Source organism: Fundulus heteroclitus, chromosome 9 (genome assembly GCF_011125445.2).
Source record: "Fundulus heteroclitus isolate FHET01 chromosome 9, MU-UCD_Fhet_4.1, whole genome shotgun sequence".
Classification (NCBI taxonomy): domain Eukaryota; kingdom Metazoa; phylum Chordata; class Actinopteri; order Cyprinodontiformes; family Fundulidae; genus Fundulus; species Fundulus heteroclitus.
In genome coordinates, this window is record NC_046369.1 from 30,048,632 (window position 1) to 30,336,989 (window position 288,358).

Here is a 288,358-nt window from a genome sequence, read left to right on the forward strand (position 1 = left end):
TGTCCAACACAGTGAGATTGTGTGCGCGCGCGTGTGTGTGTGTGTGTGTGTGTGTGTGTGTGTGTGTGTGTGTGTGTGTGAGTGTGTGTGAGTGAGTGTGAGTCTCAGCAGTCATCAGATGGGAGGGTGCTCAAGTGTAGAGGACTCATCATAGGTTATTAGGAGCATGCAGGGGGGCCCATCAACTATGGGAAAAGAGAGAGACACAGTAGCAGTAAAGAGATAGAGAGAATAGTTCCTAAAGCGAGCAGTTGGTGGTCTTAAAGTCCTTCCTATGAAAGAGTCTGATTTCTTTCTACACCAACCTGCTTAAGCCAACAGATTCGGACACTAAATTTTGGTAGTAGTAGACATTAAGGGCCACTGACTTATTTGTTCCTTAAAGACATCCCAGTGAGCATAGGTCTAATACGCAAAAGGCTTAAGGACATCTAGGTTAAATTAGAAAGACTTTTGGTTCAAAAGGGAAAGGCTTTTTATTGCATAACACATTTATTGAAACTCTAAATGTTTTTTTTTTATATGTTTATTTTTTAGATTGCTTAAACTCCTCATCTGCCTTGCCAATATTTTTTTGCCAATTGCATCTTCTCTGCTATTATTTGAAAACTCTGCTTCTTTCTGCGAACTTATTTTTTTTATGGGCACAATCTTAACTTATCTCTAATAATATCGAATAACTGTCATGCTGTCAATGCACACCTTGAACAGCTCTTTTTTTTTAAAGACACTTTAGATTAAAATGTTTCCATCCATCACATTTCATCATATTTGTTGCTATTCTCTTAGTTTTTCACCCACAGAAAAATGTATATAATTAGCTATGAATAATGCTGTCTCCTGTCTTCGGTTTATGTTATCTGGCACCTTTGCAGACTTTTGTGGACCATACAAATTTATAAAATTAAGGTCAGTTTTAAACCAGATAGGTTTGCTTAGTCTAAATAACTAATGAACAAGTGGAGCATTACTGCTTTCGCTATAGTGCTTGATTTATATAGGCATAAGGCTTTATTAGATTTTATTCTGGGAAGATTTCAACGTGTTCAATGGACACAAGAATAGAAAGGTAGAAGAAAAAAAAGGGAAGAGAAAAAGATGAGACAAATGCTAAAAGGGTAATAAGGTAAAAAAAATAGAGTATTGAAAAAGGAGAGAACAAGATAAATAGCTAAATAACTAATTCATCTGAAAGGTTGGTGCATAGCTCCAACAAGTTTAATTCAAAACCATCTCTTGTAATTTAAATGTGTACTAAATGGTATAGAATAACATCAGACACTGTTTATTCTCTCCCGGGACCCATAACACATTACAGCCTTGAAACAGATTCTCCAAAGATATCAAAAATAAGTCAAATAACAATTTCAGGTCCCCTCACTATTCCCTGCAAGGCCTTCTTGTCTGTTTCCTGGGGTATCATCCTGTGCTGCTGTAGCTGTGTTTCCATCAGCCTTTTTAATGCACATTTTCAAATGTCGCATTAGAAAAGGTTGATGGAAACAGCAAAATTCTCATTAACTCACTGAAATTCGCAAAAACATTTTTTACGCTAATTTGAGGTGGTTTTAAAAAAAGAGTAAATGCCCTACAGAGGAGATGGAAACACATTAGTTCAATTAGTTCTGACGTAGTGAGCATTTACCTCACATGACTGATCAGCTGTTTCTACTGCCAGCATCTTCCTGGATGTTCCCATTATACGTTGATCCACAACAACAGGTACACGTGGACCAATGTAGAGGCTTGAGCATTGCTTAGTCTCATCCGTGAAAAAAAAGAAAATAGCAACACATTTATTAAAACTCGCTCCATTAGTGACCTATGCGAGTTTGCAACCTCTACTTCCTGTTTATTACAGTGTAACGTCAACATATGACGACAGTACGCTTTGCGCTACCTGGATAATTCACTACAAACCAGTTGATGGAAAAAAACGTTTGATTCACATTTTCTTTTTTGCAACATTTTAAAATTTTGCTAAAAATTTGCACAAGAATTGGATGGAAACATGTAAGACTGTCCTGACCATAAAGTTACCTGGATGTAAGAACTGTTGCTTCTGTTGCTTTCATTTCTTCTGTAGACATAACTCTGTGACAGGACTTTTGGCAGGTGTCATAATAAATAACCACACACTTTAGGATTAGGATTGTGACAGCACGACCTTCTCACCTATTTTGCATTTACAGTACATAACCCAGCAGTCCCTTTTTTTAAGTTGTAAACAAAGGGTGAAAGATTGAGTATTTGCCTGGAAATGGTCTGGTAATTCGCCCCGAGTGGCATCTATTCACATGCATATCCATGCAGGTATTTGCCCCTATATGATGGCTGGCCTGGGTTTGGTATCAAGAGACTGGAGAACAAGGCAGATTGACTGTGTATGACGTCATACCATATTCCATCAAAAAGATTTAGTTCTTCATAAAAAATGTTTTTGGTTCTTTCTATGAAATGCGTTTTGCCTCTTTAAAGAATTTGGAATGAGGTCAAATTAGTTCTACTAACTTAGAGCATCAATTGGCATGTGTTCAACTCATTCACAATGCAACTCAGAGTAATATTTTTTGGGAAAATAGTAATTTAAAGAATGACTTGATATATATATATATATATATATATATATATATATATATATATATATATATATATATATATATATATATATATATATATATATATATATAATTTTTAAATGGGACTCTGGGCAATGTACAGGGTGATGGCTATAATGCACTAAAACAGAAGACAATGAATTTACATTTTGACCTATTTTGTTGGGATAGGGGGTGAAATGGTTGGAAATGTTTCATTCTTCAATGGGAGGATCAAAAGAAAACATTTGAGAACCACAGAAATAGACTAATAGATAGCACATGGCTGGATATCTTAACTGTACATAGATGAAACGTGAGATAAGCAGCAAAGTGATAGACCTTAAATGGGCTGATCATTACAGATATACTTGCACACATGTGCACATGCAATGGTCTCTCATAGGCCACTGTTAATTTCCTGCAAAGCATCCTCGCATAACACAAAGGCAGATAGAGAATGAAGGATAAAAATCTGGACAGCCATGTATGCCATGATTAATTTATTTCATATTCTGATTTTTTCTATAATGAATGGGTGATTAATATTTAATACTTCTATGCTTTTTTTTTTTTTTTTTTACAAGATTCCAAGATAATTATGTGTGAAACACATTTTGATTATGCATGTTTGGACTACTGTGAAAAATTCCGTGTTTCGTAAATTGCTTGTATTTTTGCCCTTACGACTATCTAAATGTAAATCAAAATCAAGAAACAGACTGTTACAGGTACTAAACTAGGGATGACTGGGATGAAGGAGGGGTATACAGTCACAGCATCCCCATATGCTGATTAATGTTAGGGATGAATGGATTCCTGAAATTTGCTGCACATTTTATCAGAACCTGTATAAACTGTTGTTATTTTTATGATGCAAAGAATGAAAATTCATTTTTTAAATTAATTTACGGGTGCAATATTAAATATATAGGGCTGTTTTTGTGTCTCAGCATGGAACAGTTTAAATAGAAGAGCAGTAAACATAATAAAAAAAAAAAAAAAAAAAAAATAATAATAATAATAATAATAATAATAATAATAATAATAATAATAATAATAATACGTAATGCCAGCTTTTTTAAAATGTGGATTTAAAAAAATGTAAAAGGCAGTTTAATTTCTTACAGTTATTTACAAGACCAGTAAAACAATAGGGGTGTAAATATCCATTGTTTACGTCACACTAAAACACCACATTTCTGCCATATATTTATTAATTATTTCCCATTTTACATTATTGCACATCACTGGGTCAGATACATTTATTTTTGTGTTGAAAATGTTCTGTTATTTGAAGTTCTTGTTTTGTTCTGGCAAAATATTGGAAATGCAGGCAGGGTAATTTGTTACTGTGGTTCAGATCTTATTTCACAATCTGGGACTTGTTGTTCCAATGGATATTTCTAAATCAAGGCCAACAAATATTACAGTTGGAGTACCTCAAGGCTTCATTCTTGGGCTGTTTTTTTTATCCTAAAAGATCCCTCTGGCTCATTTTAAGGAGCACCATAGAATCTCTTTTAATATCTGTGCAGATGACATTCAACCTTATTGTGTGTCACTACAGTGTGTCCATAGCAAACTGTTAGAGGATTTGTTCATAACTTATACTAACTTACTATGGAAAAGAAAAGTATTTCCTTTTGGTCTCAAACATGCAATTAGACATTATGACTGAACTATATTAAACTGGGTAATAGACCACGCAACCAGCAAACAAACAAAAAGCAAACAACAATCCAAACAAAACAAAAAACAGATTGTCATCATCTACTCTAACCTAAGCTTTAACGACAAAATAATGCCAATCAATAAATAGTCCAGCAGTAGCAGCCTTCTTATCTTTAAGAAATTTACAACACGTCCACTAACTAAGTTGTACAGCAATTTGATTAAATACAATCACCTGAAGAACAAATAATCTTTTCTATTTGATTTTACTGGCGCTAACCTTTATATGTAAGGGTGAAAAATCCAATTTTCTTTTTTTTTTCCAGTTGGAAATTGGGAGATTTTTGCTTCTGGGTAAAAGTAAAATGCATAATTATATCACCTAAGCATTGCCAATAGATCTTTTTTCCCCTGTTTGCTTTGAAATGTTTGACAGTATAGAGGTGTTTGGATAGCTTAAGCTGCTCTTGCATTCTTTGCGATCTTGCCATGTGTCCTGGATTATTGAGGTAAGAATTGAGGCTAAACGTGAGAAAATGAAGGGAGCTTCGGTAAAAACACGTCTTGTCATGTACTCTAGTTCTGAAGACTGAAGCGTAATGGGGTCACAAGTGTGGATTTCAGTGTTCTACTATGTAAGGAACACTGCTCTTCAGGATGCCACAGCTACCTTTGCATTGAAAGAGGATTTCTGTTTTAACGAGGCGTTCCTTGTTAAAAGCACTTTTCTAAATCAATGATTTAACCTGTGATTTAAAATCTTTCAGCTATGAAGACCCACCTCAGTGTATGAATGGGACAGTGAATGTTCACTTTGGTGCCAAAAGAGAAGCCTTCGTGTGCCTTCCTGTTCTTCTCACTTTGTTGTGGCGGCAATGTTGCTAGGATTCAGCATGCAACATGAAATAAGACCTGTAGGGCTGATGGTGAAGTTAATTAGAGCTCAGGTCAGTCACCCCCACCTTCTGACCCACTTCCACCTTTCCTGCCTTTGCATACCCACTCCCCTTTCATCCTGGCTCCCGTGGCTGCTAATGGCCATATTCTGAACAACGTTCCCTCTGCAGTCCTACTTTTTCTCAGTGTAGTGCAGCAGGACTTTTTCTTTCCAATTCTATCATAAGGAGAGAGGAGGCTATTTGTTCCCACCATGTCTCCAATTAGATGCTCCTCTACTCATCTGTCTGTCATCTCCCTCCTCTCTGTATCCTCTTGTTTCTCTCATCAGATGGCGTTGGAAGCAGGATGTAAAACAGGCTACCTTATCCAAATGGAGACGAGCCCTGCGGTCACCATAGTTTTGTTACTGAGGCAGAGCCACATTATTCTTTTTAGTCCGCCTGTGTATACGTCCATGTGTGTATGTGCATGAGTGTGTTTTTGGGCCACGCTTGACATTAGCCTCGCAGTCACAGGTAATGATCTCATCTCCCCGCTGGTGACTAGAGCCACACCAAGAGAATTACACACACACTGTGAAAAGGAAAGATGGGGAGCAGAGATTGGTATTGTAATGGTCCTCTAATGGGCGACCTGACAAGTGCTTTTTCTTAATGTTATACCTCCCTCTCTCCCTCCCTGCACCCCCAACCCTCTCTCTCTCTGCTTCAGGAGCTTTGTCCCTCTTTGAGGAACAACAATATGGACACCAGGTGTGGCGAAGACCAGGTAGGATTTCCCTTCTTATTGCTCAGTGTAATTGCTTTTAGTTCTCTACCAATTGAGACAAAGTGTTCTTGCAGCGTAATACATGTTTTGTTTCTCCCTCGTGTTAAGATATTGCTTTACAACCCTATGTTCAAATTGAAACACTATTATTTTTGCCTCTCTCGAACTTACACAAACACCTTTTTATTATCTATAACACAAAATCCTTAGAATAGCTTTAATCTCTTAATTGTTAGGCCTCAGAATGTCTGAAATGGCCGAAGCGTTAACCAACAATTTTAATTGAGCAGTTTTGATATTTCTTGTACGAACTAAATATTTCAATAAATACATTTTGCCTTTCTTGTGTATTCATTAAGCTGCATCTTATACTTCAGATGTTAGGAGATTAAATTGTACTTAGGAGTGGAGTATCAGCAGCAACTGGCACATTTCTTCAGGCCTAAGCAGCAGGAGGACTTGCACAAAAAAATCAGAGTGACTCCTTGTTCAGCAATACCTGTCTACCAGGCTGCGTTAAGTCCTGTTGGCAACTGGGTTACTGGAAGAAGCTCCCATTACGGCTCTGGGCTTTAGTTCAGGTTTGCACCACAGGATCTATATAGGTACTGTAGCAGGCGCATCGCTGTGTCATCTAGATGAAAAGAGTTTAGCTGTTAGCACAGTGAATTTGCCCAATTGGTTAATGAACACATCTCTTTGCAGATTCATATACTGCCCGTAAACCTGCAGCTGTCAATAATCCATCTTGTTATCCAGAGGATAGCATTTATTTTGAAAATGCAGTGTTGCAGTTGTTTCCCGCTGATCAACATTTATACTGCTCAGCATCTGTCTCAAAGTATAACGCCTTCTGTGCCTTTAATCCATATACCTGCCACCAAGTGATCCTTCTGGTGGAATTCACCAAACAGGAAAAGCAGCATGGAAGTCTAAAACCGCCTTAGTTTTTACAAGCCTAGGAATGGTTGAATATAAGAATAATTGCAAAATGTTACATAGACTTCTAACAAAGGCTGAAAAGTAATACTTATATGGTCAACTTTGTATTAGAGTTGTAATAGGAATGCCCTTCCTTGATGGATACTTATTTTTACAGCTGCTTCTTGCTGAATAAATTAAAATTAATCTCCAGAGATGTTCATGTTTAAAATAGGAAGTACAGTGAATACCATCTGCCCCGGTGCAGGTATACAAGTCAAAGGGTCACAGTTCACGTTGGGATTGTGACTGGGAATGTTTAAGCCAGCTCAGTAAATTAATCCAGCCCCATATCAAGGTTTATCAGTATCTCCATTGAACCTCATCTACATCCCATCCTTCTAAGTTGACCACCGAACCTCATTGATATTTCCGCCCTCTGACTGGGTGATGTGCAATGGCGGCACACTTAGAGGAAGTGGCTGGTTGCTCTATTAAACGAATATGTCAGCTTTTGGCCAATGGAGGCTCAAATCTTAATACAGAGGTTGACATCAATAAACAATATTTACCCATAACTAACACCCAGCACAATAAATGAAACCCGATGATGTAAACCCGATTTACATCAATACAAATTATTTCAACTAAACAAATCTAAGTTCAATGAAAATAATATTTCAAATTAGAGCTCTACCCTCCTTCCAATTAGTTTTCTCCTAGAGCTTTTTCAGCAGCACCTGCAGCTTGTTTCTCCCTTCTGGTGCCGCACCCTGCTGAAAAGCCGAACCAGGAAGAGCTAAGTGCTTTAAACTAAACAAGTGTATTGTTAAATCAATAATTTAAACAAACAGAAATTTAGAGAAACATAAACTGACCTTTCTATCTATACTTCCTTTACACAGAATAGATGGCCAGTCCCCCTGCCTCTCAAGAAGGTATCTAAAAATATCTAAACAAAAACTACAATAAAACTTAAACAACTCAACTGTTTGGTCTGTAACTTAATCAATAATCTAATTTCCTGAAGTAAAATAACTTATCTCCTATATAGAGTACTGTGTGTTTTTGTGGTTGCTTCTACTGACTTCTCATATCAGGCAGTACTGGCAAGTGCCTGCTTGGGTTTAATAAATGTAGGATGAGCTCTGAGTGGAAAAATCTAAATGCTTTCTATTCAGAAAAGAAAATTATTTACAGATGGTGCCCTTAAAGCAGTATGTGTACAGTCATAGCTCTGAATATATTTGGAAATCGGATCCTCGCTGCAAATGAGAGCTACCGTTTAGGGGACTTTTATTTATTTGAATAACATATTGATTAGGTCATATTGCTGGCATGGTAAATGGTGACCGTCCAAGGACTCCAAAGTGCTTTACACTACAATCATTCACACGCTTTTGGTGGTAAGCTATACTGTAGCCACAGCTGTCCTGGGGCTGACTGACAGAAGTGTCTTGCCTAAGGACACGACTGAGACAGACAGAGTGGGGGTCTGAACCGGCAGCCCACCGGTTACAGAATGAACTCCTAGCTCCTGCTACACCGTCAACACTGTTGCATGGGACGGCTCAGGGATGACTGTGAAATACCCGACCTGTCAGTCAACTCCCTCTGAAAAACTGTGGTTGCAAAGGACGCAGCGGTAGTTAAAAGTTGAACTTGCACCGGTGACACATGGCTCCTCCTGCTTTCCCTTCGTAAAGCTGGGCCAGTTAAAAAATAATTGCCTTTTGCCAATCTAAGTAGACAACTAAGCAACTCATCATCACGTGCCAGCAGGTCAGTAGTATCTCTGAAAACACGCTTCCTCTGAATTCTCTCATCACTGATGTCGGCTACCTTAATTCCACAATGACACGCAACTTTACGCAGCTATTTATGGACATGTATGATTGTCTAACACCTGGTCCACCTAAGGAATCCTCACCCCTGATTTGTTTGGAATTAATCTGCTGATCCAACACCGTTTTATTCTCAGCGAGAATGAAAGGACCACTTAGGTAATTTACAGTGGGGCAAAAAAAGTATTTAGTCACGCTAAGTATTTAGCCACTGATTGTGCAGGTTCTCCTACTTAGAAAGATGAGAGACATCTGTAATTTTCATTATAGGTAGACTTCAACTATGAGAGGCAAAATAAAATAAAAAAAAATCCAGTTTGTTATTGTCGATTGAAAAAGTTTGCATTGGGACCACAAATGTTCACAGCAGGTCAGAGGTTTGCATGATTTCTGCACATTTTACCATGTTCATTTTTCCACATCCTGGGTTGTACAGTGGGCCGCAGGTTTTTTGTGTGGGTATCATGAGGAACATAACTATTGATTTTTTCTAATAAGCCTCAGATGATAAAAGCTAGGCTGGACTACTGCATTGACCTGTTTATTAAATATAAAATCTGAATCAAGGATCATCTCAAGATTCTTAACAGATTCACAGTCTGAAGAGTCCAGTGATCCAAAAGCACTATAAGCAGTCCAGGTTTACCAAACAAAATTACCCCTGTCTTTTTAGCATTTAAGTAAAGAATGTTTAACTCACATATATGACAGAAGGAAATGAGATTGCAGATCACATCAGATGCCAATATGATAACAAATATTTTAAAAGTTAAACAGTTCCAATTACGAGAATCAATAAAAGGTTGATGGTTTAGATCCAAAACTTTCCGAACCAGTATTGCTTTTACTGACTTTTACAGTCAAAGTTACAAAGTTCCTCGGACTCAGCATCTCGGTTTGAGCATTTTCATGTTAATGTCCTTATGGTAAAGTTCTAAAGATATATTTTTTTCTCTTCTGGTTTCTGATTAGCCTAATATTGATGAGTAGCTGTCCTGCTTCATGTGTCTTCCTTTCATCAGGTTCCTCCAGCTCTTACAGTTTTCAGCTGACCACACCTGTCCATTACCAGTGATCACAACAGCTGACAATCATTCAGTGACTATAGTGAATACTACTAGTTTCTCTTTGGTTACTGTTAGATCCTCTCCAGGGGTCCATTTTTGGGCCTTTGGCTTCTGCCTGTTTTTTTGTTTTTGTTTAAGTATTATTTGCTTCCCTTGTGCCTGCCAATGAGTGCTCAAATCACAAACACCACAAAAAAGTCAGAGAAAGGACACTATTTTACTACAGTCCTTGTAAAACTAAGAACATGTTAGACACATTTTCTTCAAAGGTTATGATAACACAGTCTGACAAAGGCAACCTTTTTTTCTTAATGGCCAAAGGACCACTAAGGAACTACAAATGTATTTTTAATGTATAATTTTACATCCAACTGCTCTCAGATCTGATGTTTTTCAGCTTTCTCTACCCCTCTCAGACATGATGATGCCTGTACTTTCCTGGCTTTCTAATTTTCTATTTATATCCACTGAGATGAACAATGGGCCCCAGGCTCCCCTCACTCACCAACCTCGTGGCACATAGACTCACTCTGGCACAGAAACACACTTTCTCCCTGCAGCACATGTATGCAGATGCTGAGAGTTCAGACTGAGGTGGAGGTTGGAAGGTTTCATCAACTGGGTGTCTGACAGTGTGTTCTTATTTAATGCAGTTAGCAGCTGCACTAAACACCAGAAAGCACACTAAGGACTGGAGTTCCTGCCGTGTCCTTGCTTGCAGCCTTGTGCTGCACAGCGTCAAAGGGAGACGCAATTGTCAAAACTTAGAACACTTTCTGTTTCATGATTCTGCAGACATGGGCTGCTTTGAAAACAAGAGCATTTCATAAGCAACAGAGGCAAAAAGCTAAGTAAGAAAGTGAGTAAAGTTTATTTAATGATTTAGGAGAATGAAAGGTGGGTGATTTATTTGGATGGCGTCTAGGACAATGGGCCTCCACGTGCTTAAAAACAGCAGGTTGCTCAAATGCAAGTCTCCAGATAGACAAAAAATATGGTGAAACATCTTCAGAAAAACTGACCAAAAGTCTGGTTGCCTCAGATTTAAGCCTGTTTGGTGTTTCTATAACCTGGTAAGCTGAGAATTAGCACATCCATTTACCAGTTTATTTATAAAGTGCATCTCCCAGACACAGAGTCACAATAGGTAAAGTTACAATTACAAAGCTTTTTTATTGTAGAATCAAAAATTCAGAAACAATAATCACATACAATCTGGACAAAACAAGGTTTTTAACTATTTTTTAAAGGGCATCCAGACTCACCAACCATTATTCCTCATCTACTGAGCGACACACTTAAAGCTAAAGTTGGTAATCCTGTTCAGAACCACTTTTTATTATACTGGATAAAATGTTCCTTCCATTCTGGAAGTAGTTAATACTTTATGTATTCAGACAATGGAGGGTAAAAAACCCTACGTCTGTGGGAGGTGCAGGCCTGTAAAAACTCTGACCAATCACTGCTCCACACCAAACAGCAGGGATTGGTCACAGTTTTGTTCCTTCCCAGCAAGTTTCTGCTTGCTGGCTGTGCATGCACACTTCTAGTGTGTATGTATCTAGTTAGCTTAGTTGTTAGGTTAGTGGTTAGTGGTGCTTTCAGCCGTTCATTGTAGCTCCGCTGCTCACACCGTATATTTTGAATATGGCTGAGAGTCTCAAGAAGCAAACCGCATTCATCTTTTTGAGAAGAAGAGGAAGGCCTCAGTAGAAAGAAATAAGACCAGAGTGGATTTCGGAAAAATTTTTCACACCTTCCCCCCTGAAGTGTGGAAGAGTAGATAAGACCGTATTGTGCATGCACAGGTATTCAAAAACTTCTGAAAAAAATCACCAAAAACTGGCCACCGAAAAGGCTAGTTTCCACTTAATTTTTTAGTTATCTTAGTTAAATTTAGTTATTTAAAAAAATGTTTTTGATACACAATTAAATATACTTAGGTTCACACTTTTGATGTCTTCAAAATGTATCTGGAAATGAAAAGGTCATTAGGGAAAAACCATTCAATGACAAAGTGTGAGTCCAATCTTTTGGCTGGTAGTGTACATAAACACACATCTATGGCTAAAACCACCCATATTCTGAATCATGTGAAACCGTAGCACTCACAGCTCCACAAAAGGCAATTGTTAATAGCGTTGCAGTGTTTTCTAATCTTTTTGTCTTGTTATATATGGTCTTCATATTGTCTCCTCCCATGGCTCAACAACGTATAATAACAAAGAAACCTAAGTATTCACTAGATTTGTTTTTAGCAAAGCTTTTTTAAAGACTTATAGTAACATTTACATCCGTTCCCTGCTGCGCGACGTCGACTTTCTCCTTCTGTTATCTGCACAAGTAGGTTGCTTTGGAGACTGGAACCATTCAGACAGAAGTCCGATGGTGATCACATTTAAGTATGAGTATGAACAACCATGCAAAAGAAATCGGATTTCAGCAAAAATTAGAATTGGACATCAAGACCTGCAATGTTAACTTAACCCGAGACTCTAAGACAGAGTACTCTAGACACAAAGTGGGACCGCCCATCCACCTGGTAGAGCTTGAAAGACATAAAACTGACACAAAACTCTGCTTAGATAATGAAGTAGTGCTGTAATAATAGTGAATCAACAAATAAACCTTGTGAAATCCCACAAGTTAGAGAGGTATCTTGGAATAGTCGTAATGCCACTCATCCTGCAGTAACACTGACAAAAAATGTTGTTGGGTTTATAAGTTTCTGAGATTTTTTTTTTACTTAGATGCTGTCAAATCAACAGTGTTTGTGTTATAGATGGTTATGTTTACTTTATGTCTGCTGACCAAAGGACTTTTAGTTTTGGATTCCTTCTAAAGATTTAACAGATTGTTCCTGATTGATCTGCGTACTGATTCTAAAATCGTCTTTTTTAGAGGGGATGTTAAAGCTTTAATGAACTCCAGCAATCAAAAAGCAATTAGCAGCAAGCTATTAACCTGTCTGTTCTTTCTGACCTCAACTAAAAGGTGAGTTTATCATGTTGAATACACACTTGGATATCTGCGCATATCCACTCGTGCCCAACTCAGAGGGAGAGAAATAAAACTGGACTACCGCTGTGTAACTGAACTGGTTAAAAATTAATGAAGACAACATCCGTTAGACACAGCTCAATCTGCATTATTTAAGATATTGGGAATACATGGAAACTATGTTTGTTTTACTTCTTCCACCTCCACTGGCCAGTTGTCCTTTTTTATCTTCAAGTTTAAAGCTCTCTCATGGACCTCTTACATGCACAGAGACATGCACATGCTGGATCTAATTCTTTTTATGAACAAACACTATCATGAAGACCAAGGGACACAACAGAAAGCTCAGGGACAAAGTTGTGGAGGAGTTTCAAGCAGGTTCTGTTTATAAGACAATTTTCAAAGCTTTGAGCATCTAATAGACCACTTTTAAATCCATTGTCAATAACATATTGCAAAATTGTAACCCTGTGCCATACCCCAACATGCCTGCCCTTATAATTAAACAGGCTGGGTAATAATCAGAGAATTAACCAAAAAGCCAGCTGTAACTCTGGAGGAGCAGTGGAGATCCACAGCACACAATGGAGTTGACAGGACAATGATTAGTAGTAGACATCAAATTTGTGCCTTGATGGAGTGGGGGTAAGAGGAAAAGTAAAAAGTGATTTATTTTACAGTATGCCACAAGCCATCTAGGGGCATGTGGGTTTGAGTACTTTGGTCAGATGAGACCAAAACTGACCCTTTAGTTACACATGCAGAATGCTATGTGCAGCAGAAAAATTACACTGCATTTTGTCCTGAACACACCATCCTTGTGGTGAAAAATGGTTATGGTAGGACTACGCTATGGGATTTTTTTTTTGTTTAGACAGCGGGCCAGAAAATGGATGGATGGATGGATGGATTTTCCACCTTGGGCCAAAAGGCAATGATCAGTTTTATATTTGTATCATTAGACCTATGGTATTACATCTTGGACACTCAGGTGAAGGCAAGTGGAGGCTGCCAGACAAATAAAGCAAAATGAGTGGTGAGGGTGAGCTGAGAATCTCTGGCCAAGGAACCTGTCCAAGTGACCTTCAATTAACATCTCCGGAAACATTTATCTCATCAACCAGGGGAGCTTGGGGACATGGGATTGGAATGGCCCATGTTCAGGACCTCCATTGCAGATGAGACTTCCTGGAGCTGTGGCCTGAAGGTTATCAGCGCCTGTAGGGGTGGCAACCAGAGAATCCCACTGGTGCACACCAGTGGTGATGGAAGCTCTTAAGCTGAAGAGGGAGACCTTTAGATTTGGCCTGTGTTTCCTGAGCTTGTGGACATTGTAGTGCTGTCATGGTTGATGCTCCTTCAGTGTCACAGTGTGGCAGACAGGGGTGGTGGTCCCAATATTGTAAGAAAAGGGGCCAGAGAGTGTGCTCCAAGGGATCAGACTTCTAAGCCTCCCTGCGAAGGTTTACTTTGGGGTGCTAGAAAGGAAGCTCCAAATGATTGTTAAACATTGGATCCAGGAGGAGCAATACAGCTTTTGTCCTGGCTATGGATCACTGAACGAGATCTTTACACTCGTGGAATTGCTGAGGGGATTGTGGGAGTATGCTTCTCTGGTCTACATATGTTTTTTGGATATAGAGAAAGCTTTTGGCCGTGGCCCCTGAGGTGTTGTCTGGGGTGCTGTGGCAATATGCCATCTCTGGGTGGTACAGTCCTTGTATGCCTAAAGCAAGAACCACAGCCTTGAGAGGATTGTCGAGCAAAATCCATTCAAGAATTCGAAGGACCTTCACAGGGAGTGGATTGAGGCTGGAGTCAGTGCCTCAAGAGCGACTACACACAGACAGATGTTGCTCAGTAAACCAAAGTTCTGCTTTCAGATTAAAAAAATTCTGCATTTTATTCATTCAAATCAAGGTCCCAGAATCTGGAGGAACAGCGGAGAGGCGCAGAGTCCACATTGCTTGAAGTTCAGTGTGAAGTTTTACAGTGGTAACGCCATTCTTTACCTATAAGCCATAATCATCACAATTACAAGACATAAAAGCTTGAAACAGTTTACTCTACATGTAATGCATCTCTACAAAACAACTGTTTCACTTTCTGAAATGACTGTCAAATGATATTACCCTGTTACACAATATTATTTATTACAATATTTTTTTGAGCTGTACCTGTATATCCCGTCTAAACTGGGAACGTCTTGGGGTCCCGCAGAATGAGCTGGATGGATGGATGGATGGATGGATGGATGGATGGATGGATGGATGGATGGATGGATGGATGGATGAATGGATGGATGGATGGATGGATGGATGGGCAGATCAATTTATAGTCCTGTCAAGATGCTCAGAAGACTACTGCAACCCAGAGATGGCTAATCGGGTTTGAGACTCTGATGCAAAATAAAAAACTTCACACTCAATGAAGAGGAAAAGAAAGCTAGTATGTGGGCAACTGACTTGACTGTAGGGGATGTTTTGTGTTCTTTAACAAAGTAGAAAAAGACAAAAGCTGGTTTCATCTTTATCTATGTGTGGATAATGAACATTTAAAACCTTTGAATGTGGCCTTTATTGGTCAATTGTTATTCTATTGTTCCCAATCATATTAATTTGGAGCATGGCCGTTCAACAGTGTAAAATGTAGCATTTGCTAATTTTTTTTAATAGTTAAACAACAGAAACAAAACCAGTAATTGTTTTTCTTAATAGTTTATGCATTTGTAAAGTGAAAATATTTTCCTGGAAAAAAAATAAAGCTTTTAAAAACAAAGTCTAATTAACGGCTTTATTTTTGGGCAAAAAAAAGTCAACATTGCTCATGCTGCTGAGGTAAAAAATTGCTTCATTCAACTTCCAGTGAAGCCCATTTTATCTCTCTCTGCCAATAACCTTTTCTAATTACTTCTCAGACCTTAATTATGCTTCAGTTTTATTGCATGTATACATTCATTGCTGTGGTACATAATTATTGTTTTTTATGCCCAGTGAAAGAAATATGTTCACAATCCTCTTTTGTCTGAAACGTTCACAGCCCACCAGGGTCAGGACCATTACAACTAGTAGTATATATAGATGTTAAATATTGTTTTAATGTAACAACAAACATGGGACAGCATGACATAAAAGGATAAATATACATTTTTACAACTGTTCCTTTTCATTTATGTGCAGACTTGTGACTCAAGATAGTTATATTCATTTCCATGTCCAAAGTAGAGAAAAATGTAAGATAAAACAAGTTTATTATAACTGCAACATTGAAATAGAGGAATCTAAAGTGCTTATAGGACATTAAAAGGACATACAGGGTTAAGTAAAGGAGGAGACTTTTACCTAAAGTTGAACTTATGATGACAAAATCTCAGGCAGTTCGCTGTGCAACCATTTTTTGTGCAGTTGATTCAGCGAGGAAGAGGAAATCAGAGAAATGTTGTTTGATCGTAGCGTCTTGAAAGCCTAAGAAACAAGTGCTCTACCCAGAGGTTTAAAACCTCTTTGTGGCAAGCCCAGTCTGCTTGTAATTTGCCTCATTGGTGACTTGCCACGTCTTGTGACAAAGAATATGTAATTGACAAGCTAGCTTTCTAACAACATTTAGGTAGACCCAATTTCACCACAGATTTATCATGACATTTTATATTGCGGAGCCCTGCAGAGGTTGTGTATACCAGTCTATACGTAAAGGTTTAACTGCACTATTGTCGTAAACGTTCCAAGGACACCTTTGTTGCACCACTCGAACTGTATGATCCGTCTACAGTTTTCCCACAACAACATTTGTCATTTGGCCCAGGTTTGGGTCCAGCCATGAGAACAAAAAGTGTTTTCCTTCCATCTCATCCCACTAAATGGCACAAACTATGTCTCCATAGTCATTAAGAGTGCGGTAAATCATGCCTCCTTTGACTAAGGTGACCATATTTTACAAATTAAATCCGGGGACATTTCCAGGTCAAAAAGTAAAAATGTAAAATTTTGTCAAGATGGAATGAAGAACTGGAGTCGTTCCAGGGGAGAGGGGGCTGATGATGCACAAGGCTGATGAGGGGGCATCTCAGCTAAAAAAAAAAGCTGGAAAAAAAAAGCTGCAGTTCTTTTGGTTAAGCTGCTAACCCGGATGCTAACATCACACCTGGCGCCGTCGACCTGAATTATGAGTCTTTATCTGCTTTAAGATACCGTATTAGTAGTTCAATCGGCCACTGTGATGGAAACTTCACACAGTTACAAGAATTGTCCAAAAGGTTATTGAGCTCTAAATTGGCAAAATATTAATACAACATTTTAATTAAGTAAAATTTTGATTTCCTTTCTGCTTTGTATTGTGAACTTGTTGTTTGAAGATATACAATTTGTTGTTCTTAATTGGTTTTAAAGCTAATTTGACCTCATTCCATATTTCTCAAAACAAGTTCTTAATCAATAAAAATCAATCAATCAATCAATCAATTTTATTTGTCAACTGCAATTTGCATTGCAATCGAAAATTCAGTTTCAGTACAACCTTCCATCACATACACATTGAACTAAAAATCCCATTGAACTGAGATATCACAAATTTTATTGGTTATTGGTTTCATTTTTAATATCAGTTTCCTTTATTTGTTTTGCTCATTCTTTTCTTTCTCCCTCAGTAGCTTTGTTGAATGTTACAAGCCTAGTTAAAAAGTTTATTGACTAAATTAAGTAATTTAGCTTTGGTTAAATTACTAGTTGAAATATTCTTTTAATAAATTATTGCAGAGCTTGAAGAGAAGCTGTGTTTATTTTGTATGTGTGCAGTACCTGCTGTCTGAGAATACGTGCAGCTCTTGATTATCAGGTGGTGTCCTGATTTGGTCATTTTGATTAAAATAACTAACTTTGACTAACTAATGACTGCCTTTGGCTTTTTTTAATAGTTATTCATAGCCAAACCAACCCTATTGTTGCACAACACCCTACAATGTCAACTCAGGGTCATGCTAAACATTTAGTGGTGTGAATAGTTGATACGGCTGTACAGTCTGATAGCAATCTGGCTAAGACTCTTGACAAAAAATGTGTCTTTCCTTTAGCTAAATATATCAGCAAGCACTCAGGAGGAAAGTTTGGACAGACAGGTTATAGATTCATTTAGTATGTTCAGTATGTTGACAGTGTCATAACTTTGTTTTCCATGGTGACCTGGAAGCAACAAACACAAAGACAGATTACGGTTGAGGATGTTTATTGAAGTGACTGGGGACAGAGGGGTTATGGAGGCGATGGGAAATGGGGCTGGCTGGAAAGGCTCTGGTGTCGGACTGTGATAAGAGAGAGAGAGAGAGAGAGAGGGAGAGGGAGAGGGAGAGGGATAGAGAGAGAGAGAGACAGTGGGCACCAAGGCTGCCTTAAGGAGGTGGTTGTAGAAGTATTTTGAACAGAGATCATTTCAGTGAGCAAGGAAAAATTGGACATCTTTACCTATCCACATTTAAAAATTTCAACTACTTTTCTTATGCAGATTTTTGAGGAAACTAGATTTGTTGGAGTGCATTTCTTGTCATTACCAATAAAAGGACACAGATTCATATCCATATATTTAATTTTTGTCAGAAAAAAATTTAAATTTTCTGTTTATACCAAACAATTGAAATGTTTGGTCTGCTGTTCCAGACCACATGTCATCATGATTATGTCGTTCCATTGTCAGAAAGTATGGCTCTAAAGGCGCTCCTTTTGTCGAAAAAGTGTTTTCAAAATGACTTATCTGCTTAGAAAAACTATCAAAAGGCTAATTTACAATTAGTTTTTATATTCTATGAAAATATAGAATTTCAAGTTGTAGAGTAGGATAATAAATTCCCTGTAATTTTACAAAGAGGTGGAGAATACCTACCCTGTGAGTTCAGTCACTTCATAATGTTTGAAGGGTTCATAAGTGGTTCTGAGTTTGAGGTGGTATTCCTTGTCCTTTCTGCATGAAGAGGATGTTTGTCCATGTTTGCACCGAAGCAGGAAGTGGCGCTCACTCTACCATGCTGGTTGTTAAGCATGAAGTCTGTGTTACAGAGAGCCATAAATTAGTGGTAACCAGAGTAAAGAATGAGAAGTTTGTCTGCGTGAACTTCATCCCATCAGCTTTCAGTGATATTGAGCACAAAACAGTAAAGACATTTAAAAATTAATTATATCATTCAATATATTCTTCTATAGTCCAAGCATGAACTTCGAAACATAATGATATTGTTTCATATTTTCTGCTAAAACAACTCTGTTATATACTTCATCCTTTGGGTTTTTATATCATGGGAAGCTGTGGGTTGATATAAGGATTCATGCTAATAAATACAACCGACAACTGAACATTTCCCAAGTGAAGCTTGCTTGGTTGTTCTATTACATAGAATGAAAGAGAATATTCAGGGCGGACCTCAGAGGGTCGACCTCAAGCAGTGGGTGGAGATAAAGATGTGCAGGCAGAATAATTCAGCTCTGACTTTGGAAAGACGCTTATTTTCCCCCTGCAGATAAGATGGACTTTCTCAACAGCACGCTTTCAATCCAAGGCCGATACAAACAAAGTGACAGTGCTCTTTTTTTTTTTTTTTTTCTGTTGGCATCTTGAGTTGATGTTGACGTCTGATACCAATGATGTGAAGCAAAGGATAAAGGGATTTCTTTTCACAAGACATCCGCATTAATTAAACATGATTAGATGTGATGGATCCTCCCAAAGTTACACACCCTGAAAAAAATGATAAACATGTGACATTTCATCAGAGCACATCTTCATATCTAACCCCCTGCATGTTCAAGCATACACTTCTCAAGAGCACACATGCACACCAACTCCCTCTTCCCTTTACCCAGATCAGCATCACACAATTCAACCTGTCACCTCTAATTTTTTTATTTCTTCTTAGCTATGTTACTGTTTTTATTATTTCCAACTGTATTAACATATAAAGAGTAGAGCTGGAACAACCTGTCATAATGTCTAAACTCCCCCTACGTGTGTACACATCCATCGTTTTCAAATCTGCTACAATTCCCTCTCTTGAGTCCCTCTCTTTTTTTCTTTTCACACTCTTGATATGCTGATGTATCTGAGTTACTCACACACACATCAGTAGAGTGTCATGCTTTAATAGATGTGGGCGTGCTATGATGTCTAGCCTTCTGTTCTGCCCTTCTCTCGCCTATATTCTTTAAGTGTGTGTGTGTGTGTGTGTATATATATATATATATATATATATATATATTGATATCTGATATAATATATATCTATAGATATAGATATAATATATATATATATTAGATATATATAGATAGATATTATATATATATATATATAAATCATTGCAATGAAATTTGTCTTCAGGATTTAACCCATTCCTCCTGGAGCAGTGGGCAGCTATGACAGCGCCCAGGGAGCAATCTGGGGCTAAGGGTCTTACTCGGGTCCTCTACCAGAGGCCTGGGAGCTTGAGGGTTCTTCTTAGTATCTTAGCTGTTCGTAAGATTGCACTCTTTTGGACTGAGATGTCAGATGTTTCTCCAGGTATCTGTTGGAGCCACTTCTCCAGAGTGGGTGTTACTGCCCTGAGTGCTCCGATGACCACGGCACCACTGTTGTGTCCTCCTTCCAGGCTCTTTCTAGTTCCTCCCCGAGCCCTTGGTATTTCTCCAGTTTCTCCTGCTCTTTTTTCCTGATGTTTCCATCACTCGGGATGGCCACATCAATCACTGCTGCTTATCAATAATCACAATGTCTGGTTTGTTGGCCATTACCATTTTGTCTGTTTGTATCTGGAAGTCCCACAGGATCTTAGCTCTGTCATTCTCTAATACCTTGGGAGGTGACTCCCACTTTGACCTGGGGGTCCCCAGTTGGTATTCTGAACAGATGTTTATGTACACTCTACCAGCTGCTTGGTTATGGCGTTCCATTTATTCCTTCCCTGCTAGTATGTTACACCTCGCCGTGTTGAATTACACTGTGAAATGTTTACAGAGGAGGTCAAATTTTGCCTTTTTTACGTCACGTCCGCAGTTTCTCTGATTGGTTCACTTTGCACCCATTAACCCCGCCCCAGGAAAGCCCTCTATGGGAGCAGTGCCAGACTAACTTCAGACGTATCGAAGAGAGGCAGAAGTCAGTCTGGCTAGCCAGGCCAGCGTCGCTGGGTGCAAGGTTTCGCCGACTTCAGCAGCGGTAGGGTGTGTTGTTCGCCCGCGCTGTGGGGGTAGCTGTGAGGGGTCGCGGTAGCTGTCATTGAGACCTGCTTGGCCAAAACAGGAAAAGATGATGGAAAGGGAGAGAACGTCTTCATTTCGCCTTGGTTGTGCACTTGAACCTAATTAGAGTCCCAGGATCTCTTTTGTCAATCCTATGACAGAAGGTAAAAGTGATGAGTGGCTTTTATTCAGAAGAAACATCGACCAGTGGTTCTATAGCGTTTTGAGGCGCAGGGTTCACAGCTGAAATGGTTGGGTCCCCTCCGCTATAGTGGAACTGTGGGAAGAGTGCGTACCTCGTCTGTGCTGTGTTTATATCCCTGAGAGGGATCACAGGTACACTGGGGTTGGTCTCAAGCTGTGTTGCATGCTGGGAGCCGTAGTTCGAGCTGCCATATTATTGCATAACAGTGAAGACCTTTTCTAAAGACCCTCTTTATTCAACTTAACTTTCCAATAATAGAATTGAATACAGCACTTTGTGAACAACCAGCATCTTTAACAAATACCTTTTTGGCTTATCCTCCTTGCAGAGGGTGTAATTCCTAACACCAAAATATATCACTTTGTGTGTAATGAGTATATGCAATAAATTGATTTCACTTTTATAAACAAATTACTGTAATAACTACATTTTTGGTTCACACTTAATGAGATTCATCTATATATTCAGCTGTAAAGTAGCGGTTGAGAAAAGCAAAACAAAAAACACCCCAACCAAACCAAATCTTTCGAGGCTGACATTAAGGACAGAAGGAGAAGAAAAATATATGACAATTATTAGACTGTGATGTCAAGCCTGAGATGGACACAGGATAGCGACTGTTATCCATTAAGTACTTTGTATTTCAGATTAGTTTTGTTTAAAGATTAAAGGAACAAACTATTGCTGGATATTTCTCAAGCTGGTGGTGTCAAAATTAGACAAGACACCATCCAGCTGGAGCAAAGCATCACCCACAGGACCACACCCATGGGACACAATATGGGACATTAGCTGCTACACCTTATTAAAGCTCTAATCGAGGCTGTGTGCTCCAGTTCTTATCCAGCCTTGTTATATTCAGAAATAGCCCACAGCAGCTAGATGACATTGTAATCAAACAGCAGCAATCAGTTGATGACTGGGAATGAGAAAGTCACCTCTTACAAGATGTCGATACGTCTGGAGGTGAATTTGTGAAACATTGTTGACAAGATCAAGATTAACATTGACCCAACAGTACAAAGACCTATATATTTTATATTTTACAGTAAAATCTTACTTGCAAAAGTATTCGTACCCTTAGAATTACAACAATAATGCATTTTAGTTTGATTTTTTTTGTCATCGACAATCAGAGTAAGTTAGGAAATTACCAACATACTGCTATATCCAAGTTTAATAACTTCTAAATCCTGTTTGGATTGTTGTTTGTCTTCTTTTCTAATTTTATGCTGTGTTGTTTCGTTTCAGTGGTGTGTTTAAGTAGTATTAGTAATAAACAGAAAAATTGCTGTAACAGGGAATTTTAATAAAATTAAGTTTAATAAATTTTTAACAGGTTTAATCGTGGTTGTCTGTGGTCTTTATTTCAGTGATCGAATCGTCTCTAAGAGTTTATGAATCATCTCTTTTGAGTAAACAACAAAAATATGCATAGACATTTTTCCCTGCCTTGTGGTTAATGATATGTGATTTGAAGTGCAATTATAATTTAAGGTTGTTAATGTTTACTGGTGGCGAGTCTAACTCAGTCTTACAACTAGCTAAACATCCATCTTTCATGGTAAATAAGGTAATAATTGTTAATTAATAAACCCAGTTGCTAGTTATAATCATTAAAGGCTCGTAGATCATTAAAGATGTCTACAACCTTTTGTAGACATCTTTCATTGTCGCTTACCTTTTACTAGAATACCATTATTAATTATAGTATGCAATTATGATTATTAATAATATTCATCATCAAATTTATTAAATTGCATACCATCAGTAAACACATGTAACTGTTGAGAGTTTCAGGTTTCCTATTGAGATTGCCGTCTCCAGTTTGAGGGGTAAATAAAAGTATTTACTCTGTGCTCTAATTAATGTCAGTACAAACGACTACATGTTGTGAACAGTGGTGGTCACAGTCACAATTATACAAAAATAGATAATCGCGTGACTAACTTTTGGCACATCGCATTATCATTCAAGCTAAGTTTAAGAAATTGTTTGGGGACTGGTTATTCGGTTTCGATAATTGTATGTACAATAACGTTCACAACAAGATAGTCATTCGCCATTAACTTGACGCCCTGGCTCACAGTACACATCCTCACAGACTTCTCTACAAGAGTGTCACAGCTCCACAGAAAAAAAAAAAAACTATTGTTGATCAGGGTCCTGTTTTTATCTTACCTTTCTTCTTGTTATGATGCAATCAGCTCTGCAATAAGACCAGAGCATTATTCAAAAAGCGACTTGGGTGTTTCTTACTTACATTTCCAGAAAAACCTTCTCTACCTTTGAGTAAAGTGTTTAATTTTTCTCATTTACTTCTGCTTTTTGTGTCTTTTCCTTTCTTTTCTATATTAAGACAGGAGACAATATTACCTTTTAATATATATGCTGAGAAAGGATGGTCACTTACACTGAACTCCACCTTAGGAAGTTACAATGTAATGAAGTTTTAATAGAATAGATGTGAATTTACATTACATCTTGACTTAAACATAACTGAATGACTGTGTGGTCATTGCACTGGAAAAATGTGTTATGTGAGTGGTTTTTGGCCTGCCTGCTAGTTGGAAATGCTTCGTACACATTTTACAGCAACATGCCGTACAAATCTTCACATTTTTAGTTTGTTGTTCCACTTGTTTGATGTCTGATTCTGCTGCTGTGGTGTCCTCATTTATAATTAAACATGATTTACATCTGATGCCTGTGCATTATTTTAGATTGCTGGTCAACATGTTAAACAGCTTAGGATTTATTTCCAGGCTTGCTCCAATCATAATATAACTGGTCCAAATCCAAGGTTTCACTATACTGCAACGTTCTGCGGCGCTCCACTCAGGCAATTAGAGTTCTTCCTTTGTTGCCTTTAACGAGTTTGACCCGTTTTACTGATTAGATGCATAAATTTCCTTTCTGTTTCTTTTCATTTTATATCCCTCTCTCTCTCTCTCTGCCCTTGTCTTTTTCTTTCATTTTCTCACTCTTTCTATCCCTTTTTGCAAATATGTGTGAGTTAGGAGAACTTTAATCCTTTAAAACAATGTTTTTTGTGAACAGAATGAAGAAGCTGACCTTTACATTCCCAGAGATTATACTCATCTGGACATGCACATGAAATATGCACTAAATAATCTCCACGTGCGTGTGTGTTAGCATTATGTGATTCCATCTTCTCAGGTGTACATCTGTGTGACTGATGTGTGTGTGTGTGTGTGTGTGTGTTCATATGACAGAAAAGAGGAAGCTAGCTGCTGGCTTGCCTTCGTGAACGTCCTGGCTTTATCTGCTCAGCCAAGATGAGACAGAGTGACAGAGACTGAGAGCAGAAGAAGGTAAGCGAGGGAGGCAGATACGCAAGGAGGGAGATACGGCAAAAAAGGCAAAGATACTGGAGTGTGGGAGGGAGATGGAGAGGAGGGGTCTGCACAGATAGAGAAAGTAAACCACAGCTAGAGCCAACTGCATGAGGTTGTCCGATTTAGACAGTGAAGGTTGTGAACAGATCAGGTGTACAGTGGATGGGTTGATAATAAATGCTTTAAATTAGTTTTGCAATTGCAGGAGCAGATCTGTGCAGGATGGAAGTAGAAAGACCCTAAGCCTTCAAATACAGTGTTTGACTGCATTTATTTATTATTGGTTCCCTTGGTAAAGCAATCTTTTATGACAATGGGATAATATCACACCTAGAAATGAGAAAATCCACTCTTAAATTTGAGTGCATTAATTTGTGGTGTGAAAATAGAATGGCAAAAATAAATGCTTCTTTTTGACACAGTCACATGTGGTACTGCCATTAGTTCTCCAAACAATTCTTAAAAAAATCTTATGGAGGAAAGTTCTGCTTTATATTGGATAATCACAATGTAATTTTCTAGTTACTAATACATGACACATTTGGTTCTCTGGGGTATTAATATGACACGCAGCTGCCTTTTCTTTAGCCACTGACCTCTGGATTGGACTAGAACCCATATTAATTTTACCACCATACAGAGAGAGCAGGATGCTAAGGGAGCTCGATGTTTGAGCACTGCAGCAAGGAGTGACGTCTTTGGGTCACCAAGTCTCCATATTAACCATTAGATGCTATCTACATGCCAACCAGTTGTCTGGTAGACAATCATAAAGTTTACTAAACCCTACTCGGACTTAAACAAGAACTTAGTGACATAAAACAGGCTTAGAAAAAGTCTGTTTACATACGATTTAAGCCTGTTTGCCATTGCGACGACCCGGGTAACTGAGAATTTGCACAGGCATAAAACTCTGATCATTTTTAGAAACATGTTTCTATATTTCATTAAAAGTCAGAAGTTTGACAAAAAAACAATGCTTCCTCGTGTGATATAATCAAAAAATCACAAAAAAATCAAGAAAAATATCAAGTCATTAACTATGGATCTCCACAAGTCTGTTTCATTCTTGAGTACAATTTCCAGATACCTGAAGGTGCCACGCACATCTCTTCAAACAATCATGTGTAATACGAACACAACAGTATGTTAAGATCATTGGGTGTTAAGTTTTGAGTTTCTAGTGTGTTTTAATCATTTCCTGGTTTTATTAGTGTGTTTTCTAGATGTTGCCATATTCTTCCTTTCTGTGCTCTTTATCATGTCTAGATGTTGCAATAGTAGGTCATCCATTTAGGTTTACGTTCATAGTTTATTCTTGGAATCTAGTCTTTCTACCTTTGGAATTATTCCAGTTAGACTTTTCTTATTACTGTGAATGCAGTAGGCATTCACAGTTATTGAGATCCTCTTCCGCCTTTTTACTGTTTAAAGTTTGATTCGCTTCTCCTCCTACAGTTTTTCTCCGATTTCAACCATTCAACTTTTAAACTATTCAGCTTCTTCTGGAATCGATGGCTATATCTTTTTGTACTTATATCTTTTCAACTTTTTAAAATATTCAGCTTTTTCTGCACATTTTCAGCTTTTTTTTTTCTCCCATAGGAAATGAATGTAATTCACTAAAATTCCGCTTATTTCAGCTGCTTTTTGACAGCTTACTGCTTCAGCCTACTTTCAGCTAGAAACGCCATTCAACTTTTAAAATGTAGTGATATCTTTCAGCTATTATGGTCTATTTCAGCTTTTTCATATCTTTTACCATTTTCATATAGTACCTCCTTAAAATAATTTTGGCTTTTCAAAAAATTCAGCAAATAACATTCGTTGCTATGGTCGTCAAGGAGGCAGTTATAGAGTGCGTACTCTAGAAATTCAACAAATTCTTCTTCTCCGAACAACTTCCTCTCACTCGCTCAATTTTCAACCTATCCACATGAATTATACATCAAAACGTAGGAATTTTTGTCTGGATTCAGGAAATGTAACCGTCATTGGTGTAGCATTTATAGATTTTTCGCAAATCACCTCAGAGCGACACAAACCCCAAACCTCCCCCATTCATTTCCTATGGAGCGGTTTTGAAAAATGACGTCTGAAAATCCAAAACATCACACGTTTTCGCATCGTCGCTACTCCTAAACCGTTTGATGTACAGGCATGACACTTTCACATATGAATGTCCCAACCCTTCTGGCACTCACAAAAAAGGAATTTTGTGGATAACTGTTACGGTTTTTCCGCAGGAACAATTTGTTCGGGAGTAGCAAATTTGCAAAATCCTGAAGACGCTTTGGACCTCCATCACCCCAAATGATCCACTTTTTTACATCGTCGCTGTGCCTACACCGATTTTTGTACAAACATAAAAATGAGCAACATAGTCCTCAAAAGCCTGCTGATACTCACAGTGAAATAATTGTTTTGATATCTCTTATACTTTTTCACCTAGAGCGATTTGTTCGGGACTGTTATTAGAGGATTTTGCAAATTCCTTAAAAAAACCCTTTAGATCATAATTTTTTACGCATTTATTAAACTTTTTCCAGCAAAAACCGATAGCTTTTCTTCTTCCCCTATCCGTTACGAACTAAACGCAGAAAAAATTACGTCTCTACCATTTAGGGTTCAGGAGATATGAAGCGTTGTTCTGGGCAAAGTTCTCCATTATAATCCAATGGGACTTATTGTGAGCAAAGTCTCTGCACTTCGGTAGACTGGCCGCTGCAGGTGTGTCAGTGAGTTTCCATGACGACGGAACTCTGAGGGCCAGAGGGAGAGGATCAATTGAGATACAATGGCAACTTTCGACGCTCACCGCAGTTGCTGTGATTAATGTAGGAATCTGAAATTCGCACAGTCACTTCCTCTTGACATTTTAAAATTTTCAAGTGACTTTCAGCTATGTGTCATTTTTCTGTCCCCTTTTGGATTTCACATGCTTTCCTATTGGGCCTTTGCTTCCAACAGGACCTGGCATGATGCCCAGACACGACCCAATTGGCCAATACAGCACCACCCACCTGTGGGAAATGGTGATACACACCATTTTGGTCAAATGTTGAGTTCTGGGCCCAGATGTGGTGAGGCTGAGTTGCTAAAGGAGGCCAATCTGACCCATGATCTTTGGTGACGTTTGGCGACATTAAGTATTGGCACCCCTATTTGAGGCACTTCCCAGTACAGGATTTGGACCAAACTGACAGAGTACAATCACCCGGTGATCCTGAGCACAACCATGTTAGCGGCTAATGGTTAGCATGTTGCTAATTGGAAGTAGCTCTAGGAAGCTCGGACAAACTTCTGCTTTACAGAGTCTGTACCTCCTTTATACAGAATGTTCCACAATAAGTTTGGGCCTCGTCACGTAAAGCATCTCCAAGTTAGGAGGTGTCAAACATCCAATGCTTTTCAATGGGGGCGAAACCCCTTATACTCCCTAGAAATGCAGGCCCACATATGGCAACAGTATATTCAAGTTTGAAATTCTACTTATGCTTTGTTAAACGATTCAGTGTTTAGAATGAGTTAGGAAATGTTTGGTGCCTTTCCCTCAGTTTTTTCTTCTTCTAATAATTCAGCTATTGTTCTTTCATGTTCAAATTCTTCAACTCTTTCAAATTCTTCAACTTTTTCAACTTCTTCAATGCTTTTCAGCTATTTTTTCTCTTCTTCAAAGATCTTCTGCATCTTTTGCTTAATCATTCAGCTATCTGCATTCACAGTGCATTTTCGCAGGAAATGCAAATTTTTCTAGTTAGTTTGGTGGTTACTTTTTATTACTCGTGTGAATTAGTCTCCCTTCCTCCTTACATTTCGCATCAGCTGCTTGTCATCATCTGCTGAATGACACACCAGTTTCCAGTGTCATTCCACACTCTTCCCTCTGTATTTATGTTCCCTGTTGGACATTATTCAAAGATGACGAGCCAATGTCCAACCGTCATACTGTCCATGAAGGAGACATGTTCTGTGTCCCAAGGAGGAATGTGTTTTGGCGCACAATGTCCATATTCTTTCTTTATTTTTATTGAACCAAGAATTTCCCACAATTTCATACACAGACTGAAAATATGAAACAAAAAGAAAAAAACTCACTTTACAGAAAACAAAACATAATCAAGATAAAAGGCTTTTTAAAACAGTGATTCTGTTCTACTAAAGCAACCTTTAAAAGTTATTTCGCAATCCACAGTCAAGGTAAAGAATCCAAGTTAAGTACATTTTGGAGGTAATTTGAAACACAGAGATCAAACTGTTTTTCCTGATTCTGAACATAACTTGGGAAAAAAATATGTTTTCAAGACTTGAAATACATTTTAAAAGACCGGTGATATAGAGTGGTAACTTGCCCATCAATGCTTTGGCAATCACATTTAAAATATATTTTTACTTCCTATTGATAATAATGTCCAACTGACTATCTCATAAAGTTTGCAGCGGCGAGTCCTTGCTCTTGCATCTGTAGCAAAATGGATATACTGTATGCAGTTTTTGTAAAGACAACATGTCTGATCATGGAAATATCACCATAGTCTAAAACTGATAAGCTTGTGTTCTGGATTAATCTTTTCCTTGGAATACAATTAAGTTTCTTTTTTTTCTAAATCAACATGGGCATCATAGGTCACGAATGGATCTTCCAAATGGATAATGATCCTATTTCTACCACCAACTCTGTTACGAATTTTGTCATTTAACAAACACAAATAATTTGAGATGTCCTAACTGATCTAAAATGGGAACACTTTATTCTCATATAATGTGGGAGAGTGAGAGAAAACAGCTATGTGTAATTGTTATAGTGTATGTAAATATCTGGTTTCGGCTGTACATCTGTTGATATGCAATGTGGTCCTGAAAATCCCACATTAGATATCTGATCGACAATCTTACTTGGCCTAAAAATGATCCCGATGTCAATCAGAGAGATTTAGCAAATTTTCCAACAAATATTCTGATGAAAACAACTTCTTATTTTAACTGTGTTTTTTTTTTTTCATTTCCATTTGGAGAGCAGGGAATAAGTTCTCTTTACTGATCTATGCAAGTCAAAGAGTTTTAACACTGACAGACTGCAACGTGGAACCACTCAAGTCTAAGCGAGGGTTGCTGTGCTTCATTTTCACACTAACACATACAGCAGTCCCTTCAACCCTAAAGAAGTAGCTTTCCAGTCAGACAGTCTTTGTGGAGGACAATTCCCACTGTGGCCGGATAATGAGCCATAACACAAAGAAGACCGTCATCTAACCTTGTCAGACTGGAAGAGTGGTGTGACTATGCACATTATTGTCTCTTGCTCAGAGGAAGAAAAAGCTTTGGCTTTTTAGGATTTCTTTAATGTTATCACAATTATCTTGAGTTGCACCAAGCCCTAAAGGCAGCAGCCCTTTGGCTTCTTTGCGGCAATAAAACAGCCAAACTGAAGACATGTAGAGATGCCCCAAGGTAATGTTTCAGAAAAAACACCTCCCTGTTCTTACCGTTTACTAAAAGCAACAAATATTGCCTGTTGCACATTTTCAGTGAGGCCGTTTGCATTTGGAATAGTGGTCGAAGTAAAAAGTATAGCTCAAAGTTATTTTTAGTTGAGTGGTGTCTGCCAGCTGCAGCGAAAAGAGAAGCCAGTGCCAACGTTCATGAGGGGTGGCGTTAGGACTTGACACTAACCTGGAGCCTGGTTCAATTGGTTACATGAAAGCAGGGTCTTATACCTACACCCGCCAGATCCATCCTGAGTGATCGGATCTTAGTACCATGTATTTACATCCCAGCTAAACATGGGCATTAACAGGTCAACAGATATTTTTATGAAAACACAGAGACCTTCTAACTTTTTCACAAGCTGTTCCTTTACAACCACAATCTTAAGCGCATAGCACAACTGTAAATAAGCCAAGACATAGCAATCCAACTAAGCTGACAGAGAAAGGAGAACATTTTCAGAGAAGGCAGGAAGCATGTGGTAACTCTGGAGGTGCTGCAGAGGTCCACAGCTCAGGTGTGTTAATCTGAGCTATTAGTCATGCACTTCACAAATCTGGCCTTTATGGGTCAGCTTCAAGAAGACAGCCTTTGTTAAAAGAAAGTTTTAAAGAAGTCTTGTGTGCAGTTTGCCACAAGCCATATAGGAGACACAGCAAACATGTAAAAAAGGGCTGTGGACAAGTAAGACCAGACTGGAACCAGATTAGCAGCAAATTGAAACAGGGTATGTAGCTAATACTATGCATCATGGTGAACATCCCATCATCATGTTAAAACATGGAGTAAGTAGCATTCTGCTGTGGGGATGTTTTTCTTAAAAGGGCCATGACAACAAATACAATTTTTCTGAAGTTTTGGGGATATAATATGATCTGCTGTTCACTGATGAGCCCATGCGAATGTCAAACCTGCTCCGGCACGGTCAACTTTGTCTCTTCGCTCAAAAACGATCAGATCAGAAAACTCTTTGACTTTCCACAGAGGTTGTCTTTCTACGTAATTCATATTCTCCGATCAGAGTACACCATCAAGCAAACAGCCTTCTCCGTCATTTATGGGGAGTGGACTTTACCAAAGACTTTCCTTGAACATGGGGGAATTCAAGTCGCAGTTTTCAAACAATAGGATTTTGTAAAAAAAAACAACAAAAAAAAAAAACTTCTGTACCCAACACGGAAGGTGGCGACCACAATGCTATCATTACCCGTAAATCTGTTTAATTTCTAAATGTAAGGAAGATGTGTTTGTAACTGAAAAATCCGGCTGACTGATGAGCTAAACCGCTGTCAGCTGCATGATTTTCCTGTTGCAGCGGGGGGAGCCAGCTCTCCCCCACCATGAACCTGAGCCAGGGGTCAGCGGCGAGCTGGAGCACAGGAACGTGTCGCCGCCCAGCCAGCTCTCCGCCATGCAGCGGTCTATTGGCTTTGTACTGCAGTCCCACTTTGTTGAATCGCACCGCCAGGTTACAGTCTTTGGTCAGGTTGGCCTCACCTGTCCGACAACCTGCAACACAAAAACTTCCACCAGCCATAATAATGGATTTGCGACGGAGTGTTGCGGGGATAGGAAAGAGGGCTGGATGGAGGGTGAAAGGGGTGAGGGGGCATGTTTGACCGGTTTTCCAAATATGGTTGTAGCCAATCAGAGTTAAGTCAACTAGGTAGAGATGCATATCATTACCGTACCCAACTGTTTTACTGAGAGGGACATTTGGCCTGACAAAACAAGCTGACTTTTTTTTTTATTCTTTGGAGAATTTACATATGAAGCAATATCAACTACATGAAACAGTTTATACATTGATGTCATGGCACCTTTAAGGGGGTAAAGGGAAGCTGGAAATAGTTAGTTGAAAAATGGATGCCGCTATATAAAGGATAATTCTGGACCTACGAGATGCTGTAAAAGTTTTGAGACTTGGGTTGAAGTTCACCTTCAAACAAGACAGTGACCCTACACACACAGCAAGTAATAGAAGATTGGTTTAGATCAGGCATGTCCAAAGTGCAGCCCAGGGGCCATTTGTGGCCCCTATATTAATTTTGTGTGGCCCCTCAACTGCATTTCAAGAGAGATTTGGTCCACCAACACAGGTGGCTGATGCAGATGGAAGCTTTTAGTTTTTAATTAGGGCAAAAATTCTAACAGAAAAGTTAAATTCCTACAACTGAAATAATAATAAACACACTTTTGACATTCTCTTTAGTTTCATGGTAACATCTATCCAATTACATTGATTACTCAAACGCAGACTTTGGTGCATTCAAATCTGCTTTGAATTCAATTATTAAAATTGGCTAATTACAGCAAGTGTTTTCAAAGAACAACTGACCCAAATACTGTTCTTATATTGCTAGATCAAAAAGAATAAAGTTTATTATTGTTAAAGAGTCTAACTAAATTATGCAAAAATAATTTGCAAACAGGATGATCATCTTTTAAAATGACAAATGAGCAAAACCCTTTTTTACCGTTTTTAAAATGATCATATTTTGTACAGCAGTTAAAAATTTAACATTACATATATTTTTTGGTTTAAACATTTTTTAATTAATTTTTTGGTCCTCGAGTTCCTTTGACCTCACAATTTTGGCCCATGTACCGAAAAGTTTGGACACCCCTGGTTTAGATCAAAGCATATTCTTGTGTTGTATGACCCAGTCATTGTCCAGACCTAAAATAAAGCTGGAACCTGTAATAAAAGTTGAAAATTGTTGTTCACAGACACTGGCCACAGTAATAGGCAAACATTTTTCTAGATATCTACAGCTGGTAGAGAGATAAAAAAAACAACCTGCCAGTGTATTGCAGTGAAAGATGGTTCTAAAACGTATTAATGTACACCACACATTTTACATTTTTATTTTGAAGAACAAAATTTGAAAACCGTGTATCACTTACTGGTCACTTGACAACTATTTGCCACTTTGTGTTGGTTTGATACACAATGTCCTAATAAAATAGGGTTGACCTTTGTGGCTGTAAGACAATAAAATGTAATAAAAAAAAGTTTAAGGGGACTGAATAACTTTACAATTCACTATATGTGTTTTTTCTAACTCATGAATAAAACACTTTCCGAAAGTGGCCGCTTTTGTGTTTCCCCTTTGTCGTTCCTACTTCTGCACAGTTTAGGATCGGCAAAATGTTCTTACACTTTGTTGCAAAGGTCAGGAGTGATTTTGCCTAACACATGACTCACCTCTGATGCAGGCTGCATGACTTCACTGTGGGTGGCGATCCAATCAATAGTGTTAGCTGAATGAGTGGATGAAGGCTGCATCACGACTGGTTAGTGAGTGTCGTCCCTGTTAACATGTAGTACTATGAATGTGTAGTAAACGAGTGGGCGTGTGATGATGCTGAAGTCTGGACTGTACAGTCATCTTCTAAAGTACAGTCCAAACTCAGAGAATGACCAAATAGTCTCAGCTTCTCATCCTATGTACACCTCCCTCTCAATTCTTCCTCATATTTTCTCATATGTTGTCTAAACCCTTGGTTACCTCCTCCTCCTCACTTCCCTCCTCCACCCTTGAAAGATGGAAATCAGGACAGTTCAGCAGCGCAGGGGTTAAGATGAACCCAGCTTTGTGATTGGCTGCCGGCCGGTGGTTTGAGCCAGCCTACAGAGAGAGGTAACCAGGCAACCTCAGAGAGGGAGAGGAGAGAAGAGAGGGGGCAGAGGACCGGGGAGTTAGTGCAAGAGAGAGAAAAAGAAGCGCTGAAAGAAGCCTGACATAGTTTTGTAAGAAAATGTGGAAGAGGATGTAAGGGAGCTTGGGAGCACTCTCCCCGGGATGGAAGACGGGATTACTGTCCCTGCTGAAACACACTGTGGATGTCTGAGGGGCGCAGCGGGAGATAACGCGGGGATGACTGGATTCTTAAAGCCTTTTTCTCGAAATGGGAACTAACTGTGCTCAGTTTCGCTGTAGTGCAAAGGTAAGTGCGCAAAACCATCTGGAGTGGTGCGGAACAGCTGGAAGATTACTGTGCAGAAAGTATGCTCACTTTAGACGCCTGTGGATTCAATGTGCGGGGCTCCTCTATCTGCAATGAATTATCCGCTACTACTGCTGGTGCAGCGGGTGTGTGCGTTTGGCGGTTGTGGACCCCCCCCCCTTCCCTTCCCTTCCCTCCCCCTCCCTCCCAACCATCCCACACACACACACAAACACACACACACACACAAACACACACAAACTGACACAGTGGTCAGAGCCGTTTGTGTGCGCCTTTCGGCGGGAGAAAAGCTGCATTTTGCGTGTGTGCTTACGGGACCCCTCACCTGCCCCCTCCTTCTCCTGCAGATCCAACCGCACTTCCTGCGTAACAATTTATGATCAGGGCGAAATCATCTCAAGTTTGTATCCCACGTTTCCTTTCAGAGGCTCGGCTTTACCGATTACCTGGATCTTCAATGTGCCTCACTGCCTTCACTAGAGAAGGAGAAATCTTCATGGCCAAGGCGACTTTACAGTCATCGATTACACCACGTGGCGTTTTATTTAACTGTATGCATGAGTTAATCATCCTTAATCCCAATCATTACATTACGTGCTGCGCCTAAAACTTACAGTGGGGGAAAAAAAAACTTCCTTTGCGCACGGATTGGTTTGGATCCTGCCTGGCGCACAATGGGAGCAAGGTGAAATTGACCGAAACGCGGAGGTTACGTTGATGAACTTTTAGCGTGGAAATGTGGTCAATGGGCTGTGGGCGGCGGCGGCGGCCTCTCGGTCACTGGGTTTTGGTTGATGGAGTAAAAGAGGCGTAGGGTTGAATGAGCGCAGCCCCGATCTTTGCTGTGAGGGGCCCATGCAGGCACCGCTGCAGCTAAAAGCCGCATTAATCATGAGGCTGTGGCGCTCTGCAGACCCTCACTCTCCTCACTGCCTGCAAGACACACGACCCGCAGAACCTGCGGATGCGAGATGTAGCCTACCTGCTGTGTGCTCTCCGAGTTAACGTGAAAACCCCGTGTAAAGTCTTTGTGAATCCCCCTTTGACATTTTTTTTCTTGGTAAAAAGTCTTATTTTTAAAAAAGTAAAATTGATATGAACATTGTATACTGCTGCTGATGCAATTCGAGTTTTTCTTTTCATTTTATTTCTGTTTAAGTCTGAAGGCTCTAAAAACCCAAAGTAAGATTTTCACATCAGATGCATGCCGTCTAGTCTGCCCATTACACAGCATTTCTGTAAATTTTGATTTCAAATCGTTTTCTCTAAATCTGTTCTAACACATGAACATTACATCTTTAATCTTTTGAGAGCATAAGCAAACAAACAAACAACCAAATATTTACTGTTGTGAATTATTGTGAATAGTTATAGCTAAGCGGTAATATTTACCTTATTTTAAAACATAAATCCAATTCCTGTTAATTGATTGGTTATGCCCAAATCCTGTAAAGTTTCTGACATAAAAAGAGAAAGTGCTTTTATTTTGATGGATCAGAGCTGTGTTTGTAATAATGTTAACTTAACATTTTAGGAATAAAAAATTGAAGACAATTATTTTTATTATTATTTTATTTATTTATTATTTTGTGACTCTAAGTCATCATTTATAGAGTTTTACTGAAGCAACGTCATCATGGTTGTTATTAGGATGCAACAAACAGATTGCTGTGAAACAGTTTATTGTGAAAAAGTTACAACCAACAATCTGCAGGTGTCCCTAGCTTGTGAATAAAATGTACTCAATGATTGTACAACTGTGTCTTTAAAAACAAACATACTACTGGCACATACTATCGAGAAACATCACAGAGAACCTATAACTTACATACTGAGCATTATATGATCATGACAACCAGCCATTTGTGCACCCTGTGGGAAAACATAGGGGGCGACATTAATCCTTTACTCAAATGTTCTACGCTTTAAAAGCTAACTTAAAAATAGATTTTCATGACGCTGAAGTCTCAGACTTCAACTGATATTTTCTTTCACTTTTCCTATAAAAGTAACGCAAAGTAACTTTTTGTATATAACTTCCGATTGTACAACCAGCCACAAAGCAGGGTTTGTTGCGCTTATTGACTTGGAATTGACTTGTTGGGGCTGGTATTTCGTTTCGCTGCTTCAGTATTCACTCTGCAGAGTGTTGCATGGTGCAGCTCGAAGGGGGAGCCTCAGACCACCAGAACCCCGTTTGTTGGTCTGTCCGTCGAGCTAGTAACAGCTAGCATTAGCTTATGCTGTCTGGGAGGTTTATAATTTCCCAGATGCAGATTCAAGACCTTCGCTGACCTTTTTATGTTGCTCTCAAACATTTGTGTTGTGTCACTAGCTAATGTTTAGCTTTTCATTTTCCTTGTCTGTCTGCCTGCCTGGGAAACTTCCTCCGAACAATGCTTTTGTGGTTATCTTATAACACGGTCACATGTTTTCTTCGGGCTGTTCTCTACATGTTAGCAGACTCTAAATCTTCCAGCAGCAGCTCATTATTTGGATCAGGTGTGCAGCTAAAGCGAGGAATGTGTCTGTGCGCTGCTGCCGGAAGAAGTGCGACAATTTGGGTAGATGTGAATGGGTCAGTGGGGGGTATAGTGACCCCCAAATGTCAGTTTATTAGACTTTCATGATGAACGTAATGGTTTTAATTGCCTTTTCTGAGATATCAGTTAGCAACGAAATTGATATGATAGCTACAGATCAAAATCAAGGCTGAATATTATGTGTATAAGCAGAAAAAATTAAATATTTGAAGCATTTTATATAGTAAGGCAAGGCAAGGCAAATTTATTTGTATAGCACATTTCACTACAAAGACATTGCAAAGTGCTTTACATGATAAATCATAGGACAATAAAACAGAATGGAATAAAACAGAATGGAATAAAATGTAGAAACAAAATAAAACGTGGGAAAATAGAAATTCAAAGCAAATATTAAAAACAGTTGGAACAGTCGAAGGCAATCCTAGTAGCCTTTGTTAAAGCCATACAACTAACTGACATCAGATTCAATTCGTGTATGAATTCAATATGACAAACCAACTCTAACACCAGCAAGATCATTGAGTCCTTGACAAATATTTTAAGCCGGTTACTAACTGCATGGCAGCGAAAAGAGAATTCAGATCAAATTATTGTCACATTAATGGTTCGTACAGCCGTTTCTACCTTGTAAATTGCTAATATAATTTTCACCTTAAAGTGTACATTCCCCAAAATGACCCCTGGAAAATAGAGAGACTGCTGGGTCAAATGTTTAAAAACAGGATTTCGCCATTCCCCCTGTAGTGTAGCAGTAACAACCAGAGTCACAACCAACTTCTGCCTATACGCTTTGTATTTGCTGTGTGCGTATTGAGCTGAATATAATCCCAGCATAAGGTTGAACTAGGTAATTGTGAATACTTCCATCATCTTCCATTGTGAAACATACTTTCAGGGATGTGTTTTCTTTTTTTTTTTTTTTTTGTAGAGAAAGTGAATAAACTCAAGTTGTTGCTTAGAAGCATTGTACTAATCCTGATGCCTATAATAGTTGCATTCTGCACCAAGTCATTTACCCAGTAAACATCACTATAACACCAGGATAGTTTTACCTTTTTTAGTATTTTTTCCTTTGCAGTGCCGCTACTTTTGCTTGAAGTAGAAGAGTTGGTTACTTATTCCAGCTCTTCCAAACAGACCTCTTACTTCTGCCTGTATGGGCCCAGCTGGCGGCTCCAAGTTGTCATAGAAACCCACAGAGTATTGTGAGGAAACTCTAAAAGAAAACACTGTTGAAGGCCCTCTTTCTCTTCGTCTTCCTCCTTCAGTTCTCATCTTGTTTTGCTCCATCCACAACCTGTTCTTTTCATTTTCAGACACTCTGTTGAAGTTTCCAGATCAGTCTTCACTTAAAAAACAGACTCTTAGAACTTAATCTATTGCATTTGTGTAGCAATTTGTAGACAGATTGGCTAATTACAGCAAGTGTTGAGTCTATTCAATATTGAGTAAAAATGAGCTACTTTTAACTAAAAGTAAGTTTGCCAAATTGGTTAACTTAATAACTGTCAAAATGAGGCTGCTCATCTCGTCTGTTTTCTGATATCAAAAAGAAAGATAATTAAAAACTGTTTTTTTGATGAAGACCAAAATGTCGCTTTAATAGTAATAAAATTACTAAATCTATTGTAAAATGGTAGCAATTAAACCTTTTCCCTGGCAACCACAGCCAAAGTTTGGGCTGTAGAATGTATGCCATATCTAAATTGAGAACTACTTGGACTGAAATAAATGTTAGCTAATTATTGAAGTATTGCACAATCCCACTCTGTAATATATCCTGTTGTTCTTATATCTTGCAGCCCTATCTAAGATGATATTTTAACAGGCAAAGATTGCTTCAAGGTTAGGACACTTAGTTTGCTTGCCGTCTGACTTTAGCACTGTTGCTACACTAGTTAAAACTGGATATGAGCTTAAATTCTTACCCCAACACAGAAACTTTCTGAACCACAAGATGTAGCTCTTGTGGTTCAATAATAACATTCAATAAGTTGCCGTATTAATTTGTAACACAAGCTGATATAAATATATCAGCGCTGTTGTTCTCAGGTGAACACTAAACACTTCAATTTTTTTATTACTGAAATAAGGTAACCACTATTACTCCAATTTAACAATGATCAAACTTTACATTTTGAAAATAATGTCCTTGAATTAAATATTCATCATTGTGATGGCTAAAATATATTACTCTAGATAAAAAATTTTTAAAGTCTCTCTTTACCATTTATATTACTTCCTATGTTTAAGAACTTTTAGACCACACACGAGCTCCAGAGTCCTTCTTCAAGTGTGCAGGACTTTGTACAAGCCTCATTCACAAAACTCCTCAGCATCTTGTGGCTGTGAATGGCTCAGGTTTCATTCTGATGCAGCTTAATTGGCTACGATTCTTTAGTTGGTAGAACACAGAGCGAGGAAATATGCAGGACAATGCCACGTTGAATGAATTTTTAATCAGACAACACACACTGATTTATTTTGTTGTAGCACAAGCAGAAGATAATAAAAAGCAAAATGGTGTAATTCTTCTCATAACAAAACACAAGTTTCACTGCAGTCTAATCATGGTAGCCCGGCTGCCTTTTGTTTTTTTTTTTGTTTTATGCTCTGGCACCCTAGTGACACTTGTTGCTATGGATACCATTCAACACTAAAATAAATTGACAGCCCATTCAAGTCACCTGCTCAACGTGACAGCGGCTGTGTCTCAGCGGCGTTTCCTTAAATACATTGTGGTGAAAACAATACGCAGGCAGCTGCAGTCAAGTTAAACTTCTGAATTAAGATTAAGGTAACGATTATTACTCCTTTTTGACCTAGAAGTGGAAAACAAAGTTGTATATATATTTTTTTTTCTGTTATCAATTAGATTTCAAATAAAACAAAACTTATTTACTTATATGCTCAATTGTTTTTGCCACAGTTCATCTTTCTAAATCATTCGAGTCATCATTCTAAATCTAAAATGGATTCATTTTAGGTTCAAGTTGCTGTGTGAACTCATCTTAAACTTACTCTGCTTCACTTTACTGTGAAAAGCACTACAGACCTATCCTCTATTGTTGCAGAAGAACATCCCTCGTAAAAACACCTGCCTTCACACCTGCTACCTCAGCGAGTTCAGTCCAGTGCATAGCAGGCGTCCCAGTGCAGCTCTGACCCATGACCGAACAGTGCTGAGTTTACACGAGGACATTTCACACGAACCGTTTCTTGCTTTTCTCCAATGTGCAGCACTGCCAAATGTTGGATTTTTACACATGTGGCCTAGTAGTAGAAGAACACTTTTGCTTTTCTGTCTGCTGTATTCTAAACTTGCTCTGACAAGAAAAGTATTGGTGTTTTTTTTTTCAGAAATTCCTCTGTTAGACACAGAGGAAAGAAGAAGAATTGAGTGGCTATTGGCTGGCTGCCCTTTGCATTGATCACCTTCCTCGGCAAGTTTATGTGTGTCTGTTTTCATGGCTCACATTTCTGAGACTTAATTGGCATCAGGAATATCTTCACAGACCAGGTTTGTGGATATTGTATATCCTATTATTTACTGTGAGGGGAAGTTAAGAGTTTTTCCTCTCTTGGAATAAGTATTCACACCAATAAACAAGGGTGCATGTTTTTATAGTGTAGCTAGCAATCATGACCATCTGTTGACGACTACCAAGAATTTAAGCTAGTTGGTGAAACAAAAAATTTATGCATAAAGGAGCTGTGAGCCTATCCAGAGTTGCAGATTAAGCACCGGCTGATCTGCCTTCAGAGTTTGCAATGCATATCTTCAATCTTTTTAGACACATTCTGTCCAGAATTGGTTTTGCATCCGTCAGCTAAAGAGTGGTGTGCGAAGACACGTACATTTTAACCTTTACACATTTTGCAACATTACGATCTGTATATTTTATTTGGATTTAGTGTGATAGACCAAGAATTTACAATTTTGCCCAGTCATAAACAAAGTTGGGCTTGCAAATGTATTTAAAAGTGTCAGTACCCCAGCTGGCAAAAAAGTGGACAAAGTAACACTTAGTATAAGTATTAATATTGCAAATCCATTTGCCTGCCAACTTAATTTAAAAACCAGCAATGATCTGGTTATACAAAACATATTTTTTTGTTTTACAGTGTACATAAAGCTGTGGTTCATGCAAATGACCCAGCAGCAGCCCTGTACTGTTTCTATCTTTCTGTCAACTTTTTTATATGTCGTTTAGGGATCAATTACAGCAGCAGGGTGGATTGCTACGGGTTGCTACTTTCTTCTGCTGTAATAGTCAGCTTCAGTCTGGCTCTACCAAAACCTGTGTTGTTGGCTACATTAGCCTCCAGTGCCTTTACAACTAAACAGAAATGCAATGGAGGCTGCACTGTTTTGTTTCATTGCTTCACTATTCAGTAGCCCTAGTAGTACCATAGCAGAGCGGAGCTTTCTTTAGAACAGAACGTTGCATGGTTCTGAACTGTACACCGGAGAAGCGCATCTCATGTAAACCTGATGCAGATACAACAGTTTTACATGACCTTTTTTGAAGTTGCTCTCAAACATCAGTGTTGTAGCATTAGTCTGTAGCGTTAGCAGAATGTGGCATCCTTTGGCATTTCATTTTATTCCTGTCTATACCCGTAATAGGTAAAAATACTTCCAAATGACACTTTTGTGTTTTGCCTTTGGCTAAAAGGGGTCAAATGTGTGGTTGAAAACGTGACAAAAAAGTTCATGACTTTTAGGCATAGCTCTGTATACTTGATTAGAAAAAAAGCAAAAGATCTAACGGTTTAGCAGATGCTGCTTTTACTGATAATATTGTAGCTTTAAAGCGCTTCTCTGATGGTGGAAATATAGATGGATAATATGCTGACTGGCATTGTAATGGCTCAAGCAGACTCAGCTGTAGAACATGCAAATTCTGACAGAGATCCTAAATGTTTATGTTTATAGTAATTCGACAAGAATGCTCTATTATTTTGTTCCAAAATGAAAAAAAAAACAACAACAACATGAAATTGGATTAGTTTTCTCAATAGTTTAATTGTTTTTAGAGCCTTTTGATTTTTGTACATTGTCAAATGGTCATTTTTGTTTTTCTCAGAATTTTTCTTCTTTCAATCTCTTCCCTTTTCCCGTTCCTCTCTTTTTTTCTCACCATGGCTTTCCTGAACCCACTTTCATCACACCCACCGTCACCACCAACCCTCCAACTCTCTCTGCCTGTAGTGTAGCTTCAGGGATCGACTTGTTTCAGAAAAGATGTTGGTTATGCAGTTGCGAGTTTCGATTGTCAGATTTTTCCTCCCACCACGTTCATAGTCACATCCCGGGTTTAACACTATTCCACATCACCATAAACACACGCAATCCCACTGTATCCACCTACCCACCAGCCCGTGCTTCTTCCTGTGAGTGCCACTTTGGGGTGAAATCACCAAGGTGTTCACAGCCTTAATGAGTTTTCACAGCAAACAAAAGCAGTTTAGCGCAGGCATTTCCAGGACATAGAGATGCATGCATGTGCAGAAGCAAGCATGGCACATTAACACTTCAATTAATTCAGTGCTTCACGTTCTAATTTCCCCAGAAGTCAAGAAGTCGGACCACCCTACTCTTTCGAACCGCACACGCATACACACACACAAACACACTCGGCCCGTGTCGTGCTTCAGCAGACCCCAGCAGTATTACATGCTCCTTGTGACATTTCAGATGCCTTAGAGAGGGTGGCAAACAAAGCATTACAAATGACATTTTAATATGTTTTCTTTGTCTTTTGTGTGGTGATGTACAAAGAACCGGAGCTGCCTGCTTTCACACAATATTCTTTTGTTAAAGAACACAACAGATACTGGATATATACATAAGTTAGAGGCAGAATGGGAACGGGCCCAGTCTTTTGGTTTTTCTTTTCCTTTCTGGTGTTTGTAAGCTACTCCTCCCTGTGGAACGGTGCCTCTGACTTTCACACTCACTGTGAGACACCAACAAAGTAAGGGAAAGAAACAGACAAAGACATGAATGGAAAGATGTTTCCCTCAGAGGATTTCCTCCTCTTTTATTTTTCCCAAACTTATTCTCTCCCAGGAATTTTCACTGTCTGTTTCTTTGTAGCTTTCTAATGACTTCCTAACCATCCTGCATTCTTTCCATCTCTCTTTGTTCCAGTTGTCACGATAAGCAATAAAAGTTAAAGTTATGTTTGAGTTTGTTTAGACATAGAATCACAGAAGCTCACCGCCTTGAGCAGACGAACGCCTGGTGGAGGCCGCATCATGCTGCGGGGCTGCTTTTCTGTACTGCAGCTTGTCAGAGTTGGTTAACCCGGGGTTCACACTGGTTAAGGTGCGTGTTACGGTACTGATCCAGTTCCGGTTTGTCGCAAACCCCGACTCGCACTGCTCCTTGGGAAACAGCGGCCTGCTGCGGCTGCAGAAACGGCGCTCATGAGAGCAGAAGTTCACATGGTCCTTTCTGTTTCTATCCCTCACGATTGATTAAAATCAGTAATGGTTTTTGTTTTCTAGGGCAAAACTCAAATAAATATCCTATTTCATCCTCCAAAAGCCCCTCTGTTTCCTTGCGTTTCTGGGTTGCCGTTTTATTTACACTAGTCAAGTTAGCGTAAATTGGTGGGTTGATTTTAGTCTGAAATTCATTGGAACTTTATCCTTTTTAACGCCTGACGTTTCGTGTTTGGCTCGTAAAATTCGAGAGGTTGATCCAGGGACCGTAACAGCGTCCGGTCAAACGTCCTTCTTGTGGAATTTTTTGCAGCACTGCACGGCCTCGGTAATCAGACCCGTAACCGCATGTGGCTGATGTGAGTGGACACAATGATTTTTAATGATTTGGGTTCCTCGCGGCGCTGCAACCGCGTCTGCCCCGTATTTAGTGTGAGTGCGGCGTAAAAGCCTGTTGCAGGAACACACTTCTCGTTATTTTTGTTTGTGAAAACAAAAGAAAAGACGTTAAAAATCATGTATATGTGATCTTGTGTTGGTCTATGACATAAAATCCCCACAAAATACATTAATGTTTGTGTATTGTGACATAATGGGGAAAATGTATCTTGCAAGGCAGTCTAAATGGGTTTGGCAGGCTTGAAGGGTTGCATTTTTGTCCAGGACTGGTGACACAAATGTTTTAGTTGAACTATGGCATATGCTGCCGCTTTTGAGGACATGACACTTTTTTTTGTGTGTGTTATCCTTATCTGGCTCACAGGAGCGTGTGGATGTTCAGTTGCAGCAGCGTCTATACTGGAAAGGTCAAACCCTCAAACACACACTCACCCATGAGACACACGCAGCTCCTCAGAGATGCTCCTACGCATTTTCAAGCCACTTTCAGGCCCAGAGAAAGAAGTTTATGTGGTTTCATGGGTCATGAAATCTGCTCAGCCCGTAAAGCAAGTTGAAATTTAATTAAGGTAGAAACATAAAAATGACAAAAGTGGGAATCTCTTTTTTTTTTTTTTCTCAATGCAAAGAAGATGCAACCCAGAAGAGGCTAAGGCTGGGGTGAGTAATAACTGAAACCTCTCAGTGTGGCAGAGCTCTGAATGGCCATTTCGCTGCTCAGCCTCAGTCGTTTATCCTCCATGCTGAGTCGTCAGGTTTAAGAACACGTGCACACACACACACACACTTATAAATGGGGTGGGGGGGGGGGGGTGGACCCTGCTTTTTGCCTTTCTTTTCACACCATGCCCTTCTTTGGATCATGCACGCAAGCCCACACTCCCTCACCCACTCACATCACCATGCATTTAGAGAGGTGAGAGGAACAGATTTGAATGGCGGCCATGATATTTTCAGTCGGCGTCTCTGTAAGCCATTTCCTGGACCTGCTATTCAGAGCTCAATAGCTTTGGCTGCAGCAGCAAGCAATAAGAGTGTGTGTGTGTGTGTGTGTGTGGGGGGGGGGGGGGGGGGGCTTAAGTTAATCAACAAGCTGCTGGAACTCCTTTAAAAAGAAAAAAATAAAGACCCACTATATTTGGACAACAGTAACTCTCAAGTTCTTGATTATTTATCCTTCTGATGAGAACCAGCCGGTTTCAGTTTTATACAAAAATTTCAAAACTAAAATGTACAGCATGATTTATTTGCTTTTATGTGGAACAGAAAGGCGACAATTATATCTCCTGTAAAAAGCAGTGTCACATATTGACTGTTTTGTAATATTTATTTTTTGTGGTTTTCAAATTCATACATAGACTGAATATAGCAGTAGTTTTTAGGTGTTTGTTGTGCAAAATCTCACACCTACATGTCCTTCTGCTCTTTGTAGAATAACAGCAGTGTGGCAAGCTGACATTAGCTGGTTAATTGGTCAGGCTATCTGCTCTATTATCCAATGAATAGTCATCTGATTTACTGACATGCTACTTTTAGCTTCCCAGCTGTAGTTTCAAACTTTATCAGAACGTTAGATAGTTGCCGCTCCTTTACATTTCAAGCCATGACCGTCTGTGATTTTTAAGGCTGCAAATATTTCTATTTGACCATATCTATTTGGGTGACCTTCTTAATTTTTCTTTGGGATTGCAAATGTATTTTTTAATTGAACTAAATTAAAAGTACATCTCTATTAGTTTTAATTTATCATTGCCCTCCAAAAACCCATTTAACCTGGAATACTTTATGATGAATGCTTTATTTATGTGTTTTTTTTTCTTGTTAACTAAAACAGAGCTGATTAAAGTTTGAGGTGGTTGGCTTGATTCACAAAATCAGAAAGCTGAATTTGTCTTAACAGATTTCTATTTCAGGCCCTTAAACAGTTTGCCACATTTAATTTCCTGACAGTACAATGTTTGCTAAGCGTGTCGAGGGGTTACAACACATTTAAATTGGAAAAGGGCTCAAACTTCACTGGGCGTGTAATGAACAGATTGCGTTTTTATTGCCGTCTGAAAGCGCAGCCTCGTAATTAAGAAGATTGTAATATTTTGGTGAGATATCACTTTTTTCACCCCAGACTGTGCTTTGCTCATCATATGCATGAATCATGTGCCTGTTGAAAAAAAAATTCTGATTTTCTGCAATTTGAATTTAAAATGCTGATTTTTTTCAGGAGTTGTTTAGCATTATTTTGCATTAGATGAACCGTTATTTGCTGTGCTGTGCATTTATCCAGGCCAGTGTCTGCTTGTGCTATCCTGAAACTAAGATTGGTAAAAGATATAGTTTGGGATTTGACTGCTGCTGCGGTTTGATCCAAAGTGCTCTAGATTTACCCAACCGCTGCCTGCAGCACCTTATGACAGACGTTCTAGCATCACACCGCAGGGGCTCAGGAAAACAGAGGCTTTAGGACAACAGCCAGAGACAGCAGTAGAGCCACAACACACACACACACACACACACACACACACACACACACACACACACACACACACACACACACACATTGCTTGCCATTAGTACTGCAACCATAGAAAATGCATGTGTCACAGCGAGACGTGTCGAGCACTGCCAGGGGCACATTGCCCAGTGGTTAGGGTAAAGACTTGTGTGTGAGCTGATGCAGCTGAAGGTGCAGACTTCCACTACAAAGTACCACTAAATACATGATCTAGGATACAGTTCACCTTCAATCTGTGGCCTCAAGCAAATGTAAAGAAAGTGGGAACCTGGAAGCAGATTCTCACTACCACAATACGAAAAACTACATTTATTGTTTTGAAGCTGATGTTGATTTTCTGATAAGCACCACATGTTACAGTCTGGGACAAAATATTAAAAGTGGAAGTAAAGGGTTAATTTACTACTGAGGTTTTGGCATCACAAGATGTCTCTGTAAACTGCTATCAAATAATGCCCTAAAGCATTCACACCTTATTTAAAGCTCTGTTTAGGACAATGAAAAGCATTTTATAAAGACAGCTTGTTAATGCTGTAATAAATAATGATCTTCTACTGCAACACCTCCCCAGAGTCTTCCTTCCACTTGTTAATGTTGTTTACAGCCAGGCGTATAAGAGGATTTGACCAGCAGATGCATAAATACACATGAAAAATACAGATCAAATGCTGAAGTCCTCTCTAAACTGCACCAAAATTCCAGCTCAGATCATCCCAGAGCCACTTAATGTGGCTTTGTGCGGTAGCTTTAGCTTTAGAGATTTACAGTTTAAGTACGTATTTAGTTGAGAGGCATTTACAGGAAATGAAAATTTGTCTGAGCTATTTATTCATGTAAAGCAAAAGCAGCTTAATTCTACATTAAGTTGTTCTGACTATAAATAGGGATGAGATCCCTTAATAGACAGGGTGTTTGATGCATCGGCCTATTGAATACTTGGGACTAAGTCTTTATTTCCTTTTGTGCAACACTGTTTTTTTACTTGAAAGTTAGAAATTTCTAAATTGCACCATGCTTCATTTTCTCAATAATACATCAACTACATGAATGCACTGATCAGGGTTTACTAGCTGACTGCCAGTCTTAGGCTTTTGTAAAGTTTTTGTCTGGATTTTCAGCTGATTGACGTCACTAGGTGTCGTCCTATCAGCTTGAAAAGTTCTGCTGAATATCCGTAAGATGCTTGTAGCCCATGTGTAGGATTCATATGTGTGTAGTAGCTCTTGAGGCACCAACTCCAACCTCTGTCCACTGCTTGTGAAGCTCCTCTAAATTCTTGATTGGATTTCACTTGACAATCCTCTCAAGGCTGTGGTTTTCCCTGTTGCTGATACAGCTTTTCCTATCACACTTTTTCCTTCCACTTAATTTTCTGTTAATATACTTGGATATAGAACTCTGTTAACAACCATCTTCTTTAGCAATGACCTTTTGTGGCCTACCCTCTTTGGGAAGGCCATTGATGACTGTCTTCCGGATATCTGTCAAGTCAGCAGTCTTTACCATGACTGTGTAGCTTACTGACCCAGAGTGAGAGACTCTGGAAACCTTTGCAGGTGTTTTGTGTTAATTAGCTGATTAGGGTGTGACACCATGAGTTTCCAATAATGAACTTTTCCACAGTATTAAAATTTAACACGTAATTTTTGGGTTTTCATTGTCTGCCAGCCTTAATCATTATAATTACAAGAAACAAAGGCGTGGAATATATGATTCTATATAACATATGAGTTTCACTTTCTGAGATGACTGGCAAAAAATATTGCACTTTTACGCAATATTCAAATTTTCTGGTAAACCTTTATTTATACTGATGTCCACTCCAGGTCCATTAGTCCCTTTGCCAGTTCGACAAAAAGTTCCAGAGGCTGGTATGAATTGACATCCTGTGCAAAATGTCTACTTTTCGTACCTAAACAAATATGGTGTGAAACAAGGAAAACTGCAGAGGAGCAATCTGTTTTAATGCTATTTTTTAAATAACATCTTACATCTTTGTCCTTCCTCTGACCTACTGATACAGAAAATAGACATCTTCGAGTCTTCTTCCTGCAGTATCATTTTTCTCACTGAAGAATGTTGATATCAGAAAGAGCTGTTAGCGCCTAGTGCTGGGGCGGTAACTGTGGTATTCTGTTTTTAAGTTTTGGACAAGGACTGATCAGGGCTGGTTAACCTAAAAATCAGTCCATCTTTAATTATATACAGTTATATAGTTAGTGATGGCTTGGTAACTAAACCTTTCTGTGTCTAAAAGACTTGTGGTAATAAGAAATTACTTCTCATAACCACCTCTCTAATCACTTAGACCAGGGGTCGGCAACCCTGCGAACTCATACCACAGGTGGCTCGAGAGAAATTAACTGATAGCCCACAGTGCATTAATCTTAGAATGTGTATTAAAAGCAGATGTTTAGCGCCATCCGTGTGCATTCCACATTAACCAACAAAGAGACATCAAGTGTGTCACTTCTGAATGACAAATTTTAGCACACAAACAGCACAATTACGTGACTTGTGATTGGCTAGATACTGCTGACCATTTTGAATTACTTTGATCATCGAGGAGAAGGAGCTTATCAGCTTGCTAGCAAGCTTGCTAGCTTGTCAGTCTTGTAAAATATAGCATCGACTCAAGCAAACAAAAGATAATATCTGTAACTTTATGATGACGTGGACAGAAGACTGGGGAAATGTAAAATTCAGAACTGTTTGATGTGATGGCCACAGTGTAAAGAAATATAAACTTTATAGTTAAGGGACACACCACTAATTGCAGTCTGCTCTAGGAGGTGGAAAGCTGTTAGATGGCTTAGCTGTGGAAAGGGTTTGAAACTAATTTTTGAATTGTTTCAATGCGGAAAGAAATTTCAATCCTGGCCAGAAGAGGTGCAAAACCATCCTGAATCTGAAGATGAGAAAAGGATTGTAAAACTTGTTTCTCCCAGATATGACTGGACACTTCACCAAGCTCAATCTCAAACTGAAGGGAGGAGGCAGATCTGTTTTAGACATGCACGGCACGTGGGAAGCTTTCATACACAGGCTAGCGGCTTTTTCAAGTGATGTTGAAACTTCTGCCCCTTCAAATGCATCATGGAGGTGTCCACCCTACGCAGCATCAACACCACGGGAATACATGGATGGATCCAAAAATATGAAACTACACGACAATAAAGACTCTTGATTCTTGAAAACTCGAGACACAATTCATAACTCATTTTTGGGACTTTTAGGTGTACGGACCAACCAGAGAGCTTTAATCACCAGTTTAATTTGTCTCTGGCTGGATACAGACATGGAAATGCAGCTGATTGAACCGAAGAGCTCAACACTGTAGGGGACAAAGTTTGCAGAGCTGCGACAGCAGCTGGAATGCACTAATGTCACCTGTTTCTTTGTTATATTGTGTGTTATGAAATTCTGGTTGGGCTAAAGCAGTTTGCTAGGAATTAAGCTTGTATATTGAACAGACAGAAACTATGTACCTGTAACCTGTAAATATGAACTAAGGGGGAGTTGTACAGATTTAGAGGTGTGTGTGGATGGTTGGGTTAGGTGTGTGGTGTGTGGAAGTGTTTTGGTTGGTGGATGAAGTCCAACTCTCATTTTTTTCTCATATTCTTGACACGATATTAGGGATCTTCTTTGGTGTACAGTGTCATATTAAAATACACAGCCAAAGGAAAATAACAGTCTTCTCTTTTCTACATATCTGATGCTATACTATCTATAGTTTAAACTCCAGCTAAGCCAGGCGAACACAGATCTTTTTGGGACATAATGAAAAATTGTGTGACATGTACGCTGCAACTCACAGATGCTGCTAATACCACAAATAGGCACAAGTTCTGCAGAATTTTCACAAATACCATTCACAGGTAGAAACGATGACTTGGAAAACGGAATTGTGGGAAAGTATTTGCATTTTTTCATGGTTTCGTTCCTTTCTTCTAGTGTACTACTCCCCCTTCTAGTCTGTATCCTTTCTTCCTTCTGACTTTCCTTCTTTTTCATTTGTGTCTTTTTCCTAAATTCCATGCTAAACATATGCTGTAAAATCATAGTGATTTTTATGGAATTTTAAATAAACGTAAAGAACTGCAAACGGTGACTGGTTGCGTCTGGAGAAGTATTATATCTTTACATTAAATATATACAGGAACCCGGTACATATTTGATATAACAAAATTTGATTCAGTAACTCTAATCCTTTTTGCCTTGGGAAGGGCATCCAGTGTGAAAACCCCTGCCAAGTCTCTTTGCAAGTTGTAATGACCTGCTGTGGTGATGCCTGAATAAGAGAGCAGCTGAAATCTTTCACATGTATAGGAACCATGTTTTTATGTGAGTTGGTGAACATTTATAATACAAATTAGAGACAGTGATTGATTCTTTAGATTGATATAGAAGAAAATGCATAGCAGAGTAACAGATCAAATCACTGAAGGGTAGTTTCACACACGCCGTATGTATTCCACAGTACTGAATAGTCGCTACAGCCCTCAGGGCTTTTTCAAGATAAGCATCTTTTGTTTCATTTCAAAAAGCATGTCCTATGATTGCAAGTGACCCTCAGGTAAGACGTAAAAGCTCCAATAAAAGAGTGAGATACCATGTGAAAAGGAAAAGAATATTCTAACTCAATATGACTTACAGTTGGTTGAAAGTAACAAGAGGAGGGAGAGAAGAGATGAAGGGGCAGCAGGAAGTGAGAGGTGGAGAGATGGAAGGTGAGAAATGGCTGTGATTGCCTGCTGTGCCTCTCTGAATTCTGCTGTGTTATTAGCTTATGTGATCTGCCCCTCACCCAGCCCAGTCCTCACCCGCAGCCCCCCTTTGTGTGCTGTCTTGGTGGGAGCGCTGAATGGGTGTTTAAGCTGGCGATGAGACTTTTGTCTCACCTTTCTCTGGCTGCTCTCTCTGGAGAGTCTCTGGTCGCCCAGAAAAACAGACTCTTACTTTGGCCTTTGCTGCGAATCGCCCCCTCAAGTGAACTCTTGCTGCAGTTCAGTCACGCTGCCTTGAACCGTAGCTCCCATGGGAGAACAATTTAGGAATCTTGTTTCTGATAAACAGAGGCCGGAGGGATGAATGAAAGTTTGCACTAAAACAAGAATTGGAAGCTCATGTTATCTGTCAGGTGAGCATCCCTGCTGATAAACCTCCTCATGAGAGTTGATCGACCTCTACAATTTATTACCTACACTGGTGACTTTCATCAAATGTCAGCCCTCGGGAACACAAATGCTATAATAATATCCCTGCAGAAGCATGCACCTGACCATATGACTGCCCTCCTGCTGCCTGCATGGTTTATTAAATAAGAGAAAAGGTGATGCTGTTTTTCCACAAAGGCTTTTCTGCACAACATGCAGTCTCATACAGCGACTTTAGGTGTATAATTGATTACATGCTTGGGTACCTCTAGCTGTATGTTTGAAAGTAACACGAGCAATAATGCCGTTCCCCGAAACCTATAACCTCAGCAAAGTCCCAAAGGGCTTTCTCTTTTCCCTTCCTCACAGTCACACACCTTTCCTGTTAAAGTAAATCCTTGTTTTTAAAGCTGCAGTAAGTTGCATCAACCTTTAACTGTCGTTCCACATTTTTATTCTTTAGCAGTGTTTGAATGCATACCCAAAGTCTCTTCATAAAAAAAAAAAATATTTACAGAACCCAGTAGAGTAAGATAAGATCATATTGTATTGGCTGTTTGCACAAAAAGTAGTTTTGCATCTCCATTCTGACAATCTGAACAGGAAATGGGACAAATTAATAAACATCCATTCATGAAACAGAAAAATATCATGACTATATAATATATAGTCACAAATTATGACATATGACACAAGGACATGACAGAATTATGACACATGACACAAATTATGTGTCATGTGTTAAAGTTCTTTAACAGCTATTATTTTTTTGGCCAACAGCAGGATATGTTTGGAGCATTTTCAGTATTTTTGTAAAACACCAATAAGGTTTAAATTGAATGGACGGCATTATATCACTGTTGGGTGTCTCAAGTAAAGTTTTAACCTTTTGATACAGAGTTAACTGTAATATAAGAATATATAAAAACGGCATTCATTGGCTTTTTAACCTTCCTGCTGTGAACACTAAGTATTTATTTACATTAGTAGCAGACTCTGATCATGTGTTAGAACTCAGTCTCTTTAAAGCTGTGGTTTAAAACAGTCAAGATAAATGAGGAGTCCACATTTTTAACGGTCTTTAGCATCTTATTCAAGCAATTAGCTCTATTAGCACAACTACAAAAACAGTAAGTGTATTCCCTTAGTAATATAGCCAATTATCTCTTAGGATTCCAGAATGCTGCCACCATTTCCATCATTGAGCATGCTCCATGACAGATGGAGCTAGAAAGCTAGATAGATGTGAACACAGAGCAACTTTAAATTGCTCTCTACGCAGCCTTAATCAACCACAGAAATGGCATAGAAAAAAGTATGATTTTCAGTCTTTAAATAACTTTTTGCGCTTTTTGTTTTTCCTCTGATTTCATTTTAAACATCTTACGAATACTAACACTAGTTAACTTTGAATCCTGTTCCATTAGCAATGGTATTCATATTAAACTCTGATGTAGTCAGAGCACTTATGTAAAGTCTGTTCCATAACTGGAAAAATAACTGAATCTGCAAACTGTTGATCGCCAGTCACAGCCAAACAAGCCAAAACGTGGCCAATTTCTACAAACAGCTGATTTGTCAACACATCTTTACTCATTTGTAAACCGATTCTTTTTGCATAATTAATCAGAGCTTGGTGTTTTCTATTTTCTTTGCTTTTCAGTGCAACAGAAAGTGTAAAACTATGAAAGATAAGGCTATTTCTTTGAGTTTATTTTGAAAATGTTCATCCATGTGCCTTGCTTCCTGCCAAGACGGCAAAGCCATTTATATTTAACTTGTGCGCAATTGAGATCAGAGCCTTCTTAGCACCATTTAAACAGGAAGCTAATAAATTATGAAATGACGAGAACTGATGAGATCATTTATTAGAGAACCCTCTAGTGAGAACTATTGAGGCTTTAATTAAAGCCTCCACTGCAAACTGAGTCTGAGGTACATAAATGAGCATTAGGTTAGGAAAATGAAAACCCTCCCGGGTGTTTTTCCGAAGCTGCAGGTGTCCCCATTTATTTTAGGTCACCTGAGATTATTGAGCGGGAAAAGTGCTGCTTACTTCAAATGTTTATTATTACTTTATTATTATCTCTTGCAACTTCATCCCTCGTGGTCACTGTAGACTTTATATTGAACAAACCATCTGGCCCATATCTATCTTCTTAACACACACATACAGAGATTAAAATGAGCTAAAATGGATGTAATTTAAGAACAGGGTGTAACTGGAGGTCAGTGTTTAGTGCAAGGACTCTGACATGTGGCTAAGGGAGGCTAAAGGTTCGCATGCTCACCTTGTTAACTATTTTCCAAGCCACAGCTGACACACCCACAGCATGTTATATTGAAAACATTAGAATCTGGCATATATGAAATATGAAACCCAAGAAATGATGATAATACACCCTTTACCTCTTTAAGTTTTACCATGGGAGCTGTCTCTTTCCCACGATTAGGATGTAAATCTGGATACATTGTTTTTTTATGGTTTTCTATACCTGATCAGTCTTCATCCATCTCTAACATATCACTACTTGTGCACTCAACCACACCTAACTCCAAAAAACATTTCTCAGCTTATATTCATACAGCTGTCCTTTTACACAAATACAAAATGTTCCTATTGGGGGTGTAACTGTAAATAAATGTCACCTGCTGGTACATTTTCAGGATTGTTAGAGCAAGGGAAACCAACAAAAATGTACCTATATGTTTTTACTTGATTCAGCTGTAAACACAAGGTTTGCCAAAATTAATTCATTTTCAAATAAAAGCTGAAGAAATACATATTCTCTAAGGCGACTAAAATTATACAGCTTTTATTGTCCACATTTAGAGCCTGAATGGTGGCTAGGAACTGAGTGTCTTTGTCCCACCATCATATTGCACTTCATACCCTCAAATTTGTACCTGCTTTGAAAACAAATGAGTCCAATACATTTTCTATCATCGACCCATTATTTTGTAAGGAAATGTGGTTATTTGAGTACAATGTAAATATAAATTTTGCAATCATTCTGGTTCGATAAGCAGACCTAATTTCTTATATTTCGCAAGGGCCCAACCTGGGATGAGGATCAAAATGAAGATAAATGAGGTGTAAAGCAAACTCTTTGGTAAATAATATACAATATAAGTATGATACATTATCAATTCACTTAACTACAAATACTGATATACAGTGGTCTAAATACACTGGTATGAGATGAAGGTAATAAGTTATCAAGTGTCACCGTGTGGACACAAACAAGAGGTATGAACATGTAAGGAGGAGAGGGGGTCTTGACCCAGAGCCTACCTCATCAATACTATTCTTGTATTCAGGTTAGCATCAATGCTGATTGTGGGGTTAATAGCAGAAGCTTTAGATAAAATAGGGGAGATCTCGCTTTTATAAAAGTGTTGACATTTGCTAGCTAACGCACTGATGAGTGGGAATTTACTAACATGGCTCTTTCACTTCCAGAAACACAAATATTGCTCTAAAAAAATAATAACCGTCAACCTTAAACACATGTCTTTCTAAAGACATTTGTTATGGCTTTTGCCCTGAATTGTTTGTTGGGGGTGCTGTGGATGCTACAGGCAGCTGAGTTTGCACATTGGTTAATTTTTTCTTTGTTTGTGGTCCCCATGCTGTCTGGTTTTCATTTGCTACCCTTTAAAATTTACATTTAGTTTTTACATTTTAGCACTGTAAATCAGTGCTCCTTTCCTTAAAACACTGTATCGTAAGCAAAAGGTCCGTTCTGAGAATTTTACTGTACACATGTACATACAGCTGTTGAATGAGACAGAAGGCTACAGATAGAATTGTTTGCTTTTAACCATTTCATTAGTTTTTATCTGCCTGTAGTTAAATGACTGTATATATCTTGTCTATATGTATTTTATTGTGCTTTTTTGTATTTTATGCCCTGTACTGTAAAGTACTTTGTGACTCCTGTGTGAGAAGGGTGCTATATGAATAAACTTTAAATATTTATTGATTAGGGAAATAAGTAAAGTTACACATTATCTTAATGTTTCATCCTGTTTTCTTTTCCGATAAAATTGCTAACTTGAAATATGGGGGACTGATTAAACCAAAATGCCTCTAAATGAGCTCCTGCTGGTAAATTGGATTTGCCGCACGTGTCTGTTTGGACCTTCCACAATGACTCTTAATTTTTTGGTTAAAATTCACAAAGAATGAACTGCGTTTAAATACAGATTGTCAGGGTTTGTTTATCGATGAACTCAGGACGCACACACAGAACTAAAAGTTTGAGTCTTTATTGAAGGAAGTATGCTGGGTGGTGAGTGAAGAAGACCGGAGGTTCAGGACTGCAGAAGGTCAGGGATGTAGATGATGGCAGGAGCTGACGACCCGAAGAGAAAGAGAATCATGACTATCCAGGCAGCCGAGAATGCTCAGAACTGCTCGGCTAGCAGGCCCCGTAGCCACAACAGGTTAGCAGTTCGTTGGAGACACCAGGGCACAGAGCTGAGCTTCTCCAGGGCGGCTAGTCAGGTTAGCAGAACTTGGGAGACACCAGGGCACAGAGCTGAGCTTCTCCAGGGACAAACAGCAGAGTATCAGTCTAGAGAAACTGGCAGGACTAACCTTAAACAAGAAAAACAATTCTTCTGCGGCAAAACCGGGGACTGGCATGGAGAGGGGTGGAATGATGACGGCCCAGTGCTGAACTGAAGGCAGAGGGAGGTTTAAATAGAGCACTTCACAGGTGGAACAAGGGTCTGGCTAATTGACTGGTAAATTGTTAACAGGTGTGACTGACTGCTGAGGAGGTGAAGTGAAGATGACAGAAAATAACTGATGCCAATGAAAACTAACAATAAATAAAGTCAAACCTAACCCACATGAGATGAAAAAATGAAAATAACAGAAAAATGAAGTTAAACCAGAACTCAACCATGACACAGATAGAGTGAGAAATGTCGGTGTTAGCAATTTTTCAGTTTTCACTGCTACTTTAAGTCAATAGTTAAACTGACTTAAAGTAGCAGTGATGTGTTTTTAAATCCAGGGGGTTCATGTTCATGTTAGCCCCATCTCCAGATGGATAAGCCCATGGGTCGTCTGGTCTGGGATCGGGATGGAAGGCAAGGACCGGAGCATAGACCTGGTCGGGTTGTGGTGGTTGGATCCAGGTACTTACAGATTCACTTCTACACAGAAAACCCCTATTATTATCTTTAGCTTTCACTTTATACATTTATTATTGAATCATACTGTATATTCTTCATTGATAGTATCAAGGTGTTGTTTGTTTGTTCTTTTTCTATCTCTCTTTGCAGGTGTAGAAGCAGACTCAGAGGATGTTATGTCGCTCTATCCCTTTCCTTTCCTCTCTTCTTTCTCTTCACCTTTTCTCCCTTTTAGCATTTTGTCTCATCTGTTTCTCTCCTTTCTTTCCCTCTTCTACCTTCCCGTTTCAGTGTGCATTGCACATGAAATAGTCCCAGCATAAAAGCTAATAAAGTTTCTTACATATATAAATCAAGTGGAGCACTATAGCGAAAGCAGTAAGGCTCCACTCGTGAAAGTGAAATCTGCTGGGCTCTTTTTGCCACTAAGACAACTATGGGTGGCATCAAACTTCCCATGGCGTGCACAAAGACACAGCTATAACCAAGATTCATCTGCCATAGGACAGATGCTGGGGAACTGCAAAAGAATGACACGTCGAGGGGCAAAATGACATACTATATATCATATATATCATATGTTGGTCGTTTTGCCCCTTCATCATTTCATTCTTTTGCAAAGAGGGGGTATCCTGTTGTGGGGAAAAGGGGCTGTGATTACTCAGTGGAGGTTTGGGTCTTAATGCTGTTGTCTGAAACATTTTACACCCTAATAAGGACACGTGTGCCGCAGACATGTGGGACTAGCATTAATTCCCTATCAAAAAAGTTTCTCAACATGAAGTGTCAGTGTTTGTATTTGGGGATTGATCCGTAAAAGTACCCAGGTGTGTGTAGCTGTGAATATTTACAGCCTCCGAAATGGAAGAAGGAACACTTCCAGGTGTTGCAGAGCATTTAATCACTCACCTGTGAGACTAATAAGATGGGCCATCGGGCCACACACACATACACACATCCATATGGCCTAATGTGTGTATGCACACTCATTGGCTGGTGGGGCTAATTAGCCAAACAGAAAACATCGCCTCAGCACGGCTGGTAAAGGCTCATTCAGACGCAGTACAAATGCGAGACAGCTTGCTGCGGCTTTCCTAAAAGATTCCACTGCTACTCCTCTCCTCTCCTGTTGGCATCTGAAACAGTCGACAGGGAAGGGGGACATGGAGAGGGGAGCAGTAGCTAGTAAGTCAGGAGGAAGACGGGTAGAAGCAGCTATTCTCCATGCAGACTGTGGCTGCAGGCAGCGCTACAGGTAACAAATACATCAGTCATGTACACAGCACACCTGTTACGGTACAGATGGGAAGCCCTGGGAGCGAGGCAGGCAGAGCAATGAAGAAAGATGAGCAATCAGAGAAAGCAACACAGAGGGGGAAGACAAAGGAAACAGGAGGAATTACATTTTTCATGGAGACGTTGATCGCAGAGAAGGAGATTGGGGTGGGGAGTTTGAGGTCAGAGGTGCTGCACCTGTTCGTGTTATGGTGCGATGACAGCAGGGCTGGGGAGAAAGATGGAGGACAGAAGAAAAAGAGGTCAGGAAAAAAAGGGACTTCCTCACCTGCAACCTTCTCCCTCGAGGAGATACTACTCCCTCATTATACAACTTCAGACAATCCACATCTTTCTCATTTCATCACTGCCAAATTCAGCTCCGCCTAAGACATAATTTTCCTCGCTGCCCGTCTCACCGAGACACTGTGAGGTTCTCCAAAACCCTCTCTGCTCTTGAGATCTACCATCATCATTCTGTCCTCTGTAATCATGGAATAAAAGGTTTTAGTGTGTGGGAGCGAGCGAAGCTGGTTAGGTGCCCCCAGCTATAAATCATAATCTGCTGTCTATTAGCATATAATTCAGAATTCTCCTTTAGCTGTTAGAGGCATTTGATAGGCCAATTTAAACGCTCATCTGGTCTTCTTGCTCGAGGAAGTCAAATATAAAACGATGATGCATAATGAGAGGATCCTCTCCAGGTTTTTCCTCTTATGTTAGAGGTCTGGATTGATCAAGATCTTTCCTTAATGAGACTAAAATAATATTTCTTTTTTGTAGGATTTATTAGTAGTAGTCAGCTTACCAGCAGTAGCCAGTGCTTGATAAGAAACTTGAAGGTAGTGCTGCAAGTAAGTAATGCTCCAGCATTGCCTTTGTCCTGGGCATCTGACGCTGTAGCATACATGATGTCTCCAGCTAAGCCAGTTCAAAATCTGCAGAGAAAGAAAACATATGGTTTTCTTTAATATTCATTAAGCAATTGTGTACTTGTTTAGTGATTACTATAAAGCATATATGTATGCCATGCACATGTAATATTGGAACAAATGCAACAATATTAAGTTAGGTTAAACTTTGAAACAAGAAAATAAATTCAACTGAAGATTGTGATTAAGAAATTATGAATGCTGGAGGATTTTAAAATTGCTAGGGTTTCCTCCTGCTTCCTTTAAACATGAGTAAGATCATATTTTTACTTTTTGGTGTGTATGTTTAATTTCCTGTGTTAATTAAAACCTACGTAATTGATTTATTTATTATTTATCATATATAGCCTCTCGTAGACATCAAAGCTAGGTAATTTTTTTAAAGTGCTGAATCAAATTTGTAGCCTGATGACCTGAGCATGACTAAATTTCATGGTTTGCTATACAGACACTTTGTCTGCACTAATGAATAAGTTATCAGCTTGGAATGCTGAATGCTTGGAATAACTGACTCCTCAACCAGCTGCTCTTGGAGTAGGTGGCCTGTTCTTTTGAGTAATTTTGCTAGTAATTATTTGAAAAACTGGGGTTCCTCATAGGTTGTATACAGAACAAGTTTCAACTCAAGATCATTAAGTGATAAGTGTGGGCCAGTTTACCCTTAAACAGAACTAGATATTTCATAGGATTTGCTACCAGGCCACTTTCTTTGTATGTACATCGGTATAAGTCTCTGCTGTTCTCTTAGCTAACATAAACTGCATTCTAATTGGTTGAATTTCCCAACAAAGCTGATGTCCTCCACATATTTCACTGTTACAGTTGTCAGAAAGCAATCAGAGCCTGAAATGCTAATATAAAATTTATCCATGGAGATTTGAGCCCTTCCCTGGTGTTCACCTTTAATGGAAATCCTGATTCTGTTTAAACACGACCAATGACGGAAACGCCGCCTGCAGAATCTACAGGTATGTTTTTTTGGCTTTGTTATAGGACTATTTACATCACTTTAAAGGAGAGGCAGGAGTCAAATTATTTCTGAGAATTTCATTCTATTTCTGAGAATTTCATTCCAAGCCTGGAGTATGGGATCCCAAGTGAAGAAATTCTCTAGGATGGAAAACAGACCCTGTCGACCTTTCTAAAGTTATAATGAAAGTTGGTTGTACTTCACAAAAATTTAAAGGACTTATATTTTACAAAATTAGTAAAACAAAAACCTAATCATTCAACCATCTCCATAAACTTAAACAGCTGGGTGTCCCAGACAAAACTGTGTGCCGTGTCATTATTTTTATTTTCATTTTACCATACGATGCTCCTAGCAATGTTATAATATAAGATTAAAAATTGCATTGTTGAAACAAATTATTTTCATCGGTGGAACAAAATGTTCTTCATTTCTTTACATTTGGGCCCATGTTTAAAGTTTTTTTTTTTTTTTTTTTTAGATTTTTTTGGTATGTAAACAAACCTGAAAAATAAGCGAAAGGCTTTTTTATTTAATTTCCAACTTTTCGAAGGTTTTGAAAAGCTAAATCCAGACTACAAGCAATTTCATGCACTGCTGAGGAGACAGCTAAAGATACCTTCAAACGATTTTAGATCAGTTCACTTTTTCATATTTTTTATTAATTCCGCCAGTAAACATCATTGATAAATTTGGGTTACTATGCTGAAACGGGGTCAATCAGGCTACCAGTATGTATTGTATTGTTCTAGTGGCTATATTCTCATAACATGCTGTATCAAAATCTCTATTTGAGACACATTTGTTTTCAAACCTTCAAAGGCGTTCCTGAGCCCATCTATTTGCTTTCACAACCATCATTCCAAAACTGACCTGTACAGTAACCGCTGTTGCAGGAGTTGACCATGAATTAGACATGCTTTATGTTTAACCACATGCTAGCAGATGAAAAGCGTGTTTTAGAAGCGCTGGTATTTTTAGAGTGTTGCTCAAATTCTGAACTCTACTCTCTACTCTTCCTGCTTGATGTCAGCCACCCTATCTCGCTGACTAGGAAGACTTTTAAAATCAGTGTAGCAGTTGTCTCTGGAGATAAACTCTGTAGTCCATATGTTCACGGTTGTGTCTCATTGTTTCGAAGGGTGGAAGTTATGTTTGATTAAGTCACATCTTTTGGCAGCAGGGTTTTAGCTCACAGATGCAAAATAGTTTGCAAAGAATATTCACAGCAATCTTAGGTTTTTTTGTGAGGATTTATTAACTAGTTTGCAGAGTCATTGTGAGTTTGCGTTACGCTATGTGCTTGAAGTAAAGAAGCAAGAAGTCACATTGCCCACTACACTCACACATCCACTCAACTGCTTGTGACAGCACATTTCCTTTCCTCTTCATGCAAGTTGGGTCCAGTCTTCCAACCCTTTCAGCCCTCTCCCAGCTTTCTTCCTGCTCTCTCTCTCTCTCTCTCTCTCGCCAATCCAAATGTATATTGATGTTAGCATTAGAGATGCACCGATCAAAAATGTGTGGCCGATTTCATATCACTGATTTTGTAGCTGAAGTTCTGACATGCCTAAAGGATACGGTAACTTGGATAGATAAAAATAAATATTAATGTTCTCAACAATAAGCTGTTCACAGTAAATTAAATCCATTTCCCCCCTTAAAAACAGGTTTCTTTTCCTGCATCACTAAAAATCTACTAATCTACTGACAGTAAAACTCCGTTCTAAAATGAGTAACAGGTGGTTTCAGTGTATTATTACTTCAGAGGGAAACAAAGATGTACTGTTATGGATTATATTGTTGAATAGTTTGAATATTTATTGTAATTGAAGGAGCCTTAAGCAGCATTTCTGTCCTAAAGGGTCATTAATTAGTACAAGAGGTGTCATCTCATCGTGTGTGAGAGACAGAGAGAGCAAGAGCGAGAGAGCGCAGTGAGTGTGGTGTAGCTAAACAGGATTTTTGGTTTCAAAACGAACATGACATGTTTAAGAAATTGACATTTAAGGCTCTCTTTATCAGTTTATTTTAGCTTTTAGTATAGGTATACATAACATAGTTAACATTTCTAAGTATGTTTTCCCCATAGATTAAGAAGACCCTTACATTCATTCTAATACTTCCTGACATAATCCTGACCTAATCCAGCACATCCCATGATGGAGAAAACTGGTGAAGAGATGAAACTGAGCAACTCTGCAGTAAGACGTTTAGCGTTGTGTCATCTTCTAAATAGCAAATCCACCAAGCAGTTTTTCAAGATGAATCGTTTTCTTCTAACCTTCTAGGATTAATCTGATTTTAAACACAGTTAGCGGTGTTTCCTTCACTCAGTAACTGTTTCAATGCAGAAGAGTGTTTTCATCAATACCGGAGAGCTTTATGGCGCATTCACTGATCAGACAAAAGATTGGCTTTTTAGTTCCGATCAGCCAATTACCTAAAAGGGCTGGCCAAGCTTAAACTCGTCATCATCTCTAGTTAGAATAACAGACATTACAGCAATCTTTCTAAAAACTAAAATACGTTAAACCAAATATAGCGTAGTTCTTTTTTCCCCACCAGCTTCTAATTTCAGTTGCCGGCTGCACCGTTCTCTGTACTCATTTTTTCTCATCCTCTGTGCTCATCTTTTTTTCTCTTTTCAACACACCTTGTTTCCAGTCCCTGTGTGCTGCTGTAGGTATTGGTATCATTAGCAGCCACACTATGATGGATGGCGCTGAGAGGCTGTGCCCTGACGGGTTGGGACTCTGCCTAAGCACACCATGATTACCTTCAGCACAAACAGACATAGAGATGCATGCACCGGCAAGCATGTTTCTTGCTAATGCCTTGCTTTTACCTGTGTGTGCTCACCAGCATGTATTTCTAACTAATGCTTCTCAGAACAACACAATATCATTTAGATAACTACTCAGAGATGGATGGAATTGCTATTGAGTTGTGGCAGCCCCCCTTTTTCTTCCATCTGGAACTCAGAAAAACTGCTTGTACGCAGAAACACACACAGCATTGCGAGTTTTAAGAGGTTTGTATTGACTTAGAGCCCCACAGGGAAGTGAATGCCAATAGCCCCTCCACTCTGTGAGAGCTCTGACAGACCAGCAGCCCAACAGACCGCAGGGTGCTAAAAGGGTTTATTTCAAGAACTGGCAGAAAGTTTCACCTCCGGGACGTTTTTCAGACTCCTCATGCAGCACAAGATTTCTGCACATTGCCATGTTGTATGTGTGTGTGTGTGTGAGTGTGTGTGTTGAATATGTATGTGGAAAGTTCAAAGAGTTTCAAATTAAAAAATAGAAGGCATGCAAATTGCATCGTGTGTCTGACAGTCCCATGATGATTTTTTCCGACATTGCTCCGGTTGTTTACTGATGCTGTCTGTGTGTATTAGAGACAGGCATAGAGATGAACGCTGAAGCTGAAATTACTCGTATGTGAATTTGTGTGGCAGTTGATCATGTCAGAGTCCATTGGAAACAATAGGCTTTATTAAAGCTAGAGACTCAGTAAAGATTGATTTAGTTTGGCTGTCTGCGTTTTAACTGGAAGAGTGAGCGACTGTGACAGTGTGTGTGGGTGGTTAGGCACACAGGCAATGAGCAAGAGCTGTGACTGACTGATGGATAGTTGTGGCAGGGGACACTACGGGAAAAAGTGGGGTAAGGGACGTTCTCGGATCCCCTTCGGGGAGCTCTCCAAGGTGCTGAAGGGGTAGATCGTGTGTAGAGCCTTCCCCTGCCATGCGGTTGGACAAAGTTTCTACTTATTGTATCTTGGTTCAAGTTGCCTTCACTGTGATGTTCAGCTGAGGCTCGCCAGCGGCTTGCAAGTTGAGAGGTTTAAGTCTGTAACTGCGAGATTTAGCCCTAAAGCAACCTTAGATTCCTTTAGTTGCTGCATTCCCGTCTTTGCTGCCATCAAACCCTCCCCTCCTTGATTACTGCTTTGTTCTTTGCCACCAAAAGCCTATGCAAAAAAGAAAACTGTGCTATGCGGTTTGGAGAAGCAAGCTATTTCCAGCAGGCACTGCATACAATTCTTGGAACCTTTCATTATAACGAATTTGCTTGAAACGGCTCTTAACACCCAGAGACATAAAAGCTACAAGCTTTTAAAAGCTGCTATTTAGTAACTCGTACTGAGACACACACTACATATGGTTAAGGGTTTTCTAGGAGTAAACTTTAGCCAAAATAACCTTAAGCAACTCAATAAATAATAATACAAAAATCTGCTGAACAGAGTAATGCACCAATTACTGGCTGATACTGTCATCCCATCGCATTCTGTATTTTTTCCAGGTTGTCTTCTTTCTAAACTGACTTTAAAATATAGGAATGGTACAATGGAGAATTTCAGAGGTTTAAAAACTTTTAGGCCTGTTGATATGCAAATATGCTTGTTGATTAGGCTTGTAAGGCTTGTTATACCTCGATACTATTAACCAATCCATGTGTAATGCTTAAACCTGAAGGGTGTCCGTCGGATTTCACTTTTAGAAAGCCTATGAATGCCAAAGTATGATGCTTTGATATCTATCCGTAAAACTTGGTCATTAGGGGACTTTGTAGCGAAACGTTTAGAATTTGTATTGTCAGATCCAGAAAGCCGGTGAAGCAAAGCGTGCATAAAAACAAATTTGTTTCTCGTTTCTGTTAAAAGTGTATTGCTGTGCATTTGGTAAGGATTTATAATAGTTAATAGAATATGTTTTATTTGAAAACCTGATTATTTTATTAGGTATGTGTTAGACATACATTGACAAAAAAGCAATAGAAGGTCTTAAGTGTATATCAATGTTTGTAAAGATCTACAATGCAATCCAAGAAGACTTGTTTCCAGTAAATTCCCCTTTCAAACACATCTCTCTTTTATCTTCTTGATTAACTTTGGAAGCTAAAACTACTTTGGGGGAAATAACGTTTACATCCTGAAGAAGTACTTAACGGTGCTCACTGGGTTATATGGTTTGTTTTAGAAATCTTCTGCAACCCCCCTCTATTCACCTTCAACAGCCATACATTAAACATAACACCATCATTTGTAACTACTCTCCTCCAGTCTGGTGCCTTTCTGCCTTTACTGCTCCCTTCTTGATGTTCTTATTAAAGCTTTCCACAGAGGACTGTATTAACTCATCCTATAGCAGTGGTCATCAGTTCCAGGGTAAGATGGCATGGTTATATATCCAGAGCTTGATTTTATTATTATTATTATTATTATTATTATTATTATTATTATTATTATTATTATTATTATTATTATTATTATTATTATTATTATTATTATTATTATTAATATTATTATACTGTCTACCATCCTTCCGGACCTTTGTTGAGTTGATTGACACATTGCCCGTTGTTGTACAATTATATCTTTGAAAAGGCAGTGGCTATGAAGTCTAAATGAAGTTAGGCTACGTTCTTTCCTTTCTTCTGTACCAAAGACCCAGATATTGCTGGCATTTGGCCCATTTATAAAAGGTCCGTAAACCCCTGAGAAACCATCAGCTTACTAGGATTGATGATCTCAAGAGCTTACGGAAGCCCTTAAAGCCAAATGACTTTTTTTTTTTTTTTACAAAGACTCATTTTCTAAGTTAGAGCTTAATGTTATTTTACTTCCAACTTTAGAGGTTATCTATGAGTAAAAAAAAAAAAAATAGATTAGATAAAAATATTTCTGAGCTTTTTCCTTTATGGGAAAGGCAAATCTAGCAATGTGCAAAATCTGACCAACTGTACTTTTCCATTAAGTCTTAAAAAATACTTTTCTCTCATTTCAACCATGAAAGGCAAAATGAAAAGAAAAATGTTGTAATAGTTTTTTAGTGTCACTAGAGGCATTGGAGTAAAACCATTGGCTTTCACTAACAGCTGTATGTGTTGTTCGAATGAAAAGTCAAACCACTTGTTTCCAAGAACCAATGTTTCAATGAAAAAAAAAATTCAGGAAGAAAAGACACGTTCTACATACAAGTATTCAGGACATGATTTTGTTGTGTAAATTAAATTCTGAATTTGTCCATATTTGATTAGAAAAAAATGTTGTTCATTTTTAATTTTGATCTATATGATGTCTCTTTCAACTGCTTATTGATTTTGACAGTAAGTAAATTATTTAGATCGATGATTTGGGGTGTAACAAGACATCCATCTCAGCAGACAAGACCATACACATAGTTGAATTCACAAAAAACTAGCTGGGACTTTCATGCTGTTTCTTATTGGAAACAACCAGAATGTTTTAAAACCTAACTGATTTTAAAAAGTCTGTGATTATATGAGAAGTAAGGTCCAGGACTAGAAAATATTATGTTTTTTTACTTGTCAGATTTGGCCCTAATGCCGTAAAAGCATTAAATTGCTCCCTTTTTGTCATCCTGCAAATAAAATACATTTGATACTGCTTTAAAATTCTTTGTTCGCTATAGAATTATCCAGTTTAAGTTTCATATCTATTTTAGATTTTGAAGTAGAGAGAACTAAACACAAAAGTTGAGCTATTCTCATAACTTAATGTTATCATAATGCTGCTACAAAAAACATTTAAAAGTAGTGGGAAAACTTTGTCAATATGTTACCAACAGAGTGTTGCCCGATAGCCCCAACAAGTTTTTTTTTTTTTTTTTTGATTTATTGATTCTGTCAATGTAACAGAATAATGCGTGATCTACTACCTTTCTTTCTCCATAATAAAAGCCTCTAGTTGCTATATTTACATACATACGGGCAGTCAGGTTAAAACACACACCCTTATATCCAGAGATAATAATAATAATAACTTACATCCATGTCTCCAGATGATGCTGATGGCAATTAGATAGCACTTCACCAAACAAACTTTGATCAAAAATAGTATGGTATTCCTTACTGTGTCAAATGCTCTGTTATTTTCTTACGACCAGCAGCTATCGATTATTTTAGTAATCAATGAATCTATTGGTTAATTTTTAGATTCATCTATAAAGAGATACACTCATAAATTAACACACCTAAATAACTAAAAAAATATTATATTTTACATTTTAAATGCTTTGTAAATGGCAGACACATGCAAAAAAATTCAATTTCAATTTGATGGTGACAACATGGTCATTTAAACACTGAGGTCTATATCTCTGTCTGTTTGTTTAATCTGTGTACTTTTTTATTAACAGATTAATGTTGAAACAGCAAGATGTGCTTTTTTTTAGAACTTGAATCAGGTGTAGCTTATGCTATGCTACTTAAGGGGTTCTGGATAGAGCATATTTACAGACATCTTAAATGCAAAATGTATAGAGTTATTGGCTTAATCACTGCTCTGACTGTGGTTTGTTCTTTCAGCAAATTATATATTTTAGGGTCTGTAGACTCCAGATTCAATTATTAAATAAGCTGATGATTATTTCAATAACTGATTAATCACTGATTAATTGATTCAGCTCTAATATACTGTATATACAGTTTGGATTTGGAAACAAGTGAGCAGGATTATAATGCTGAGCTTTGCAGCTGGCTGAGTTTGTAAGAGTATGACACAGTTTGACATGATATCTAGATCGACAGTCCACTCAAGCACAAAAAGTAAAATTTCAAGACTTTATCACAAGACAGAGGTTAGAGCACATCAGATACATCTGACTTAGTTTCATTTTTCAACTGTAACATGAGCTACAGTTGTATCTATATCAATAGACCTGGAATTTCTTAATTCCCCTTAGACATGTATTTTAAACTCTTATTGAGTACATTAACTTGTGTTGAAGGTTAAGTATCCACTACATCTTTCACTGTATCTCATGTAAAGCCAGCTGCTGAAAACATCTGTTTAGCTTGAACAGATGTCCGCAGGTTCTGCTGCTTGAACTTTATCAATCAGTGAGCCTCTCAGTCATGTCCTGACACTGCTAACATGTATTTATGTTGAAAGCAGGTGTCTCTGACAGAATCCTGCTGCTTCTGAAATTAGCAGTGTGGGCAGCAACAGGTAGGCTCTCTGACACTGCAGCTGCTAACAGCTTCTGTTAAAGTATAAATATACATATACACACACACACACACTTACACATATGTGCTGTTACCACAGTTGTTCATGAACAAAGCATTTGTGATCAAATATGGAGTTTCAGCTTGATCTGTACAGTTTTGTTGTCCCTTGTGTTCGTAGTTCCATTTTTATTACACTATTGTCAATTCATTGGAAAACTAAAATGTTGATATTGATGTTGATGTATGTAGCATTCACCCAAACAAGGCCAATGCCCTTTTCTTGCTGCTTCGACAAAAGGGCGGTTGGTGCTCACTGTATGTTTTCCCTACGAAAATATGTGGATTCCTAAACAGACCCAAGTTTCCCAAAACCTTCTTGGTGAAACAGTACATGCATTGCAAGTATTGGTTGATTGTTTGCAAAATGTTTGCATATCAAACTAATCATGCAAAATAAAAAGACCACTGATAAATTAACTAAATCTGATTATCACTTCAGCATTGCACCCGTTAGTGTCTTGGGTATTTTACGCAAGAAAACATTTTGTTCTCAAAATTGATGTGTCAAAACTGGGAATTATAGGCTAGAGCAGGGGTCAGCAACCTTTACCACTTAAAGAGCCATTTGGACCCATTTCACACAGTAAAGAAAACACTGGGAGCCACAAAACCCTTTCGAAATTTTAAATTAAATAATGTACTGCATATAACACGTTTTTTTGCAACAGAATGGACCCGCAGCAGAACCAACGCACTTCTGCGCTTGTTGTTGTTTTTTTCCGCACGAAGCACAAAACTTCTAGTTGCTAGTTGATGGGGTCAGAGCATCTCCTAAACACCAACTCTCCTGTGATGATCTTGTTTTTCAGAGGTCAGTGAAGGGTGTACCCTGCCTCTTGCCCATTGAATCCTGGAGATAGGCACCAGCACCCCTCGTAAATTCACCTGCAAATGATGGACCCTCACAATGGAGAGTTTTTAGGCTCATCATTTGCCTGCCTTACAGCAGAAATGTTGTGGTCAAATGTGTGGAGGTGTGAAGTGAGGTGAAACTTGGCAGGGATCAAAGCTATTGCTGTGTTGTAAGTTTTTGAAAGTTGAAACCTGAGCCCTCCTCTTCTGTTTAAAGTTGCTTTTTCTCACTTTACGTAAAGGGCTTCCTGAGAATGTTCACCAACATAAAAAACCAAAACTGTTGTCTTAATTATACAGGACACTGTCTAAACTAGATGATTCAATATCTCTTCCTATTATAAAATGGAAGGCGGATTTATCAGTCAGCTTTGAACAAAACTGCTAGTTTCAGATATGGTTATAAACTTTCAAAATGAATACAAACTCTAATTTTTCCACTAATACAATATAATCTCTGCTGCTCACAACGAACTCAATGAGTGTTTAGAACATGTTAATGGTTGCACGGGTTCTTGAATTGATCATGAATCATTTACACTGTCTTCTAAGATGCAAATGTCCATTTTGACACATTTTAGCTTCTCTGGAGTGTTTGATTCATACATTTATTACACAGTCTTCTAACGCTACTCAATTTAACTTAAATAATGAATTTTGTTTACGGAATGCATGCATTTTCACTGGAATATGCAGTATTGTCAATTGATAATAATTGCAATATTTAAATTATTTTCCCATTTCTGATAAGATATTTCTCTTCTGCTGTATAGCTTAACTGAAAAAGTTAATTTATCATTTTTATTCATATTAATTAATCCAGTGTGTAACTCCGGTGTATCCTGTCTATGTATTTGAAGGCATGTCATGAGTTTGCAAAAAGGCATGTGGGTGACTCCCTAAATATATGGATGAAGGTGAGACTAAAATATAACTTTTCTGCCACCGAGGAAAATGTGTCACGCAAAAACCCAACACATCACATCACCCCAAGAAGACCATACCCTGGAGCAGGGACTGGGTAGTCGAGGAAAAGATGGATGGTGCTAAATACAGGGATTGAGAAGAACTTGTGTCAGTCTGCTTGTAATTTGAGACTGGGATGGAGGTTCACCTTCCAGCAGGACAATGACCAGAAGCAGACTGCTAAAGCAACACTCGAGTGGTTTACAACAAATATTTAAATTTGTTGGAATAGCCAAGTCAATGTCCAGACCTCAATCTGACTAAGAATCTGTGTTTAGACTTGAAGATTGCTGTTTACAAGCAAAAACCATCCAACATGAAGGAGCTGACGCAGTTTAGCCTTAAGGGCAGAAATCCCAGAGGGCAGATGAGGTTAGCTCATAGAGACTGATCCAAAGCCACTTGTAGCTGGAATTACTGCAAAAGGTGGCTCTAAAAAGTACTGATTTAAGGGGGTTGAACAGTTATGAGCGTTGAAGTTCATATTGTTCATATTTTGTCCTATTTATTGTTTTCATTCAACTACATCTTGAAAGTTGTCGGCATGTTCTGTAAATGAAATTGTGAAAACTCTCAAACCCCCCATTTTAATTCCAGGTTGTGAGGCCAAGAAACATGAAAAAATGCCTAGTACCAAAGCAAATCATCAGGGGTCTATTAGACTAAATGTCTCGATACCTTATGGCTCTTTTAGCTGCAACTGAGGGACCAAAACAATGTTAGGCAAGTGTGTTTATCTTTAATCGAATTGATTACTGCAGCGGTGTTTTCACAGGTCTCCCAAAAAAGTAAATTAGACAGCTGCAGCTGATCCAGAACTCTGCTGCCCACGTCCTCACTAAGATAAAGAAAGGAGAGTACATCACCCCAGTTATAAAGTCCTTACACTGGCTCTCTGTATCTCAATGAACAGACTTCAAAATACTTCTGTTAGTCTATAAATCACTGAATTCTACAGCACTTTGAATCGTCTTGTTACTGAAAAGTACTTTATAATTAACCTGGACTTGCCTTGCCTTAAAATCTAAGTCTGTGATTTTCTTTAGTAAAGTATCTAGATTTGTTCTATCAGGTTTCTATGTTTCTGTAACATTGCCTGCAGGATAAATTCTCACGGTATTTGTGGGTTCACAAAAACACGAGAATCTATCTTGTCCTGCTCTTGCTTCAACTATTTGTGTCCGAACCAAAAATGGTTCGGGCCAATCACGTTTAAGGAGGGACATATTTGTGCAACGAAAGCAAGAGCTGACAAGCCCACAGCCGAAACAACACAAACATGGCAGTGCAGGGGGACGACACATGTAGCTGCTGCTATCATATCTGTTTTGTTAAAATCCATGATTTCATCTTTGAACAGCAAGAAGTGACAAGCTTACCTTCTTGTGGGATTAATTGTATACCGTGATTGGTTAAAACCAACCTTTGGTAGGCGGGCACTAGGTGTGGCTTCGCGCAATCAGCTTGGAGAGTTCTGCTTACTGTCAGTCATTTCCCCAAAGAACGGAGAGTGCTACATATTATCAATCCGGCTGGCCATGTTAATGTTTCTGTAGAGATTCAGAAATAAAGCTTGTTATATCTGAATCTCTACTTTATCTCTTGAATAAAGCTGTACATCCCTGTAAAGAAATATATTTTTATATGGATTGATTTCCATTTTCTTGCCCATAATCTATGATCTATGTATTGCTTTTATAAGGTTATTGAGTATGTTTGTTTTTTGTGTGCAGGTATGTTGTGATGCAGCAACATTGTGCATGATCATGATTAAGCGTTTTGAATAATTGATGATTGCATCTCTCATTAAGTCTCAGTCTTGTGCTCTGGTGGGATGGGGCTCTTTTTTATGCACCAAAGTCTTCACATTTTCTCCTCTTCTCAACAGATGGGGCAAATTCACCTCTCATTTAGGGCACACTGATTGGGGTTTCAGAGGGGCTGAGAAAGATCTAATCTCACATTGTTCAAAATTGAAGTGACTGCTTCTACAGATAAGGAAACAATGTGTGGTTTTACTGCTTCTTAGGATGAGGTAACCTCAGAAATGTCTTCTTGCTCTTATTTTGTCCACCAGCTAATGTTATGTCTGTCTCGTTTAGTGCTACAGCTTTTGAATATTTTAGCAAACAATAAATCTGTTGAATAATATCTTGATTGTTATATAATCGTATGGACATACAATTAACCAAATGTTCTCAACCTTTTTTACTTGAGGCCTCCTTCTTAAAATCAACAAGAGTAGCTGTGCCTCCTGGTTTCCTTCATGAGAAGTGTGCAAGCACACATTACTGCCCATGTTCTACAGTCAATACAGTTTATTAATATCAGTAAATGTATAATTTTTTAATATGAAAAATATAACTAAATATTTATGTCATGAGATTATTTATGAAGTTGTGTGTAACCTCAAGTTAAGAGATTTTCTTTGTTCTCATGAGGTAATTCAGGTACTCATGAGGTGTTTAGAAGGTGAATAGCCTAAAACTCTGTCTGTCCTGCCTGAGTGCAACAGTGTGGCCATCTTTAATCCAGAACATTTTGTCTGTTCTTTTGAAAATATGTCTTTGATTTCAAATTGTTTTGAAGGCATGATAACTCCTCATAGATGTATTAAAATGGAAAAGTCCACCAACTCACGATTCCCTTATCAGAACGTTATCAGCATAGTTAAATAGTGGAACTAATTTCTTCTCAGAGGTTTGTAAAAAATCTGTGAGTAAAGACAAAGGCCGACAGAATTTGGATTCTCCATCTATGGAGGGCATTATTTTCAGCTCCTCAATTACATTTTTTTCTAGCTTAGCTATCTTCTCTAGTTTGTGCACAATGATTCAGGATAATGTCTCTAATTATTGCTCCTATAATACATATTGAAAATGTCTGTTGGCAAATCACTTTGAAGAATCAGAAATGCTTTCCCCACCTCTCTTGCTGTTGATAAATGCCCAATGTTTTGGAATTTCAGGTCTTTACCACAGATTATTGTCTAGTTATCACCTGTCTTTGTTACCGCCACTTCACACCCGCCCCCCTCCAGGTCGTAGAGTGTTCCATTCCACCCCGTTTTGTCATATTTGTTGTATGCTGGGGACGGCGTAATGAACAACTGATGACTTGTCCACTTGTAGCTTCGGCATCCTTTACGTTGGACTACAAAATTGCTCTCAGAAATAAAAATGGCAGATTCACAAGGTTAGCCGGAAGTCCATGATGATGTTCAACTGCTCCACATCATATACGTTGATGTAACATAATACAAAACAGAGAAAACTGAATGGCCAAACAGAATATAAAGATACCTATGCAGCACCTGGAGAGACAACATAAACATTTTATACACTCCTAAAGACTCCGAGTACACAACAAAATTTAAAGGGCTAAAAAAGTACATTTTGCGTGATATGTGCCCTTTTAACATATTTTTCTGCCAGGATCCCTAGGGGTTTGATTATTTATGGAAGCTCCCTGGGGATCCTGCGGTCTGTTTGTGCTTTCACCTTGAGTTTTGTTTACCCAGATCCTTATTTCTGTTATTGGTTTAGCTTTGATTCAGTATTTATGTTGATATATATTCTGTACTGTTAGCTTTAGTTAGCTTATGGCCTTTATATCTCTGTATATCTGTTTTATCCAGTTTAGTCAAATTCTTCCCCATGTTTCGGCACTATCTGGTTCCCTGTTAGGTTCTCTTATTTTACTACTCTTGCCAATGCATTGTACCCTTTTTTTCCTGCAGCCTAATTGTCTCACTTAGTTCACCTGTGCCTAATTATCCACCTATTGTTCCCTCGGTCTCCTCCACTATAAGTTCAATCAACTCTGTCATTCACATTGTCAGGTCCTCCATCTTCATTTCGGTTTCTACCCTGTTCTGGTCCCTTCTCTGTTGTGTTCCTAGTTCCTGTCATCCTGTGAGCCTGTTTTCTTCAACAAACCACCATCATTTTCAGCATGAGACTCTCGAGCTCTTGTCTGCACGTCAGTGTCATTTGATTGATATTGTATTAAAGCAATACAGCTTTTTTTTTTTGCAAATGTTCCTCTTGTTATCTTTTATGTCTGTCTTCCTCCATCACACGCAGTGTACTCAGAAACACAAAACAACACGGTAGTTGCTGCATAGCCTTCACTCATGATAATCAAACAAGATTTGAGCTTTATGACATGGTGCATTATCCTGTTGGTAGCCATCAAAAAAGGGGTACTCTGTGAGCATTAAGGGATTGACAGGGTCAGGAACAATTATCAGAAAGGCTGTGGTGTTTAAATGATACTCCGTTGGTAATTAGGGCATCACAGTTTGCCAATAAAATTTCCACTACACCATTACATTAGCAACAGCAGCATGAACTGATACAAGGCATAATGGATCTGTTTGAATTTTTTTTCTAATTCTTATCTTTCCATCTGAAGTTTGAAGTTGAAATCATGATTAGGCAACATTTTTCCAGTCTTTTATAGCTAAATCATGGTAACCCTGTGTGAATTGTAGCCACAGTTTCCTGTTCTTTGTTGATAGGTGTGGTGCTTGGTGTGATGATTTGCTGCTGTAGAGCATCTGGTTCTACGTGTGACTTGCATTCAGAGATGGTATTCTGCACACCTTGTTTGTAACAAGTGGTTATATGAGCTACTTTTGCCTTCCTAACATCTTAAACCAGTCTACCCATACTTCTCTGTCATCAACAAGTTACTGTATCCACAAATCTGCTGCTAATTGGATTTTTTCTCTTTTTAATAGCATTCTGTGTACGTCTGAGAGACAGTAATATATGATAATCCCAATGTATCAACAGTTTCTGAAATACTCAGACCAGCCTGCCTGGTACTATAGTGAAATTGTTATTCCATAAAAGCAGAGCAGTTAAGAACAGTCTGGAAAATATTTGTGTAATGCCAGGATGGGTTCAAGGATGGTGATCAGGAGTTCTGTGGAAACTGTTTGTGCAAGAAGAATACATTATCCCCCAAATGAAACCAACAAGCCAGTCGAGCTGAAAAGCCAGCTGAGGAGCCAAGAACTGCTAAGCAAGATGCCTTATAAAGTTTTGTATGGGGATTGTGTACCTGAATACACCACCACATAGACAGCAATGTAGATGGATTAGTATAAATACGGCCTGAAGTCTTGGGGCTGTGGGATTTTGTGATGAAGATGTCTGACTGCATTAGAGTGCGCTAAGTGTACTTGTAATAAAGTCCCCCACGTTGGCTATGAGAGAGAGTCCTTTGTCTGTTCTGGTTTTTGAGTCTTTTCTATCCATATGAAGACTGTTTTTGGTTCCTCGTTCATTCTCCCACTTCACAATGATAGGAAGAACCAACATCAAAGATTCAAAAAGCGATGTCGCTATGAATGCTTGGCTGTCACAAGCCAGTTATCCCTATGGTAACTTTCCTGCTTAAAACCCAAAAAGTCAGAAGGATCATGAGGATCAGCTCCTCTTTTATTCTCCCCCAGTACCAACAACCTTGCCAGGTTCAAAATCACCTTTTCTACCCTTTCTTTCCAGCTGCTTGATATGAACTTCAGCAAGTCTAAATAAGTCTAAATGTAATGTTGCTGCCATGTGATTAGATGATACTCTATGATATGGTACAAGATGTACCTAATACACTACAATGGCTGGTGAGCACTGTGTCCCGTGTCAAAATTGCGTGATTTAGATTTTATTTTTGAGCAGTATTTGTGTTAATGAGGCTCTGACTGCATGCAGTGATGGATTTGTTGGCAAAACGAATTTGTTTTTATGTTTTATCATCACTTTAGCCTTTACAATAAATACCACAGTATATTGTGAAGTATTTTAACTCTGTTTTACTCATGTCTATTATTCATACATTCATCCTCTGCCCAAGCATAAAATTAAGCACTTTAATCCCCCATCAAAATGAATAACACTGTATATCTGAAGGGATGAGGAAATGGTGGTCATGGATGAAGCTCCTGGTATATGTTTATAATGTGCTCTGGCGGTCATGAAAATCCATTTCCATATTGCTTACGTTGGCCCATTTCTGCTTACTACAAGCAGCCACAAATCATTGAATAATTCCCAATGGGGGTGGAGGCCAACCTCCAGCTCCGCAAGATGCTTTATGTTAAGGAAGAGGAGTAACATGCAGCTTCTGTGGCAGACTGAAGGACCGTCTGAATTGATCATTTGTGTAGATGAGGAGAAGAAAAGACCCAGTCTGAATAAAACCTCACTACTATGTTATCAGAAATGCTCCGAATTGGGTCTTAAACCACAGTAAACGTGTTTTGTTTGTGTTAATCAGATAGGTGAGTGGTGTAGATCTGAAGAACGTAGCGAACGATCAGCAGAAAATGCAGTCAGAGAGGTGGAATCAGAGTTTGGGTTTTTAATAAAGGCATAACCACAATCTGTCAGCAAAGCTGCTGCCTCCTTTTTGTATGAAAAAGACTGCCTTACACACACACACACGTACTTCTGAATAGGAACCGATTTACATTTTAGCACATTAACAAGGCAGAGGAGACTCACACGCTCACATACACTTGGGAGGTGCAGGGAAAACGAGATTCGTTTTCATCTATTTCCCCTTAAAGCATGAAAAAGGAGGAATTCCCCATAGACGGCACAGCTCTTTGATATCGGCAGCCTAGTGTCTGTAAATAGGTTAGGTGAAGATGATGTGTGTGTGCATATTCTTGCGCTAGATTTGGTTCCACACACGTGTCTGTCATCCTTGTGGAGAACCCTGTTTCTGGCATGTCATTGCGGGTGGGTAAATATGTGTGTGCGTGCATGTCTGTTTACCTTTTCCTACTGAGGCCTCTGCTGAGTGCTCCCTCTTGTCATTCGTGCAGGCAGGGAGTCATGTGGGGCTTTCAAAACAGTTCAGAGCCACATGTTTCCAATGCAGCTTCTTGTTGTGCTGACTGGTGGTCTGGTTGATTGCCTGGTGAACACTTATGATTGTGGCCTCGCTCCAGCATCCATTGGAGAGCAGCAAAAAAAAAAAAAAAAAAAAAAAATTCAAAAAGTATTCATACCCATTTGTAGGTTCCTGAGCCTTCCTCCAGCTTTCAGGCCAACAGCATGTGAGGCGGCTATCCATCACAAAGCAACAACGAGACACATTACAGACAACCATGGACGCACAAACTTATACCTAAGGGCAATTTTGAAAGATCAGTTACTCTAACAGTCATGTTTATGGACTGTGGGAGAAAGCCTTACACATACTTAGGATACTTAGTGAATAGGAATCAATTTCTTCCCACACATGCATGGGCAGAACATTCAAGCTCCATAAATAGGATGACCAGAATGGCTTAATTGCCCAGACATTTCATCTCTTCACATTCTATCTGTGGCACCTAGGGGGGGGATTCATAGATTAATAAAATTGCTGGTTTTAATTGCTTTTCAAGGGACTGGTACTGGTACGATGCAAGAAGTCATCCCCAAGCTGCTCCCTCGTGGTTGGTTCTTCTCTGCTCATAAACGGCCCCCGCTGCAATGCTGCGTACAGGACGTCAAAGCACAAGTGTAGCTTTAACAATGAACTGCATAAGAAGTTTTCCTCATACCGGTCAGGACTAATGGGAGGCGGAGTGAACTGTGTGCAAAGCTGGCATGTGTTTTCCGTGTTTGACAAATATGTCGTAGATCTCGTAGGTCAGATAGACTCAGAGAAACATAAAAAGGATGTGCCAGATGATGGTGGAGAAAAGGATGAAAAAATTAGAAGGATGAAGAAAATTCCTGATACGCACATTTTTGCTTGTTAAGTACGTATCTGTCTGACATTCCACGTCCCAAGAGCCAGCTTCTGCAGCTGAGAAACAGAACGCCAAGGTCCCCGCCCTCGACTGCCAACCGTTGTACAATGTACCCGACCCCTTTGGCCCCTCCGACAGGTGGTGAGCCCATTGGAAGGGGGACCCATGTTTCCTCTTCAGGCTGAGCCTGGCCGGGCTCCATGGGCAAAAGCTCGGCCACCAGGCGGTCGCCAACGTGCCCCACCTCCAGGCATGGCTCCAGAGTGGGGCCCTGATGACCCGTGTCCGGGTGAGGGAACACGACGTCCATTAATCATACTCATCATAAGGGGGTTTTTGGGCTGCTCTTTGTCTGGTCCCTTACCTAGGACCTGTCTGCCTTGGCTGACCCTACTAGGGACATAAAGCCCCTGGATGCCTCCCTGATGAGGTGTTCCGGGCACGTCCCACCGGGAGGAGGCCAAGGGGAAGATCCAGGACACGCTGGAGGGACTATGTCTCTCTGCTGGCCTGGGAACGCCTTGGGATTCCTTCTTGCTGCAAGGCAACAGTGCTACCAACATTTCCACCGCAGCAGTGCAACCAATTTCCTTCAGAAGTCATCTAATAAGTCAATTAAGTCCACTTGTTTATGATCTACTCTCAGTGTAAATGCAGCTGTTTTGTGAAGGCCTTAGAGGTTTGTTAGAGAGCATTAATGAACAAACTGCACCATGAAGAACCAGGAGCACAGCAGACAAGTCAGGAATAAAGTTATGGAAAGGTTTCACAGCAGGTGGAGGTATTACAACAATGACAAAAGCTTCAGCATGTCATGTGGTCCCGTTCAATCCATCACCTGAATATGGAAATTGATGGTAACTCTGGAAGAGCTACAGATATCTCACAAATCTGGATTCTATTGAAGAGTGACAAGCAGAAAACCATTGTTGTAACAAAACCATCTACAATTTGCAACAAGTCATGTAGGAAACATAGGGAAACTTGTTGAATAAGGTGGCCGAGACAGATGAGATCAAAATTAAACTTTTTAGCTTTCATGAAAAATGCTGGAAAGGGTTTCATATCACCCTGAACTCACTGGCACAGTGAAACATATGGGGACACCATAAGGCTGTAGGGATTTATTTATTTATTTTTTTTTTTTTTTTTTTGCAAAGACATTGGAAATGTTGATCAGAATATGGTCTGAAATTAAATCAGCCTGATCTTTTGCTGTTTTACATCAGTTATGATGACAAAAATTATTTACATTTACTACATGTGAGAATAACAAGAAATCTGTATTTTTTAGAATATTTTTCTAAACTCTAAAGTTTATAGTGAGTTAGAAAAAAAACAATGCCTTTACACAATGTGAGAAAACCCATGATGATGTTATCCTACTGATTTGAGTAAAATAGAGGCACATCTGTTGATGCATTTTTTTAAAAATGAAGAAAATGTTATTTATCTCTTTAGAAAGTGTATGTAAATATCTAGTTTCAACCCTAAATGCAAAGAAATTCTGAAATAAAATCTGTTAGAGGCTAAAAAAACACATGAGACTGCAGCAAAGGTTCACCTTCATCCTGGTACATAATCACTCTTTTCAATGCCGCAGTCAAAGTTCAGACCTAAATCCAATTAAGAATCCGTAGCAGGACTCGAAATTTCCTGCTCACAGACATTCTCCGTCCAGTTTGACTGAGCTTGAACAATGTTGCAAAGGAAAATGGGCAAAATTTTCCATCTGCAGATGTGGCAAGCTGAAATTATGCCAAAGGTTGCTGCTCTACAAAACATTGACTCGGGAAACTGAATACAATTGCTGTGTTTTGTGTCACGCAAAATCCAGATCAGGTGCATTACAGTTTTTGATTGGAATGTGAATAAACGTGAAAAGGTTTACAGGTTTAGGGATACAGTTGCAGGGCAATGTATATGACTTCCTCTGTGGTGCATTATTCACTGGACAGCAGGGAGAACAACTTTAAGGCATTGTTTGTGGGAAGCACATCTATAATTGTTGCCTTCTCCAACTTCTTCCTCCAGAGGAATCATTTAAAATTCACCAATGCTAATGTGGTGTAGGAGTGAATTGACTATTTATATCAGTGTCAAAAATGCTGTAGCACTGGTACATTGTACCACATAAGGGCTAGAGTTTGTTGAATTTTGAGTGCATGCAAGTCGTCAGCTGCCTCTCAGCTAGCGATGGCTGCACTGAGCCTACATGTTGTGTCTTTGCTCAGCACACAGATGTTAAAAACCTAGTTTTTCAGTATGGGCCAAACCAGTCACTTAGCCCTTGACCAGAATCAACAGGTTTTCAGCTTGATCAGCCATGACAGGCGACGGTTAGCCAGTGTTACATTTATCACATTCTGTGCTGGTCAGATTTTATCCACATGAGCTGCTGGATGTTTTTAGGTGGCACAGCAAACTGTTAAAATATAATAATGTCCCTCTTGTAAAATGCAGCATATTGTAAAATAAATAAATAAATAAAACCTCCATGCTATAGAAAGACCCTGTTGATACAAGAGGGGTTTTAAGATAATCTTTAGTCGATCGATAGTCAACTTTAGATTAACTCATTAAACAGTAACTTGCATCCCTAGTTGCTGGCTAATATATTACAAGTGTAATGAGTTTATACTTTGCATTGCATTGTTGAGTTCAGCTCGTGGAAGGAGCCTCCTTGCTGTAAATGCTCACACATGACTCAGGTAACAGTTTACAAGATGACAAAGTTCATGTGCCAATGTGCTGGAACCGCAGATAAAAATGAGAAGAGGGTTGAGAATGTGGATTCATCTGCACCTGATACTGTCAATATTTACTAATGATCTCTCCGTTGCATAATTTTCTGACATTATGAAGGAGCTCACTGTACCTACCTTCTGATGGTTACTTCCAGGAGTGTAAAGCCCCATGTCACAAGTCTCAAGTAACCTCACAGTGGGGCCTTTAAAATGGGACAGAGCAAGAGCTTTGCATCATTGCCAATCTGCAGCACCTCCATGATGCTATTGTTTCAACATGGATCAAAATCTTTGACATATCTTTCTGACACCTTGTTGCATATATGGTAGGGAGATTTAAAGCATTTATAAAGGTAAAATGGGGTCCAGCTTGACACTAGCAAAGGTTAGTCCCTGTTTTATTCTGTAGTAAAGAGGAAGAACACAAGCTACATCTCATCATGTTGCCACATTCTTGGTCTCTGTGCCAGATAGCTGCTTAAAGAGATTATCAGGACAGTCTTTGAGGACAATTTACATAGATTTAAAAGTTTACAAGCTAATTTAGGTCAAAAACATTGTTGAAGATTTTAGCTGTCCTTAGGTCCCCCCAACTCCTCAATGTCTCCTTTTCTCCTTTTCCTCTGAAATTGCTCAAAAGAAAACACTAAACTTTACCCGTCCCTAACCTGGTGCCTTAACAGTTGACTTCCTGCAACTATCATCAAATAGATGTTGTTCGGGATCAAGGACATGGAAAGAGACAAAGTACACTGATAAGCAGCAGATGTCTGGGCGTGACGCTGAACTTTGTTCCACTCTGCATGTGTATTTTGTATATCTCCTCTTCTGAAAGCACCTATATCTCACCCACCCATAATACGTCATGTCCTCCAACCTCCATTAACTGATCTTTTGCCCCTTTTCCTCACTGGTCTTTTTTTACGCTCTGTTTCCTTCCACCCTGCTGTGTGTCTCCTGAGCTGGACGTACATTATCTTCTGCTGCCCATAACCGGGTAGGTTTTATATCGCTGGTATCTGCTTCTCTCTTGGGTAAAACAAGCCTTTATTGACATATTTTCTTTCCTGGACTTGTCTGTGTGGACGGTCTGTTGATATTTGACTGAGCTTTCAACCGCTTGAGTTTCCTGAACCCAAGTCTGTGTCACGGTTAAATGGAACGCTCTTTTTTCCCCCCTCCGCTCATTCAAACATCTGATCTGTGAAAGAATAGAGCATATGCTGAGCTTTTAAAATGGCTATCGCGGTTGCTCATCAACAAGCCGAATTTAGAGGGGAAATGAGACAAGGACTTGATGCAGCATTGTTGGGGTGCAAAGGTTGGGCAGATGCAGTGAGGTTCTGAGAGACTGCAGGTCCACATGTGCGGAGAAGACTGGTATATAGGTGGTCTCTATGATTATTCATTATTGAGATGGCAAGACAGCTGAACAAGTGGAGCCACTAACTCTGAGCCTGATGGACAGAATGCAATTACTCTCAGAGAGCAGAAGGTGGGAGAAAGGGGAGCAGCACACAGAACCAGCACCCCTTTCCTTTCTCCTCTCTCTTTCTTTTTCCTTTCAACTGGTCTGGCAGGCTTTATTATAGCTGCAGATGATTTCTGGGCTCTAAGCTCCTGTTGGCAGCATTTAGTTTATGGAGTCACACATACATATACAGTGGTGCAGAGGGACGTTCTCACACACACACACACACACACACACACACACACACACGCACATATGCAGATCTTCACATCACCCTCCCACCCGCGTCTGCTGGCAGCGCACCAGTTACGGCCGACCAATTTAGTGCTCACTCCTCCTCTCCTCCCCTCTGTGGCTCCGCTGGTGCGGCTTCAGATTGCCGTCTAAATCCAGAGTCGCTAAGCCATGTTCACTTCCTGCTCAGTGGCTGCATTTAACCCACGGGCCGATTCCAGGTCAAACCTCCACCACGCTGTTCAGAATAACTTTTGAAGGATCTTTTCCTTTATTTTAAGCCACGATTTTGACGTGAGCTAACGGAGATGTTCACTGGGATTTTTCCCAAGCAAAATCTTTGGCCGAAGTCCAAGTCAAGCCGGAAGTCTTTAATGACTAAAATTGATGTTTTTCATTCCAATTCATGCAATCTAGCCTTTAAATAATACCGCTTTACTGGGGGCTAGAATTTCATACGTGTTGTTAAAATTAGGCTTGAGGAGAAAACATTCATATAGACTACATATCCCACATTCATATTCTTATAATTAATCAATAATTACCCTTTGATCCTTTAACATTAGATGCAAGATGGAAAAAAAAACATTATAAGAAGAACTATTATAAGCTGCTGTATATGAAGTATATTTACCCTTTCAAATTATAGATATGTCAAGGCAGCAAACATTGAGTTTGTTGAGATTTAGGAGACCCTTTAAGTTTAATGATAAATGACAAATAGCTATAAATACATATTCTTTTGTCGTATTTTCATGATTTAAAGTAATCTAGTGAATTAATGACAAAGGTGAACAACAACTGATCGGTAAATGATTTCTTTCATACCTTTTAGGCTTCATTAATTCTAATAAAATACTGCGCTTTTCTTGCTTGTACAACTGATGAGGTGTAGATGTCTGGTTTTAACAGGCTGCTTTTCTTTAACTCCACATGGTGCCTGCCTTAAAGACTTCACACTTAGAAGAAAAATAGTGAACAACAGCAAAGACTGGAGAGGCAGGGGCAGATGGGGACTTGCACAGGGTGAATGCTGAGGCTCCTCAAACTCCATCCTGTCTATTCTGGATTTACTTCCTCTGGCTTTTTTTCTCTCCCCTTTTACCCCCTTGCTCATTATCTTACTCACCCACTCTATGTTCCCTCACTCCTCATTTTCTTTCCACTCTGTTCATTTCTCTTCCCACTAACCCCTCTCTCTTCATACTCGCTCTCTCACCATCCATTTGGTGGAACAGTGCTGCTGATAATGCCTGTAATTGGAGTGACTCACACTTTTCCAGTGTGTTTGGACCAGATAAAGAATATTGTCAGCATTTTGCCGACATGGCCTCTGCTGGCAGAATTAAATGGACTCTGTTCTGTTCTGTCTGCAGCAAATTAAAAGCCTCTCAATTCATCTGTTCTCGCCCGAGGCTTACAGGGGCCTCCTATTCACGCTGAAACACCGTGGAGAGGGGGCGGCACAGAATGAGAGAGAGAGATTTCCCTCTTCCCCCAGAAACGCCAGTCTTTTGGTTTTGTTCTACTCTGAACTAGGTCGCTGTTTGTGGGAGAGAGAGAGGGAAGGGAAGAGAGGTCAGGACTGGTAGTCTGAGAAGTGGGGATGAGCAGCTCAGAGAGTAGTCAACTTCATTATGTGGCATGTCACCTTGCTGCTGTTTCTGGCTGTCTTTGTTCCTTGGTATCTCTTAACCGAGAAAGGAGCTTTTCTTCAGGTGTGCGTGCTCGTAAATGTGCAGGCTTTTGAAAGAGAGAACAAACTGTGAGTTTGGTTGCGACGTTATGCTGCCAGTAAACACTTCAGATTAAAGTAGAGGCAGATGGGCTCAAAAGGCACAGATTAATTGGTCCATACTGTCACATTAGGCTCAGAAAGGGCAACTGGTGTAATTGTTAAAAAAAAAATGCATGTCATTAGCATTTTGGTGTAGTTTTTGCTAAGGTCATTAACAACAAAAGAGCAAAAGAAAACGTCCAGTCAAAGTTTAAAGAAACGTAAAGAAGCAAGCTAAATATGAATGCACATACATTTTTACGTCATCATCACTAAATATTTCTATTTGTGGTCATGAATACGCTGTATTTCGTAAAATGATGATTTTTGAGGATTATTTTATTCTAGAGTCAGCAACTAATTATTTATTTGAGATTCTTAACCACATTTTAGTCTTGGTGTGTTGATAAAAAAAAATCCTTGATGGATATATATTACTACATGCTAACCACATAAAAATGAATAATTTAATTTAAAAAGGAAAATAGTTGCTATGAATAGAATATAAAGACAATCCCATGATCTCTGTGCTTTGGCAGGGTCTGATCCATCACAATCTAACGTCGTCATTTTTGCAGAGGCCTACGCACAAATGTCGCTTGACAGAAACAGATTAGTTTCTACAGGTCAACCCTAATATGATGCTCCAATACGCTCCACCATGGGGTTAACCAGGTTATTAAAGCTGTCATCAAAAACGGGTGCAGTTAGGGCTGGACGATATAGAAAAAAAGCATATCGATGAAATAGAAATCATGTTGATCGATGTCGATAATTATCAATTAATTCACAATATATATTTTAAGTGCAGCTCTTGCCATTTTATGCTGTTGCTTAGCAACCTATTTTTAGATACAGAACACACAAACACTTTTTCAAACTTGATCCAACCAACTTTTTACCAAAATCGCAAGTTTTTGAAAAAGAAGAAAAGCGCGCATACTCTTTGAACTTATTAAAGGGGGCGGAGCTTAGTGACAGAGCATCCCTGGATCTGCGTTTGTGATTGGTCGGGATGATGTAATGACGTGATGTAATGGCTATAATGCAAAAGTAAGGAAAGCTGTTGTTCTATTGAACTTTTTAATTGACCCTTTTTCCCCTATCATACATATACGCCTATAGATCCATATATATTGTTATTGAAATATCGTCTAGCCCTAGGTGTAGTTTTATCACTTGTTTCCAAATATTTATGTAACTCAACATGTAGCTACAGCTAACACCATACCAACAGCATTTTTACTCTTTGCTTTTCTAGGACGAAGTGATAATATGGGTTGGAAAATATTTCAGTGTGGTTTCAGGTAAATGCCAGGAAAAAGCTTACAGAAGACGTTGGTCCCTCGCTCTATAAGTGATCCAATGAAGAGTGTTTTACCTGCATCCTGTGCTGCTCTTTCAGGACAGCTGGGAAGATCTGAGCACAAGACAAACACAGGCAAAGTGATCTTTCATCATCAAAATCATGAAATGATCGGTTGGATGATTTTAAAAAGCCTAAATCAAAAACCTGTTGCCTTTCTTGGTATTGGCTCATATCTTCCCTGGTTTAGAGCATTCTTTCTTACAGGTGGATCAATCTGCTCATGTCGGGCCGCTAAACTAAGTGTTTTTGATATCTTCCCGCCTCAATCGAGTTAACAAGTCATCAGCAGGGTTCTGCAGAATATGGTGGCAGGTTGAGGGGATGAGTAAGCTAATTGATTTTAGAGGCGTCGGTTGATTAAATCGCTCTTGACATCAGGTATAAAACTTTTGTGTAAATGTTAATTAGTCATACTTCTAAACTCTTAAAAATTAGCTTTGTAATTAAAGAATGAAGTGTGCTAGAGAGCTGGATTGTTCTTCAGTAAATGTCCTTGCTAAGCCACATTATTGACAGGAAGCACAAAGTGGAGTGCAGGTCTCTCTGCTCTGTTACCATGGGCAACATCTACTCAAGGCAGATCAGAAACAAGCTCATTCTCATGCCTGCTGATAACCCTTGCTTGGTTTCTCGCCTGCTCAGGGTAAGCACGACCTAACAGAAGCAAACCTGTTTGTTCCTGTCTGTCTCTCCCTCCAGATCTCCGTGGGTGTGTGTGGGATGTTGTGTCAGGGCTGAAACCCATCCCTCTCCCATGAGCCTGTGTGCCCACACGCACACACACAGCGCCTCGACGCACGCACCCGGTGCCCACGCACCCGCAGCCGGCACTGACGCTGTGAACTGGACCCTTGGAGCCCGGCAGAGCCCAGCCGAGCCAAGCGGAGCGGAGTCTAGCCCACTTGGAGCCTGAGGATGTCAACAGAGACAGAGCTACAGCCAGCGGTCAGGCCCAGCAGCGTCAGACGGGACTCCAAGAGGAAAGGTAAGCAGTGGGACAAAATCGGCTCTAACTTTTTACAGATATAAATGATACTTAACAGTATAATCTATAATGTTTGACGAGAGAAATCATGATTGTAACATATCCTGATTATTTTTGTAACCTACCAAAATTCATAGTTTCATTAATTAGAGTTTGGCTAAAATATTGAGTAAGCTGCATTCAGACCAAACGCTAACGAATAAATAGAGCAAGAGATTTACCTGTTATCCTTTGTTAAAGGCGCTTTCAGGAGCTGATTAACGGTCCACAATGCAGAAGACGCATTTAGAGAGATGCTAACGCCGTGATTGGGGTTAACAGCACATTGGAAACTTTTTCTGTTGTTAAATGTGCTATATAAATAAAGTGGTTGGTTGGTTGGTTGGTTGGAACAGAGCAAAGCGAAAAATGAAAATTTGCTTGAGTTCATAAATCGAAACTTTTCTGTCAATTCGCATGGCGATAAGGGTGCTTTTTGTCCATTTATTTGAGCACAAAAATTATTTTTAATGTGTTACATATTTAGACAGTACAGTTAGGCTATATTTCTATTGAGCAATGATGGATTTAGAAAATCCTGAAGAAAATCCTGTAGTTGTCCCAGAGGGAGATCTGTGTCCTGGAGGAAAATGTGTCCTGGAAAGTCAGAAGTCCCGCTGCAAGCGATCCTCATCCACACAAAGCTACAGGTGGTCGCACAAGCTGAACCGGGTGCATCTCTGGAGGATCTGGTGGACCCAGAGCCACCAACGCTGTTTTTGGGCCTACCACATTACTTACAGCACCAGTAAAATCCAAACTTCTAAGTACTTCTAAGTCATAGACCAGACTACACATCAACCCAAGTGCATGTTAGTAAAGTGGGAGAAAGTCACGTATTTTTTAAAGTTATTCAAACTAAAGTGTGACATGTTTTTGTATTCAATCCCTACCAAAATAAAAATCAGTGCAACCAATTGCTTTCAGATTTCATGGACGTAGCAATCATGTTTGTTTATTTTAGTCTCTCTATAAATCTAGCTGCTCTGTGAAGGCCTCACATTAGTGAACAAACAGCATCCGGAGGACCAAAGAGAACACTAGACTGGTCAACGGTAAAGTTGTGGACAAGTTTAAAGAAGCAGATGGTTTTTAATCTACCGTCCACAAACTGATGCACAAATCCACCCTTTATGGAAAAGTGGGAGAGAAATAATTATTGTCGAAAAACAGTCACAAGAAGTGACATTTAAAGTTTGTCACAAGTCATACAGGAGCCACAGAAAACATGTTGAAGTAGGTGCTCTGCTCAGATAAGACCAGAATTAAACAGTTTGGCCTACACACGTGAATGCTGAGTGGTTGAAAGCTATAACACCATCCACTGGGTGGAACATGGTGGAAGAATCATGCTGTGGGGATCCTTCGTCAGCAGGGACAAGGCAGCTGGTCAGGGTTAATGGGAAGACAGATGGAGCAAAACGGGCCAATCCCCTTGGGAAACCTATTGGAGGCTGCAAAAGACAGAAGAGGCTCTAAGACCCTAAACATACAGCCTGAGATGCAGTACAATGGTTTAGATTAAAGCCTCTCTGTGGTGGCCAATCGCCCAGTCAACTCCAGACCTCAGTCCGCCTGAGAGTATCTCCACCCGATTTGTCTGCGTTTCAGCGATATTTGTTGCAGCAAAAGAGGCCTCTACAAAACATTGACCTAGCAGGGCTGAATGGATGCAACACTTAAGATTCTCCTTTTTAAACTGTTTTAAGACGTTTGATTCATTCTCATTCCACTTCAAAATGCTGTGCTACTTTGTGTCGGTCTAATCGTATAAACAGTCTAATAAAATGTATTAAAAGCCGTGGCCATAATGTGACAAATCAGAAAATGTTCAAAGGGTATGCATAGCCACTGTAAAAAAGACCCACATGCAAACACTTTCCCCATCTTCTTTTTTATTTTTTCCTGCTCTTTCTATATTTGGCATTGCAATAGCAATTCTGCTGGTGTGGCTAGATGGAAAAACATGTGGAGGAGTACACTGACACGGCTGGTAGAAAAAGTCCGGTGTGGCGGTGGTGCGTTCGGTGAGAAGCAAAACCTCCAGAGGCAGGGGACTAGCAGGTGTAAAGGAGCAGGCCTGGCTGGCCTCGGAGCAGAGGCGATGACGTCTTGCTGCACGGCGCCACCTGCCCGTCTGTTAGAGCGACGCCCTGCCTTCTCCAAATAAGCATCTGATTGATGGCGCGAAAACTCTGGACACTGTCGGGGATGACACCTAATGGATGCACGCAACCGCGCAGGATCCCACACGCTCACTATCACCTGGAACAGATGCCTCATTGCACCCGGCGTGCCTCAGCTCCCGCAGACAAGCGCTGGTCCTCCCATACAAAGAGTGAGGGAAGGCTGAATGCCTCTCATGTCCTATTTAGAACAGGCATTGTTCTACTGCAATGGAGATCATGTTCATCATTCAGACTGTTCTCCATATTTGGAAGACGCACACAGAAACACGCGCACACAGACACGCGTACAAAGGTGCTGGGATAGAAGCCCAGAAGAGCATATGAGAGGGAAGATGAATGGTTTGCCTTCTGCTATGAGACTTGAGGGTTTGTTCTCTCTGTCTGTCTCGTTTCAGCTGCACACACACGCACACACACATACATAATTTCACTCACAAATCACCTTATAACTTGTCTTTATTTGTATCTCTTTTTTTTGTACAAGTGAAACGAAGGATTTGCACAGCTACAAAGCTTTGCTCATACAGGATATGTTCATCTCTCCGCTGATCTGGGTCAGTCTTCCCAGAAGACGCACTCACGTACATGCAATCGCTTGGCGATGGGTGATGAAAGTCAGACGCAACCACGTACCACACACAAGCATTGAACGTGCTAGTCTGTGGGAATGAGGAACTTTGTTAGCGGGCTTTGCGTGTGGGACCTTTAGCCTGTTTTTTTTTTCTTTCTTCTTCTTCTTCTTCTTCTTGCAAGCACCAACACTTGTGTCTAGCCAGCCGTTTAGCTTCTGTCTGGCTGCAGTAGCGGAATTTGAATGAAAATAGCCCCGCTGAATCGCCGATCTTCATTAGGATATAAGGCCTTGCCTTACTGATGTGCGAATCCCTGCAGGATATCCCCAGCCCCCTGGTCTTCAAACACTTTCTCCCTCCTCTCTCTCTCTCCGCCCCCCTCCCACCCCTCAGGCTCCGACATGACCTTGTCCTGGAAGTGTGAGACACAGAGCGGTGAAGGATCATGAAGAAAGAGAGTGAGTGAGAAAAGACTAATGAGTCAGGCTGAATGAGAGCTTTTTAATCTCAGCGCCTTGTTTCACAGCCCTGTGGAGAGGAATGTGATGAAGAAACTACCGGACTGCTCCCTGTCACTCATTAATCACAAAGACACCGTGCGCTCGGTCCGTGCATCAGGCGTCTGGTGTGCTCCTGTGTACATGGAAGGATGATTCAACGGAAGGCTGACTTCATGCTCATGAGAACTGCTTTTCGAGGAAAACTGAATGGCCATGAGAAAGTTGTTCCAATCTTTGAACTCCGGGATTAGCAGGATCTGACCTGATGAACTTGAGCTTTAGTTGAAATTAAATTAGTCCACCGTGCTGGTCAGTTTTTAATGTTTAAATCTCATTTTCCTAATTAATTCCAAATAAATTCTTATAGATTGCTGCTAAATTTATTAATACCACTTGAACCTTTTCATGTTTTTTTTTTCACATTGCAACCAAAACTTCAAGGTGTTTCTTTTGGATTTACTGTGATAGAGCAACACAAAGTAGTGCATAACTCTGAAGTGGGAGGAGAATTATAAATGGTTTTCTTATTTCATTTACTAATGAAAGTATTAGTGTAGTTTGCATGTTTCCCAGGCCCCCTTTCCTGATATCCCTGAATAAAATCCAGTGCAAGCAACTGCAACCAGAAGTCGCCTAATGAGTAAACGGGAGCCCACCTGGTTGTAATCTAATCTAAGTGTAAATCCAGCCGTGCTGTGAAGGCCACAAAGGCTTGTTAGAGAACATTTGAGAACAAACAGCATTATAAAGTCCAAGGAACACAGCAAACAGGCTAGGAAGAAAGTTGCTTAGCTGTTTATGGCAGGGTTAGGTTATAAAACAATATCACAAGGTCTGAACATCTCACAGAGCACTTTTCGATCCATTATATAAAAAAATAACAAATATGGTGCAACTGTAAACCTACCAAGTTACTGCCATCCATGTAAACTGACAGGCTGGGCTAATAACCATCAACTTGAAAGACAGCTAAGATGACCATGGTAACAGAGGAGATCCACTGCTCTGGTACAAGAGTCTGTTGACAAGCAAAGGATCTGTGCAATCCTCACATCAACACTACTAATAAACTCCTCTCTGTGAAATTCTTTTCACAATTTCTTTGCTTTTTCTCCATGGTTGCCACTGGCACCTTGAAAAACCCCCAGATAAGCTGACTCATTTAAATACACATCAACGTTCTCGAGGTGTTTTGTATTGACTGTTTATGGTTGAATCTGGGCGCGTAGAGGGCAGAACATGAGGTGGAACCTGGTACACAAACATTCAGGTGTAGCTGGGATCTATCAAGGAACATTGCATTCTGGTGTGCATGCACATGATTTTATAAATCAGAATATTTTTTTGTATGCCATTTTTGTTTTTTTGCCATACTTAAACTTTTAATATGGATTCAGACCTCTGGTCTCAGTATTATTTGCTTTTTGCATTGGTTTGTCAACATAAGATCCTAATAAAATGGAGTTTGTTGTTGTAATGTTACAAAATGTGTTAAAGCCCCAAGGCTCTGAATACTTTTTCAAAGCACTGCATCTCTCTCCGCCTCCTCCTTCTCCTGCATCTCCTTCTCTGTTTATTCCCCTCTCTTGTGACGCGACCTAAAAGTTAACGGATGACACGGCTTCAGTAAGACGATGTTTGTTAATTAATGCAGCTGTTTGTTTCCTAAAAAGCAGCACATTTTAAGTGTTTATTATTAATAAAAAAAGGAGTTGACAACCTGCCAGCGCAAACGCTTTCATGTGAAAGTCAAAGTAGAACAAGAAACAAGCCTGACATTTATGAAGAGCCCAGCAGCTGCAGACTGCACAGCTTTTTTTTCTGTGCTTAGAACCTTCACGTTGCAGCGCTCACCTTTTTAATGTAGTATGGTGATAGGTTGAAGCTTCTTTCAGTCATATATCCCATACTCACCATGTCCTGATGCTACAGTGCAGTAAATCAGCAATGCTGCATTCTGTCAAATGTGGTTTAATTAGTATAATTGCATAATACACCTAAACTGCTGCTAAACGGTCGATGAACTGATTTCTTCTCCACTTCTCCCTCCAGAGGAGCTGTAGTTGACTGTCAAAACAGGGAAGTGAGATTGGTTTGCTAACAAGCTGGCAGAGAGTCAGCAGCGTTTTATCCACAGCGCTCTAATTCAGTGCAGTACTGTAACAGCTGAAGAATAAATGTCAACACTATTTATTTAGAGTTGGTGCAGGTTGGAGCTTATGGCTGCCACTGGAAAACAATTATTTTACCTTTGGCAGTAGACGCTTATTAATGTGAAAACATTAGTTTTTATATATAATCTCTTATTTTCATTTAGTTAGCTCTTTAACAAATTACCCGGTGTAAAGTGTATTAAAGTCAGCTTGGAAAGCTCAATATGTCACATTCATTTCTGGATGTAATTTAGGGGATTTCAGAGGTTTAGAAGACAAAAGATCGTTATTTTGTAATTACTTTCAAATCAAAGTGATAACAAAACCTAAACAGATAGATGCCTTAAAAAGAAAGGTGTCAACCTTTCCAGAGACTACAGAGACATTTTAATTACACCTTTTTTTCCTGCCACCTGCCATGAAAGCTTTAACCGCATCAGGCCGCATACTTTGCAGATGATTCAAAAGGGTTGCATATGGAAAGCAGGTGATGGCCTATAATCACCCTTGCCATAGATCACAAACTCCTCGAAACATACAGTCAGCTCTGCTTCGCCTCGTTCTTCTACTGTCTGTACAACCTCCTCAACTGCCCCACTTTATTTACTGTAAGGGAATCCCAGATATTTAGGTTTTTATAGGGTTTCTAGTTTGTTTGGTGTCCTTCTTCACTTCAGCCTCAAATGGCCAGGGTGCAAGAGTTCGTAAAGTTTGTTGGGTTTGTTGCAGGACCGAACGGCACGGGGAAGCCCCGTTGCAAAGAGAATGGGGATTTATCTAAATAAGAATTAAAAACTTACAGGTAGGCAAGGAACATAGGAAATAAGAACACAACTGGGTACTGCCCAGAACCAGGCAGCCTTTCAGGGGACCTAACGATGAGTGTGATAGAGCTGACTGACTAGTGGAGGAGATGGGAGGAACAACAGGTGGAGCAAACTAACACAGGTGAGATTAGGTTGCAGGAGAGGGAGGACAATGAACCTGCAGGGGTAGGAGGAGAACAGAATCTAACAGGGAATCATGATGAATGACCAAATGTGAGAGAATAACCTAGACAATATAATAGGCAGATAATAGAAATAAACACAAACATGACTAAACTACTAACATCTGATGAAGGTGGGGGGTACAGGAGCCAGATAACTGAGCGGATAAACTTGTTGGCAGGAGGATAGCTGAGGGAACAGGTGGTAGCAGACGGGGAATGTATAAGGTAAAATCAGCAAATGAATGGGAAAAACCAGGCAGCTTATATACAGGAAAAGAGGAGAGAAAGGCATGGAGAGCAGATTAAAACAATCAGGTGATTATGGGTGGCAGGTGAGTGCAATAAAGACAGGGAGCTGAGGGCGAGGGAGAATATTGACAGAGCAGAAAGGGAGGAAACGCAAGAACACAAGAATCTGACAGACAATAATACCAAAATGATACTGAAGGAACCAACAGCGTCAGCTAACCCAGTCCACAAACTAAAAATAAGCAATTGCTAAAATATAATGAAGCAAAGAAGACACGATTCAGGAACTTAAAGAACTAGTCCAAAACAAACAGCTGAAGATCGAGACATTTATAGGGTTAATGCTGCAATATTTAGGTAGCAGAAACATAACTTCTTAAGAAGTGGCACACTTGTGGGTTATGCATGCCACATTTAGGTTGGCACACTGATTGTTTTTTTCAACATGTTGCAAGTAAGCCATCAACACAGCACAATTGCTGTCGACACCTTGAAAGATCCTACTCTTTAGTTCCATCCTAAGCAGTGAGGATTTCTAAAAGGAAGTTAAATCATTCAGTACCATTAATTTTACATACATATAGCAAGCATCGTCTCAAGGTGCTTTACAAGATAAGCAGTTTCATTTAATATACAAAAATATATAATCAAAGCAGCCCAGTCATATGACACTTTCAAATTCAGTCACCTACATTCCAGCGTAATCCTACCTCTATTGCAATGCAGTCAAGTACAGCTTATTATTCCAATTAGTGAAATAAAACACTAATCCAGCAGGAATGGCAGCAGAAGAAAAGTTGCATTGAAGGTTCCCTTTTCACATAGAAAACATTAAAGATGTTTTAACTTACCCATGCAGAGCTGGAATTAAATGTGCAGCTGTGAAAGGTAGCGTTCTGTGAAATACCGGCACTATTTTTAGGACACCCTGTTACCTAGTAACTCAATTACTGGCCAACCCCTGTAATGTGCATTAACCAAGTGTTTGGCAAATTGCAGCTTTAATTGTTAAACAGGTCTACCCATAGCAGCTACTTTGGCAGCTAATCAACAGCAATTTAAACCGTTTGAATGCTGTTAAAGTCTTTGGGGTTTATCACATTTAATGTTCCTCGGTCGAGGAATGTTCGCCTCGTTGGTGTGTGGTATTGTATTTATAACAGCAATAAATGTGCAAATAAAACACTGAGTGATGCCTGTCTGTCTTCCGCGGTGTGACAGTGAATGCGAATCCAAGTCCTAATAACTTCCACTGCTGTCATCACATGTAGCCGACTGTCATCGCAACTCTGGAAAAATATCTCCCACAGTGGGACTCAGCCAAGGATGTGTGGGAGGGTGTATCTGGAGTGTAGCTGGTAGTCAGCGGCGTGAAAAGAGTGGTTAAAGGTTATGGCGGTGCAGCTGTTAGCCTTTGTGTTTGTGTGCGAGCGTCTCTTTGCTCGTCTCTGGTGTGCGATTAGCAAACACATTATCTGCTTTGTGTGGATATTATGCACACATCCAGTCTATCTGGCACAATCACCGCAGTCATTTACTCTGATATCTTTCCCCGGGGAATCTTAGAGCACAAACAACTGCATTTTGTGAGTGTTTGTGTGTGTGTGAGTGGTGTGTGCTTTTCATGAGAGGTAATCAGATCCGCTCCCTCCAATCAGACAGAGATTGAATTGAATTGGTTGTGTGCCGTTATTGTTGTTGTGGAGGCCAACGGTGGAAGACAGAACCCACACTCTCCAGCAGATAGTCACACATGCTTTCCAGGGGGGATTCTTCTAGTTCGAAAACTATTTTTACAGATAACTGCTTCTTCTCTTGTGTGTTTTCTCTTCCCGGTCTGTTCGGTTGGCTCTTGTAAACTGATTTCACCAGAGTTTTGACCTCTGTCTGTCCATTTTATTTATCCAACCGACAGTGAAAAAGTTTTCTTTCTTGTTTTGTGGTGGAATATGAGAAGGTGGGGTTAGGATTTGTCTTTGGCTCAAAAGGATGCACAGCCAATGTACAACATGGTGTTTGGTGTTCCTTTGCTAATTGTCAAAGTTTTTGTGTTAAACTGAACTTCCGAAAATGAGTTTAAAAAAGGTTAGATCTTGGAGACCAAAGCACATTCTCCAACAGGGTGGAAGAAAATTTTTCTAAGGACCGGTGTTTCAACAAAGTTTACACGACATTAATGCAGACAGGTCACTGAAACATTTTTTAATTTAGTTTACATTTCTTCTCACAATTTCAGTTAATTAGATGTATGTCGCATAAAGATTACAAGTGATTTATCATTGCTGTTACATTGCTGTCATTTTTTTACATCACAAGAACCTGGCCTTGTAACAGAAATGCAAACATTTTTGGGGGCCATTTTATGTGACATATACAAACCTTCAGCACATATTCATTCTCTGCAGCAGCTCAAATTACACATTTTTCTACCTGGATCCCTGAGTTTCATCACAGCTTTTAACCTTGACCAGGCTGAATTATCCTTTGTAGGGCTCACACACAAGCTCTGGATGTTACTTTTCAGTTACAAGTTAAATATATATATATATATATATATATATATATATATATATATATATATATATATATATATATATATATATTAATTTGTTTATTTTGTTTATTTTTGAGGATCCACTTGATTGTCTTTGCTGGACTTTAGATTTAGTCAAAACAAACCCTCGTTCCCACTATTAGTGAGATGGTCTGAATAAAAATGTTTCTTAGGATATTACTTATTCTTAATGTCCTGTCTGGCAATATGAAAGCTGCCAAAAGATGTGAAAAGTTACTCTTAAAATGGGAGAAAAATCTGTGACTTTATTTAAACTAGCAGTCTGATTTTGGTCTCATTTAGAAATCCAAAAAACTCTTAAATACAGTTTTTCTGCCTTTTTTGTATTTGGTTTCTCTGCATCATGGTCCGTGTGTGGCTGTACTCTGTCATACACAGAACATGTTCAGCTCTGTCCTCTCTGCACACTAGTTGATGTGGCTTTGCCCACCGCATCACTAACTACAGTCTCCATAGCAACACTTTGCTCCGTGCTTATAATTTACACAAAGGGAAAATGTCCCAATGTCTCACACACACACACACACACACTCTATTAGAGGACGGGGCTCTCACCCTGCTGTGCTGGATGAAGGGCTGTGTATTGAAAGGGCATTTATTATTTGTTTGAGCCAGGCATGTTTCTGGTTTTTACCTCAGCTCTCTTGCAACATGAAAACATGCTTTACACTGCTTTTCTGAAAATATCACAGACGTAACTTCGAGGTGGAGGTGAAATAAGAAAGGATTTACAGCCAGTTTCCTTGATTGCAACGGAAATAGTTGATTTTCTCAGGCCCACTCCTGCAGTTATTTTCACATTATTTCCCCCGATCCATAACTGGTGGTTCTGTGAGAGGATGGATAAATTTGACACTGCAGATAAAGTAGAGGACAACTTCAATGGACACATACAGCAATTACACTACAGCTGTCATAATAGATCAAAGTGATATATGGATCATAATACATCAACTGTCTTGAGCTAACTGATCTTAACTTTATCTTCATTAAAACAATTCAACATATGATTTTAGTAACTATGAAAACAACTGCTGTATGTGTCTGGTAAATGATTCATTGATAATACCTGGACTAGTGGTGAGTCATATAATTTTCATGTAGAAAAAGAAAAAGACTTTTGAGTTTTGTCTCACTGATCAAGCAAAACATTATGACCAGTGACAAATTTGGTGAAAAACACCGAATGGCCTGTCATCCTCTGACCTGTTATTGGGTGGGGTATTAAATTAGGCAGCAAGTGAAACATTTTTCCTAGACTTATTCTGCCTGAAGCTGTATAGATGGGTAAGTGTACCCAGTTGAACATGTTGCACAAGAGCCAAATTGTGATGGCTGGACGTCTTGGTCAGGGAAGCTGGTCAGTGTCTATCAAACGTGCGCCGAGGAAAGAGCAGCTTCATTTATAAACGTGGGCAGTGACGTCTTTGCCTGTGTTGTAGGATCCAATAGACGAGCTACTGTAACTCAGATTGCTGAGGAAGTTATTGGTGGTTCTGATAGAAATGCTTTACAATGCACAGTGCTTCATGGTGAGTTGTTGTGGGCCAATGGGAATAGCAGTCTTAGGTTTTAGGAAGGTTGTGAGTTTGATTTCAGCTTTCCCCACCATGTTGATGTGTGCTCGTTCAAATTGTATTTGAATTTGACTCTTGTGTAAAACTTCTTTGAGTTGTGGGTGTGACCAAAAGACGTGCAATGTTAGTTCAGGTTGTTGTGCACGGGCCTGCATTGCTGCAAACCAGCCAATGGCGTTCCTGCTGATACCTGTCCACCACCGACAGCACCAAAAATTAACACATAAGCAATAGAACCTAACCATATAGCAATGCAAGAAGGTGACCTGATCGAATTAATTACCTCAACGCTCTGGTATGTGTGCTTCCCTGGGGATTAAATAAACACTGCAATGCTTTGGCTGTTACACAGCGGACCATGTAAATGTTTTCATGGAAGCCGTATTCACTGATGTCTGTGGCCATTTTCATGTGCCCTCCCCGCACAGCAAAAAATGCTTCAGGAATGATTTGAGGATAGCCAGTTTGAGGTGTTGACTTTGCCTCCAAACTCCTCAGATCTCAATCCAAGCAGGTCTGATCCGTAGAGGCCCCTCTTCACAACCTACAAGACTTAAAAGATCTGCTGCTAACATGTTGGTGCCAGATAACGAAGCATGCCTTCGAGGGCCTACTGTAGTCTACGCCTTGACGGGTCAGGGCTTATTTGGCAGCAAAAGTGATACCAAGACACGGCTAGGCAGGTGGTCATAATTTTATGCCTGATTTTTTATTTTTTTTCAGTTTCATCGTCTTGTTTTTTTCTGTGTCTCTTTTGTAGCAACCATCATCATTCCATATGTTTTGAGAAAATGACGAGTTACCTGTTTTTTGTTTGAATGTTTCAGTTTCCTGCATTTCTTTTCAATATGTTGGTGATTTTTTCCCTCTCCCTACGGTTTTCTGGTTTTAAATGTTCATTGTTTAGATTCCTGGAGGCAAAATGTGAGTTTGTGTTCATTTCTGCCCTGCTTTTCTTCTTCCTCTTTCTTTAGTCAAACTAAAAAAAGAAGATGAAACAAAAATTCACATTTTTTCATCATGTTCTCAGAAGTTACTTGGCAAGCTGAAAGCCAAACAGAACGTGTATTGAACACAAAATTAGAGTGATTTCATTTAGTTTGGGTTTGAAGAAGTAGAATCATCGATAGTGTGTGTACCTGCTGAAGGAACAAGAGAGTTGGACCCTCTGGCAGGCGGCGGAGCTTCATCTTTGTTTCCTCGCCGTATGATGTTCAGCAGTCCTCCTTTGCTCCATCGCTCTCTCCCAGGAAGCTCGTTGAGTAGATGAAGGGAGATGGAGCGTTACTCCAGATGAAACGCAGCGAGATTGAGGAGGCAAAGACAACAACTTCCAGTTACTTCCACTTTTGGGTTTTGGCTGGGATGATAGACATGAGAGGAAACTTTGTTCTGACGTACTCGGCTTGCCATGAAAGGAGGACTGCTGAGGAGTTACTCGTGTTTGCTGATGCTTTGAAAGTTGTGGTGTTTGACAGCCACACAAACACCCACACATTCACCCAGACAAGTGGATTAAAGAAGCAAATAGGTCTGACACTTTTTAGTAGCTTTTTCATCTGTTACACATGTGTTTGTGCTCAGGGTTGGGAGATTAAGGGGAGGATGAGAAGGACAGAGTGTGAGGAGCTGTTTCTGCCTCTTTTGATGATGGTTGGGCCTTTGGAGAGCTACAGGTTCTTCCTTTGCAGCCGTAAATGAACAGGTACACAAAGGCAAACTGGGAGCTTAGTTGTGTGTGCAGCATACAGTGATGCGGCCCCTGTGGGGACTGCTTCATTGGCACAATACTAGATATTTAGATATTAGGGTAGCCATATTCCGACTTAACATGGAATTATGCAACCTTTTAGTCTGAGTTGCCCTCTAATCACTGCAGCACAAGATAAGAAAAAGAGTAGTTATTTGGCGAGCTTTCTGCAGGTTTGCAAAAACAAGTAGTTAGTTTTTGTTTTTTCTTCTTTTTACCCAGACGTGGAGAACAAGAGAGGGGGAAAAAAAGTGGGAATACGTGTTGTCGTCTTTCATTTCTTCTGAGAGACCCTAGCTGTTGATTCTTCTCATATTCAGTCTCGGTTAATTGACAAAAAATTACAAACAAATTGTGTGATCATCCCCGGTACTTTAGTGATCTTCTGAGATCTTCAAAGTCTTTGTATTCTCCCTTTGAATTATTTTGGCCAAATGTAATATTTCTCCTATTATCTCTGTGATTCAGTATGTTTTTCCTGTAATTACATCCACACCTCCCGGACAATTTTAACTTTATTGTACATATTTTACTAAGCCTTTATATTAAAATGATGGTTTGTCCATTTCTAATTTGGTAAAGGTATGCTTCTTCCTTGTTGATTATTTCAGTTTCCACCATTGAATGTTAGTGTAAACAAAGTTTTTATTTTTTTGTATAAGAGATGGTTTAACTGAGGACTGCAAAGAGTCCTGGTCCACAACCTCTGATCAGCTTCTGAAAACATGCTGTTCAAACAGAAGTTGGACAGAGCGCCTAAATGCCTGTTACACACCAATGTCTCCTACCTGATTGTCTGAAATATTTATGTTGCTTTATTTTTCTCCAGTCTTATGAATGACTGTGGAGGTGTAGATACAACTTTTGTAGTGGTGCAATGGTACAACAGATTGTGAGGGGACTATTACAACAAATATTGTATGTTAGTCGCACTGTGGCTAGGAAAAAGGATACACACGTGTTTGTATTACTTTGCTTCAAACACCGCTGTTACTCAAAAATAATGCACAACAGGTGAGTATGGTAATTATATTTTGTACCATTTGCATTTTAATATTGGGAGAGGTTCAGTTACTTTTTATTTGGTTTTCATTTGGTTTTAAATGAAAAGACAACATAACAAGAAAGACAACTCCAAGGCCTTTGAGACTTATTGAAACTTTTTATTTAACATAACTAGCCTAACTGATTCACAAAGACTGGACAAATGCATCATACTGAAGATATAAGTAGTTAACAGTGGACAAATCCTGCCATGAAGTATATGGTTACCTTAATGTTTTAGAGCCAAGATGTTTTTTTTTTTCAATTTCTGTGAGCCTTTTTATTGAAAATAATTGAAAAAGAACTTAACATTTCACAAATGTTATTAAGTGCAGGTCAGTCTTATACGTATTAAGTTGTTGAATACATATAATCTATGTATTCAACAATTAACAAATTAAGTGACAGATAAGATTTTCAAATTGATTCTAAATCCTGCCAGCTGGTAATTTCAATGTGAGAATATCTCAGCGTTGTTAGAGAGGGATTTAATTACCTCTCAGAGAATCTAGAAAATTGATGTGTAAGGATTCTTGAAGCCTGTGTACTGTTGCATCTGAGGGATGCATTGTTACAGATGCTCACAGGAAACTTTTCTGGCTCATGTCTTTAATCCAGGGTATGCCTGATGGGTCAGGGTGCTCTGCCTGTGGCTCCAATAATAACTGTAGCTAAAGTTGTTTCAGGGATCAGAACTTCATGTGTCTTCAAAGTCATTGTGTACATTGAGCTAATATGCAAAGCTAACTTGCTGTACACTGAATGTAAACAAAAATGTTGTGCGACTCCAATGACGATCCACAGAGAACACATGAGCGCATAAAAAAAAATCTTAAATAAAATAAATCAAACATTGAAACTTAGATTTCAGCCATGAGGATTTCTTGTTGTTGTCGTTAAATTATTTGAGTCATTTGAGACATTATTTCAGCTCTAACACAGAGTGATGTATTGCCAATATTTATTTCTGATAATTTTGGTGGCTTTAGTTCACAGCTATATTGTAACATATACACTAAATGTGACATATACACAATCTCAGACAGGACTGCTGACCACTGACAGTCATCAGCACATGCACTTTTATGTATCTGTTTCCGCTGGACTTTAGCCTGTAATTCTTTATCCACACATCCTTAAGCCTCTATTTTCAAATTCAAAGTTGTGTTTCAGAGAAGCAAAATTTTAGGTTTTCTTCGAATACTTAGACATTTCCTCAGCATGTCATTGCCGTTATTACTCAGGCCAATTACCTCATGCAACAGTGAAAGAGGCGATTTACCTCGTAGAGCCCCTGAAAGACCGAGGGATGCTGAGATAGTGGGGAAAAAAAGAGTGGAAAAAAATTCAAGAGGGTTGAGGCTGGCCTCTGGCTTACATAGCTTTTGGTGGTTTCATATTCAAATCAAGAAATAGAAAAGGCTAGGACGAAATGAAAGGAAGAAGAGATGATTAAATCACCTTGTTCCCCTATAGAAAGCGTGCATATTGATGACTTGTGCTTCTCTGGTTTTGATGCGGAAAGCAGAGCCTGGATGCCTCTTGCTTTCCGCATCAAAGCATTTAGAATTTACTCCTAATCAGGAATGTGGACGAATAACATATTGTTTCATTTTGTTCAATATAAGCGTGCCGTTTTTTGCACATTATACAGAACATGAAACATGCGCTGCCAGACCTGCTTTAACGTTAATAATACAGCAAGGAAGCTGGCACACAGGAGAGGGGCTCTCTGTTGTAGCAAATGGAGATGAAGCGAGCAGGAGGAAAGTTAGCTCCTCTGAGTGTGAAGCCGCGCATCTCAACTGGGAAAAGGTGGACGTCACCCTGTGGTTGAGCGTGGCTCCTATTGCCAAGTGGACAGGTTTTGAGGACAGTGAAACCTCTGATTACAAATTTAGTTGCAACAGCTAGTTTGTGTTTTAAAAATGTGTATTTAGAAAGTGGCTTTCCTACTGAAAGTAATGAAAATTAAAAATAATTTGCTCCAACCCCCTAATTGAACCTCGTTAAAACGTGCTCAGCACTCAAAATCATTGTTGGCGTAATAAGATAATTACTTCTGTATCATGACGTTGCTAAAGGCGTTAAATAGTGTTAAAACATTAAATAAAAATAATTTTTTATATATTTTATCTTTGGGAAGGACAACTTCCGTTGTGTCTAAAAGACTTTGTATTCTCTCCTCCGCCCTCAAAAATGATGCACTGGGCCCAAAATCCAACACAGCAATGAGAAATTCCTGCATCACTTGCTGGGAACTGCCTAGAAGTGCTGGCAGGAATCACATCAATATATCCGGGTTTGTGATTAAAAAAAGAAATCAGTTCATTGACACATGCCTGTACTTCAAACTTTTTTTGGAAAAGTCTCCCAAAATTGTAGCTGGTGCTGAGGGACACAGCTTTCAACAAATCCTACAAAGCAGTGAACTTTTTTTGAACATTACTCCGACTTATTTGATGGTTCCTAAAGTGAGCACTGCTAGTGTCTGCTGCTTGTTTTGGACAAAGCACAAAGAAACAACAATATTGTACATGCGCTTATTTAGAGGAAAAGCAGTAATTCTTTGTATATGTTTGGAAAGATTGTTATTCAGATGGGTTCCGGTGAAGAGCTTCCACTGTATCTTGGTGTCTCAGGTCTGACTGATGGTAGAATGGAGGTCTTATCTACAGTAACTCTGGTTTTGCTTCAGACTGTGATGTTGGAAAAGGGGCAGAGGTCTTGAGATATAACATCTGCATCAAAATGAGTCTGCTGATGTGCTTCCGATATCAATTCACTTTCTGCATTCCTCCTTTTGGAGGTTTTCCAGGCACCTCCCGCTGGGAGGAGACTCTGGGGCAGACTTACAACACACTGGAGGGACGATACATCCCTTTGGGTTTTGAAACACCTTGGAATCACCCAGAACAACTCGGCGAGTGTCGATGTCAGGGTTTTCCTCCTGAACTTGTTACCTCTAAGACCTGACCACAGTTATGCAGCAGACAATGTATTGATGTAAAAGCGAACGTTAGGCCTGGGGCCTCAAGAATCTTCGGGTTTACAGTGCAATCCTTATAAATGGACCAGCTGTGTACACATCTAAATAATGTAAAGATTATAGTAAGTCAGCTGGTTATTTTGCTAATTTAATAATACTTTCTGTTTCATGTGTCTGGGCTGATTGCTTTTAATATACTGTGACTGTTAAGAGACTGTAAGTAGATCAACAAGTAACAGCCTTTTCTCATTTGATTGCTTGGGGGGGAAACTGTAACCCTCTTTATTGATAATATTAAACTTGTAACAGTTGGGCGCACGGTGAAAAATTATTAACAAGTAATAAAAATAAGCCACTCTCACAACTCAAACATGTGGGTGAAATATCGTAAGTTTACGATTAAACAAATAATTTACGAGTCGAAAAATTTAAATGCCTTTCTTGTGATGTACAGTCTTAAAATCTATATATAAATTAGCAAAATGGAAAGAAGAAAAAGGAGTTGAAGACGTGGGAACTAGAAAAAAAACATGCTGGGATTAAATTTTGCAGAGAAAAAATATCACTAATGATCTCCAAAATAAAATGCTGTTTTTCTACAAAAGCATTGTCTTGCAGTTCACTGTAGTCTCAAAGTTGCCATAACTGGAAACTCTTTGAAATGACATGAAACATTTAAAAGTCCAATCTGCTATATAAACATGCTGCTCAGAAGTGTCTTCTCTCTGTTTTCAACTCCGACTGTACAATCAAGTCAAGAGATTTCTCTGTCTGCTTTTTAAAGTGACCTTCACAACTAGTGTGGGTGTTTGCGAGTGGGTGGGATGGTAATGTGCAGCCTTGTACGTCTGTCCCTGATGTTTTTTTCAGCTCTAATTTGTCCTGTGTGTTCAGAAAGAGAAAATAGCTGCATGCCTCATAACACAGATACACTCTAACTCAGGTTTGCTTCTCTGGCCTCTTCATCCAGGTCAGAACAACATATGAGGTGAAGTTAGTGTTCCTATAGACATCCTCTCTTAGATTCTGAATTTAATTTGTTTTCTGTTGTATTGACAATTTAGAAAACAGTACTTGTGTGTTTCTGAAGATTCATAGGCAGGGTCATTATTTATTCAGACTAGCGATTGTACAATAACTTGATTCCAGATTTGTTGCTCTGCAATGTAACCTCAGGTATGTCTCCTGCTCTGCACATAGATGGTTTGCTTCCTACTTGAAACCTCACCTGCTGCAGGGCAAGTTAGACCTGGTATAGAGGCACCTTCTGATGAATCGATTCTCTTTGAAAACAATAAGGCAGAGTAGAGCTAGGGACAAACCTGAACCCTTAAAATAGAATGAAGATGCAGTCTCTGGTAACATTAATGCATTCTGGCTGCTTACCATTGATATGTGATACCATTAATATTGATAATATTGATCTGTTAGCATTTTCTTCCTTTTTTTGAAAAAGTACTTATTTACAGAAAAACTACAGTTACTACTTAATCAAAATGCTCAGGTAAAATAAGCACTATTCCTTTCCTTAAATATATACTTTAAAACCTGAGAGAGTTTAGCTTAATATTTTAAGCAGGAAACATTTTAACACATTCACTGAGTTGCCTGTGTTTATAAGGTTTCTCCACTATCTTCCACTGGGTTACAGTGGTGCAAGAGTTGGGGAGCTCATCCTGCAATTGCCGGGTTGCCAGTTTGATCCCCCGCTCCGGCCGTCTCAGTCGTTGTGTCCCTGAGCAAGACACTTGACCCGCATTACCTGCTGGCAGTGGTCAGAAGGCCCGGTGCCGCCGATGTACAGCAGCCTCGCCTCTGTCAGTCTGCCCCAGGGCAGCTGTGGCTACTAACATAGCTCACCACCGTCAGGGTGTGAATGTGTGAATGACTGACACTTTGGGGTTGTCAGAACATTTAAAATCACTATACAAGTCGGTAAACAGTATGATTTAAAACCTTGAATAAAGCTTATACAAATGAGTAGTAAAAGTATGTCTGACAAAGCTGCCATACCCTTTATTTTAAGGATTTTTTTTTTTTTCAAATGTTGCATGTTTCCATGTTTCTTGACTGCGACAAACGTTTCATGCCATCCATAGTTTTTGCCGGGTAGCTCTAATATGTTTCTTCATCAAGACTTTTGCTAGAATTTTTGGACAAAATATGAACTAAAACGAGCACAGATTCATCATTAATTCCTTAACAAATAACATCTGATCTTGCTGAAGCGCTAAGCTAACATTAGCGTGCTTACCCGCTGTCTCGAGCTCAGTCATCGATAACTTGGCTTGTAACATATTTCACTGCTGTTCCGGTTAAGCGAGTGCAGATAAAACTTGCTGAGGAAGTCCTTCTCCTGCTTCAGTAACTCAGCGTTTTGCTTTCAACATCATAAAATGTAGCAAGTGCAGTTTCAGCTGCTCTCTTCTAGGTAGCCGGGGATATCTAAGCACAGCAAGCGGAAAGGGCCACACGACACAGAAAGAACGGTACAGCAGTCAGTACAGTTTCTTTTTCAAGATTAGCTTTGTTGGAAGAGATGAAAAACATTCCAATCGTTACGGAAAAGCCACCCCCGCCACCCCCAACAAAATATGTGTCTAACCTACAGTACAGTTTTACATGTTGTGCACATGAAAATATTGTATGATTTTTAAAAACTCCCTCCACTGTAGATCAACAACAGCTGCATTCATCTGGAGAGTGAGGGGTGCTGATCATTTTACCATGGTTGTAAAAACTCAAAACCCTTATTAGTCTACAAATAGTTCCAACCAGAATTCGAAATAGAGGTTTAGATAAAAAAGAAGAATGTGGATTAAGCAATAATTAAATTCATAATTAGAAAACTAAAATTACTAAAACATAATCTGAGGAGGTTTATCTTACGTTGATCCATAGACAAGCCGTGTTTCACCCGGAGAACTGTGGTTATGCCTGTTTATAGCGTGTGCATCCATTCACTGCTGAGTTAAGTGCGAGAATCAAGCAGAAGCAGCAACATGTTGTTGTCTTAACGCATGCTGTTTTGTGGGTTCAAACATGTCTGTGTGAGGGATAACACAAGAGAGTGCTTCCTTTGAACAAGCCTCTGATAGGTAAAGAAAGGCGCAAACACCCACAAAAAGCACACACACATCCAGAAGTAGGGTTTAGAGGCAGGATTAATTGGAGAGTAACTGCCGGGTTCCCTCATGTGCTGTTGAGTGTTTGTTGGGAACCATCCCAGCTGTAGTTAAGAAGCCTCTGGGAGCTTCTTCATCTGGAGCGCAGTGAAACAAACAGCCACCACAAACAGTCCAGGCCCGTTGGAAATGAACGCATATGCACCGCCGGTGATACATGCAACCACGAGTGTGTTGCTGACGTTTTTTTTTTTTTTTTTTTTTTCTCAGGGTAATCAAACATCCTTCCAACAACTTCCTGACGCAGATTGGAAGTCGAAATGGGGCACATGAGCGCAGTTTGGCATGCAGAGCTGCTAAATCTTTCAGCAGCGGCAGATTTCAGTATCTTGACGCATTTCGTAAACAAAACTTTTCTTTTAAACCTGTAAACCTGCCTTTTGTCTTCTTCTTGGATGCTTTTGAATAAAGGAAAGCTGCTCTTTTACGGTGTTATTGGGTGTTTGACTTGATAATAAGTTTAATGGGGGTTTCATCACTTTTGAAATCATAAAGCAGTATTACAAAAACGCGTTTGAACAAATCATTATATAAAAACTTAAAACATTTATGTCACAAGTGATCAGACTGTTTTAATCACCAAATTTGCCATTACTTTCTTCTTTAGGCCCAGCTCTGAGGGTATTTAGGCTGGCTGCTCTTATCTTGCCCTTTCCACTTTCATTTTTAGATATCCTCTCCTAGCCCTATATCTCAGGTATGGCATTAATAACTAAATTGCATTTACACGACAGGTAGGTGTGGAACGGCAACCCTGCTGATACAAAGATGTAAATATCCAGTATAGGTAATTGAAATGTAACCCTTCTTTAGTGAAGTAGATGGAGGTGAAAAAGGAAAATCATTTGGGAGAGAGTGATGGAGGAGCACGCAGGAGGCAGAAGGCTACAGTTGCCAGGGGCGATGCTGGGGGCTTTCCTTAAGGGCTCAGTGCACGGCACCAGCAGTCACCTGCCATCTATCACCTGTGGATGAGTGTGCAAGCGTGGTTGTCCGTGCACGCTAAAGTGAGCTGGTCGGGTTCTGCCTGTCATAACGCTTTAATCCTGAGTGACATTTATCCAATGGAGGCTTGGCTCATTCATCCATCTATCACGTTCTATCCCTCCTTTCCATCCTTGCTTTAGGCTTTATGTCCTTCCCTCCCTCTTTGCTTGTTGCAACAGACAGACAGTTACGAAGCAACTCTGCATACCAAGTGCTATCGCACACACGGAGGCACACACACACACACATGCTTGCACACATTCTCTGAGAAGCCACTTGAACTTGAATCGCTGAGTTCCACGTAATCTGTCTAGACATGGGATACATACTGGCATGAAAGTGGACCAAATTTTTTAACAACTTCCAAAATCACAAAAATTTTGCGTCTATCTTCTTCTACTGTGTGAAGCATGCGGTACTGTAGTACAACCCCTACCTGGCCTGCTGCTGCTCACTGCTGGTCAGCTGGCTGAACAAAAACTCTTCACACTTTTTCCTTTGCTTACAAGAAAGACAAATTACTGGTGTCATTTCAAAATATAATCCAACAAATGTATTTCAGTAGTTCAATTGAAAAAAGTGAAAACCCAAGTGTCATGTAGATACACACACAGAGTGACATATTTCAAGCATTTATTTAATTTAATTTAGTTGATTATGTCTTACAGCTATAGGAACTCAAAACTCACTTTCTCAGTGAACTTGAAAAATTCATATAAGCAATAACAAAAATGATTTCTAATACAGAAATATCGACCTGCTGAAAGCAGGGATCTGGGGGGTTCAGGTCAGGCCGATTTGCCGGCCGCCCAAGCACAGTGATATAACGGTCATTAAAGCAGTGATTGGTACTTGTGGCACTGTGGGCAGATACCAAGTCCTTTTAGGAAAATGACACCAGCATCCCCATAAAGCTTGTCAGCGGGAGGAATCACAAATCTCCTGTTATGTCGCTAATAGACTTGATAAAACCTATTGGAGCAACAACAGAAGGGGACATGGCACCCTGAATCATCACTGGATGTCAGTGACTGCCCGCTGAATAAAGATTAAGTCATGATTGCATAGGCCATAAGCTAACATCTCTGTGGTTGAAAATCCTTTTAATTGGCCTCATGGAACATTCAAATTTCCTGAGAAGCTGGATTTTGTGTTTCCACTGGAGGCCATCACCGCCAGAATTAACAGAAATGAATGGTTGAAATATAGCACTCAGTGTAATGATTCTATATAATTAAGGGATTTTACTTTTTGGAACTTAACTGAAATAATTACAGTTGTTGATGATTTTTGCATTTATATGCATATTCATGGAAACTAAAGTAGCACCACCCATCAGTCCTATTAAGTCTGTTTTTAAAACTCCACTTGGAAGTAAGTTTTAAATATTCTTGCAGCCGTAGAATTAATTGTATCTTAAATTAAAGCGAGCATATCGATATACATTCTACATACCCGTCAGTTTTTTTCTACTCAAGCTTATAATACTGGGAGACTCTCACAATAACCGGTGCCTAATTCTAACACTGATGTCAGAAGTGCTTCTATATGCTAGTGTTAATGTGTGTTATTGTCTGTGTTGACCTGCCGAGTCGGCAAGATTGATGCCGCACAAGATTCTTTCATCTTTATGGCAAAACTCGTTGTGATCAGTGCAAGCGTGTTCGCGTACACGGCTTGGTTTCTGTCTGCGTCAGTGTGATGGTAAAGGACATGATGCTGCTCGTGTGTGTGTGTGCGTGTGTGTGTGTGTGTGTGTGTGGGTGGTTGTGTGTGTGGAGCAGCATGACAGATGAAACGAAAGATTCTTTCATTAGTTGTGTTTGAAGCTCAGTGGGGTCACAGCAATACCAGACATTTAATTACAGCGGACCGAATGCTTCCCCTGCTGAAACACACGTGCACACTCTCTCGCAGACACATGCACCCACGCGCAGACACACACACGGGGAGGTCTTTCAAGGAAGACGGTTCCAAAAGGTAATAATATAAACCACTCAGCAGGAGAAATAACCCCGGACTCTCGTCGCCTTTTCCGCCCCCCCTCCCCTTTTGGCCTTTTCCAACCTCTGTGCCTCTCTTTGACTCTCCGCCCTCTGTGCTAAGTATAGCTGCAGTAATGGTGATGGATGCAGATGGAGCAAGCAGGTCTTAAATGTCAGACTGAAATGAAAACTGCTGCTCCACTGAGACAAAAGCAGCTGGACACATCTAGTGTTATTTAACACTCACACAGATATATCTACCTGACCTGACAGATGAACTCTGCTCCCTGTGGGATTTTAAAAATACGAAAACTATCCTTTCTATTTCTGTAATTATAAAATAAAAATTTAAATATTGGTACATACAGTTTTTTTGTGTGTTTACGTTTGGATAAGGTGGATTTGGTGGTCAAAATCTAATGTGTAGTGTCTTTTCATACCATTTTGAACAGTTTCTGTTTTAACTTTTTTCTTCTAATTTAAAAATCCATGAACCAACTCACAAAGCCAAGCGATCTCCATTCTTTGTAGCTGTTTTTATTTAGTTTTTTTTTTTTGCCACATTTGATGTAGCAATTTTTCTATGGATCCATCAAGTCTAGCACATAAAAAAACGTCCCCTTTCAAAAAATGTCAGTTGCTGCTCAACTGAGCTTGATCACATGGGGATATTTTCATCTAAAATAGTTCTGAGTTCTGTTTGCCGACGATGTCCTCAACCACCCCATAACATCCTCCGGGTGTCCTAACCATCATTTTCAAGACATGATTTGCAAGTCAGCAGTCACTTTTTCCCTTTCCCCCACCAGGTTTTTAGCAGATGGTACTTTTTCTCTTACCGCAAATGATACAATGCATTTTGCTCTTGTTTTAATTTAACTAATTATAATTGAATTTTTGTCATTAATATTTGCAAAATGTGTAATTTTGCGTTCGTGCCGAAAGACATTGTCAGTGGAGTAATTTCAGGAGCAGTTGTAGCCTCTGTGTATTGCTCGAAATTTTACCAATTCATGTTGTAAACATGCCCCTGTTGGTGTTCTACTATATATTATAACTAGGGCTGTGCATAAAAATCGATGCAAAGATTAATATCGATATTTTTTAAAATGATTTAATATCGATATTCTGGCTTTCAATATCGATATACCTCCCAATCCCTAGGGGGCGTTATTACAGAACGTCATTACTGTTCACAGCGAGGAAGAGCAAGAGAGATGAATTTGCGGCATGGCAGACAGGATCTTAGAAACTCCTTAGTTCCTAAAATCAGACGTTTGGGCACATTTTTGGTTTCTGTGATACGTTAAATGCATTGAACCAAATGCACTTTGTCTTCCTGTTTAATATATCAGTGTTCAATAAATTGAACATAGATGTTTGGCTTGTTTTGTTGATTGAATGACATTGCACATTAATTTGTAAGTAATAAAAATCAATATTCGAGTCAAAGTAAATCAAACTGACTGTATCGAGAATCGTATTGTATCGTGAGCTATGTATCAACAATTGTATCGAATCGGCTCATCCTGGATGATACCCAGCACTAATTATAACCATATTATAGAGATATATTTATTTAAAAGTAACGCTTAAACACAACTGAATCCACAGGTCTTTCCAGTACCCTACTTGCACGCGCCGGCACTGATTGTTCACGTTGATAATTTTCCATTTAAACATATTGCTTTGGCAGCAGCGTTTGGAGTTTATAAATGGTAATTTGGTCAATTGATGTTTAAACGGATTTGCTTCTCAAGTGTAGAGTTTTAGAAGCAACGAGAGCTGAATATTCTTCTGACCTCAACAATGCACGGTTGTAGCAACTCTGAATAAGAGCAAAATATAATCTGTAAAAAAAAAATGGGTGCCGTAACCTGAATTTTCAAGTATTACCTTTATAGTAGCATGAAGCACTAAATTTATCCAGATGCTGGATAAAACTTTCCAAGTTTGTTTCCAAGGTAATGTGTGAAGAGCGTCCCTCTTCTCAGAAGTGACTCATGTTTTAATGTAAAGGAATTATGGAGTGACGTCTTAAGACTTTGTAGCAGAAACACATTTCATGTTGTCGGTTCCACGAGAAGAAAGGATGAGTTTGGGGGGGGGGGGTGCTGTCATAGCAACTTTGTGTTTTAACCGTCAACAGGGTTGTTTATGAGCACATTTCTTTAACTTCATGGGATAGTTTCAGATTCAATGAAAGCATCTCTGTGCTGAACAGAACAGCCTGGTGATTAAAACGCTTCCATTCCTCTGAATCCCCACTGAGGTGACACATGTGAAGGAGTTGTTCTCAACAAAATAAGGGCAGAAATTCCTCAGCTGTATTGTCTCTTAGGATTTTGTGGCAGTGATGAGTTACTAAAAGTAGGGCTGTGACTGAGTCTGTCTCTTTAATGAGTCAGTGCCATGAGTTCATGCACAGTGTCTGCTTGTAGGAATATTTTGTTTTCATCAATAGGGAACTTTTTTTTTTTTTTTTTTTTACATATCTTCATACATATCTTCCCCATTAATAGAGATGCAGTGATCAGAATTTTGTGTCTAATTTCTGATCTGATTTTTGGAAAGTATTGCCCTTTTTTGGCTCTGATTTCTCATGAAGAACTATAATTAACATAATTTAAAGCTTTTTTCTTTTTTTTGTGTCATGAGCTTACTATTTATGTTGGAAGAGGTTATGTCCCACCTCGTGTGTGAGGGAGTGGTTGTGGTAAAACAGGGTTTTACTCATTTGAAACAAGTTCACTTGATTTTAGTGATTAGCGGAGTTAGCATAACTGAAACAGGAGCCTCTGCATTTATTCTTTTCAGATTGTCTGGACTCTGAGATTTCCTACAGACTGAGAACATTTCGAAATGCACCATACTCTATAACAGAAAGTTTTGCAAAAATGGCAGAGCTGCATATCATTACCGCAACCAACCCTTGATGGACTTTTGGCCTGACAAAACAACAAGTTGACGTTATATTTTAAATGAAATTCTTTGGAGGATTTACTCATGCAACAATATCACCTACATGAAATAGTTTGTAGGGTGATGTCCTGGCACCTATAAAAGCGTCCACAGAGTCAGCAAAGCAAAGTTGCAAGGGCAAACAGACTGGAAGCCCCTGTCCCCCTTAGTTTTTAGATTCTGGGCTTGGGATTGAAGGCCACAGGCAGCGGAGAGTTTGGTTAATGTAAATAAACTGCAATAAATACAGCATTCATGGTATCTACTAAAATAGGCTTCAGAACATAAAAAAAAGTCACCAAGGTAGGGAGGTACAAGTTGTAACTTAGTGGCAGACATTTCATTTTCCTGGCTGAAAAAGTCAGATTAAAAACAACTACAAAATTACAATAGAAAGAATGAGAACAATGGGCTGCACGCGCTGAAACCCAGCTCTATTGGGAGCAAGTTGAATGATAGCCAACACGACTTAGTAGAAAACACAGTTTGCTTTTAAATGGCGTCACACTTACGTAGCTTCTCTTCAGACAGCGCCTCAAAGACACTAAAGATAGCTAACTGTGAGTCATGTTTGTCCAGGAACAACTTTCACAAGGAAGACTGTTGTTGGCAGTGTGAACTAGTAGCACAAAGGTATGGTGCATTAACTGACTGGTAAAAAAGGATTCTTTATTTATTTATAATTTTTTTTATGACCAGCCAGTCAGCGGTCAGGCCTTATCAAGCTGAATATCAGCCATTTCTGGAATCTGGCTGATTTCTCAGTGACTCCCTAAAGACATCCATAAAATGTACTGAACGCTCTCCAAAATTCCCAGTAAATATATCTTGCCTCACCTGATGCTGATGCAGATTTTTAATTGCTTATCTAAGGGGGTAACGCAGTCAGAAAGTAGATTGGCGTGAGGTAACTGTGATTGAGCAGCGTGGCGAAAAACAATGTGTCTCCCCCCCTGGATAAAAGGACTCATTTCTATTACACTGCAGTGCTTTGGGGGTTTTGTGTGAATGGAGGGAGTATGAAAGAGTGAGAAAAGGAGGAGGTGGAACTCTCCATCACTCCATGTCTGACCTTCCAGGAGTCACGCTGATACAGAGTACCGAACTAATGCCTCGATATATTATCTGAATTTGCTGCATTATCATTACGCCTCTCACTGGCACTCTTTTACCTGCGCACGCACACGACTAGGAGTCGACCAGAGACTCGCTCGTGCTCCTCTGCGGTGATGAACTGTTCACCCGCGGCAGCTCGGAGGGAGAAAAACGGTCCGAGGAAAAATGGCGAGAGAGAGAGAGAGAGAGAGAGAGAGAGAGAGAGAGAGTTTAGCCTTATGAGTAGCTGCTCTGCCCGTGTCTTATATTGTGTGCGCGCGAAAAGGAACACGGGAGATAACACAGAGACTTCCTGGACAAGAGCAAGGTCAACACATTCACGCCGCAGCTGACACGCACTAATGCATTCGCACTGTGTCGACAACCTGGAGCACAATGGAAGCAGAGGAGAGGGGAAGGATTGGAGGAGACGGGGGAGATAAGAGCAAAATGTCACCATTATTTTGAGTTTCAACGCCACTTCCTCTGTATGGTGCTGTCTCATTCGCTTTCACTATTTTGACCTATTTTAACATGATCCAACAGTCATCCTGTCCTGAGCTAGCCCTAAAACAAGATGTTTTAAATCCCTAGCTCTGACTTCTACTTCAGTTTTTCCCCCCCACCCCAAAAGAGTTACAGTTGCACGCCTTTTGTAGGGCACTTGATTGATGTCTCTGAGGTAGCAGTGGTGGTCGGAGGTAGATTGGGGTCCTTGACTGGAAGCTGCACTGTTGACTGCAGTGTGTGCTCGTGTGTGGTTTGTGTCTGCAGGGCAGGATCGCAGCGCGCCATCTCTCATCAGGCGTTTTAAGGGCGATGGCATCCGCTACAAGGCCAAACTCATCGGCCTGGACGAGGTCACCGCCGCCCGCGGAGACAAGCTCTGCCAGGACTCGATGATGAAGCTCAAGGTAAGAGCAGACTCCCCTTTCCTTTTCCCTCGGTTGTTGCAAACCTTTAAGCAGAAACTCCACACAAATTGAACGCACTCATGTAACTTAAGATTTGCATGATAGTTATAACAAAGGAGGACCTGGAGAAATGTTGCAGCATGAATCGCCTGGAGCCAAATAAACGTCCTGTGTTCGCACAACTTACAAACATCTATGGCGATTACATTATTTTTTATTTTTTTTGGTCCATTAAGAGTTCATCCTCATGCATATTCTAGTCCTCAGCATTTAAATATGCATGTTTAATACATCACAGCATAACTGTGGCTTAGTATAGATTCATGCTTATAGAGTTTGTCTGCTGTTTTGCAGTATGCAAATTACCAGGGGAGAAAAGTTCAAGTACAAAGATAGGGGGGGGGGGGGGGGCCCATGCTTCAATTTATAGGCATGATGATGGTGATGGGTGCAGGAGGAAGTGAGGAGGTTAGCCATATGGATGAGAAGGGGATCGGGGTGAATGTCTCATTTGGCAGGACAGAAACAATTAGAGAGGGAGTTAGACAGATGGGGCAGTTAACAAAGAAGAGAAGTCATCCAGGAGGGGGATCGTTTCGTTTAGATGACGGGTAGGAGACAGGTGAGTGAGGATAAAGATGACAGGAGATTGGCCATTTTATTTTAATTCATGAATGAACAGTCCTGCTTTTTATGATAATCATGTGACTTTTATAACACAAAGAAACCCGTGTATTAAAAACAGCCACATCTTCGACCAGGCCCGTGAATTTAGTTGTTTTTCCTGCAAATTCATGTTAAACATGTAAGACAAAGAGCATCTCATTCATTATTAATTATCCCTAACTCACGCTGCCAGTGAAAATTAAACAGAGAAAATTACATTTGTGTTTTGTTTGCGTGAAGTGAAACCTCCAACCAGCAGAGACCTATAAGGGTGAGAAGCAGACAGACAGCTCATTGATCAAACAGGATCCCTCCTTCTCATTTATTCGGACAGGAAATCCATCAGCTCTTTTACTCTCATGTCTTCCCCTCTTATTTCACATGGCTCCTCCTGCCTCTCGCCCAACTTCTCCAATTCTGGGTTCTTGTTCCCCTCTTTGACTGATTAACAAATGCAAATCACCATGAAAGTAATGTCCAATCTGATACTGGGCCCTGACTTCTTTAGTTTTTCAGCAGTTATGCTGTAATGGAACATTTTCCACCTTTATATTACCTGACTGCTCTGAAAGATGTGAATTATCTGAATATTAAGGATCCTAGTAATTACTTTTTTTTAAAAGGTAGTCATTCATTGAGAGTTGGTTTGATTATTTAAATAATCTTGATGTTTGATTTCCAAGAATCAAAAGCTGTTTTACTTCAAATATATATATATATATATATATATATATATATATATATATATATATATATATATATATATATATATATATATATATATATATATATATATATATATATATATATACCAAACGAGTCTACAATTTTTTCAAACATGACGTCCAAATTGCCATTTGATTTGAAGTTTCCAGTTTGGCGTTTAAGTAAATAAAATAGCCCTTCATTCTGGTGCTCAAACACTGGCCGCAAATAGCATGCCAAGTTTGGCTCATGAGGACAAAAATAGCAATCTTGTTTAACTTAACATGTTTACCAAATCTTAAACAGGTGAGCGTCACACCAGACACTATATAATTCAATAAAGAAACAATGACAAGAAAACCTTAAAGCAAATTAATCCAAACATTTATTTACTTACTTTATTTTAGCAAATTGTGGCACATTTGTGTGGTGCATTTGGGTCAATTTAACTGACGCCCTAATATTAGTTTCTTCCATACTTGTCTTAATAAACTTATATGCTCGGTATGAGGGATGGCTGCAAAGCCATCAACAATGCAGAAGACTGTCCACTGTTGGTCTACGCTCTTTCAGGAGAAGTGAATGCTGCTTGTCCAGACTCAGTGCAAACTGTTGGGTTTCCTTAGATAGGAAACTTTTTGAGCAATCTGTCTGGATGATTTGATTGGATTGAATTTGACTTTGTAAAGTGCCTTAAGATGACAAGTTATTAATTGGCACTATGTAAATAAAATAAAATTAGAAATGTAACAATACAGGTAAGATGGAAGATATATATATATATATATATATATATATATATATATATATATATATATATATATATATATATATATAAAGTTATGGAGACGGTTTTACATGAATGGCGGAGTTTCATACTGCCCAGTGTGTTATTTTTGCCTCAGGCCTAATAATGGTAGCCTCGTGAGACCATCCTGATCTCGCGAGCTTTCAAGGTTTCACTCGCAGATCAGTCTGGCTACTTTCCGTTAAAGAAAATTTGGAGCCGTTCACCAAACGAACGTCCAATCAGCGTTGGCTTTGAGGCGGGTTGAGGTGTGACGCAACGGGAAGCGCGACAGTTCAGTCTAAAGAACATGGCGGCTTCAGCCGATGAAACTAGCGTTAGCGTGGCTATCGAGCAAGTTTTATTGGAATTACAGAGTATTTATTTGCTGAGCTAACGAGCCTTTACCTGCAGCAGCAAGAGTAGCTTGGCTTGTGGTTGTGTTTTCGTCGTCGCTCGTAACAGAGCGACAACGAATCTGATTGGTTTATTTGGCCCGTCTATCACCAACATAGGCCGATCAGCTAACCAGTATTTTTGCCCCTTCCCAAAATTACTTCAACGGAAGGTTTCCAGATGGATATGCGGAGCAAATCTGTCTGGCAGGGTGAGGTAATAATTATGGGGGTTAACCCTCCCTTGTAATTTGCACCAAGCATTTGCACCTTACTGGTTCGGTCGTGTCCTTGGGCAAGACACTTCACCCACATTGCCTTTTGGCTGTGGCCAGAGGACCCAGTAGCCTCGCCTCTGTCAGTCTGCCCCAGGGCAGCTGTAGCTGCTAACATAGCTCACCACCGTCAGGGTGTGAATGGGTGAATTACTGACTCTAGTTGAAAGTGCTTTGGGGTTGTCGGACTAGTTGAAAGCGCTATGCAGGTACAAGCCATTTACCATTTTATGTTCTCAAATAGCAGAGTTTAGTTGTAGCTGAGAGACCACTCTGCTTTGTTTCGGGCGACTTTTAAATTTGCATGGTGGAACATAGAGTTCTGCACATAGACGTGCATATGTTTATATTTCATACAGCTATATCCGTTAGGGTCAGATGTGTGCCAAACCGAAAGGCCTATACCGTTACGGCCCTAGTACTGACACGTTAATATCTGTGCCAAGTTACTCTCTGCATTGAAAGCATACATTGTTATGTTTGTTCCTGTTGGGCCTAAGCAAGACAAGACGTAATGTTCTTTGCAGGATATTGACATATTTCCATCTATTCTGCAATGAGTAAACAACATGTGTCGCTTAAAATTAAATGTGGAGTTCAGTGATGGGAGTTTTCGAACGAAACAAACCAAGGCGCATGTGGATATTTGAGAATATTTGTTTTCCCTGGTTGAAAATAATCAAAGAAACAATTGAAGACTTTTTTGTTTTGTTAATTAAAATTAGCTCCACATTTTTAATTCATGGTTTCAAATCATTTCATGACAAAAAAGTGCTGTTAACTACCTTACGTACATGCCCGGCTGCTCAAACATTGCAGTAATGAGCCATAAACTTTATCTAAGCTCAGACTGCACTCTTAGTCACCACCCCGCCACGCCAAATGTCTGAAGTGGCTACAGTAGCAGGGCAGTCCGCTTATATTTCTCTAATCAATTTAGCTAATGATTATTTAAACATTATTGACACTCATTCAATGTATAAAGCATTGAACTTTAATCTCTGGATGGTCAGGCAATCATGAAGAAAGAAAAAAATATGAGATTGTAACATCATGACAAAAATTGTGTGTATGAATTATTATAATTCATACACAGAGGGGAAAAAACATCATAACCAACATATACACCTCATAGATGTGATAGGACTGGATGTTTTGGCTAACGTGTGTAATCTCTTCACATTTAGACCAAAGTCAAAGGCATTTTAGATACGCCAGTATACATGGCAAGATAAGACGTGGTGTGACAGTAGCTTTACATTACTTGCTTGGTGGAGAAGGTATAGAGTGTGCATAAATGACAGACCTGCCATCATTTCCAGACATTTTTCTACTTACTGTTGCATAATCTTCTGCTAAACACGCAAAGGAAATGGCAGGTTGTGGCTTTAAACGGTCTCATCCTAGAGTGACGCCTCCATGTGTGGCTTGGTGCTGATACCGAGAGGTAATCCACCAAGAGAACAATCTTTTACTTAGAGACTCTGCTTATGGGTAATCCATTTACACTGTTCATGTGTTTCATTTCTGTTCCTAATGCGATTGTTTTGCACCGTGTGTGTGTGTCTCTCTCTCTCTCATCTTCAGGGTATAGCTGCTGCAGCACGGTCTAAAGGGGAGCACAAACAGAAGGTGTTCCTGACGGTTTCCTTCGGAGGGATCAAGATCTATGATGAGAAGACAGGGGTACGTTTTGAAGGAAATGTGGGTCTGTTTATGTGGCTGAGCACTTACGGCACGCAGCCCTGCTATGTGTGCATGCATTTGCGTTTTTTTTTCTGTTAATGAGGCCTCTCCATGAAAGGGAGTGGCCCCTGGGGAAATCAGGAGGTCCTAATTGAAACCCTGAGAACAAGGCTGTTGTAGATGAGAGAACATGGCTATCCCATTGTATGCCTTTTTACAAACACAGCCAACACCGGTTTGATATTGTGCTGCAGGATTATGCATTTTCCATCTTACATGGCGGTTTCCCTGACTGACCAATGAGATCCATCACGACCTAAGCAAATGTTCATTGGGTTTTACGTTTGTTGAGTGGGTGACCCCTGCGTGCTGCTGAGAATGTAGAGACTATGTAGCCTGCCTTATGTGGGACTGCACTGTATGGATTTATCCTAGGATCTTGGATAGATTCTTGCCTCAAGCTGAGGAGAAGTATATGGGTGTATTTTTCATGAATGATGGTGGATTGGCAGATTGTGGCCTCTTGTGCAGTAATGTCTGGTGGCTGCTCTGATCTGTCATTTTGAAGAACAATCTAAGTCAAAAGTGAAGCTCCATATTTAATGACCATCTCTGTCCAACACTTACTTATGGACATGATATATATATCATGACCAAAAGAACAAGGTTCTTGATACAAGCAGGTAAAATGCACTTGGCTGGACTTATCTTAGAGATACACCGAGGTGCTCCATCATCCGGTGGGGCCTTGGCGTAGAGCTTCTGTTCTTCCGTGTCAGAATAATTCACTTGAGGTAATTCAGACATCTCACCAGACTGCTTCCTGGATGCCTCCATTGAAGGTTTTTCAGGCATGTCCCACTGGGAATGTGCTTGCAAGACTCATATATGCCTTCTGGCCTCTGCAACCACCACAACCCAAACTCACATCAATGGGGGAACAATGGATGGATAAAAGGATGGGTATTGGTATGCCTTGATTACAGAAACCAGTGCATGCCTACCAACAGCCCCCCACCCCATTCTCCCTCTCCATTCATTGATGGCTTATTTACCTCTCAGTTTGCCATCAATCACCGTTTTCCCACTGCCTAATGGGAGCTAAAAATACCCCCAAATCCCAGCAAAAGCACAATGAAAAGGAGATTTTCTTGGCTTCACCCCGACATCTTGACAACTTAGAGATTTACACCAACACTGGCAGCCATAAATAGAGGGCAGTCCATGGAGAGAGCTCAGAAGTCAGTTATTAAATGCTGTTGCAGATTGAGTGTGCTTGTAGCTCAGAGGAAAGTGGCCAGAAGTGCCGGGTGATTTCTTTTCAAATTTTCCTACCCAAGGATCTGCTGACAGCTTTTATTGAGGCTCAATACCCTACCCAGCTATACCTGTTAATGTATCCTTGAGCAAGAAATATAATGCGCCCCGATCCCCCAGTGTAGCAGCTTTCCTCTCACTAAACAAGCCAGCTTTCTTTCTTTTAGTGCCGGCGATTTAGAAGTCACTCCTGCATTAAGAGCCAGGTACAGGTGAGAGAAATTAATTTTAAGGTGCTTGGCACGGTGTGCTCTTTAAGCCAGTAAAGATCTTCACTGTTTGCTTATTTTTATGTTTTTTTTTTGTGGCAGCTGGAGGAAAACTGCCTTATTTTTTCAACCATAATGCAACATCTGCTGTTACGTGTGCTGTATAAATGTGCAGTGTGTGCTGTCTGGTCGGTGTGAATGAAGCCTCCGGCTCAACGCCCGGCGTTTAGCCTGGAGATTTATACCTCAGCGAGGGCCGGACGACATTCGTGTTGCGTGTTTGCCGTCTTTCACCTTCAAACCTAGTTTTACAGCCCTCATAAACTCATGTCCCTCACCCCTCCTTGACGCGTCAACATCTCTGATGAAAGACGGAGTGATAAAGAAAATAAAACAATCGATAAAAGACAGGTGAAAAGCCAAGGGAGTAAAGTGGAAGAGTAAAAGAATGGCGCAAAGGGTTGGGGGGGGGGTAAGAGGAAACTAGGATATGGAAAAGATTGATAGAGCAGGGAGGATGCGATGGAGGGAAAAAGACGAACTGAAACATAGTTAGAGAGGTAGGCAGGGAATCAGGGAGCATATGTCAGAGTGAAGCTCTTTTCAGGGTTACCTTGTCTTCTGTCTCCGCACATTAATAATAACTATAAAGATATGCAGTCGTCACTATCAGTCCTTCAACCGCTCCTTATACCGAGGGAAGAGATGGAGACGGTGAGAATGACTCTGCTTAGGTTCATGGATCTTGAAAATCCCAGCTCCAACCCCCCACCCTCCCCAACCCCTCCTTCAGCCCCCCCACTATTCATCCGTCACCCAGATGGGAGGATGGATGGATGTACAGGTGAACGAATAGATGAATGGCCCCCTCCGTCGAAGGAGGGAAGGTCATGCACAGGGTGGAGGGGGGTGTTGTTCGAGATGTTGGAGAAGACGAGGGGGAGACATTAATCTAAGAGAGAGCAGGTCGGCATGTCTTTCTTTCGGGCCAGCCTCTATCTCGATAAAAACACACACACACACACACACACACACACACACACACACACACACACACATGCAGGCGCTGGCCTCATCAGCCTCTGGCGCCAAGCACAGAAAAGACATACATTCATGTCAGGAGTCTGGGGCTGAACTTGTTAAGCCACAGGATGTTTCACCAATCACAAAGATTAAATTAATCGGGTTCATTCAACAGCATGCAATTATTTCAATGACGTGATTTTTTTAAAATCCTCTTAGACATAGAGATACTGGAGAGGCACCCTTCAGTCTTCTTGCGCACTTTTGATTTGAATAAAAAACTTTGATCTGCAGATTCTGATTTTGCCAATTCCAATTGCCCCTTAAAAAATAGATGAGGACGGCCCTTCAAAAAACTTCTTCTTGCCTTCCTGCTGTGAACGGCCGTTAGATATTTTTATCCGTTGCTGCTGTGAGAGCACTATGATGGACTGGCAACCAGGGTGCACCTCGCCTCGCCCTCAGTGGAGATAGGCACCCCCCCCCCCAACCTTGCAAGGACAAGCGGGTATAAACGGTGGACAAATAGATGGATGCGTGAGAGCAGCCCTGTAAATCAGAGCCTGACTATTATTTTAATATAAATTTAGAGTCATTGCTGACTTGTTATCTTAAACTGGCTTTAGCATCTGAAGCAGCAGTCCCCAAGTGTATTCCTTAGAGAATGTAGATTCTTACCCAAACATTTCTAAATCCAGCCTTTTCCATGACTGGCAGGGGCTGATAGTTTCAAAGGATTAACAAAGCAACCTTGGAAGTTGTCTTGTCATCTTTCGCTGCCAGAATGAGCTGCAAATATGCCTCAACGTGTCCTAGAAAATACTGTTTTATTATTTTATCCCTAAACCTTCTGTGCTTCCACTGATACTGTAAACAGCAAACATTGTCTTCTTTACCGCATCCGCATCAAAGAATGTCAGCGTTACCATTACCTGGCTATGTTTGTGAATGGTAAAAAAAAAGGTCCAAATTTTCAGTTTTGAAACAGATGATCAACACTTGGGGTGAAATGAGCTGCAATGTAATGAACATTCATTTGAAGGTTAAAATAGAGAGGTAAAAAGAGTTTAAATGATATATTGACCTCAGTAAGTTACATTTCAGTTGTCCCTGGAGAACATTAGATGCTTCATCAACCACTTTGTCAAACAAGGATCTTTGAAGGACAGAATATAGCAAAGGGGAACAGATATCAGTCAGTGAAGGGGCCTTTTCTTAATAACATTGGCAAAATATATGACCATCCATCAGTTTGAGAAATGTAAGTATTTAAATTTATAGTCTGAGCTAAGACAAATATTGGAATGACTGGAATCAAGTCCTAAAATCATTCAGGAAGGTAAAGATTTTAGAAAAGTTTTAGACTTATGCACAACCTGAGCACCAAGGACTGTGGCACATCTATGAACTTTACAGGCTAACGATGTCAGAGGTGGTGGGGTATGTTGAGACTCTGCCCCAACTGGAGTGGTATCCACAGGCAGTACAGCAACACCATAGAGACCATTAGTGCATGAGGGTTTAAATCCAGCTCAGCCCAGAGAGCCATATACAGCCTAGAGATAAGTTTACATACACTCCTCAAGGAATGTCACTCCAGTTTTGAGCTTTTAACCATTTTTTCAAGAAATAGTTAATACAAGAAAAATAGTTAAGATCTGAAGTTTGAATTGACAGAAGTTTTTTTTTTTCCTATCAACACATGATGACAATGTATAATCTCAAATGTATAGCTATAGCTCCACTAATTTGGTTAAATTTCCATTAGGAAGTTGCCTTTCACCACACATTCTCCTGGCCATCAACAAGCTTCTAGCATAATTCTGTCTGGATGACTGACCTCCCTTCTTGTCAAAAAATGGTAGAGCTCAGTCAGTTCTCAGACACATGCCAACTTTTAAGCATAGTTCACATATTTTCGTCTTAGTTAAGACCGGGGCCTTCCCAGCAGGCTAATATGCTGTTAGAACATCCAGTTGATTTTCCTAGTTTCACCTAAACTAGCTGCTGACTTCAGGTGAAGTTCAAGAATTTGGAGTCAGTCCTACATCTTCATTTTCAACCAACTGTGTGTGTTGCAGCAATACCACTGGCAATGCTACATGCCCTCAGGTTGTTTCCATTGTTACCATGCTTGACAGCTGGGACAGTGTTAGGTTTGAAAGCCTCACCTTGGCTTCACTGTGGACAGTCACACCGACAGTTTGCTGTTGTTCGGCAGCTCCTATGTTCCTATGTGCGGTTCATTCCCCTGATATGGGGAAGAAGGGATTACTCCAACATGTTAAGGCAGCCTAATTATGCAGCATCAGTCATCTTGCAACAAGGCTTCTTGCTCATTTTATTGTTTTGCCTTCATCTTAGCCAAACTCCGCTGAGGTTTTTTCATTCAACCGGCTAATTACACCTGAAAGCTAAGTGCTCTGACAGGCCGGACCTGCTGGTTGGAGACTGGGCAGCCTCAGTGGGCTCCTTTCCAGGCGAGGGATGTGAAGGTTAGGGAGGTTAGACCAACAGTATCCCGCTGCTTCCTCTCCTCCCTCCTCACTCCCGGCATCAGAGCAGAAAATCTTGGGTCAGTGGCCAGCAGCTGTTCAAGGACATGCTGTCCACAATCCCCCCAGAGACACCGATGCCATGTGGGACTGTTGTGCTTATCAGCATATCTGGACAGAGGGAGAGAGACGGAGAGAGGATCGAGCCATTAATGAATTTTTACACAGGCAGGTTCGTGTCTTTGCAAGCAGTCAGCTTCCCTGGTGACTGCATCTATTAAAGCAGCTATGTTCAGGTTCCCCCACCAAAGAAATCACATTTTATTGTTCTGTCCAGATTTTTCTCCGAATAAAAGAGCACAGCATTTGCAATAAAATGCACATGGGCTCTGTGACTTACTGCTTTAGCGTTCTGGAAGCAAGTACAGCAAGCCAGTAGGTGGAGAAACTGTGGCAGAAAACAAGGATTCAAACAGTTTTTATGAATTTATAGAAATAGGAATATTCTTGGGGGCAGCACCTTAATAGGTAGAATATTTGTCAAAAATAGACACATGCGAGGTCTGTGCAATTTCTAAGTCAGATATTTCTTTAGTTGTCAGTTTATCTTTTGACTAGCCATAATTACCTACTTTGTTCTTACCCATTGTTTCAGCATCAGTCAACGACTTATTTAGTGGCTCCTATCATATCCCTCTCTGATATTCGTCTATCTGAAATCTACTTATTTTTAAAACAGCACCCTTAGACTGTAATCTGACATGAATCAAGTCAGTAACTTCAAGTCAAACTACATACATTTTTGCTTTAAAATATCATTTGACCTGTCAAATTAAGGAATCTTTTTTATTCCTAGTAATGAGTATTTTTTATTGTCTAATTCCGACATATTCCTTTAAAGAGTCTGGCTAACATTCGACTTCCACTATACATTGATGTGCTCGTGTTCACGCTCCTGCTGCTGGAGATCTACCCCAGCACACAGGCCTTGAAGGGAGGCGGTACTTTTTGGATGTACTGTGAAACAAAGGCGGAGTTTTGTTGTGGGAGGATGTGAAACATTTCTCACTGCTTGAACATCCCTAGCATCATGTTTCAGTTATTTCCCTGTTTGAACTCCTTTCCTCCCCATATTTGATGTTAGCTTCAAACTATTGAAAAGGAATAATTTTTAAAAACAACAGACACAATAATTTCAATAAAATTACATTACATTCAAATAATATATCAAAATCATTATTTCTTTCCATGCTGGTATCTTCTTTGTTAACACTTGGGCACTCCAATACTGCAAACAGCCAAAAGCTTCTTATATTCGTCAATAAGTAATTGACTGTATTTTATTAGTAGCAATCGACTGTCGCGTCTTTCAGTGTCTTTGGAAAACATGAACTAAATCCACCATTTGGATTCATTTTCTTAATACAGCATTTACACCGTGTCACGCACCTTGCTCTGGTCTTGATCCTAAACTGCATGCCTCTTTTTGAGATGCTCACTATATATCCTCTTTCATGGATGTAGCTGTTATTTATTGATTATCTGTGATGGTACCAGCCTGAATGCCTTGTAACTGTAACCATAAAGACCATTTAAAGCCAGTTTCTTATTCAGTTTCACCAAGAACGTCACAGGATTGATGCTTTAATGTGACTTTTTCTGTTGAGGAATAGGCACAAATTAAACTACAGTCCCAGTGAAACAATCCCAGCTTCATTTGTAAGAGCTGGTAATCCAACTGGCTGACTGTACATATGAACTGCTTCTTCTGTTTAAGCTTCACTTGCTGCCAAGACCAAGAGGAACAATTGAATTTATGCAGTCATTTCATTGTGTGCTCTCTTTGAATCAGAGTCTCTCTTTGTCACCTCACTGCCACCCAGAGATAATTCAATAACCTCTGTAAATGAGCTCCGTGTGTTTGTGTGTGTGTGTGTGTTTGTGTGTGTGTGTGTGTTTGTGTGTTGTTGTGCACGCTTGCATCCTCACGCACTGCCTTAGCTGTCATTTTCAGGTCAATCAGAGGTGATAATAATAATCATTATGCCAATTATTAAATTTAGAAGACGTTGACTCATACAGCGATTATCCGTCTCTGCTGGGGTTTCCAGTGTGTGCGGTTGTGTTCACGGCCCCGTGTTAAGCTGCTGTCACTTCTCCCCGCCGTGTCTCACCTCTGGGTTCGCTACAGAAGGGAGCAGATGTGTGCGATGTACAGAGCTCCCACCCCTACGATGAACTGAAGGACCACAGGATCATTATGTTGACTGCGCGCCTCTCCTCGCAGCGTGCAGCTGGCACAGACAACAATAACAAAGGAGGCGTTTAGTGTGACTTAACAGAGGGCCTTCGCATATTAAGCCGTGGATTCTGTGCGCGTGTAGCAGTGTGCGTGTTGGGAGTGAGGGCACAGATGAAGTGATCAAGTCCGACAGCTTGCCGAGCTGTGATTGTCACCGATCCCCCCCCCCAACTATCCTCGGGACAAACAGTGCCATCTGCCACAGGCGATGCCAGCTTGGCAGTCCCAACCCCAAACTAAACCAGAGAGGGCAGAGGAGCTACAAATAATTCAGTCAAGGATACAAGGTCTCCATCCGATTGTCTGTGTTCAAGTGTACTCCCTGGGGAGTCCCTCTCTTCTTTTTTTTTTTAAAGCTTTTACAAGGAATTTGTCAGACGTGGGACAATACCGTGGCCAAAAGTATTCACAGGGGTTGAACTTTTTCATATGTAACATGTGAGAGACCAGCACAATGTAGAGAAGAACAAAAGAAGGAAGAATAAAGCGGTTTTTGAAATACATCTCCTCTGAAGTTTGCCTCAAGACAAGTAGGGAGGAACCAGTAAACAAATAGGAGTAGGCGCTCTGGTCAAACAACACACAAAATAAGAGCTGTTTCAGAAAAATAAGCAACTTTTCACTACAGTCTGAACAGACCAAGAGCGTAACATGATGCTGCGGGGGATGTTGTTCCTCAGCACGGTCAGAAAAGCTGGTTAGGATTGATAGGAAGATGGATGGAGCAAAATACAGAGCGGTACTGGAAGAATACCTGTTAGGGTCACCTTCCAAACGCACAACTGCAACAGATCATTTAGATCAAATGGGGTTTTATGTGTTAGAACGACTCAGTCCAGTTCAAGTCCAGATATAAATCCGAAGGACATGCGAATATTTCCGTCTCTTGATGCGCAAAGCTGGTAAAGACATACCCCGAGAGAATTGCAGCAGTGATTGTAGAGAAATTTGGTTCCATGAAGGCCTGACTCAGGAAGGCTGCTTAGAAATAACTTATTTCCACGTTTTATTTATTTAAAAAATATATATACATCATTCTCCTTTGTCACAACTTTCTCTACTTTGTATTATACTAGCACATAAAATCCCAATGAAATAGGTTGTGAAACAATAGTACAACTCTGATGTATTTTGGTCGCATTCTCAGCCTGCTGGCTTGACATTTCGGTGTTGAGGATGAAGAAACATGATTGTTCGACTTTTGTCGGCACAACAAAAAAAAAAAAACATGCTCCATTGTTTTCTTTTACAGATCCTCCAACACCACCATGCTGTCCATGAAATCTCCTACATTGCCAAGGACATCACGGACCACAGAGCCTTCGGTTATGTCTGTGGGAAGGAGGGAAATCATCGCTTTGTGGCCATCAAAACTGCCCAGTCGGTTAGTATTTGAAACAGTGTTAAGAAGACTTTGCTTAAAAATGTCCAATGCCAGTGAAAAGTTGGCATATGTTCACTGTTGGGGGCAAGATTGTTTGGCTTATTTATTTACTTATAAAGCGCTTTAAACACACAGAGACTAAAGTGCTGTACAAAAAACACAAAATAAACAGCATAAAATTATCTGGGGTCTTTAACTGTATATTTGAACTGTTTGTTTTCATAGTGGAAATGATTATATAATTAAAGCATTGGCAATTATTTCAAACACAAGAATCTGGTGCACAAGTTAAAATTTTTGCATTTTTCTCCAATCTGAATAGGCTCAACGTTATACGTCATGCAGGCTAAAATATAGACATATACCTCATACGCATGGATATATGACCCTTAGGAGGTTGCAGAGAAACAATACATGACAATGTTTCTTTTTGCTATCAACAAGCTTTTGGGATAATAATGACTGCTTTCATCAGAAATGGTTGATCTCAGCTGTTTCCAGCTTTTAAGCATATTGTATACATTTAGCCCCATGTAGAGGATGAGGCCCTTCCGAAAGCAGATTGTTGGTCGGCTTTATGTGTTCAAAACCCAGTTCTTTGTGTGTTTGTGATCATTATCCCGACCAAGTTCCAACCGACCATCTGACCCTGACTGCCATGCTTAGATGAAAATAATTAGTTTTGGCTCTCTGTTTGGCCACAAGGACAAGAACAAACTTTGGAGGAATCAAGTTAAAGCTATTAATCATATGTACTTTGAAGGGTGGTGTTCTACAGTGAAAATCTACAGTGAATGCAAAATTGTGCACCCAAATTCATTGAAGTGTACACTGTATAATCATTCCACACCTGACAAAAGGACAGTTCAACTGCATCGCTGAAGGCCCAAACCAACACGACAATAACAAATAAATGATGAATGTGAGCCATATTTTCAGCGACACTGCAACAACTGTTGCGTCTATGTGTGCAGGTTAATCTACGATTAAATCAGATCATCTCCCGCCGGTGCTAACCTTTTGACATTTAGCTCATGCAGGTGTGCATTAAACATATTGTTCACTGCGTACAGCTGCTGCGTCAGGCAGCAGGTCCAGGTCAGTCCTGCAGCAGCACACTCTACATGATATTGAGTACCTCTCTGGGCTCTGATATGATTGTTGTTGCTGCTGTTGTATCTGTGTGCCTGGCTTGTTTAATCTGGATCCAGCTGCCTTGCTCTGTAGCCGTATTGATTTCCCATAGTGAGTCAATGAGGGTTTGAGTGTGTGTCACCAGCTCTAATGGCATATCCATCCTCCCAGGGCCATGAACCGTGGCTCTCTGACTTGGACTGATACCCCCACACACACCTCAGCCTCTTTTCACAAGTGCACGCTGGGATTGAAAAACGGGTGCTTTTCCGATGTTGCCCTTCCTAACGGTGTATCACAGGGCTGTGTTTTCCTCGCTCAGCTAAGCTGCCATTTACCTGGTGTGTGCCTGAGGAAAGGTCATAATTATATTTTACTCCCTCTCTCTTGGATTTGAACCCGCCATCGCCGGCACTCGGGCTGTTAGTCGTGGAGGAAACAAAGAGAGGGATGTAAGCGCGGAGCTTATTGCTGTGGCTGTAATTGGAAAGTAACCACTTTGATGTGAATTAACAAAGTGTCTCTGTCGTCATGAAGTCTAAGACTTAAAGTTGTTCAGAAAAAGGCCAATTTAGGGTTACATTCAAAAGTAATTGGCTTACCGCTCAAAGTCCCAGAACAAGAAAGACGTGTCTTATTTGGTCAACGCTTTGCGCAGATGGAGGAGCCCTAATTGTGTCAGAAAGGATTGCCTAAGAGTTCAGTCTTTGTTATAACTTAATGCAAAACTTTCCAGAGGTAATATTGCGAATAAAAAAGCAGCTTTTCAGGTTTATGGGACAACCACAGAGTGTAGACCATCACAGTTCTGTCCATTGTTTGAATCTGTGTGAGAGAAGACTCTCAGCAAAAAACACCACCAAAACATACAGTGCTGTAAAAAAAAAACTGAATTATTAAACCTTTACAGCTTTCTTCTATTTTTGCTTTTTGTCACATTTTCATATTTTGGATCCCCAGATAGATATTGATTTCATTGCCGGACATTCTCTTTCGGGTTTTTTTTGATAGAGAGGAGCTTTCAGGGTTTCATCAATTATAATAAGTTGTCCTGATCATGAAGCAACCCCAGACCATCACCTTATCACCACCTTCTTTAACTATTGGTATAATTTTCTTTTTCTGAAATGCTGTTTTTACAGCCGATGTAACCAGACACGCACCACCAAAACGTTCCACTTTCGTTTTGTCGGCAGAATATTTTTCACCAATTCATAAAGATCTTTTCGGGCGAAGGAGAGATAGGCCTTTGTTCTGTTTTTGGTCAGCAGTTGTTTCCATCTTGAAACTCTCCCTTGGATGCACACTTTGCCAAGTCTCTTTAAGAAAGAGTCTTTCTTCTTGATGAATCATAAACAGTGATCGTAACTGAACCAAGTGAGAACTGCAAAGCTTTCTGTTTTCGTAGTTTGTTACTAATGTTAGCTGTGTTTTACCAGATTCTCAAATCCTTAGAAATGGCCTCTTAACCCTTTCCAGACTGATTGTACTCAATGACTTTGTTTTTAACCTGTTCTTGAATTTCTTTAAATCATAGCATTTTGAGTTTCTTTTTTAGCTCTTTTGTCCTTTTTTGTTTTCAGACTGGTTTTGCTTAAGAGTTGTTTTTTGGTTTTACAGCTCTGACAGTGATCAGGCGTGAGTGTGGCAAGTGAATTAGGAGTCAGCTTTTCAAATGATGTGGTTAATCACGTTCAATTAAGGGTTTAATATCGAGAACAATTACTTTTTCTACATAGGGCCCGGTTGAGTTATATATTCTCTCTATATAAAGTGGAACGGCAACGCTTTGGTCTGAATTCCTTGTTAATTTACCCCCACTTTCCCTCATTTTACCATTGTTCTTAGGTGTGCTGGAGAACACCTTGCTTGGGTGTGGTCTATTCAAATGCAGAGGAGGCACTGCACCACCCCCCTCCCCCTCTAGGTTGCAGAGCGATCCACTCCACCCCGTTCGGCCATTTTTGTAGTATACTGGGTAACAGTGCAATGAATTGTGTTGGTTAATACACCCAACAACCAAACATTTTCACTTATCCATTTGTAGCTTTGGCTTCCTTGAACTTGTACTACAAAATCGTTGCAAAACAAAATAAAAATGGCGGATTTAAAAAATTGTTAAGCCAGTCTATGACTGTGTTTAGCAGCTCGGTAGCGAATACTGTGACATGATTGTTCACAAAACGTAAGATACAGAAAAAAACAAAAGGCTTGAAAAATATGACCCAAACAGAATATAAAGATATATCTATGCAGGCAGCATAGATATATCAGCACCTGGACATACTTACTTACGATGTTCTGCACTGCTAAAGACTCAAAGTTCTGGTGCATTTAGACCAGCCCTGTTTAGTCCACTTTAATCAAACTCTTTTCTTTACTTTGCTCAGCAAGGTTTGTTTGGGGTAGTTGTGAAAGCTCAATTGAACTCCAAAAAACCAAACTAAAGACCACCTCAAAACCTAGGTCTTGGCTCGGTTGAACCCGAAGCTGCATATGCGAATGCCAAGCGGACCAGAGGTCACTCCAAATGCAGAAAGCGCACTACATTGCAGGGGATTCTGGGTAAATACAAATGTAATTTAGTCATAATAGTAATGAAATTACACATATCTTGTAAATCCCTGGCCTCATACAGAGCCGTCTGACCCGCGTTGTATAAAATATAAGAATCTCCGTGGACCTCTGCCTCATCCTCCGTTCATGCTGAGCCCACTGTTGAATTGTGCTTGTCTGGCACACTTGCCAAAAGACAGCTTTGCAATAACACCATTAAAATGTATTGCTCCTACTACACTTCCTGGGCAGGGAGGGGCTAAGCCCTGAGTGGCAGCTATTCACATGGACGCACATGGACACACACCGGCCCAGCTTTGTAAACAAGAGACTGGAGAACAACACAGAGAGTTGGTGTGTGACGTCATATCATAGTCCACCTAAGAACATACCTTTTAGTTCTTCACATCACAATTTTTTTTTGTTTTTCGTATCTAAAATAATAAAATTTAGCATTTTCTCATTTAACGGTTGACTTCATTTTCAGTTGTTGAGCCTGTCAGACAATCATTGTAACCATTAAACCAGTAACCATTTCAAGCTTTCCTTCTAGAGAACAGTACGTTTCATGCATTCACCTTGAAGATTCTCAAAGAGGTGGAATTGCATCTGCATTCAGAGAGTGCACCATGGTGACTTCTGCACATTCTGCAACGCTGAAATTGATGGCAGTATCATAAGACAGTGCAAAAAGTACGTCAGTGGCGTCGCTTTGATTAAGTGGATGACAAACCCATCATTCTTGCTCTTTCTGGATCCCAGATAAGGTTCAGAGGAGTCTTACCAATTGTTATAGTTGATATCTGCGTAAATATGGAGCTGATACAACAACACTTTATTTGTGACTTTCAAATGAAAGTGGAAACCGCACAAACTCTTATAACTTGTTTTTAAGGTCTAGGCCTAGTCCACATGTAGCAGGATATCTGGGAAAAACGAGACATGTTTATGCGGTTATGCCTTTCAGCCACACATAAATGGCGTTAAACATCCCTTAAAACGAATGATCCTCCAGCCAAAGTGGAGACTTATAAACGCTCCGGTTTAGAGCCTGCGTGTGTACATGAAAAGCCGGATATTAATGCGACGAGCATTGCTGTGCAGCGTCACGCATGTGTGACCATTGTTTATACTCTTGGTCATACGGTGGAGTTAAAAATTAATTTCGTCATAGAGGTGCTGCTTTTTACATTGCTTCAGACATTTTTTGTTTGCATTTAGTTGCACTTTTACAAGATTGAACCTCCCAGCACCATGATTCATTCCAAACAGGAAGTCGCGGTTGTTTTTAATGATTCTGATTGGCTGACATAAGTTTTAGTTCTGCGGTACACTGCCCCTATGCAGCTGGTGTATGTAAAAAAAAAAAAAAAAAACGCTCAGTGCGGGTTGATGTGGATGAAAACTTTTCTAAAAACCCTCCCGTGTGGGTGGTATTATTTATTATTATTTTGTTCGTTTTTTTTTTTAAAACCCTGCTACGTGTGAACTAGGCTTTAGAAATTATGCAACTCACAAAGTGTGGCCCTCAGTAAGTCTCGTCACAGAACCTTTGACTGATTTAGGAAGAACATGTCCCCACAGTGGCAGACCACTGCCCCTTAAGGGATGGGTTTAATGCAGAGGACAAATTTCATTGGAATGTACAAAAGTTGCAACGAAAAATAGATGCCACTATTATTATTTATGCATTTTAAAATCTCTACAGTTGCAATCCTCCTATGCTAGCAGTGTTCATTAACTTGGGTAATTTTTCACATGAGCGCAGGGGGAGCATTTGTGGCTTCCAATGCACACACTCAATTAAGTCTCCAAGAAACGTGTTGCCGTTAAAGTAAACCGAAGTGTTTACAGCATGTACACAAAGTAGGGTTTGACTTCAGCAACTAAAAGGGTTAGTAATAAACCCCCAAAATGGATAAATTTTTTTAATGTCTTATTTCTGTTTATCTACTAGGGGATGTGCAGAGTGAGTTTGGATTCCTGGCAAAAAAATTTAAAAATAAAAATAAATATGAAAGCTTTCAAAACTTCCCCCAACGCTTTGTGTCTGTTTCGTCTGCTCGCACGAATCAAAAACGTTGTCTGCAATAAGCTGGTACTCCTAGACTTTTGTCAGGGTTGGCAGGTCTGCATTTTATTCTTCAACTACTGACGTGGCGTGCATTGTGAAATGTAAAGCGGATTTGAATTTGAAAGAGTGACAGTATCTTTCACTGTTGGCTCTGTCGGGGGGGTGGGTGGGAGGAAGATTACCGCAGCGTGTCTGTCTGTCACTAGAAGTGGGAGAGCTGAGAATATCTTGCAGAGAGACAACATTAAAGTAGAACCACTTTATGCAAAGCATGGTTCAGTCTATGAACTCAGAGTGCACTCTGCAAACCTTCAGTCAATAATTGATTAGGTCTCAAACATGGCTGTATGAGAGGACTCCTTGCGGTCGTGCTGCTGGGACCGTGGTCGCATGTCTGGTGAAGGGGGAGAGGACGGGGGGGGGTGCCGATGCTTTCCAAAGGCTGTTCTAGGTAAGACAAGAGGCCAGTGTGTGCTCATGTATCTGTCCGAGGTTGATCGAAGGGAGGAAAACAGCTTGTAGTTATTGTGGAGATAAATGTCCTGTCTCTATGCGCTGCCGGGGCTTTAACCTGGTTTTCAATTCGCCAGGACCGACAGGAAAAAAAATGTATTAAACTCAATCTGGAAGTTCCATTTTCAGAGCCGTGTCACAGCAAGTCTGAAAGCAATCAGTTCAAGAGCTGCATTACCTGTAATGAAAGATTTTAAACACACTGATTGCGTTGTTTGTTTCCCCCGACGCTAATGCATTCTGTCGAATTGTGCAGAGCACTGTGTTTGTTTTCACATCTAAATGTTCTATTTTGTTTGCCGTTCTGTTTGAAGATTGAGATTGCTTAATTTTTTAGGCTGCTAAAGGGTCTGGCCCTCTCTAAAAGAAACCCAAACTCAGGGCTTCCTGATAGAAAAAAAAGTGTCCTTAAAGCATGGAGCACGGCATACAGTAGAATCTTCCAAATAGCATGGTTCATTTGTGAATTCCTAAATTTCCATTTTCATGCTTCTTATAATGCGCTGTGCCTTATAGAAGAATTAGACACAGAGTCGATATGTTGTTGAACAACCTTTGTTTCAGTCACAGCGGCAGGACTGTCAACGCATGTTCATGGCAGACTGTGTGTTTGCCTATTCTCTGCATAATAGCTCAAGCTCAGTTAAATACGATAGCAAGAATAAGTTAACATAAGGTTTTAGGACTTCTCTCTGATCCTCAGCTGGCTTTTGATCTGGACTTTGCCTGGGTCAATCCAACACATGAATATGCCGGATATCTAAAGCCCCTCACTGTATCTCTGGCTGGAAGGTCACTGTCCCACTGGAAGGTGAACATTTTAAAGTCTTTAACAGTTTCTAACAGATTTTCTTTCAGGATTGCCTTTTATTTTGCTCCATCCATCTTACATAAACCAGCTGCCCTGTTGATGCTGCAACAAAGCATCCCCACAGCATGATGCTGCCATTACCATGTTTCATTGTGCTTTTCACCTAGACCAAAGATGAAAACTTGGAATATTGTTTTATAACAAAACCCGACTTTAAACGTCTCCACAGCCTTCTGCTGGGTTCCTTGATGCTGTTTGTTCATCAGTGTCCTCCAACAAATCTCAGAGGCCGTTTTCAGAACATATGGATTTATACTATGATTAAATTACACACACCTGGATTGTGTTTCTCTGTAAGCTGTAAAGGTTATCATTTTGCGTAATTTTCCTTCCACTTCACAAGTGTGCACTTCCTCTGTTGGTCTATGAAACATACTCCCCAAAAAATACATTGAATTTGTTGTTTTCGGTGCAAACAAAAAGAAAATGTAATTCCACAGTGAGGGAACAGAATGTAATCTGCCTTCAGGTGAAGGATAATCGGGTCTTAGTCACCTCAGGTTTGTCAATCATAGCCGGAATAGAGTTTCAGAGCGGCAGTCTGTGAGTTTTGGATTAGTGGTGTTGGTTAACGTGTGCCGTTGTCGTTCTAGGCTGAGCCTGTGATTCTGGACCTGCGGGACTTGTTCCAGCTCATCTATGAGATAAAGCAGGGAGAGGAGAAGGAGAAGAAGGCCCAGAAAGACAAGCAGTGTGAGCAGGCGGTCTACCAGGTACTCGTGAAGCTTTCTTTTTCCACTGTGTAAACCATCTGTCAAGCATTCCTAGCGTTAGACCAGTGTTTTGACGGATGAGACAGGTGAGATCTGAATATAGATGAAAGACTTTCGGGCAGACACTTTAAATTTCCGCTAATGGCACCATCTGCACATTGTGCTTGTTCCCCCTCTTCGCAGCCCCTGCTTAATTTCTTTTTATCTCTCTGTAATTTTCTCTTTGATGATTGCCCAATAATTATTTGAATGCTGGGAAGTCTTTCTGTGCTCTGCACCTACTCCTTCCACCACACTGGCTTAACTCTCCACCTCTCTTCTGCCCTTTACTCTTCTCCTCTCCCGTTTTCTTCCTCTCTCTCCCCCCCGCGTTGCCGCCGGTGCTTCGCTTTAGACGATACTGGAGGAGGACCTGGAAGACCCAGTCTACCAGGTAACTCCCTGACCAATCACATCGCCTCACTGTCACCTGCTGCACCTCTAGCTTGCTCCTCTCTGTGTTGTGCACTGTGGGGAGACAGCTCCTGTTTGGGGACAGTATGCAAGTAGCGGAATAAATAAAGGGTTTGCAGAATAATATTTTTAGAGACGCTTGTTTGTGTGTGTGTGTGTGTGTGCGTGTGAATGCAACCAAGACGATGAGTGCGTGTGCTGCTGAAGAGTGTGTTAATGAGTTGTTTCAGTTCTTTTCTCGCTGCTTAAAGTCTCCTCTATGTATCGCTGAGCTCTGTTCTTGAACTGCTTTTTAATGAAGATGCTCTTTACTAATCACCTCTGCAGTTTCCCCACTTTTCTCTCAATTTCTTTATCACCCAATTTTCCTCCTACTTCTTCTTTTTCTCCCCCCTCTATCGCCCTTTGCTGCTGATGTTGTAGTACATTGTGTTTGAGGCCGGACACGAACCCATCCGTGACCAATCAGAAGAAAGCATTTATCAGGTACTCACAAGCTCCTATCCTCTTGCTTGTGTCTTGCTGAGCTTTAAGATACGGTTACTGTGGGTAAAGTGGCGACAAGCTGCGGAGAGTTTGAAGTTCCAAACATTTAATTTCTTGTGTTTTCCGAACAGTCGTCATGCAGCTTTGCAAAAGTATTCACCCCCCTTGGCTTTTTACGTATTTTGTTACATTCCAAGCTGAAATTTAATCGTGTTTGAATCCTGTTTTATGTGATGGATCTGTACAAAATATTCCAAGTTGGTGAAGTGAAATGAGAAAAAAGCCGCAGAGCTCCACTGCAGAGCCTGGAGGATCTGACTATAGAACCACAATAAGCCTTGCACTCCATAGAGTTGGGCTTTATGGAAGAGTGGCCATAAAAAAACGTATTATTTAGTGTTAAATATAAGAAGCAGTTTTGAGTCTGCTTAAAGGCACATGAGCAACTCCCCGAATGTATGGAGAAAGGTGCTCTAGTCAGATGAGACTAAAATTGGACTTTTTGGTCACCAAGAAAAAACTGTATGTCTGGTGGAAACCCAACCCATCCCATCGCCTTAAGAACACCACAGTGAAACACGGTGGTTGCAGCATGATGCTGTGGGGATTTTTTTCAGCAGCAGCGACTGGGGAACTGCTCTGAGTGGAAGGAAAGATGGATGGTGTTAAATACAGGGATAATTGTTGAGCAGAACCTATTAGTCTGTGATCTGAGTCTTCCAGCAGGAAAATGACCCAAAGCAGACTGCTAACGCGACACTGGAGAGGTTAAAGGGGAAACATTTAAATGTGTTGTAATGGCCTAGTCAAATCCAGAGCTCAATCCAATTGAGAATCTGTGGTTAGACTTGAGGATTGCTGTTAACAAGAGAAAACCATCCGACACGAAGCAGGTGGAGCAGTTTAGCCTTAAGGAATGGGCAAAAGTATATATATATATATATATATATATATATATATATATATATATATATATATATATATATATATATATATCTTTGTAAGCTTGTTCTGTAAATGAAATGGTGGAAACTGTCAAAAATCCATTTTAATTATAGCTTATGATGCAACAAAAGATGAGAATGCCAAGTGGGGTAAATACTTTGGCAAGGCGTCGTTGTGCTGCATTGCTCTTTATTGGGATAAATGTATTGTGGCCTGTGCATAAAATTAACTGCTTCTGTTTTAAAAGCATAAAATGTGCTGTTGGGAAGTAAAAGGCTGTAAATATGGGCGGAAATTCACCAGCCAATAGTTTCCCGAGGGCCGATCCGGCTAAAGCCTGCGAGTCCGGGGAGATGAGTTGTTCTCTCTACTCCTCAGAGACAGGGGCAGACCTCCAAGGGATGATTGGGTGGGAGGGTGGCGCGGGGGGCGTTTACCGCGCTTCCGTTCCCCTCTTTCCCGAGCAGATGAAAGAAAGTGGAGGGGGAAGAAAGATTAATCACCAGCCCCTCGTTTGATCTTTAAATAAAATGGATTGAAAGTAGTGGGGTGGACGGTGGGGTGCGCTGGCACGTGCACAATCATACAAAAACAAACACACATACAAGCAAATCCCAACGCATACATCAGGCATGGGAAACAGCAGCCTGCAGCCACAGTGGAGATGCCGTATGAATAAAGATGGCAGCTTCTGGAAATAAGCATGTGTAAGATGTAAACAAGGCAAACAAGGAGCTAAAAGAATGAATCAAGCTCTGCTAGATTTACCTCCCAGATTGTTTGCCAGCGTTGTTGTGTTTTTTTTTAGTTCTCTAAGTCTTATTAGAACACAGCTACAGCGCCCTGCAAAAGTATTCATACCCTCTGAACCACAAACTTCAGGGTATTCATTTGGGATTTTATGTCACGAGGAGACATGGCATTTCACAAATAAAAATCTAAACACCATGGTGTTCTCTTACTCTATCTCTAGATAAAATCCAGTGTAAACGTTGGTCAGTAATTAGGTGACACTGACGTCTACAGAGTATTTGAGTCCGCCTGAATGTCATTCTCTGTATAAATGCAGCTTCAGTGAACAACCAGCATCACGAAGGGATCACCAAGGAACACAGCAGGTTGGGCAGAGATTAGGTGGAAATCTTTAACTGAGAACATCTAACAGAGCACCTAAACTGGCAGACTTGGCAGAGCAATAGTCAGAGTCATTAGCTCCCATTGGGAGATGCAGAGAATCCGTTGACCGGACAACCACTAGACATGCACCTCACAAATCTGAGCTTAATGGACGAGCCGCAAGAAGAAAACCGGTGCTGAAGGAAAGCTTTAGAAAGTCCCATTTAAAGTTGGCCGTAAGCTGTACAAGGGTCACAGCAAATGCAGCATGTGGAGGAAGATGCTCTGGTCAATTCTCCATGGTGAAACATGATGGTGTCAGTAGTATTGCGCGGTGGGGATGCTCTTCTTCAGCAGACACAAGGAAGTGGGTCAATGTTGAGATACAGGGTAATCCTGCAGAAACTCATGTTAGAATCTGTAAAGGATGTGATAATGGAGTCTGAATGGCTTACATTGAAGCATATTCCTGTCTCAGAATGATCGAGTCAAAGTGCTGTCACAAAATCCAATTGGAAATTGGTGGCATGACTTGAAAATATATGTTCAGAGACCCATTCTTTCCAGTGTGACTGAGCCTGAGTTATTTTGCTAAGTAAAATGTCCAGAAACGTCGGTCTCAAACAGGACGAGACATCCCCCAAAAGACTTGCCTCAAAATCTGGCGCTGCAAAGTATGGACTGAGGCTGCATACAAATACACAACACAAATTTAAAAGCCATGTATCCTCTACTACTTCACAATTGTGTTGGCTTATCACATAGAATCCTAATAAAATACACTAAGCGCTGAGGTTGTGAAATGCGAAACGTTTCGGGGGACATGAATTCTTTGGCAGGGCACTGTAGCTGCATGAGTGCATCTCTAAACTTTGTGTAATTTTTCAGGAGAAAGCAAACAAAAGAAGCTGTTTGATTCATACATGCGTTGTACTATCACGTCTTCTGATCGCACACATACAAAGCAGTCTGTCTGACACTGAGATATTACATGTCTCGATGCGCGTGACAATGTGAGTTATTACATGTCTGAGGGTGCGATCAGCAGCCTGGATAAGGCCTTTATTAACCTAGTCGATGAGCTTTCATTCCACTGATTTTAATCCCGATCATCCCGACACCACGCGCGGGCACAGACAATTACTAGTGACTGATGCGACTCGCGAAGAAGCCGGTGGCAGGGTATTTGTGTCGGCTGCCTGCGCGTCACTGCGCTGGAACGGTGATGTGTAATGTCTGTGATGTGGAGGTAACAGGTTCTCTGAATCCATTGGTCAATTGTGTAGGTTCCCACCAGTCAGCAGAAGGAAGGGGTCTATGACGTCCCAAAGCGACACCCAGTGAGTGACCGAGTGTTGTCGCACCGTGTCCCGGTCATCTGCCTCAGCCTGCCTCCCCATTCCCAGACAAACCTCTCAGCTTTTTTCGCTGGTAGTCAAGTGGAAAGAAAACATCTCCTACTTTTTACAGCTTTTAGAAGCTCTAAAACCTGATTCGGCTTGAGATTAACACCCATTCCACACACTGATCAGGATTATCTGACTGTTTTGCCCTGAGAGGTTTGCTGGGAGTCAGTGCCTTGTGCGGTGTGCTGTGCTGGCGTTGCTGCTTGTGCTGTGGCCAGTGGCGGCTTGTGCCCTGCTCCTCGTGCTCCACGGCCCCTGCTTCTCACGGTCTCCCGGGATAACGTGTGTTTCGAATGTGTGTGGCATGTGAGTCCGCTCGGTGAAGCATGCCCGGCAGTGGCCAAACAGTCGTGAGTCTGGTGAAAACCTGCATGGCCGTGTGTCAGACGGCATCAAACTCATGCTCTGTCTTTGTTATCTTCTGATTAATAATGTGCATGGCGTTACCTTTAAAATGTATTTTGTGTTTGGGTTGATGGGCCAGATGTTTATCCTGGTCACGGGAGTAAATGGAATGGCACCCCTGGCAAAGATTTATGAAAGCCTTAAAATACGCACATTGATTATTATTATTTTTTTATTAAATCACCAATGATCTCGCATTAAGAAATTTAAAAGAAACCACCCTATAACTATATTTAAGTGAAAGAACGGTGTAAGAGTTGAAACAGATCACCGATGTTCGCTTTTAGAGAACAGTAGCAAAGAGTGGCATCTTAGGGATACCAGGTGTTCATAACAGCCATTAGACACGCCATTAGCCATTAGACACAACAGCCTTTTCTGTCCTATAATAGACTGTTGTTTAAGTAAATATGAGGAGTTTGGTGTATTCCACTCAGACTTTAACTGGAGCCATATGGTCAAATGTAATAACCTTAATAATAATATAGTAATAACCCTGTTTGAACCCTGCCAGTTTTCGATCTGCCTTTCACTGCCTAGCACTTTGGTGCTGGAAGACACTGTACCATATAAAAATAATGCTCTGGCATGGCCGTCCTAAGTACCTGGCAGGGTAGCATACACCATTTGACCACATGATGGAAAATTACACTGCATTAGAGCTGCAGCTCGTTATTTATTCCTAACAATCCATCCATAACACTGATATGACACAATGCTCTGAAGTATATTTCCTCACTTTGGGACGCTTGAAACAGAAAGGGAAACTAATGACATTACTTACTGTTTGCTTCATTCATCTCATTATTATCTGACCACTGTTAACATACTATGTCCAGACGGTCAGTTTATCCTTTCGTGTTTAAAGAAAAATAACGACAATGCAATATCACAGAAAAGTAACTCACCTGGTCACCAGTGAGCACTATGAGTGTCGAACAATTAACACTTTGTTAGAGTGGGCTAAATCGTGAGTTTATTGAAATAGCTCAACATTTTAAACACAAAGCTGTTTCAATAAACTGGAAACAGGTTGTCATAGGGTATACCCAAATCAGCACTTTTTTTTTAATGCACTGTCCGTGCTTTCAAAGGCCGATAGCACTCTGGGGTTTTATTTAAGGTCTTACCTACCAATTCTGATTTAAATCAGTTCCATTTTTTTCCTGATTCCCATGTCTGGCTGATTGATGGGTACATATGCATACTGATAAATTTGTTTAAAACGGTTGTTTCTTACAGTGACAACCTTCCCATGTATTATTATTATTAGATTATTCTACTGCATCCAAAAAAAAAGGGAGACGCCAATAAATGTGTCCATGTCCGTATATCTCTAAGAGCTTGTTTCTGTGCTCATAATGAAAGATGACCTTCACTAGTGTCAGGCTGCTTTATATCTCATCTGCTCTCTATCTGACTATAAAGATGATCGTTTTATTGCTGCCTGATTCAATCTTCTATAATCCACACACTCCCAATAATCAGGCCGCTCTCCTGTGGATATGTGGGAGTGGATGCCTGGTTATATGTGACACCTCCTTCCATCTAGCTATTGTATTCCACATTCATATGTGCCCTCATTACAATGCAGAGCCCACCATGTTTGTTTGTACTCCTCAGCAGTAGGTCTTTTTTTCCACTCTTAAACTGCTATCCTTGTACTCTGCTGGCAGCCACATCCCCAATCCCATAAGTGTAGGTAGCATCAGTCTCACAGTTCTCTGGATTTTTATTATCTCCACATTTGGTAAGAAGCTTACAGGCACCGTAGCATTTTTTTTTTTTATGTGTTCTCTCCTCACCGGCTTACAACACATGCTGCTTTTTGGATTGGCTTTGTGCTGGTAGGTGTCTGAAGGTGACCGAATCCAACATGTTTCTCTTGTTTTGGAACCAATTGGACTTTGTAGTATTCTGCAGACACTTTAATTTGATTTGAAGATAAATCCAGTTTCAGAGGGTGGCACGCTCCTGCTGTAAAGCTCTTCAAGCGTCGGAGCATTTCACACATAAGCCTCCGACGCCACGAAGCAAGAGGCATAGTATTACCTAAAGGAACATGTTTCTGGTGCTCCAGAAGTCCAAGACCTCATTCGAAGGGCATGATGGGTACACACTGACAAAGCTTGGTTACAACTGTTACTAATGCTGAAATATCCAATGAATAAAGTCAGCAAGATATCTTCTCTTGTTCCAGTCTGGGATGTGACCAGAAGCAGCTACAGGTTCATCGCCACAGTCTGCCTTACTTAAAATCGATCTGAGTCTCTGATTAAGGCCCAAATGGCCTTTAAATTCTTGCACTATATAGATAGCAGAACTTGTTTTGTTGTTGTTTATAATCAGGTTTATTAGTAATGAGCCAACTTTTACACGTGATCCACTGTTTTCTGAATCACTGATAAAAGTAATTAATTAATGTAACATTTAAATTAATTTGACATGTAAATGGAAGCCCACACTGACTATTGATGGAGATGCCAGAGAAATTGTCAGAGACCAGAGTTTTCTCCTGCTGAATGGCGTAAACCGCTCCGCCTCCTCTAGCTGTTGTTGCTCACTGCTGGTCAGCTGGATGTAACACTTTACTCTCTTTTGACCAGTAAAAGGGATAAATGCTGTTTGGAAATATTTCTGGTTGCAAGAACTACCATGGTTTTTAATCTAAAGGAGTGGCACTCATCACTCTTATTAAAACTACACCTGGACATATCTGTTAAGCACCTGACTGCAGGCAAGCTAACTGGGCAGATAGCCCGACTAATTGACAGCTAATATCATCTTTTTAGATAAGGTTTCTCAGACAGGATTATTCTTTGCAGCCAGCTAGTATAAAATTTTGCATATTTTTTTATTCTGGATTTGTTTTGAAGATCAGAGTCTAAAAAATAACTCACAAATTAAAAGATAAACAGCATTAATAAACTGCTATTTATTAATTAAATTTTGCAAACTGATTCTCGTGATTGTCCTACGGTCAATTTAAAGACTTTATGGTTGGCTTACCATATACTTCTGAAATGTGTCTTTAAAACACAATTTGTATAAAGTTAAGCAAGGTGGTTCTCAGGTGGCTGGTAGGCTTCCAGAACTGCTGAGGGCCCAGATAAACCTTGGACCAGCCCTGGCCATGACCACTGTTTTCACTAGTGATATAAATCCACAGTCCTCTTAGTAGTGGGCAGTGGCATTAAAGGACTTCTGTGGTTGTGTGCACACCTCAGACAAAATGATCCCATCAGTGCCGGCGTGACCTCCTGTCGGCGACGGTCCCTTCTGGTGTTTACTCTGTCACCTTCTTAAACGATGGTAAATCAATAAAACACACACATATATACCCAAAAGGTCATTCCAATCTACTGCGCTCTTGATCTCGTAAGACCTGTAGGAGTGCGTTGAATCAACAGAAGCCTCCCCCGTCCACATGTAGAGGTCGGCACATAACATTTCCTGTAGGCAGACGCTCCAGCTCCACTCAAACGCTGGATTACTGATACGTGAAATGATGTGATCACAGCTGTAAATGACACTCTGAGCTGTTTTAGATTTTGAGTGTGAATAAAGGTTCTGCGGCACGCGTATATGCAGAGCTGTAGACCTGCTATCCTGTTTTTCTGTGTTCCTGTGGCTCCGGATCATCCACCATTCCCTGACACTTCACCTTGCTGAAACTCCGCACAGCGCCTTGTTCATGAACCTTTTTTGGATTTTTGTCACGTGGCAACCAAAAAACTTCAGTGTGTGTTTTTGAGGGCTATTATGTGATAGACCAATGCAGATTAGTGCATAACTTTGAAGTGAAAGGAAAACAAAGCAACAACTTTTTACAAATAACCCCTGAAAAGTGTGTTGTGGATTAGTGTTGAGTCCCTTTGGCAAGGCAGGTTTATCTGTGTTGAGCATTTTCAGTAAGGAGACAATTCAAAGCGCTGTACAGGAACAGAACCTAAGGAAAAAAAACATACTGAGAAAAGTAGATTGCAGTAGGATACAATACAAAGTTTTTGATGAAATTTGGGATTGGGGGTGGATGTGGGGGAATTGGAAGCGCGAGGAGCGATGTGTGATACAGCTGCTGTCAAAGAAAAGCCTCTTCACACCAGGAGGCTGTCACTAGCGCGTTTCACAGCAGGGAAGTCGTGCTTAGGATGTCGTGCAGTGTCAGTTTTCTTCCACACAAAGCATTTAGCATCTGAAAGCCCCGTTGTTGCTCCTGGGTTTTATTTAGGGGTGTCATATTACGCGTTCTGAGCACCATTTTACCTTCAGAAGTCAGCAAGTTAATAAAGACGTGCAATTAAAGCTGTAGCAAAATGCTGACTCATGGTGGCTGATTATGAATGCATGCCATGTTTTATGATTTGCATGTGTAAGAAACTTTGAGAACATTCAGTTATTTTCCTTCCAATTCATAATAATATTACATGACTTTTGTTAGTCTGTTACATAAAACCTGAAGATCTACATTCAAATTTGTGATTTTTAATGTGACAAAATCGGAATGATTGGTAGGCAATGGATGCTAATTCAAGCACACTGTAATTATTCATGAGCTCTGTGGGGTTTTAGGAGTTGCAGCCAGTTTCAGATGGACGCGACTAGCACTGATTCATCTGCAGTAAGCATGGCTTTATTTTTCACACCCGTGTGTTTGTTGTGTGCACCGCTCGCACGAGGTCAGCGGTGTTTGCGGCGCGTTTCCAGCGCGGTCAGTCACTCGGCAGGGAATCAACAAGGTGGTGTTAATTAAAGGGGATGCATTAATTGTATGCAGAACACATGTGCACAGGTAATTACTGTTTCCCTGGAGATGGCTAATTGATAGGTTGTGGCTGCACTGATGAGGACTCTGGGCTGGGTGAAGAGATGGCGAGAGCGTCTAACGGGCACAGGGGGATAATTGGCAACCAAGAAAGCGAGGGAGTAAAGACGGAAGGACGAACCGAGGGAAGGCCGGCGGCAGACTGCGACTTTCAGTCAGCAAAGATGGCAGATACTGTATGATTCAATAGATAAAAAAACACAGACACACACCCATGCACAGATTCAAACAAATGTGTTTCATCAGCCGGATTGAAATGAGCGATTATGAGTTCTTTTTTTTTTTTTTTTTTTTTGAGGAGAAAAAAAAAAAACTCTGTGGAAAAATGAGCAGTGCTTTTAGACCTGATTACTACTGTGCAATATGTTATTGTTTTTCAGTATCAGCTAATGATGGCCATATCTCATGCTTTCATCCAAGGAAAGCAGCCCACTCAATAATATTGTATGTGATAAATGCTGGATTGGCTTGGCTACACCAAGCTGTACCTTGTGTTTGGGCCAGTGCTGCAAAGAGGAATGAGAAAACCTTTCGTCACGTCGTTTGTTTCTGTAAATCATTGAGAGGGGTACGTTATGCATTTAGATTTGGTGGAGAGGCACAGGTAAAACATGCAGGGCCTTACGAAATCACACATACACTATGACCTTTTTCACATTTTGGGAAATACAAACTTTTATATCATGTTATTGGGACTTCTTGTGATAAACCAACACATATCAGTGCACAGCTGTAACATAGAACTAGTGTGTGGTTTTGAAAACATTTCACAAACAAAAATGTCAAAGATTTAACACCCCAGTTAATTACATCTACAGACGGAAAGAGAACATATTTATTTTTTTTACGTTGTGCTCCTTATCTAACACTTTAATATGCTTTTATATAGCTTCAACTGTATTTTAGGGCTGTTGTTGCTTGTTCCAGGATTGTCCATCTTCCCATCAGCCCCAGCCAGCTTACCTGGTCTCCACTGAAGAAAAGTCTTGCAACAGCATTATGCTGCCCACCAAAAATGTTTGACCGTGGAGAGGTGCTCAGTTTGTTATGCTATTTTAGGTTTCAGTCACACTTAGCCTTTTTCATGTAGAGCAGGCGTGTCCAACGTGCGACCCAGGGGCCATTTGTGGCCCATGGAATAATTTACTGTGGCTCCAGACCACAGTTCAACAACGGAAAGAAATTGGCCTTCCAGGAAATGGAACAGAAGCAGATGGACACTTATAACATCTCATAACTTTTAAAAGCTGGGGGTTTAAATTAAAAATATATATCATAATAAATGGAGATTTTTAGGTACTAAAGTATTTTTCTTGTATTAGCCGTGTTGTTTTGATTTCATGTTAATCTAAAATAGGGTTGCAAATAAGCAGCCAGTATTTACTCAAGAACAGACTTGGGCAGAACCGTTGGTTTAACTTGGTGTTTTTGAAAAAGTTATTTTATTTGTGGTTGGGAATATACTAAAAGTAATTTATTTACCAATAAAATCAAAGACATCCATACACCTTTCTCTCCTGTAGGCAACTATCTGAGACCATTTTATGGACCTACAATCATTTCATTTTGTGTACTTTGTTTCAGTAAAATATTGCATATTTAGTTTATTGCTGAGCAGATAAAAAGAAAAAAAATTACAGTTAATTAATTTTGCATTTTTATTGGAAATGCCCCAGAGTGCTTTCAACTGAGCGAGTTTGTCCCGTGATGCAAAACGTTTGGGCACCCCTGATGTAGACCATGTTCAAACCATGTGCGCACTTTTTGAGTTTCACATAATGTTTTTATTATTATTTATATATATTTTTGTGGGTGTTTTCTGTCAAACAAAATCACATTAAAATACCTTTAAGAGACAAAATGTGGAAGAGGTCAGGGGTATGAAGGCAAGGCAAGTTTATCTGTGTAGCCCATTTCACTGCAGACATCTACAGTGCATAGAGGAAGAAAAAAACACGAACACCTTCTCTTTCTCTTTGTCTGGGTGAATGATAAATGACTAACGTGTTTGTGTGTGAGAACATTTTCATCCCACCTGCCATCTAACACTGGGGTTTGGATTACAGAACGGACATCAAAACACCCCCCATCAACCTCATCATCATCAGCATCCTCATAAGCATGAGCAACCTCCCCTACAGCAACAGCAGGCAAAGCAGCAGGAAGCTGCAGATCTGATAGACTTCAGCCTGTATAAGATGACTCAGGTAAGGCGCTGTACATACATGAAAAGACGTTTCCCTCTATTTTCCAGCGTTTTTTTTTTTCCTCTCCCACTGAACTTACGACCGTAAAGGTTAACTTTCAGCCCTCATTAGTTACTTATCCAGTCACTTCCGTAGATGAGCTTTTGTCACCATATACTGATCTTTTTTGCACCTCTTGTTCTCCTTTAGTCTGAAGTGACCCCAACTGTGGACCTCTGTCATTACTGAATAAAACATACACCTTCCCTGTTGCTATAGCAGCCAAGTTTGGCCTGAAGGACATTAAGATGCTGCACTGCTACACTCCTAAATTCACACCTGTGTGTGTGTGTGTGTGTGTGTGTGTGTGTGTGTGTGTGTGTGTGTGTGTGTGTGTGTGTGTGTGTGTGTGTGTGTGTGTGTGTGTGTGTGTGTGTGTGTCCAAAAACTGAAAAATAGATGTAGCAGAGACAAAACTCCTCTATTAGCTCCACCGGGAGGTCTTTCAGTAAAGTAAATATCTTGCAGACAATGTTCAAACTCAAGCAAAAGATGGAATCACTACTCTGGGAGTATTTCTAGTGAAATATTATTATTATTATTATTATTATTATTATTATTATTATTATACTTTGTATTAAAGTCACAGAAATAGCAACTGAAACATACCTCATAATATGACGTAATATTAGGATCTGGTCCATAATCTCTCAACTAGATTTTTTTTTTTAAGATTTCTCAATGATGGAATAACCGTCTGATACGCATATCCCAAACAAATATTTTCACAAGTCCAATTATGCAGTTAAGAGCTTGCTCACAGGTCCTAATGAACTGCTGCTGATGGACAGGAAACAGCCCCAACAAGACAGCTGTCAGACACAACAATGAAAAGACTCTTTCCAGAGGCTGCATCAACAAGGATTGTGACAAAAGATGGTTGATCCTTGTCAGCTGGGTCCACAATTTGGAGCCAGTGCAAAGAAATTGGGAAAGTTGAACAAAGAAAAGACATCAAAGCTTCAGGGAAATTTTAAAGCAATAAAGTCGAAAATTCGAATGGATAAGACAAATAAACGTTTCTGTGCCAAGTTTAGCGTTCCTACTTTACCAAGGTCTCTAGCTCTCTCTGTTTTGTAGCTGAAATGAACTTCAAACATGTCTTCACATGTCATGGAAAACATGATTTCCTTTCAAAATGTTTTGGCATTATTCTGCTTCCTCCGACTTCATTTTAATCTCTTTCTCCCTCAAGATAATTTACATAAACCTGTTTGAGGTCTTTAGAATGCATTACAAGATAAGTTTGTGTACAACCCAATTTGATCCATCATCAGAATTTCAAATACAGGTCAATACTGGGATTCAACAACAGGATGTTGTTCTCTCTTTGACAGCTAGATGGTGGGAAAGTGCTTTAGTAATCCTTAGTGTGCAGAACCTGCATCAACCAGTACCTAGTTGACATTAGGACCTTACTAGTGCTGAAAAATAACTAACTTTAAGCCTTCTTTACTCAGTAACAACATCTACACTCAACAGCGTTGCTGTTGCCACAGCCTTATAGGGCTTTGAATGGTACATTCACTGAGTGGCAGATATCGGATATTTGAATTTTGGATTGGCCTGTCATCCGTCAAGTCTTTTCAAGCTGAAAATCTCTGGATTCTGGTTGCTAGATGGTTTCTCTGCGCGTTACTAATTGGTGTTCTCCTACAAGCAAATTTAGAAAACTGTTCTGAATAATCTAATGATCATATTACCCAAAAAATAAAAATCTATATAAGGAAAGCCGCTCAGGATCAGAAGTTTTGAATGTCCTGGGATGTTGGGATGCTTTATGGAGTTAACTCGTTTATCTACTAGAGCTCATTTCAGCAGTATTCTGTTATGTGTTTGTGTGTAAAAAATGAATCCCATGAAAATGTTGTAATTTCCTCTTGTCGAAGTTGTACTTTCTGCATCTTAGATAACTACTTTTATCTTGGTAAGCTCTCCGCAAGGGCAACATCTGTTACAATAAAAAATATATATAGTATAGCCTCAGATCTCCGTTTAGACTTTGTGAAGGAAACTCTTCATGACTCAATGATCCATTTTCTGATAGATGCACAAAAGAACTTTCTGGTCTGCGTGACCCACGAGTGAACGCGGGAGAAGATATTCTAAGAACATTCATTATCTCTGCAGAAATTATCCACATCCATGATTTATGCAAATCTCCGACCATGTATTCAAGGCTTAAATTCTTTTATCAACTAAAAATAGTTTCCTTCAGTTGCCACTGGCCAAAAAGATATTACTAATGTGCAAAAAAAAAAAAAAAAAAAGAGAGAAATGTTAAAGAGAACCAGGGGAAGGCAATGAAAGGAAACAAATGATAGAGAACTAATTCAGATCAAAAGCAGAACCCGCTGCATTGGGTGGTTATTCCCTCTGAGACGCGACACACACCGTCCATAAGAGGACGTCTTGCTCAGAGGAAGACAGTGCAGTAAAAATGTTAAGGGGGTGTATTCCTCTGCTTTGAGACCGGCTGATGATCAGAAGCAAATGAGAGTGTAATAAGTCATGGTGGGTATGTCATCCTGATCATTCCATCTCATTTTCCCACCTCTGCTCACCTTCTCTGTCCCCCTCCTCTGTGATGCTGCAGCAGAGTCCAGGTAGGTGCTGTTTACCAGCCCACAGCTGCTCCTGTGCTGCATGCAGTGTGCCGTGCATGTTGCACCGGAATGCTAACCACCTCACCATTCGTCTCCAGACCCGGGTGCAGCCGTCGCTCCTCACAGGCCGTGTCTTTGTGTTTCCTCTAATTCTCAGAACATCAGCCAGTTAGAGATTTTCGGAGACATGTCCACGCCGCCTGACATAACCTCCCCGTCTGTGAGTAGCAGCCATGGCGACGTGGTGTTTTTTTCCCTTTTAATCAAACAGCATTTTGCACTGAGCAACCTCCTTGTTTTTTTTTGTTGTTTGTTTTTTTTGTCGCTTGTTAACCTGACGTCCAACTCCCGCAGACCCCTGCATCTCCCGCCAACACCCTCGACCCCTTGCAGGGCCTGCAGCCCCCCACGGAACTGTTCACTCCCTTCAATCCTGCGTCCGTGCCCTCAGGTGAGGCCGCGATGATTTTTAGCCGTCACCGCCGCAAGCGCCGGGGAAACAAACATTTAGAGAGATAAGGAGGAACTTGTAAAGTCAGAGGTATTAGGATGCAGAGGACAGAGGGGTTAGAGAACGGGAGGGGGGGTCTGTTGGAATAAACAGAGAGGGAACGGAATTGAAATGCAGATGACGGGATACTGGAGGAAAGGTGGAGTCGGCTGTGTGTCGAATATGAAATGCTTTATTAGCTTGCCGCCTCCGTTGCTGCTGATTTACCTGAGGCTGGGGCGGCTGGGGGTGGTCGGAGGAAAGCAGTTACAAAACATGAGAAGACGGAAGTGAAGATGGGTCTCTTTACATCTACAAGCTCCCGTCTGTTGTGGTGTGATTTTATGTGGTACAACAACACAGAGTAGCACATAATGGTGGAGCTGAAGAAGAAGGATGACACTCTGAAAACTATGCAACCTCTTTACATTGATGTTCCTAAATAAAACCGAGCATCACCCCCAACACACCATCTTGACTCTGAAGCAGGATAGTGGCAGCATCATGCTGTGGGGACACTTTTCTTCAGCAGGGACCGGAAAACTCATCAGAGCTGCTCTGAAGATGGGAAAATTCAGGGAAAATTTGAAAGCAGTACAATAGTGGGGTGGAAGGGGGGGGGGGGGGGGGGAGAATTGGCGAAAAGTGTTAGCTTACGAAAAGCTGAGGGAGACATGCTCCGAATGACTCGAAGCTGTAATTTCAGAGAACAGTGGTTCTAAAATGCATCGATTCACAGCGGTTCGATACAAATACAATCTGCAGTTTTTAGATTTTCATTTGTAAAGGAAAAAAAAAATTGAGAGCCCTGTGTAATTTTGCTTCCACATAGAATCAAATTAAAATACATGTTCTATGACCGTATGTGGGAAAGTTAAAGGGGTGCAAAGTCTTTTCCATGGCCTCGCTTTTCACTACCAATCCTGTCCTCGCCTCTTGGTCAGCGCTCTGTGCATGTGTCGGAGCGGCCGAGGGTAAATGTCAACCTCCCCTCCCGTAGTTAACTACCAGAGAGCAGAAGCTGCGAACTAGCGAGTGTGTAATAAGAAGTACCTTTTTGCTGATGAGTTTGAGTGATTTTAATGAGGCTGCGTTGTGCTCTGCCTTTTCATAATGACTCTGCCTCATTCTGGAGGTAATTATTATAGTTCACCATGACCATTAAGAGGCTCGGCGTTAGCTGCAGGCAGAAGTAGGGCAGCGCTCTCTGGTGATGCATGTCTTATTATCTTTGTGGGTTTGTGCGCAGAGGAGAAGCACCATATGTGGGTGCTCTAATCATATCCTCCTCTGGAGTGCCTTCTCTTACTTTCTCATATTATAAAAGATAAATGAAAAATGAAACAATGCTTTGTCATTTGACAAATCTCCGCTCCTAGGTTACGTGACGATGGGAGCCGTGCCTCCGGGCCACTGGTCCCAGCAGGCGTTCGCTGCCCAGACGCCGCTAGCCTTCGGGGTCCAGTCTCCTCTCGGCGCCGTAGCCCAGGTGCTGCCGGGCGGGCAGCCTCTGATCTGGGGCCAGGCGAACATCTTCCCCGCAACCCAGCAGCAGTGGGCCGCCATGGCAGCTGGAGCCTTCTCCCCGACAGCCTACCTCCCAGCCCAGCCTGTGGGCACTCTGCCCGCTGCCATGTTCCAGACCCTCACCCCTGTCACGGCCATGACTCCGGCCGGCGAGTGCCAGTCAGGCGCGGGGGCCGGCGCTTCGGCCCCGTCCCCGTCGGCTTCGTCGAGTCCGCAGCACGGAGACGGGGCTAAGAAGATCGGCAAGGAGATGTTCAAGGTGGGGTGCAGATGAATGCAATACTAGTTCCAGTCAGAAGTGCTCGTAGGTATGAATGTTATTCGTTTTCAGCTTTTTATTCATGCGTTCAAACTCTCCTTTTGAAGGTGGGAAGATTAAACAGCATATCATTTTAATAAATTTTAAGACAGAATTAAGTTTTAAAGGTTTAAAATATTTTGAGAATTTTCTCTAATCTGCATGGGATCTACATTATATACACAGTCATATTCCATAAATTTGAATATTATCAAAAAGTCAGGTTGTTTCAGTAGCCCAATTGACTATTAAAGGTAAACACATTACATAGATTAGTTACTCACAGACTGATGTTTTAAAGCCATTTTTTTTTTGCTGTTAATAATGATGATTCTTTGCTTACATATAATGAAAACACAACATTTTAGATTAGAATATTACATCAAACTGATCATTATTTTCAAAAGGTACTCTTAATCTGACAAATGAGCCTCATTGGCACCCATATTCAATTTTTTTTGAATATGACTGTCTATACATGCTGAAATCCATGCTCCAAAGTATTTGGATAAATGGCCATTTGGCAAGTTTAGGCACATGGTTTTATTTACTCATTTTTTGGTTTCTGCTAGAAATCTTATCTGGATGTTTGACCATTGTTCTTGGCAGAATTGTTGGAGTGTATATACATTTGTTTTGTTCCCTGGAACAGACTTTAAGCACAGTCCTGAATGTTTGACCGGTTTGAGCTCAGGGACCGTCCAGACATGTCAGCCAATTGTTTTGGATGATTATGTTGTTGAAACATCAAACCATTTGTGCCTAGATGTCAACGTCTGACACAAACTGCCACCCTCTGATGAAAACAATTTTGTCAAGACGTCCAGGAAATATCTGAGCATGTTTGTGTAATTTTGACTCGAGAAAATCCTCAATAAGTTCTAATCTATGCAGCCAATTCTTACAATCAAAGCCCAAAATGATTATAACATTAAAGTCCATGATGAGTATTGAAACTTCTTACCGGAAATGTTTTTGTTTTTATTTTTATTTTTTTTACTATTAGCTTCTTTTCTATTCCATGTTTTTCTTGTTCTTGTTTATGCTGCATCACATAGCTGAGTTCTAGTCCTTTGCAAAACTGCAGGCAAGAATAATGTTTCCTACACAGCCTGGAAAAGTGGAGACATTTTAAGTAATTCCCGTGTCTGGAGAAGTTTATATATGTAAATCTTTGTGTTTCTTAGACATTATTCTGTTGCTGTTCCATTCTCTAAATGTTGCATTCATTCATCCAATATTTCTTGTATCCTTCCTTTATTCCTCCACCCCCCCCCCCCCCCCGCACATTCCTTCTTCCATCCCTACTTTTCTTCATTCCTTCTGGTTCTTTGCTTCTCTCTCCATTACATTTCTTTCGGGTTTAAATTCAAAGCCAAATCTCTGTAGAAATATCTGCAATAACTGATATGGGCTTTTTTAAAATTTAAAAAAGGGCACAAATGGACTGAAAAGTTTGAGTTTGGAATATCACGGACTTTGGACATAACACATTTATATGAACCTTGAAGAATGAAACTCGCTAATCATATTCTCCAACAAACTAATGTTTTTTTTTTTTATTTGATGTTAAATAAAGGATTCTTTGTCCCATGCTGAACCTTATCTAGATGGCTTTTGCGGACTCAAAATAGAAAAGACCTTATTCAGGCTGCCCCTAGACGTCATGATTAGACGTATCACAGCTGAAATCAGGTTACATCTGAACACTTTGGTCATCTTCAGAAAGTGACATTTAAAACCTGGACGTCACCGTAACCTGTTTCCGCTGACCGGATCCTTCCTGTGCTTTCAGGATTTCCAGCTAGCGAAGCCGCCCGCCATGCCGTCCAAGAAGGGCGATCAGCCCAGTTTAGCAGGAACCTCAGAGGCATTCAGCTCTTACTTCAGCCGTGTGGGCACCGCCCAGGACACGGACGACTGTGACGACTTTGACATCTCCCAAATGAACCTGACGCCGGTTACTTCCACGACGCCGTCCACCAACTCTCGTGAGCGCCAACCGTCCTTCCTCTGCCGGTCACCCGGCACCATGTTGCAAACCTAACACATTTCTGTCCTACTCTGCAGCTCCCACTCCGGCCCCAAGGCAGAGCTCCCCATCCAAGTCCTCAGCCTCTCATGTCAGCGACCCCCCCACAGATGCCACTGACCCCCCAACGGATGACTCATTCGGTGAGGCGGAGGGCAGCCCCAGTCGCAGCGGGGAGGAGGATGCGGTAAGTGTGTGTACACCTTTAAGAAGTCCCTTCTAATGCTGCTATAACCTACACAGCGTGTTAATGTGCATTGATAAATAGCCCCTGCTGCAGTGTTGGCGGGCCAGGTAATCACTCTGGCTGATTAGGGGGCCGACGCTGCCGTGTCGCTCGATGAACGCATGTTTGTGTCAGTGCACGTAAAAATGCACATCAAACGTGGTTTAATGCAGGGATGGAAGCAGTGGCGTGCCCAGGAATGTGTGTGTGTGTGTGTGAGTGTGTGTGTGTGTGTGTGTGCGTGTGTGTGTGTGTGTGTGTGAGTGTGTGTGTGTGTGTGTGCGTGGTCAACACAGCGTTAAATTAGCCGGTGGAATTGTCAGAGACATCATTAAGCTGTTATTAATATCAGCCAGGTAGCGTCCATACATCACCACTTCTAAACAGACAGGTTCATCTCTGGTAGGACGCTGGAGGAGGAGGAGGAGGAGGAGGAGCCCTTTTACCGGGCCAATTAATAGTCGTTGTTTCACCCTAACCCATGATATAAAAGTAGGAAAGGCTAAAGAAGAAGAGAGAAGAATCTCTGACCTTCCAAGAAACGAGCTTTTACTCCTTTCCCTTCGATTTTTCTCTCCTGCGTCGACTTTTCTTCTCTGTTTCGCTCATGCTTTGCATCTCTTCTCTCTTTCTCTCCTGCTTTCCACTCTCCGGGCGAGAAACATTACTTTTATGCCTCCAGTCCAGCTATTATTGAAAAAAAGATGGACTTTCACGCTGTTGGAAATGTCACCGGGCCTAAATAACACACATAAGCCTTTACACAACCCCAATCCGAAAACAGGACAGGGAGAAAAAAAAAAAAAGGCAGACGTGTGTACCGGGGGCAGCACTGAGTGAGTGCAGTGAAAAGGTTATGGAGGGAGAAAAGAGGACAGGAACGATGGCGCCAACGCAGAGAAACGGCGCCTGGATCTCAGCGGGGCGAGGTGTAAAAAGCAGGAGTGTTTTAGCGCGGGATCAATGAGGCTAACTCCATAGAGGCCTCTATAATTGACCACTGTAAACGAGTGTGTGCATGAGTGTCTTGTTTGTGTGCATTTGAAATGATGTTTCTGAGAAAGGGGACAATCTGTCTTTTCTTTTTCTCCTGCAGAGTGCTAAAACCTTTATCTTTGCTTCCTGTCTTCTCGTAGTCTTTAACAGTCTTTTCGGTCCCTCCGATTTATTCTTCTCTGTCTGCTCTTTCCTTCTCTTATTTCCCTCTGTCACTTTCACCTCCCTCTTCCTCCTTCCGCCCCTTGCTCTTGTCTTTAGGCGTGTGCGTCTGGGTCACCCTGCCCCAGTGAGACAGCAGAGCCCAGCCCAGAACAGGCCAGTCCCGAGGCTGGGAGCTAGATAGCAGCAGGGCAGGGTAGGTATCAACCCCCCCTCAGCCTTCACTATCACTCCTCCCCCTCAGTTTCTCTGCAACTATCTGTTCTTCTTTTTGCATGTCACACCTCCCACCTGCATCTTTTTACTTCTTGGTTGTATTTCTTGATGCTTTTTTTCTGTGCTGGCACAAAACCCGTGATTGAGTGCTGAGTCATTCGTGTGATTGTCCATCAATGATTTCCATTTTGCAGCGCATCCTTATTCAGTGTGGACTCTCGGTGCGCAGTGCGCACATAACCATTGAACATTTAGACATTTTTCCACATTACAACCATAAACTATCATATAATGGGTTTTCTTGACAGACAAACACCAAGTAGCTATAAGGCATACAATCTGTGTTCTGCTCCTTTGACTTTGTCAAAGGAGCAGAAAAAAAGTTTGTAAAAAAAAAAGAAAAAGGATAAAAAGAGCCCAACTTTGTCCCCTTTAAGCTGTGGATAAATGCAGCTGTTCTGTGAAGGTTTGTGAGAGAACAAGTCAGGGATGGAGTTGTGGAGAAGTTTAAAGCAGGCTTAACTCATGAAACAATTTGCCAAGCTTTAAACGTGTCACTCAGAGCTGTTCAGTCCATTATCAGAAAACAAAAAAAAAAACCTTACTGACACGCTACAAACCTGTCAAGACTGCAGCAATCACTGTCCAGAGGTACTTTCCATCTAATCCAAGTGAACTTGAGCTATTTCGCAATTAAGAATATGTTAAGGAAAAAAGAAATTCAGTCTAGACGTGCAAAACTGGTGGAAACATGCTGAAAAAGACACGATTTAGTCCTACATGGCATTGACTTAGTGAGCTCTGAACAAATACATATCATTCTTTTAAGATTATTTTATTGTCAGATCATGTTCAACCTACAGCGTCATTATGCTGTACTTTGTGTCGGTCTGTGACGTAAAATGCATTGTAGTGGTTATAAAATGACAAAACTGGAGAAAGTTTAAGGTTTGTAGATGCTGTGTGAGACTAGATTTGTCTCACAGTATCAGTATGTGTAATATTTGATAAAAAATTTGTAAGGACCTTACTGTGCATAAATGCCGTTGCCATTGTGCTCCCGTCGTGTCCCGATTTCACCCCCACATCCTTAAATAGCGCGCGTCTACCTGGGAAAGACAGTGTGACAGCTAATCAGAAAGCGTGCACTTCAATGAGCAGCTTCATCTGCAAGGATTTCAGCACAATATGTTAATCTTAGATTCTTGGCTCCGGGAAAATCGTGATCTGAGCCGACATTCTATGAATTATATATGTAATCTAAGAGGTCATATGCTCGCCGCTGCAAAGTGACGTAACTAATATAGATAAGCTAAAATAATCTTGCATTGGCTGGAAATTTCAGTCGGGACCATGTGGAGGTGCAGCACGCTTATTTAATAAGTCACAGAGAGAGAGAGAGAGAGAGAGAGAGAGAGAGAGAGAGAGAGAGAGAGAGAGAGAGAGAGAGAGAGAGAGACCCACACATACTCCAAAGAGGAGAGCCATTTTGATCCCTGCCTCCCCACCCGGCGTCCTCACCCACACAATTCTCAACAGTGGCTCCTTAATGATAGCTGCTGGCACTCACACTGGGAAAAATCGAATGGTTTTGTTTTCATCAGCTAATACTTGGGTGCCAAGATTAATGACTAGCCCCATATAATTGGCATTAATTAAAGCAGAAGAAGCCCTGAAGTGCCTTCTGATTCCAGAGGAGGAGGAGGAGGAGGAGGAGGAGGGCTGGCTGAGCAGCATGCCTCCCCCCCCCCTGTTGGCCCACGTCCTCATACTCAGAGGGTCTGTAAGCTGCAGGGCAGCAGGTGGATGTGGGGTTCTGAGCACTGAATCTGGCTCAAACTTGATTCTTATTGCTGGGGGCTTTCTTCTTCTACTACTTCTTCTTCTGCGGTAGGTGGGACCGCTTTGGTCCAGTGGCGCCGCTCCCATATGGTGTTTACTTGCTCAATCGCGTCGACTTTAGACATCTACCCAAACAAACACCTGTCCAATAGACTTAGCTATTCCCCAGACAGGCACACCTGTGATTGATACTTTCGCCACCTGTGCTCGCACAGGAGCCAAAAGCCGCGTCCACCCCCACCCTCCCGCCAAAGCCGCTCCAGCTGACATGTGTTCAGGCTATCTTTCTTTCCTGGCGGCGCAGGCTTTTTTTTTTTTTTTTTTTTCTCGGGTCTTCTCATCATGGCCAGCGAACGCTCTCTAAGTCTCTACCGGGAAATGGCCAGCTTCCACGGTTCGCTGATAAAATCTCACAGATCCCGACGCCACACACAAGTAGCCAGATCAGACACCTTGGCCTCCGGGTTGTGCCACACAAGAACATCACTCATTCCTCCGCCGAGCCCACCCATCCAACCCCCCTCCCACCCCCCGCGTCTTGGCCGGGGATGAAGTGGCCTCGCCTGGCAGCACCGGGTAGATGCGAGGCGACGCTGCGGGGCGGTGGCTGTGGTGCATTGGCTGAGCGTGAAGTGTGTGCTTGCTGTCACTGCTTGTCTCAGCCTCTCTGTCACTTCTCTCAGGGCTGCAGGCAGCTACTTTCTGCTGACTGCCTGGCCGTGGCCGCTGCTACATTCACAGCCAAGGTTGGCGTCCCGGCCTCGGACACGGCTGCTGTGTGAGCGTGGGAGCAAAGCATTCGATAAGGGAGGATTTTGTTAGATTGTTCTTTCAGTATTTTCATGTATTCTTTACATTTTGTGCAATTTTCTACTATCTGCAATCGAATGCATTCTTTTTTTTTTTTTTTTTTTTTTTGCACAAAGCTTTTTATTCCCCTGCAAATAAAACAAACCCATACAATAGACAGGAAAAAAAATGGATGCTTGGTTTTATATTTCTACATCAACAGTAACTTTCCAGAGCAGCTAAAGTGCAAACTTCCTGAATGACGTCTTGTTTCTTCCTATTTCACCTTTTTTCCTGGTCTATGTCAGCTTGTCTTTAGGGTTTCTGAAGGTCTTTTAATGTTTGCCTTAGGACTTTGATAGGTCCTCTGCCCCCGTCTTGATGTAATCTTTGTATTTTACCATATCAGCATGTAGTGCAGAGGATTTTATAAAATCGGGTTAAAGCTGGAATAACTCATTCCAGCATCAATCAAAAATAAAATAAAATTCTTACAGTAGGTTGCGTGTCCTGTGTAAACACAGCACAGATGCACCAAGACCCACAGACTATTTGTTGCTCAAGAACAAGCGGGAACTTCACCTTCAAAGTAAAATGTAAAGAAATGACAGATGTCTATAAATGTAGACGTCCTCATTATCACCTGACAATGCAGTGCCTTGCAAAGGTTTTCCAACTCTCTGAACCTTTTTCTCAATTCTGCATCTTACAAACTTCAATGTATTTTATTAGGGTTTCATGTGACAGACCAACACAAAGTTGCACATAATTGTGAAGCGGCAGGAGTTGTATACGTGGTTTTCGAAAGTTTTACAATAAAAGTCTGAAAAGTGTAGCAAGCTTTTGTTAAGCACCTTTAATTTGATACCACTTTACAAAATTAAGTCAAAGCATTTGCATTTAGAACTGATTAGTTAATCCTCCTAAACTGACAGGAGAGCATTATTCAGATATGTTGCAAGACCATGGCAACTCCGGAGGAGCTGCAGATATCCACTGCTCAGATGTCAGAATCTGTGCACTAATAATCAGGCCTCAATGACGGAGTGAAGACAAGGAAACCATTGTTGAAAGGGCGAAAGAGAGGTTTCAGTTCAAGGTTACTTCAGGCTACACAGGGAACAAACATCTGGAAAAAGGTCCTCAGGTCAAATAACATCAAAATTGAAGTTTATTTGCCACTATGTATAATCCTAGGCGTAGAAACAAAAAAAAAAAAATGCTCACCAGGCTGAACATAGCGACCCCATGGTGCAACACGGGGGTGGCAGCATCATGCGGGGGGCTGCAAAAACAATAAGATGGTTTAGAACGAGACATATTTGTTTGTTGGAACAGTCCCATCACAGTCCGGACCTAAATCCACTTGAGAATCTGTGGCAAGACTTGAAAACGGATGTTCACAGGTGCCCTCCATCCCATGTGACTCAGTCTGAGGTATTTTGCAAGGATGTATGTTTAGAAAAAAATCTCTCTGTGTGCTAAGCTGGTAGATGTAAGACTTGCAGCTGAAATTACAAAGAAAGATGCTTCTGCAGAGTAATGGTTTAGAGGATCTAAATATACTGTATTTAGATCCAATTTTAACAGATTTGTTTTGTAAAAACAAAATAAAAACCCAACGTTTCCCTTCGTCTGAACTACTTTGCACGTTGTGCTTTAACATAAAGTGCTAATATTTGGTGTTTGTATCATAACCAAATGGGAAACTGGCACGTGAACAGTTTTGCACGTCACCACACGGTACGAGCATCTACTGCCTCCTCACAGGGAGGCTACGGTTGGACTCCAACCTCTTCTCCTCTCTGAAAGGGAGCAGTCCAATATAATAGGCCAGCCTCAGATCAAGCTGCCAGTACGGCGGATAGAATGACTGGCTGTAATTATGTGTGCGGTAATAACCGCCCCGTTGTGAACAGTGTGCAGCGGGGCTTGGTGCTCTGGCTGCAGGGTATTCCATCCCTGCACTGTTGTCCTCTGGCTCAGTTGGAGAGAGATTCAGACATGATGAGTCATAACTGGTCTTTCAAGGCATTGGTTTATACCTCTGATTCGTTTTAGTCCTGGGGGGGAGCCTGAGGAAGGAGCGAACATGTATGTCAGTGCGCAGTGACACACTGAAACAATAACTCACACACATATATTTAAGAAAAGCTTGGGTAAGTGACGGAAAAACTGACTGAATGTCGTTTTTTTTTTGTTTTTTTTTGGGGCAGTGTGCTACTGGCCCCTGGTGGTGGGCTCTAGGTACGACAGCTGACAAACCCCTGCAGCTCTGGGTTGCACCTGTCGTGGCTTGTGCATTTATGATGTTTGCGGCTCACGGACCGCGCTTTGCATGCAGGAGGAGTGCAGAGGCCAGACGTTAAATCCACAGCTCGGCATTAACAGAGAAGAATGTGGCTGATTTTGTGCTCTCTCATTGACAGAAGGGGAAGGACCCTCTCTACGCCCAGATAAACAAGGGGAAGAAATAAAGCGATACCCAGGAAGACAGACCTGACCAGCACTGAGCGAACAGGAGGAGAACCCTTTACCTCTGAGCGTGTGTGTGTGCGTGTGTGTTGGTGTGTGTGTGTGTGTGTGTGCATGTCTGGCACATCCCCGCCTGGCCAAGCCCTTCATCTTCTCTTCCTGCTAACAACCTCCCTGGAGGAGCTTCAACACTCCCACAGTCCTCCTCCTCCTCTCTGCAGTCTCTCCTCCTCCTAAGAGGAGAGAGCCCCCTCATTCTCCACAGGCAGGAGGGACATCCATCACCAAGACAGGTCCAGCTCTCGTCTCCGCTCCTCTCGCCTCTCCCTTCAGCGACTCACACCCAGCCTTACGGACACGAGCCACTCCTCTCCCTCCTTTCCTCCCTCCCTCCCTCCCTCCCTCCTTGCGTCGCTCTCACACCCTTTCCTCTGCCTATCGCGTCTGGCCAGAGACTCTGCTGCCTAGAGGAGACTGAGTCAAGCAGTGCCTCCCTGTTTGTGACACATATACACACACACACACACACACACACACACACACACACACACACACGGACAGAACCTGCATCCGTATAGCAAGGCGATCACCTCGGAAGGTGCCTAGACGATTAGCGGTCCTTTCGGGGATGGCCTGCTACCGGGGATCACTGCTTCTGATTGGTTGGATGATTGATTTGGGTGTTTTCTACCCCTTGCTTGTGAGTGTCTGCTGGATCACTATGCAGAATCAGACTCTCTGGGAGCTACTCACACCCCAACTCCACGCATCCTTTGCACACAACAGTGAGCCTACACTCAAACACACACACACACACACACACACATGCACACACACACACAGCCATGCCACACCTTGTGTAACATCCATACACGCAGTAATTTGCCAAACGTCTCTGCTGGCAGACAGAGGCGCAGAGGCCAGACAACCAGACCACTGGTGGAGGAACGGACCCTGGGAGGGAAGAGTTGCAAGTTTAAACAGATTCTGTGATTGAACTCTTCATTCTCTATAGCTTTTGTACAATAATGATTTAAAAAGAAAAAAGAGAGATCAAGCAGAAAAATTTAATTTTTATTTTCTAAGTCAATCAAGCCGACGGGGTCAGCTCTATGGGAAATATAGAGTCAACATGGCTTTAAGGCATCCGATCGTTGATTTGCCAAACTCATTTTGTAAATAATGAGAACAACACCCATCTTGTCCACTGGACGTCTGTGCCATAAAATAGGAAGGCTTCAGTTATGCAAACACTTAAATGTTAACCCAAGCAATACCGACACACAGTGCCTTGCAGGGGTATTCATGAACCTCACATTTTTTAACATTTTGTCACGTTCTAGCCACAAACTTTGATGTATTTTGTTGGGATTTGATGAGGAAGGAAGGAAAAGGTTACATGCGTTTTTTTGTTTTGTGACTATAGAAATCTGAAAGGTGAGGCGTGCATTTGTGTTCAACCACAATGTGGTGCAACCAATTGCTGTCAAAAGTCAGTTTCCTGGAAAGAAGTTAACTAATTAGTAAAATGGTCCAACTAAAGGAGACGAGAGCCTGATGCAAATCCGTGCCTCATCTGTCAGGTTTTTATTAGTAGAAACCGAAAACAGTGTCACCCTCTCCTTCCACATCCATGCATCATTTTGTGCTGATTTCCCCCCAATATACATTGAGATTTGAGGTCGCAACATGACAAAATGTGAAAACATCCTGTGTTGTGAATATTTTTGCAAAGCACTGCTAGTTTCTTTCCCGTTTGCTTTGCTTCTTTTGCAGCTTCAGCGCCATGCGCTGCTTCGTTTTTGTGCCGCTCTTCAAATGAGTCGCTCGGTGACTCCAGCTCTTCAGCCACGCGGTGCGCCCCCACTTTGTCTTCTGAGGTCCCGTCACTGCAGATTACCTTTATGTCCGAAGCATCTTAGCTCCCGCGATTTGTGTTTGGCCACCACAGAACACTCACCGTTTTGCAGGCAGCAGCCACAGCCCCACCGACTCGCCGTCGGCGTGTCTGTCTCCTACATCCGTCGCCTGTTGGTCCGGTGCCAGATTCCCACTGTAACATCCCCCTTCTGCAGCTTCATTAACTGTGATGCCAGTATATCCCTATTTTATGGCCAGGGTCCCCACGCCACTAAAACTCTTTTGGACTAGGATATTAAATAACGTGCAAACTTTGACACTGCTAGAAGGGGAGGAAAGAAGCTGAATTAATAAAGGGAACCGTCGCTGTTTGAGTACATAACATTTCTAGACCTATTTTAACTTTACCTCAGCTAACACTTTCTTAATGTAAATTGAAGCATTATTTTTATCTTTATTGAATATGACATTCTACAGTGGGTTTTTAGATGATTTTCTTTGGGTTCTATCTTGATTTATGTATTCCACCATGTATTATTACCTGTTACAAATAAACTCTCCCCAAATGATTCATATGTCTTTTTATTGCCTCTGACTTTTGGTGTGTTTGAGCGGGGTAGAATGAGCCTAATGGGGTGTGTCTGCCAGAGGTGACCCCCAGTGTGTCTTTAGTTACTATTAAGCAAGTGCCACGGCATTTGGGTTGTAATTTAACACTGTTTTAATGGCCTGTCACAATCTGCTGCACAGGCAATCCTTGATCCAAGCTGTCACAAGCTTTATTAACATGCAAGCGCAAAACAAGGACCCCAGAAATCCTACCCTTTCCTTCCAGCTTGCAGTGCCTTGCAAACATACCCGCTTAAAGGAAAAAGATCTGGACACCTTTGACTCTGCCCAGCTTAGCTCTCAGCCAGTCCTTGGGGGATTTGCTGGGATGGTTTGCACTATTGTCACGCCGTTGGCCCCATTTATTTGTTTTTGTAAATTGTGTCACTTTTCCCTAAAGAGCCTGTGATACATAGACTTCATGGTGGATTAGCTGAGTTGCTAATGATGTATTTGCTGTGTGCCAAACATGCCCTCTGATCTGGTCTCCACGTGATTCAGTTCTAGATTCATCCATCCAAGGAAAATAAGACTTCCTCTAATTGTCCCACAATGAGAAAATGCAGGTGTGACAGTGGCAAGACACACAGACAGTTACACACAATTATTAGCAATGAAAAGAGAAAGAAAGAAAGAAAGAAAGAAAGAAAGAAAGAAAGAAAGAAAGAAAGAAAGAAAGAAAGAAAGAAAGAAAGAAAGAAAGAAAGAACAAACTAGTGTAATCTAAAGTTATCTCCAAAGAAGGTCCAACAATAGAAGATAAAAGTAAATACCAGAGTAAATATTGCACAATGATTGATATGGCATGCTTATGTAAAAATAAGATGAAATATGCAGGACTCCAGTTTATTTACAGAACACACGATAATATAACATGCAACATGCATTATAGTGAAGCAGCATCCCGAAGTAGATAAGGCATGTGCAAGTTACCTTAGAATCTGGGAAACAGTGTAAACGATTAATGATCGGATCAGGGCCTGTGCAACCATTGGCATAATATAAACAGTCATTGAGTTATTATTATTATTTTGTTAGTTTTCTAACAGCAGCACAGAGGAACGACCTGTGGAAGCACTCCTTAGATTATCTAGGGTGCAGCAGTCTATGCCTGAAAGCAACACCTCCATGCGTGGCCTGGCAGACATAGTCCATCAGTAATGTGATGTTTCTTACAGTTCTTTTGTCTCCCACCACCTGCACTGGATCCAGGGGCCATCCCAAGCAGAACTGCCCAACCAATGAGTTTATCCAGCTGCTTCCTCTCAGCTACAGAAAAGCTGCTGCTCCAACAAACCACACAACTGAAAATGGCTGATGCCACCACAGAGTTAAAGAAAGTCTTCAGGAGCGACCTTTAAACTTGAAAAAAGACCTCAGCCTCCTCAGCAGGTAGAGTCTGCTCCGACCCTTCCTGTAAAGAGCATCAGTGTTGTGACTCCAGTCCAGTTTATTGTTAAGGTGAACACCCATCTGACTGTAAGAGTCCATTATCTCCACGTCCATTCCCTACAGGTTCAGCTGTGTCAGTGAGGTGGGACTGTGTCTGTGAAAATCCACCACTTTCCTCCCTTAAAAGTTCAACTTGTGCAGTCTCGGGACCTACCGATGCGATGTCAGCAGTGGTTGAGCCGAAGCAACATGAACATGGCAGTGCAGGAGGACGCATGCATAGCTGCTGCTATTTTAGCTGTTTTGTCAGAATCCACGATTTCAACTTTGAAAGAAGAACAGCAAGAAGTGCCTTGACTAGCTTACCTTGTAGTTTCTCTTGACGTCTGATGCTTACGTTAAATTGAAACCCTGATTGGCTAAAACCAATGCTGCTACACATCTGGCTGGCCAAGTTTTGGGCACGCTGTCAGTTGTCTCTTTTCCGTCCAGCCGAATGGCTAATTTCAACTTCTTTTGAGACCTCTTTAAAACTCTCTCCCATAATATAACCTTTTTATCTTGGTTTGGTTTCACCATGGTGTTCACCCTTACTTATAAAGTGAGAAGCACACCAGACTAAATGTCTGAGATTCGACCAGGGCGACGCTCCTTTAAAGTGTGATGTTGGTCATATTAACCTAAAATAAATGTGGAGGTGTTGTTACATTTTACAGAAAGGTCAAATGTCCTCCGCTTTTATTTATTGATAATGCTTCTTAATTTTAGCATTAGTAATATTGACATTTAATTTATTGATTTATATATTTATTTTGCCCTCAGCTCGGCGCCACAGAGTGCTATTTGCAGAAACCAGCCACCACAGAGACAATTTCTTCCCCCAGGCTGTCTCTCTGATGAACCCCTTTCAGCCTGATTAGTTGGCTACACAGCTATTAAAACAAAACAAAGTATATTCCACTTTCACAACTAATGACTACCTTTTTCTTTTCCCTACATAAAACAGGCATACTGTTTATGTATGTTTACTAAATGTCTGCTTAGCTGTGAGCGCTCTTTCTGAAATCACATTGCTTGATTGTGCACAGTCATGGTTAAATAAAGATGATTTAGATATTAAATATCCAAATGTCTGAAACAAGCTAGAGTTTCTTACGCTTCATCACACCAATTTAATAGGGGTCATCAGTCAAAGTCTGCGTTTTTTTTATCCCTAAATACATTTTTGTTGTGTACTTGGGGTCTGTAGGAGTGCAGAAAAGTTGAATTTGGCCAACTCGGCCATCCAGGGACATACGCAGGGATTCTGTTTGGAGACTTCAGCTCGGCCTTTAACACGATCAACCCTGACGTCCTCCACCAGAAGCTCACCCCGCTCTCAGTGGCATAACGGCTTTCCTGAACGACTGGCAGTAGCAGGTCACAGTTAGAGCTGCAGAGAGGATCATCAGGACTGACCTTCCGTCCGTTCATGGCCTGTATGGGTCCAGGGCCGGTAAAAGAGCAGCTAAAGTAGCTGTTGACCCAACTCATCCTAGCCGCAGGTTATCCCTTCCTTCACGTCGCTGCTACAGAGTGCTGATGGCTAAAACAAGCCCACACAGAGCCGGTTCCTCTCCCCAGGCTGTGATATTTTACAGTCAGGGTAGCCAGATTTTCTGCTGTGGGGAAAAAAAATCTCCTGTACATATTGCCCTGGTGTTACTTTTTTCCCCTGAACAATGTATTTTTCTGTTATAGATTGTAGTTGCTGTTCTGGTTGCTGTTACTTGTATGCCTGTGTTCCTGTTGCACGATGCGAGCGTTGGAATCCGGAGTCAAATTCGTTGTTTATGCCCAGAAACTTGGCGAATAAAGCTGCATTTGGATCACAATTTTCAAGCGGTTCAGTTTTCTCTGTTCTCTATTATGTTTTATGAACAATTAAGTGACAGAACTGCTGAACAAGGTCATAGAGGTCCAGCCATCCACGGTTGCGAAACTGGCATTTTTATTTCTTGGAGCAATTTTGTAGTCCAGGCTGAAGGGTGCCGAAGCTACAAGTAGACAAGTCAAAATGTTTGGTTGTTTATTACACCGTCCCCCAGCATACTATTCTAACGTTAAATATATGATAGTCCATCATATGTTTAAATCACTTTACTATTGTTGTCCATTTTGCTCTCTCTAGAATATCTCTCTAGGAATATCTAAATGCACATTTATGGAAATGAAGCTTCAAGTCATTGCACTAAAAGCACCTCATTACCTCGTCATTTGTTACGTGTGACTCATGAAGGAAAACTAATCCATGTAACATGGCTCATACCACTAGTGAAGGGACTGATATCAAAGCCCCCAGACTCTGATACAAACTTTTGATCTTTCTTATATTTTTTAATCTTTTGAATGCTATAAGGTGAAGGAAAAAAAAAACGTAACATTTGTTCATAGCCTGTTGTCTGCTATGTATACTCTTAGCCGAAGTATCCAAAAAGAAATTTAACCGTGGTAACACGCGGTGACAATAAAGAATGTTTGAATCTTTGAAATGGCCAAACAAGGTGAAGTGGAACACTCTCTGCGACCTGGAGGGGGGCAGGGTCCTTGTTTAGATTTAAAGAGACCGTACCAAAACGAGCTGCTGTCAGACGCACCTCAGAACGGGGGAAAAAAGGGGAAATAAAAGGGTAAATAAAGAAATAATTCATACCAAAGCAGTTCCACTTTATTTAGAGCCCAACTGAATGATTTCAGTATGAAAAGGGAGAGCTGAAAAGCAGACATCTCTTCTTTAAAATCTTGATAAAAGATAGTAAGGTAAGATAGAATGTAAAATATGTAAGAAAGGAGTTATATTTGTCACTGCATGGCATCAGCAGTAGCAGCGCTGGCACGCCTTTTTCCATTTCCTGTTACAGTTTATAGAAATAGTCTCACTTCGCTCCTACCATGGCGCCTGGCCACACAGGTAGTTTCAGATTAGCCAAGCCCTGTTTTTTGAGATAGTCCTCCGTATCCACCACCCAAGAGCAGTTTTGTGATGAATGGGTATCTCAGAAGTAATGCATTGACCCTTTAAACCATAACTGTCAGCTGATGTAAATCCAGAAACAGCAAGGTACAAAAGAGCTCACTGTTAGCCTTTGTTGGGCTCTTTCTTCATCGAGTGCGGTCACCGGAACTAGCTGGAAAATATTCAGAAAAACAAACAAACAGCATGTAAGAGGAGGAAGCAACATAGATTTCAACATTTCAGATACTAAACAAGTGGACCTACAAGCTGAATAAGCAGACGTGTAATAAATCTGATCAGTGAGGAGAACTGGAGGCCCCGGATGCTCCCTGACTCCCACCACTGTAAACTCAGTTTGGTAGAAAGTCTCCATATCTTGCAAAGTTGTCTAATAAAGTCATATCTCGGACAGGTGGTGTGTGTGTTTACACATATTACAAATACCTTCCTGTGCACTTCTGCATTGTGGCGAACAGAACTGGAATGCTGACTGACCTCTATTGCTTCATTTTGTTTTCCGTTAATCTGGAAGATTCGCACCTTGCTTGCAGATCTGACTTAAAGATTAGAAAATGAAAAACAAATTGAGATTGTAAAAAAAAAAAAAAAGGCTTGTTTATCAGCTGCTCAAATGTCAAGAGCCGGACGAAGCGACGGTTCTGAAGAGAAGTAATCCATTGAGAAGACTCACGTTGGTGAGTCACTGCACGGACGCAGCTCCAGCCTGGTGACATTCCTGCAGGGAGAGACGAGAGAGAGAGAGAGAGAGAGAGAGAGAAAAATCCACAGCTCTCGGTAGTCACAACGTTACGTTAACCTGAGCCAGACCCGTTTGTCGAGCTGGACTGTTTTCTTCCACATGAGGAGTGAGTTTTCCAACTCAACCTCAAACAATCGGCAGCGTGCCTAGGACGCACAGAGAAGCTCCGCTCCACGTTAGAAGACAGAGACAAAGAAGATTTAGAATTTGTTTGTTTGTTTGTTTGTTTGTTTTTTCAAATAAAGTTGTACTTTCACTGGACTTAGGATGACAAGCTAAAGCTGAAGACAAATTATTGGTTTGTTCAGGGGATTTTCTTCTTGTTTTTCTGGATCTGAAACTCACTATGGATGAGGTGAGTTGGCTCAAATCAGCCACTTGTTACGTTTTGTAATAAATGTGGTTTATGTTGTGGAAGCCCATATCCAGCTACTGCTTATAAATGTCAATTATTGTAATATGTTTTGTAACCAGGGCTCCTTTAACTATGGATTACTTGTGTCCAAGCGTTGGCACTACATCTCACCCAGATCAGTGATTTCAAAAGCCTTAATGATACCCAGTTCAGCTGGGTGTCAACAGCTATAACTACTTTTTCTTTAACTTTCTTAATGTATTTCTAAATAGTTCTCTAATTACAGTCAACATTCCCCAAAAAGATAGATGTAATAAAGTTCAACCCAACCGAAAAATTAACCCAAGTGATGCATGAAAGCCTATTTCCCTAATCTTTATAACACTAAAACACATGCACAAAGGAGCATGCTGTGGTCTGATGCATTTATAAACATACATTAATGGAATATCTGAGTTTTGATGGATTTAATAAATAGGCTTTGGGGATTTTTCACTATTTGGCTTTCTGCTCACCATTCTTTATTTACACATTTTTAAATGTGGGAGAATGCTGATGTGAAAGAAATGATATAGAAGCTATTCTCTGATGAGAAAAGACAATTTAAAGAATATAACATTTGGAGACATTGCATCATATACACTTTTAACACTAGTGTTTCCATGCAAAAAGTAGTGGAATCCCTTTAAAACCCATGGTAATAAGATTTTCACATAAACTTATCTAGTTCTACATACAGAAAAAAAACACCTTTCTATGAGCCATAACAAAAAAATAAAGGGTGTGGGGGAATTACCCAACTCACATTCTCCACCCTGCTCCCCGAGGGCAAAATTTCATGGTCCATGTTACTATGACTTAAGGTCAGAAGTATGATCTAGAACCTGCTGTTTGAAAATACTTCTATCTGTTTGTCACTTTTAGCAAGAGAGCATGTTAGACTTCCAGGCGCTGAGGGCCAAGTTCCAGGATAAGGAATTCTTCCTGGGGCCACCGAAGACCAAACCTGTTGTCCCACAGAAACCAAAGGTCATCCCTCCTCCCCTTAGCCCCACCAGCCCCCTACCATCAGGAGCACGCCCCTCCCTGCTCACCTCCATCAACCATGCCTTGGAATCAAGGACGATTAACGCCCCCAGAGTGGTGTTTAAGGATGAGAAGAAGGACAACAAAAACCTTATTTTAAATAGTAACTCAAAAGCCGAAGAAAAATCTGAAAAGAAGCCGAAGGAGAATAAGGACAAGATTAAAGGAAGCAAGGAGAAGCTGAATGACATCTCATTGGATCACAAGGAGAAGAACGGTAAGAAGCTTCCGTTGTTCGGGTCACAGAAGGAGAGCGCAGCAGAGCCGGTGCCAGCCTCGCCTCCTCCGAAGGCCAAAACACAGAGGAAGAAGAATTTTCTTGGTTTCATGAAGTCTACCAAAAAGGATCCAGCAGCTACCCCAGCTGAATCGATCCTAGACTCTACGAACGGGGACCATGCAGGTCCAGCGCTACTAAACCCAGGGGCTTCTGATGCCGACAACATGCCAGAGGAGTCTATATACTCGGTACCAAAACCGATTCTATCGAAGCTTACCATCCCTGAACCCAGCCCTGCGGTGGACCTGAGAACTATCCCTGAACCTCCAGACTTCTCCCCTCCTCCAGCCATCATCCCAGTTAACCCAGTTTCCAGGATTCCAGCCCCGCAGACTGAAACCCCGCCTCACACCGAAAGTCCTGCTTTGCCAGTTTCCAACCTGCGCGACAAGGAAAAGGTTCCCCATCCTCTTACCGTTGCTCCCTCCCGTCCACTCGTTGCTCCTCCATCTCCTCCCGTTGCTCCCTCCCGTCCACTCGTTGCTCCTCCATCTCCTCCCGTTGCTCCCTCTCCTCCACCCACTGCTCCTCCATCCCCCCCACCCAGAGCAGCCCATCCCCTCAGAGCTATCCCCTCGCCCCCACCGAGTTTTGCCAACTCAGATCCTCCTTCCGAGGTCTTTGCTCCCTCCCCGTCTCCGTCTGGGCTTCAGGATGTCGCTGGTTCTGATGTGGAGGCTGCACATCCAGCTGGAGAGGACTCTCCTTCTTCCAAACAGGAACGCCCCATCTCTGCCCTGTCCGTCCTGGAGAGGGCAGGGGACCTAAGCACCGGGAAAAGAACCCCTCCGAGCGACCAGAGGATTTTGAGCGCTCTGGAGAAGGCACGCAAGAAGGCCTCCAGGTGAACAACAGAAACACAAAAGCCTCTTACATGAGCTTGGCTGGTTTCATACACAAATGACCCCTGACAATTGTGCATTCTTTGCTTTCAGCCCCCTGCCTGAAAGCCTGCGTCACACCCCCCCACCTGAAGACTTTCCTTATCACCTGAACCCCACCTCCGCTGATGCAGAGTTCCCACCCATCCATGATGAGGGAAGGAAAGCGCTCTCACTTGAACCAGAAGTGAGCGACACCGACCACAGTAAGTTTCAGCAGAGGTTCTCTCCTCTGGCTTCGCGTCCTCTCGGAGTTTAGTCATCATTTATCTCACATCAGTATGAAGAGCAGGACAACCTTCCTCATTGTCACAAGCTCAGGTATGTGCTGGAGAGCTGCAGAGCAAGTGTTTTGGGGGTTTAAATTATACAGAAAGCATGATAGTACTTCATCGGATCCAGGTTCAGGATAGGTGTTGGAGTGAATTTGTCAAGTGACCTAAAGAAACAACAGTGCTTACATTCCTGCCTAGTGCCAGAAACAACTGAGCCGAGCAGTCGAGGTATGACAACTATGATAGAGATGTTGGGGCGCTTTTAAGGCTGATAAATAGGACTCAGACTGAGCACTTTACTGATGTCAGATTGACATTTTTTTTAGCTTTTAATTGAGGTTTTCATCCAGACCATTTGCTTCTTTTTACCCTTCTTTTAAAAAATCAAATTCCACTAAAAGACCTTTCTGAGGGAGTGCTTAAATGTTAAAGTTGGAGGTTTATTTGTCCCATTGCAGTTTCTAGAGAAGGGAACTAAGTTAGAAAACCTGAAACAAGACCAAAACACAGTTCAAGGAAGAATTATTTTTACAGATGTCTGACTAAAGACAACAACCTTCACAATGTTTGACAGGCGGGGTTTTCTTGCAAAGCAAATTATTCCATTTCACTTGTTTTCCTTCTCCTTCTCTTCCTTGTTGTTTCACACAAGGGGCCGTTGAGTTTAAGAGGCACAATTTGAGGCTTTTATGAAGCGGGCTGCTGTGAAATTACCAGTGATAGTTGTGTTTTCTGTACCAAAAGATGGGTTGTTGCCGTGAATTTAGGTTAAGTAGGTGAGAAGGTGAAGAAATCCTCAAAGCAGAGGAAAGCTGGCAGCTGATCATACCAGCGTTTGATTTTACAAGATTCCAACAGGTCAAATTGAAAATGTTCACGTCCTTCAGATAAAACATTATATTAACCATCAGCACTTTCACAAAAATACCTTTGTTAAGTTTGTTTCTATTTTCTTTAAAGAGTCCTCAGTTTGCCCTGCTGGCTGTATCAGTGGTTTCTGGCACAAGTGATAGAACTGGATAACACTAGGCACCCCCCCAGCAGCTTGTTATCATTACATGCTAACACAAGCAGAAGACATATGCAGGATTACATATTATATCCAGCTGAGATGTAAAAGTTATATTAAGTTGTTAAAAGCAGCTAAAATGTCGCTCTGTCCGACTAGCTGGTAGCCTTCCTCCGCTCTGAGGATTCATTCATTGAATACATTTTTCTACATAAGCTAACCTCTTTCCAGAAAATCCACACTATCTCTTTAATGTGAGACCTTTAAGGTGTAAATTAGCTGAATGACTGTCACCATAGAAACGTTTCACCAGTGGGCACAGATTTGAATTGTTGTGCTGTTCTTCCTCACAGGGACACCTTCTCTGGTATTGCAAAACCTCGCTGAGGAGGGGTCCAACACTCCCCTGGAGCAGCTTGTGGTTCCGCCTCCTCCACCCAGACGGGTCCTACCAAACCCTCAGACTCTGGGTCCTGCTCCGGAGAAACCTGAAAGACAGCCCTCTGTCAACTTGGTCGAATTCATCCCGCCTCCCCCTCTTATCCCTGAAGGTAGTGGCACATCCATCTACGTCACAATTAGAAATCATTTCGATTTCAGGGCTTAAAATTGCTCATTTGTGTCATATTTCTTTATCCGAACCTCCTGTTGCACAGAGATCCCTGTTCCACCTGAGTTTTCAGAGCCCGACGGCACAAATATCCCAGAGTTCGAGGATTTGGCGGATGCCTACTCCCTGGAGCTGCCGGTGTCAGAGTCCGGGAATGAGGAGTATACAGGTCCCGAGGTTCCAGACGTACCAAACCAGTCAGAGTTTTATAGCAACGGCATCGCCGATCCAGAAACGGGGGTCCACACTGAGACAGCATATGAGGATGACTACCAAGAAACTCCTCCACAGGAACAATCCCAGCAAGCCGCTCAAGACCACTCGCTACCAGCCGAGGAGTAAGATGATTAAGTTCAGCTATATATTTATTAAACTTCAAATGCTTGACTGTATCCCGTAAAATGCCGCTAATGGCTTTCTGTCAACACTTCTCTTTTCCTTACGCAGTCCCCAAGCGCCATACCGCAGCAGTGCATACGAAAGCAACGAAGACTTGTACGAGCCCGTGAGGGTGTCTCCCAGCAAAAAGAAAGGGAAGATCAACAGCGGCAAGAAAGGCAAATGGGCCCCAAAAAGTATGTCTGACCCACTACTGCTGTCACATATCCACCACATCAGAAATGATTCACTCCTTTTCCACATACCATCCACAAGCGTCTAATTTCTTCTCAGTTCATGATAGGTCATTTAAATGTTGGAGGATGGGCTGTAAAAGTTGCGTTATGCAAAACAAAAACGCACAGCCAGACATGTGCGGCTCTGCGTGGACCCAAGCTTTCTCAACTTTTACACATGCAAAAAGGAACGTACAAAGCTTTGGCTTTAAAAGATTGCTCGACAAAATGGCTGGCTTTGCAGTAGCTCATCTGTTTCTATGTTTGACCTCAGCGACGAGGCTTTGTCACCCATGAAAGTTACATGTTTATATTCTGCTTTTTCTAAAATTGCTTCATTTGAACATTTAAAATATCGTCTTTTAATACTTTTTTTGATAAATACCTGCATCCGAATTTTTTTAAGATGCTGTTTCATATCTCTGTATGCTCTAATGTGACCCTGTTATTTGTTTTTAATTCACAGACCCGTATGCTGAGAATGCACAAGAGACGGTAAGGCGTTGAGAAATTACAGTCCTGCTAAAGTGTTTGTACTCGTTGAGTGTTTTCTCATTTTGTCAAGTTGCAGCTCCAGGTTTGATTGAGCCAATGCATCAAATGAATATGCTTTGATCCATTTCCATTCCCCTGTAGCTCTGTATGCTTCCTGCTGGAGAGTGAACCTCCACCCCTGTGTCCGGTCTTTTGGGGCCTCTAGTCATTTTTTCTTCCTGTATTTAACTACACCTATTTAACATCAACTCCAACCAGTGTCCCAGTCCCTGCTGAATAAAAGCATCCCCCACGGCTTGATGTTGGCATCACCATCATTCAGCAGATAGATGCTTGCTTCAGAGTGATGGACAGGTTAAATTTTTCACCACGCACACATTCTAATTGTAGGCCAAAAAATATAATTTTGATCTCATCTGACCAGAGAGGGTTGTGGCTTTCTGTAAACCATCCCTTTCCTCTTGAGGTTCTTCCATAAAGGTTGGATTCATGAGATTCTCCCACCTGAGCTATGAGTCTCTCCAGCTCCTCCAATGTTAGCATGGGCATTTTAGCTACTTCTGTCATTACTGCTCTCATTTCTCTGTTGGATTTAGTTCTGGACTTTGACTGGACCATTCTGACGCATGAATATGCTTGGATCTATGAATGGTCTTTGTAGTTTTCCAGATGCTTTGTATTTTCAGATGATGGATTTACCAATGCTCTGGAAGATGTTTAAAGTTTTGATATTGATTTAGAACAAGACACTACCTCTTAACATCTCGACAACTTTCTCCTTGACCTGCCTGCTGTACGTCTTGGTCTTGATGATACTGCGTCTGCATTAAAGGTTCAGACTGTAGCAGATGTTGCAGGCCTGGATTTGGAAGCGTCATCCACGGACCTGAATACATTTACTGATGCTGTGGCATCGTACATCAGTCTGTGAGAGAACCTGTGTGGTTCCCTCACATCTGAGAAAAATGTGTTGGACCTAGGAACAGGTTTGCAGCAGTGCAGCAGGCCAGGAACAAACCTCATCAGGAGATCAAGGCAGCTAAAAGAAGCTGCAGCGAAGGCTAGAAAACAGCTTCTCAGTCGACACCCCTGCTGCCGATCACTACCTGCAGGACCTCTCCTCCTGCCACCCTGAGCAGACCCCTCATGTGACGTGAACAGCTTCTACTGCAGGTTTGAAAAGCAGCCACCCACACCTCCCACCACCTTGTCCACATCTCACTGTGACACAGAAGCTCCCTAAGCACCAACCGTCCCCCTAAACCACAAACCCTAGATTTAAGATCTCCAAGGGGAGATTTTAATAGGCCCCTTTCAGCATCCCCTTTCACCCCCTTTCAAGACCAGGAAAACTCCAGGACCTGATGTTTTTTTTTCCATCCCTCTGCTTGAAAGCCTTCGCTGACCAACTGGCCCCTAATCTTCACTCAGATCTTTAACAAGTCTCTGGAGCTGTGTGGCGTTCCCTCCTGCTCCAAACGCTCCTCCACCCTCCTGGTTCCCAGGCAACGGGGCTGCAGGGCCGTTGCTGTCGTCTGTGGTCACGAAATCCTCTCAGCGTCTGTTGTTGGAGCATCTGAAGGAGATCACAGCTACCCCGCTGGACCCGCTGCATTTTGCTTATTCCCTTTTTTAGATATTTGTGTTTGAAATGTCTTTATTGAGATCAAATTGGAAGCAAAAAGTCAAAGTCCTTGTTTGTGTGCACAAACCTGATTGTGATTGCGAAGCCTCTGAGGTTTTCACAGAAACAGCTGGCTTCGTACTGAGGTTTAACTTCACACAGGCAGAGTTTATTTCCTAAATAGGTAACTTCCGATTGGCTGATTTATTTTATGTTATCTGATTTAAGGGGGCTGATATCAAAAGTATGCTGCTCAAATACAAAAAAAAAAAAATCCTGTGGCTGCAACATGACAAAATGTAAAAAGGTTTAAGGAGTTTTTGATACTTTTATCAGAGACCTGGTGCATTTTTCTGTTAGAGAGGGTCTTTTTTAAACTCTAAAGCAAATGAAGCCTTATCACTTTGTGGATATTCACAGGCTCAGGAGAAACCCAGGACAAGCAGGTTTGGCAGGTAAGGCCTTCTTTTTGTTTGACCCACTTCTCCAGTTTTCATTCCACCCACCCTCCCATGAGTTTCTGATGAGAGTTTATTTTGCCTGCCCCCCCCCCCCCCCCCCCCCCCCCACACACACACACACACACACACACACACCCGCCACAGCACAACTTTTCTAAATGACTGTATCATGTGTTCCCCTCCCTCCCTCCGCAGGAGCGAAAAGAAGCACGCCTCAGATAAGCCTGATGAGAAGGAGCTGAAAAAGAAGGAGAAGCAGAGGCTGGAAAAGGAGAAGAAGGAGCTCAAGGAGAAACAGGGGCGGGAGAAGAAGGAGCAGAAGGAGAAGGAAAAGAGGGAGAACGAGATGAAGAAAAAATTCAGCGTGAGTCCTGTTATTTAGACAGAAAGCAGGAGGAGGACGTATGGAAGGTGACTGAGTGACAGAGGAGGAGGGTGGGGTGAACGCCTGGCCACTCAAACCTGTCAGGATTCATTCCTCGCAGTGGAAGAGCCGAGCAACATGTGCAGCCGGAGTAAACATGAGTTTCGCTGTTGGCAACACCTTCCCACATAGGAGTGCTCTGCTTCAGTCCATCCGCTTCTGTGGCAGAGAGCCTTAAAACAAGAATTTAGTCTCTATCCACATGGTAAAAGACCGTTTAGTATTTAAACCAAATGTTAAATTGCCTGATGTAGAATTAAGTCAAACAAAAGAAACAAAGAAATTGATCCTTTTGTAAACCAGCTGATCAACTGTAGTGTTTTAGCTTTTTTTATATATATATATATATATATATATATATATATATATATATATATATATATATAATGCAGTTAGCATATTTAATAAAGTCTAAACAGACAGATTTTCATGATCACTGAAATCTGGTATAGGCAGCATGAACGTACGCTCTGTATAAAACTAGTCACGTCCTGTCAGTCAGTACTCTATGGGGGCTTTTCTCTAATAAGGGTCAAAAAGAAAGGTTTTCTACTCTACAGACCATAATCAGCTAATGTCTTTCTGCTATCACATAGTCTTTGTCGAAACTCTCAGTTTGAGCCCAGTTCAGATAAGTCTTTCCTACCCATCTGAAACAATAGCAATTTTATTTTAATCTTGTCAAATACAATTAAAATGATTTGTCGTACAGCTCACTATAGTCCAAAACCTTCCCAAGAAATGTTCACCTGTAACATGGCATTTTATGGCATGTTGCGCAATGTTGTTGTGAAATTGTTGTAAAATGTTGTTGTATGAAAGCGGATTAATCTCAGTGATACTACCCATGAGCCTTCTGGAGGCGGGGCCCAGCGGCAGCGGACCTCTTTAGCTCGGCCAAATCATCTAAAACAGTAGCAGACACATGACCCTGACTATTGGTTGGCTGTTTCTACTATAAGTTAATAATAGACGGGTGTATTGACTGAATGAACAGCTTCAACATGATATCGCTTTTATCTGTTCGTAGCACTATTGTTATCTTACCTGATACATTCAGCATAAATTATGCATTATTATGTTTTATGTTCTTGACTTTTATATTCCCATTGGGGGAACCACAGGTTGAAAGTCATTTGATTAACGGCCCTGAACCAGAGAAAAAAGCTACTCTTAATTGATTTTGCTTTAAGGAATAAATGGAAAAATAATGAAAATAAAAATAAAAGCATATAACATAGAAAAAGGAGAAGTTGATAGTTCCACGTCAAACTGTTTTAGGCCAGGATCCTCCATGTCCCATCAGATTGGTGTCTGCTTAAATAAATTGTTCCCCTTCACCCTTAATGAGTGGGTTTTGCAGAACCCACCACTTTACTGCAGATATGAGGGTGGGCCTCATGTGGAAGGGGTGGTTGCACGATGTTTAGGTGGGGGGACTGGTGTCAAAGTGCAGTCTGAATGAAGCTAAAGGATCGTTTAAAACCATAAAATGCCAATGTCTGTAATATTTCCTGCTATGATCTCTGCTTCATAATTTAGTTTAGAACAAAAACTCAGGCAATCTGTCCTCTTCGTCCACGGCCCGTCTAACCTGTTTGCTCAGACCCTGACCTTTGCCCCCATTTCAACTCAGTCACTTTCTGAGCAAACACCTAATTTATCATCATTGTTCTGCAGAAACCCCGTGTTGAACTATGCTGCACCTGCAGCGGGGTCGCTTTGGTTTGCAAATTCTTGACTGAACTATATAAATGTCTTTTGGTTTGAATTTATACCATCAAGTCTTTACTCTGGCAGTATTCTTCGGGAAGCACAATGCAGAACCCATTTTGTCTGTTCGAAAATATAAAATACTGAGTATTATAGTCAGTTATATGTTGTTATCGCCTTTTCAATGTGGTGTTTAATCACATACTATCCCTTAATGAACAAGCTTGATTGGTTTTGAAAGGTGCTGCAGGATTAGCTTTAACTGGATGTTTGGCACGCTGATGCAGGGCTGTTGCGTAACATCTCTGTCTCTGTGTGTTTGTCACAGATCACAGGGAGCGAGGAACCCATGTATCAGGCAAAAGTAAACGTGACCACAAAGGGCCGTAAGCACGACCTGCCCGTCAAGAGCGGGGACTTCATCAGCATCATCCGGACGACCAAGTGCCCCAAAGGGAAGTGGCTGGCCAGGGACAGCAGCAACAACTGTGAGTAGAAAAAACGATGGAGGCGTTGTCTTCCTTTTCGGTAAAGAGGGAGATGAGCTCCTCTGAATTTGGCAGAGAGTACGTCGCTCGCCTACATGGATCTGTGTGTGTGCGTTGCTCCAGATGGGTATGTTTCCGTAAGCCACTTGGAGATGGACTTTAAGGAGATGATGGAGCTGGGTAAGAAGACTTCCCGCAGCAACGCCGTCACTGAGACGGAAACCGCCACAGACGGCAAGTACGTGTCGCACCTTGATCCACCGAATCCGTGAGCACGCGAACAGAAAGTTGATGCTGTTGGAAGGATGACCAGCGTCCGGTTTGTGTCTCTTTCTCAGGGTGCCCAATCACTTCAGTCGTTCGGGGGAAAGCTGTAAGTATGTTTGATTACAGCACGCATTAAATCAGTCTGGCTGCTTCTTCATGCTGTTGTTGGTGTGTTCAGTCTCAGATGACAGCGAGGAGTGGACCTGCGAAGACGATGAACCGTACTCGCCAGGGTAAGCGAACGTCCAGTCTGATCTCCACAGCTATTTTTCCTCACCGAGTCATTGATAGATTAGTTTTTAAAAGCTTTGTGTTTTTTTTTTTTTATTCTCCCCTTTCTCTTAAATCCGCAGAGGTCACACGAGGACTTTATCCATGCCCGAGATGGGTAAGATAGACACAATTGGTCATAGCTATTGTAGATATGTGTGTAATGCATCCCTGTGGTTTTCAAGGGATGCATGAAAGTTCACTTGAAACAATGCCTTGAAGGCAAATGCTAATATTGATCACGTTAATGAAATTTGATGCAGCTCATTTTCCTAAAGCTCCACAGTGATTCTAACAGTATTCCGTGCGTCATGGTCGACTGACTATGACTATTTTCAGCTGCAACTTTTAGGTACTGGGGCAGAAGAATGTGATTTATAGTAAATATATGATTGAATTTTTTTTTTTTTTAATCAAATCTGTTAACTTAAAAGGACCATTAATTGATGGAATGGTGGGAATTTAATTTGCAACATTTTTGGATTCAGCATTTTAAAAGTAAAAGTGCAGAGATCCGTTTAAACTGAGGCTTTAAATGTCCTCGTCAGATATGTAGGACTCTGAGCTCAGATGGCAATGCAGATTCATACTACACTTTCCAGGTGTTAATTTGTAAGAAGAAAATCTCAAACACCACCTGGAGACGGACCTTAAGGAGATGCTGTTTTCTTTTTACTAAGTTCTGTACTACTTTGTGTTGGTTTATCACATAAATTCCAGATAAAGGAAATGGAAGTTTGTGGTATTAGGGTGAGAAAATATGGAAAATCTCAAGAGAGGGAATATTTTATTTCATATTTAACACAAAGCCTTGCACATCGATAAATAAATAAATTAAAGACTTAAATAACTATTTCCCTTTATAGTTCCACATTTGTCTCTCTGTTTAACCCATTCATGAGGGAGTGGTGTGCTGCCGACACTGAGTGGTGCATAGGGAGCAATCTCTGATCAAGGGTCTTGCTCAGGGACCCAGACTGACAGACTTTTGAACCATGAGACTCTAGCAGCCCCTCCAAGATGCAAACGCCCGGCTCCCTCCAACCACTCCAACTTAGATCAGAATGTTACAGATTATTTTGTCCACTTCTTAGTGGTTAAGCCTTCAGTCCTTTGCTCAGAAGTTTAAAACTACTTGGTTTTTTAAAAAAATCCTATTTCCTGTTAATATTTTCTCTGGGAAAAATTGCCTGATTTCTAATAAAATTACATTTGACTTATGCATTAGGTGTTCCGGGAGTGTTGACCTCTATAGAAATGGCAATGAACCCAAGCATCCTTGTTAACAGATAAATTAATAGCATGCACACTGCTGTAGTATTAAACTATACTGGAGGTAACAGACTTGAAACCAGTATCTTTTTTTATGATATTTTGGCATTTTTTTTAGGTTGGCAAGTATTAATTTTTCCAGGCAATCAAAGTTGAAAACCTCTAAAGTCACAAAGATTTTCAGCATATTAATATCCGATTACTCCCTGCATGCTTCTCGAGCTGAATCACTGCTTCATGACTTGCAGGACAAACATGTCGGTTACGTAAGTGGAAGCTGTTAACTATTGAACATGTGATGACAAGTTTAAGGTTGTAATCTGGTAGATTTTTTTTTTAATCATGCTATGTTGATAATAATTGGTTAGGGCGCATTGTCTCTTTACAGGAAACAAGGACTTTGCGATAAACCACCAGCACAGTCACAGTGACTTGTGTGACGACCCTCAGATCCAGTGAGTTCATGTTCTTTTACACTTTTGAGCACAAAATAAAAAAAGAGAGATGTTAAAAAGCTGAATTATGCATATTTATCCTTGTGCCAGAGCGAGACAAGAAGCACTTCAAAAGTTGGCAACATTTTTAGGCTCATCAAAGTCTGTGGACCCAGCGCCAACGTGGGTGTTATATACTATGTTAATGATATACGCATTTGTAAACGCAGCTAAAACTTTACTGATGACTTGACCTTTGTTTTGTTTTTCTTAGGGAGCCTTCACCAGAAAGGAGTAAGTTGAATCTTAGTCAATCCTGTTTTTAAATTAATTTTCCTACCTTTTTTTGGAAATTATTTAATAACCTGTCGCCTGGTTTCTCCGTAGGCCCTACACCTGTGCAGGAAGAAGCTGTTAGTGCGTAAGTAGCCCAAAACTAACACACACATACCAAAAGAATCCCAGACATGCTGCTCAACCTGTAGACAGACAGGTTCTTTCTTTTTTGCCTGGAATGGGCTGCTAATCATAAAAAAAAGACGCGGACGTGTTCGTTTATGCGTCTAAGAGAGAGTCTGGTGGACTGGAAAATCCATCCGGTCCTGCAAACAAGCTGGGTCCTGTTCAGATGACGACACTCTGTCAATGCTAATGTGCTTTAGGCCTCATCAACAGTGATCAAAACATGGCAACAAGGCAAGAACTAGTTACCTTTTCTTAAACGTTTTGGCTTCAGTACCAATGTAAATTTTTCCATCAAATGATCCCTTTATTTTAAAGTCCTTTTGATTCGGATCAATTGAGGATTACATAAGAAAAATGAAATTAAACAGCTTTCGCCTTGTCAGTAATGTCAGGTTAAACGCAATGTACCCTGTCCTGACGCAGCAGAACATTACGTTTTAAGCCAGTAATACACATACTATACAAAACAGGCACACATATAGCGACACACGTGCTGTATTTCATAGATGTGACAGGATCTGAAGCTCAAACTCATTTTTAAATGGGTTTTTAGATTTGCCAACTTACGCAACCGAATAAACAGACTAACAAAGGTTCAGTGGAGCAGCTGTTAAGTTGTTGCTAGGGAAGTCAAGTTTATTTGTATAGCCCCATTCCTTCATATGGTAATTCCAAGGGCTTTACAGGAAAACAACGAAACACAGATAAAACAAAAATATATAAAAAAAAAAACTAAATACACCCAAAACACAAAATGTACATAAAAACACAACCTGCATCACATAAAAAAAAAAAAAAAATTAGGCAACTACAAAAGGGCATGATAGAAATGAAATGTGCTGCAGTAAACAGGAATCTTTTCTGTCCTGGTATGAAGGAGGCGCCTCTCTTTGTTTAGTTCATGTTCTTGGAACCTTGGGTAAACGGGTCTTAGATGAGCCGAAGGATCTGCATACTTGATCAGAAACTGAATATAGCCCAAGAGCATTTAGTGGCTCGTACCTGGAGGAAGTTTTAAATCCTATCTGTGACAAAGAGAGCCAGTGCATTCATTTAAGAACTGTTGTAATGTGATTCATTTCGCTGATGTGGGTCTGGACTCTGGCAGCAGCATTTTGAAAGAGCTGCAGCTGCCTAATTGATTTTGGGAGATAATTATATAACCACAGAGACCCAAAGGTCTATTAAAGAAAACCATGCAATCTGACAGGTCCACTGATGCACATTTTGGACACAGTGACTGCACTGGGCTATGGTCAAGTGTTAAAAGAGACATATTCATTCATGTCATCAGCATAGATACTGTACATCTAATATTAGCTTTTCATACTTGTGTTACCCTGTAGAGAAAAAAACAAAACAAATACTAATTTTGTCTATATGTAAAAAATAAAATAATAGATATTTCCCCTCTGATGCATAATAAAGGATGTCTCTTTCCTTTAGCATTTTATATTTTTATGTTTGTTTGAATATGGTAATACGTCTGCTCAGGGTTATCATACTTAATCACAATATGCACGGGTCTGGAAATATTTTCTCTGGATGCACAATGAGAGGAGGTGTAAAAATTATTTAGTCACTTTATTTATTTATTTTTATTTTTTAAACAGGCCACCGGAAAGTTCAACCCAGGAGAGGGAGTTTGATCCCACTGCCGTGATTTTACCTCCTCCTGACATGTATGCAGACTCTATGCTGGATTCACCGCTGTACAGCGAGGTGAGAATCAATCATACAGACTCTCTCACTGTCTGCCTGACTTGATAAATAATGTTTTTTTTTTTTCTGTTTTGAACAGCCCAATACAAATCTCTCACGCTGACCGGGATCTTCCTACTGTGACAAGTTGCTGCCATGTGATCCTTTTGACAAAAACGGCCCCTTCTTGACTTAAACCTTATTTATCTGAGAACTGCGTGAATGGATCAATACACTGATGAATGAACCCACGTCGAAGCAGATGGATATGTTTCTCCTGTTCCTTCGAAGAAGTCGGTGTAAGGATCCTCAACTTTGGACAAAGATATAAATCTCCTTTTTTCAGGAGAGGAAATGATAAAATAAAAAGCATTGCAGAACTGCACAGATGGGACAATACGAGAAAAATGCAATTTATGGTGGAAGTAACGGAAGGATTCAGTCTACAGTGTTTCCAGGATAAGATACCTTCTTTAGGGAGGAAAGACACATTCAAACTACGGAAAGTACTCCAATCAACTTTTCCTCACATCAGCCAGTCATCCAACGTTGGATCACAGCTCAAGGAATCCGACAAAAGTCTGAATGTTAGTCCTCATCTACATATAGTGTCGGCAAGAGGAGGATCACTTTTATATTCTGCTCGAAAAACATTCAATGGTTTGCTACAAGGGACTGAATATCTAAAATGCGGTTAGAAATAAATAACCACCTTCTATTTTCCCCAACTGTTTCAACGCAAATTAAGGTTTTTTTCCACTGAGCTATCTGGAGCTGGTCAGTTTGATTTCCAAGTGTTCGCATCAGTTTTTTTTTTTTTTTTTTTTTTTACTTTGTAGGGATCTTTTTTCTACTTTTTATCAATATTGCTGACAACCAACCTGGATTGTGTAAGAGTATGTATTTACTGATGTTGTGATATTTAAGTGTTCTCTGATGTGTAAGGGGACAGTCTCATTTTTTTGAAGAGAGATTCTGTGAAGTGATCTGCAGCAGTTCTCTGTTGGGTAAGGCTGTTTTTATTGTATGGTAACAGCCTTACCCATAGAATAGTTGAGTTTATCGAAAAGTGAAGAAATCCCATTAGTTGTAAAGAACTCACTGCTAACGGTATACGCTCTTGTGTCTATACTGTTCCAAACAACTTTAAGAATTGGAAAGTCACAGGACTACTATCTTCTATGTCCTTTCAATAATGACATCCAGACCCACCTGCTGCCAATCAGCGGGCCTGCCCTAGACAGATTGCGACCCCTGTGTAAATTAGAGGTTTTCACCCACATAGTCAGGTCTTTATTGGAACGAATGTCTCCCCTACATCTTTTTTAAAAATAAAATTGTGCACACATCGTTTTTAGAAAAGTTTTCATCTGCACAAACACACCACTGAGCGTTGTTTTAAACATGCCAAACACATAGGGGGCAGTGTACCGCTAAACTAACACCTATGTCAGGCAGTCAGAATCCTTCAAAATAATGGCGGTGTTGAACAGGAGGGAGAGTGGGTGAGACACAGCTGACCTCCAGGTGCTCTTTCTCCTTTGCACCTCACCCTCACCGTATTGGAGCAGCTGGGCTCGTAAAAACAAACGGGCAAAAAGGTTACTGAGCCAGCTGTAACATGTATAGCGTTCCATTGTGTGCTTTTACTTTGAATTCTCAATATCGAGGTAAAGACAGGAAATGCTGTGTGGTTGCTGAGTTAACATCAGTTGGAAATAAACCACTGCAGATGCTGTAGGTCAGACTGATTACATGTAAAGTTGATCACAACACCAATGTAGAAATCAGCAGCTCTATGATAGCAGTTTTTATTCTCCTGTATGGCCAAGTCTATAAATAATGTTTCCCACATGTGACATCAGCTTCACCTTATTTGCTGCAGACTGTGATGTCCGTTTTATCAAGCACACACACAGGACTCAAAAATTTTGTTTTTAGAAATCTCCATTTTGACCGGAGATTTTAAAATCATTCGTTTTTAATGACGTTAAACAGAGTTTACGTGTGGATGAAATGCCTAACCGCATAAAAATTTACTCGTTTTACCAGATGTCCAGCTAGGTGTAGACTAGGCCTAAATTGCTACAATGCAATGTATTTACCCAAGACAACCAGCAGAGGGTGCTGTAGGCTCTTAAACTGAACTTTTGGAGGCAGTAAAGGAGATGCTTTGCTGTGGTATTATGCCAAAATGGACATTAGAACTTGGTTTAACAAAAACTGAAGACAAAATGGGTAGGACAGACTATTAAGGAGATTTCATTCATCTGGAAAATGCAGACTGCATCTGTATTAGATCTAAACAGCCCAGTACAGCCAGATGGATTATTCACTCATTGTTTTAAATTACAGAAAAACTGCTAAAACCAGGCTGGCTGCCTGGCTAGGGGTTATTTCCCACGTGGAGACTGAGGATTTATTTACTTTTCTACAACTCACGGCAAACTTGCGTATTTCTTACAGAGGGCAAAATTGCTGAAACCTTAAAAAAAAAAGAAAAACTATAAAAAAAATTAAAAACCAATGTTAAGTTTATTACCTTGTGTTATGTAATAAGCTCCAGGGACTGCGATGGTAAATATTTAACTTGAGTATGGCAGTAACTCTCCTTCGGATCTAACTGCAGTTTTAGGATGAAAACATCAACGTCCAGCTTTGTTTTCTGATATTTAACGGTTTGGCAGGTGTCCATGCCATGTGCCTCGGATGCTCTCCCATGTAAAAAGTTTGTGTGTGTGTGTGTGTGTGTGTGTGTGTGTGTGTGTGCGTGTGTGTGTGTATAAATGCTCAGTAGCCGAAAGAAACTGATCAGCAACATTGTTGTTTTTTGCATGTTTATTTTAATTTTAATAAATACTCCTTAAAGTGCAAGTCATCACAGTAATATCATGCAGTGCATAACAAGACAAGTCCAAATCCCAATCTTCGAGACAGAGATGGAGAAAAACAAACTCACGCAGGAAAACACCCTCGTACAAGATAACGGCAAGTAATGTGCACCCACACAGATATCAAACAGACACAACACAGACAGGGTTGCTTAAGGTCACCATTTAACTGCGGCTCACCAAGAGACGATGTATTTGCGGCGAAAAAAAAAAACTCTCCCTTTGGTAAAATCTGTATTTAATGAGGCCTGGTGGCCTGTTGTTCAGAGTATCCACAGGTAACATGCCACTGGAGGTTGCATACAGCTGTAAAGGTAGAGATCTACACCTCTTGGTAAATACTTAGGTTACATAAGGGGTGTTTGTGTGCATCCGGCTCACCTTTTCTCCTCTCCTGCAATATATATATATATATGTATATATATATATATATGTATGTACATATGTGTGTGTGTGTGTGTAGCGTTGTTGTTTTGGGCAGCAGTACCAGGGGTGAATGCATATATAGACAGAATCTGAACAAAGTTGCTTATTACAGCAGAGAAGTCATTTAAAACAACAAGAAAGAAAAAGAAAAAAGACAAAATTCACTGTGAGTTGCACCCTGAACAATTTCTCTCCAACTTCTTCGCATGTCCAGTGAGAGGTGCAGTGTTCTCACGCTGTACCGAGGTGGCTGATGACCGTAGAGGTGGAATCTGATACACAGCAGAGACGTTCTCATGCAGCAACCACCAACATGGGCCAATATTTCACCTGTTAAGGTGTGCAATGTTTGTCCCAGGGTGCTTTATGGCTTCTTCATTACATAATAGCGGAACAGGAGTGGATAAATGAGGGCCCTAACACGGAAATGTGACAACTTCAGGCGATTGAGACGGCATCAGTCGGTGGGGTTTAAAGGTGAATTTAAAGAAGCACCTTTGAAACACCAAGGAGGAGCCAAACCGCTGACCACAGCCGGTACTCTGAGATTGAGTTAGTCGACAGAAACATGTTCAGCAATGAATGAATGCTGCAATTTAACCAGAAAAACGACAACCCTACAAAGTTACTTCCCTTAACTCTTTATAGAAGAACAGGCTATTCGTGTAATAACTTTTAAATGATAAAGAGGTACGCAAAATGGCAAATACCTACCGAGTGCCATTCTCTGAAGGCCCAAAGGGCCTTTGAACAGTCAAAAGTGTAAACTGATGAGTGAGAATTTGAACAGGCCACGTTCTGTTTAAATATGACCGTACAACACACACAAAAAAGATAAAATATGGAACAGTACAATTACTTAATGAAAACAGTAATACACAGTAACCTTTACGCACAGTGCCAGGAGGAAGTTTACATCTGCTCACGATCAGCTTTAGTTTAAAGGATGCATTTGAACTGTTATTTTACGAGGGTCGATTTATTGGACAACACATCATCTTGGTGAGTTTTAACAGTTTTTGGTGCAAGACAACCTGAATTTAATCCTAATTGGCTCTGATCAGCGCAGGTTCAAAATTACACATACATATAGGCTTCTTTTTTTTTTCAGATTTATACCTGAACCCCCACAAATATTTAGGTAAATGTTGCTCAGAAAGGTGCAGAGAAACCACGTGCATCCACGAGCTGCTGGGATTATTTTGGCTTAATATGAGACATAAATAGTAGAGTTCATTTAAATGGTTTGTTTCCTAAAACCTGGATTTTAAGCATTGGCCGCAAATGTCAAACATCAAGAGGCATTCCAGAAGCTTAATTTGTCCTCTCTAAAACAAACTTTGATATATTTTTGGAATCTTTGTCCTGCATAGACGCCCAACGGTGTCTAACTTTCACTATCTGACGTAGGATGTTTAGCCCATTAGCCTCAAACTGATTATAAACTAGAGAAAAGTTTTATGTTCAAAAAGACAATAAAAAGATGTTTGACAGCAAGTACATGTGAAGGAGTGAAAATGAGGCTTTCGAACCTACGGACACTGTACCAGCTGACCAGCACGGTGGTGGAAGCATCGTGCTAAGGCCTTGTTTCACTGCCTCTGATGGAAAACAGGCCAATAAATAAAAAGGGAAGACCACCTTTCTTCAATTTCACCTTAAAACTACAACTAGATGGTTGAAATTTGGACACAGTTGGACGTTCAAAAGGACATTGATCCCAAACACACGTTCAAAAATGTTTCAGGAATGAATATATCAGGCTACTCTGAAGCTTGATATCCATGGACTGAAGCTTAAAAGCCACGTCTAGAGTAGGAAAACTTACTATTTTAAATGAGCTCTTCCCTTTCTCATAAGAAAAGTGATCAATTATCCAGTCAAAACTTAACCTAGAAGCTTGTTGACTTCTCTGCAACTTGCTAAGGGATGTTCAACCATCTATGCGGGTACATGTACATATTTAAGATTGGTTTTTAAATATAATTTTGACCCTATTTGGATTAGATATAATACAAATTCATGTTTCTATAATTTATTGAAGTAGTTTGTTGTATATATAGAGAAGCCTAAACAAACAGCATTTGAACGCATCGTTTAGATGAAATCCATGTCAATGATACGTGTATGTAAACTTCTGACTGGCACTTTATCCGACATAGTCTTCACTTCATGTCTTCCTCTCTGACCTTAACCCAATATGATATCATCTGTTCCACCAGAAAATAGAAATAATCAGATTACAAATGTATTACAAGTGTTTTCTAAAGCTTTTCAGAGATTGGTCTGCAGAGCTTAGTCGTCAGACTGAAATCCCTCAGCTTTACTGCAAACTGCAGAAAGGCAAACAATCTACCCTTTCTACCCAAACATGGAGGTCTAAAACTTAAAAGAGTAAAGAAGAAAAGTGGCACGAGTTTTCATTTTACATTCAGTCACACTATTTGAAAAACTGACATGTACTAATGCGAGGGGTGGGGGGAAACGTTACAGTGGCGCGACCTAACGCAACTTTCTACAGTAATTAATAATAAAGCATCAACACAGATGTGAAACTACTCATACAGTAAAACCTGTACGCACTCATGGAGTGTGCTGCGACAAACGGCTGAGCCCAGCAAAGGAGTGAAAGTGCAGAGAGAACAGAGCAGGCGGCGGCTCAGGCGCCAACGGTGCACAATAACGTTGAGGTTTTTAAATTCAGATCACTCCAGCATCTCTGACCTTCCAGGCTTTACACGGACAGCTTGTAAAGACGGAGGACAAGACTCTAGCTGACCTTCAGCGCACACCCTGGCACAAACACATGCATGTGTGCAGAAATGCTGTGTGTCGCGCTCTTTAAGGCATCTGTGGACAGGTAGACATGTGCCTTCTGCTCTCCTGCAGCAGCTACACGCCATCTCACATGACTGACTGTTTCAGATTAACCGCCAACCTCCGCTTTCTTTAACCGGCTCCGTCACGGCTTGAGAAGTTAACGCGACGCCATTTGTAAACCCTGAAGCATTTCCTTCTGCGGCTCGGAGCCATCTGTCGTTACTGGGCTCGGTGCGTACCTCCCTGTCCCTCCTTCAGACGACCGAGGCCTTTTCAAGACCAAGTCCCGTTCCAAGCGCCGTGGACAAGCTGAGCGTCAGCTGCTCTATCAGAGCCTCGGAGCGTGTTGCACGTCGGTGTCGCCTGACAGATGAACGCGTTGAAATGACACTCGCGTGGCGCGCCTTCCCACTTCCTGTCGAGCTTCGTCAAACTCGGACCTACTCGAGAATTAGGTTAAAACTCCGCGGAGGTGTTTTTGGATAAAACTAGCGTCTAAAAAAACAATCTTCTAAAAATAAATATGAATCTGATATCTGAAAAAAATTATATTCTTTCTGATGTAGAAAGTCTGTTTTTTGGTAAATCTTTGACAACTGCTTTTTTTTTTTTTTTTTCAAATCAACAATTAAAGTGATATAAATATGACAAAAAAAAGCGTCTATACAACCCATATAAAAGCTGAAATCTACGTGTAGCAATGTTCCTCCCGACACAGCTGCAACAGCAGCCAGAGAGACGGGCAGCAGAACTGACCTCAGAACAGCGTCTGAGGCTACCCCAGCGGGACGTCCAGCCAGTATGTGTTGATGCAGCTGATAAAAAGACCGAAGGGATTTTGTGGGAGGAGTGCGACCTTTCCCTTTTTTTTTTTTTTTTTTCTTTCCACAAGTTCATCAATGCATCCCAGATTTGCAGCTAGCGCTAAAACAACCACCTACTTCCAGGGCTACGAGGGAGGTGGGGGGAGCTCAGCGGGCCAGCGCGATGATGAGACTGGCACACATTTCGAAGAAGTCCATGGTGTGAGAGCCCTGGCGTGGGGCGAGCAGGGGGGAACTGCCGGACAGGGAACCCGGGAGAGAGGAGCTGAGCTGGGGCAGATCGATAGCGGGGCTCGCAGAGTCGATGCTCAGCCGGGGTCTGTGGAGACCGGCGGTGGAGCCTGAGCGCTGGGGAGTGGACGACCCAGATTTAAAGCCCGCCGCCTCGATGATGTCGTCTGTGGGTAACGGGACGGTAGAATGTTAATCCAGTAGCAATAAGCAAGATATCATCCAATTCTGATTAAAAGCATCTTAAAGAGTATTGTTAACTTTGCATGACCGGGGAAGCTTTATAAAAAATAAGAAAATATCTTAAACAGTCATCCCCAGATTTGACTGCGACTAGATGTTCTCGCTTCAACCAAGATATGCAGGGTATATATTTTTAAAATCTGTGTGTTTAAACTGGATATTCAACATACAACTAAATACTATTCTCCCTTTAACTTAATATATTTGGGCCCAGCATACAAAGTGTTATTTTATCTTGTGATTAACCAAAAAAAAAAAGAAAACAAAACCATATATATATATATATATATATATATATATATATATATATATATATATATATATATATATATATATATATATATATATATATTCTTGAGTGTGAGTATTTATTCAGTAAAAAAAGCTAAATTGTAAAAAAAAATTCTTAGAAAATTATGGTTGCCACAATTAGTGTTGCCTTTGGTTATTAACTATTAAACAAACCTAAGCATTTCTAATTTTAAGTTGATCAACGTATTTTGGAGCTTTTCACTAATGTGACTGGTGAGTCTATGATATTATATTTCTTAAAGGTTTTACGAGATGACACATGGGTCCAGTTCTTACGGTGGCCGACAGGTGCAAATGCGCAGCAAAAGAGAAAACATGCAAACAAAAAAAAGACACGCGCACAAATTAAATGCGGCAAACAAAAAGCAAATAAAATGCAGCAAACAAAGAAGAAGACACCCCCGAATGAAATGCAGCAAACAAAAAGTGTTGAAAACGGAAGTGCGGTCCGTGTACCTTCAGGCAATTCGATTTTTTTCCAAAACAAAGCCGTTTTTCCGTTTTTGTCAACACAATTTAGAAACGGAAAACCAGAAAAACTTAATGAAAAAAAAAACGGCCCGTTTTTCGATTTCGCCAATTCTTTTTTCCATTTTCTTTTTAAGATTGAAAGACGAAGACGCTTTCATGGCTGGCCCGGAAGTGCAGGAAAATATTTCAAAATAAAAGCCTAGATGTACACGTAACATAATGCAAGTCTGAAGAAAAAAAATGAAGCGGAGAGATTTCTTTTGAATAAAAAGAGGACCTTTTTACGTCGCAACATGATAGTTTATTGTAGATACGTGAGCTTTATTACATTATTGTGTGTTTTATTGTTGGGGGGGGGGGGGGTAATGTCTGGGCAGGATGAAGGTTGAGAGGAAAACCTGTTGCTGTTAAATGTGACAACAAAGATTATGTAATGTAAAAATCTAAAATAGCATGAGTATGGGGAAAACTCAGCAGAATTAACTTATTTTTAATCAGTTGAATGATTAAAATTTGTTTTTTGAAGCAGCAACATCCCTACCAGTAGTATAACGTCACATTGTGGGGATTTGGTATAAGCAGTTGTTTAAGTAAATAGTGTAACACTTCAATAAAATATTAACCACTTGGTCTCATATAAATGTGTGAAATAACCACAAATCTTCAATATTTCCGTATTGGCTTGAAATATTGAAGCCAATACGGGCCAGCCGTAAAAGCGTCTTCGTCTTTCAATCTTAAAAAGAAAATGGAAAAAAGAATTGGCGAAATCGAAAAACGGGCTGTTTTTTTTCATTAAGTTTTTCTGGTTTTCCGTTTCTAAATTGTGTTGACAAAAACGGAAAAACGGCTTTGTTTTGGAAAAAAATCGAATTGCCTGAAGGTACACGGACCGCACTTCCATTTTCAACACTTTTTGTTTGCTGCATTTCATTCGGGGGTGTCTTCTTTTATGTTTGCTGCATTTTATTTGTTTGCGTCTCTCTTTTTGTTTGCTGCATTTCATTCGGGGGTGTCTTCTTTTTTGTTTGCTGCATTTTATTTGCTTTTTGTTTGCCCCATTTAATTTGTGCGCGTGTCTTTTTTTTTGTTTGCATGTTTTCTCTTATGCTGCGCATTTGCACCTGTCGGCCACCGTAAGTTCTATTAGCAACACTTCAAAATAGAGAATCCAAGTGAACATTCAATACAAGTAAGCCAGGAAATGGCCACAAAATAAAAGCTACTAACCTTAATGTGCCTGTATTTACAGTCACAGCAATAATCGGAAATCTTAAAATAACTGGAACTGTGACAAGGCAATCAGGGTTAAATGTGGGCCCATATTTATCAGTGAGCAGAACGGTGACAAATCCCTAAAACTCAGCTGGAGATCTCCAACGGAGACTGGTATAATGAGGTCATCAAGTCTCAATAAAAACCCTTAGATGGTATATCTATTTGACTACTAAATGTTTGAGAGTGATGCTGAAAATAAGTCCTTCCTGTCCTACCATCCCAAACACAAACATGCAGTTTGCTCCAACCTACTGGAACCACGTGGTCAGATAAGACCAGGGTGAAGCAGCTCAACAGCGCGTCCTCCAGATGTGAAACAAAGCATGAACATGTGGGGGAGGAGACTAATTCCCACTGTCAGGCAGGGTTAGATTGTATTTTTCTCTTAACTGTGAAATGATCCTGCTGCAGTATAGGATTGATTTATTGGAAAGCTTGTTATAGATCTTTACCAGGGGTGACAGTAAATGTGAAGGACACTGTAACACCAAAGTGTGACGCGCGCTGCAACACACTTCAGAGCTTCACTTCAGTCATCCTGATCTGAGGTGAGCAAAGCGTATAAGATGCATCTTGTCTGTGACATTTGGTCTTTGTGCAGAACCATGTCTGTTTATCACAAAACAAAAGAAGTCCCCTTTGTCCATCCACCGCTTACCATCAATGCTCTTGAAGTCCAGGAGGTAGGATCTGTTGTCAACTTGGTAGAGCTGCAGGCTCATTTTCACCAGGTTTCCTGTTACCGGGTTCTTCCGTCGGACTCGCAGATGATACGGGTTCACCACCTGCCACACACACACACACCACAGCAAACGGATGTAGACCTGCCTGTTTCGCCGTCGACTGCCGCTCCTCGGATTTCAAAACATCCTGTTACCTTCCAGTCAAAGTTGAGCTGCTTCATGGCTCTGTACACCTCGGCCATGATGTCGTACGGTCTGCTCTGGCTCCTGATGCCCAGGTGCCATTTGGCCTTCTTCACCGCCAGAGGTTTGGGCCGGGTCGTGTTCAGAGCGTCCAGAGGACAGCGGGATTTGGGGCTGTCGGCCAACAGCGGAGGCATCCTCTCTGGGTGGGGCTTGACGCCGGGGGGCAGCGGCATGCCTTCTTCTATGAAGGAGCCCTGCGGCGGACTGGACGCCAGGTAGAACTCGCTGGCCTGCGTCATGATGCGCCGGTTATCTATGATGAGGTGATAAGCTACCGCCAGCTGATCCTGCGAACACAAAGGCAGGACGGAAATTGAAAGTTTCACCTTGCTGGTGAAGATTCTCAGTCATCCAGGTCATGGTCATTCCAAAAAAAAAGTAAAAATCAAAGCAACTGGACTTGTTATCCGTAGTTTGAAGACGTTTCGCTTCCTCTCCAGGAAGCTTTTTCAATTCAAAAAGTCTGGAGTAATGTGGAGTAACAAGCTTTATACTACTGCCAAACAAGGGCCTTGTAATGGCTTAGATAACATGCAAATTCAACCGAAACAGGTTCATCTCTTGGTAATGGGGAGTCGTTAAAGCCATTAAGCCAGCAGATTGGACCGAAACTGGTCCACTCCTCTGTAACGAGGAGTCGTTATGGTTGTTATTGGCTTGGCTTAAAGGAACAATGTTAAGGTGATGATATCTCACCCTCATTTGGGTGATCAAAACATCGTTCCTTTAAGCCAAGCCAATAACAACCCTAACAACTCCTCGTTACAGAGGAGTGGACCAGTTTCGGTCCAATCTGCTGGCTTAATGGCTTTAACGACCGCCCATTACTAAGGGGTGGACCTGTTAAAGTTTCACCCTTTTTTTTATTTCAGTTTTCAATTCGTGACAAAAAAAAAATAACAAACATGTTAACGACAGCCACTTTCTAAATCGTTTTCGTAGGAAAGTAGATTACGTGACATGTTTTCTGACACGTCTGCGGGTACCTGTGGATCTCCGCTGTAGAGACTGGACACGACTTCAGACTCGTTGCACTCAAACTTCTCACACACTTCCCTGACGGCCTCTTCGTCCAGGACGGTGGAATCGTACGACGGGTCCTCCGGGAACAGGTAGCCCGGCAGCTCCTGCTTAAACCACTCATGTTCCCTGCAGGAACGCAGAAAGGTCGCTGACATGTAAATGCAATAATTAATGTACGGGGGCTTCATCAACAAACGAAAATTATTTCGATGTTGACCCTTAGTTGTCATCCATTGTCTTTTACCTATCTAGTTTTACAAGAAGTGAAGCTCTAAAATTTACAGATATTAGTTTTATCAACGTATCTGGACCCGTTTCATTAGTAAGCCATGAGTCCATAGCAACTATTAGACGCCATCTATGTGCCAACTGCTTGTTTGATCCCAGGAAAAAAAAACATTTTATATCTTCTTCCCATCACAACTTGAAACTTGGGATTTTTCTAAACTCTACTGGGACTTTTACTGGAAGCGATTGAAAATTTTACCAAAGTAACACTCCAGGCAGGTTTGGAGTGACAGAAATGCCTTCTTTTAAGCATGGTGGAGAATCTGTGATGCTGTGGGGCCTGTTTCTCTGCCAAGGCCCCTGGGATGGCCGGGACAATAACCTCTTTGAAACAGCAGGAGATTTTAAATAAAGCTGTTTTGGCCGCTGTCAGAAAATTGCTAATGAGCTTTTATTGGGTCTTTTAGCAAGGTAATGATCATCTGGTTAAAATTTGTCCATCTTCCGAACACCTGTAGGGTGTGCTGAAGAGTAGAACGCAGGAGATCGTCCACACAGGAAAGATCAAAGGTCTCTGTCTCTCTATCCTGGGTACGGTTACAGCGGGAGACTAAGAGCTGGCCTTTTAGTGAAGGAGGTTGTATAAAATATTAACACCAGGGACAACAACAAATGTGACATTGGCAATTTTATTAGAATTTTTTTTTGTTACCACATTCCCATAGTATATAATTTCTGCTCAAACTCTGATTTTCTCTGACAGATATGAAGGGATCTGCTGTGACGTTTAAAATTCATTCGCCTCCTTGTTTGATCGGCCATCTTCCCTAGCAGCTGCCCCACTAATAATAGCGCATCTGACTACCAAAGGCGGTTTTACCCGAGCTAAAAAGGGGAGCACATGTAACGCAGAAGACAGATTAGTCCACAGCAGAAAACCTAAGCAGCGCCTAGGGAAAATGTTGGCTGCTTCAGATTAGAAAGAAAAGAAGCGATGGGAGGAAAGATTACTGTCTGCAGAAGAAAGTGCTGAACGACGAGGATAAACCCAGATTAGACTTGGTAAGGGCTTTCCTCCCTAAGGGACAAAGAACCAGAGGCAGACATGAATGCTGGATTACCTGGTATTGAGAGGTGTGTGTTTGTATAACGCGTGGAGGAGTCTACCTAAAGGCACACGTCAATAACGTCCTGTTGGGGTATTCACACTCACTACCTGAAGGGGACGAGCAACTTCATGCACAAACGGCTGAAGGGGTTGAAAGGCTGTTTTGAAACTACAGCAAACCGGTCTGGTCCCCTACTGGGACCAGATTGGCTTTGCAGCAAATCCTTTGGGGCCTGTGGATTGTGGGCTTTGAGGCAAGGCTCAAAGCGCTTAAACGCAGCTGATTGGTTTGGACTCAGAACAAAGTGTGCCTGGTACCTGATGTCTTTGATGGTGGCCCTCTTAAGTGGATCCACCTGCAGCATGAGCATGAGCAGCGAGGCCACGGAGCGGGTCAGGTACTCGGGTATGTAGAAGACGCCTCCTCTGATCTTCTTGAAGAGGGTGGGAACGTGCTCGTCGTCAAAGGGCAGAGTGCCACACAGCAGGGCGTACAGGATCACTCCGCAGCTCCAGATGTCGACCTCTGGGCCCGCGTACAGCCTGAAAGAGACGGCTGACCCACATGAATAAAAGCACGCAAGGAAAGTCACCCTTTTCATTGTGTTTGTGTATAACAAAGGCCTTAAAGGAGGACTCAAGCGCTGCGTTTTATTGGTCTATAGCAGGGGTGTCAAACATACGGCCCACAGAAAAACAAGAAGAAAAAAAGAAAAGGTGAAAGAAAGAGGAGATAAAAGGAAGAGAATGATAAAACAATTATTGAAAAAAAACATGTACTTTGTTTAATTGAAAATCTGCAGTTCCTATATTGTCCACGAGGGGCGCTGTGTTTTTAATCAGCAGATGGTAGCCACTGAGTTATATTATACACTGGAGTGCTAATGGCCCGCTGTTAGAACGAGTCGCCTTGAAGCCACCAGCCGCCATATTGGTACTCCCTATTTCCCCCCAGTAACTAGGGAATATGTGCGCTACAGCATCGAATAACAAGGATTTTTTCATGTTCAGGGGGGGGGCTTAAGACTTTTAAAATGTCTACTGCCATATACTTTATGTTATGTTCTAAAACTATCAAGTACTGAGAAAGTCATGTGCTGAAATATTTTGCATTTTAATAATTCAAATATACATATATAACATTTATAAATATATAAATAACAATATACAAAAACATATATTTACATATATGTATACATATATATACATATATACATATACACATATTTATATATACATATATGTATATTTAATATGAATAACATGTAAAATATTTCAGTACCTAATTTCCTAGTAGTTGATAGTGTTAGTACATCCACTGACTGTAGAATTACCTGTGAAATGTTTTCACACAGCCAGAAAACTGCTTGTTGTTGCAACCAAATCCTATGGGATTCTGTAAGAGTAGGGAGTAGCAAGATGGCGGCCAGTGACTTCAGTTTTTCGCCAAAATCAGCACTCCAGTGTTTTATATAGCTCAGTGATGGTAGCACTGAGCTTCAGATGTGGAAAAATGAATTTTAAATCATTTCTTAATTTTTATCTGTTTGATGTATTTTGTCATGCAGGACAGTGTTTTTAAGTTCCAAAAAAATGTGAATAAATGTTTTTCAACATTGTACAATCACTGTGATCAGTTATTATGCATAATGCACAAGTAAATGTTTAACTGAGTGCACATACTTTTCTTAAAAACGCTGAGGTTAGTCATAATATATTGTGTAAAAGTGAAATTAACTTAATATAAAAATCAACAAAAAGTCCACTTTTATTAGTTCTATTTAGTCTTGCAATGAGTTTACACGTGTGGCCCCTTTTGAGATCAGATTAAGCTGTAAAGGCATGCTCACAGCGTGATGCTGCCACCACCATGTTTCACAGCAGACAGGATGGATGTGCGATGTTATGCCCCACGGCGAATAGCCAATAGGCCGAGAGGATCATTTTTCGTCCCGCCTGAGTAGAGCTCCTTCGCCCGCATGTTGCAGCGTTGCCTACATGGAATGTGGAAAAACGTAAACAGAACCTCGGATGGTTTTCTTCTTGCCTTTCTCTCATAAATGTCAAGTTTATGGAGTGTGCGGTCTTCTCTGTGAGCATTGGATCTTTGCGGCTCCTTACCACGGACGTCTTGTTGCCGTTGCGCAGCGTTCCCGTTTAAGATGACGGCCTAAATGCTGCTCTGTTCCATTTTTAAAGCACGGGGTATTATTTTATAACCTAACACTGTTTTTATTTAACCACAACTTTCTCCCTGGCCTGTCTGCGGAGTTCCTTGGTCTTAATGATGCTGTTTCTTCATCGATGCTCTCTAACAAATCTCTCCCTTTAATTAGTTTAAATTACAGAGAGAGGTGGATTTAGAGTAAAGGGGGATTAATAAAAATGAAGAGCACAGTTGGGGGAAAAAAAAAACAGTGTATCCTTTTCCTTCGGCTTCACAAAGAACTTTGTGTTCGTCTATCAAGATAAAATCTCGTTAAAATACACTGAAGCTGTATTGTGACAATATGGCTGTAAACTGTGAAAATAAATGAACTAAAAAAGATGTTGAAATTAGTTGTGAATAATTCAATTTTGCAATGAAAGAAGCTACTCTGTAAGGTTGGACTGCTGACAGCTGACTGTTTGTGCTAGTCTGGAAAAATATTGAACTACTTCTCATTTCTTTATCTTTTGCTTTGGGGGGAAAAAACTGTGTTTTGAAGGTTTCTTGAGGAACCAAATCTTCAAGGTTTTCAAATGTTTTGCAATTTGTATTTTTCTTACAAGCATGAGCTTCTTCCATTTCTGGTTCTTTGAACAACCCGAGACTTTTTATACCGGACCTTTAGGCACTTTAGGATCTTTGATTTGGGGATGAAGGCAGACAGAGAAGATAAGAAATTCCTTTACTGCCCCACAATGGAGACATTCAGGGGTGACGGTGGCAAAGACATACGCAGAGTTACAATAATTAGTAATGAAAAAAGGACAAGCTAGTCTAATCTAAAGAAACAGCAAGGATAAAAAGTAAATACCGGAGTAAATATTGTACGGTTATTGATAATATGGCATACTCGGGTAAGAAGATATGAAATATTCAAGAACTCAAAAAATCCATCTTTTTTACAGAGGTTGAGAGAATGTAATATCCGATATGCATGATAGTATAGCAGCCTCTGGTGTGAGCAAGTTTACCTTAGTATCTGGGACACAGTGTAAACGATTCATGATTGGATCAGAACATGCACGACCATTAGCATGTTGTAAACAGTTATTGAGTCTGTTGGGAGCAGCAGAGATTATAAAGTCTGCCACCACAGAGTTAACGAAGGTCTTCAGGAGCGTTCCTTACACTCCAAAAAAATAGACCTTGTAACTTTTTTTAGTGGAAAGGACTAAACTTCTCAGCTTGGCAATGATCCCAAACATGCTGACAATTGATGATAAGCACAACTGGACTGAAAACCCCGAGTGAATCAACATGAGTGACCAACAGCCCAATCTTCAATATTTTTGTAGCAGTTTTGGGTAATTTTTGATCCAAAATGAGACCAAAAGCAGACCCATAGGACGTCCTTCAAGAGGCCAGGAGAACCAGGCAGGAATACTCTAAGCTTGTGTGCAGATTTCAATAAAGCATTACTTCTGCTTTTGTTCTTTTCAATTTTTCTGGCAGTGTACAAACCCAGGAAGAGGCTAAAGCTTAATAACCAGACTGTTTCATGTGAATTAGGTATGGGACTCCAAATCTAAGCACACACCTTCCTGAGATGACCTCTGGAGCCGCGTAGTTGGGGGATCCACAGCTCGTTCGTAAGAACTCTCCGTCTGACATCATGTTTGAAAGTCCTGTAAGCCAATCACAGGGCAAGCACGCATTAACATCCATCTCTTTTTACACTGACAGTAACAGACATTCACCAAAGAGCCCCCCCCCCCCCGTGATCACATTATTGCCTTTGATCCTTTGATACAGACAGGCTAAATTGAATATTGCCATGCAGCGGGGGCATTGTGGACACGGCTGAGATCTTTATCCTCCTCCAACCTCCAAGAGTCTAAGCTCTAAACACAAAGCTCATCTAATTGGATGAGGCTCTCTCGCACTAACTGAGCCTGTGCCAAACACCCAACATCAGACACCGTGCGATATGCCGACCTTCACTTTATCTATTCCCCCCGCTCCCCCGTGTCTTTTAGTTCGGAGCGAAAACATTTCTCCCGCTGTACAAACTGCCCACACACCCACCCACCCACCACCACAACCCCACCGATTCCTTCCCTATCAGGTGACACCGGGCCTCAAGGCTTCCTGCCAGACTTGATACGAGACCTGGCCGTTGCTAAGGGACATCTTTCCGCCCCTCATGCCCCGCTGCGCACGAGGGCCCTCGCCTGTTTCAGAAAACATTTCCCTCTTTCGTGGTCGTACTGCATCAGACATTCTGTCTTCAGCCGGAAAAATATGAATGCTCCAACTTGTGGGTCCCTCGTGGCATGCTCATTCCTTTCTATTTATTTATAAACCTTGGCATCGGTGGGGAAACCACAGCAGTGCAATAAAGGTTTAATCAAACATTCTGTTTTCAGAGTTAAGTAGTACATCTAAACCTCCGTGCTCCACTCCCGTGAGTGAATCCTTACCAAAGTCGGCGATCTTGGCGTTCTTGTTGGCATCAAGCAGGACGTTCTCAGGTTTGAGGTCTCTGTGGACCACCATGTGTCTGTGGCAGTAGTCCACGGCTGAGATGATCTGCTGGAAAAGACGGCGAGCCTCTGTGTCCTCCACCTAAGGGACACGCAGTCATCAAAACGCATCAGATCATTTGATATCATTCGGTCTGAGTTTCTGTTTTTCCTCCCCTCTAAGGTTTGACAATGAAGGCGCGATGTGACACTTCAGGTCTGATCTTGTGGTTATGTTTATAGAGATGAACGAAAGAATGGATTGGATTTGATTGTTAACAGACTAAAGGTGTTGCCTGTGGAGAGAACTTTTTTATTGAAAGATATATACATAAATAAATCTATAATTAAACGAATAAATTAAAAAATGTGATTAAATAAATCAATGAATAGATCTTTCATTAAATAAATGACAGAACAGGCTAAAATGTGTAAATACACATCGTATTTCATTTCATGGAGGCTTTTGTTTATTTGATGGAATATTTATTAATAGCAGTATTTATTTAGTTAATTTTGAATGGAATGGCTCTCCATAGTCGCCTTGTAGTCAACGCTGCTTTAGATGATTGCTGGCCACTGGGGAGCAGTGCATTAGGTTACAAACATCAACATGTTATCACTTCCCTACTTTGAGTTTAAAAACAAAATGGCCTCTAAGAAATCTATCAACAAATTGGCCGGGGATCGGTTTCCCTCCCCCATACGCTCAGACCACTGATTGGCTGATCCAGCACTCAATCTATTTTCAGGAAAGAACATAATTCCTAAAAAAATGTTATCTCTGAAATAAAATTATCCCTATTATTTTTGTTTTTCTCGTGAATATAAGCCAAATAAAAACATGCATCAGTTTAGAATAGTATACTAAATACTATGTATATTATAAATAACTATGAAGAGTAGTTTACAGTAAATTCACAATGTACATATGAGGTCAATTTGGTTCCAAGGCTTCAAGCAAAAAGCAGAAGATAAAACAGAAGCATTATAAATGTAAATGATCAAGTATTTGTTTAAACTTGAACAGTAAAGGCTCGGTAAAATATGGACCTACTAAATTGTTGTTTTTTTATTGTTGCTGCTTTTCAAGAAGAAAACCCTTGTTCTATTTTGTTTGTTTTTGTAAAAAACAAAACTAGATATAGTTTAAAAAGTGTTAATAACCAATAATTTAGTTGGGGTTTGTAATCGGGTAGGAATATTTAAGATTGAACTTCTATCTTTTTCAATCGGTACCATGTGTTTGGAAGACTTGATGAGATGCAAGCCATGAAATGAGCAAATACAGTTTATCACTGCATCCATCACTGTTTTAAACAAGGGTCAGCCATTTTGGATTTTGAGGTCAGGGTTACTGAGGAATCTCTGAAGCCACTCGAATTGTGGAAAGCACAATGTAACCACTTCCTTCAACCATATTTTAATGCCATTGGATAATAAAGCCAATTTATTTGCTATCCGTTTCTTATGTATGCATTTTCTCCTTTTTGACTTGAAAATACACTACAAACTGAAAATAGTCCAAATCTTGGTGTATTTCTAAAGTATCTGTCTGTGTGGCAGTACTTGGAAACATTAGTATTTACTTGAAACAAAACGTTTGAGAGCAGCTGTGAATAGTTAATGATTATGTTAAAATGGTTGTCTGATTAAAAAAAAAAAACGTCAGAGGCTAATTTCAGGGAAGAGCGTCTGAGATCAAAGCCGGTGGCATTTAATTCAATCGGATGTATCTGACTTAGGTTTTATGAATGGCCTCACACTGCAAACCTTTCCTGCTCAAGAGCTAAAAACAAGTGAAGCATCGTAATAAATGATTTACAAATACATGGCAGGAATTATGTTGCGTCTACATGAGTTGGGTTTGAAAGGGCGCCGAAATTACAGAGACTGAAGTCCAGCTCAGGAGAAGCTAAATTCTGACTTTGGCTGAATTATCGACTTATTCCCCAGTATGTCTACAGCAGGTTAAAAGACAAACTGTAAAGCAGCCAATTAAAATTGTCTTAGTAAAATAACCCCAGTCTAGGCTGCACCCAGAGATTATGGATGTTAATTTATGCCTGAGAAGTTGATTAAAAAAAAAAATGTTTTACCCTTCCGTTTTTGCAGATGTAGTCAAACAGCTCGCCTCCAGACACATACTCCATGACCATGAAGAAATCCGTGGGCGTACTTATTACCTGGTAGCTAGAACAAGAACACGAGGTTGCGTTAAAAGCAAGGTTGCTCCATTTTGTTTCTCATATGCGCGGCTTGAACAAAACTACACGAAATAATAGCGAAGCTTGACTGAGCACAGGTAATCTTTTCATAAAGGGCATCTTTATTACGCCGCAAGACCAGTCCCACAACCTGCTGCTTTAGGCAGATTGCTCACTTCATCCCCATCTGCTTCATTTCTGTTAGTGGAGCGTTACAAGCCCGGCGACGTGGGGGGGGGGGAGATAAATCCAAACTGGATCACAATCCTTTCCCCTCTATGTAAACACCCAAAGCTTTCCGAGACGGACGAAGCCATGTTAATAAATTCAGCCGTTCCACTGAGCTCGGCCTCTCTCCGCCGGCGTCTGGAACAAGTTGGCCGTCTGTCTTGCTTTGGTCCGCAGCTGTGCCTGTTGTGGTTGTGGGACCTGTTGTGCATATGTACGCCTCTGTCTAAGTTACAAAGCATTCCTGGAAATCACCTGAGAGCTCACGCGTCTGCCACTAAACCTAACCCTCGCCTCCAAATAACACAGAGGTAGTCGGGTGATCGAAAAGGAAGGGAGACAGCACAGTTCAAGTCAAGCCCCAGGAGGCAAGTAACGACCAGACGTAGCAGCATCCATCATCTTAATTAGAGATTTGATCTGCAAAAGGAGGCAGGTTACTTTGTCTAGCTCAACGCTTGTGTGTGTTTAAGATAGAGGCACTTTTTATCGTCTTAGTGCGTCCCGGCTCGTGGGAACCTTGTAGGCTCGGCCCGTACGGAACAGCTACAGTAAACATGCCGGAACAAGGAAGGCCTGCCTCCGCAAACAGGCAACGCGACATAGCACAGCGCCCGCATTAAGAGCGGCCGGATACAGAGCAGCGATAAGGTTTAAGTCAGCTGCCTCTCAGCAGAGATGCCCTCCGTCCCCCCCGCCCTTACAGTTTGATGATGTGAGGGTGGCGGAACAGCTTGAGGTTCTGGATCTCGCGCTTGATTTTGCCCACCACATCGAGGCTGCGGATCTTCTGCCTGTTCAGGATCTTCACGGCGACTTTGTGGCCTGTTAACTGGTGCTGTCCGACTAAAATAGAAAGAAAAAGAAAAAAAAAACACAGACGGTGTCAGAGAATGTGCGTAGAGCATTAAGGCCAGCATAAACACGAAGATTAACTTATATATCTGTAAAAATGCAACTTTGCAATTGTTCAGGGCTTCAGTGGCGCTTTTTATGCAGGCAATCCTGCCCTCTGCCCATGGAGGCATCTCTTCAGGGGTGGCACAAACACTCCAGTTAAAGACATAAAACAGGATGGTCAGACCTGCACCGCATTGTCATACGGTATTTACTGGTTATTTAAACATGTCCTGTGATTTATGACATCTGTCTTGTATTTGTTTAAAAGGAAAAAAAAGCATTTTGTATGTTTTTTTTTTACATTAAGACCACTTATATAAGTGTGAAAATCTGTATACAGATACCAGTCTAAACATAATTGAATTATTCAACCCAAAAAAGACGGACATCCTAATTAATCAATAAAAAGAAAACAAAAATATGAATGAAAAATGTCTTCTTATATGACTCCATAATTCAGATGTGCAAAATAAAAAGAAATTTAGGTGAATAAAATGCAAAATCACTGCAGATGATTAAACTAACGACCAAATCCTGATTTATTCATCAGACTATGACTAGAACTAAATTAAAATGTATATCTATGCAAGAACTACAGGTTTCTACGCCATACATGTATTCAATTTGGTTTTTATCAGCTTTTTGGCTCTTTATTCTTTGTCCATGTCTTTATTTTGGGTTTTGGACATCTCTGACTGCCTGGGAGACTGAAACCATAATGTTATTGCAGCTGCCAAGGAATAAAGTTACGAAGCAATAAACACCATATAGATCAATTGCTTCAGCTTACACGACAAGCTGTTTTTAGTTTTTTGCAATTTTTCTCATCCGGCATTGCAATAACAATCATTTTGGATCATTTTTAATAATTAGCCCAACTGCGCACACAATTAGAGCTGTGATAAATAACATAAAAGGCAGTTTGAGGCGAGTTTAGCCTAAACCGGGTGTGCCCAAAGTGTGGCTTGGGGGGCCATTTGTGGCCCCTGTACTGATTCTGTGTGGCCCCCGACCTGCATTTCAAGAAAGATTTGGCCGACCTGCCCCGGTGGCTCGTGTGCAGATGGAAACTTTTTATATTTAGGGCAACATTATTGCAGTCAACTTCAAACCTTACAATTAAATGTTGTGTCCAACACAAAACATTTGTCTTTTAATAACAACCAAATCTCTACATTCTCTTTCATTTCCAAGTAAATAGGACCAGAGCTATCCAATGATTTTTTTTACTTTAAAGCTGATTAGAGTTTATTCATTAAAATTAGCTAAATACAGATGGTTTAAAAATGATCATTTGTTGCACGTCAGGTTAAAAAAAAATCCATTGTTTTGGTTATGTTTGATTTGTATTTATCTTTTGGCCCCCATGTGCTTTTGATGTGACAATCTCGGCCCACAAGCCGAATAGTTTGGACACCCCTGGCCTAAAGCATAAGTCAAAAGGTGCTCCCAGGAGACAGGCGAAAGGTGAAAGGGCCCACAAGGTCATTCTGGGAGCACAGGGACTAGCTAAGGGAATGGATATGCCCAGGATCGTGACTTTAAAGCCTAACAGAGCGTACATAATAAAGCTAAGTCATAATAAAGCTAAGTCCCTGTTCCCGTGCTGTCTTCTCCCACCGGGGTGGTCCCTTAACTCCACATTATTCCACGATCCAACTGGACGCTTCGTACGTCCTTCGTGGTCCTGATTTAAACTAAACGCAAAACAAATGTCCCTTTTTTTTGCCCCCCAACACACGACGTAACGGCGTGAATGCGTGGATTTAAAACCGCTGCTCCAGCTTCGTGTAAATGACACCTGCCACCAGCTGAGGACAGGGGGCTACCGAAGGGTTCTTCGGGTGAAAGAATTTGACTTTGAAGCGGTCGGATTCTTTGGCGCCAGCTACGCAAGAAACCGGCTCGGAGCGTGCCTCTGGCGCGTTGTGTTACGCTACGTGCTGGGCTGTCAAGTTCACGGCGGTACGCTGAGACAGGAGGCATTCAGGGCCACCGCTTCACGCGAACTGCCACACGCGCACACATAAAGAAGGCAATAAAACACGACTTAACTCTTCACTTTCCCGAACGTCCCCACTCCGAGCGTGTCGCCGAGGATGTAATGGCCGATCTTTACCCTGCCTTCGTGTTTCTGTTGTTGCCGCTCTGCCATCTTCTCCGTTACCGACGGCTGCTGGGGCTCGAGCGCTGCGTGCGCGGAGCTGCGCCGCGGTGCGGTGGGTGCGCTGCCTGGCTGCTGCCTGCGGGGCAGCCGGGAGGGGCGGGGTCACTCCCCTTACGCTTCTCAGCGCCAGAAATCACCGACGACCTGAAACCGCGTTGGCTGTGGAGAGGGCTGGAAATGCTCGAAACAAGCATCCATCCATAAAGAGCGGCTGGCATCTGTCGCGGAGCAGAGCGCTGTGTCTCATTCCCGGTCCCGGATCAGACAGGAGCTCAAACCCAACCCCCGCCATCACGAGCTCCAACTGTCAAGGCTGATTTATTGTCACCGTTATCAGCAGCAGGGATTTTAAAATGTTTTACAAAACAAATCGGAAACGTGTGGCGTGCAGTTCCCGTCTTTACCGTGACTTCTAAATGAAATCTAGTGAAACCCATTGCTTCCAGAAAGTCATCTTATCAGCCATGTCTGTGTCGTTTATTTCAGGTTTAAATATTTCAGGTTTAAATGCAGAGCAGAAAACTGAAGACAACACATCCTCACACTGAAACACGGTGGTGGCGGCATCATACTGTGGGGATGCTTTTGTTCGCCAGGTACAGGAGCGATGGTCATAAATTGCACACTGCTGCTAAAATATCAAGTTTTAGATATGTAAAAACAGTGACAACCATTTTTCATAACTGTGAACAACAGTCTAACTCGTTTTTTTTATACAAAAAAAGTGGTTAGGGTTTAAAGGAGAGGAGTAACCAAAAAAAAAAAGTCAATAGTTGCCTCTCTCAGATATTCTAATCTCTTTGTTATTGAATATTCCGATTTTAAAAAGTCCGTCCGTCTTCTTCCGCTTATCCGGGGTCGGGTCGCGGGGGTAGCAGCTTCAGTAGGGAGGCCCAGACGTCCCTCTTCCCAGCCACTTGGGCCAGCTCCTCAGGAGGAATCCCAAGGCGTTCCCAGGCCAGCCGGGAGACATAGTCCCTCCAGCGTGTCCTGGGTCTCCCTCTGGGTCTCCTCCCGGTGGGACGTGCCTGGAACACCTCACCAGGGAGGCGTCCAGGAGGCATCCTGACCAGATGCCCGAGCCACCTCAACTGGCTCCTCTCGACGTGGAGGAGCAGCGGCTCTACTCTGAGTCCTCCCCGGATGACTGAGCTCCTCACCCTATCTCTAAGGGAGAGCCCAGACACACTACGGAGAAAACTCATTTCAGCCGCTTGTATCCGGGATCTCGTTCTTTCGGTCACGGCCCAAACCTCATGACCATAGATGAGGGTAGGAACGTAGATCGACCGGTAAATCGAGAGCTTCGCCTTTTGGCTCAGCTCTCTCTTCACCACAACGGATCGGTACAGCGCCCGCTTCACAGCAGACGCTGCACCAATCCGCCTGTCGATCTCCCGCTCCATCTTCCCCTCATTCGTGAACAAGACCCCAAGATACTTGAACTCCTCCACTAGGGGCAGGACATCCTCCCCAACCCGGAGAAGGCACTCTACCCTTTTCCGGTTCAAGACCATGGTCTCGGATTTGGAGGCACTGATTTTCATCCCGGCCGCTTCGCACTCGGCTGCGAACCGCTCCAGTGAGAGCTGTAGATCACGCCCTGATGAAGCCAATAGGACCACGTCATCCGCGAATAGCAGAGACGCAATCCTAAGGCCACCAAAACGGATCCCCTCGACACCTTGGCTGCGGCTAGAAATTCTGTCCATAAAAGTTATGAACAGAATCGGTGACAAAGGGCAACCTTGGCGGAGTCCAACTCTCACCGGAAACGAGTCCGATTTACAGCCGGGAATGCGGACCAGACTCTGACACCGGTCGTACAGAGACCTGACAGCCCTTATTAAAGGGTCCGGTACTCCATACTCCCGGAGTACCCCCCACAGGATCCCTTGGGGGACACGGTCGAATGCCTTCTCCAGATCCACAAAGCACATGTAGACTGGTTGGGCAAACTCCCATGCCCCCTCAAGAATCCTGCTGAGGGTATAGAGCTGGTCCAGTGTTCCACGGCCAGGACGAAAACCACACTGCTCTTCCTGAATCCGAGATTTGACTTTGCGATGGACCCTCCTTTCCAGAACCCCTGAATAGACCTTACCAGGGAGGCTTAAGAGTCTGATCATATAAATATTAAACCTTTTTTAAGAAAGATTTCTGTTGGAAATGCTGGACCAGAAATTGAGTGTTTTGTTTTTTTTCCTTGTGAAAATGTAAATTTGTTAAGAGGCTTTTAACTTGATGGCTCTCCTGTGGTCAGGAGTGATTAAAAGTCCAGACTCCATGGGGTCTGAGTGGCTTTTACTTAACAGCATACTTCATTTTCCCTTTCAACTATTTTCAGCATGAGATCTACATAATACATGGCCCACTATAAGTCATCACTGTGCCCATGACACTAGAAGGTAAAGTGCACAGGTAGGTTAGAATCTAACCGTTAGATGCAATTTAATCAAAGTGTATTTTATGCACCACTTTCACAGTTATAACTATTTTTGTGTTTGATTAACAATAAAGCGTCTTGGCAAAAGTATTCACACATAAGCATTTTTTTCCACATTGTTTCACAAAACATTGCGATGTTCCTTTGTATCTTCCATTATTTTATATGATTGCAGAAATTGAATGACAACACTGATATCTTCATGTACGTTTAACTTTTCCCTCTCAGGTGTCGCCACAGCAAGTCATCTGTCTCCATCTAACCCTATGTTCTGCATCTTCTTCTCTCACACCATCTACCTCCATGTCCTCTTTAACTACATCCACAAATCGCCTCTTTGGTCTTCCTCTAGGCCTCCGGCCTGGCAGTTCCACCCTCAGCGTCCTTCTGTCGATGTACTCTCCCTATCCCTCCTGTACTATCCCTCCTCTGTACATGGCCAAACATCTCAGTCTAGCCTCTCTGGCTTTGTCTCCAAAACATCTAACATGAGCTGTCACTCTGATGTACTCATTCCTGATTTTATCCATCCTCGTCACTCCTAAGAAGAACCTCATTATCTCAGTTTCTGCTACCTCCAGCTCAGCCTACTGTCTCTTCCTCAGTGCTACTGTCTCTAAACTAGGGGTCTTCAACTCCAGAGCTCAAGGTGCGGTTTTCTAGTACTTTTAGATGTGTCCCTGGTCCAGCACACCTAAATCAAATGCCTCGATATGCAATCAAGTTCTCCAGAGTCCTGGTAATGACCTGTTTATGTGACCCAGGTGTGTTGAAACAGAGAGACACGTATAAAAGATGCAACCATACAACATTGCTGTTCTCGCCACCATCTTGTACACCTTTCCTTTCATTCTGCTGGTACTCTTTTATCACAAAACACACCCGACACTTTTCTCCACCTGTTGCAACTTCCTTTAACACATTTCTTCACCTCTTTTCCACACATACTGTTGCTCTGGACTGTTTATCCTAAGTACGTTACATCCTCCATCTTCTGCTCCCTGTACCCGATGGCTACACTTGAGTCCCTCTCATTCACACACCTTTTTCTTTCTTGCTATGGCCAAGCATCATTACATTGCAGGGCAAACAAGTAGGGGCTCAGAGCCGATCCTTGATGCAGCCCCACTTCCACCTTGAACTCCTCTGTCACAACAACAGCACACCTCACCACTGTCTTACAGCTCTCATCATGTCCTGCATCACCCTAACAAACTGCTCTGCTAGTCCAGACTCTCATATAATACCACAGCTCCTCTCTCAGCACCGTGTCATATGCTTCCTCTACATCTACAAAAACACAATGCAGCTCCATCTGACTCTCCCTATACTCCTCTATGAACAACCTCAACAGCAAATGCTGTATCTGTAGTACTTCTTATTCCCATGAAACCATACTGTTGCTCACAGCTGCTCATTTATGACCTCAGACTAGCTTCCTCTTTGCCATAACCTCATTGTTTGACTTATCAGCTTTATTCCTCTGTAGTTGCCACAACTTTGCACATCTCCTTTAGTCTTGGAGTTTGGTACCAGCACACTTCCCCATTCCTCAGACATCTTCTCCCTGTCTAAGATCTCCTTGAACAGCTCTCTCCCCTACCTCCACCAACATACAATCAGGGCCAACTGCCTTTCCATTTTTCGTTCTTTTCAATGTCTTCCAGACTTCATCCTTTTAATCTTTGTTACTTTCTCATTCACAATGGTTGCTTCTTCTGCTCTTTGTTCCCTTTCATTTTCCCTATTCCCATCACACTTCACATCTTTAAGGACATTTCCATCCAAACAATTAGCCACTGTACCATTCTTCCCATCTCTCTCTCTGTGCCGGACCAACCAGTGTAAACCCCTCTCTTCCTCCATAATGTCTAGCCTCTCCAACGAGTAATTATATGCTCTTTGTTTGCCCTTAGACACCTCTACCTTCATTTAAAGCTGAATTTCAGGCAACTCCCATCAGTCCTCACAGTATCCCACTTCTTGGCTGATCTCATTCTCTGAACACACTCCTGTTGGTCCTCATTCCACCACCAAGTCTCTTTGTTAACATTCCTTCCAGAAGACATGCCAAGTACTCTACTTCCTGTCCCAACGCTCTCCTGAAAGCCAAACAACTATCTTTAGTTCTCAGCCTCCACCACTTTGTCATCTTCCTTTTTCTCACCATCAGTTATTCTACACGCCACCATCCCGTGCTGTCTGACAACACTTTCACCAACCACTACGTTGCAGTCACTGAGTTCCTTCAGGTTACATCATCTACACAAAATGTAATTCACCTGTCTACTTCTACCTGTGAGATGTTTATTTGTATAGCACATTTTAGTAAGAAGATAATTCAAAGTGCTGTACATGAACAGAACATAAGAAATTAAGGAAAGTATAGAAGTTAGATTACACACTTAATCTAATGAAGTTTCATTTAACTACAACAATTTGAATTGAAGATTAACATTTAAAGGCAACTTAGCCTTACGTAAAGGAACTCAGGATTGCAGCACGTTTACAGTCTTCTGGGATTTCGTTCCAGATAGGTGGAGCATAGGAGTGAAATGTTGCTTCTCCATGTTTGGTTTGGGTTCTGGGTATACAGAGTAGGTTTGAGCCAGAAGACCTGAGTGGTCTGGAGGGTTGATACACTGATAACAAGTATGTGATGTATTTTAATGCTAAACCATTCAATGATTTATAGACTAACAGAAGTATTTTTAAGTCTACTCCCAGTGATGGGAGGGAGCCAGTGTAAAGACTTCGGAACTGGGGGGTCGGGTGGGGGGTGGGGGGGGGGGGGGTCTACTTTCTTAGTTTTAGTGAGGATGTGGGCAGCAGAATTTTGGATCAACTGCAGCTGTCTAATCGATGTTTTAGGCAGACCTGTGAAGACACCATTGCAGTAATCAGTTTGACTAAAGATGAACGCATGGATTAGTTTTTCGAGATCCTGCTGAGACATTAGTCCTCTAAGTCTGGAAATGTTCTTCAGGTGATAGAAGGCCAACAGTGTAATTGTCTTTAGATGCCTTTGAAGGTTCAGGTCTGGGTCCATCACTATTTCGGGCCTGATTAGTGGTTATTAGCTGAAGCTGTGTGCTAACCTTTGATTGCTCCTTCTTTGGTCTAAAAATTATTACTTCATCTTTGTTTTTATTCAACTGAAGAAAATTCTGGCACATCCATGCATTGATTTCATCTAAGCATGTACTCAGCGCTTGAATGGGTCCATAGTCACCTGCTGATATGGTGATGTAGAGCTGTGTGTGGTCTGCATATAACTTATGGTGTTGTTTTTTTTTTTTTTTTTTTTTACAATTTGAGATAGAGGAAGCATGTAGACATTGAATGGGGGAGCACCCAAGATGGACCCTTGGGGAACCTCACAATTGATTTTTGTGTTCTCTGATGTAAAAGTTACCTACAATGTTCCTGTTCTTTAGGTACAATTTAAACCAGCCACTCCAATAGAATGGAGTAATCAACCATGTCAAATGCTGCACTCAGATCAAATAGTACCAGCACTGTGGTTCTTCCACAGTCTGCATTGATACAGATGTCACTGAACACCTTGACAAGGGTGGTCTCTGTATTGTGGTGAGCATGGAAATCTGACTGGAAAATGTCAAAGTGGCTGGTCATTGTTAAGAAGGTATTTAATTGTTGAAACACAGCTTCTTCAATAATCATACTGATAAAAGGCAAGGTTTAAAATGGGGGTGTATTTTAGCAATAGTATTTTATCCAGATTGTTCTTTTTGTGTTTTACTCTGTGTTCATTCCTCTTCTGGAAGAAAGTGTTCACTACAACCATTTCCATCCACTTTGAAAAGTCTTCCACCATCTCTCCATCTTTATTCCTGTTTTGGATACCAATCCTGCCCATCACTTCCTCATCACTTCTGCTCTCAGCTCCAACATGGGCATTGAAATCTGCACCTATCACCAGTCTCTTATCTCTGGGAATATTCTAGCTCACTCCAAAATTTCTCCTTCTCCTCTGTCAGAATTTCCCCTGTCAGTCACCTGTACCAGTGCCGGCCGCTGTCAGCCCAGGGCTCGACCAATCTGGCATGAATTCTTTCCCCCCATTTCATCAGTATTGGGGATAACTATATAGTGATGAAATTCTTCTTCTTCCTTTTGCTAATTATTATTTTGTGTATAAGCCATCTACACTGAATGTGTCCATATTTGTTACCAAATATATATATTTAATTTTAAATGTCTTACACATTGAGAGCAACGTCGAAACAAACTCAAATTCTTGTTCTATGTCCGTAAAGTTTACAAGTAAAACTGACTGTGATAAAACCAGCAGCAGTGATATGATTTCATAAATGAGTTAAGGTGAATTACTTGTATTCAGCCACTAGATGGCAGTGTGTGCTCGAGATAGATCACCCTGGCTGCTTGAGTTTTTGGGACATCTCTCCAGTTGGAATATATCTGCTAGAGCTAAAACAGTCATACTTAGTGAATTAGAATATTAACATAATGAAAAAGTAAATTTGTTTCAACATTGTTTCAACGTTGTTTCAATAATCCAATTAACTGGGGTAAACACACTATACAGCTTAATTACTCACACACTTATGTTTTAAAGCCTTTATTTCTGTTACAGTAATGATACGTTTTCTGGCTTATATATAACGAAAACACGACATTTGGGATTAGAATTTACATCACAAAGATAAAAAAAAACTTAATACATAAATGTGGACTTAATGGAAAGTATGTTTAACACTTGCTCAAATGTTGTTATTTAAATATGACTGCAGATAGATAGATAGATAGATAGATAGATAGATAGATAGATAGATAGATAGATAGATAGATAGATAGATAGATAGATAGATAGATAGATAGATAGATAGATAGATAGATAGATAGATAGATAGATAGATAGATAGATAGATAGATAGATAGATAGATAGATAGATAGATAGATTTTTTTTAATGCAAACATTAATATAAAGAAACTGATTAGATAAGTAATTAATGATGTGAGTTTTTTTTTTCTACATCATCTACTATAGCATCGTTTTTATCCACACTCTGAAGAGACCCAGAGCGCAGTGCGCCTGTACAGGAGCCACGGGGCCGATGCTTCCCCTGTCCCGATCAGAGCTCACTCAGGAAGATTTCCATGCAGGGGATGGCAGAGAGAAGAGGAGGGCCGGGCCTTGAAGCTGCGGGGGGAACTTGAAGAGAGCAGGAGGAGGAGGAGGAGGAGGCGGAGGAGAGGAAGGATTGATATAACCAGCGCGGCTGTCGATGGGCAGCGCAATTTTCTCTCACTCCAAGAGTTTGAGCTGAGACCGACAGAGGAGGGAGCGGGCTACCCATTCATTCCGGCCGCAAACAACTTTTTTTTTTTTTACTGGCGCGGATCCGTTCAACTTTTTTTTTTTAATTTTCGTTTATTATATTATTCTTTTTTTTTCCTTTACATTTCTTCTTCAAAAGTCATCAGACCGGAAACTCTGCGACATCCCCGAGAGTGGAGAAAGTTAGAACTTGAAGAAGGACTCCTTCCCGAGACCTGCAGCGCGCTGCGGGATTTTGCGAGCCGAAACGCGCCGAGTTCTCCAATGCAAAAGTACGTGTACGAGAAAGCGATGGCCCAAGAGACAAGGAACGGAGGAAGCTCCACGTTAAACAACAACAACGGCGTGGACAAAAGCAAGAAGAAGCTGCTCGTGGCGCTCGACATCTTCTGCCTCCTGCTCGGTGAGTTTCCGTCAGATGTCTCTGCTGCCAGTGTTTGCATAGAGATGGCACGGGCTCTCATGCAAAGGCTTGGCACTTTGCACCCATTGATTCAACATGAAAAACAGTCCCAAAGTAGATAAACAAAACATTAGCCGCGCTTGTTTGATGGTGGCCACTGAAGGCGTTATCGTTTCAAAAGTTTTGAACAGCTGTCTGCAAGCGGTCGACAAGTTAATCTGCAGCAGCATCCCCTTATCATCCGTGCCAAGCGAGGGAAACCAAGGACGCAAAGCGGTCCACGCACACTCCCCTCTCCAAAACACTTGTTTTTATACAGAAAAGTGTAAAAAGGAATATTGAAAACATTGAACCCATCCATTCGGAAACAAAAATTGGCATTTGTGTTACTGGCAGGTGTTTTTTTTTTTTCTCTCAGCTGAGACAGCAGAAAATGAAATGTCCTGTCATCGCCTAATGTAGGGATCATTTCAAAGCATCCAGGCTGCCTCCGTGGCTCCATCAGGAGCCTGCCAGCATGCCTGGGGCACACATTACAGATGCACCAGTCAGTTGCCCCCTTGACCCGCTCCAAACCTGGGAATTTGCATCATTTTGAGCCCAGAAAGGCATTAACCTACAGCACTTACAGCGAAGCACTTCGTTTGAAGTTCAGTTTAAAAAAACAAAACAAAACAAACAAAAATCTCATTTGCTTTGATGGAAAATTGAGGATAATATTGTAATTCCTTCACTTTCAGTTGGATTCAAGGCTGCTGCTTCTATGATGCATGGCTGTTTCTCTTTTAAGCACTACGGTCCCTAGATGATGACAATTTGGGTGAGACGTAACAGTAACATTGGAAGTGAAATAGAAAACGGTATAACTGGCAGGAAATGCCCGATGTGTGCGTCTCCAGCTCAAATGTTTTGCAGTCTCCTCCAACCTGCCCTCAATTACTGGCCTCGAAATAGCCCCCCCCCCCCCCTCACACACACACTCTTCCCAGCAGGGTCTGCCATGGCTTGCCCCAGTTACCCTGTTCATGTGAACTTTAACCTCCAGAGGTGCCTCCCAGCTAGAGATGTTTTAGCTCAGAGATGAGGGACGTCGATGGGAAAAATCGGACCGTTGTCAGTATTGACTTACAGCTGACGTCCAGTTCCCAGAAAGAGGGGCGAGGCCGGTGGTCTGAGCTTGTTTGTGTGATGTCCAGTTTGTGCACTCGGTCCTAACTTAGTATTCAGCGAGTGTTTCCCTTCGAGATTCTGGACTTAGTGTGTGTGTGTGTTTCTTTGACGGCTGGTTTGGTTTTTGGCTGCTGTCGCCGTTGCCCGGTCCCTTTAGTTTCCAGCTCCAGCGCGGCCCCCGGGTTTTCAATCCCCTCCGTCGCCCCCTTTTCTTTTCTTCTTTTCTTCAGAAGGCGATTATGGGAGTTGAGCTTAACTTCTCTCCACATACTCTCCCAGAACCCTTGCATACTTCGGGCCAGCTGCCCCCTGATCACTTTCCTACTCCCTCTTCTGTCCCAGGGAATAATTTCTTAAGCAGGTGCTGGGGCAGAGGAATGCCTCGCTGACCTGCCAGAGATGCCTGGCTGAGTGGGCTTGAGAGGAGCAGGTGGGAGCGCCACATGAATAGGGACTTTGACTTTGTTGCACAGAAGCAAACTTTTTATTAGCCAGGCTGCTACAAATGGTGCAGATTAGCTCCATGTTCCCGTTTAAAAAACAGTGACAGCAGATCTGCCAGGCGTTTGCAGAGTTTTCCATTTACATCGCTCTGCCTGTTAGAGAACCCCCGGACAGAGATACAAGCGTTTCATCTGTGTGCTCGTATAAGTTTGGAAGAGCTCTGAGCACATGTGGAGTGAATTTCCTGCATAAACCAGCTTCCTTTGCTGGTTCATCTACAGTCAAACACACACACACACACACACACACACATACACACAAATGTCTGCCTGTAAACACACACACACAGAGACACACATTTTGTAAATACACAATCACAAATGAGCGCACCAATTCTTCTTTGTCATGCTAAACACAGTCTGGCTCTTGGGTGATTATTGGTTGGCCCACTTTAGCGGTTTAGGGGGGTAGGTGGGTGTAGGGGTGGGGAGGCAAAAAGAGAACAGAAGGGAGGGTGGGGGTTATCAGGCGCTCTGAATGAGGAGCGAGGAATGCGGGCGGGCGGGCAGGGGGCTCAGATGCAGGCCTGGTGTTGTTGGCCACGCAGCTTTTGTTCGCTGTGTATCAGAAAAAAAGGTTGCTAGCACCGTTCAGTCGGCTCATACATTAATACTCCATTAGCTTTAATTAGCTAACATCGGCCAGCTGGGGTCCAATCCCCAACCAACACATAACCGTGGCCACTGCTAATCAGTCTTTTTTGCACAAAACAGGTTTGGTCATCTATAACAAACAGGAGAGCTATCGGTCGAGACAACTACGCTTACAGGGCTGTGAGGAACTAAAGTTGTTGCTGATATGTGACAGATTATCAAAGAAATGTTCAAATCAGATTAATCTGAGTAAAAACAAAGATGATTTCATTTACAATAGGCAAAGGCTATCCAAAACAACCGGGCTCTGAGCAAATATATAATTGTCTCTGTTAAGTCACTGATAAGCTGCAATTCAACTTTTTTGCACAGCTGAGTTCAGTTTTAGCAGCCACATTCCAGGCATGATTAGTGCCAGACCTGCATGAAGCAATCACCCAAATAGAACCTGTCATGAAGCGGGCTAAAAAATCCCCAATCTGAAACCAATTAAATCCACTGACCTCTTTTAGTCTAGAAAAGGTTACAGAGCCATCTTTTAAGCTTTTGGCCTCCAGCGAACCACGGTGAAATCCATTATCTGCAAATGGGAAAAAAAAAACATGGACCAACGAAGAACCCTTCCAGAAGTGGCCGTCCTACCAAAACTCATCCAGAAGGTCACAAAAAGCTTTTTAAAGGTTTGCATGTCGCTTCATCTGTTGTAAACTAACTCAGCTTTTCAGAATAAAGAACATTATATCGACAGTCAAACATAGTGGTGGTAGTGTGATGGCCTGGGTCTGCTTGGCTGCTTCGACCCTGCTGTACTTAAGGGAACATCTGTATCTGAACTGTTTTAATTTGTCTCTTATCTCCTTGTAACTGTTCAGCGCTTTGTACAAAAGCGATTTATAAATAAAGCTATTATTTTGTTATTAGCAATCAATCTGGCTCTCGACAGAAAATTTTAACTGACCAAACTGAGTCAAAGCCAAGGCTTAAATTTGATTGATTTGTCATAGCCGGGCCTTAAAAAGGTGGCTTGTGATGGAAAACCCTCTAATATGGCTGAATTACAACAATTCTGCAGAGAAGAGTGGGTCAAAGTTCCTCCACAGTGATGTAGATCAACTCATTGCCAGTTTCAATGAATGCAGTAAACGCCAGACGGCCCAACCAGTTATTCAGTATAGGTGGTGATTACTTTTTCACACAGGGTCAGGTTGGCTTAGGTAGCCTTTTTTCCCCTTAATAAACCATTTGAAAGTTGCGTTTTGGGTTTGCTCAGCTTATTTTTTGTCTGATTAAAAAAAAAAACATTTAAGGATTTTAAACATGTGAGTTTGATAAAAAAAAAAGGAGAGGAAAACTGTAAGGGGGACATTACAATACACATGTAATTGAGGCTGAGATTACATACGCAAACAGAAAAAGACGAAGCCAAAGTCTCCTCAACACTTAGCTGGAGCCCAGAGTCCCCACTTATGATCCTGGCAGCTGGGCCCCAAGCTTCAAGTGCTGATTGCACCCTGGATCGCCTTCCAACCCTTACAGAGCAACACTATAAATACACAGACTGCGGGGTTTTGTTCTCTGCCGTTTGGCGACGCACTGTCCGCTGAAACCTCCGGCGTGCAGTTTCGCAACATGTTTATTGTGAAAACACTCGGACGAAGGCGACGGCCACTCCAGCTCTCAGGAAACCGGGCTTTCTAAATGCGGGGCCACGCTTTAAGTCCGACTGAGTTTTTACACAATGCAAAGGAAAATAGTGTACCGTGTGGTTGCGTGGTTGCGTGTGTGCAGACATGCTTTATGAATGTGAGATAAAGACCGAGCGTTTGGGACTGTCCAGGACCGATGTGATTGCGGCCCTGTGGGTTGCATTTTAAAGGCTTATGCAGAGTCTTAAAACTGCCACAAGCATTTCACATTCCTTATCCACGGTTCTGTGAACTATAGAGCATTACGTCCTGCGCACAACAGGGACTGTACATTTCCGTACTGGCCCCCGAAGCACTGACCTTATATCTCTCACCTCCGCTCCCTCGAGATTTAACCTGTACCCCTCCAGGTGTTTAAGTCGGAGCAAACGTTTCCCAGAATTTTTCAAATTCTTCATCGGCCCAGAGACTCTTGGTGGGATATCTAGGGGAGTGAGTGGGCCAGGGGGCACAGGATGCGTGTGTCGTGGAGCTCAGGAAAGGGTGGGAAACGGAAAGGTAGTGTAGGTCGGAGGAAGGTGTGGTTGTGAAATGAGATCCTGTCCCTTTTTTTTCCCTCCCTCCTCTCACAGTCCAGCATCCCCTTCCCCTCCCTTTCCAGCCCTTCCGTCACTCCTTCCTTATTTTAGTTGTTCTTGACAGAAGAACAACTCGCATTTAAGCTTTCCTTTTCTTGTTTCACAAGCTCTAGAAAAGAAGTCCCATTTAAAGTGAAGGATTGTGTGGCACTTCCTAGAAACCCGGCTTTCAGAGAGCAGCAGATAACTACTATTTACCAAGTGTCTGCATGGAAAACTGTAATCAAACAGAAAGCGGGAGGTCCTCGCTGCATAAACCCAAATATAGGCTCCCATCCAAAGCTCCTGACCTTAATCTAAGGGCAAATATGCTTAGAGCTGCATGAGGCCGCGGGGACCAAAAGCAACGTTTTCTTGCTTATGCTGTCAATTCACAGGAGCATGTTTAGCTGGGGAAAGGGAATGTCCTGTCAGGTCTGAAGTAACATAATATGATATTTTGTCAGATCTGATCACTTCCCACAAATGACGGATGACCGAACCCCCTCATGTTTCCTGTGGTAAAAGTTATAGTAGTAATGCTGGCATGTCCTGTGCCTGATTAACAGATAAAGGTCTCTTGCAGAAAACCGACTCGTAAAAAGGTAAATGGTTTGTGGTACACAGACAGTTATATCTTTGGTGGCGTTACAACCCGAAAACGTCCAAAAAACTGTATTTCACTGGGATATTCTGTGTTGGACCAACAGCGAGTGGTGCATAACGGAGAAATGGGAGAAAAGAGGAACAATGTTTTATGGCTTCTTTACATGATGCCGTTGGTTCCCTGATGTTCTCTGACAGATCCCCGAGGCCTGAATCAGCGGAATTCAAATTTACACACGCGTATCTTCTGAAGGGAGTTGATTGTGCTGGTTTACATTTCGGGGGTATCAGAGTTAATGAGGCCACACCTTTCCAGTTTTTATTTGGAAAACCTTTCTTCCGCTCCACAATTATGCCCTACTACATGTTGGTTGTTCACACGAAAGCCATAAAACCAATTTCCATTGTAGTTTGTGGTTCTAAGAGGGGGCAACATGTGGTAAAGTTCAAGAGGTGCTTCTCCAGGCGCGATTACGTTGCTGTGTGTACCTTTAAACACCGACCTGTGGGGGACAGTGTGTGGTGTCCGTCCCGTGGCTGCAGGCCAAGGTGAGATAAGGACGCCTTAAGAAGGTGACGACCGTCCTCTGGCAGAGCAGAATCACTGTATTATGTAAGAAGATAAAGATCAGCAGATGTTTGTGGCAACAGCGGCTACCACCTCCCCAAGAATGCACGGTATGCAAAAAAGGGGCATTTGTGCCTGAATGTGTGTCTGTGTGTGATGTGATGGAGAGCAGACGGGCTAATAACGGGAGACGCGTCTCTGTAGCGTGTTCGGCCCGTCGCTGGGACATGTGGCTGGCTGCTGCACGAGTTAAAACACCAACCCTCCCTCCCCCTGGGGTAGTGTCTGCACAGGGGTGTGATTAAAGGCGCATGGGTGTGAGTGAGTGTGTGTGTGTTTTAGTGGCTCGTGATGTAGATTTAGAGGCTAGGAGCTGTCATTAAATGGACAGTAGGGGCCTGCGGGTGGAAGCGTCCTGTGGGAAGCATATGAAAGTCATATGCGGTCCGATCTGTTGTGTGTTTGCGTTCGTCCCCGGGTCCCCCGTGGTTCCCGTGGACCAGCCGAAGGCATCAGCCTTGATTCTTTACAGGGGCCAGACACATTCGTCTCTTTCAACCCACTGTCCCGGCAAACAGTCGCACGGCACAATAAAGCGAAGACAAGGGCCTGTCGCTTGCACTTCTCCAACGGGGGGAGCAGTAAAGCCTCAGTTCCTCCTGAATCTTTCCACGCTGTCGCCTGTGATTATATCCCTCCAGTGTAAACACCTACAGACCGCTTATTTAGAGCCTTTTGGATTACTGGGAAGGACCCCTGCTGTAAACCTTTGTCGGCACTGACCCGTGCATGTGTTGTGAGCTTGTGTTGAAGTTTCCAGAAAGTAACCTAAATGTATATCTTATGGCGTTTTCTGTGTGGGCAGTAAGGTAAATCGTGAGGGTTCTAGATGTTCACAACTAGAAAAGTAAGTCTTTCAGACTTCTGTTTTTCTGCTCTGTATCTCCATATTGTTGGCGTCATGGAGCGAGTTTTGGGGCGGAGACAAAGATGCTCTGAAGCCTTCATTGTCAGTCAGAGCCGAGGCAGCAGACGACGTGAAGCCGTAGGCCTCATTACTTCTCTCCGTGTCCGCAAGTGGGGCCTCCCTGCTGCTACACAGGCCCCCTCTGTCTGTCGCTTTCTCTTACAGCGTTACTATCCTCTGTATTTTGTGTGCATCCACATATTGAGGAGAGAGAAAGTTTGGGAGGGGGGGGGGTTTCACTGTTTCGCTGAGAACAATGGCCCTTTTGATTCATCTCAGCGCTCTTTGTTTTGTTAATGAGGACCAGTAGGCCGGTGGCAGACAGACGGAGGATGAGATGGAGGGGGGGGGGGGGGGGGGGAGTGAATGGGATAAGGATGAGAGGGCATAAGTAACTCCTCGCTGAGTGCTCGAGGCCACTTGATTACGTACCACTGGCTCATTGCTGTTGCCGCTTCTTGCCGTATTGTCTAGTAGCGGCTCTTATCTTCTCAGCGCCGTGTGGCAATCGGGTCAGCATCTTTATTGGCGCTGGCCTTATCTGAGTTGGAGCTACTGAGCCTTATCCTGTTTGCATACAGTGAAGAGCGGAGGCCGCCGTGAAACTCAGCAAAGCGTTCACACTGTAGCACCGATTCTTACACTCGTTCTCTTCGGCTAAAGGCGGCCCGTGATACAGAGGCTTGCAGAAGTGTTCCTTAGCGACACAAAAGCATTTATCACATTTGGTCGTGACACGGGCACAAAACAAAGTTACACAAAAGTTTAAAGGGGAAGAAATATGTCACCTGGATTCGAAATGTTTACGTGGATCGTTGCAGCGTCAGTGTTGCTTTTTGTTTAGGGATGTACTGCGGCTGGAATGTGAGCCTCCGCCCAAGTCTTTTGCAGCCTATCAGGTTTCAGCATTGCCCTATCTTTAGCTTCATCCATCTCCCCCTCGGATTGCACCAGCTCTATCCCCTGCTGAAGAAGAGCATCCTCCCTATGTGATGCTGCCACCACCACATATCACGGTGGGCATGAAAGTTTAATGGGACTGCGGTATTAGTTCTCTTTGCACGCAGGTCTAAAAATTTTACTTTTGTCCCATTTGACCATATGAGTGCAGGACTAATTGTCCTGTGTTCAGATCATCCCATCTGAGCTTCAGGTGCAACTTCTCCGGAGTCACCATGGGTTCATGCTGATTCATGCTCTCCTTTCCGTGGCCTTTCTGTTTGGGTCAGGGTTCAGCAACCAGCAGCTCTGGAGCAGCAGGTGGCTCTTTAAACCCTCCACAATGGCTCTTCATAACAAACTAAAACATGTTTTCAGATGTAAAAATGAAAAATTAAGAAATTAAATTCGTCCTCATTTTAGAAAGTAATAATATAATTAGATATTGTGGTTACATATATCCAATAGTAAATATTTAAAAAAAGAAATATTGTGACTCAGCACTAAAGAAGGTGGGTCATGTACAGAGGCTGAAAGTCTTGAGCTGTTCTGGGTTAAATTACCGACCCGGGCCATTCACTTCTTCCTCTTTCAGTCAAGCTACTGATTAAGTATTTTTACCTGTTTCTATTATCAGATAATGGACTAAACAGTGCACTGTGAAAAGCTAACCTTGTTGCTGCTCCCCAACCTCCTGCCTGACCTGTTTGCTTGGTTCTTTGGTCTCCACAATGCTGTCTGTTCATTAATGTTCTCTAACAAACCTCCCAGGCCTTCGCAGAACAGCTGGAAATTCAGTGAGATTAAATTACTCAGTTTTTATTCCTTTCTAAACAGGTGCCTTCTGAAGGGAGCAGGATATTATTCAGGGGTATCAGAATTAAGGAGAGTGAATATAAATCCCATCCCATGCTTTATAGACTTTTGTTGCAAAGATATTTGCAAACAATGGATCATTTCCCTTCCACTTCCCAATTATGCACTAGTTTGAATCGGTTTATCACGTGAAAATCCAATAAAATACGCTGCAGTTTGTGGTTGCAACGGGAAGAAAATCCAGTAGTATGAATACTTTTACTGGACTCTGTGTATTTGTAAAGCTGCGACACTAGGACCAAGTTTTGCACCTCTTCAGTTTAAACAAGAGGCATCAGATTTCAAAGAGTGGGAATCCTTCCTCTCCGCAGCCAATCTATTGTGTGAGAAGGTAATAATAGCATTATGGCAATACCAGAGAATTGCCTTGCCAGCCCACTGGCCCCCCGTTAGCCCCCCGGGCCCTGCTCGGGTTACACTTCATTGGAGCAGCTGCACATTCGCGCTGCACCTTAAAACGTTAGAGCTGTAACTGAGCTTCCTTAAACACATTATTACCCTCTCTTTCCACACATGCAGGGAAATGCGGACGAGAGAAAGAAACAGTGCTGAACGAGGCAGCCCCTCATTATGAGCCCCCTAGCTAGCTGCAACAGAGGGGCCCGGAAGCAGCACTCAGAGGCTGCCTGCGCAGGTGCCTGCTGGTAGGAGTCCCCCTCGAGAGTGTCCCGACCGATGCCTGTGTGTTAAAGGCATTCATTCCTGTGAATAAAATCTCTCTGAGTAAGCACATGTTTCAGCCGGCGGCCCCCCGTTCGCCGCGGCATTCACACACTGACGGGGGAAAAGGACAGGGATTCACTGTGTACTCGACTCTGCTGACCTCAGCCACTCCTGTGTGTCACCGTGTGTGTGTGTATGTGTGTGTGTGTGAGCAGCAAGTGGAAACAACAAAGTGAAATCCTGAGCCAAACATCTGTATCGGCGTGTCATTGTGCCTGCTTGAGCTCGTTCATAATGAGTTTACCTTTTTTCTAAACAGCGATTATGTAAAAACGCATGGAGCACGGGTGGTTTTTATGGAGCCCAGATTGTTTATTTGGATTGCAAGGACGTTGTTAAAGTCCTTGTGGTCGACAACTTGAAACTGCTCGAGAGAGGCTTTGCCGACGTTGCCAGTGGAACCACAGTAATTTACTTTAACAGCCACACACCCAGCGCCACTCTCCCACAGATAAAGCGCCATAGGCAGTGTCACTGTGACATTTGTGGCCCTTGCCTGCCGCGCCACAGTGCCCTGGCAACGTTGCAGCGCTCTCTGCTGACCCATAGCTCTGTAGTTATCTCCCGAGTGGTTTGTCATGAACCTCGATCAAATTAGGCACCCTATTCCCTGAAAGCCTCTCGTGTTCCAGCCTTCACTGTAGCAAGACTACATCCACCAACAAGTGCTCTTGGAAGCTAGCCACCGCTTATCTTATCCTTATCAGAAACCCTCGATCTCATTGTTTGCACACAGCGCTAATCACAGCCAGGCAAACATGCTCCACTGGCAGATACACATTGCTGCTGCACTGTGGTTCGCAGCTCGTAGAAGGAATCAAACATTTCCTTACTCAAAAGGTCCGTACAGCGTTATTCTTCTAGTCTCTCTCTCTCTCTCTCTCTCTCTCTCTCTCTCTCTCTCTCACATCCCATTATGCACAGAGGTGTCACACAGATCATATTACCACAACATAATATCCACCCATTCTGCTGCTTAGCAACATACACCACTTCAGAAAGTTATAGAGTGCAGATTTTGTTGGAGAGAGTGTGCGATTTCATCCATATCCGAGTGTTAAAAAAAACATGACAGTGGTTTCCTCAAGACTCTTGGAGCAAAGATAAATAAGGAAACGTATCAGATCTCCATTAGGGGTGGGTTGAGATCTTGCCACTATGAAATGGCACAACATGCCAACAAGTACTGTCCGCCTGTAGAAATTGCAGTCTTTATTTTGAAATAAGAAAGGAAGTAGTGCTTGAGTTGTCCCAAATGACATGGAGCCCTGTCAAACCAAACAACAATAATAAAACACTAATTACTTTTAAGGGTCTGATTTTGATTGGCATTAGAACCACCCTAGGATGGACAAGGGCAGGCAAGAAAGCTGCACCATCAAACCTGGGATGGATTATCCCACAATGTAACAGATGCGCTCAAACAAAGCTTATATCATCTATTTCTGAAACCAGAATTTTGGCATTCTTATTGTTTTTTAAACGTTTTGCTAAAGTCTCATCCCCTCTCATTCTCGTGAAGCCAGTATAGTGTAATGTGTCGTGAGCTGGATGTGTTGACCCGCTCTAAGAGCACACCGCAAACATTTAAGTGTAAAACAGGTCGTCCTGGGGTTCGCATCGAGAAACGTTGACATAAATTGTTACGTAAACAGTTTATTTATTATAATCCTAAATCCAGCATACTCAGCTCAGGAACACATGGTAGTGTTAAGCACTCAATAGGTCGCCATTCTTCATTAGACTCATTTAAGGCGTTCAAAACTAGATCACTGGCAGTCCAACCTAATTTGAATCAACTAAACGCACAGTGAAAAAAATAAAAGGAGAGAATAAGGCAAATTTTCATTGATTTATTGAGCGAGTCTATGAAGTCAAGTCCACTGTGGCCTCCGCCCTCTGTACCCTTCCCCTGCATTCTCCCACTCTTCGTCAGGAAAGGTCAAATGGGTGTGCAGGAGAGACAGGAGGAGGAAATCCTCCATTAGCCTGGACCACAATACTTCTTCCTCTGGCCTGCTCCGCCTCCCATTCACCCCCTCACTCATTGTTGACGATAGGGCTCGCTTGCCGTAATCACAATATCATTCCAGTTCGGCCCCAAAAAGCCATGGAAGCACATTAAAATGTCAATAGAGAACGATGAGCGAGTCGTGAGAGGTCGTCAGTGGAGTCTCGGCGGACATGCAGGTGTTATTCTGCGGGGACATTAGTTCCGTGTCAGGAAGAATTAACCTTTGAATGGGACACAGAGCTCTGGCTGGCATTAGAAGGGCTATTATTTCCTGTTCTGTAATAAATCTCTAAATAATGGAGACCTCTTGATCCTTCTTCACACAAATAAGTAATTAAAAAAGTAAAAAAAAAAACAACTTTGGAATTTGAATCAATTTCCAAAGGTTTCCCCGAGGTAGGCACACGTTCTTACTCTCTGGTTGGCTTCAATAATAGAACATCTAACCTGCTGTACTAAATTTAACTCCAAAGCCAATCAAAATGGAGGCCCAGCTGGATAATCCCATCACATAAACATATGTACACACACACACAAACAAACACACACATACACGAGCACTGCTAGTAACCTATATAAACCCACAGTTTGAATAAACACGCACGCATATTTTGCATAAAAACACAAATGGATGGATTTCAGAGACAATTTCTCTCAGGCAGCCTAGTGTGAACATGTGAGTGAATTTGCAGATGGAAAAAAAATATATATATACCACTGCTGTGCACTCGCTCTCACACACACACACACATGCACATATGAATAAAAGCCCTGCCGTAACCTCGGCAATAAAAACAGCCCATTCAAGCAGCCAAATAGAAAAGCCTCCCCCTGACCTGCGGTATGTAGCCTTTAGCGGTTTTCCAGTGTTTCTCCTCATGGGCTGAAAGAGAGAAATGCATGTTAGAATCTGATAAGACAAATAGAACCTTTCCCAAACCCAACAAGCCACCCACTTTGGACGCTGCGCTCTCACTTTGTTCGTTCTTCCCCCTTTCTCCATCTTGGACTTGGTAGGTGATTTTTGTAGGGTCTGATTAATCTCTGGCGCCTGTTTTTGGCATTCAAAACAGTTCTGTGGCTTGATAACTTGCAAGGCTAATTTGCGCTAACAGCACCAAATGTAAAAGATCTCCAACAAAGTAAAACAAAATAATATAGGTGAATGGGTTGAAAGAGCTGTTTCCTCCTTGGGCGTAGTGAAATCAAAGCTGGACTTTCCCCCTTTTTTAGGGATTTGACAAATGTGAGTCATTTCTAAATGTTCCTGACTACATGACAGAGCTAGTAAAATGGATGCTTTTTTAATTCAGTGATGCCCCACAAGCCTTTGCCAACGGCCCTGCCCACTTCTTTCTCTTTTTCCTTTCTCTGTCTCTCTGACACTCCCCCATCTCTCGCTCTTGCTCCGTTTGGGTCAACAGGACTCTCAGAAGGTCTCTTGTGCTTTATTCTTCCACCATAAAAGAGGTCATATGTCCTGACACCACCGCTTGCAGGCTTGAAGACATAATTCAGCATCTTCAAAGTGAGATTCTGTTTTAGAGATTATAAGACATTAATATCTTATTGTAGATGAAGTTCTTAATTCCTTCATTTAGCAAAAATGTAGATTAGTTGGTTCCTGGGAGGGAAGGCGGATAACTAGTTTTAAGAGGGGCCAAGCCCCTAGCAGACTTTAGTTGCAGAAACATCCTACCTTTAAATTACAGTCACATTTGGTTGGGATGGCTATTTAAAAAGAAGTGGATAGTTATTTAGACAGTAAATGGTTGTAGGAGGACGTGCAATCCCATCATCTGGTCAGGGTAACTGTATGATTGAAAATGAAGGCAATTTAAAATGCAAAACAATTTTATTTTATTAGCTTTTGCTCTGCCTTAGTTTTCCATTAGACAGTTACTCTGATTGGAAATGTTTTTCTCTTTTCAGTACGTGCTTTTCACAGGAACCTTGTCTGGGCGTTCCGCCTCCTAACTCCAACTTGTGTGTAAACAATCAGCTTCTTTGTAAATAATTTTGTAATTAATATCTGACAACAGCTTATTGGTTCTTAAAATTGCATTTTCAAAAACTGCTTTGATTATGTTGAGATTGGATTAAAGTGGACAAAAGTCCAGTTTGATCATGGCCCCCTACACACTAACTAGTGTTGCGCCGATGCCATTTTTGGCCCCGATACCGATACCCGATACCTGGCTGCGCAGTATTGGCCGATACCGATACCATCTGTTTGAAATTTATGTGTGTATGAAGAACTGCATACTACTTAGGGTAGTAGAACTTTTTATTGCCTACCTGGAATGGGTGACAATAGCTGAATAAACTTTTGGCTCTCAAAGGCCAAAATAGTGCAACAGTCATGAAATTATAACATGTATAATAGTAGTGCAACAGTAAGACAATAAAATTACATTAATAATTGAGTTGAAATTGAATTGAATTGAATTGAATTGAATTGAATTGAATTGAATTGAAAGTAAACTCATTTAAACCCTGAGTTTTGGCTCTCTAATGCCAAAATAGTGTCCTCAAATGACAAAAACATGTATAATACTAGTCAGGAGAGAGAAGGCTGCGTTCAAGTGACATACAAACATCGCCGATACCGATAACACCATTTTAGTGCTGGATCGGGGCCCCGTCCGATACTGGTATCGGTATCGGTATTCGTGCAACACTTACACTAACCATAAGCTTTATCGTTTTGAATCAACTAATCCGGACCTGAACTTAATGGAGACGTCAAGAGAGTTAACTACTGCAGGTATCACCTGCGTATAGCCTTTTACCAGATCCTTATTTTAAAAATTCCAAAGCTTTCCCTTTAAGATGGGCCAGAGTCAACACTATTTAGCAGGAAGGGCTTCATGGACGGACTGTGGAATGAGGAAAATGCCCACATACCAGGCTGTTCTCACTGGGGGAGAACAAAACAGCTTGGCATCTCAGGCCTGGGTAGCGGGCACACAGAGAGCCTTTCATTCAATATCAATAGAGAGTGTCGAGATGACCAGCCGCTTGACCTCACTTTACTCTTTTAGTTTTTCAGCTCGTCAGAGATTTCCCATGGTGTTCTCCAATCGGTGAAGCCTTTATTTGGTTGGCCTGCATTTGTTTGTGTCTGAGTGTTTCTGACCTTTTTTTCACTTCTGGTTATTAGCATTTGAATCCCCCCCCCCCTCCGTAAGTAGCCGAGGGACAGAAACATGGCAAAGGTCCAGAGGAAAAAAGTTCCATGAGAAAAAGCGCAGTACCATTTCTAAGGCTTTTCTTCGTTTTTTCCAACAACCTGCGCATGGACTAAACACGTAGGTGTTACTTACAGGAAGATACACCCACATCTGCACCTAGAATCAGTCAGTCTTAAGTTCTGTTGACCGTCCTGCACTGCCTGGGCCCTTTAATTCTGTGCTCACCTAAAGCTAACCCTGCCTAGTGTGTGGACAGCTTGGTTCTCAGACACCACCAAAGCCTGGCCCTGCCCTGCGTGGGCCCACCAGCAAGCTTACTGAAGCCCTGCGCTGCATACTGTTTATGCAGGTGTCTGGCTGAGTGACCATCCTCTCCGGTTGGCCTTTGGTAACCGCCGCCGAGAGAAACATTAAGGACAGAGACGCTTTAATTTACACTTAGACATGAAAACAGACGTTTCTGGGTCACGTAAATGGCCTTCACAGCATCATGGGAAAAAAAACTGGATGGCTGTCTTGCTTTGTATTAACAAAGAGAATAAAAGATGTTTGGCAGTCTGGAAATTGTTGTTTGGTTTGTTTGTCCATCGGCAGAAATGCATTATACTATTAAATAATCATTTTTTATTTATAAAATGTCACGAAATGAGTTATTTTTGTTTTATAACTATATTTTTGTTTTTCTGCAGAACTGTGTCTTTTGCAGACGTATTTTAGAATGTGAAGGTGGCAAAGGAAGGATTCATTCGATTTTGGTTGTAGAAGGGAGCCAGTTATCAGTATCCAGTACCCAGGATTTAAAAACGTACCTTTACTCAAAGGTTGGCAAAAAAAAAAGTTCCATCGTACCATTCACAAGGTTTAAACACCTTTTACGGATGTGCGTGTAACTTGACATCAAGATGGGCAAGGTTGCCTTGTAGCAAAGGGTTTGCATGGTGTCCCCCCGTCTATGACTGGGTTCTCTCCAGGTACTCCTTGCGTGTTCCTTGGAGTATTTAGCTCCCTTTGACTGCAGGAGATTGGCTCCAGTGCCCCCACAGCGACTCTGTGAGGAATAAGCTGGTATAGGACATGGATGGATGGTTATGGTTGTACAGAAAAGTGTTTTATTTTTTTAAATCCACTACAAGCCAAAAGCTGTAGTGGATTTACTCAATTTGAAAGTTTGTTCCCTCTGCTGTTCCGCAGCTACACCTGTAAAATCATCATCATTGAATGTAGTTTGTCTATCACGTCAGGTTTTTTCACTTTATTTTCCTTTTTGGCTTTAGCCACAATACCACAGACAGAGCCTAAATGCCTGCACATTGATGTGGTGCCCACCTTAGACAACATGTTCCTGTTTTTTCTGCCTGCAGCAGGATTTGAGTCTAAGAGCTGAGAGTGCGTGTTTCACCAGCATACGCTGGAAACGTGCTGTAAGGTTCCGTATAAGCTCATTTGAGTGGTTGACGGTGAATGTCGGGTTTTTGCCGAACACACCAGTAACACGATCTCCCAATCCCATCGCTGGTTAGACGACAGCTGTGGTTCTCGGTCGAATTAGGAACATTCGTGATCAGATCTCTTGACTTTAATACTAATGCTGAGAAAGCCCCTGTGTGTGCTGTGAGCTAACCACATAACTGTGGGCAGACATACTCTCGGTGCAGACATTGAATGTATATACTGGTGTGTCTGCGTGTGGCTCGTCGGGATGCCTCCGTGTCCTCTGCTCTCGGTTTATGAGCAGCTACGCTCATACGTACTCGCGCCAAAACATGTTCTCATGTCAAAAACGTTCCAGAGTCGGGCGGGCTTGCTTTTGTTTTTCTTGGTGTTCACACTTTTAAAATTCCCTCGTGGAAATCTTCTAAGACCCAGGCCAGATCTTACTGTTCGGCTGTGCTTGTATTACTTTTATTGGAGCCGTGTATTTATTTTTCTTCTAACTGGACTGAAGTTTGGTTTAGATTGTGTGCGTGGCTTTAGAAAACAAAAAATGCGGTCACACTTTTTCTTTCTTGAAATCTAATAAAAAGGTTGCCTGTGTTTCAAATAGATGAAAAAGAAAGCTAATACTTAAAAACTAAGTATGTGTTTTTTTTTGTTTTTCGCAGTATTTTTTTTTTTTTTTTTTTAGAAAACCAGAGCCTTTAATAAGAGTACATCAAATTGGTGGGTAAACAAAGAAATAGTTTTTTTTTATCAACAGTGGCACCATTTTTTGCTGTTAATGCTTTTTACAACACCCTTGGCCAAAGGGAAAGCACGGGGTCTTCATATATAGCACTGTACAAAGCTGGATTATACAGTGAAAGATATTTGTGACAACTCTCATTTCTCCAGAAATGTTTCTCTTCTCTTCAAGTCACCCTGCTGGTTTTCTATGGGATTGATTTCTGGGTACTGTAACCAGCTTTCTGTGTCATTTAGCCATACGTTTTGGGTTGTTTTATATATGGAAAAACCCAGTGATGATCTATTTTAATTTTTCTGCCCTGTGGCCATCATATTTGAATCCAAAATGTCCTGATAATGCAAGCAAAACATGATGCCGCATACTTAACAAGGTCCCCGGGGCCTTTGAAAGAGAATGAGGCCCACAGCATCACACATCCTCTTCTGTAGTTCTCAGTGGGCATGAGGGGCTTTTCTAAACATTCATCTTTTGTTTCACACTAAAGCCACCCGCAGTGTTTGCAGCTGAAAAGCTTAGCCTCAGTCTCATCTGGTCACTGTATGCGATGGTTAAACAGGTTAAATAAACATGGGTTCTTCTTTTTTTTCAGCCAGTGGCCTCCTGGCACTTCTTATTTATACTCCAGGAAAACAAGAACTTGCGAATTGCTAATAAGACGTCCCCTAGTAGAAGCTCTGATCAACATGAAAATGGAAAATAGTTTTAAAAAAGTTTTAAAAGAACTCGATTCAGATCATCACCATTAAATTCAAGTCACATTATGTTGACATAGCTCCCTTTTTGATGAGCTTTGTTTGTCCTTAATGGTGGACCTATGGGGGTCAGTGTCTTGTTTGTTCTGTCAGGACGGAGTGAGCCAATGGGATAAACTTCAGCTCTCAATGGCTTTTCAACAGTAGCAGCAGCAGCAGAGTTTGCTGAGTCAACAGCTTATCTAAGTGAAGCCCAAATGCACCTGTGAAGGTTTTATGTGTTAATGTGTTTCTTAACAGAACCTTTCTTTTACCCGCAGCTTACAGGTAAGTGGATGTGACACGGAATATTTCCCCCGTTTAGGTGTGACTGGAGCCAGACTTGCACAAACGGCTGCGTTTATGTGTGGGTTCAAACCTCTATCCATATGTGCGTGTGTGTGTGTGTGTAGCTATGGTGACGAGCCTGGTTCTGCACCGTTCATCTATTCGCCCATACCAGAGGGGTTTCTACTGCAGTGACTACAGCCTGAACTACCCCTACAAGAGCAGCACCGTGCCCTCTTCAGTGCTCGTTTCTGTTGGTCTGACACTGCCTGTGGTGTCCGTAAGTCCCCGCCCCGCCCTGCCACGCCCCGCCCCACACACCCCGACCTTTTTTCTTCCCCGTGGGCCAAAAAGCGCCCGGACTTGGAACACGATCAAAACAGAAACAGGGAGGGCATGAGGTTCATGATGTAGCTGTGAAGGAGTGACAGTGCCAAAGTTTATCAGATGCTCTACAGATTTATCAGCAACCTTTGGAAAACTGTCACTTCTTTGACCCAAGGTGCCAGCTCATGACGTCCTCAAGCCCGACCCTTTTTCTTACGTCCCATGATCCATCTGGTGCCAGCATGCTCCCTGTGCTGCTCCTGTTCTCTCCTGTTTATGTCCGTGTCACTGACCTGGTGCGTTTATGCCTTTCTTTCTTTCTTTCTTTCTTCCTTCTCTCCTCTCCCTGTCCTCTCCCTCTCTATCTCTCTCTTTCTTTGTGTCTTTTTTGTAGCTAGCCTGCCTTTCCTGATCATTGAGACTAGCACCATAAAGCCGTACCAGCGCGGGTTTTACTGTTCGGACGAGTCCATCCGCTTCCCCCGAAAAGAGGGAGAGACCATTAATGATGCCGTGCTTTGTGGTGTCGGCATTCTAATTGGCACCATTTCTGTAAGTCGACCCTATAACATCTCCCTTTGATTGCTGCTTCCTTCTTCTCAGACTCTTCGATACCTCTCATGGACATTTCATCAAGTGCCTTATAGCTATTTATCACATAGAAATACAAATAAAAATGCCCCTATACAGTGCCTTGTAGAACACCCATAAACTTTCTATCTACAAACTTCAACATGATTGAGATTATCTTTTTTTGTAATAGACCAACACAAAGTAGCTCATAGTTGTGGAGTGGAAGGAAACGAATAGACAGTTTCAAAACTGTTTAGAAAACCTGAAAAGTGCGACTTGCATTTTTATTCAGACCCTCTTAATGTTTATACTCCAAAATAAACAAGGAAATAATTGCCACCTAATTAAAAGATAGAATCAAGAACAAATGTTTAACAAATCTGGCAAGAAGAATGTGATCTATGTATCTATGAAAAAAAGGCAATCCTGAAAAACACATATATTAGAAGCTGCAAAAAAAAACAAAAAAAAAAACATCAAACTGCAAAGGCTCATCATCTAGCTGGACCACGATCCTTGAATGGTCTAGTCAAAGTCAAGACCTTAACCCAATTGATACTCTAGGATAATTTATGAAATTTGGTCATTTTGGGAGCTCCTCATCCATTCTGTTTAACCTTAAGCTGTTTTGCAAAGGAAGAGTGGAACAAAGCAGGTAGAGAGAGAGACAGCCAAAGGCAAATTGGTTCTATAAAGTATTAACACAGGGTGACTGAATACTAATGTATGCCACTCTATTGAAAAATTTTCTTCGCTTCTTAATTATACGCTACGTTGTGTTTTGGTCTATCATATAAAATCCCAATACATTGAGGTTTGTGACTATAGCCTGACAAAATGTGCCAAAGGTCTACAGGACACTGTCAATGGGTTGTACATGTATCCCACCTCCACTCTATAGTTTGCTTTTTCATCCTTTATTCTTCCACTGCTTTCTTGAGTTCTTTAAGTTTCTTCATTACTACTTTATTATTACGACTGGTTAAGTAGGTTAGGGGTGGTGAGAGGCCCTAGATTAGAGAGTGAATGTTTGGGTATGTTAAAAACTTAGACGACAAAGACCAAAGAGACTTAGCTGGTCCCCTTTGTGCCCTTTGGTGCCCCGTGCAGTAACTTGGTTAAACGTGCCATTGCTCTCTCCCATGACGGTGGGGCCCCTCTGATTGCCCGAGGTGTCCCACAGCATGAAGCTCTTATTCCCATTGATGCATTTATACTTGAGAAAAAAGGGGCATTGCTCTACTGCCGTGTGAGCAAATTAAGATGGAACCAGACGCAGTGGAAATATGTTCTAATCAATTAGTGCCACATGGTAAGGGTAGAGGATCTTTACAGTCTCCATTCTTAAGGGTTCCTAGGCTGAGCCGTCGCCTTACCGCCGCCTTGTCGCTAACACCTTGGTGGGCACACATAGACACATATATTTATGTATATATGGTATACGTACAAAGTACCAGCTCAGCTCTTCTGCTTATTGAAAGCAGGCGAGTAAGAGTGGGCTAGTTAGTCCCCCTCGCATGTTCGTATGTGGGCAAAGCTGGCGTGTCTCAGGCAGCTGTCTTCCATTAGTGGCGTCTACTGCCATGCCAACACCATTCCCTCTAACAAGCGTGAGCACACACATAGATACACACACGTACACAAATGCGCTTGGTTTGAATGCAGATTCCAGTTCGGCTTCAATTGTAGGATGTGTCTGCTCCAACGCAGCCAGAGACAGGGGGGATAAACCAGGAACAGTGAGCTAGAAGACGAGGAGGAGGAGAGCTCTGAATGTAAATGCTGAGAATCCAAATAAACTTCTGCCGCCTATTTTGACCTCCTGTGGCTCTAATCTCCCACTTTGATCAGAGCAATTTGGTGACAATTAGACCCACAAATACACCATCCTGGTTTTATTTCTGAATCTAGGTCTGATATCTGTCCACGTTATAGCAAGGAAAGGCATGTATATTAAGATGAAAGGTTTACAAACAGAAAACATGACCACAGCGATCACATAAGCATTCATAGTCCATTAATTTAGTTTGTCTTTCAATAAACTTAAAGATTTTCTTTAAAACAGCATTGTATTAACCCTGAAGTTTTATAAAAGAAACAACGGCTTATTTGGCTCTGCAATAAGGATGTCAATGGACACCTTATGGAGGAGTTACCAGTTAGAGTAATTATTTAGTTTGTGGATCAGAACACAGAAAACAGAAAATGGGTGATTAAAGGGGCAGTTCAGGATTTTCTTACCTGCAGTAAATAGCTATTATCATGTCCTCATGTTGCACTAATCCAGATTTCTTTTAACCAGAGGCTAAATCTAATGCCTAATGGCCAATGCCAAACCCACTTTTCCCCTCCTAAAAAAAAAAACTCTTGATAGCGGTTTATGCAAACAGTATTTTGTAAACATATAATTTGGTGGAATATTTGCCCTGGGTGGTCATTAAGGAGGACACTAATGATAATTTGTACAAGAAATCGGCGTGGGAGACGGTGCACCAGCGTCAATTGATGTCTTGTTTGAAAATCCTGAGTAGAAGATTGCTAAGCGTTTGTGGTCAGAGTAACAATCTGACAGTAAGATAAGCAGTAAGAAAAGCAAAACAAAAGCAAAAATATTGTTATTATTATTTTACACCTGGCTTTAACTTCTATTATGTAGTCACACTGACCGTAAACACTTTACTAGTTCTGTTCTCTTTATGTGTTTCACGCCTGAATATAATTGGTGACGCACCACCTCCGTTTGATATGTAATCAGTCATTAACTTCAACGTAAATAACCACTCAATCTTGGTAGATAATGATGGTTTGAATCTGGATTAGCTAGTTATGGAGGCAAAACCTAGCTGCTAGTTCAAGAGGAGCTAAGACTAAATCGGACTGTCACCGTATTTAATCAGTTCCAATCTCAAAAACGTTACAGGAATTTATGTGAATGCTATTTGCATCATGTTTATATTGGGCAGTTATTTAAGCAGTTGATTTTTTTTTTACACATGAACAAGACATAGGAAGCAGTGAGCCACCAATGATCTTCCTGTAAGAAGAAATACTAAGAATTGAAAATGTAACATGTTTCTGGTCAGAATAATTACATACTAGGCAGTCTAAAAATATCTAAAATAGGGTTCGCTTAAAGCACAAAAACATTTTTGCCTTTTTTTACACTTCATTGTTCCATCAAACATCTTCTCTGACCAGAAACGTTTTGTATGTTCCATTTTCATGCGTTTCAGAGGCAAGATAATCGCCACCTACCTCCATTTCCGGTGCACATAATTGGATTTATGAAAAAAGCTGTTCAGTGCAAATGTGAAGATGGTTTAAAGTTTCATACAAAAGCATTCACATAAACCCATGTGACAATGTTTAGGTTAGTTTGAAATGGAAAAAGTCTGCCTTGGTGTTGATCAGTTGCCATTAGCTTTATCCTTCAAGACGAGCTAATCTAGATTTATACTGAAAGAAGACACCAAGAGAGTTATTTTATGTAGGTATGCTATTAACTGTTCATAAGCTCTCAGCAGAACCTCACTTCAAAAACTATCCCTTTAGTAGTGTGATTGGATATGAGGGGACAGTGAAGGTGTGTAAACTCACTTATGTTCATGTTTCTTGGTGCCAGAGCACCGTGTATGCGTTGGCCTACAGATGGGCAGGTAATAGACCTTTCTTGACAGAGACAGTAGACGGTCGTAAAGTACTGACTGATGTCTCAGTGCTTTGAGCTTTGGCTCAGCGTGAGTCCCCTAACAGTAGCTCAGGTCCTTCAGTGAGGCCCAACAATACTTTAAACCACCTGGCTGGAAGACCACAGAAGTCACGGCTCGGCCCACTGGACTTGAACTATGATAGCCGATGACAGACAATAAACCCTTTTTATATGAAGGCTAGGCCAGTCTAACTCACATACCCTCCCAGTCATAGTGATTTATTGAACCTTGATAATTTTCTTTCCCACTTACCTTCCCAGCTTTTGTTATTGTATATACATCGTACCATTATGCAAAGCACTTTCATTTCTCACTTCTTCTATCCAAACTGCCTAATGGAAAGGCAGGCCATGCCTACTATACATGTTTGTCCATGTGCAACTCTTACGATTTGTCTTTTACGCATATCTTCTACTAAATCTCACTCCCCACCCTGAAAAGCACTTTGATTCTTTGCATGATACATACTAACACATTAACATGTTGTAGTACCTCAGTGTGTCTCGCATGTAAAAAAAAAAAAAAAACAACAACAATTGCTCAACTGTGAACTTCAGAAGCAGTTGTCTTAATATTGTGAACAAAATGTTTCTTTTAGATTGTGATTGGAGAATGCTACAGGATTCACCAACTGCACGTGGGAACCAAGTCATTTGTTGGGAATTCTTACGTGGCGGCACTCTACAAACAGGTCAGTTCAGGTTTTGGTCAAATGCCACTCAGTGAACTCTCATCGCAGAGGGCATTTCAGTAGATCAGAGGATCAGAGAGCGGATGTCGCTGTGCCGCAAGCGAGAGAGAGCAAGTGGGAACAACGGCAGTGCAGGAGGAATTGAAATGACAAGAAAAATGCATATTTGTGTTCTTCAGCTTGATTGCTCCCTAGATTAACATTTTTGACTTGAAGATTGTAAAATAACCTGAAAGCAAAGTTTGCATGCAAACAAATAGGTCATCCAAAGACATCAAAGAAGCCGTTATCGAGTGTGATAAATCTGATAAAGTTCCGAGCAGCACATTGATCCCCTGCTGACAAAGTGTCTAGATTCTAGAAATGAGAAACCTGCTTTTGCCCACAATAACATTAGAACGTGTGAATTCTCTGTCAGCAATGTGCCAATTCAGTTAGATTTCTGTATCATATTTTGTATAATCCATTAACACGATGCATTCTACATATGTATCTGATCTTTGCTATTTGTCATCTTGCAGATAGGCGTGTTTCTCTTCGGCTGTGCCATCAGCCAGTCTTTCACAGACATCGCCAAGGTGTCGGTGGGTCGGATGAGACCCCACTTCTTAGACGTCTGCAAACCAGACTTCTCCACCATCAATTGTTCCCTTGGCTACATCACCAACTATACTTGCACTGGTGACGACAGTGACGTGCAAGAAGCCAGGTATGTAAAAACCCGACAATGCATGCACATGAAAGTACTTCTTCAAAATCGGACCAGAAAACAATGTACCTAAAATAATCTCTTTCTCCCTCCGCAGGAAATCCTTCTTCTCAGGACATGCCTCCTTTTCCCTGTATACCATGCTCTACTTGGCCGTAAGTAATCATTATGTTCCCTCACAGGCTCGCAGACAACGGCAACAATGCCTTACATTCCCAGTCATGGGAAGAAGGCTGGGCTCTGATTAGGGGATTCACTGCTTTAAAAACAGAGGAAAATATTGTTTTGGTTCTTTCAGCACCTCATCTCCTCCCTTAGTGTTAGGCTCTTTTTAAACCTTGAGGAGACAAATGAGTGGGCTCCACCTGTTTTTTAGGCCGGCTGCATGATCGCTTCCTGTCCTGTCCCTTTAACCCCGCCTGGTTGTGTGGTGTCAGGTGGGGCTTAGCGCTCCAGGTGAATCATGCTTCAAACATTTTCATTACATTGCTTTGCAAAGGCGGTTATACATTTTGTAGCTATTTCCCCATTTTTTTCCACCATAAAACCGCAAAAAGGGTTGCGGCCTCATGCTGTGAGATGCTTTTCTTTCCCTTTCGGTAGGAAGAGGATAGGGAAGCTCTTCAGAGTGGGAGGGAAAACAGTTCACCTTCTAACACGAGAGCAGCTTTAGACATGCAGTACATTCATGCGTTAATATGGCCTAGTCAAAGTTCACACTGCGATTTAAATCCCATCCCAAGGCTTGCCCAAATGTTCAAGAGGTCTGAATACTGCAAGGCACCGTGCCCACCAAAACCAGAGCTGATAGCTCCCTCTTCTTCCTTTGTTTATACAACAGACATTCTAGCCTTACGTTACGTGCTTACTAAAAACAGACATTAAATGGAGGGAGGGATCATTTTTCCAAACCGTGGTCAAGTTTTAGCTGGTGTGCCTTTGTTGCTCATCTGCGAATCTAAAGATACAGAGACTTTGGGGATAAAGTTGGTTGACTTGCTGATTAAATTCGGAGGTGAAACAAGCCAAAGAGGCGAGAATGTGTTAGTGACAGTACACCACATTATGCTGTCGTCACTGAGCTGGTAACGCAGTGGCAGTCTGCAGTACGTAAGGATGTGGCATAAAGAATACTTAGTTTAGGGAGCATCTAAGCAAACGGTAGCTGATTAAACAAGGATTTCTTTTTTGCACTAAACGGATGCATAATAAAGCCCAGTGGTACGACTCCGAGCGATGCGGTTATAGGTCAACCCTGGTTCCCACGCTGGATTGACAGCTGAATTTTGGTTTATTGTCATATATCGTCATGGAGCAACGGCTTGATGTGGGTATTTCCCAACCTCTGTGTGAACCTACAACCACACTCTGGTCAAAGCAAGGAAAAGAGCTAAATAAAATTACAGGAGGAAAAGGCAGGGAGGGATTGGAGATGTGCTGCATCCAGGCCACAGCTTAACACACCAGTCAGACCAACGCTCCAGTTGTGGCGAACCCAGGACGGTGGCCAAAGGAGGCTGGCCTAAACAAGAGGACAAGAGAGCAGCTGATGGGAGCGAAGGGGAGGCTAAACATTTTTTGGAGGATGTTTTAGTGTACGCAACGCAGACAGAAAAAAAAAAAGAAAAGCTAAGAGTTGAGGCTTTCTTTGTGGAAAAAACAGGAACTGGCTGGATTTTTCTGTTTGTGCCAGCTAAAAACTAGTCATGTGACATTAGACATTAGACAGAGACACCTCTGTCTCTGCTAAAGTCATCTTAGAAAAGTTCTCTTTGGTTTTCTTATGGATTCAGCTCTTTTTCATATGAAAAAAAAATGAACATAAACAAAATGAAATAGAAATCTCACCCTGGCTGTTTCCAGTGGATTTAAGAGGAAATATAGCCAACCAGGTGCTGCTTATTTCCAAACAGGCTCGAATTCATTATTCTATAATAACAAAATATATTCACAACCAGAAAACATTTAAGACACAAGCCACTGTTTGGAATATCAAAAAAATGGCTACATTTCAGACTCTGTGGGGCTCATTTAGCATGTTAACTATTAAAGTTGATGAGAGCGTAATTGAAATAGAATGTGGAGTCTCTTTTCTTTAATTGAATACGGCAGCAAGAGTTAGTTTGCTAAACTCCCCCAAATGAATCACGAGACTTTTAAAGCTTATCCTTTAGACCAATGAGACTAAAGTGGTGTTTGGTGGAGACCAAAGGCAGTGTACCAAACTCAAACTTATACCAGCTGTTAGGCACGGCAGTGAAAGGGTGATAATTCGGGCTTGTTTTTCCGGCACAGGACGTCAGTGCCTGCGGTCATTGAGTCGACCAGGAACTTGACCGGGTACCGATGTTTCCTGGGGTCAGATGAATGACCATCTGTCTGATCGCTAAGTCCTTGCTGATATTAGGTCGTCACATGTGGAAAACGCACAGAAGGAAACCCATAAAGCAACTGCTGAAAGAGAAAAGAATTACCTTTTTTTTTTTTTTTTTCTGAAAACACAGCACATCACAGTTAAAACTGTCTGTGGCGACATTACAGGTAAATTCTGGACATCGCAGATAAATTATGGGTATTACAGATACATGTTGATAAGTGGGACAAAAAGGAAGTTAAGCTAATGAAGAAGCAATAGCCCACAAGTTATTAGACATCAAACCGTAGATTAATTACGTTTTAAGCTTAATTCTGAAAAGCCGTTTTTTTTTTAACAGCACAAAAATAAATTTTGTTTTGCTATCGACAAAAACTTTCCCATCCCTACCAGCGCAGCAAAGCACTGATGGGTCTTTCCCCTCATGCTTTGGCTGTTTTTGCTCAGAAAGCATGAAACAGTCATTTCTACAGCGATGCCACCACCTCCTCCTCGGCTCTCTCTTACTCTGAAGCGCTCCACTTCCTGCCCAGCGTCTCTCATGGCTGCGTGTGCGACCAAAGCTGCCAGAGCTGTGTGCGCTACAGAAGCAAGTGATCTGCGCTTTCCGAGGTGAAACAGATAGCTGGCACCGACCACACGGTACAGTGCACAGCTACACCGCAGCCGCAGCTAGCAGTCACGCGCGTGTATTCAGCTGGCTTGCGTTTTCTCTCATCTGCACGCAACATTAGCATAAGTACGTGCCATCCAGTAGCAAAAAGGGCCCCATCATTCATCTAGCTGGACACAATATTTGTGTTCCACATGTGAGCAGCTCAGACCGCAGTTCTGCTTTTGGTCTCACGCTGCGGGGATGAAGCGAGAGAATGGCATGTTAAACGAGCCCGCATCCTCATTCCTTCCCTCTTTGTTGTGTTTGTTTGTGTCTTCCGCACATTTAACACTTTGACTCCGAGTCTGAGCGAGGGACCCGAAGGGAGCAGGCCTTCAGCCGATCGAGACGGATTCTTTCGGAAACCACCAGACTCTTTGTCGCTCCTGCATCCCCGTGTCATGGGAATCTGCCGGGGGGGGGGCTCCTTTTGTTGGCTTTTACTGTCGAGTTCCTCAGATGTTATTGTCGGAGACAAATTATAGGAGGGAGATGGCGTTGGGTGAGCGGAGAAGTGTTGGTGTGTGACGGACTTAAAGAGGATGTTTGAGATTTCAGGCGGTCGTCGACTCTCAGCGGCTTATCGTGACTTTGTGGCGCTCAGCTTCTGCTGAATCAGGCTCGAGCTGGGTTATCTGGGTTTACTCCCTTCAGATAAAATCATGTTGTCTGGCAGGTCAGTTCCAACTCCTTGTTTTGACGAAGGTCCCCTTTAATCTCCAACGAAGCCGTCCTGACATTGACGGGTTCATAAGCCGCGGGTAGCTGCGAGCTCTCTGACCCGGGTCCTTATCGACGGTCCGTGCCCCGATACCTGAGAACCACAGCAAAAGGAAGCCTGAAGTCTAAACATCCCAGGGAGGAGGAGACTGAGACGACAAGGGATGGGAGGGATCACTTCCTTTACGTCTGGGAGGAGAACAATGATTTAGTGCCATAGAGGAAACATGTGGAACATTTACGTCCACGCCTACAGCCCTGTGAAAAAGTATCTGCTCCCTAACACAGTTCTTCCGTCTTTGCCACAACTAAATGTTTCAGGCCATCGAAGGCATTTTTAATATCAGACAATGGAAACCTGAATAAATACAAAATGCAGTTTTCAAACGCTAGTTTGATTTAACACAGTAAAAGCACAAATTAAACCAACCAAATTATAAATAAACTGTCTTTGATCAGTTTGTGGTGGGGGAAAGCTGAGTTTAATTTTACTTGATTACTGCCGGACCTTCAGAATCAAGAAATCACTTGATGTCTGACAACATTATGTGGACTAAAAGATCTTAAAAAGCAACACGTCACAAAGAAATTCATCTGGCGTGAAAGTAAAACAGGATTTTGGATAATGAGCGTCGTACTTATACTCACATGGTGGGGGTATGATGATCTGGGGTTGCATTCGTGCTTCATGGCTTCGAGGACTTTTGGTAATTAACGGGACCATGAATTCTGCTTTATGCCACCAAATCCTGAAGTGTAGCCATCACAGCTTGTGACCTTAAGCTCAAGCAAGCTTACGTTATTCAGCAGCACCAACTGGAGGGCCGAATTTAAACAGCATTGCAACGAAGAGTTGGGTAAAATTCCTCCACAGCGATGCCAAAAAACCACCAGCTATTGCAAACACTTGATTGCAGCTGCTGTCACCAAGAGAAGCATGAGCAGTTATCAGGTCTGGGGAGCACTTTCTTTCTCTCATAGAGCCAGGGTGAGCTTATTTTCTTAACAAATGTAACCATTATTTTAAACATATGTTTTTTGTCTTATTTATTCTGGTTTGTTTGATGATCTGAAACATGAAAGTGTGACCGAAAAAGCAAAAAACAGAGGAAACCTATAAGGGGGGGTAAATGCTCAGAGCTCACTTGGCAGCGCTGTGGTTTTTCTGTACGTAGCGTCAGCTTGGTGGCTTACATGACTGAAGTACGCAGGGCCGGGTTGAGCGCTTGAAATTGGCTTAGGCCAGCTTTCGCAGGACCTCTGTCCTTTGGGTGTGAGAGACAGGAAGCTGAGCGTATGTCTGTGTGCAGACGCGCAGGATGTCTACAGAACCTGGGCTGACCTCAACACTCCTCATGTTAAGTGGATGAAAAAAAAAAAAAAACAGCGAGCCCGTGTAATGTTTTGCACTCAAGCAAGTGACTGAAAGTGGCCTTGAATTGACTTGTTCCTGTTTTGGTTTTCCGCAGCTTTTATTTTGACCCAGAAAATGGTCTTTGTCTACGAGCAGAGTCGGGGGGGGGGGGGGGGGGCATCCTTTTTTATCTGCAGTTTACACCGATAAAGGGTGGCGAGTTCATTGCAACAGAGCGTCGATATATGATCTAATCGGTTATGCATCTGTGTGCGTGCACGTGTGTGTATAAGTGAGTAAGTAAACTTCAAAGTAGTGTTGCACCGATACCGATACCAGTATGGGATGGGGCCCCGATCCAGCACTAAAACGGTGGTATCGGTATCGCCGAGTACCAACAAACGCAGCCTTCTCTCTCCCGACTAGTATTATACATGTTATATAAGTTCATGAAAGTTGCACTATTTTGGCATTTAAGAGCCAAAACTCAGGGTTTAAAAGAGATTATTCAATTATTAATGTAATTTTACTGTCTTACTGTTGCACTACTATTATACATAGATGTTATAATGTCATGAATGTAGCACTATTTTGGCCTTTGAGAGCCATAAGTTTATTCAACTATTGTCACCCATTCCAGGTGGGCAATAAAAAGTTCTACTACCCTAAGTAGTATGCAGTTCTTCATATATACACACACACATCAATTTCAAACAGATGGTATCGGTACAGTATCGGTATCGGCCAATACTGCACTGCCAGGTATCGGGTATCGGTACCGGGGCAAATAAATGGCATCGGCGCAACACTACTTCACAGGTTCTCTGTGGTCGTGCTGTTGTTACAGCTGTGACGTGAAACCATTAATCAGCCGTGTCCGGGTCTCAAGCTGTCAAGCGTGAGTTTGTGTTGCGGACGGGACTCCCCTGCCCACTTTGATTTCAGTCTCTACCTCTCAGGCTGTAATAACACACACAGCCGCTGCAGGTGCAGGGATTCAAAGTCCCCTGGATTAGACGACGCTGATTTTCTTCCCTCTCTCTCTTCCTTCCTTGTCTCCAGTTCTACATCCAGTCCAGGTTCACTTGGCGCGGCGCTCGCCTCCTCCGCCCGTTGCTCCAGTTCACCTTGCTGATGATGGCCTTCTACACCGGTTTGTCGCGCGTCTCCGACCACAAGCACCACCCCACCGATGTCCTGGCGGGCTTTGTGCAGGGAGCCCTGGTGGCCTACGGCATAGTGAGTACACACCTGGCACAATCCAAAAGAAAAAGACAAAAGAAAAGTGCAAAAGACAACTGGTACTGTGCCTGTTGAGTAGACATTTCACATACAACACACACTCGAAATAAAGTGCCCTTCTGCATACAATGCTTTGAACGACTAAATAAAGTGGGTTTTTATTTATTACTAAACATCTGGACAGTTATGCACTGCTTTGTGTCGTGAAAAATCCCAGTGAATGTATAGACACATGCGAGTGTAATGTGACAAAGTGTGAAAATGGTCTAAAAAGGTATGAATCTAAATAAAATCCAATGTGACCTATGTTCAGTCTGCTGGGGTAACTCTGGAGGAGCTGCAGGGAGCCATTGTTGAACTCTATAACAAGTACAGTTTGTTGCAGTTTGCCACAAGCCACGTAGGAGACGCAGCAAAGATGTAAAAGGAGTAGGGCTGGACGATAATTCAATAACGATATATATCAATCGATAGACGTATGGTTCAATATAAAAAACAGGGGTCAATAAAAAGTTAAATAAAAGAACAATGCATTCTAGCCTGTCATGTAGGTTAATACTACAGTCATTGCATCCTTCCAACCAATCACAAACCCAGGAAAGCGCCATCAGCCTTCAGAGAGTACGTGTTCTTTTTTTTCTTTTTTAACACCATTTATTTAAAAATAGGACATTAATCAACAGGATAAAATGGCCAGGGCTGCACTTAAAATGTATATTTTGATTTTTTTGATAATTATTGATATCGATCAATATGATTTCTATTTTATCGATATGCTTTTATTCAATATCGTCCAGCCCTAGAAAGGAGGTGCTCTGAACAGATGAGATCAAAATCAAACCTACAAATGAACATACATATGGCAAAGCACCCAGAACACTCCACTTGCCCTGGGAAAGATGGTGGTGGCAGTTTAATGGTTGGGAGATGCTCACCTTCAGAGGGGACAGGGAAGTTAACGGTTGATGGGAAAATGGGTGAAGCTAGGTACAGGGCAAACCCCGGACCAAAATCAGTAAAAAAAAAAAAAAATACAACAACCCCAAACACACTTTTCATAATTTTTTTAATTTAAATTTTTTAATTTATCCCTTGTTTAATTTTCACAGATATGCACAAAGTTTGTGGCCGTAACGTGACGTAATGTGGAAAAGATTTCAACTTGTGTACGTACACTGTAGCAGGTAGTTAGATGAAGAGGGCCCTATAATGACTAACACATTGCCGGGGCCAGGTCTTTGTTCAGAGGTGCACGCTGCTGTGTGCACAGACACTCCAGCCGTCCTCCCCGCCTGAGCTACATATCATCAAAGTGGTTTCCAGATGATTACTTTGTAACCCTCGTCATTACTCTAAGCTCACGCGGAGCCAAGGAAAATCTGAAAATGGGTCAGGAGAATGACGTGGGGGTGTTAAAAGAGAGAGGGGGGTGAGCGAGAGAGTATTCGGCTTTGAAAGCGGAATTAGGCCGGTAATTATTTTTGGGGGCTTTTTATTTGGTGGCTCTGGTTCTATCAACGCAGCGGGCTCCGGCTACGCTACGCTGCCCCTGGCAAAGACGTGGGAAGGCGCGCGCACCTTTATGCCCGGACCCGCATCGACAATGTGGAAAGAATTAGATCCATAAAGTGGAGGGGAGACCTCAGTAGTGGCGCCTAGGCAGATGTTGGCACAGCGCGCGCACAATCACACGCAGCGTGACAGTGTGCTCGGGTGCCAGGGTTGTTAAAGGATTTGGGGAGCAGAAATCCGAGAGCAACAACAAGACTTAGACCCAAAAAACAAGCCAGCGGGTCCGCCGTTTGGGTGTAGCTCGTGGACGGTATCGGCCTTGACAGGCAGAGAAAATTCTGTTTTCAGAGGGAGGGCTGAGTTTGTGAGCCTGAAGAGGCAGATCTGGCCGGAGGAGAGAAGGGAGGGAGGTGACAGGAGAGAGGAGCCTTGTCTGCATCTTGGCTCGGGGATGAGTGTGGGGGTTTTCTTCCAGCGCGAATCCACAAGCCTCCTGCTCGCCCCGAGACAGCTTAATGCTGACATTATTCACATCCGCACACATACCCACCGCGCGTATTCACACATACATGCGGACAGCGAAACCATGAGGTTTGAGGTTGGCTTTGCAGTCCCCGACATCCCCTTCCTCACAGATTGGCCCCGTGCTTGTAGGAGCACACATCTGTGAGCACTTTACCTCGGCTGTTTTAGCCTGTCGGCGAACGGCGGAGCAGAACGGGCCTGACGGGAGATGAGTGCAGGCCTGACAGAGGAGGTGTAAAAGCTCCGCCGCTTAGAAGCTCCCGCCCCAGAGTCCTAAATCAAGGTGTGAACATCTTTAGATCTTCAGGTAACAGCTGCACACGTCTTTTTAGAGTCTTTTTAAGTCAGAAATGAAGAATTAAGGCAAGAGTTCACGCCTTGAGGTCTGCCCAGACACTGTTTTTTTTTTTCTCTACCCTTTCCTCTTTTGTTCATTACATATGCTTTTATTGTACAATATTTTCTGTAAAAGTAAGTTTTGTGCTTTTTTTATTAGATGTATTTGATCTTAAGTAGGTGGGCTGGGTAAGAAGATACCCTCATGTCACTGTAACTAGCAAAAATAAGTACAACCAGCAGTTACCGAACTTTGAAAGTACCCGTATCTTACGTACTAACCTTAGATTTGCCCAAATACATCCATTGACTCATTTTAAGGTTTGTCTTGAATTTGTTGTTGGGATTTTCCCAGATGAGTGTCTGTAGATGAGGTAGCAGGTAGGGGTGCACACAGATCAGGGTCCCAGGAATGGGCCAGTATGAGACCGTAACAGTATGATAATGATGAGCATCTAATACTGGCCCAGCCAAAGAAAACTCTGGTCTCTCTGATTCGTTTTTCTGCCATCTTATCAAAAAAGACCTGAAACTGCCATAGCCATACGATGGGAAAAAATTTAAGTGGTTTTTGACCATATAACTTTATTTATCCTCTGTATTCTAATAATCTTACTTACTTTACATTTCTCAGAAGTATATTCACAGCTAACTCTTTTGACCCACATCAGTGTGAAGGTTTTTAATTGGCGGGCCTGCGGTAGAGCTGTTTACGTACTCATACATAGTTACATCCGTGTGAAAACAAGTTTTATTCTTTGAGACACTGATTGCATGGTTTGACTGTGCGGGCCCTAAAGTTGGTAGTAGTCACATCCTTTATGACTCAAGCCTCTCGGGGGGTAATTTTTATTAGTGGTTCAAGATTTGTAAGTAAGCAGACAGGCCCGACCCTTAATCGTGCCTTTAAAGGCTCGTCGTCTGTGTTTCAGGTGAGAGACGAAACAAAACAGTGGAGAGTCGCTTTTACGCAACAGTGGGGTTGTAATTTTCATGATAACCCGCTCCAGCATGAAAGTGTCTGGGCCGTGGAGTGATGGGAACCTGGCTCTTCTAAAAATATAGCACATAGGCAACAGCTAAATCTAGTAGTTTTTAAGCGCTTATCAAGCTGAATGATGCACCATTTCATCATCCTGCTCTTTATAGAGTAACAGAGGTATAACAAGCTAATGGTAGGCTAACCCAGCTGGGTACTTATAGGCTATCTGCTCCAACAGCAGTTTAGCAGACTGGCCACTTGAAGCTTGTGAACTTTAGTTTTTATTTTTAATATTATGTTTCCTTAATAAGAGTGATAGGCGGGGCTCTTTCAGTTGTCATGTCATCACTGTGCTAGTTTGTAGCAGGGGTTCTCAAACTTTTCAAGGCCAAGGACCTCTTTTTTCTAAGGACCCCTTCAAATTCCTCAAGCTGACAGTATTTTTAAGCAGCCTTTTGTACTGTTAAATACATTAGGAATTATGTATGCTTTTAAATATATATATATAAATGCCTAATATTAGGGATTTGGTGGAGATTAGATCCTCATTCTCAATAAAACCAAACTCGATGTAACTGTTGTCATACTTCCTAATTTTAGCTCATTTGGCTTTTACTTTACTTGATGAAGTGGACAGAGTTAAATATTTGTCCATTGTGTTACTTAGCTCAACCCCGACACATCCTCAGCAGTGCCTCCTCAGGCCCGATAACATGAGTTTCGTGGACCCCCCACCTGTGGTTCTCGGACCCATGGGGGTTTGGGAACCACGGGTTGAGGGCCGCTGGTTTATAGCAACCAGAAATATTTTCCAGGCAGCCAAATCTACCCTTCTTGTAAGCGATGGGGAATGTGTCTGTGTCTTTCTTTCATCCAGATGAATGGCAGTGGGCAGCACAACACAGTTCGTCCACAAAGTTTGAGAAAACAGGTCCCTCCAGCACTTTCTCTGACATCTCATGAGAACGACTTTAAAATTTCATTAAAGGCTCCGTCAAAGGTTGGTTTTGAAACTGTAACGTTTTAAAACCGTGGTATAAACCTTGATAACATTGAACATGCCGCTGGTTGACGTGTTCAAATGCCTGATAGGAAGCAGAAGTTTTGATGCGTTTATTGAACAGCCAAAAACACAACTTTTCAGCATTTTAACTACAAATGGTGTGTTACGTTTGACGCCTCTGCTGTAAGCCTATTTCTGCATAAGTTCACTATCTTTCTCTTCTGTAGCGATGGTTTGAAGTGAATTATTGATTCTCTGGCTTTTTTGAAACAACAAAGGAAACAAAAATGTTGGCTTGCATGATAAAGTACAGCCAGATCGTGCAAAGTTGTGATCTGTCTATGGGGGAGCCCTGGCACATGCACAGTATGACTGCACATGCAAATAACGTATGCTGAACAGTTGAAAAACCAAAGTGGTGTTTTTTTTTTTTTTTTTATTCAAAGCCACCTGAAACAACAGTAGAACCTCGTCGTATGTCCACACAAGCATCTGAGTTCGTATGCATGCGCATTCTTTCGTTATGTTTCAAAGAACACACAGATTGCAATGAAAACATTGTCATGTAGACGTATTAAAAGAAATAGACATACAGTCCCAATTTCAAAAGATCGTTTTTGTGTGGACAGGGCCCATATGTTGTGTCTTTTTATGGCTGTACAGTTCCTAAAGTTAGTGCCGTTATGTGTCTGGGGTAATTATTCTATGGTGGGTAAAGATCTGTAGTTAAAGACCAAAGCAGCCGCTTACTCATGCCTTTAAAGGTCATCTTTTGTGCTCCAGGTGTGAGGCAAGAAAGAGCTGAGTTGCTTCCCCCACCAACAATGGGGCTGCAGGGTTTGCATGTCTGTATCAGCGGCAGGATGTGGTGTGGTCACGATAACCCCCTCCAGGCTGGCAGTTGGGGAGCGATAGTTTGGTGTTTTTGGTGACGCAGCAGCAAGGCCCTGCTGCCATTGGATGCCGATGGGAAACAAGTGCGGCGGGTTTCCCATACAGGCTCGCGTGACTCTCTGAGATATGAACCGGCCTCCTTTCCGCTGTCCTAATCATATAATATTCTACACGAGACACACCACAAAGAGTCTATTCAGAGATGCGTGACAGCAGCTTGTGTGTTATGGAGCTGTCTGTACCTACAGATCATCCATCGCTCACTGTTTCTCCAGCGATGGTCACTGTGTGGTCAGTAAAATGTCAAGCTCTCACAGAAGAGGCGGCCTTTGTGCTGATCGTGCCCTTCAAAATGAGATTCTGGTAGTGTATAAATAGATCGGTGACGGCATGTTCAGCACTTCCCCGGATACATTTTCTTTTTTTTTCCCCCCCCTAATGGGGTATTTCCCATGTAGGAGCATCACATATTATCCCTGTTGGATTTATCCAAACTGTTCTCACACAACTGGTTGTCTTCGCAGAGGGCGATGTTTAATGTCAGCCTTTTCCCCCTCCGACAACCTCCTCAGCTCAGGCTCTGAACTCACTCCTGATTGGCAATACGGAAGGAAAAGCAGCTCCGCTCGCCGGGGATGTGTGTCTGTTAGTCTTAACGTGCTGCCAAGGCCACCGTTTCTCATGGGCCACCCTGGGAATGCGTGCATGGGTTGTAGGAATCCACTGTTAAAAGGTAGCGGCTTGCATACTTCCTGTCCGTGCTTGGCTGTTTTCCTGTTTGACGTACGTTGTCACCGAGATTCCAGAAAGAGGGTTCGTTTTGGACTTTTTGTTCCACTCCCCTGTCTCACTTCATTTCTTCATCGATGCCAAGGAGACATAAGTCATGCTCTCATGTAAAACGTCATGACTGCCAAAATCTGATATTTCAGAGTGAGCCATTCTTAACTCCCTTTCCTCAGCCCGATTACTCAGGCATGAGCTGCTCAAAAGTGTGACAAAGATGGAGGGAGACAGCATGATGCGGGTGTTCTTTATAATGACATCATAATCAATGTTCAATGGAAAAACCTATTGCCAGCTCACGTCTCCCCTGCAGACCAAAGAGCTGTTGCGTATTGACTGTACCCCTGTTTCAACTTGCCTTGAATTATATAAATGCAGCTAAGTTCTAACATGTCTCTAAACACCTTCTTTTGAGCATATTCTCATCACTCTTTTAAAAAGATTGGAACTTATTTAGAAAAAGTCTTTGACTTCCTTTAATATGCATATTTGTGTCTGATTTATATTGATACTCCTGTCACGCTACGGCTTATCCACCTTCCCTTTCCTTGGTTTTGGGAGGCACAGTGCCATTTGAAAACAACTCTCGCACTTTAACTCACTATGTATTTGACAATCTATTTGTGTGATCATGACACGAGACAAGCTGCCGTGGACTTTTATGGTCATGTCGAAAAATGTGGTGCACGAGCGTCACAGCTCTTATATTATGTACATTGTAAAAATGCGTAACTGCTAGAGAACTGATGCACCCGCAAGTTGAGTTTCACATCCATCACCTATTAATAACACTACCAAATCTCACTCCACTCTGTGCTGCTGTAGTGACGGAGATTCATACATCCGCCAAGCCGAACACTTCAAACTGAAAGTGAAACTGACGGCTTGACCTGCTTTCTGAATAATTCCCCTACTAATTATCTGACCTGACACTCATAGAGCATTCATGTTACAGTGAGTCGCTCGTTCAATAAGTACATTTAATGAATAAATAAAAGAAGGTGCTGATGTCATGGAATTCCATACCTTTGATCTAAATATGCACTATTCAGAGCGGAAGCCCATTAAAAGCAACATCAAAGACATGACAGGACTCCTTTAATTTCCTCATGTTTAGACCCACTTCAGATTACTGTTGCCGGTTGAGCTGATAGGTACCAGATACCACATTGTCTTTTGTCTAAATGGCATGAAAAGGTGTTTGTAAAATTAAAGCTGAAATGCAGGCAACATAAAGAGGTCATCTGAGCTCTAAATGTGGTGGAAAAGAATGACGGGCTAACCAAATTTGGTTTTCAACATTCATGTTAAGCTAAACTTGGTCTAAATTGGCAAGAAAATAACTAGATTTTCTAATCTTTCAGTGCAAAATGTAGTGAAGGACTCAAATGTACGTAAGGATTAAAAGGTTTTCCATTGATGTTTATGTTTCGGAGGGTTGTACCTTATATTAGTAATCAGCACACCCTGAGTTTAGCGTCATTAATGGCACACAGTCTCTGCATGTATTCCCTGCAGACTGCAGTCTGTCTCTGTGACTTTCCAGGCGCATTTTTAAATCCACCAGGTTCCATTATAGACAGAAGTTGAAAGCTCAAAGGGATAAAACTGACCAGCTTTGTCCTAATATGGTCAGCGTCCCTGGACTCTTTCTCCCTGTTTTAAAACTCTGACTGAACAGCTGACTTCATCTTTTTAAAAAGCCTCTCCTACATCACTGATAACGAAAATAGCTAACCTTTAGTATTTGTCCCACAATAATGCAATCATACAATCCCAATCCACACAAACCTGATGCAGAAAATCCTTGAACCGTTTTTTTTTTCCTTACGATCTCCGTGCTGCTTTGTTTCCAGACGTCTAACTGTGCTCTCCATCCGTCTCCTCCAGGTGTTCTACGTGTCTGACCTGTTCAAGCCCAGGGTGAAGCTGGCCACGCCCCCGCCCTCCCCGATCAAGAAGGAGCTGCTCCCTTCGTCCGACATCATTGACAGGAACAACCACCACAACATGGTGTGAGGGAGGCCGCGCCTCCTTTGCCTTACCGAAGAGCCGATCACTGCGCTGCTCACCCCCCCTCCCCCCTACCCCCAACCCCCCATCGGACAGTAGAATGTAGCGACAAGAGACTGTAGCTGCTTCGTTAATGGCATCCTCCTCCTTTCCTCCCAGCGCCCGGCGAGGCGCTCTCCGTGGACTAGGGTGTCAGATTTGAGATTTGCACAGCAGAGTCCACGCTCTCCACCAAGACTTAGTATTTCGCTAATACCGGTAACTACTAATCAACATTTGAGCCCATCCGTTTGTCTGTCCGAGCACGAGCGGAGAAGAACCTTAAGAAACGAACCAGAAAAAAAAAACACTGTAGCTGATGAGCTGACAGGCGGAGCTGGAGCTGCAGAGGTTTGTTTTCTGAAGAATAACCCCCACGAAGTAGGAAAAGCGAAAGAAAAAAGGGTGAACTATAAAAAACCCCGCGCAGGGAGAGAGGATTCGTCCCCTAAATTCTCTGTGGCCTCGGATAGCCGTTGGACAACAACTTCCTCAGCTAAGGGAAGGATCTTACTGCAGTAGTTAGCAGCAGAAAATATAAGCAATATAGAAATGTGTAACTTGAAGCACTGTTTTAACTTCCTTGTCCGTTTTCACCACTTGCTGCCTGAGTTCTTCGGCTGAAAAGAGCTTGACGGCTTTGAGCCCTGAGACCGACAATAGTTCCTATTGATCGACGCTATACTCGAAGGCCTACTCAACACATTTACTGAGCTCTGTCTTTGAAAATGAAGCCCCTACAGCCTTACATGTGTCCGTCTCAGGATGAGCAGGTCAAGCTTTTTGCAGTCGACTCTCAGTGCAGCCCAAACCCGGGATGTTGCAGTTCTTCGAGGTAGATTTAGTGACGGGGGGGGAAGGGCGGTGCATTGTCTGTGGAAGAAGGCAGGTATTCCTCCTGGCAGCATCCCAGCAATCATGTAAGAGGCGTGGCTGTGCCACACCGCTGCCCAGTGTTGGATTCTTGAGACGTGGACGGAGTGAAAGGGGTGCGACCTGTCACCATGGAAAGAGGATCATGAGCTTCAACTAAGCTGGCATATCATTTTAGGGGTGACTCGAGCTCTTTCCGCTGGTAGGGAGGAGCTTTTATCCACCCAATCCGTCATCGGCAATGGATGCTCATCTCAGTGCGTGTGTCCGTGTGTATGTGCTTGTTCTTGTATGTTCTGTCATATGTGTGTAGCAGCGCTGTGCCCTGTGACAAGGAACTCCCTCTTGGTAAAACTGTGGTGTGTGTGTGTGACAAACACATACAAGCACGCTATGGGCTGTGCTAAGTGAGTGTGTGTGTGTGTGTGTGTGTGTGTCGCAGAGCGAGATAAATGTTCTAAAAACTGTGGATCTAACATTTTAACTCTGTGCTGAGGAGCATCTTAAATCTTGCATGTTTAGAGGCAGCCCTGTGTAATCACTAACAGTTGTACAGTACAAGACACAGAGGTGCTTTTTTTTTTTTTTTACAGCCCACCCAGATTTTCTCATCCAACAATAAACCACTATGTTGCACATCTTTTTTTATTGTATAGTCCGTCCTATCATTTCACCAAGCCGTTCTCACTCTCTCTTTTTTTTTATAAATATATAAATAATGTATAGATCACTAAATTGAACTCTGTAAAATATTGTTTAACATGTTTAGGTATATCCACTATAATTACAGACCTGTGTTCTTTACAAAATGCTGCTTATAAAGCATAGATTGACAGATTTTTTTTATTTTTTGTATTTAGATAAACTATTGTAGATTGTAATAGTCACATTTGTAATATGCATAAAAAAATACACCCCGGATTGTATTAAGGCTCAATATTAGTAATTTTGTATTGTCTCATTTTTTGTGAAAAGAAAATGTAGTTATGCTGTTTTTTTTTTCCCTGCTAAATGTATTTAGCTCCAACATATGTGCTTTTAAATAAAAAGCTCATTATGAACACATTTGGTTTCTGGTGCCAAAGATGCTTTTTCTTGACTTTACACACAATCCTTCTTTTTTTTTTTAAGTAGCAATGGTAAAAACAAAAAAAGAAATCTGCAGTGTCCTGCAAAAGTACTTCTACTATATATTTTTCATAAAACTGTTTAAACCTACATGTCTACATCATTACTTCAGTTGAAATAAATTATCTGAAGACCCGTGATTCTTTGCTAGGAAGGATAAAGGTAAACATGGGCAAAGTGCTGAATTAGCTCAGAGAAGAGTTTAGCTGGATCAAAGTATTTGGAAGAGCTCAAACAAGTAGAATATCAACGCAGAGCGCTTTTATGGTGCACAAACCACCATGACGGTACCAAGGCTGTTATTCCTCAGTGCTCAGACGAGCTCTTAGGTTATTAATATTATTAACAAGACAATAACCGAGGTGAGTGATTTGAAGTCAGTTATTGTTGTTTCAGACAGAAACTAATCAAAAGGGAAGCAAATTGGAGAATATTTTAAGTAAGTCCAGGGAGGGACAGTAAACTGGGAACCATTGGTGCTGGCTGCCTATAATGCAGTCAATTTCCTTCTGATTGAAACTAAGATCTGGGATGAACAATATGTAGAATCTCTGAAGAAAAATGAGGCAGCCATCTCTAAATAATAAATAGTAATAATATTAAAGGGATGTAAAAAGCGTGTCAACCACCCACCCTTAAATCCATTTTATGTATCAACTTATCCATGCAGGGTCATAGGGGGAGTATCAGCTTTAAAGCAAAAATATATATTTTTTAGTTTTCATATTTTCAAACTGGCATGTTGAAAATTATTCATACGTTTCTTATTAATAGGATTTTTTTATTGGCATTAAATCAATCTGCTTTGCATAACTGCTGAGCAGCTTTTTGTATGCTTCCCCTGGTATTTACAAGGAGGTATATCATGCTATAACTGCGTTTTTAGCCCTTAAATGCATTTTGTTGTGTACGTGAAGTCTCTAGGAATGCAGAAAATTAAAAGCATGATGTGTCCCATTTAAAGGTTAATCTTGGGTGATGAGCAGCTCTTTTAGGTCAGAAGGCCTGTTTTGCACCTTAATCTTTAGCTCCCTGCACAGATCCAATTTAAATCATGACTCTAGTTTGGCCACTCTAAAGCATTAATATCACAAGTCAGAAGAAACATGATTGAATGAAAGGATCACTCTGAAGTAGAATAGATAAGAGCTTTTCTGGGGGGGGGGGAGTTCTGTTTGCCTTCCATGATCAATTTGGACTTCTTCTGGTCCTGATAGAACAGATTTTTAATTTTATAACCATGTAATTGTGACAAAAGTCCAGATGGTAAAGAAAATAAAATATAAAAGAATATTCACAGAATCTGATGCAACTATTTATCTAGTAAAGAAAATGTTTTAGAAATGTTTTTAGAAACTTTAACCTGGCCGTGCAGGATGCATGATGGGAAGCAGAAACACTGCTTTTGAGAAGGATAGCCGGCAAAAAGTCATTCTAACCTACAAAGACCCTAAGAAAAGGAAAATAAAGATAATAAGTTCAAAAGCATTAAGCAATAAACTAATAACTAATACAAGACCACTGGAACTACTGTTAAGTGTCTGGTGCAGCTAATCTGAGGTCAGCTGTAAATAAAACACAATCTGACAGAGATTTACGGTGCCAGTGAACAGCTGGTGCGTCTGGGGTCAGCCATGTGTGGCTGTAATAGTAGACGGCCTGCTGCTGAGGCCGAGAGGCCCATGTTGTGGTCTTGTTTGGCTGCAAGAGAGCGGAGCGAAGCTGGCAGAGGGACGCCACAGAGACAGCCAAGGTATGACATACTGCTGCTCTCCTCTCCTGGAGCTCTGGGTGTGCACCCCTGGCCATGACATGATGCACAGTCCACTCCCTGCATTTCTATTACTCATCCTTCACTGCCATCTTGATGTTCGTGTTCTGATGTTTGTAAAACGTCAGATGAGACTTCCTTAGCGTGTGAAAAACGTATTCATAATACTGGTGAAGCTGACCTTTTGGCCCGTTGGGTGTATTACATCTTTCTCTGTTTACTAAAAAAAATTTCCACACCCTGGAGCTTGTGAACTTTACAACAACTTTATGCATGAGCTCAAAAATATGTGCTGGTGGTGACGAAAACAAAGCTTTTCTTCTATTATTGTCACTTTTCTCATTGTTCGGACACCACCTTCTTTCCAACACAGAAGCGTGCAAACAAACAAATATGAGTATAAAATATGAAATATGGATCTATATCCAAAGTACATTGTTAATGTATTTATACTCATGTACTTTAAACTTTTTTTTACATTCTGTCATGTTATGACCACAAACTTTGATTGTCTAAAGTAGATTGTTGTAATACACCAACATGTGGTAGTACATAATTGTAAACTTGAAGGAAAATTAAATATGGTTTTCGAACTAAAAACAAAAATAAATGAAAACTCCAGTTACTGGCATTGGTGTTCCAAGACTTATAGATGCGTCTCTCATGCAGTGTACCTAATGCACTTTATCATTTAATTCAGGTGTGTTAAAGCAGATACACATATAAAGGACTGGGGTTAAATGTTTTGCACATCTATGTGCAAATCTAAAAGAAATATGGACAGAGCTTGTAGTATTATTTGCAAAATAACTCAAGCTCAGTCAGATTGCCTGTCCCTGAGGGGGAAAATAGCATCCCCACAGCATGATGCCGTCACCACCACATTTTACAGGATTTTGAGCCCGATATAGTGTTTTGCATGTCAGTCAAAAAGTTGTTGTTTTTTTCCCCACCTTACCCGAGCACCTACTCTAACAAGTCTGCTTGTTGCAAACTGCAAACAGGACCTCTGGGCTTCTTTTAACAATGGCCCTCTTCCTGCCACCCTTCCATAAAGGCCAGGTTTGTGGAAAGCAGCTGTCCTGTTGACAGATTCTCCCAACTGAGCTGTGGATCTGTCCAAAGTTACCCTGAAACCGTCTAGCCAGCTTCTCTGCTCAATCTCTGCTTATTCTGCCTTTCTGGTCTATAAGTTGTTGTGGATGGCCGTGTTTTGTTTGCAGCTGTGCTATGCAAATAAATAAATAATAAGGATTTCCCTTCCAAGTGACAATTTTGCACAACTTTGTGTTGTTCTTTAACAGAATCTCTGAAACATGGGAAACTTTTTTTTTTTTTTTTTTTTTTAAAAACCTTTATGGTCATGAATATTTTTTGCAAGGGATTGTAGTTAGTATATACCAGTGTTCCTCAATTCTGGTCCTCAAGCTCCGCTGTCCTAGAACTTTTAGATGTGTCTCTGATCCAACAACACCTGAATCAATCGGCTGAATTGCCTCCTCAGTGCACAGTCATGTTCTCCAAAGTCCTGCTAATGTCCTGATTATTTGACTCAGGTGTGTTGAAGTAGAGACACAAATAAAAGTAGCAGGTCCCTTGAGGACTGGAATTGAGGACCACTGGTATATACCCATGTGATTGTACTCACACTCATCGTCTTCTGCTTATCTGGGATGGGGTCACAGGAGCAGTGTACCTAGGAGAGATGCCCAGACTTCCTTCTACCCAGACACCTCCTCCAGCAACTCTGAGGGGCTCCCAAGATGCTCCCAAGGCCAGCCGAGAGACCTAGTCTCTCCATTGAGTCCTGGGCTGGCCATTCAGCCTCCTCCAAGTGGAAAATGCCTATAACACCTCCCAAGGTTCTCGATGCGGAGCAGCAGTGGCTCTACTCGGAGCCCCTCCAAGATGGCTGAGCTCCTCCTCCTGTCTGTCCTCCTGTCTAAGGGAGTGCCTGGCCAACCTGCAGTGGAAGATCATTCCAGCCTCTTGTATCCAGGATCTCGTTCTTCCAATCATGGTACAAATTTCATGACCAACATACTAACTCTTCCACCTGAGGCAGGAACTCCCCCAACTCTGGAGAGGGAAAGCCATGTAATTGTGATCTTTATCAATGCACTATAATTAATAAATCCAGTAACGGGAAGAATATGTTTTGCTTTAGAATTGCCAAGCAAACTAGGTCTGAATGAGAACATGAGCCGTCCAAGGAGTGGCTGACTAACCTTCTGTCGTGTTACTGGCTAGTTTTTGACCTGTATGCAGAAAGCACTCAGAGAGGGTAGTAAACTCCTGACATTTATTAGATGAAATAGTGATGTATGAGGGACACATAGGAGGAGTGAGACAGGAACAATTCAGTTGAGCTGGCTTAAGGATATGAGCGGAAGCGACGGCGGTGCAGAGGAGGGGATCTCATTGGTTCGGTTGCTGTTGTTTATCCAGAGGAGATCTCACCAGAGTTTGTAGACAAGTGGCAAGAGAGCATGTTGACAGAGGAACTCCCCCATGGAAGAAGCTACAATGAACACCCTAGAGGGAGGTTTTCCTGGGAGGTTTATGGAAAAACTTGAAGGGCACTGGAGGGTGAGGAGGTTGTGTTCTTGGACCAGAATCCTCGGGAATCCAAGGGCTCAAAGACAGATCAGGTAAGAGCTTCTCCAGAGTAAATAAGTACAGGGTGACAATCAGGAGTTGAATGGTTGTCAAACAGCTCCGTATAATCTTGGGCCAGAGATAAAAAGATTAATCTTAGGTGTGAAAGCAACCACCAGCCTCAGGGAAACCCACCACTCTACGCGTGTCACTGGAAAACAACGGTAAACAACAGCACACCCCCTCTCCAAACCAAGACACTCAGCTTTTTTCTTCTTTTTTTTCCAAGGAGAGGTTAGAGTCCAAACGCCTGTTGCAAAATGTCCCTGTGGTACAGACACTATAAAAAGAATCATCAAGCAATCAGAGTTCCTCTGTGGATGGCTCTGGTTAGATGTTGCAAGAAAGTCTGTGTAAGGGCGATGGAGCTGAGGGGGATGGGGGTCCGGCATCTGAGAGGGTCTTCCTTTTGCCACAGAATCCAGGAAGCAAAGTCAGTATCCAGCATGGAGACTCACATCGGGCCTGAGGAAAGGATTCTGGGCACAGCTCTACTCTCACTAAGAGAAACTAGAACAGAGACTAACAGCAGTCAAGTGTTTATATTGTGTCATTGTCTGTTTTGACAGGTTTTAACAGATAAGATAAGATAAGATCCTCCCAAAGGACATACAGGAGATACAAAAAGAAACTAGTGCCTATACAAAAAAGACGAAACAAAGGAACTTGTCATATTTATATTGCAAACCGGAAATAAAAAGGCTGAAATATTAAAATAGAAGGACCAATAATTGCAACTTTCACTTGCAAGTTTAACCAGATCAATTAAACTAACAGTCATGATTTTGGACTGTGGCAGTAAGTGTCCCGGTGGGAACCCACGCATGCACAGGGAGAACATGCTAACTCCAGAAAGACCCCAGGCCAGGATTTGAATTTAGGACCTTCTTGGTGAAAAGCAGCAACGCTACTGAGCAGCCCCGAACTAAATCAGAGACATTGTTTTTTTTAAATGCAGCAGCTTTTTTCTAAATGGAAAGAGGATTCATTTATTTAAGTATTGACCCAGTTTTCTTAAATCCACATTGTTTTATGGCTATCTGTGATTGTAAGAAGGGTAGCAGAGCGCCGGATGAAGCTCAATATAAGCACATCCGTAAACAGCATGAGGATTACTGTGTGAGATTACTCACCAACTCTTTGTCTCAGATGTTACGACACGTTTTCATCCATGAATGAAGCCTCAATCCAGTGTAAAATGCTGCCAGACATGAACTGTCTGAAAGGGAAGGAAAGGATTAACCTATTTCCTCCGTTCCACTTGAATGATTTTGTTTTCCTATTCGGAGTATATCAATAATAAGAGTTGCAGCAAAGGAAAACATTCTGCCCTCTCAACAAGTAGGTCTGAACCCTGATAAGAAAAACAGCTGTCTAAAATGTTGATTACAGTTTATGCCATATCGATGGGCCGCTGGGCAAGGCACTTAATCCCAAGTTGCCTTCCGGTCTGTTTACGTGGTCAGTATGAGTGGAAAAGCGGCATTTAAGTTCAGTCCATTGACCATTTGAGGAATTTTCTGAATTCCTTTGCGTTGATATTTGCAGGAGGAAATTAATACTCTGAATGCAATACACTAGATAACATTCTGTCAAAGCACAGGAGGAGTAAAGAGAATCTAAGCAGGGAATATCAGGCTGTCCCCAGTTTATGTAAACTATCACTTCTCAGTCTTTTCCACTTTTTATTCAGCATAAAATGAAATTTATGACAGAAAGGTGCACAGGACCCGGTTTCCAAGTCTCAATAGACCCCATGCTCATGCATGTGTGAGAGAAAATGGTCAGATAAATGGTCAGCTACACTACCAGTCCAAAGTCTGGTCGCACCTTTGTAATTCAATGGCTTTCCCTTATTTCCATGGCTTCCTACAATGCAGATACACAGTGAAGACATGAAAACTATGACAAAAAAGGATATAGAATTATGTATTAAACACAAAAAATTTGAAATAACTCAATATCTTGCATGTTTTAGTTTTTTTTTAATTCTAAATAAGTAGTGTGTTTTTTGGTTCAGAAATGAGCACTATTTATATAACTTTGCTTTGGTTAACAATTCACACAGAATCAGAGCCCTGACGGTCTTCTCTGCAGACCCAGTAGTTTGTAACAGTCTGGACCTGCCGTGTTTTTGCGGATAAGCCCAACTACACGGCGATGGATCAATGGAGGACTGAGAATAATGGCAGTGTGGAAGATAACCAGCAGCTTCTGTACAAGCAAGGGCAGAAACTGTCATGATTTGGGTTTTTGTTTCTGGACTGACAATCCTCCACTCCATGCTCCACCCTTCCCGGTCACCGTTCTGCTCACATTTATCATTTTCACCTCCCGCTGCGAGTTAGGCCAACCATTTCCACCTGGGAGTCCACTTACATATACCTGCCTCACTCTACCACTGCCTGCCATGTCTGCATCATGTGGACAAGTCAACCTCTGCCAGCATCACCTGGTCAAGTCTGTCTCTGCCATCATCATCATCATTATCATAGAGACAGCAGGCTCAATTTTGCTAATCCAGCTGTAATTTATTTCAGATGTCTTCATATGTATTCAATACAGAGTATTCATGATCGGAACTTCTGTTCTACCTGTTGGTTTATATAAAAAAAAATACGGCTATTCTACTTAAGCAACATTTTCCCTTCTTTTGATGCTGTCCTGCGGTGGCATCTCACTCCAAGCTCTACCCACAAAATGGCAACTCCTGTACATAACCCAGTGAAGCGTGAAAGATTTCTCGTTGGTTGGAATACAATTGCTCCACGAATATAAAATATTGCCTACTTCACACGTAACAGTGCAGCCTTTGTGTGACATAGTGTCTGAGCAGATGGATGGAAAAAGTGCATGAAGAGACAGAAGGACGGAAAGGTAATAAACTTTGCAGATGTTGGCTGTCCATGGGGGCCCAGCAGGTGATTATGTCATCTTCACATAAATGCTCTCAGTGTCCACCTCATCTTTTTCCTCCTTGTTTATCTCTTATTAAAAGATCCAACATTTCTCCTGAAATTCAATTTCCTACGTTTCCTAAACGAACTTTAACGCCTAAAAGCCTTTACCTCACGGGCTGAGCTGAATCCTACCATCTTACCTCCCTTAAAGGGTTTGTCAGGAAAAGACATCAGCCCTCCTGTGGCCCATATGGAGAACCTGGACAGGTATAGCACAAAAACAGCCGTTAATGCATGACCTTTAGACCTGGAATCTATTGCATCTTGAGCTGTAGAAAAGTCAATGATGAAGGCAGGTGAAGTGCTTGCAAATCAGGGTCTCAGCCTTTAATTAGCTCTAATTAGTGCAGTTTTTTTTTTTACACAAGAGAAACAGCAAAGCAGAGAGAGTCTTAGAGTAAATGGGGTTTAGATGACTGGAGAAAAGGCTTCTGGGATCTCTTACATCCAAAATATGGAGTTGAGCAAGCATTCTCCTTATTTTTGTGCCTGCCGTCTTCACAAGGTTGCCAGAGGAGAGGTTCTTGTTTCGCCAAAAGCACGTCAACCCCTCACCTGCTCAGAGCTACACTGAAACCCTGCCAGGCAGAGCCCTGGGTTGTAAGTTATAGGGAGTCGGCACTCAGCTCCTTTCCTGGAGCTCTTATCCAGATGTTGGTGATTTACCGATCATCCTTGTGAGTGCGTCTGTGCAACATTTTCATATCTGTTGTGTCATTCTGCCGGGAGCCAAATGTGAGGTCAGCACTCGGGGACTGTCCATCTTCCTTGCTGACAATGAGCTGAGTACCACATCCAGATCCTGGGCCCATCCATCGAGCTCATAAAGCTGTGATGTTAGCTCCCAGGAATTTACTGGATAACGAATGTTCTTGGTCTGATGACTGTAATTTGACCATTTGGTGCAAAGAAGCCATTGACTGTAAAATCTGTGATTCACTTGTATCAGTAGGTGTTGCTCAGAGGGAAATGAAGAACGGTGGGGTGAGGCTTGATTTCTGAGGGTCTCAAGACTTTGAGTCAGAGTATGTGGGGAAGTTCTTGAGTGTGCACAATGACGCACGATGATTAATTACAGGGATAGCCCAAAGTTCAAGCTCTTATGCCCTCGAACAAATATGAAGGGAATGTGCATTTTTAGTAAGCAGTGGGAATGAATGTGGAACAAGCTCAGGATGGAATAGAAGCAATGTCCAAGCATGAGCCTGGTTAAGAAAAGGCTCAGACTGGTTTTCTTAAAAAGATCTCTAAGCCAGGTTGAAGTGTCTGGATGTAGATGTGCGTTGGCTCATGTGATTGTGAACATGTATGTTTCTATGTACATTATATTGATGTATTTGTTTACTCATTGGACTTTTGGGTAGAATGGATACAAGTAAAATAGGAATCAGGAAGACTGTTGGTGTTAAGGACTATGGGAAGGAGAAGGGGTATGACTTCTCTATAGCCCTTCTCAGACATATTCATTAAATTACACATGTAATATATTTAATTACATATAATTAATTATAATGTAATCGCTCTCATGTGTGGAAATCCATCTTGATATTCTTAGCATACAAGAAAAACTCCCTTTGGATTACTTTGCCAGAATACTTTGTTGGTCGATTTGGTGGGTTTGATTTCAGCCTCCTCCCCCAGCTGCATGAGCGTGCCCTTGGGCAAAGCAGTTATTACTGACCTTCCTGAAGGTGTATGAACATGTGAGTACGGGTGGGCACATCTAGGTGAATGTGGCTGTGGTGTAAAGAGCTTTGAATAGTCATATAACTTTTTTTTTCATTTAAACTCCCTGTGAGTTTGCACAGATGCTCGCAAATATAAAACAGAGAAAAGCGTTTCTGCCGGTGCCCACTCTAAACTCCCCGCAGAGCTAAAGGTAACCACCGCTGCCCTACATCTGGAGGCGACACGGTTTGCAGCACTTTGTAAAGCCAGCATATGATGTTGGTGGATAAGACCGACATCAAAGCCACTTTGAAGAGAATCACTTTGCTGTAGCTTGGCAGATCTCAATGCTCACCTTGTGAAACACCACATTTACTGCCTGAAACAGGAAAGCAAACACATGTACAACACAAAACTAACAATAATGATGATTAAGACATTTTGTTTTCATTTATTTAGATGTTCATGAGGTCAAAGGAAATAACTTAATGTATTGCAGACATTTGTTGTTGTTTTTTTTTGGGGGGGGGGGGTTAACAAGGATTTACAGTTATATGGTGTAGCTGGTAGAGAAGGCATGGAACATGAAAAACATGAAACATACGTATCATGAAGTGGGAACAGGACATTCATTGTGCTTCACGCTTTGGTAATAGTGTGAAGAGTGAATGTGAATATGAAATTATTAATTGTTTGAAAGTGAGAACCAAACTGACACAGCAGTGGTTTCGTATTGTGCACATTAAAACTGGTACTGATGTCTATCTCAAAACAGAATGAAAAACTTTATTGAACCGCATAAAATAACTTCACCGTGAGCAATACTGAAAGTTTGTTAATTTTCTGAGTGTCTCTGCACTTGTGATACACATGGTTATCTTGATCTATATAATTCACAAAGAAGTCCAAAATGGTTCAAAGAAGAGAGCAAACACATCAAACAATAATTATGTAAACGGTTAAGAAATATCTAAATTTAATGAATAATTAAAATACAACATGTAAAGATTTTAAAATGGTTTGAAAAAGCCTGACGATTTTCAGTCGTAATTCTGGTCCTGGGAACACTGGGTAAACATGTCTCTGAAGGCCGGGTCACAGCGGACAAGTAACTCTGGGAGGCGATCATGACCCTGAGCTTTCATTGCCTTTAAAAACAGGTTGGGATTTTAAAATCTAACCCTTCCACTAACAAAAAGCCGCTGCCAGAGTAGAATTTTTGCTGACTTTCCTTTAATTGCCATGATCATTTTCTAACGTGTTGAAAATAAATCTCTTCGACAGACAGATAGTCCTACTTTCTGCAACTGCATCTTCAAATCCTCAGCAGGCAATATAAAAGTTTTTTTTTATATAGATACAACTTTCGCATTTGTACAAACTGAATTGCAGTTTCCTCAAATGACCTTCATTTTTGACATTAGTGGCCTTAACTCATTAGAAGCAACGGCATGAACGGCAGAGTCGAGGACTGCAGCCTCAGGATTTAACACGCCTGCTGCACCACTGAGCCACATGACGCCCCTTTTTCAAATTGTTTCAAATGCACATGTAGAAAAACCTAAAGTATGAATAATTCCAGTACTGTGATGGTCCACAGCTTCCCACGCATTTATGAATAGAGAGACAAACAATTGTCCCACTTTCAGTGTTAAACTTTTTTTTTACTCACTGATAAAATTAGTCACCACATGCTACACATATGCGCACTGGGAAGTGACTCAACAACATTTTTAATCTCTTGCTCATCACTTGCGTCCTTTTGGTGCAAACAGATGCAACCCACAGCGATATTGGAGAAACCGGCAGAGACTACTTTCACCCGAAATCCGCTCCCCCTGCAGATGACCTTCAGTGAGCACAGCTTCAGAAATCTGAGTTGAGGCACGGAGCTGTAAAGAGTGCTCCGCCGGATGGTTGGTTGTTGTCTTTCCGAGGCCTGGACTTCAACATGATAACGACTCCTTTGAGAGTCTAAACAATAGATGTCAGTGGATGTTTTATGGTTTGACAAGGAGACAATGGCTCTGATGTCTTTATTGCCTTCACTTGCTTGAAGAGGCCGATGCCCGTATGAGAAAATAACCGTCTGCCGCTCCGCAGGCAGGCTGGTAGTTTGGCAGAGCCTGTGTTCAAGACATTTGTTCTGAATGTTTGTCTGATCGCTCATTGGTGCATCACTAAAACTACTTGCGGTGCTAATTATTACTGTCTAGCTGATTGACATGATTGACACATATATTTTTGACTACTGCAAACAATGGGAGACCGCAAGGATACGTGTGGTTCAAATGCACCAAATAGCAGAGGCAGCCAGACCCACCAGAAGACAAACTGCTGGGGGAAGCGCCGTCGATGTTTTGTTTCTTCTTCTCCCTCTTCCTGGTTTACTTCAAGAACACAATGAAGAGCTTTACTTCAGCCAACATCTATTTTGCTTTCTATGCAGCTGTGGTTGTGCAAAAAATATATTTCCTGCAAGCAAGCACTGTTCAGACTTACAAACGCAGGAGCCTTGGTGGGGGCTGAAAGGAATGTGTGAAAAACAGGTCTTTGTAAATGTGTAATACCTTTTGCTTTTGCTCAAACCATCTCCTAAAAAAACAACATATAAACCGAAACACCATCATTCAGCCAGTCAAATACACTGCAAAAACGGATCTAAAAATAAGTAAAATGTTCTTAAAATGTGTGTTTTTGTCCTAGATTTGAGCAGGTAAATAATATTATCTGCCAATGGAATGAGTATTTTGACCCCTAAAATAAGATAATTAGACATCCTGCACTTGAAATGAGATGATGGAGATGAGTTGTTCCCATTTTAAGTGCAAAAGTCTTATTTTATTGGCAGATCATCTTATTTACCTGCTCAAATCAAGCACAGATACACTAATTTTAAGAAAATACTACTTATTTTTAGTTACGTTTTTGCAGTGTAAGGAGTCGGGTAACCACTCGCATTCGGGTCATAGTTTTCCTTTTATCTTTGTGTCTCATTTGTTGAATGTCTTCATATTACATTTATTATTAAAGAGACTATCAGACTAGAGCTATTTTAAAATTGTATGACATTTACTTTTTCCCTACTGTGTTTTGTGATGTGTGAGGAAACATTTCTGCGGCAAATTTCATAGTCGTGCGGAGTTATTCACTTTTTAGTCAGTGTACCCATCTGGAAAACTCAGGTTTTTATTGTTTTGTTCCTTAAAGAAAACAGGTAATCAAACTCCTAGACTGAAATCATCACAGGTCACATATTAGGCAGGCAAGAAGTTGTTTTTGTCAGATTGACCTTTGGAAGTATTTGAGCGGGTATCAGTGGACCCATATTGGCGCCGTTTGTTGCTCTGCTAATATGGAGGGGAAAAAAGGGGAAACAAAGAAGAAGAAAAATACAGAAAATAGGAAGTACTGTAAACAAGGTGCATAAAAGCATAAAGGAAGGTGTGGTGAGAACTCTTCAAAGCCTTTTAAGCTTTAAGTTATGCCCCATCAACATTATTAAAACCAGCAAAATGAGCAGATTTATGGGATCTGGCGGATCGCTCTCACTCCTTCTCCGTTTCCTTACACAGTTTTGCAGATGGCATTTGGGATTTAAAACAAGCCGGCGAGGGGGTTACACATTGTTATTCTTCTCTCCTACCCTTCATCTACCTTCTCTCCTCCAAGTCCTCCTCCTTCTGCCTCCCGGTGCTCCTCGGCCTGACATCTGGTTTCAATCTGTGCTGAGATTGCGAACGCAGGCAGCACACCAGCCATCCCTTCGCAGCCCCGATCTTCTCGTTACGTTTTGTTGATCACTTCCCAGCAGTGTGCAGCGCGTGGCCGGGGTTCAGCAATCCGGTTGCCGAGAAACACACGCAGGACATCATTTCTTATAATGTGCGGAGGGAAAGTTAGAGGAACAGAGTTTGGAGAGTGATAAATAACAGGACACTGACCATGACCTCCAGGGGAGAAGGGTCAAAGGTCAGGATGCAGTAGATTGTGTGCGCAGGGTCACAGGTTAACAGGTAGTGCAGAGAATGGGGGGGGGGATGAAAGGTAAAACTGTTGTTTATGGCTGCTGCTTCTGCTGCTGCACAGGGCACAGAGAGGGCAGTCCCATGTGATAAGTTAGTCTGAGCTCTCAGCTGTGACCCTGGGCCTCCCTTCTAGTCTGTCTATCATCTGCTGTCTCTTTCTATCTCAAGACTTTTCATCCTTGGTATCTACAGGGGGGTTGGGGGGGGGGGGTTGTCATCTGAGACAATTGAAGTAAAAAGTATTGCTCTATGGACAGCAGATTTACTTCCCATAACCTCATACAGTGCCTACACAGACCTCATGGCCATATCTATTACATGGAGGGAAATTAATTGAGTTCTTAAGATTATTTGCAAATAAGTAAAGTGTGCCGTGTATTCATGTTTTGTCTCCTTTACTCAGAGACCCCTGAATGAATACATTTCAGTGCAACTAATTGTCTTCGGAAGTCCCTTAGTCAATAATATTAGTCCACCTGCGTGTACTTGGCATAAATCCAGCTGTCTTTGAGAAGGCCTCACAGGTTTTTGGAGAACATCCATCCATCCGTTTTCCTACACCATTATCCCTATTGGGGTCGCGAGGGGTGCTGGTGCCTATCTCTAGCTGTCAATGGGCGAGAGGCGGGGTACACCCTGGACAGGTCGCCAGTCCATCGCAGTTTTGGAGATTATTACTGAACAAACAACATCATGAAGACCAAAAGAGAGGTACGTTTAAAGGAGGGTTGGGTTATAAAACAATCTCACCAGCCCAGAACATCTCACAAAGCTCTATTCATGATCTGAAAGTGGAAAGCCAGTGGCACCCAAACTGATAGGCCAAGAAAGGTGAGTGTAGAAGTTTCATCGCTAATATTACTATTTGATGGCTAATTATGGGCTATTGGGCCAATACTGGGGAGGGTTGTGTACATAAAAACAAAAACAAGACTCTTTGAATAAAATTGTATTTAACAGCAAAGACACACAAAACAAACAACATGTTAACAGAACATAGTGTTAAGTGTTTCAGATGTGCTTTTTCCCAGTATAACATAATCTAATCGCTTTAAGGAAACCTTCAAATAACAAGATTTCTGATCAGATTCTTTACCAAATTACATTTTGCAGGAGGATGTGAATAAAAAGAGACTTTTGCATAAAAACTGGCCTACACAACCATGAAATAAAACTCTTTTAATGCAAAAACAATGTAATGACAAAATCAAGCAAAGTTTGTGCAACTCTGATGTCCTCAGGTTGAGGAAGGTGTGCTGGTCAAATGAGACTAGAACTGAACTTTTTGCCCTGCATGCAAAACAAAATATGTGGAGGAAAACTATTGTATATCACAATAAACACCGTCCATATGATGAAGCATGGTAGCGCTTTCTTGCTTTGGGGAGGTTGTTTTTCTTGCATGGAGCTAAATACAGGAAAATCATAAAAGAAATCTGTGAGAAGATGCAAAAGATTTAAGACTTGACTTCCGGCAGGATGTAAGTTATACAAGTGTGTTACAGTGGCTCAGAAGAAATTTAGGCCTGATTCCTATGGAGAATCTTTGGCAAGAATTGGACTTTGATCTTCACTGAAGAAGAATTCATGCAAATTTATGTCTGTAGATGCTGAAGCTGGAAGAAACATACTCAAAAAGGCTGTTGTAAATACAGTGCTGACCAAGACCAACATCTGTTTACATACAGAGTAAGGAGGTCAACAGAGGAAGCAGTAATAAGAGCTCTCCACACAGCCCTGACCCACCTGGAGAAGGACAACGCGTATGTCAGGATGCTGTTTGTACACTTCAGTTCTGCCTTTAACTCTGTAATCTGCCATTAACTGGTTAATAAACGGAGCGACCTGAGCCTGGGGAGTTCACTGTGCAGGTGGATTCTGGATTTCCTCAGACCACAGACCACCTGAATAGATAAGCACTTATCATCAACCTTCATTCTGCATGCAGGGACACCCCAGGGATGTGTCCTCAGCCCCATTCTCTGTTCAGTACTCACTTTTGACAACTCTCCCATTCAGCAGTGTTGTAGTCAAGTCACTATGCCTCGAGTCCGAGTCCAGGTTCGAGTCACCAGTGTTCAAGTCCGAGTCAAGTCCAAGTCATTAAAAAAAAAATCCGAGTCGAGTCCGAGTCGAGTCCACTACTCATCCGAGTCAAGTCTGAGTCTAGTCACTATTGATCCAAGTTCGTTGTAGGAACATGCCGTGACGTGTGATGTATGACATGAAGCAGTAACATTCCATTGCACTAATAACTCTTTCGCTGTGGTTACCCTGGTTTTACTCGGTAAAACGACTGCTTTTTCCAAGTCTAAGATGTCTCCTAACCATGGTTTTTAAACATTGTTGTTATGGAACGTGCAACAGCGACTCGAGGTACGCTGATAGGCCGCATATGAAGGATGTTAAAGCCGCAAGCGGCGTTGATCGGCCCTTGCAGCCAAGCGCCGCTCCGGCCAATTGGCCACCGCCGCGGTGCCGGCCGGCGGGCGGGGTTCGCGCACTGCCGGCCGCCCGCCACCGCAGATGCTGTCACGCATTTTCCCGGCCCGTCCACCGGGCGATTCCCACAAATGCGTTCGGCAGTGTTCCCCCATTACTCACAACAAATCTGGTGCAGATCGGTCGATGCAGCGAGGAGATACAGCCGTTTGATAATTATAATGCATTTGGCCACCGGACCGGACTAAATTGTTCGGCGGGCCGGACAATTTATACCGATTCCTGGACGGTGACTACAAACAGAAAAAAACGGCCGATGACGCCATGAACGCCGAGCAGAAGAAAAACATCGACTTACCTTTCTATCAACTCTGCCCATTTTCCAGTCTTTCTAAGCCCTCGACACACAAGCCATCGTTTGAGCTGAACGTTGGTATGTTGTTCCACAGTTCTACCAGTAAAATGGGCGCCTGGACATCCTCTTGTGAAAGTTTAACAGCTGTAAAGTCGGTCATATCGTTGTGTCTGTTGCATGTGTAACGGCTGGTTGCTACGAGCGCTCTCACACTGTTTGCCCAACCTTAGCGGCAAGGGGCGTTGCTCATGAGATGGTGACGTCACGTGCGCGGTACGACATTTAGATATTAAAATCATACACCAAATAATATTCTAATGACATATTAAAATTATAGCCTAATGATATATAAAAAAGTCAAGTCTTTTTCTCAATTTCCGAGTCAGAATGATCTGAATGTAGGAGTCCGAGTCCAAGTTCGAGTCATCAGTGCTCAAGTCCAAGTCAAGTCACGAGTCTCTAAATTTAGCTAATGACTCGGACTCAAGTTCGAGTCTCGGACTCGAGTACTACAACACTGCCATTCAGACAACACCACTATTGTAGGTCTGATTTCTGATGATAATGAGTCACTCTAAAGAGAGAAGGTCCAGCTGCTGGCATTAAGCTGCCGGAAAAATAACCTGGATCTCAACATCTCAAAGGAAATCTAAGCACACAAAATGCAACCCTCCTCTTGATACGCAGCGAGTAGATTGAGACAGTTGATAACTGCTAATTCCTGGGTATCTGTATCTCTGCTCAGCTCACCTGAAACCCACACATTGTACACCAGGTAGGTAACGCCTCACCTGCTGCTTACAAACTTACACAGGTCAGCTATAGAGAGCCTTCTCATACATTGTTGTACTGTGTGGTTCTCCAGCCAGTCTCAGGAGAACTACACAAAGTAGGCTGAAAGATCTAAACAATACAACACATCATTCTTCAATCAAAAGAAATTTAAGAACAAAGAACATCTTAATGATTCAAAAGACTTTTGGGCAATGAGGATGAGCATTTATCATATAATTTGTCATTATCATGTAATATTAGGATCTTATAATAATAATTCAATAAAATTTTCAATTTTATTTAAATAGTGCTGTCGATGGACCAAGCAGTACATAGTGGAGGACACAAGTGTTGGATTCAAAAAGTGGGTTTTATTTACGCAAAGCACAAAAATATTTAACAAAGTCAGGAATTAAACTGGCATGCCATTAAAAGAGCTCAACTGAAAATACTGAACACAGACAGACACAAACAAAACTGACCTAATGAAATGACAAACAAGGGCCCTTAAATACTAGTTTAGCTAAACCATTAATATACACAATAGGGGAAAACAAAATGGCTGCCACATAACTACTAACTCAAACAATGAAATAATCCTAAACACCCCTTAAGACTTCTCCCCTTGGCAAGAGGCATTTGGTTCAGTCCAATGAGGCCATCAACTGCACTTCAGTGATCAGCCACGCCTTAGCCACACCTTCTCCCATCCGGAAGGGGAGGCCAAACACCAAAGTAACTCAAACAAAGAAAAAAGTATTAGTACAACATAAACTGAACTGACCTTGCAGTGTTAATATGTGTGCACTCCATATAAACATTGTAAGGTAAAAAAAAGGAATAAACTAAGAAATATAATTAAGGAATATTTAAAGTAATAACTAAAGTGAATTAAAGAGAAAGCAAATTGTTGTAGGGTGTGTTCTTACCCTGTGCGGTTTGCCGTCACAAGCGCCAATTCACAACACATGTCATCTCAAGGCACTTTGCAAAGTCAAATTCAATCAAATCATACAGATTGGTTAAAAAGTGCCCTGCGATAGACTGGCGACCTGTCCAGGGTGTACCCTGCCTCTCACCCATTGACAGCTGGAGATAGGCACCAGCACCCCTCGAACAAGGGATAGACATGTTAGAAAATGGATGGATGGATGGATATATGCTGAAAATTTTTCTTCATTTTGATGAATGATAGTATTGTTGGAATTGTTTTTACTATTACTATTTTCTCTGCTTGTTCCATGAGAGCTTCACTAAATATCAGTCAATCTGAAGAAGCCTATTTCAAAACGGGTGTGTTTTCAAGAGCAATTATTGTGTTTGTGGGGCTTGGACATGGAGTCAAAGCAATACATTTGCCTAAAAATGTGTGCAGAGCAGACGTTAAATAATTCACTTTTATTGACAAAACATTGAGGTAACATTTGAAGTCTGTATTGCCTAACTCTTAGAGCAGTGGTTCCTAACTGTGGTCCTAAGTCTCTAGTCCTGCATGCTTTAGGTGTCTCCTTCCTGCCACACACCTGACTTACATGAAAGCATGATTAATAGGTGTCTGCAGCACTTGACGGCATGCAGAGGATACCATGCAGTCATTTGAATCAGAGATCAGAGAAATGTCTAAAAGATGCAGGACAGGGGTCCCAGGGCACTGCGGTTGGGAACCACTGTCTTGATTTATACTCTCATGATTCTTAATGACCACTGCCAGTGAATCCTCCCTCCTTATCTGGGATTCAAAGCTGGGAGGTGTCCTGTTTCTGCTCTATGTTTTGCAGCAGCACCTGTGGTCACCAAACCAAAATCCTTCCTTCACACTATGTTAGTTCTATGTTAGTTTATATAGACAGCACAGGCAGAGACGGACTGATACAGGGTCTCAGATTCAACGCTGATACACGGACGCCCCAAACGCAGATCAAATGTTCTCCCTGAATGCAGCTTGTGTTGGAATGTGTTCCACTTAACATTCACAGAGGCTTTATTTAGACAGCGCGACTGTGAAACATGACTGAGATCTACAGTTAGCCTGTTTAGTGGTTTACGGTGATTTATACACATCTCAGCGTCTCTGTTCTTTTCTGTCAGCTGCAGTGAAGAGATGTTTCCAACAGGCCGTCGGAGCAAAAAGGCTCTCCAGGCAATCTCTGGAGTTATGTAACTGCACGATGTGCTTTTAATTTATCAGTGTTCGTGTATGTGTGTGATTGTGTTCACGCAATTGTCTTGTGTCAGGGCCCGCATAAGGCTAATGAAATGCATTACCTCACCATTACTTCATTATGATGGAAGCATGGAATCCAGTGACCCCGCCAATGGGGTTTCTGTAATTTTTTATTCAGCCATCCATCCATTTGCTGTACCCGCTTCTACGTGCAGGGTCAAGGGTGGCGGGGGGGATTCCAGTGGTCAATGGGCGATAGGGGGGTCCACCGCAGAGAGTTCACCAGTCCATCACAGTACTTTTTGTTAAAAAGTAAGTATGTTTTTTTAATTACACAGCCAATTTACAATCAAATTTAATTTTTGGGGGACTTCATTAATTTAAAGAGGACAGTATACGTTAAAAGAAACGTTTACACAAATTAAATATTTAACTTAAAATTTAAATCTCCCACGAGCAATTTAGTGAGATCAACTGAAATAAGAAGTATATTTTCTGATGGTGGGAGGAAGCAGGAGTGCCAGGAGAGATCATGCAAACTCCATGCTGGGATTGAGAACCAGGCCTTCCTGGCAGCAAGGATTACAGTTATGCCATAGTGAAACCCCAAAAATGTACCATCAAGCAAAAGTGGATTTCATTGTTCTGGAGGAGATGGAAGGAGTAGAGTTGTCTTTCAGACGTCTGATGCATTTAACCATTATAAAAAAGGTATGCTTGGGTTCCTGGCGGGTAAATAAAAAGGTGGACCACATACAGAAGCAATCAATATTTGACACAAGTTTCTTGGATTTACATCATATTTTTAAAAGAAAAGAAAAGAAAAGGTGGGGGACAACAGGTTAAAATCTAGGGGAAAAAACAATGTTTTGAATTTTGTGAGAGTTTATTTGTGACTTTAGCTCAGCTTGAAATAGCAATTCTAAAATTGCTATTAGCTAAAACTTGTGAATAAAACAAAAAGTTTTTTCAGGTCACTTTTAGGTTATATGTTGATTAGATTTCTGCCATAAAGTATAAATAAAGCATTAACTGCCTTATTTTGTCCTCCACTTGACATGTTTGTTCTAATCAATTGAAAGAAACCGACCCACTTTGCTGAGGTATGCCAGACGTTTTCTGCTAACCATTACCGTGGACCACATTGCGTTATGTGTCCGCACTTCATAATCACAGATAAAGAAATCCAGAAAACTGTTTTGACCAAAATATACTATATAACTTTGCAAATGTCAAAAGAATCTTCTCAAACGTTTGAAGGAAAACATAAACAGATTGGAAACTGCTTAGCCTGACAGAACAGTACAGTAGAAGGCACATTAATTAGCGTTTTCTTGTTGTTAGATGGTGTTTTGAAGTTAAACGTCTCGCTTGTGTTCCCATCAGCGACGAGGGAAACCACTTGGCTAGATGAATTTGTGCAATAAATGTTTCCCATGTGAATCACAGGTTGCCACAGAGCAGCCAGAGAATGTGCGGATACAGAGATTGAGGTTTGGTCTTAATTGGCTCTGGTAATCCTTCTGTTTATGATCCTATTATGGCTGTCAGAGCACATTCTTTTTAAATGTCTAAGTCTTTTTTTTGTCCACTTCACTGAGCCCATTGGTAACTTTCCACATGCAACATCAGTTTTTTTTCTTGCAATTAGAACATTTAAGAGATTTTGGATGTCTTCCACTGAAAAGCGAGTCTTTAACTCAGCAGAACACCATTTCAACCAGGCATTAGAAGAAAACAGCACCTGTGTTAGAACCCATTGGTTGTCTCCCTCGAGGACCGAACTTACTCCATTTAGGGAGACTTTTGTTTTCCAATCGTCTGCGCAATAGAGCGGATTTTAGCGTTTGAAAGATGAGTATTTTCTTGTTCATTCTGAACCACCAAACTGTGTGTGTGTGTTTCTTCAGATAGCGTTCATGCCGGTGTGTATGATGGATTCCAGAGCATTGTTCCATCGAGGACTTGGAGCATGGGAAAACCACATTCATGTTCGCTGGCTTTGCGACTGGATGTCTCTTTAAATTATGAGAAATCTTCTAAATCTCTCCTCGCCAACTGCTTTCTTTTACAAATGTCCTAGCCTCATTTAGTGTGAAATTAGAGTTGGCATCAGCATACTTTTCCAACCCTGAAACATAAGCACCCTCTCCTACACTCAAAGAAGTGAAGTGGAGAAAGAATATATGAGACGGTAGAAGGAGCAAATATATATAAAAAAAGGAAGAATGTAGCTTTCTGGTTTTGGAAAAGTTCCTGTTGGTATTAAAGATGAAGAGAAGATGGGGCCCCTCTGAGAGCTGATGGGGGTCTGAGGTTGTCAAGACACAATGGAGTTTCTGACTGTGATCCAACACATGCAAACATGTACTTGTGCACATGCCAGCTAGCCCTCGTTGTTTTACATTAAAAAAATAAAATCAAAAGCCAAAGTGGAGAACTCTTTTGGGCCATGGGCTGACATCGGTTTTGTTTTCAAGCATTAACATTTTGCTCCTACACACTGTACATTGATTTCACACCCATGAACAAATCACTTCATGCTTGTGTACTTAAACATCATATATCAGTTAATTTCTTGAATAAATTGATTATAAATGGACATATTATTTAAATTTCATTGCATATATCTTGTGTCGGAAAATGGATGGATGGATGGATGGATGGATGGATGGATGGATGGATGGATGGATGGATGGATGGATGGATGGATGGATGGATGGATATATTTTCTAACGATCTTATGTTTCCCCCCTCCATGCAAGGACTCTGGTTCTGATCTGTGTTTGGGCCAGATCAGTCTTATGATTGTGATCAACTCAAAATAGCTAAGAAACCTCCTGATTAAAATCTTGATAAAGGTTTAAAATGAACTACTGTATTTGCATTTCCCACTGGTGGATCATAAAAAGGCTGCAAGCTTCAAAAGGCAAAATAAGAAACAGGAAAGACAATACAAATAAAAGTAAGCTATTTATTGAACACTGTATTTAAATCAAAACAAGCTTTTGATCACTGGATCAAAAGCCATTAGTCAAATAAAGCAAAAAAAACAAAACAAAAAAAAAACAGAACTATGAGAGTCAAAAAAAGGACTCAGTAGTTTTACAGTTCTTGTTGATCACTTCAATTATCCGTTTAAGCGTGCCTGATCTGAGTGTTTCCTGCAGGCTGGTGGGAAAGTTGCTCCAAGTGATGAAGATGGCTTCATGAAGGGCATCAGCAGTCAGCAACTTGTGTCTGTTTTCTGAAACCTCCCTTGTCATCTACCCAAAGCGCTCTCACTGGGATTTAGATCCGGGAAAAAGGCATCATGATCCAAAAGAGAGACATTGATCTCCTGGACGACGTCTTCGTCAGGCTGGTGTTGTGAACTGCAGGGTTTGTTGTTCTGTTAAAAAATCCAGTGACCACCGCACAGATGATGGGCCTCAGCGTAGAGGGATGCTCGTTGCAACATCTCTACATAGCCAGCTGAAGTTTGATGCCCGAAGCTCAGTTTTTCCATTGAAGGAAAAAAATCCCAGATCATGAGGAAGCCTCCTTCACTTTGCTGTGTTGTAAACATCTCTATTGGGATTAAGATGGATAAGAGGAGATCGTCCTGGGATCATTGATCTGCAGTAAGCATCAGTAAAGCTGTAGATTTAGGTCAAGGGTCTGTTTTTGTCTTCATGGACATCCCACATAATCCTTTGGTGCAGAAGTTTTTTTTTTTTAGTTCTGCCACTTTTTTGTTCCAGCTCTCTTGAGAACTTTAAATCAATAAAAAATGACTGTTCTAACTATGGCAGCAACAATGTGTTGCAAGAGGCCTTGCTTGTGCAACTCAAAAATCCTGCCATCCTCAAAGACAGAAAGCCATTTTGCTTTTGGCCTGAGAGGGTCATGAGACAGCAAATGCCTGACCTAAAACAACATGAAAGCCAGATTTCTGTACAGATTTAACCTGTTTAAGGTCAATAGCTTTGAATGTTGAATCAGGAGATGGAACAGCCTTTTTAGGGTCTAATGCGTTTTTACTCCATTTGTTTTTTTCCTCTCGTGTTTCTTCTTTTTGTATGTTGCAGCTCTGCTGCATGTCCTTAAACTATCAGCAGAATATTTAAATTCTTGTTTGTCAAAGTTAGTACAATACATACTGTTGCATGTTTAAAACATCCCAAGAGTTAGTTTGTCCTGTAACTGGTTGGTTGCCAGTTCAATCCCCCGGTCTGACCGTCTCAGTCGTTGTGTCCTTGGGCAAGAAAATTTTCCCGCATTGCCTGCTGCAATGAGCACAAAAATAAAATTGTAAAAACATAAGGCAATGATGCAATAATCCAATAGCTGATGATTAAAAACAGTCGCTGATGGTCTTCAACATAGATCAACAGTGCCCGCACGGACTGACAAAAACTCTCAAGACTGCAGTTTAATATTCAAAGTCCAAAAAGAATTTGTTCCTCAGGAATATGTAAATAGAAATCAGGCTCTTTGGACACCAGGTAAAGAGGCATTGTGTCTTGAAATCTTCGAACAACTGAGAGGAGACTCCATGTCTAAACCTTTAAACAGCAAAATTGACCTAGTTTTAATTCCTCCTTTTCTTAACAAATATGTAGTGTCATAAATAGCTTTTACCTCCTAAAAACTTAAAAATCATTGCCACAAGTCGTCACACCTCTTTTGTATTAAAAAACAAATCAGATCTGAAGAGATGAGTGTTTTATCAGTCACATTTAGATATTTTTACCAAGCAAGCTTTAACAAAAATAAGTCAGCTTTCTGAAAATCGTTATCTCGCAGAAGTAAGCGTCTCTTCATCCTGTAATAGATAGTCATCGCACCGAACTCTCTCGCCTGTGATATTAACCAGACACCAGGAGGAGTGCAGCCGGCAGGGATTTGTTGGCCAAGGGAGAATTCAATCATTGCTTAACTTCAGGAGAACCTCTGGACATATGCATGTTCAGACTGTCCCGCTGGTTTGTTTCAGATTACCAAAGACTTTTTTTTCCTTAAATTGCAGAAGAACTTCACGTTGGCAGTGAGCTCGACACCAAAAAGGGCTTAATTGCTAATGTGGTCAGTTGAGTCAAAACAAGCCTATCTGTCAAAACCTTCCAAACTGAATGCCCGGATGGACACAGATCTGTAATTTTGTACAAATTGATATTTATATAGTCAATGTGCCTTTTAAAACACTTTTGGCATACCGGTTTGGCATTTTCTACTCAAGACTACTTTGGTCAACATTATCACGTGTAATTATAGTTGCGGTGTACCGTACGTTTCTGTTTGACAGGACAGGGTCTGCTCACTCCTCCTCTTTATTGTGTCAGGTACATTTCTTGAAATTCCTGGTTTGAGACTCGACTCTTAGTAACCGTTTCTATCTCGTATAACGAAAAGGAAAAGGTAGCTGGTATGTACAGACAGCTACTGTGCATGTTTTATTGTGAAAGGATAAGCGTGATTATTACGGGTCTGTAAATGGTTAATAACAACATTTAATATTACCTGTAGTTTAATTATCAAGAAGACAGATGTCTCGCTAACCAAATACTGTTTTAAATGACTTTGGGTCATTCAGCAAATAAAACAAAAGCAACTTATTTCTGATATTCTCTCGCTGTTAAACTGACAGCAACATTAGAAGGACATGGCCGACTGAAAAGAACAAAATAAAAGTTGAACATTTGTACTATTTAGAAATGAGAAAAAGGTTTTAAACATGGCTTTAGAAAATTGTTTATTTTATTAGAATTATTTAGTTTTTGGGTGGTAAATGAACTGAAATGGCATTTTTCCAGACATTCTGACCACTTCAAGTGCTTTACCCCATAGCCACATTCACCCAATCACACACCAATACACAGCTCAATAGGCAACTTGGGGTTAAGTGCCTTGCCCAGGGGCACATTGACATGTAACAGGGAGAAGCTGGAATCAAATCAATAACTTTCCGATTGCAAGACAACTACTCTACCCATTGAGCCACAGTTGCCCCATGTTGAAATATTAAAGGAAAACTCAATGTAGGACAAAAGATCAATAGATAAGTATCAAATATTCATACACTACAGGTTTGAAATCCTAACCTAAATCAATGCAGGGTTGGCGGTTCACTAGCTGTCATGGATTTGATGAGAAAATGTTTATTTCAGTCGTTTCACACTTGAGGCTTGATTCTGACCGTGGGATAAAAGACTGAAGAACTAACTTGGGGAAAAAAAAGGTTTTGTTAACGTCTCTGTCATAGAGACGTGACTGACTGATGAGCTGATGTAGAATGGTAAATGATCACCTGATCATGTGAAATGTGGCCTGAGCAGAACTACATGGCCTGCCTGAACTAACACTGTACTGAACAGCTCAGACTTTTTCACATTAAAATATAACAACAAACGCTTGTAAATCTTACCTAACAAATATTTGTCTTTAAAAATTAGATGATTGAAATAAAAAACGTGTGCCTGTCATAATCCACAGTTGCTTGTCTGTTTGTTTACCTCCCTGTAGCTCATCACATTTCCACAGTATTACAGTTCCTGCTTTCAGTTTCCTCTCCACTGGATTCTTCGGTTTCCTCACGTCCTGTAAGTTTTTCTGAGCCATCATTAAATACACAGAACTCTCTTGTAAACAAGACCACCAGTCTCACTGAGATTATCTGTCTAAATAAAAGTAAATAAAATAATTATCATTCATCTAGTTGCAACCTCAATCAACCTGAAAACATGGCAAAAGAATCCAGCCTGACAAAGACCCACTGACGTTATCGCTCTTTTTTGAGTATTGAGTATTGATTAACACGGTCAGAGAGCTGCAGTTCCCTTTCTGTGGCTCAAGGTTGGCAGTTCATCCTCCGTGACGCGGCGTGCAGTGTTATGGCACCTCCCCGTGTCCTCAGACCACCAATCAGGGATGGCAAAATAACCTGTGCACCTCGCAGAAAGCCTCTTTGAACGACATCTCTGCTGTTTATCACAATTACCAGCTCCGCCCTCTGCATCAACCGGGGGGTGTATCTGTAGCTAATCTTAAATGGCTTGAATTGGTATCAGAGACAAAATTCTTGATCAGGAAATATCAAGTCGTAGTAAAACCATGCAATTTCATTATTGTTTCATTATTGTTATTTATTCTAATTTATAGAATTTTAAGCTCACATTTCATCAAACATGCTGAGCTTACTTTTTAAGTTCCTTCCCTGTTTTATATGCTCCTGTGTTCCTTACGGTCTCATTCAGAATCTGCAGGGATCCATGATGGCAGAGGATTGGACGGCACCTGGAGTCGACAGGATTTTTTTTTTTAATTACCAGATCATGTCTGAGTAGTTTAGGTTGTTTATGGTTGAGGATAAGAGAAGGTGAGCAGTTACTCTGAGATGAGATAACTGCTGAGGCTAAGTTTTGTTCAACAGGGCTATTTTTGTGAAGTTGGTCCATCCATTAACTAGAGCTGCTCACTTATGTAACCTTTCATCTTGTGTTGGCCAAAACGCACAGTTGAGAAGATTAAACATTAATTAAATAGTATTTCTGCCTGATTTTGTCTCGCTTGCATTTGGACTGTGGCATGAAGCCGTTGTTTACAAGAAGGATGTCGTGTGGAAGTGAAAGCGGTGAAAAGGAGACAAGTATTGGAAGTTGACCTACCACTGCTGCTGATCCTTTGCGCTCACCCAAACACACTCACAGTCAAAACAGTCCCCCCCCCCCCCCCCTCCTCCTTCTGTCCATGTACGGCTAAAATATGCGAGGTGTGTAATGGAGGTGAGTGATAATATATGAGAAACACATGGGGAGCTTTGCACACTCTATCACCAGCTCTTTGCCTCATATATTCTTTCACTCCTCTCTGCCCTCTTGCTTCTTGGTTTACGCTGCTGCCAGAGTCGGGGGTGTTCTCCACAACTTGTCCAGCCTTACTTTGGGACGTCAAGGCCTGCATGGTAAAAACCTCACTTTCTGGGCTGTGAAAATACGTAAGATCTGTGAAACCTCAATCCTGGTCTGTTCTGAGTGTGGGTAACTCAACAACAAGCTGTTATGCAACTTCTCATATGCTCCTCCTTAGCTTTTTACTCCTTTGTGTCTAAATCCTTTTTTTTTTTTTCTCAGGGTTGTCCAGAGCTGTTGGCAAGTAAATCAAAGACACATCCTTATTTACTTTTTTAAAAGATCTGGTGAAATATTGTGGTAAAATGCATTCCCAAGAGGTAAACTGACCTCTAGAAATATAGAGTTCAGATTAAATTCAAAGCACAGGTATGTCAAGATCCCAAGTATCATTTTGGGGCCCTGACAACTTTCTAAACCAGGATAAACTGTGTTGGAGCAGCATTTTATGGATGCCCTGAAGAAGCAAAATATCTGTTACTGTCAAGAAAAACAATATCTGCAATATCTTGAACGTCATCGGGGAGGGAGCTAATTGTAACAATTGTAAAAACTACTCAGTGTTCAAACATATACAGGTGATTGCATCTATTAACTTTGATTTATTATCTAATTGAGACTCTAGAGGAACACAGAACAGAATTTAAGATTTTCCTGTTTTCCTTGCGTCTACGGCGTACGTGTGTGACACTTTGATGGATGAAGAGGTAAAAGGTCACAGAAGTAAGTTAGGTGTGTGATGATCATTAGATGAGAGAGCAAAAGAGAGAGAGAGCGAGAGGTGATGAAGGATGCATGAGTCGAGGTGGCAGCAGGGTTGTTTTTCACAACCTCGTCTGGCCTTTTCTCCAGTGCTCAGCAGGAATATTACACAGCTCGTCTGCCGGGCCACATATCAGGCATTCCTGCGTGGATAAAGAGAGGGAGGGGATGTGGAAAAGCGAAGCAAAGACGAAGACGAGGAAAGAGATTTGACACAAACGGACGGGCATCAGCTGTAAAGAAAAGTTGGCATGCAGCAGATAGACTGGGGCTCAAAAGTTTGGGGTCATCCAAAATGTGTGAAGTTTTTTCAAGGAAACACACTTTATTAATCAAATTATTTGCAAAATGAATAGAAAATATAGTCAATAAATTGACAAGATTGGAAATAATGATTGGTACTTGGAATAATAATTCTGGCCTTCAAAATTTGATTTCATCTGAGATTCCTCCATTGGCAGCAATTGCAGCCATGCAGACCTTTGGCATTCAGTCTGTTGAGGCAACCTGAGAGATTTTCACCCCATGCGTCCTGAAGCACCTCCCACACGTTGGACACGTTGGTTTGATGGGCACTTCTTACGCAGCATACAGTCAAGCTGCTTCCACAACAACTGAATGGGGTTGAGATCTGCTGGTCACTCCATTATAGACAGAACACCACATTGACAATGTTTATTTTGTATTTCTTTATTGTTATTTTAATTTAAGAAAATGCTGCTTTAATTAAAGATATAGGACATTTCTAAGTGGCCCCAAACTTTTGAACGCTAGTGTAATTTAACCAAAAGATCTACAAATGAAGCACCAGACGACACATAAGCATCTTGATAAGCACGATCCATCATTTAAAGGCTGTATGTTAGTGCAATCTTTGGGTCTGCAGAGCCTTAGAGCTGTAAATGCACGGCTGTGGGTGTTCTGCTGGTACAGCCTGTGAGCTCTGTGTGGGCATGTATATTTAGGTTGGCTCAGCTCCCCCAGAGGCCCACCTCTTTGGGGAAATGAGTATTCGGAACTGGACATTTCCCTTCATGAATGACATCACTGATACATAGTATGAAAGCTTGTGGACCTTTCTGACCTTTACTTTATTGCTGCCCTAAAAAGAAAATATATAGAGACCAAACTATTTAAATACGAGAAAGGGGAACACATCATTTCGAGAAAACTGTGTTTAGATTCAAATTTATTTTTAAAGGGAAACTCGAGCCGAGTAAAAATAGCCTACCACAGTTATCATCAACCTGTGGCCACTAATATATATCTGGCTTATGATTTAATTCCTGTCTGACTCATATAGAATTAACACTGACTCCCATAGTGTTTGCCCTACCAATACCACACCCACAACAATGCCTTGACATTTGATTATGGTAAAACATTCAACTGCGTAATGGGATACTTTTTTTAAGTCGTCAGCTGTCCTTTCATGCATTTCTTCCATGTAAACAGTAGCAACGTCATTATGCCCTTAACTGTCATGTAATCACCTACAAAGGTTATTGCTTGTTAAATAAAAAATCTTTGCCAGAAAGAATTAACAATGGAAACAATCAACATTTCAATCCGAAAAACTCCCACGGAAAGAAAAGACAATTAGAAGAATTTTATTGATACAATATTTTAAGAATTTGGCACTCAGACCTCGGCAGGAAACATTAATGCTGAATTATACTTTAATATGCATAAGCAGGTGTATGAGAACAGGGATGTTTCCCCCCAGGCCTGAAACTGGTGGTGGAGTGGAGCTAGACGAAGTTGGTTTAGTCCATAGAGGCTGGTTGGTGAGACAATCTGCTTGGCTGTATTGGTGGGATCCAGTAGACTGCGTGAGCTGGTACCAGTACTTCACCCAGGGACCCAGAAAGATAAACCTGTGTTTATCCAGTTTGGATAAACACAGGTTTGCATGAACTGTCCCTGATGAGCAAGCATGAAGCGACTGTGGAGAGGAAAAACTCCCCTTTGTGAAGAAACCTGAACGAACCAGGCTCAACATGGCGGTCTTCTGCCGGACCGATTTAAGGAGTGACAGGGAATGCGGTAAGAGTCCAGGAAGGATTATACTCTGATAGGGACGAGGTTGAAGGAGCACCATAGGAAAGCCAGATGGAGCTTGGCTATGATGGTGGAGAAGGGGATGGAGGTGGGTTGAATCAGGGCCATCTGTGTCCAATTCAGACATTGCGCAGCCACTGCTTGCTTGCTGGGTAGAAGCTGAGACGTGGCTTTGAAGTTCTTTTAAGATGAACCCAGGATGCTGATTGGCTTCGTGGAGGAGCAGTTCAAAGCTTATTGGCTTGCGTCGGAGGCGGATGAGTCTCTGATTGGATGGAGGTAGGCAATAGAGTTTCTTCAATTGAACTTCCGCTTTAAGCTCCATTTTGATATAATATTGACACAAAATATTTATTTGTGTCAAACTCTAGATAAACAAAGATATATATATATTTTTAAAATATGTAACAATACATACAAACATAGCTGGTCATCCACATGTCAAATAAAAGAAGAAGAAAAACTACAAACATTAGCAGCATTAGACACATGTTAGTGAGAGTGGTAAGTAAGAATAAATTTCACTCAGCATCCATCCATCCCGTCAATATAATATCCTAGTTATTTGTAGCTGGTATTTGAAAAAAATATTTTAATTACCTTCTAGTTGTTGTAAAATAGGCGTTCAAGTGTACAAGATGCATCATAGAACTGAACTGAAGCTAGTGAGAGAACAGCTTCTTGACTCAGCATCAGCATAGCTGTTGCCGTAAAGAACTGCATGGCATTTGAGAATGGTCAGAGGCTACAGGTAGCTGGATCTGGACTTTAGCTGATTTTTCTCCAAACCACTGACGTTTACATTTGGCCAAAGGTGAGTAAGTTCAGCGTAGAGCGAGCAACGTAACTTTTCCCTGACATGAAACTTTTGTTGCGGCCAATTTTCTTTCTTGCTGGTGTCAAAAAAAGAAAGTCATTCAAATCTTCACTTGTATGCGGTTGTTGCCTGCACAAGGGTTTCACCTTGTCAAGGCTGACAAGGATGACAACGCATTGACAACGCAGCCATTTCCTCCCAGTCTGCTTCATCCTCTTGCTGGTGTTCATGTCTCGTTCGTGTTCAGTGAACGCACCTTAACAACATCATGACAACCATGGCCTTTTTCTTTTACGGTCATAAATGGATGTATTGTCAATTATATTGGGTTCAGCAGGGTCCTGCTAATCAGCTATTTCTTTTAATCAGGTGTACTGGAACAGGGAGAAATCTAAAACATAAAGGACATTAGTTCTTGAGGACTGGAGTTTGACATCCCTTGGCCAAGGTAGTGCCATAGTAAAACTTTTTGAATAGGGGTGTAGTAGTCCATGTATTAATACCAAAAACATTTGGCAAAACCCTTTTAGTTCAGCGGGATGGGGGCAGAATATTTACATAAGGAACCAGAGAAGAACTCCAACAACAACCACACAACTTTAAGAAGCTGTTGTTGTGACATGAACTAAGCTCCTCCCCTCTAACTCTTTACTCTGAGAGGTTAACCCAAACCAGCTCTCCATCTATTGGTCCTAGATTCCTATTAGTATTACCCTGTACAGCGTTCTCAGGCAATGTAAGCTGGTGTCAAGCAATATTCATCATGCTGCTCAAAGCCTACTTCCCAGTGGCACATCCTGCTTCCGATAGCAAAATTGTCACCGTCCTTCATTAATTTTTACCTGAACACATGGATGGATCTCACCTCTATCAGGTCCTTCAACACGCCAAAACAAAGCAGAGAATAAGGACTCCTGGCAATATTTAAACTCTATTTGGGAATATTAGATTTTCTCAATCAGCTATACTGACAATGGAGAAAGAAAGGTGGACTGGACTAAAGGTAAATGTCAGGTATATGGTACCATTGTAGCTCCTGAGTATGTTTGTTTGTTTGTTTTTTTGCCATATTTGGGAACAGGTTCCAGGATGGCACTGAGAAGGAGAAGTAGGTGGTTACTGTATAGCATGAAGTTTGATGATTTGCAATATGTGTTGAGAGACAGCTGGAACCTTACTTTTGTCTGAGTTGTGGAGCTTTCCAGAAGGGAGATGAGGATACCCACACAGGCTGAAGTTGACAGGTTGTGGTGTGTGGAGAAGATAGCTGATGAGCTCTTGTTTCTGGTTCCAGGGGAAGATCGAGACGATGGTGGAGCGTTGGAACTCGCTGTGCTGCTTCTGCCTGCTTGCTTACATTTGGAACCAACACCAGGGACCTCGCCTGACAATTTCGGAAAGATGACCAAAATGTCTAACCTTAAACCAATACATCTGCTGCATAAAGAATGAGTGTGATGGAAAAGGCTGTGACTTATGTTTTCGATTGTTGACTAATCCATCTATATTTTTCCTGATTAGTCAACAAGTCAAGAATTATCTTTTATCCAACTCTGCTTTCTGCTGGTGCAGCCCATGTATATTTTTTATCTCCACAATCCTATACATTCCCATAATAAATCAAAATAATGACTTTTAAAATAAGAATTCTGTCATAATTTTACTTCTTTGGTCAGCTGTAATTGAAAATCTCAAGTACTTAGATGAAAACTGAACTGGATTGTCATTCTTTAGTCCTTAGGACAGTTTATAATTCATGGAACCTTTCTTCTAATTTTGCAACAACAACAAAAAGATGGTGCTTGATTCAGCAGGTAGATCATCTGGTGGCTAAATTGGATTGTAATATACTAAACACATCTTCACAAACATAAACTGTAAACAGGAGCTAACTCAAGCTAGTACATAGTGGTTAAAAACAGAGCACAACTGCTGAATCAGACACTTAATTGTTGTCCTATTCACTTTTTTTAGTGTTGCTTCTACCACGTTTGCTACCACAACTGCAATTGTATTTGCTTGAGAAACTATTAGTCATTATGCCTTTTTAAAACTTTTAGAAGGATTATTGTACAAACATCCATCCATGTTTTAAACCTGCGTGTCCTTGCAGGGTTCAATGATTTCCTATCTTCAGCTCTCATTGGACCATGGAGAGGTCCATCACAGCAATTGTACAAGCAAAAACATTAAAAGGTTTTGAACACCACACATGAACTCAACTCGCAAAACAGTCATGTGTGACGCATGAACAGCTCTAACATACCATAACAACCCACAGTGGGGGTGTCTAGCTGTCAGCCACAACTCCAGTGTGCGTTGCTCAACAATCCTTCTCCATTGTTTTGCATTTGTATTTCCAAGTGTCAGAAAATAAAACTAGCCTAAGTTCATCTGACGTTCATTTGTCTGTTTTGTTTGCTGCTCTTTAGTGCAGAATGTCCGATGCGTGGCGCAAGTGGTGAGAAATCAGGCATGTAAAGTTATGTGCCACACGGCAGCGTACCCAGTGTGCTTAAACTCAATGAAAATGTTGAGCGTTGCCACACGGCTCTGTGGTGCCTGTGTAGATGCTCATGCAATGCAGTTTTGCAAGCACTGGAAGAGAGATTTGCACGGTCAGCATTTACCTTGCTCAGAGACAAAGGAGACAATACATAAGTGCTACAAGCTGATTTGCAAGAACGCTCAACAATTACAGCAAAATGCTTGGTTACCTTTATTATGAGACAAAGGGTGTTACAAATTTTACTGATAGCAAAGCTTCACAAAATTTGCTCTTTCTTGTGCATTGAAACTTTCATCTAGGGCTGTACCAAATACTTTGGAAGTTTAACTGGATAGATTAGTACATGCAAAAAACCTGACGTTGGGAGAAACGGCTTTGAGCCTTATCAACTCTCTTGCTGCAACAGCGTGTCACTGTTTCTGGCAAAGTGCCACTAACCTCTCAAAATTTCCTGAATTTATGAAATCCAATTAAGCTGTTAGCGGTATCCCCAATTACATTTTGTTTTAATTATCTGGCAACGATTCAGTGTGCAAGATGTCAAAGTTCAGTCCCCTTCCCTTGTTTTTCTTGTTTTTAACACAGGAAAATGTCCAACCAGTCCTTCATACTTATGAAGAAACTACTCTTTGCTCAAAATAACAATAATGATCTACACTTTCCTCAAAAAATAATATATTCAGCTGCGGTTTTTCTTTACTAGAACATAAAGAATCATGGTAGAGGAAAAAGCGGAGGAGTGTGACATGAATAATGGGGAGCCATTATCGAAGAGATAAGTTTAAAAAAGTGAATAGGGCAGATAAATATGTTGTGGTAACATCATCCTCCCTGAACACAGAGCAGCAGAGATCAAGAGGGCATCACGGGGAGTGTTAGCAAGTCTGCTATCTGTCTGCCAGCTTTCGGCCGTTAAAAGCTGTCATATCTCAGATTCAGTCTGTCGGCGAAAAAGGCATCGCACAACGCAAGGGGCGAAAACGAGCAAAATAACCCGTTGGACCTTTGACACCCCCCCCCCCCCCCCTCCCCTGTAGCTCTGTGAATGCAGGGGCGCTGTCAGGAAAAGGAGCTCTGCGTGCGTCAGACTGTACATAAAAAAGCCTTCACTCACCTCGTCCACTCAGCTTATCTGCCCTCCTACCAAATGATCCCATTTCCACAGGAAAAGAGGGAGACAGAGAGGGAGAGAGATGTGAGGCGTGGTGAGTCCCCAGTACTGACAAAACCTTTAAAACTATGTAGAGTTCAGGAGGGTTAGGTTATGTCACAATGGACACTGAAGAAGTACAAACATGATTAGATTTCATTATATTTTGATTACAGTCCTTTTAAAAGTATCCATAGCAGTTTTTCCTAGTTTTCCTTAAGTAGCTAAAAGCTTCAATGTCTTTTATGCGGATTTTGTTTGACAGCCCAATTCATGGTAGTGTATAAAGGTGAAAGTGGAGGAAAATTCATAATATGCCTTTTTATACGAATGAAAATTGTAAAAATGTGATCAACAAATGAGCCACTCCAGAAGAGGGGGCTCTTCTGATACCCCTAAATAAAATACATTTTGTGTCTTCAGAGGTAACCGTACCTGAATCTTTTTTGTTCCCAGAAGAAATCCAGTGTTTTGTGAATGGTTCAGAGATTACAAAATATTAATGATAAATGGATGGAATTTAAATAGCGAGCACTTTACACTGTGGCTACAGAGATGCTGCTAGGAGTTGATGGAAATATGTATGGAGATAAATATAGGACAATCCTTACAGAAAGCCTGTTAAAGGCTGCAAAAGCTTTTAATCTGATGTAGAAAATGTGCTTACCGCAAGATACACAATCAGAGCTATTTTGGAATAGCTTGGATCAAATCATATTCATGTGTTGCAAGGGCCTATTCCACCTGCACCTAAAAACAATAGAGAATCTGTGGCTTACCTTCACACTTGATGTTGACAGAATTTGTTCATCCAATCT

General features: G+C 41.3%; 4 protein-coding genes and 1 long non-coding RNA gene across 18 annotated transcripts; 4 read left to right on the plus strand and 1 right to left on the minus strand.

The window, feature by feature from the left end:
* The first annotated feature begins 5,882 nt into the window (after positions 1 to 5,882).
* Positions 5,883 to 162,426, plus strand: dab1a (DAB adaptor protein 1a). Of its 12 annotated transcripts, none has more exons than XM_036141443.1 (17): positions 5,883 to 5,939; positions 85,309 to 85,594; positions 113,210 to 113,349; positions 117,765 to 117,863; positions 126,462 to 126,593; positions 134,335 to 134,454; positions 134,849 to 134,887; positions 135,331 to 135,393; positions 138,741 to 138,794; positions 146,157 to 146,297; positions 149,100 to 149,162; positions 149,297 to 149,393; positions 150,812 to 151,218; positions 153,053 to 153,248; positions 153,328 to 153,476; positions 154,773 to 154,869; positions 159,950 to 162,426. In XM_036141443.1, exons 2-16 carry the CDS (start codon positions 85,525 to 85,527, stop codon positions 154,851 to 154,853), a joined length of 1,851 nt encoding a protein of 616 aa, XP_035997336.1. In that variant the 5' UTR covers positions 5,883 to 5,939; positions 85,309 to 85,524; the 3' UTR covers positions 154,854 to 154,869; positions 159,950 to 162,426. The 12 variants fall into 12 exon arrangements, with proteins under 12 accessions (XP_035997336.1, XP_035997334.1, XP_035997337.1 ...); XM_036141441.1 differs by lacking the exon at positions 5,883 to 5,939 and adding an exon at positions 33,687 to 33,983; XM_036141442.1 differs by lacking the exon at positions 5,883 to 5,939 and adding an exon at positions 80,669 to 80,755.
* A 5,226-nt stretch (positions 162,427 to 167,652) lies between these two features.
* On the plus strand, positions 167,653 to 182,691 carry LOC105928836 (FYN-binding protein 1). The gene is made up of 20 exons (XM_012866350.3): positions 167,653 to 167,966; positions 168,891 to 170,176; positions 170,268 to 170,419; positions 171,851 to 172,048; positions 172,154 to 172,445; positions 172,555 to 172,682; positions 173,188 to 173,216; positions 175,261 to 175,295; positions 175,497 to 175,665; positions 177,767 to 177,926; positions 178,050 to 178,164; positions 178,265 to 178,299; positions 178,372 to 178,426; positions 178,547 to 178,581; positions 180,124 to 180,190; positions 180,281 to 180,352; positions 180,444 to 180,463; positions 180,557 to 180,590; positions 182,248 to 182,356; positions 182,436 to 182,691. Exons 1-20 carry the CDS (start codon positions 167,958 to 167,960, stop codon positions 182,457 to 182,459), a joined length of 3,024 nt encoding a protein of 1,007 aa, XP_012721804.2. The 5' UTR covers positions 167,653 to 167,957; the 3' UTR covers positions 182,460 to 182,691.
* A 4,059-nt stretch (positions 182,692 to 186,750) lies between these two features.
* Positions 186,751 to 205,474, minus strand: prkaa2 (protein kinase, AMP-activated, alpha 2 catalytic subunit). 2 transcript variants are annotated; one of them, XM_012866355.3, is made up of 10 exons: positions 205,181 to 205,474; positions 202,930 to 203,071; positions 201,890 to 201,983; positions 199,749 to 199,893; positions 198,866 to 198,953; positions 195,438 to 195,662; positions 193,747 to 193,909; positions 192,709 to 193,047; positions 192,490 to 192,616; positions 186,751 to 189,694 (listed from the first exon to the last, which is right to left on the minus strand). In XM_012866355.3, exons 1-10 carry the CDS (start codon positions 205,278 to 205,280, stop codon positions 189,444 to 189,446), a joined length of 1,674 nt encoding a protein of 557 aa, XP_012721809.1. In that variant the 5' UTR covers positions 205,281 to 205,474; the 3' UTR covers positions 186,751 to 189,443. The 2 variants fall into 2 exon arrangements, with proteins under 2 accessions (XP_012721809.1, XP_035997346.1); XM_036141453.1 differs by having other exon boundaries at positions 205,245 to 205,366.
* A 7,481-nt stretch (positions 205,475 to 212,955) lies between these two features.
* On the plus strand, positions 212,956 to 253,313 carry plpp3 (phospholipid phosphatase 3). Of its 2 annotated transcripts, none has more exons than XM_036141454.1 (7): positions 212,956 to 213,465; positions 231,212 to 231,366; positions 236,295 to 236,387; positions 236,909 to 237,096; positions 237,194 to 237,251; positions 243,262 to 243,438; positions 251,370 to 253,313. In XM_036141454.1, exons 1-7 carry the CDS (start codon positions 213,327 to 213,329, stop codon positions 251,496 to 251,498), a joined length of 939 nt encoding a protein of 312 aa, XP_035997347.1. In that variant the 5' UTR covers positions 212,956 to 213,326; the 3' UTR covers positions 251,499 to 253,313. The 2 variants fall into 2 exon arrangements, with proteins under 2 accessions (XP_035997347.1, XP_021174072.1); XM_021318397.2 differs by lacking the exon at positions 231,212 to 231,366 and adding an exon at positions 231,808 to 231,965 and having other exon boundaries at positions 212,957 to 213,465.
* Positions 215,588 to 223,967, plus strand: LOC118564192. Its single transcript, XR_004931709.1, has 2 exons — positions 215,588 to 216,391; positions 216,458 to 223,967. It is a non-coding gene; the product is annotated as an uncharacterized LOC118564192 (long non-coding RNA).
* Positions 253,314 to 288,358: the final 35,045 nt, after the last annotated feature.

Excerpts from the sequence above, each read along its gene's own strand:
- dab1a (XM_036141443.1), top strand. The coding sequence starts at position 85,525 with ATGTCAACAGAGACAGAGCTACAGCCAGCGGTCAGGCCCAGCAGCGTC. Across the intron at positions 113,350-117,764 it reads ACTCGATGATGAAGCTCAAG|GGTATAGCTGCTGCAGCACG; the intron begins GTAAGAGCAGAC and ends TCTCATCTTCAG. Across the intron at positions 134,455-134,848 it reads GTGAGCAGGCGGTCTACCAG|ACGATACTGGAGGAGGACCT; the intron begins GTACTCGTGAAG and ends GCTTCGCTTTAG.
- prkaa2 (XM_012866355.3), bottom strand. The coding sequence starts at position 205,280 with ATGGCAGAGCGGCAACAACAGAAACACGAAGGCAGGGTAAAGATCGGC. Across the intron at positions 201,984-202,929 it reads CACCCTCACATCATCAAACT|CTACCAGGTAATAAGTACGC; the intron begins GTAAGGGCGGGG and ends TTCTTGTTCTAG. Across the intron at positions 195,663-198,865 it reads CCAGAGGTCATCTCAGGAAG|GCTGTACGCGGGCCCAGAGG; the intron begins GTGTGTGCTTAG and ends CGTCTCTTTCAG.
- plpp3 (XM_021318397.2), top strand. The coding sequence starts at position 213,327 with ATGCAAAAGTACGTGTACGAGAAAGCGATGGCCCAAGAGACAAGGAAC. Across the intron at positions 231,966-236,294 it reads TTCTAATTGGCACCATTTCT|ATTGTGATTGGAGAATGCTA; the intron begins GTAAGTCGACCC and ends TGTTTCTTTTAG. Across the intron at positions 237,252-243,261 it reads ATACCATGCTCTACTTGGCC|TTCTACATCCAGTCCAGGTT; the intron begins GTAAGTAATCAT and ends CCTTGTCTCCAG.
- LOC105928836 (XM_012866350.3), top strand. Across the intron at positions 170,177-170,267 it reads GCACGCAAGAAGGCCTCCAG|CCCCCTGCCTGAAAGCCTGC; the intron begins GTGAACAACAGA and ends CTTTGCTTTCAG. Across the intron at positions 180,464-180,556 it reads GGAGCCTTCACCAGAAAGGA|GCCCTACACCTGTGCAGGAA; the intron begins GTAAGTTGAATC and ends GTTTCTCCGTAG.